Consider the following 288,358-nt stretch of genomic DNA (forward strand, 5'->3'; position numbering starts at 1 on the left):
AAGTTACTATATGGGAGACAGCCCAGGGCCAGGGGTATCTTAGACCTCTTGCAAGAATCCTGGCATGACCAAAGTACTGAGGCCCAGAATGTAACTCAGTATGTCCTCAGTCTACGGGAATGACTAGACTTAGTAGGGGCCTTTGCCAGAAAGATGATGTGGGCAGGACAACATTCCTAAAATACAGGAGGTCAGATTAGATTTTATGATCACAGTGGTCCCTTCTGGCTCTACAGTCTATGAACAATCTCTGAGGGCCCGATTCACAACAGCACTTAGATGACTAATCTCTACAATTAGGTGTCTAACTCTCATTCTTAGGGCACCACTATGATTCATAAAACTCCTGTTCAGTTGTGGCCTAACTCTGCAGACACCTAAACTTGGTCAGAGCCTAAATTTTTGCAGCAAAGGCACCCATGTTTCTGCCTCTGGGCATACAGACTGCTCCCTCACTGTAGGTGCCCAAACACCTCGCTCCTGCCTATGCTCCAGAGTGATTCACGAACCAGGTGAAGATAGGCACTCGCCTCACATATGGGGCCTGATATGGTAGGCTTGCTTAGAAGCTGTCTAACTCCTCACCACAAGTCATTCCTTTAGTCCTGGGGTTTGTGCACTCACCCAGTCTGTGGCAGACCACTGCTTCAAGTCCTCCTCTGTCCCATGAGAAGAAGGGATTTGAACAGGGATCTACCACCTCATGGAAGAGTTATCAAGTGGAGTGCCCCAAGGGTCGGTGCTGGGTCCGGTATTATTCAATATCTTCATTAACGATCTGGAGGATGGTGTGGACTGCACCCTTAGCAAGTTTGCAGATGACACTAAACTGGGAGGAGTGGTTGATACGCTGGAGGGTAGGGATAGGATACAGAGGGACCTAGACAAATTAGAGGATTGGGCCAAAATAAATATGACGAGGTTCAACAAGGACAAGTGCAGAGTCCTGCACTTAGGACGGAAGAATCCCATGCACTGCTACAGACTAGGGACTGAATGGCTGGGCAGCAGTTCTGCAGAAAAGGACCTATGGGTTACGGTGGACGAAAAGCTGAATATGAGTCAACAGTGTGCCCTTGTTGCCAAGAAGGCTAATGGCATTTTGGGTTGTATAAGTAGGGGCATTTCCAGCAGATCGAGGGATGTGATCATTCCCCTCTACTCAGCACTGGTGAGGCCTCATTTGGAGTACTGTGTCCAGTTTTGGGCCCCACACTACAAGAAGGATATGGATAAATTGGAGAGAGTCCAGCGGAGGGCAACAAAAATGATTAGGGGGCTGGAGCACATGACTTATGAGGAGAGGCTGAGGGAACTGAGATTGTTTAGCCTGCAGAAGAAAAGAATGAGGGGGGATTTGATAGCTGCTTTCAACTATCTGAAAGGGGGTTCCAAAGAGGATGGATCTAGACTGTTCTCAGTGGTAGAAGATGACAGAACAAGGAGTAATGGTCTCAAGTTGCAGAGGGGGAGGTTTAGGTTGGATATTAGGAAAAACTTTTTCACTAGTAGGGTGGTGAAGAACTGGAATGGGTTACCTAGGGAGGTGGTGGAATCTCCTTCCTTAGAGGTTTTTAAGGTCAGGCTTGACAAAGCCCTGGCTGGGATGATTTAGTTGGGTTTGGTCCTGCTTTGAGCAGGGGGTTGGACTAGATGACCTCCTGAGGTCCCTTCCAACCCTGAGATTCTATGATTTGAGTCAGTGTCACTCTTTCTGGCCCAATTAACATTTAATGAAAGTGAAACATCTTCAATAGGCAAGATTGAGGGAACCCACATCAGTTCATTCTTTAGCTCAGGGGTTAGGGCACTTTCCTGAGAGGTGGCAGATCCTTGTTCAAATGGTTTTGGCCTTATCATCAGAGTTGGGAACTCAAACCAGTGGTTTTCTGCATTCTGGTTGAGTGCTCTTCCTCCGGACTAAAGTTTGTAAGGGAGATCTACCACTGCCACAGCTGTTGCATTTGGAGTTAGTTGGTCTGAGAGCATGCCTACCAGATTGCGCCCCACACACAAGTTAGATGGAGTAGCACCTATCTTTCCCCAGTTCATGAATCGTTAGCAGAGATAGGCACGTAAGTTGGGCTGCAGGGAAGCACCTGTGAGAGAGGGGCAGAGCTTAGCACATGCTCCTGTCATTGGCATCTCCCATTAGCTAGGTGGCTCCCCACCTAGTATACTGGCCTTGTGAATCACGTTGTAAGACACCTATCTCTTTCCATTGTATAGGGTGCCTCTGTGGATCACAGAATTGTTCCTGTGATTTTCTGGATGCCTAAAAATTAGGTGTTGCAATGCTGAGAGTCACAACACCAAAGTCCCTTTGTGAATCAGGGCCTGAGTGTGTGGGGACACTTATTCTTACACCTGGCACTCTTTAATCTGAAACCGTCTTTGGCCAATGGCTGATTCAAAATGCGCTGAGTATGGCACAATCATATTGTTGCCCCTTTTGGCCCAACTGGTCAGGCAATATTTGGGGACTTGCCAGGCTGCTTCCACTGGAAGGAGAAATTGACAATACAACTCAGGTACTTCTTTGGTGCAAATGTGTTTATTTACAAAGAATGTAAACAAAGTCCTGTTTCCATGATCATAGTAGAAATAAATAACAGCAGGCAGCCCAAGTCTGCTTTTCCCACAAGTAGTGTGTCCAAAAGACGCTCTGTCTCATCTACCCAGGGACACACTTTGTCATAATTTCAGGGTAATTGCACCAGTATCCCTTTCCTCCATGATCCACTCCAGGAGTTTCTAGGTTTGGTCTCAGGTCTCCAGCTGTCACCTGTTTCTGGGCAGGGACCCTTGTTCCACTCCCTTCTGACTGGTAGATTTTAAACCTGCACTGCTCCCTGCCTTATGCTGCAATATCTTCAGCAAGCCAGTCTGCCTAAAGGCCAGCACTTGCTCTCCAAAGGCTATGAACAGTGTATTGCCAGCAGTTACAAATTACCACACAGCTCTTTCTAAGCAAGCCTATTTATTATTAAGGTAAAAGCATTACAGAGAAAACATACAAAAATAAATAAAAACAATACACATGCTAAAAGCTTACCAAAGCTCACCTATCAGTCTTATGGGACCCTGGTAAGCCAAAGTCTTTCCAACCCTACGGCAAGGCTTGGGGCCTTTGGCCAGGAGGTCCCATTTGTTTGCTGGATCGGAGAGAAGACTGAAGTCAGCTTAAACACAGTGTTTTTATATCAAAAGGCCTTTCTTTCTCTGTTGGTTTCTCAAGAAACCAGTTTATGCAAGCCTCCTCCAGAGGTGATACCTCTCTGGAGGTGTTTATAATCTATGTGATTCACCTTAATCACCCCACATTTTTCTTGGCTCTTAGCAAAGCTGTGGCAATCCCCCCACCCCTCCAGAGTTGTATACATTCCCTGGCCCAGTGATACATAAAAACACTCATACACTTAATACAATACAATCCACAAAGATATTGCATGTGGTTGTAATGTCTGTCACAACACTCACAATTGCTTCTCTCAGGGCAGATCTACACTACAGAAGGGATCCAGGTTCTGAGATCAAGCCACCGGCAGTCGATTTAGCGGCTCTAGTAAAGATCCGCCAAATCGAGTACAGATCGCTCTCCAGTCGACCGCTGTACTCTACCCCTGATGAGAAGAGTAAAGTAAGTCAACGGGAGATTTTCTCCCATCGACCCCCTCTCCCCACCCGCAGTGAAGACCCTGCGGTAACTCGATCTAAGGTACTGTCAACTCCAACTACAATAGCCACACTTTCTGTCTCTAGCACACAAAGATGCATACTGCTACTACCAATCAATCCCCTCACCTGTGCACTTGCAACTAGTCTCAGGAAAACCCCTTAGTCCACACTGCTTGATTACTTTGCTATGCTGTCCATTGCTTTGGGAAGTAGCTTCTGATTGTTTGCAGCAATCACTTCAAGGGATATTTAATTGTTCTTTTTATTTAGTTTGAAGGAAGGGTGCTTAGCATACCCATCAGTATTAATGAGGTCTTTGATTGTCTATAGATCAAAGACCCATTTCATGACAGCCATTAACACATTCCAGCATAACAATAGACTGAAGAAGTATCTAGGGAAAAGTAATTTCCTAATGATTATTAAAATCAATTTGTTCCATGAACATTTTCAGAAAAATCAAAATATTTTTGTAAAACAACAAGGTGAAAAGAAAAGCATAATAAACATAATGTAAAAGTTAGTTGTGGAACTAACCCCATGTGTTATAGTTTCTGAAACACTCCACCACACAAAGATGTTCACACGAAGCCTCATATGATCGTGGGTCCCAGTTTAAAGTTATTAGGATATTCACAAGCTACCCAGAGGATCTTAGGTTGGTTTCAATGGAAGTTAGGAGCCTAAATACATTTGAAGACCTGTGGCTGCATGCTTTTACCACTGAAGGATGCAGGTTGGACAGGCAGAAATCCTGAAGTGAATGGTGTCAATTAGCTATTGTGAAATCATCAGTGGAACTTAACCACAGCAGCAACCTGTATCTGAGACTTCACCACAGGACCCACCCTAAATACCTGGCCTTCCCACTCCAGAAGCGTGCTTGGAACAATATTCCAAATTTCAATAGTTTGTGAATTGCTTTTGAATCCTTCATGACAACGGCTGCTCTACCATGCTCTCCAACATTAGAGGAAGATACAGAATGATTTTGCATGTCTTAAAGAAAGCAACTGCTTTTTTCAGGAGTCAGAGAAGAGGCAGGGGACTTGCCACACCCCAAATATAGGCACTTGTCAACTTAATATGCAATTTATTGTGATCTAGAAAGCACATCTTAAAATATAATTAACACCCCTCCTCCCCCAACACCTTACTAATGTAACTGGTGCCAGTCCTGGACCTGAAAAGGATTCAGCATACCTGCAGGAGGGTATGGCATGCACTATATACATATTCCCACAGCAATGAAACTGTGTGACAATGCTTTTCAACAGGTAGGCTTCTTAGGCTGGCAGGGCAGGGCCACCAGGGTTCATTCTACCAGCATAAAGCACCGTGTGCAAAGCCACAGGCTGCCTCCATCCTAGTAACACAAATTGGCAGGGGAGCCCTGCCATGTCGTGCCAGGAGAGTGGAAGCAGAAGCCCCCATGGGAGCTGGTGTGGAGGGAGCCCTGCCTCAAAACCAACGGCACGAGACAGCCCATTATTCCTCTTCCCTCCATGGCCCCCAAGCCCATGGCACGGAGCGCGCGGGGGGGGGCTGCTTCCTCCCTTGCTGCCCCCCCCTCTGCTGGGCTCCAGGCCCTGCGGGGGGAGGGAAGGTGCAGCTGGCTAGGCAGCCATGTTGTTGGGCTCAGGGACGAGCAGCCACAGTCCTGCTGCCCGCGGTAACTTTCGGGGAAGTTTCTGTCACAGCCTCTGGGGGGCTGTGGGCGAGGGGGAGGAGGGAAGGGGCCCGCAGCGGCTGCCTGGCGCGGCGCACACGGCCTGGAGACCCCCCTCCCGCCGCCCAGCGAGCCCCTGTCTGCCGACACCAGGCACCCCCGTCAGCACAGGCGGGCAGGCCACCACTGCGCTACCTCCCCCACCGGGCTGGGGACGGGAGCCTTATTCAGCGAGCGCTTTAGGCCGGCTCCCCTGCGCAGACAGCGTAAAGCCAGCAGCTTCCCCTTGCGTGCGCTGCGAGTCTCTCTCGGGCTAAGGCTCCGGCCCCGCCTCCCTTGCTCTTGCCTGAGTCTCGCATTGGCCAGCGGGTGCGTCACTCTCAGGCTGGACCCATCTCGCGCTCCCCATTCATGCAGTTTGGTTGCGTGTTGGTGTATTTTACTGTTTGCAATAAAGAGGGGGGGATTTTTTTTTTTGTTCAGTTTCTGCTGCAATTAACTCTTGGTCCCTTATAAAATTTTTTTTGGCAATTTTGAAGAACGGTTGAAACAGTTTTTTGTTTTGTGATTGCATTTATTTTTAATAGATCTCTTATCTATTTTGCAATCAACTATTAAGGTGCAACTATGCCCAAAAGAAAGGTAAGTACAAAAAATAGGGGGGGGGGAGAGAAATGGGGAATGAAGGGGAGAGATTAGAGGAGCGTTTGCAAAAATATCTATAATTTATGCGTGTGTATGTAGAGTTTTTGCATATTAATTTTTTGTGCATGTCCTAAAGTGGAGCTGGAACTGAAGGGCGATGATTAGAATGTGCGGTCGGACTCATCTGTGGGAGCAGGGGAGCGTCTGAGTTCACTTTGGGCTGTTTTGTTTGCAAGGAGAAGGCTAAGCAGTGTCTCCATGCTGGATTACAAACAGCCATAGTGCTGCTGCTGCCCCTATGGAGAATACAGGCAGGCAGAGCTAGCCACGGAAGGCTGTGCTTCTCCAAGCGCCCCGAAAAGCGCACGGCTGGACGGCCAGAACCTTCCCATTAATCGCCGGGGGCATTTTAGTGTTGATTGGGCCATTGCCTGGGAGAATTTGAGTCTAAACGGTGCCTCTTTCTCCTGCGTTTGCCTTTGTTCTCCCTTTTTTTTCCTCTCCCACTTCTTGTCATACCAGATGGTTGTGCAATGGTAATTTGGAGCCATTAGGCGGCGCAGAGTTTGAAACTGTCCTTGAAGGGAAGAGGGGCTGGGAAGGATTCACAACCAGAATTAGTAACTTTGGCTCTGCTCAGCAGCTGGTCTTCCCTAGCTTGCTCTTCAGCAAGCCCAGAGCTGTTTGCAAAGGGGCAGCCTGCCCCCTAAAATTGCAACAGCTAAAATGCAGCCGCCTAGCAGATGCCAGTACAGCTTTGCCTGGGTGTGCATTTTAAGGGTCAAACACTTGGTTATCTCAGCATCTCCCCTTCATTTATCTGTGTTGCATGTTTGCATTTTGAAGGCATTCTGCTATTAAATGACGACACGGGCATTTCCTGCCCTCTGAGAAATACACTTGCTGGGGGCTCTTATTTCCCTGGGTGTGCTGGAATTGGGTGTAGCCTGTGCTGCAATATCTGAAACGCCTCCCTTCCTCCCACTAATCCTGAGGGCACTAATGCAGGTCCCCATCTAGCCAACTGCTGCTGTCTCTTCCCCTTAGTGTAAGTGGGATGCCTCTGAGCGAAGCTAGTAGAGCCTTGTCCTTGCATAGCGCTGACAACGACCTTGTTGTTGCAGGTAATTTGGCGGGAACTTTTTAAATGTGGGGACGCTTTGACGCAATGACGTTTAACAAAAGTGAGAGTCCGAGGCATTCTGGGAGTTGTAGTCTTTTGTCTGGGAACTTTGAAGTGAGCTTAGGCTCTTGCACTGATCTGACTTGTAAGCACAGCTGCACATTTTTAGCTGTGGGAAGGGGGAGGGGTGGAGGAGAAGTTACACAATTTTTTTTTTGCTTGATCACTTCGCAAACTTTATTTACTGCCAAGGATAGTATGACTAAAAAGTGCACAAGGTAGAAGGACAAGGAGAAGAGCTGGTAATATGAGAAACAGCAAGGATATGAAACCAAGGAGAGCTGTTTTAACTGGTGAACTCAAACATAAAGATAAAATTGACTGTGATATATTTGAAATTCGTGAGTTTACTTTTTAGTAGGTCTCCCTATGCTGCATGTAGACTTATTTAGAGAAAATGGCATGTTAGTATTTTCCAACCTCACACTGCAAATAGGTCCAGCATTAATTCCATTTTTACAGACTTTCTTATTCTGGTCACTGCTATAATTTTCAAATGCCTGTTTGCTAGCATTTGGCATAATTTCCCCTTCATGACTGTAAAGAATGCAAATCTTTTATGTTTTCTTCTTTTAATTTTTTTATGTAGGCTGCAGCTGAAGGCGAGGTGAAGGAGGAGGTAGGTTTATAAAATTTTAATAAAGCAAACTTATTTCTCTCAGAACTTGTGTGGTGGTAAACAGTTTAAAACATTGATCACCAACGGGTAGATCACGATCGACTGGTCAATCCTGGAGCTTCTGACAGTTGATCGCGATCTCCAGCTGCTAAAAATCCGGCAGCACAGGAGGGCTAAGGCAGGCTCCCTGCCTGTCCCGGCCCCATGCCGTGGAAGCCGCCAGCATGCCCCTGTGGCCCCGGGGGGCTGGGGGATTTGTCTCCGTGCTGCTCCTGCCTGAAAGCACTGCCCCTGCAGCTCTCATTGGCCAGGAATGGTGAATGCAGCCAATGGGAGCTGTGGGGTGGTGCTTGCAGGGAGGGGCAGTGCACGGTGCCACGTGCCCCCCTTCCTCCAGGGGCCGCAGGGGCGTGTTGGCTGCTTCCGGGAGCGGCATGGGCCAGGGCAGGCAGGGAGCCTGCCTTAGCCCCACTGCACCGCCGACTGGGAGCCACCCTGTGGTGAGTGCCAGCCGGCGGGAGCCTGCACCCCTCTCACATCCCAGCCCTGAGCCCCCTCCCAGAGCCAGCACCCCATAACCACTCCTGCACCCGAACACTCTGCCCCAGCCCGGAGCCCCCTCCTGCACCCAAACTCCCAGAGCTTGCACCCCTCACCCCCTCCTGCACACCAACCTCCTGCCCCAGGCTCAGTCCGGAGCCCCCTCCCACGCTCCAAACCCTCGACCCCAGCCTAGAGCCTGCATCCCAACCCCTTGCCCCAGCCCGGTAAAAGTGAGTGAGAGTGGGGGAGAGCGAGCAAGGGAGGGAGAGGGGGTGGAGTGGGCAGGGCAGTGCCTCGGAAGGGGCGGCGTAGATTCTGGGTTGCACAATTCAAAAAGTGATCTTGTGCCTAAAAAGGTTAGAGACCACTGGTTTAAAAGAAATTACTAACTGAGGCCCCTGACTTCCATAGACGTATCGGCTTGCACAGACCCTTGTCTATGTGCACAGTCACATGGGTCTGTGCTAGCAGATTTTGATGCAGGTTCTGGGTGTCAGGAATGAAATATCCATTGGACTATAACATGAGGGACATTTTGGAGAATTCACTGCCTATCGCAGCTGTTAAGCTGTCTGAAACTGGGAGCTTTGATGAACTAACATGCAGAGATTTAGAGAGAGCTGTTCCTGGTACAGGAGAATTTGCAGTTACACAGCCAGAGATCATCAGTTTCAGGTTAAATGTGGCATTAGGCTACAGCAGGGGTAGGCAACCTATGGCACAGGTGCCGAAGGCGGCACACAAGCTGATTTTCATTGGCACTCACACTGCCTGGGTCCTGCCCACCAGTCTGGGGGGGGCTCTGCATTTTAATTTAATTTTAAATGAAGCTCCTTAAACATTTTTAAAGCCTTATTTACTTTACATACAATAATAGTTTAGGTATATATTATAGACTTATAGAAAGAGACCTTCTAAAACATTAAAATTTTTACTGGCATACGAAACCTTAAATTCGAGTGAATAAATGAAGACTAGGCACGCCACTTCTGAAAGATTGCTGGCCCCTGGGCTACAGTCTTGAAGACTGCTTCTCTTAGACACAGAGATCTAACTGTGCATAGGAGCTTACTGTATTGGGTCCTTACTATTTACCTGGGTTTGGTGAAAAGGGGGGAAATGGTGAAAGAAATAGCAATTCTGTTTTGCTTTTTAAAAAAAAGGCAAACCCATTACATCCATAGCTCTATACATGATCTTGGTATTTGTTTTAATGCTTCATTAAATAATGGTTGCATCAAATAATTTTGATGATGATGATATAATTCTGAGAATGTATGGCTCTTTCTTTAAATTTTAGTGACACCTCTTTCTTTTATGCAGCCAAAAAGAAGGTCAGCTAGATTATCAGCTGTGAGTATCTTTTTTTTAAATTGAATTTGTGATGTATGTGATGATGACAATTCAGGAAGATTGGAGTAGGAAGAATCTCATATTGATGAGCAGAGTATAGCTATATAGGTAGATATGTGTTCACACTTACATTTAAAAATAAAACTCATAGTCCATGCTTCCATGGCTTGTGTACCAACATACTACAGCTATTTGCAGATTTTACATGTGAGATAAAGCCGCTATGCTAGTTTGACATAAAAAAAATCACATTCAGGAATGGCTGGATCCTGCAATCCTTACTCATGTGTAGTCCCGTTGATTTCAGCAGCACAGCTCTTGGGAACAAGAACTGCAGATTGGAGGCCCAAGATCTGCAAATACCAAAGAGGGCTTGCAGTTTGAAGACAAGAAAGGTCAGAGCAAAGCCAAAGTACTATATAAGCGCAGTCCTGTAAGTGCTCTATGCCTGGGAGTCTTCTTCCACGTGCAGAACACTCAAAGGATTGGGATCAATGTATGCTACCAAGGAGATTACAACAGGAAACAAAGTACACCTCTACCCCGATATAACGCGGTCCTCGGGAGCCAAAAATCCCTACCGCGTTACAGGTGAAACCCCGTTATATCAGGGTAGCGGCGGCAGGGCTCCAACAATGATTTAAAGAGCCCTGTGTTCCGGCTGTGGGGAGCCCCGGGCCCTTTAAATCACCACCCGAGCCCTGCTGCCGGAGCCCTGGGGTAGTGGCAGCGGGGCGCCGACGGTAATTTAAAGGGTCCGGGGCTCCCTACAGTGGCCAGAGCTCCAAGCCCTTTAAATCGCCGGCTGAGCCCTGCTGCCACAGCTCTGGGGTAGCGGCGGCAGGGCTCCAGTGGTGATTTAAAGAGCCTCGGGCTCTGGCTGCTGTGGGGAGCCCCGGACCCTTTAAATCGCTGGCTGAGCCCCGCTGCTGCAGCAGTGGCCAGAGCTCCAAGCCCTTTAAATCGCCGGCTGAGCCCTGCTGCCACAGCTCTGGGGTAGCGGCGGCAGGGCTCCAGTGGTGATTTAAAGAGCCTTGGGCTCTGGCTGCTGTGGGGAGCCCCGGACCCTTTAAATGGCTGGCTGAGCCCCGCTGCTGCAGCTCCAGGGTAGCGGCGGCAGGGCTGCAGCGGTGATTTAAAGGGCTCGGGGCTCCCCGCAGCAGCCAGAGCCCCGGGCCCTTTAAATCGCTGTCGGAGCCCCGCTGCCGGAGCCCCGGGGTTATCGCGCTATATGCAAACCCGTGTTATATCGGGTCGCGTTATATCGGGGTAGAGATGTAAATGAATGCTGCCATATTGGTGAGAAGTTGTACCTCATTGTGGTAAAACAGAAGATACCTATACATACCAGGAACCCTCTGCAAAGGATAGCGGTAAACGTCAGCTCAGACAGCAAGAGACTTGAGAAAAGTTTAGTGTCCATTTCCACATCCTGTGGATCTTGACTTAAAATGCTGTCACATGTGTAGTAGTGCAGGACTCTCCTCTCTCCCGACACAGTACATGTACTTACTAAATATTTTAGCCATAACCACTTCCACATACTTCATTTTTTTCCTCATGTATCTGAGTGAAATGACATTAATTTATAAAAAGAACAGGAGTACTTGTGGCAACTTAGAGACTAACAAATTCATTTGAGCATAAGCTTTTGTGGGCTACATGAGAGCTCAGTCTTAATCTTTCCCTGTTTGCTGTATAGGATGTTAATCAGGTACTCCTGTTCTTTTTGCAGATACAGACTAACACAGCTGCTACTCTGAAATATTAATTTATATATCTCAGTCCTGTAAATGATTATAGTTCATATTCTTTTCTGGTCCTTTATATACAGGAGAGCATATGGCCCTGCATGTATGCTTTTAATATGTTTTAAATTTGCATACAGAGTAAGTATGTTGAGGTTGTTAATAAGACCACTGTAGTGCTCTTCAGGTGGTATATTTCTTATTTTACTATATGCTTTTTGTACAGAAACCTGCTCCACCTAAACCGGAGCCAAAGCCCAAAAAGGCAGCACCTAAGGTAAATATTTAAGATCTCTTTAATACAGCAGTTTTCTGTTTCAAAATGTATTTACAGGAATAAAGCACATAGCTAGTCAACTAGCTTTTTAATATTTTTAATGAGATTATGTATTTTGCCCAGTTAGAGAAATCTCCATCAGTATCTTAGAAATTACAAAGAGCTATTGAGTGTTCTTTTTTGTCCTACTGCTAGTGCAGGAACATTGACTACGGTAAATTCTTGAGTGATTTGTCTGATGAAATTTTAAAAAAATGGTGATGATTCTTCCACTGCTTGCCATGGGAGACTGTTCAAAGCACCATTCTCCTAACAATATGTGTGGAATAGAGACCACAGAGCCATAATTGTAGGCAATGCTGGTAGCTATGTCTATAAGTAAGTAAGTGTGCTTTACACTTACATAATAAGGCCCTGTTTTCAGTTGCTTATTAATTTGTCAGACTTTAACCACTGGGATTAAAATTTTCCATGCTTTATCTCCTTCTCAGGCTAGATATTTTTTTTAAAATGTTCAGCAAATATACCTTTTCTGAGAATGAAGTTAGCAAAACTATCTGTTTTTTTCCTGCATCATGATGCAGTCTAATTAAATGATCACATACTATTTGTTCTCCCATTGTCATTCATTGCACAGTGAATGAAGTAGTGGGTTGCAAGGAAAAAGAGCATGTTCTCTTGTAAGGCACTGGACTTGGACCCAGAAGAGCTGGGTTCTGTTCGTGGCTCTCTCAGAGACTCCAAGGAGATGCTGGGCAAGGCTATCAATATGTACACACAAGGGGATGAAATGTAGGCTGCAGAGGCTACTGTAATTCTGGCACTGTCCAATTTGAACTTTGTATCCTTAACATTTGCATCCTTAACTGTGCTAATTTTGCATCCTAAACATTCTTTTAACAGCTTTTTGTTTATAATTGTAAGAATAACTTTCATCCTCTTAAATATATCCATATTAAATAAAGTAGGGCTGAAAAAAACAAACCATGATGTATTAATCGGCTGGTGTTGCCATCTTTGTGCTTCCCCTCCATTCAGGAAAAATCAGTAAAATGACATTGTCCCTTCTCCCATGGAAACGGCTACAGGTGGCGGTCTGGGAATGAAAAACTCCATCAGGATTCCCTTGTGTGGGATCATTCTGTTCTGGGGAGAGATATATCACACACCAATGTTGCAGAATGGCCAGTAGTTTTGTCCCCAGAAGCCAGGGATTGACACTGATGTCGTGGGACCCTAGCAGGCTATGGCTTTCTGTGTAGAGATCCTTTGTCTCCAGTCAGATTCCCTGACAGCATGGCTCCATAAGGGTTGTGCTACCAAGGAATCCCCAGCCATTGGCTGATCCTGGAACCTCTTTTAAGATGGTGCTCTCTCAGTAAAGAGGGGGCTGTGGAACAGTTAATAAAACTCCATTAGTTTTCTGTGGGAGAGAGACAGGAATGGATTCCCTTCTTCAGTCATCAATCCCCAATCCTATGGAAGGGACTCCACGAGGAAGGTGCTATGAAGGTAGATCACCACTACCATTCCTTTGTTTGGGAAGTGGTGGGAGGGAGAGATACCATGAAGCGGACCCTCCACACCCCTAGTTCTGGGCAAATGTTTCAGCCTATTAACCTTTATGAAGGTCTCTTGAGGCTTTATACAAATGGTCCCATTTAGTGAGTTTTGTCACATTAGTATAAAGTAATTGCCATACACTGCTAAGCTAAAAGTGTTGAAGAAATAGGTATGGTTGTAACTGTGTCAGTCCCAGGATATTAGAGAGACAAGGTGGGTGAGGTAATTGGTCCAATAAAAGATATTACCTCACTCACGTTGTCTCTTGAAGAAATAGATATTTTCATGAATTGTACTCTCTGAGACCACACCTTCTTTTAAAGGATTTCTAATGAGCAGTAATTTTCCAAAGATTCATGGTTCCTCCGTCTTTTGGAGTGGAAGAAGATGTTAGGGTTAGTATAATCAGAAGTTTTGGCACTCAGGTGCAAATCCTTGGAATTGAAATCGGTGGCAGTCTTGGTATTTACTATTATGAAGCAGTGGTTTGATCCAAAAGTATAGAAGGCTGTTACAGGAACTCCTCACTTAATGTTGTAGTTATGTTCCTAAAAAATGCGACTTTAAGTGAAATGATGTTAAGCGAATCCAGTTTCCCCATAAGATTTCATGTAAATGAGGGGGTTAGGTTCCAGGGAAATTTTTTTCACCAGACAAGATTATATATATACATATACACGCACACGCAGTATGTTTTAAACAAACAATTTAATACTGGTACACAGCGATGATGATTGTGAAGCTGGGTTGAGGTGGTGAAGTCAGAGGGTGGGATATTTCCCAGGGAATGCCTTACTGCTAAATGATGAACTAGCATTTGGCTGAGCCCTCAAGGGTTAACTGGTTGTTCATGTACAAGGGAGAGAGCATAGAGAGAGGGGAGAGAGCATAGAAGACAGAGACATGAGAGCGAGAGATGCACATTTCCTCTCTAAGTAGCTGACCCCAGTCTTAAGTACACTGCCTTGTTAATTAGATCAGCTTGCTGAGACGCAGCTGCTCCTGGAAGCTCCCTCCGTCCTGAGCCCTGTCGTGTCCCCCCCTGCTCTATGGAAATGGGGTAAGCGGGGTGCAGGAGCAGGGGGGAGGGGAACACCCTGACATTAGCCTCCCACTTCCTCCCTTCCCCCCGTACAGCAAGCAGGAGTCTCTGGGAGCAGCTCCAAGGCAGAGAGCAGGAGCAGCACATAGCAGTGGGGGAGGGACAGCTCAATGCCGGCAATTGCTGGCCTGCTGGGCAGTTGCAGCACAGGGAACTTAGGGAAGTGGGGAGCTGATAGGGGGGCTGCCAGTCCACCCTGGTTGCAAGCCCCCATCAGCTAGCTCCAATGGGCTGCTCTTCCTGCAAGCAATGGACAAAGCAGGTGGCTGCCAAATGACGTTGGAAGGGAGCATTGCACAACTTTAAACGAGCATGTTCCCTAATTGTTCAGCAACGTAACAACGAAAGAACGTTAACCGGGATGTCTTTAAGTGAGGAGTTACTGTACTTCAAAGTTATGGCGTCAGAGGGCTTTTTTCCTTCTTTTGATTTAATTGCGACTCCCATGTAAAAAGTTGCAATTATTGTAATATTGATTACAATTTAATGTCAATGTTTTTTTCTTTATATCTGTAGTGATTGTTGAATTTACACAACTCATACATGATATATATTGCTTGGAACAACAAGGAATACTTCTGCAATATTCTTTGGTGACTTCAGCTTTTCTCTCTCTCTCTCCTAATTTATATTTAGAGAATCTCTGAAGAATTCTAGTGTTTCCATTGACTGTGCATGCTCTTAGATTAGTCTTTTTTTGAATGTCTTTTGGCAGGTAGCTCAACAGCCAAAATGCAAGCTCACCAACATTTTTAGCTAACTTAATAAAATGTATGTTTAAAATGGGAATTCCTTTAACCCCAGACATAGCTACCTTTGACCTTGTTTCTCTAGATTATTCATTCCCAGTAGTATATCAAGGACAGGATAGAGAATAAAGGATTTCTTGATAGAAATTTTCATCTGGTAAACCTCACCTTCGTTAATTGTATTTCCGATAAGTAGTAGTAAGTTATACAAACTTTAGACTTGAAAATATTGATGCTTTAATGCAATCTCCAGTTTTGTGTGCATCTATCATACATTTTTGTTCATGTGATTAACAGAAAGAGAAGGCAGCAAATGATAAAAAGGAGGACAAAAAGGCAGCAGCAAAAGGGAAGAAGGGAGCCAAAGGCAAAGATGAAACTAAGCAAGATGATGCTAAAGAAGAAAACCACTCTGAAAATGGAGATACCAAAACTAATGAGGTACCTTAACTGCAGTGAATGAATATATTAAAAAACATAGTCACAACAACTTTGTTTTTATTGCAGCTGCAGAGACAAAGGATTCCTCTTACCTTTCAGAGGGTGGCATAATTAATTGATATCTATTGGGTAAGGGCCGGCAGCGATAATGGGAATAGAGGCCTCTTTCTGGAAGCAGTGAGAGAACTTTTCCTTCAAACACACTTCTGCTCTGTGGCCTCATGCTTTCCTTTCTCCCATTGGGTCAGGGAAGAACCAGAAGACCTAGGTAGCTGCAGCTCCCCTGATGTGTTCCCTCACCCACCCTGAGCTGGGCTTTGTGCAGGGTATATGCATACTCTGTGCAGCCTCTCTGAATCCTGTTGTGCTGGTTCCACTCTGTAGGGCCTATTGCAGGTTTGTTTCTGTGCAGAAATTTATTCTGGGCTGGGAGTGGAGGAGAAAGAGGGATGTGGAATAGATATCATGTGTGGGTGATTCTTCTCTCTCCCTCTTCCCCCGCTCTCCCAGCATGCTGCTTCTAGTATACAAGCTTTCAGTTCAAAAAGTCTCTCTTCAAGCCTTGAACATCTTTGTATTGTTTAATACCTTTAAAGAAAATGACTTTTTGACTCAACAGCCTGTATGATAAAAAGTGAATATTGGAGCAGTATGTGCAGAAGTGTCTTTCAAAGGCTGTGAGTATTTTTTTTAAGGGGCAGGTGCAATCTGTTTTCAGCTAAGTTTGTTCTGCAGTAAGAACATTTTTAAAAACCAGTTGAAAGAACTATATTTGAAAAAGTTGGACAAAAGGGAAGCAGATCACTGCAGTTTTACATATACATTTCAGATTTCCTTTCTGATCTATAGAAATGAGGTGTTGTATCCTGCCACCAGCATATGGTTGATGTGAATCTCAAAAATATTCCAAATCTCCACCTGTTTGGATTTACCTTAATATTGCAGTGTTAACTGCAGCATCAGTCCTGTTTTAAAATGTGTAACATTTGTCTACCAAGATTCCAGTGTTTTTATATCTCCCTGAATAATTTTCTCTCTCTTTCTAGTTAGGTATGTTTTTTGCAAACTAACCTGTTCAGCAGGCAGGTTAGAATGGGGCTTTTCTAGAGTGAAAATGTAATATTTCTGTTCTTCCCAAACACTTTTAGGCACCAGCTGCTGAAGCATCCGATGATAAGGAAGCCAAGTCCGAGTAATGTTAACCTTGCCCTATATCTCCATCATCTGGTATCCATACCTCCATGCTGTATTGTTAACAGAGAGGAATATTTTTATCAACTATTTTATAAATGCAGGTTTTTTTAGCATGAATTTAATTATGGAACATCTTCATCTCGGTTACTTGGGAATTAAATCCCTAACAAAACAAAACAAAAAAAAATCATTGTTTTTAAATTTTGTGATTGTAATAGTTTGTATGGTACATGGAAAGAATAAGTGGTGGTAGCTTTCGACTTCTGTCAGTGTGTCCCTTTTTGTGTAAGTCATGCTTACAGACTTCAGATTTTAATTTTACCCTTGTATGTGTTGTATGGTTTCTTAAAGTGGGGAGGTCTCAAAACAAATAACTGCGTTAAACATTCCAGTGGTTCTGTGGGTTGCTTTTATAAAGAAGGTGAGATATTTTCATGAAAATCCTAGGAGCTGGAAATCTGTTTCCCAAATGTAACTTTATTTTGTCAGTTTTGGAGAAAAAAAATAAAGTGTAATCATGTTTTTAAATGAAATACAAACATTTCTTTTAAAAGGACAGGTTGGTTGTATGTACCCACTGTTAGGAATTTTGCTGGATTTATCTTAATAAAAAAGACTCCTCGAAAGTTGATTGTGGTTTGTTGCTTGTGCTGTAAACTTGTATTGCTGGAAAAGTAATAAGTCTCCTAAAGGTGGTCAGTAGCACAACGCGTTATCTTGAAAAACATGTAGGTGATGAGCTTGAATTCACAATATGATCAATGCTTGGGCCTCTAAGCCATTTTCTCCAGCTGTGTAGACAACCACCACTTTATGGGCCATATCCTCACTTGGTGGAGCTGGCATAGCTACATTGGTTTTTATGGAGTTTTGGTATAAATCAGCATATCTGGTTCTACATCTTCACGTGAAGATTTATGTCCTGTTTCACAAATGCTAATGCTTGTGAGCTACTTCTATCATTTAAGCAAAGATGATGTACTTGGCATTATTAAAATATACGGCATACCCATTTTAGACGTTAGGATGATTAATCTTCCCAAATTTAAAGAGCAGAACCTATTTAACTTAGACCTGCCTATCCCTCTGGTATGTTTTCTCAGGTCCTCCTTGCTTGTAAGACCATTGCACAAGCTTCTGCATAGAGGCTTAAACGGTTTAAATCAAACCCTCAGTAGTAAGAAAGGGCTTTCTGTAGTGCTAGGGGAATGTTCTATAGCACTAGATAAAATTATGAACTTTCACAATTGTTGTTTATAATTTACTTATTTAAAAATGTATTGTGTACTCATGACATTCTTTTATAAGCCCCTTTACTCTCCTCTAGTAGGAGGCACACAGGTGCAAAAAAGTGTTTTCCATTAATGCAACACTCTTCCTGATTAGTGTCAGTCTCATTAAATTGGAAACCAGTAACTAGGCTCAGGGCCAGGGTTTGTATGGAGTAATAATAGTTTTCTACCTAATTTTATGCATGTGACTGTATATCAAGGATGTTTTACATTTTCCTCCTAAAGTTTCCTTTTATTCAAAAGGCTCATTTCACACAGTTGGCCAGATATATCACATTTAGTGAGAAGCAAAATGACTGGCAGTGCAGAATTTAAAACAGTTACTGTATAAGACAATCTAGCAAGCAGAAGCACGAAATACTCTGTGCTTGTGTTGTTTTTTAAATACAAGAAATTACTTGACATACATTTTAGTATAAGCCGTTGAAAAGGCTAGGTTTGGTATAGGAAGGTACAGCAGAGAAAGAAACAGATAAAGCACACAGCTTATGAGAACAGAATATGTTCTGCACTTCTAGATTTATTTTTTATAAGGGATGGAAAGGACAAAATGAGGATTTGTGAATTTGGCCCTTAGTGTGCAAAGTCAGAACTGCAAACAAACAGATGGGTGTGTTAGGTGTGTTTAGTAAATAAATAAGTTGCAGCTCTCTAAACAGAATCTTTACTGGATATTTATATGACTAACCTGTTTTACTACATTGCATATAAATTGCAGAACTTGTTAGTATTTCCCTCCTTCCTCCTCATCATTCTTGTACTCAAGGTCTCCATTTACATTACCATTATACCCAAGTGTCAACAGTTAGAAGTGATACTTAGGGGGAATGGGGCTTGTGCTATTCCTTGCCTTTTCTGCATTATAAATTCAGTTCTTGTCTAACTGACCAGAGAATGAGTGAGGTTGTGGTCAGAGAGATACAACCTCTTGAACTTCTTTCTGAATCATAAAGAAGCAACAGCAGCCAAACCGTATAGACAGCTCCAATTTATGTGTGTTGCTAGGTCACTCTTAAAAGTCAATGCTGTAGACAGAATTTAACTTTTTCCTATATGTCAGTACAAGCCTTGGAATGTCCATGATTTTTAACCCATTTAACTGATGTCATTATTATTTGGTTTGTATTGAAGTATTGTCCAAAGGATTTTTATAACACATAGTCATGGGCCCTGCCCCAAAACGCTGTTCAGTTGTGTAGAAGTGGCTTAAAAGAATGGTAGCCAGTAGTTAAAACCATTAAGTTTCAAGACGAATAGTTGAAATTTCCCCAGATCACCTTCAATCACTAGTATTTTAGTATCTTCCCAACTTTACTAAGAAGGATTGTAAATGGTTTAGGACCTGAGCTTTCCTTCCCATAGGAAAAACTCAAGAGAAAGAATACTTGTGTTTTTATTCTTCTAACACAGCTGGTCCACCACTTTGTCTCCTCAGGTATATGATAGTGGCCTAGGGCAAGAAGCTGATGTCTCTCAACTGATTGGCCAGAACTCCTGTGAGTGACAAAATATCCCCTGTTCATTATTGAATAATCACCAATAGCTCAGCCAAGGGATATTACTAGATTTAGCTGGTGAAAGAGGGGAGTGGGTTGTCTTTTGGATCTTTATAAACTATTTTGATTTTAGTTCAGAAGAAACTCCATACCAGCGGGTGCCTATCAAAAGCTCTGGGAAGCCATACATACACTTCAAAACCTGATACCACAGAAGTAACCAAACATCAATCAAGGCAGCAGTGTTTCTTCTTCCCTTCACCCTATCACACCTCATCTGATCAGTCATGTGACCTATAATAGGGTTTTAACCACTAACACCCCACCAGACAAATCCCACCCACTGCTGCCTCAGTCCTCCACAAATGCCCACTGACACAGATGGACTTTTTGTGTGTGCCTGTCAATATTTTTGGGCTGTTTTGGAACAGGTTGAGGAGAGAATATTGCAAAGGAAAGAGACCCTTACAGAGAATGCCTGGTCACCTTTTATTCTAAGGCAGATCCAACTCAAGCATTCTTGCTGATCTCAAATGGCAGCAGTATGGTATGGGGAGAGGGGTAAAGATTCCAGGTGCTTTATAGGTCAGACTATATTGTGAACTATCTTCTAAATTAAAAAACACTCTCAATGTTTGCCAAAAATGTTGCTGTCTCATTCTACAGATATTTGGCTGGACCATAGAATATTTATTTGGAGAAAGATAAATAAATTATACTAATTATCTTTCTAATTTCAAGGAATGGTTCCAGTGATAGCTACTAGTTTTCCAAACTTATTGCAAAATAGTATTTCATAATTGGCACTCCCATAAAAGGATATTGGGTACATGACAAATACTAGATGAATGCTAGATACTTAGAATATTTTTAATTTTTATTATGTTCATCTATCTTTATCACTGGAAGTATGTGTTTAAATTTAAGAAGTGATAACCAGCCAGAAGATAATTCATTACAATTCTATAAATGAAAAATGCTTTCTGAACTGAGCCTATTTTTGAATGAGTAAAGTTCTACCACAGTTCTGGGTGGCCTATTCTTTGGATGAACCCATGTCACATAGGACCTGATCCAAAGACTCCATTCCAAATGGAAAGACTCCCATTGATTTCAGTGGGCTCTGGAGCAGGTCCAGAATTCCATAAGAGGAAAATCTTCTATGTTCTTATGCACAGCTGAAAAAACAGTAATATAGTACCATGTATGCAATATAGCCTACAAGATTATTTCTTCTAAAATTAACTTAAAATATCTGGACTGGATTTGCTAGAAATACAAGATGTTTCTTCAAACCAAAACACAAACTTTTCCCTTCACATTTAACCTGTATTTGCTTAAAGTGAAGTGCTTTCAAGTCTTGTGATCTAAATAATTGTAGGCATAAAGAATATAATATTTTCATTCTAGGTTAGGGCCCATTCATATGCCAGGGTGTACATGTGCTAGTTATGGTCATTCTATGTCAAGTCATATTTCTGCATTTCAATATCCAGACTGTTACAGCGCTATTGTGTGTGTTTGGTATTGTACCTTTCCTCCTATTTGGTGCTAATGTAAGAGTTGTTCTTGGTTCTATAGTAATAACAAGCATCAGATTCCATGTTTCCAACAAATAAAGAAAATTGCTTGAGAATTTTTACAGAAAAATCTCCTTGTGTGTTATTCATGGCTTTGCTATAGAAACTTGCACTCAAGAGGAGTTGCACAAAGTAAACAGATTACTTTTCTCCTAACAAATCCTGGCTCCACTCATCACTAGTTGGTCCTGCCATTTGGACACTGGTTGACTGATTTGAAAAGCAAACACCACTTTGACATCTAGAGCTTTCTTGATTGGTTTATGGTATATATAGATCAGGTCCAAAGGGGAAGAAAGTCTTTAAACTGACAATCAGATGTATACACATTTTTTTATTATATGGAAAAGGCTACCGGCAATAAATTCAAGTATGAAGGCCCAGCAGGAATGCAAGGAGAAGACAATCATTACCTTTTATTGTGATTTTTGTGGCTTTTTTTTTAAATTAGTCTTATTTCTATAGGTGTAAAGGATTGATTTAGTTTTGCAATACCCAGAGCATAAAGAATTTGATGTTGCCTCTTTAACGTCTGTTAAGAAAGAGTCACGGAGTTGCCAGCAATAATTGAACATGTGGGAGTTCAGTTATTGTTATTAAAAATAAAGATCCTAGAAAAAAATATGATGTAATGAATGGATGCATGAGGCTAAGTACAGTGACAGTTCTGAAGCGCTGTGGTTAATGTTAGCCAGCAGGATAGATTTAAGGTCAGGTTGGCAGCAATTTACAGTGCTAAAATGCCATTATAGCACTTGAATTATTATACAAGATGTGTATAAGAGTAAGTATGGTCTTGGATTTTAAAATGAAACAGTAAATGCAGAATAACAGAATGTAATATTTTAGATATTAATCAGTGTCAGATAGGCACGGTTTGACAAGAATCAATTCCTTGTAAACACAAAAACTAGCAGCTGTTGATGTTTTCATTTAATAAACATAAAACCTCTGAAACATTAAGGTTGAGATTTAAAGAAAACTTCTGAATTAAGGCTGCCACCACTTACTTAGCAAATTCTGTTTCGTCTAGGTACGATAGCACATCTGCATTGTGAGTACAAGGTTGTGGAGATGATGTGGTGTGAGGATGAAAGGGTGTCAATTCAGGTCTAGATAGGGTGACCATATTTCCCTATGCTGAATACAGGACACCTGGTAAAATTACTCGTATTCAAGCAAGTTCAACGGCAATCAGAACTGTGCAGTACAAACGTTCAAATTAACATTGAGTTGACTGAGCCCATGTTAAAAATAAATACTGCGTAGTTGGCTTCTTTTTATTTACCTTCTTATCTTTGACTTTAGGGGTTCACACGGGGAGAAGTGACACACACACCGCTAACCCCCTCGCCCCACACACACACATTGCCATACACCTCTCTCACACGGGGTGACCAACCGACCCTGCCCGATGCTTTCCACCATTCATACTTGGCTGGGCCCCTGGGATGGACCTGCCTCCCCTGCTACCTGGTGCTGAGCCTTCCCAAGGCAACACGTGGGGGGGCACGCAGGTCACATGTCCCTCTTCCCTAGATTTCTGCCAGGGTTCAAACCAGACTGTAGTCAGCAGCAGCCTTTGTGCACTGTGCAGGAGGGAAGGGCCGGGAGCTGCTTCCAGCCACAGGGGAGGAGGGGAAGGGGAAGGGACGACCTGGCCTGTGTCTTTGCAGAGCTCATCTCTTCTCCTCTCCGCATGGCTAGAAGCAGCTTGTCCTGTCCTGCCCGCACACTGTGGAAAAGCAGCTAACACCTCCAAGCTGCTGCTGGCCACCGACATAACCCAGCCATCTCCTGTCCCCCCGACCACACTACAACACAAGCAGGAAGGGGTTATGCCCTAATGATGCATTGTGCACCAGGGCCCAGGGAACCGGACTGCAGGAGCTTCAGCAAACCGGGCCAGAGAGGTTGCTCAGCAGGGGAAAGGTGCCTAGGGGACAGAGCAGCCCTGTGCTCCCTGGGGGCAGGATTCATGGTGTGTGAAGAGGGTGCTAAGCCCCTGCCTGGGGGGCTGCTGTGGAGCCTGCAGGGTCAGGGCACAAACAGGCTGGAAATTGTTTTCTCCCCCCATCACTCCAGAGCTTAGCTGAGGAGCAGGAGGCTTCCCCGTGCCAGCGCTGGGCGGGGCTTTGGCACCTGCAGAGCTTGGCTCCTCCTGGTCAGTGCCCCGAGCCGATGGGTCTTGGGCTTTCTAGGGTGCTGGCCAGCCAGAGGCAGTGGAGGAAGGAAGGAACCTGCCGGCCAGGCTGCTAGTGAGCTGAGTGCTCTGGCCAGGGGCTGGTTCTCCACCCAGCGCTGGGAGCGGGACGTGCCCCACTGGGGGGATATGGAGGAGCAGCGTGGTTGAAGGGGGGTGAAGGGGCAAAGCAGGGAAAGGACAGCAAGAAGGGGTGCACATAAAGGGCTGATGGGTGGTCAGCAGAGGTGACATGTAACCAGCTGCCACCTGGCACCTGTCCATATTCACCAGCCACCGCAGCTCACAGTCACTCCTGGGCAGAAACGGGATGGGGGTGGGGCCCTGCTGGCTGAGAGCCAGCTCGCAGCAGGGGCTGTGCTGATGGACCAGCAGGGGAAGTGGCCAGCCCCAAAAGCTGCAGTTTTGCCCTGCCACTAGCCTTGCACGCCCACCCCCATTGTTCACTATTGGACCCCCCCATTCACCACTGGTGGGCGGGCATCTGGCGAACAGGGATCTGGCCAGCAGCAGGACACGCCAGTACTGATGGGGAGGAGGGGGGGGACATAAAATATGGGATAATTTGCCCATTTTAAAGAAAAAGCCTGCAGAAGGGCTTAAATACAGGACTGTCCCTTTAAAAACGGGACATCTGGTCACCCTAGGTCTAGAGAAATGACATAATGTCAAGATGGCGGCAAAGTGCCTCGGATGCAGCTCAGTGGTGGAAACTACATTACCAAGTCAAAATGAAACATTGTCAGCACCAATCTAGAGAAAGTGTTACTATATCAAGAGGACGGCAAAACAATTTCAATGCAAGTCTGTAGCGAGCATGGTACCAGTTCAGACTCCCCATCTCCTTTCTAGGGAGATCCATCAGATGGTTTGGTTTAATAATAATTTTTAGACAATGTGCTTGTTCCACATTACTATTTGTATTTTGCCTTTCAAATAATAATGTGACTGGGGATGTAACTGCAGTGTGGTAGTGAATTTACTTCAAGGTGATCTGATAATATTATAGGAGAAAGATTAGAATATGGAAATCCCCAGCTAAACCTTCCCTTAATGTATTGTTTTTCAACAGAATGAGTCCAAATGGGGAAAACAGAAGTTTCTTTGGTCACTTTGGAGGCATGCAGTCAGAACGGCCAAAAAGAGTAGGGGCCATGTCTCAGCACTGCTCTGAGTTCTGGAGGTGGCATTTTAAAAATGGGAGAAAGGAACCACAGACTTGTCTTCCTGGTGTTTGTTAGTGGCAGAGTTCTGGAACTCTACAAATGAGGCAGTTAGGAAATTAGGGTACAATCACCACACAGGAGAGAAGGCCCACAAATTTTGAAGTAGATGGTGCTTAACCACAGTCTCTCTCTTTTTTTTTTTTTAACTATAAAAGTCAATTGTAACAATGCACAAGGGACTCTCATGGTGCTTCAGCAACCTTTCACTGAAGTCTTACAGGATGTGTGTTCACTCTGACCATGAGGGAGGATCCATGACAAAAAAGGGAAGTGAATACAGAACTAATTGATTAAAAAAAGGCAGAAAACAAGGAATGCTTTTGGGAGTTGCTACATTCTTAGGGCCATATTGTCCCCTTTGTGGGAAAAGACTGCATAGGAATGAGGAAATTAGATTAGCGCGATTCTCTACTCAAATCAAAAGTAGCTCCTATGTAGTTAACAGAGTTATATCCGTGTAAACCTGGTGAAAGAAGAAATGTGTGTCCAGGAGTTGAAAATGATGGAGTTTCTTTCAAATGTCCCATTGGTGGTGTTGCCTCCCATGGAGCTTCTCAGGCTGTGGACCTTGAAACTTGCAGGTAGCTCAAGACCCATGGGGATATTCCACAGATCTTGGGACATCCATGGAGGCCTATTGTCTATCCAGGAGCCCCTCACATTTCATGAGAGCGCCATGCCACTGTGGTCTTTCTGCCAACTGCTGTTCCAATCCCCTGAAGGTGAGAGGGGACCAGGTCATAACAAGGTAGTAGGGTGGGTGAAGGAGTCATCAGTATCTTACACTACTGTAATGCCCTGGGTTTGAAGGATGGAGTAAAGACAATGTGAGGAAGTGTGTCAGTCTCTCAGCTGTGCCCCCTACTGTCCTGGCTCCAGTGCCCTTCACAACAGTGGAGCTTGACCTTACAGACTTCTGGCAGGAAGGAGGGAAGGAAACAGTATGTTGTTCAACTCATTCCAGATCTTCCCCATTTAGTTCTTCTTAGCCAGTGGAAATGGGGGATGACAATGTGGTGCTTTAGTAAGGGATCCCATGAGAGTTTGTTATTGAATCTCCACTGAGTATTGAATGCTATAGGTGGATAAGCTACTTTAAACAGTTAGTGTGTCATGGAAATGTGTAGGTGAAAGTGGTGGTGTGCATTTATGACTCAGACAATACCTGACAAGTATTTAGCAAAACAAACAAAAATCTGAAGTTAGAAAGCTGTACTGCAAAAGAATAGAAATCAAGGTGAAACCTAACACCCATAAAGACACCTTCACTTAAGGGTGGACTCATCTTCAGCGTTTCCAGACAATCTGGAGAACAGTGCAAATAAAAAGGAGATAACTATATAGCAGTGAAATGTAAAACTAAGAAATGGAGGCAATATTGAACCATTTCATTGGTAAAAGTTAAATATAATTTGTGATGATTGTTTTCAGAGGAGGAGACTAGATGGCTCTGGAGATTGATAATATGGAGCAGAAATATACCAGTTGCTGGTGTGAACCCAATGTAGTAGTGGCTGAAAGTTATTATTTGATAGCTCTTCAGTTAGTCTCAGAATTTGATCCTCTCCATTCAGATCACAGTCAGATTTCCACATCACACAAATCACTACCACAAATGGTACTCCTACAAGCATTCTTGGGAGGGATATTAAGAACTAAATATGTCTGAAGACAGACTAAACTGCCATCTCACGGCTAGTGGAGGTTCCTCTGGCACATTGATAGGGAAGGGGAAGCTTGCATTATTGCTGCTGCTGCCCATCTATTCTGTAGAAAACCAGAGGACTTCAGTGTTGACACTTGTTAGTCCAGCACTTTCCCCTGTGCTCGGGGTCCTCATCCGACACCCTTGTTTAGAATCTTTGGATCTTTGAAAATATAGTAAAGAACAAAATTGTCAGACACAGATGAACATAATTTGGAAGAGTCAACATGGTTTTTGTAAAGGGAAATCATGCCTCACCAATCTACTAGAATTCTTTGAGGGGGTCAACAAGCATGTGGACAAGGGAAAACAGTGTACTTTGATTTTTAGAAAGCCTTTGACAAGATCCCTCACCAAAGGCTCTTAAGCAAAGTAAGCTGTCATAGGATAAGAGGGAAGGTCCTCTCATGGATTGGTAACTGGTTAAAAGATAGGAAACAAAGGGTAGGAATAAATGGTCAATTTTCAGAATGGAGAGAGGAAAATAGTGGTGTCCCCCAGGGGTCTGTACTGGGACCAGTCCTATTCAACATATTCATAAATGATATGGAAAAAAAGGGTAAACAGTGAGGTGGAAAAATTTGCAGATGATATAAAACTACTCAAGATAGTTAAGTCCCAGGCAGATTGCGAAGAGCTACAAAAGGATCTCACAAAACTGGGTGACTACGCAACAAAATGGCAGATGAAATTCAATGTTGATAAATGTGAAGTAATGCACATTAGAAAACATAATCCCAACTGTACATATAAAATTATGGGGTCTAAATTAACTGTTACCACTCAAGAAAAAGATCTTGGCGTCATTGTGGATAGTTCTATGAAAAGATCCACTCAATGTGCAGTGGCAGTCAAAAAGGCAAAAAGAATGTTGAGAATCATTAAGAAAGGGATAGATAATAAGACAGAAAATATCATATTGCCTCTATATAAATCCATGGTACACTCACACCTTGAATACTGCATGCAGATGTGGTCACCCCATCTCAAAAAAGATATACTGGAATTGGAAAAGATTCAGAAAAGGGCAACAAAAATTATTAGGGGTATGGAAGGGTTTCCAGATGAGGAGCAATTAATAAGACTGGGACTTTTCAGCTTGGAAAAGAGATGACTAAGGTCCAGCTGATCGCGGCTCCCACTGGCCGTGGATCACTGCTCCAGGCCAATGGGAGCTGCTGGAAGAGGCGCCGCTTCCAGCAGCTCCCATTGGCCTGGAACAGCGATGCACAGCCAGTGGGAGCCGCGATCAGCCGGACCTGTGGATGGGGCAGGTAAACACACCGGCCCGGCCCGCTAGGGGCTTTCCCTACACAAGCAGCGACCCCTGTTTGAGAAACCCTGTGACAGATGTCTATAAAATCATGACTGGTGTGGAGAGAGTAAATAAGGAAGTGTTATTTATTCCTTATCATAACACAAGAACTAGGGGTCACCAAATGAAATTAATAGGCAGCAGGTTTAAAACAAACACAAGGAAGTATTTTTTCACACAACGCACAGTCAGTCTGTGGAACTCTTTGCAGAGGATGTTGTGAAGGCCAAGACTATAACAGGGTTCAAAAATAGCTAGATAAGTTCATGGAGGATAGGTCCATCAATGGCTATTAGCCAGGATGGGCACGGATGGTGTCCCCAGCCTATTTGCCAGAAGCTGGGAATGGGTGACAGGGACTGGATCACTTAATGATTACTTGTTCTGTTCATTCCCTCTGGGGCACCTGGCATTGACCACTGTCGAAAGACAAGGATACTGGGCTAGGTTCACCTTTGGTCTGACCCAGTATGGCCACTCTTATGATGCTACATCCATCCCTGTTGTTTCATTTGTTTTTAATCTATTGTGTTCTGTGGCCTCTCCCCTTGATTGAGAGGTGGAGCTTTCATTCTGGGTGGACCTAGGCCCACCTCCCAGGATTCAAACAGGCCAGCACCTTTCCCTGTTCTCTGTTCCCCATCCACTTTCCTCATTTTAAACCTTTTATCTTCATTTCTGTTCCTGCTCTATCATTTGAGCCACATATTTATTTGATTTCTGAGCTCTGAGGCCCCTTCCTTTATTGAGTAGGGCAGAAGTTATTATATCCTAGATTAGCTTAGACCCACCCTCCTGGGATTCAAATAAAACAGCACCTTTCCCTGCAACTAACAAACATCACATTAAAAAAAAAGTTCTGAGAAAAGTAATAACTGATTTTACCAACAGGTGTAAGGTTACTCTTTGTAACTCCTACCATTGACCGTAGTTTGTAGTGGATACATGTTAGACACCATCTATGGCAATAATGGAAATCAGGCCACTCATTCACTTAAAAAGGCCTTAAAGGGAGGGAATAATAAAATTCAATACATTTTATAAAACTTTAAATATTACCTAAATTAGCTTTTCCATAGATCAGAACATCACTGCTTTAAGCTCCAGTATTTCACAATCAGTCAGAAATGAAAGCTTTAATCCCACCAGAAAGAAAGAGTGGATTCCTTATCTTCTAACAGTACACCGCTCCTGTTTCTAGCCTCTAGGACTCAGAAGAAATCAAAAACTTCATCCTGTTTCTTGGCCAGCACTGAATATTACTCATTTTAGCCAATGCAATTTTGAGGGGGGAGGGAGAAAGGAGGGAGTTCCACATCATGTGAAGAAAGAAGAAAACATTTCTACGGATTTGATTGATGTGTTCAAGTAGCAATTGTCTGAAAACTGATCAGAAGTTTGGAGTGCAACAGGTAGTGTGGGTGGAGTGCAGGGGAGGTGAGCATAGGGTATAAATGCAGTTTATCACATGACACTTCAATTTATCAGAGATATACACATGGTGTAATCTCTAGCTACATGTGTATACATACACATGCAGATTAATGTAAATTCTCTGCCATTACGATCACAGAGAAACAGCAAACCTAAAAGACAACCAGACTCAAATCTCCTTAACTTTGACAGACAGGATCAGGCCTATTCAGAGCACTAAAACCATCTGTTTTCAAGCATGCAGTTGCTGTCCCTTCAAATGCAATTTATTGAAACTCCTATAATTTATACATCCTAGAATGCATTTATATCTTGGTAAGATCAGAACGTCATGCCGTTAGCTTGAATGTTTAACATACCACTGCACAGACAGTGAAATGCTGGGAATGGTTGTTATTATAAAGGGTGTTGTTCACCCAGAGTAAAATTTCTAATCTCTTTAGATGGTATGTAAATCTAAATTTCAGAATGATCTCCAAATCTGGAAGATTGCCAGGTGCAAACTGCCTCTTACCTTTTATGATAGTATAGCCAAATAAAGGGATGTTTGGTGCATCACACTCAGATGTGTACTTAAATGAAAAAAGTAAAGTACTGCACATATTGAGTGCATGACTTTCTGTCTCTGACTGTTGCGGGGGAGGAGGAAAGGAGAGAGAGCGAGAATGACTATGGTCCAGTGATTAGGGCACCTATCTGGAAGGAATCATTCTTTCATTATTTATCCACAGTGAAACAGCTTCAACAGGAGAGATCAAGGGAGGCCCACTTCAAAATATCCCACAGTTCCCCAACGCACATCACTTACTCTTGAATTCTGTATTAGATCTTGTCTTGACAGATAAAGATAAACTGATCACAGAACTATAAATTAATGTAATGTAAGTAACTTAGGTACAAAAGATCATGAATTGATCACATTTATAATATGCAATCAGAATTGACTCCAGACCAGAGCTATCCATACTTTTGTGCTTTAAAGGGGCCAATTTCACAAAGCTGAAAACCACTATGATACAAATTAGCTGAATGTAATCAGAAAAATGTGAATGATAAATGTGAATATTTTAAGAACACTTTACTAGATGCTCCAAAAGTCACAACTGAGGAAGGGTTGACTCTGAAAGAGATTTGGGGGTCATGGTGGATAATCCGTTGAACTGAAGCTCCCAGTGCAACACTGTGGCCAAAGGAGCCATGTGCAGTGGGGCCGCACAAGATCTATGGAGCACCTAAATCTTCCTTAAGCCCTTGAAATAGACAGCTTAAGGGTGCATGAGCCTTGTGCTCCCCCTCTGCACAAGGATGAATTGCACTGGGAAGGTCCTGGTCTCCTGTGCCCCCCTTCAGGGTTCATGGTTTCTGAGGGCAGAAGCTTGGGACATTTTAGGTGGGGGGACCCTTTGGTATGGAACCTGGATACAGAACCTCAACCTTTCTATAGATCAAACAATCCAATGAAAATTCTGCAAGGAGATTTTTGTGGAGTTTTACCAGTCCAGCTCCCCCAAACCTCTTCCCACAGGGATTTCCATGAGGGGAGAGAAAGGCAGAGCTAAACCAAGGCTTGCATGGTTCTTACATTTCATTGCCCTTGTAGTCATAGAAGCAAAGTAAGAATTGTTAGATTGTAAACTTTTGGGGCAGAGACTATCTTTTTGTTCTGTGTTTGTACAGCCCCTACCACAATAAGGCTCCTAGGTACTATGGTAATACAAATAATAATAAGAGTTAAAGGGAAAGGGAGTGTATTGGTGCATTTTAGGAGTCACAACTGATCATTGGAAACTTGGAAATGGTGGACATCCCTCAAACTGTTAGTATGAGGTGCACAGGTCTCATAGGTCACATTCAATAAAGCTTTAACTAACAATCCCTTTGATACATTTGGACCCTTATTTTATCTAATATCCACTAAAATAAAGCAAGAAAAAAATAGAAGTGGATCACAATTGAATTACCTGATTCACACAGTTACCAATGGGTATCCCCATAAATATCTTCCCAATGTCAGGGGTATGCAAGAGGAGGAGGACACCATATTGTCACTCTCAAAAGGTTCTCCCTAAACATAATACCTCTGGAGTGACATGTTAGCCTCCAGTCATCACTGGCAGATGTTGTCTCTTTCCTAGAAGGATTAGTTTGAAGCAAAGTTGCCAAAAATATTCAGCTTACATTGGGGGGGCAGGTCTCAGCTTCACAGTGGCTGGAGGTAGGCCAAAATGGTTCACACAAGTTTGGTTCTCTCAACTATAAATCTTTACAGTTTAATTTATTATCTTGCCTCTAGGTGGTGTTCATGTCTGAGTATTCTTGTATAACTGCAGTGTAAGTTTAACTCAGTAATGACATAGGACATTGTGAGTAAAAAATTCCATCAGGCGGTGTCAGTGAACAATTAGCTCCCTCTCAGGTTGGAAAGAAGTCTCCCACTACTACTCTAGCACCAGTGCAACTCCAGGGGTAGTAGCAACAGAGCAGGGGCACTAGTGTAGACAAGGCATAGGTATATTTACCACCATGTCATCTAACCTATCTCTGAGCAACTTTAGATACGACCTTGGTAAACACACCTATGTTCTATCTAGAGTAGCACTCGAACCAGTGTAGTTGCACTGGTGCTAGGACAACTATGGAGATTTCTCTATAGTCAGGGACATTGAGTGCTCCTATGATGTGAAGCAAAATACAACTCTGGGGCATAGGAGGGATGTCATTCTGAAGTGCCAGCGCTTCTGTAGAATATTCATTCACATTTCAAAGGCAGGCCACTGAATTCCACTGCTGCAGAGAAGCTGTGCCAGAAAACAGCACTGAAGGGGGAAATGGCCACACCATGTTCTGTGTATGCTTTGTCCTGTCTTGACTTGTTTTGCTTTGCCTTTGGATTTTAAGCCCTTTGTCAACCGAACCCGTGATCTGTCTGCACTAAACAGTCAACCTGTGGAATTCCTTGCCAGAGGATGTTGTGAAGGCCAAGACTATAACAGGGTTCAAAAAAGAACTAGATAAGTTCATGGAGGATAGGTCCAAAAATGGCCATTAGCGAGGATGGGCAGGGATGGTGTCCCTAGCCTCTGTTTGCTGGAAGCTGGAAATGGGCGATAGGGGATGGATCACTTGATTGTCTGTTCTGTTCATTTCCTCTGGGGCACCTGGCATTGGCCACTGTCAGAAGACAGGATACTGGGCTAGATGGACCTTTGTTCTGACCCAGTATGGCCGTTCTTATGTTCTTAAACACCTACTGCCAGTATAATCAGAAAGGTGCTACATGATGACACATTTTCCATGATGTGTCCTCAACTCTGGAATTTGATTTCCTCCTTGATCCAATAGAGTCTGAGGCTGTTGACTAGCGGGACTCCCTACAAGCTTTATTTATTTTTAAGGTTTCCCAGAAAGGGGTGGACTAGGAGTTTGCAGGTTTTTTTAAAGGGCTGGTCGTATTTAAAAATCCAGAGAGGACATAGGGCGAGGAGAGTTCTGTTGTTTGGTTTAATCTATATGATCTGTTTATATTTTAATGGACATCATCTTTAAGGCAAAAGGACTTTTTAAAAATCCAACTACATACTCTTACACTGGAGGTTGGGCAATCACACATCCCCTGGAGGCTCCTGGATGTGACAGCTAGCTTCCATTCAGCTTAAACAAGGAACAATTAAATGCTCCTTTGTTGAAACAATGGAAAGCCACCATCCAAAGACTAGACTGCTTGCTAACCTGGGCAGTAGCTGGGCCATTTGATCCACTGGGTTTCCCAAGAGTCTGATAAATGCAGGGGAAGGGGATTGATTTGATTACAGCTGTGTGTCTGTGTGGGAGAGAAGCAACAGAAACTCCAGAGAAGCTGACAGAGAAACAGCAGAAAGCCAAGGGCATAGCGAGAGTGAAATGCACTTGCAGCATGACTCAGAAAAGTTAAGAGAACTTTTGAGTAAAGCACTGGCTGGAAAGATGCTTGGGAGTGTGAGGGGAAAAAAAACTGTCTCCTGCTGTTTGATACCTACTGTGTTGAGGGAAACAGAACTATCAGTTCATTCTTTGTAAATGAATAGGATTGTATCAAAGAATACCCGACTCCATTATCAATTTCTCCTCCTAATGGAAACAACCCACAAGGCCCTGAATTTTGTCTAACTATTCAGGTCAAAGGGGGTAACAATACTGTAGGTGAAATCCTGGCCCCATTCAAGTCAAAGGGAGTTTTGCTATTGACTTCAGTATGGTCAGGATTTCACTCTGTGTCTATGTAAACTCAGAGTGCTGTATAAGTCAAAATGATTAATAAATCATAAATTAATATTCCAAATTACTTGAAAGACTATTAGCCTTACTAGGAATTCACTAAAACCATTAACTTAGCAGAAACCCTATGCGCACTTTGTACTGTATGGAAGTTCTATGTATTGTACTTTATAATTCTGCCTGCAGTACCACAGTATTATTAGTGTCACCTAGTGCTACAACCTGAACTCTGAGGTCCATAGTCGAGCGCCTCATCATTTAACAAAAATTCTATTAAAAAACACACAAGGAATGGGACTGGGTATCTCACAAAAATGGTATTGAACACGAGCCTGTCACCAGCAAGTCACTTGGTTGAATCTGGCTTAGTTTGGTGGTATCTGAAAGTTGTTCTCATCTGATGGCTGTTCAGTGGCCTATGTAAAACGAGTTAATGGTCTCAGTCCAGGGATCTACATCACAAAAACCACTGCCACAACTTACACTAATTAAAACCCTTGGTAGCCTTAGTAGGGAGGTAAAGGAACAAATTGGCATGAAGACTGAAATACTCTCTCATCACGTAGAGGTGGGGTCCTCAAGGTCCAGGATGAGATACATCAGCTGGGTGGGACTGGGAAGTGGTAACAGGCAGGGAGTGGGGAAGCTTGCACTGCTGCTGCCGCGTACGCAGTAATTGCTACGTGCGGATAAAAGAGGACTTTGGACTCCAGGGGTGTCAGTCATTCCAGCCTCTTCCAGGAGAGATACATTAATTTTAAAATTTTAAACAAGAAATTTCCCTCCCCCCCCCAGTATGATATATTTTACATACTACATACTTTCCTATTACATGATGGGATTTATTTGTGCTCTGATGCATGAAGAGTCACTCCTATGTAGTTCCACATTGAGACAAGGCTCTATATCAAACCCAGAAGAGCAAGGAAATTCCTAAATTAGGTTACCCCACAATCTTTAACTCTTCATTGAGCCTAGTATAACGTAATCCGTAGTTCAGAGACTCCTACAGCACTTGGATGAGTGTAACATTAGTCAGGTAACCTCTGCTTTGAAGTTTCCTTCTCTTGCTGGATTAAACCAAAGGTGAATTTCATAGAGTAATTTATTATAGTTGACACCATAGCAGAGCATATTCATATCACCACAAAAGAAAGCAGATACTTTGGCTGAAACCTTGCCTCCATTGAAGTCAATGGAAAAACTCCCATTATTTCAATGGGGCCAGGATTTCACCCTTTGTTACAGTCAATGGCATACCTGTGCTGGAAACAGATATAGCATTCATATAGCCTATTCTTAGCTGACTGTAAGTTGTGCTAAGGGTCTATTTTCATGCTATGCGAGTGTAGGATCATGTATGTACCACGTCTGCAGCATATCTTCTGCAATTTTCAGCTATCTAGAACTAATTTGGCTGAGCTGCCTCTCAGATTATAGTCTAACTGTGTTTATATTGTCCAACTACAATGTAGCGTTCTTATATGTAAAGACAATTTTCATTTATAAACACAATGGGCAGATAGATTTCTTTGTTCTTTCATTCCCCCCAGTCCTGATAATCAGTTGTAATTACTACAGTGGCAAGGCAGAAAACTTGATCCTGTAGGATCTCTATAAAGACATCAGCATTTAAGCTTTTGTAATGTCAAGCTCTTTAGTCAATGTTTTATGGCATGGAAGGATCACAGTAATTGATAATCATGTAACCATGGTTACATTTATTTCGTCATTTGCATTTATTTACTGTGCCTCACTTATACTCTAGGTTTTATATAAAAGAGGCTTCTTTAATATATTAAGAAAGTAGGGTGCCCAAACAAGGCTATAACACTAGATCTTAATAAAGGCCACCTACAACTTCCCAACTCCAAATAATATTACCCCAACCAAGCTCCCCAATTAATCACTCCCAGAAAAGGCCTGGGAAAGGTAACATCCTGAAGTTCACCAAATGTGTTGATGGAGAATAATGTTAAGGACAAGAATATCCAGTGCCCGTTGAAGTCAATAGAAACCCATTTGTCCATTTATTTCAATGGCCTTTGGATAAGGCTCCAAGATATTATTTTAAAATATCTGCTACCTAATAAACATTTAACAGCTATACAGTGTAAGACTCCCAACTAGGATTGCCTGTTTAAATGGCACAGGTTCTGTTCTTTAAGAGGAACCATTTATCTGAGACTGGTGGAATTACACCCACTGCCCCCACCCACCCACACCTGCTGTGATATTGACAAAAAACTTTGCAATGGCTTGGCAGCTGGTGTACTGTGACCTCCACTTACCTTGTTGACCAGTACTGACACGTGATGTTCTTATGCTTCCCATCTGTTGGTTACACCTACCTTTTGTCTCTGTTCTTATACTTGGATTGCAACCTTATCGGGGCAGGGACCATCTCTTTGTTCTGTCTTTGTACAGCATCTAGCACAGTGGATGGCTGGGGCCCCTAAGCAGTTCTGTAATACAAGTAATAATCAGGCACAACCACCAAAAAACTGCCAGTAAGAAAATCTAAAATACTTCATATGCTGCAGGAGGCAATGCGGGTACTGGCTTTCTGGGTCTTACATCACTGGGTTTACTTTTAACATTACTCTCTATTCACTTCTTTTCACTCACCATTTTCATTAATAGGAATTTTGTATCCCCCCACATTGCTCATCAAAATACCACAAAAAAGAGCTATATTTAATGGTTCAATATGTAAAGTACAGCAGCATCTACTAGCTTGAGCCAGGGTTTTATTTGCCTCTTGATCAGATTTATAGTACGCCCCACTGAATCAGCCTTTCTGCTGCCATAGCATGGACTGTGAGTGGGGTCACTTTCCTTTCCTCATTCTATACAGCCAGATGGTATGCATAGGATTTTCCCTGCAATACTTATTTGTGTTTCATGGTCATACTTTATCACAGATGACTTCCTCTCTCTTTTAAATGAGGTTCAGAAGGTTGGAAATAACAGAAAAATGCTCAGACAGCTGCGGAGTGTTTTTTCTTTACAGGCCATTTGTTCTGTTGCAAGATTCAACCAGTGTCTTTTCTATGACATAAAGCCGCTTGTTTGGCAGCTAGAAGTAGCATGACTTTTTGGGCACCTTGTACAGTATGTATTTTTGGCCACAAACTAGTTTTATGCTCCACCAATAAGATATCTATTGGGTATGAAGTTTTGGTGGGTTTTTTTTTTGTTTTTTTGTTTTTTTAAAAAGAACTAACCAAAACACCCCTTGATTGGCCTGAATGAGGAGCTGTTCCTTTAAATGGGTGGTATGAAATGGATGAACACTTCTTCAGTTTCTGTGAATAGTACTGTGGTTTACATCTTCAAAGTAAGCATAAGTAATGAATACTCCTAAGAGCCTAGGAGAGCACCCACTCCCTGCCTGCTGTGGCATGGAGCAGTCATGGCTTCACTTCTGTTTCCCTCTCAGTCCCAACAATAGTCCTGCAACAGGCCTACCATCCTCTACCAGCCTCTAGTCCAAACAGCATAAAATAAAAGCATCTTCCATCTCTCTTGAGGTGCCCTTCCACTCCACTCACTTGTAGAGCACTGACCCTCTAGTTTCTTCCTGTAGGCCCACCTCTTACCCAAACCACTGACCTTCAGGGCTACTTTCCCAAAGTCTTTCCCCGAGGTCTGGTTCTCTCCAAACTGGATCCTTATTCTCAGTCTATATCCAGGCTGCCTGCCTGGGGGTTAGATTGTCCCATGCCTGACACAGGGGCCTACTACCTTTTTCCTTCAGGCAGGTCACAGGACACAACTTCTCTCCACAACTGAGCTTTTCCAGTCCTTTATGGAAGTTACCCAACTCTTTCGCAGCTGGGCCTGATAATTGAATTGAGCCATCTGATCCTCAGACAGTCAGGATCAGCTAGGGATTGGTTAGCTGATCATCGCAAGCCAGGCTGAGCCTAACTTGCCTCAAAGGTAGGGTGACCAGATATCAAGTGTGAAAAATCAGGACAGGAGGGGGGAGTAATAGGACCCTATATAAGAAAAAGCCCCAAATATCAGGACTGTCCCTATAAAATCAGGACATCTGATCACCCTACTCAAAGGGCCAGTCAGCCTGTGACAGACTCATTTGAGCTAAGTGAGGATTATTATTTTTATCCTCAATTTACAGATGGAGAATATGAGAGAGTGGGATTTTCTAAATCACCTAACTGTCTTAGGAGCACAACACCCATTGATGTTTCCTATACAAGCTGAAATGGGCCATGTGCTTCTAAGTCACTTAGGCACTTTTGAAAAATCCCATTCTAAATGACTTGCCCAGTGCAGGGAATCACTAGCAGAACTGGGATGAAAACTGAGGTGGTCCTGTTTGCACCACCACACTCATTCCTCTAAACCACACACTCTGCTTCTTTTATAGGCTGATGATAACATGGTCTCTGTTATCCACACCTTTGTCACTTCTCAGATGGATTATAGCAATGTAATACACCTGGGCATGAAGCTTTCAACACTTAGGAAACTCCAACTAGTACAGAATGTTGCAGCACATCTCCTCAGCAACACAGGCTACCATGAACACATCACCCCTGTCCTCTGCTCTCCACATGGACTTCCCATAGAATTTTGAATCAAGATCAAGGTCCCAGGCATGGCTCCACAAAGGTACTGAGGCACCTAACGCTCACACTGTTTTTAGGTGCTGCTGCTGCGATCCACAAAACTGCTGTTTGGCTGCTGCCTAGCCCCATAGGCGCCTAAACTCGCTCACAGGGGCGGCTCTATGTTTTTGGCCGCCCCAAGCAGTCATGCGCGGGAGGTGCCCCGGAGCCGCGGGCAGCAGCGGACCTCCCGCGGGCATGACTGCAGAGGGTCCGCTCGTCCTGCGTGGCTCGGCTGGACCTCCCACGGCTGCGGACGGTTCGCGGGTCCGGCGGCTCCGCTTGAGCTGCCGCAGTCACGCCTGCGGGAGGTCCAGCCGAGCCGCGGGACGAGCACCCCCTCCGCAATCATGCCTGCGGCAGGTCCAGTCCTCCCGGGGCTCCGCCGGCCCAGCCTGCCGCCCGCCCTGGTGGCAGGGAACGCCCCCTAAATTTTGCCGCCCTAGGCACCAGCTTGTTTTGCTGGTGCCTAGAGCCGCCCCTGCTCGCTCAGCACCTATGTTTTTGCAGTAATAGTTGCCAAGGTGTCTAAGTTCCTGCCTCTCAGCATGGGCACTGCTGCCTCCCTCTAGGCACCTCTCGCCTGCCTAAGCCCCAAGGAGCAATCTATGAACCAGGGAAAGACAGATGTTCGGTCCTTGTCTCATGCGTAGGACCCAATCTAGTAGGCATTCTTAGAGGACACCTAACTCTACACAAAACAGGAGAGCACCTTCCTTACAGGCCAGAGGTTAGTGCACTCACTTAGGATGCAGAAAACCACAAGTTCAAGTCACCTTTCTGCCTGATGAGGTGTCCTGCTGCCATTTTTGCAGGCCACCCCAACATTTTATGTACTATTTTTATCCTTATCGACAGTTACCCTAACCCCACTCTGTATTGCTCTTCCCCTTACTGTCTATGAACTACATTGTTCCAGTACAAGGACACTCACAGTAAGTGGCTGTGCAGAGACAAACCACCTCTTCATGGAAGTATTGTGCCTCAGTGAAAATTATAAATATATAGCAACACATACATGGGTTTTTTTTTAAAGTCTCCCTCCACCACCCAGACTCTCCCAAAACAAGGGACTCCACTGCACATGCTTCCACTGCACATGCACATGACAGATATGTAGTCAAGTTGCTCAATCTGAAACTGGAAGGCACTTGCATACTATGGTGAGGAGCACAGTATAAGAACCTATATAGAAGGATAGAATAGAACAGTCTGGGATATTTTGCTCTGTATTAATGGCTAAATAACTTTACAGGTCATCAATCTGGCTTCAAATTAATTGCAGGGGCAAAACTGCAGAGATTCAATCTAATTGCTAGACCTCTCAGGGTTGATTTTTAAAGGAACCTCAACCTAACCTTCAGTTTTGTGCCCACAGTTAACTGTGGACACAAACCCAAGAATTTAGGAATCCAGCTACCTGATTTGTACATGCAGGTCAGGTAGCCAGATATCTAAATAATAGCATTTACACCTGTAATTACAGGAGGCTGGAAACTCAGTTTTACATGACATCAGGTCCTTCTTGATGTAAAACATGGATGGAAATGGAGGTACTGTCCTGAAATACCAGGAGAAAAGCTACCTCTAACCCGACCCAGAAAGTATTGGAAATTTTGGTGTGCTGGTAGTTAGAAAAACACATTTGTTCCTAGAGATAATTTGGCCTGTATTCAGTTTCTAGCTTCATTTATGTTGGATGAATCATATCCTGCTGGCCTTTGTCAAGCAGCTATGCCCAGTGGATTTGACCCTTTGTGGAATTTTGAAAATAATCTATAATACCTGGGATACTTAGAAGTAACCCTTTTATAAGGATTTTGTGACCCACATCAATGTCTAAAAGCTGTCTGTCTTTATATTTATTTAGGGAACCACAAGGCTGCTGATGAAGTCAATGAAAATTGTCTACGGGCTTGTCTTTGCAAACATTTAGTTCATAGCATGCTGGGATGTGAATCTACCTCGCACAAGCCTGCCACTGACTATCTGTGTGTACCTTGCTGACATGCATTAGCAGTTGGTTAATGGGTGCCAGTAGGGTGCACATGGACAATTAGTCCACGGCAGGCTCATGTGAGGTAAATTTACACCCCAACTTGCAGTGAATGAAATGTTTGCATAGGCAAGCCCTAAGAGTCTGATTGAATTCCTGCTGAAGCCAATAGGAGTCTTTCCATTGATTTTAATGAGGTTGGATCAGGGATTTAATTACAATTTAGATGATAAATTAAGATGAATCTCAAAATTTGTTGGATATGTTTAAAAAGAATCAAATAAACTTTACACTACCAACAGCAATTGCTCCATATATGTTTTACAATGCATGGAATAAATTATACACGTTTTAAAAATTATCTAAATAAATGTTTAGACAGAAGGAAGTACAATTTACCCGAGATCTACTGCAGGAGAGCAAATGAATAATGTTTGTTTGACCAACTCTGTGATTAATGTACATATTTGCAAGACTAACCAGTTACAATCTACAGTGTCAATTGGCCTCATTTTGAACTGCTCTGGTCTTAGATCACTGTTTCATGTTAAGAAGGAACTGATGATACATATCTGAATATCCTTGTCCGATGGTACAAAACTTTAATATAGTTTAAATGAATAATAATACTCATCACTTAGATAGTGCTTTTCATCCATAAAGCTTAATGCTTTACAAAGTGTTAGGTCTCCTCTACGTGGCAATTTAGTGCATGGTAAGCTGGGGTATAAATCTACAGTGCACTAACCCCTTGCATGCTAAGTGACCATGTGGACTCTGCTGCTGCACACTGGGTCTATCGTGCACCTCGATCTACTGCTATGGAACTTTGTGTGTGCCAGGTTAGTGTTACAGATTTACAACCCAGCTTGCCATGCACTAAATTCCCATATAGACATGCCATTAGTCTCCCTGTTTTTACAGATGTAGAAAATAAGGCTCCTGTATTTTGGATCACAGGACCATCAAACTTTGGGAAAGCTTGAACTCAGATCCAAGCCCTGCAACTGGCCATTTTCTCTAGAACTGATCAAATCAGAATCTTCATCCAAATACTTCTGAACTTTGGCAAGGTTCATATCTGGATCTGATCTTTGTAACTTGTAAGGGAAATGTTGTAGATTTTCAGGTGACCAAGAAGTTACTGTAGCAAGGTTCATTTGCAGGTAGTGAGCCCAATGGTATTCAGTGCACAGAGTCTCAGTGCACAGTAGCAAGTGTAATAATATAATTTTGGAAGTCCACTTCTCATGGCAAACCCCTAGTTCCTTTTGCTTTAAGATCTATTAACTGATGTTAAGCACCAATTCTCCTGCACATAGTTAGCAGGAGAATGTAAGTGGGAAAGTATGATGTTTGGCTGGGGGCAGTGGCGGATTAGCCACTGGGCTGACAGGGCCCATGCCCAGGGCTCCTGGCCAATTGGGGGCCATGGAAAAATGGGCAGCCCTTCTCCCTGGCAGTAGCACCAGGCAGGCAGAGCGGGGCAAGCCCTTGTGCCCCGACCCCATTTCCCTGGCAGGAGCAGGGAGGGATGGGAATGGGGGTACTGCAGGTGGAAGAGGTGGCAAGGGGCCCCCCCTTGTCCTTGCCCAGGGCCCCACTGTAGCCTGCTTTGGGGTGCTTTAGTAGTGTTGATTTAATTTATCCACTTAATTGAATTGTAATTAATTTTTAATATATTAATAATTATTATGGATATTAATTAGTATGGGTTTAGGTTCACCAATTTGTTTGATCAGAAGATAAAGTTCATCCTGAATCAGGCTTCACAGAGTTTATAGAAGGACCTTCGGGGGTATGACAGGAAGCTCACACTGAGACAGATATAGTCATCAAGACCTTTTATTAAAATCAATGAAATAGTGAGCAAATGGTAAAACAGTTAGAATGACAGAGTTACAATTGTATTACTGTTATTTAAGAGATACATATGATAATACAATATCATGTGCTGCAAACATTGGTTAATACTCACTCTGTTTTAATAACCTGGTGTTGGAAGATATGGGACCACGCCTCTGGCGGTTCCGGCTGCACACCTCTAGCAGAGGAAGCTAATGCAGAGGTATTAAAGCTGTTTACTCTCTAACTTAACTCAATAAACCTTAAACTGAAATAACGTGTAGGGAAACCAAGCTTAGCCTAGTCCCCTTAAAACTTAAAGTTTGAAAAGAAACAAAATACGGCCTATTCATAGTTAATAGCCGTAGTAGATGGGTAGCATTGATACGTTGTTGAAGATGGAGACAATGAAGAGTAGATAGGTGGATAGATTGCCTCTCAAATGGCGAGATTAATCACCTTTTTATTGGGCATTGGTCGGAAATCCTTCCTTTTATGCCCAAATTTCATCCTCCCCCCAGAGAAATGTTAGGGTACACTTACCCCATAGGCTAGTATGCATGTGCGTATGGATGACAGGTATGTACGCACTTGTGGTGTACTTGTTAAGTCTGTGGGTACAACATTGAAAAATCCCCTTTGCCATCCTTCATTGTCTATTGGTTTAGGTAAAGGTCTCTAGACATCTGAGTAGGTGTTTTATCTATTTGGTTAACAAATATAGGTCATCTTTACTTTCCTAGGAAAAGAGTCCCAAAATATGCTAACTTTGCCTTAGCTTAACATACAGGGTTTTGGCCTGTAGGTCTCTTGCATTACAGCCAAACTTATTTTTAATATAAATTTATAAACCTATTACATCAAATACTCAAATGTACAAGAAAAGAAATATCTATGCAAGCAAGCAGATTAAACCTTAGGGCTACACCACAAAACGGTAATTAGCCTCTGGATGGGGGGGCCCCATGTGCTCTTTCACACAGAGCAAGTAGTGAAAGCAACTGTTTATCTGTGAGAATGTGACAGCAAGATTAGGATCACAGTAGAACAGGCTTTGACTGCAACATAGTCTACAAGAATTGCTTACCTTTATGCACAGGAGTTATACCACCGTTAGAATTACTTACTTGCACACAATATCCAGGCATGTTGGGTGCCCTGCCCTCACCTGGGTATCCTGCTGCATCTGGCTTTCATTAGCATTAGAACTTCACCTACAGAGATCATGTGTCTTATTGGCAGAGTTCTTGGGCCAATAACTAGTCTCACTTTACTCCTTCACTATTTAACCACCAGCCTTTCTCAAGTTTGTAATCTGTGAGCAGTTTCCAGTGATTTTTTAAATAAAATGTCACTCTCTCTCTCTCCCCCCATCTCCTGCTCTGTTCATTCTGGTTTCTGGGAGGAGTCTTGTCTGGGTTCTGTCAGTGATCACAGCGCTTCTGGTTCCCTGATTTCTTTCCGGGCTTCTTCCAGTATTTTTCCTCCTTCTTATGGGAAAATGTTGATTTAGTCATCTGTTCTCCATCAGCCTTTGTGGCCTCTGAGGCATAACACTCAGTTAATTATTTTAGTAATCGCTAATGTTCCTACTAATGTATTACCCAAGCCAAGTTTTGGAGGCCTGTCTTTCCTGGGCTGAGCCTCATTGATTTCGTGCTTTAAATAGTTTTTGTAGTTCATCCCATCTTGTGCAATGTTTCCTTTATCATTTTGCTTTTCTTAATGTTTTATCCCAATCCCAATCTATAATGACTTTAATCCCACTCAGTATTTGGGTTTCTGTTACTTTTGGTGAACTACATTATTCCAATTGGAGAAAACTCACAGTAAGTGGCAGTGCAGAGACAAACTACCTCAGCACAGAAGTATTGTGGCTCAGTGAGACACACTAGAGAGGTGGGCTAATAGCAGCTCTCCTAGCCTGTACCAGTTCTGATGCTCGGGACAGTGCAAGGATGGCCATTGTACTCGGTCTTTGCCTCTGTGTACGGGGGAGGAGACAGACTTTTTACCCAACCACCATTTGAACTCTCATATATATTTTCCTTTGGGCCCCTGCACTTCAGGTTATATTATAATTTTCACTAATACTCTTTCCTATCAGTTCCCCATCTGCTTACAGAAGGGGGCTGTTTCCAAATATTTCGCTGGTGCTGTACAATTGCCTGAATGCTTGTCCCTTCTTCTTACAGACTGATTTACATTAGGGTTGACGGAAAAATTTCCATCATAATTTGTTTTATGACAGAAAATTGTTTTTTTCCCATTTAAAAACTTTATTTTATTATTATTAGGCAGGAAGTGTCTGCATTCCTCAAAGAAATTCGGTTTGTTCAGTTGAAAGTTTCCAGGGAAAGTACCCCCCGCTATTTTGTGCCCAGCTCTAATTTACATTCGCCGAGCCAGTACTCTGGTGACCCTATTGTTTAGATGTAGGGAACCCCACCTGTTTGAAATTGATCTATTTCATAGAGAATCTCAGTGCCACAGAAACTGAAAAATCTTCTACTTGCATCATTTTTTAGTCCCATACCCAAGTTCTTACTCTGCTGTTGTGATTCTTGGCCATGAGGATTTATAGTGCTGATATTACTCTTAAAGTTCTAGTCCCATCCTATTGCCCTCAGTAGATCTGCCTGATGGAAGTGAGCAGAGAATTTCTTGAATTTATTTCCAAATTCCACAAGCCTACAGCAGTTTGCATGATCCCTCTCAGTCTAATGAGAAAAAAAGTACACTGCAGAGTATCCTTCTCTGTTAAATTAAAGACCAAACTAATAATGCAAACTTCTATTTTCTCACTCTGGTGCAGGGGCAGCTCTAGGATTTGCACCGCCCCAGGCAGGGCGGCATGCCGCGGGAGGCGCTCTGGGGTCGCCGGTCCTGCGGCTCCGGTGGATCTCCTGCAGATGTGCCTGCGGAGGGTCCGCTGGTCCCGCGGCTCCAGTGGACCTCCCGCAGACGTGCCTGCAGATGCTCCACCAAAGCCGTGGGACCAGCGGACCCTCAGCAGGCACGTCTGCGGGAGGTCCACCGAAGCCACCTGCCGCCCTCCCGTGGGACGCCGCCCCAAGCGCGCGTCTGGAGCCGGCCCTGCTCTGGTGGTGGATGCCCATGGAGTGGTGCAACTTTTAGGGGACATGCTAGTGCAAAAGACTAAATAAGATTTACAGGACATTTATAGTTTATATACATAAGCCTCAGTACTTCAGATATTTTTGCAAGATAAAACCTCCTTATGAGGAATGTCAACAGCAACATTCAAAAAAGGACATGGGTAAAGGTAACCCACCTCAGTACGGGATCAGATATTGGTTTTGAGTGGGATAGTGAAGTTCCTAATTGTTTGAGATACTGTCACCCTCCAGTGGAAGATTGTATTTGCCGGTTGTGACAAAGTTCCTCCTCTACCTTGGTGGGTCCTGCGCTTATTGGCAGATTTGCTCACCTCAGTGATCTTCCTCACAGTCTGGGTCAACTCCTCCTGTGTCTGATCAGGAGTTGGGAGGTTTGGGGGGAACCCGGGCCCACCCTCTACTCCGGGTTCCAGCCCAGGGCCCTGTGGATTGCAGCTATCTATAGTGCCTCCTGTAACAGCTACAACTCCCTGGGCTACTTCCCCATGGCCTCCTCCAAACACCTTCTTTATCCTCACCACACCACAGGACCTTCCTTCTGGTGTCTGATAACACTTGTACTCCTTAGTCCTCCAGCAGCAGCAGCACACCCTCTCAGCTCCTTGTGCCTCTTGCTCCCAGCTCCTCACACGCACTTCCTCTCCTCTGGCACACCACCCCCCTGACTGGAGTGAGCTCCTTTTTAAACCCAGGTGCCTTGATTAGCCTGCCTTGATTGGCTGCAGGTGATCTAATCAGCCTGTCTGCCTAAATTGGTTCTAGCAGGTTCCTGATTACTCTAGTGCAGCCCTTGCTCTGGTCACTCAGGGAACAGAAAACTACTCCAGTGACCAGTATCTTTGCCCTCGACCAGATTCCTGTACCCCACTGGTCTGGGTCTGTCACATACTGTAGAGTCAAAGGCATTCACTTATCTTTCCCTAGCCAGCCAAGCAGTTGTTTAACCTATGTTCTTATACTCTCTCGAGGGAGAAAAAACAAACCAAGAAATGCAAATGTTAGTTCAAACATTTTCATTTCTTACCTAGCTGTACAAGCTATGCCATTGACATTAGATATTACTTTTGAAAACATAAGTACATAAGTGGGGGTGTAGACTCCGGCTGGGGGTGTGGGCTCTAGGCTGAGGCTGGGGGGTTTGGGGTGCGGGAGGGGGCTCAGGGCTAGGACAAGAGGTTGGGGTATAGGAGGGGGTGTGCGCTGCAGGCTCGGGGGGTGGAGCTCAGGGCTTAGGCAGAGGGTTGGGGTGTGGGGTCTGGGAGGGAGTTAGGGTGTGGGAGGGGGTTCTGACCTGGGGCAGGGGATTCAGGGTGTGGGCTCCGCCTAGGCGGTGTTTACCTCAGGTGGCTCCTAGTTGGCGGTGCCATGGGGCTAAGGCAGGCTCCCTGCAAGCCCTGCCTCCACACTGCTCCTGAAAGTGGCCGGCATATCCAGCCCCTAGGCAGAGATGTGACGGTGGATCTGCATGGTGTGCACTGCCCACGCCCATAGGTGCCACCTTTTATCTTTTCTGCCTCAGAGGAGGAGGGGATAATTTGGTTAGCAATTAGGGAAGTTTATAGTGAATTACCACTGCAAAAAACACTTCACCAGTGCAGCTGGGGAGGAGGTGGGGAAGGCCACTTTTACATTTCTGGTCCCTATGAGGAGTTTTGTTTATGAAAGTAGAATTTTTGGTCTTTCAGCCTTGCTGTTACAATGAAAAATGAATGAGCCTGCACTGCTGGGACACACTGGGAAAACCAAACAGCAGAAGCTTGAATAAGCAAATTTCCCTGGTGTTGGTAGAACTGCTATGTCAGAGGGAAGTTTTGCACTGACAGAACTTGTGAGGGGAGCCATAGTTACTGTGGCATTGGCTTGGAGTGGGGGAGAGGAGCTACGAGGTTGTTGATGTAAACAGGAGAGAGATAGATACTAAATAAGCTGCACACAGCCTGTCTGTCTGCTTGCTCCTAATCGCAGCTGGGCCAGAACTAGAACCACTGATAAACTTATCTACCACCAAAACATTCAGAAAATGGGGACTGGATCTCAACCGCCCCGGGTTTTGCTTCTGCTCATAGCAGGAGTCCTGAAATAAACACCTGACCCCCTTGAAAAATCAGAGGCTTACATCCTTCAGTATATTGGCTTTCTGGCACAAGGCAGCTGGCTCTCTTCCTCACTAATGCTGGACATTCATTGGTCAATATGTAAACCAAACTTACATGTATTTCAATGTTTAAAGAGTTCCTTCTGCCCACAAAGAGACCTTCCACTTCCCTGAAGCCTCATTGTTCCCTGATTCACCGCTCATCTCAAGCCTCTACTGTTCCCCTTCCCAACCCTTCATCCTTCAGGTACACAACCATCATCCCTCCAGAGGTAGAGGGCTCCCTTTGAGGTCTGGAATTAGCTGGCACGGTTACCACTTAGCAATCACAGACATTTCTTATCTCCAGCGGGTGTGAGTGGCTGCCTCCAAAGTAACCCCAACCCCTGCTCGCCGAGCTACTGAGACTAGGAAAATGGCTGCTTCTCCCAGGGGAGCGTTACCGCACCAGGCCACTGGGCTAGTCCAGTATTTTGCTTTTGATTCCTGACTGATTATAAACACCTCCAGCAACAACTACCTTGTTTGTAATACAGAAAAGTGCTGGCACATAACCAAAATGCTGAAGACTTTAGGATCCTTAACTTCCTAAGGCTGACGATGTTATATAACTATGCCATTTAAAATGAATAAATATATATATATACCCCCACATTTACTACTCAACAGTGAGTGACTATTTTCTCTAACTAGCATGCTTATATTTAATGATTTATTTGAAAACAAAATAGATACACAGTATGGGGTTTATGTATAAATCATCCATATTTTCTATTTACTTCATACACCTGTTCTGCATGAATGTGTATATATCTCTCTTTGTGCATTCTATGCCATTTAACCAGAAAGAGACTTTTAATATTATGCATTTACTATCTCTTCTTTAGTCTATATATTTTGTAATGCTTATTTGGGTACCACAATCCCTCTCTCTCCACCCCTCAATAATGTAATACCAGTACACAAAAGCCTCAGTACTAAGTATTACAATGCCAGGAAATATGGAATGAGAATATATTTATGCATAATGTTAACAGTGGCAGATTTCTGGTTAATGGCATAGCATGCATGATTTCTCTTTCACTCGGTGAGACTGGCTGAACAGATAAACAGTGGAAGACATAGCAGCTTTAGTTGTTACCTGATTAGAGCATTTTAATCTCAGTTTCACTTAAAATCAAGAACCGCACTATACAACTGCAAGCTAAAGTTCATTTTAGTGATCACTTGCACCGGAAAGTGTATGAGTTTCATCAAAAGCTGGAATGATTTTAGGGTCTCAGTTTTTATTCGTTACAGCATTGGCTGACAAAACCCATTACATCATCCATTTGGAACAGAAATTCTCTGCAGCTGCTTGTGTTGTGTGATGGGTTTTGTTTAAAAAAAAATAAGACAGATTTTGGTTTCTTTCTTTCAGGGCAATTTTCCTTTAAATTGCTGAAAACTGTATGCTAAAAGGCTTAAAAAGAAGTGAAAATGAAAAGGGCGGCACACAGCAGTTTTATCCATTCATTTTTTTATTTCCCTTCCAAAAAGACCTAGGGGGGAAAAATAGCCCCATTACCCTGCATATCCAGTGAATCTAGTGAAGCATGAAAAGCAAAGCACAGTGTCATGGCAATGGCAGATGGCACAAAGAAAGTAGGGAGGGGTCAAGCTCAGAAATATTTGTTCAATTTCTGACCTCAGAATGGACCATGGTATTAATTGGTTGAGTAGCAGAGAGTAATTAAACTGGAGGTGAGGAAAACTATTACTTTTCTTCAATGAGCAGAGGCACTGCACTCTAGGTTTATACAGAGAAAAACTGCGGCGGACTGGAGTGCCAGTGCCTCACATCCTGTTTCCTTCCCTTGAATATCCGTGGCTTTGTGCATATGAATGGTCTGCACTTGAGGCAGAGGGTTTTTTTAGTGTGCCAGGCAGTCCAAATGCTTTTCATAGCACATGGCTGATATAGCCACATATTTAATTCTGAGATATCATTTTAATTACAGCCAAGAACTCCTGCCCTCTCAGGGAACAACCGAACCAAAAAAGGCAATTTTGTTGTTTTATAAATGAACACAGGCTTTATATTAGGGAATAACAGACTATTGCAAGGGAATTATGACAGGCAGTGTCTGGCGTCTATAGTTATGACATTAGAACATGTTAAGAAATTAACATTTGTTGCAGTTCTAAATCATTTAGCATTGCTAGGGCGTCTAGCTTTTTAATGAATTTGCTTAAATCAGCCTGCAGTTTTAACCCTCTTTTCTCCCCACCATCCTTTTCTGATCATCCCGTCATGCAGAACAGATTCACTTTTTGGATCCAGTTCCCCCTGATTTTGATAGGAAACTGAATGATTTGAACAGAATTGTTTTGGTTACCTTTGAAATGGTTAGAGACCACCACACACAAAAGAATAAATTTATAAACAGAAAGAAAAATGCTCATCTACTACTAAGACAAAATTAATTCCTTAATTTTTGGAGTTTGCTGTCTATTATGATTAATAATGATTATTATTACAACAGACTTCACAGGCTTCAGTCAGGATCAGTGCTAGGCACTCTACTAGCATAAATGAAGACGTGAGGCAGATCCTCTGCTGGTGTGAATTGTAGAGCTATGACAATTGACACCAGTGGAGGATCTGCCCCATAGACTCTGCCCCTAAGAACTTCTCATATACTGTATTAAATAGACATACATCTCACCTTTGGTCTCCAGCAGGTTACAAAGTTGTAACAGTACCTAATCCTGCCAGGAAAATCAAAGTATTCCTCAGTTCAAACATTTGACAGCAGGCTCACAGACTGTGCTGATGGGATGGTTACAGCTGTACCCTATTTGACCTGTACCCTACCTGGAACCCACTGCAGCCTGTAGCATGACTGGGACCTTGCTCCTTTATTGTGTTTAACCTGGCAATACCTTTCCTTTCTTCTTTGGACAGAAAGAAATTAGGGAAAAATCTTCAATGCTTTCCTGTGACTGAGCAGTGTGGGTGTTTCTGTGATAGAGAAGGTAGAGGCATTTACCCTCTCTACAATGCCTCTAAGGTCTCACAAGTCAAAGCCAGTGGTTCAACTCTATTTCTGAATCTGGGTGTCTCATAATAGAGCACAACATCTTGCAGAGAGGGTATCCATCTGGCTTTTCTTTAAATGAACCATATCTTTTATAAAATAAGGTGAATTAGTCAAATACTCCCATAATTCACAAGTCATGAGTTCAGCACTAAAATGTGTAATGCACAGAAAGGTATTACAATTAAATTCATAGAACATAATATAAAAAAACCCCTATGCTATAAGAATGCTAAGGTTGCAAAGTCAAGCACTCAGAAGTAAGGAAATGCCAGAATTAAGTGCATGCTTAATTTAACTCCCTTGTGCATATGCATTATAATAGGCTTTAATTACGTCGTCACATGATATTTTTTCCCCAGGACCCCTGCCTCATTCAGTTCCCAATGGATGGTGCTCACTTAATGGGCAGCTATTTAAAATTTTGTTTCTCCTCATTGTTCAATGTGTCGCTCTAGTCTAGGCCTTATTTACTAAGCACACTATTCCAGCCCTGCTGTCAATACAGAATTATTAATTTCCTTATGGTGCTCTTCACTATAGTATGAGTGCTTCATAAACATCAACAAATATAGCTTCAAAACACCTCTGTGAGGTGAGTGGCTTTTATTCCCATTTTACAGATGGGGAATGGAGGTACACAGAGATTAATGTCAAAGGTGTCCACTAACTTCAGGTGCCCAATTTGAGATGTGTAGTGCCTGGTTTTTCAGAACACTTCGCTTTATATAGCAGTGACTTCAGTTGCAGCTATGAGTGCTCAGCCTTAGGGTCTCAAATTGGGCACCCCTAAAACAGGGAATATACAGTTAGTGGCCACCTGTGAACAGTCTCATTTACATGCCTGGTCAAGGATGACATGGAAACTCTATGGCAGAGGCAGGAAGAGAATCTAGTTCTCCAGGGTAGCAATCAAACGGTTTAACCATGAGACCCTCCTTTCTCTTCCTTCAATCCCCTGCCTCTTTCACAACATACCTTCCAACTTCTGCAAGAAATGACTCAGGGCTTCTATGGACAACAGCCTCCTGCACCACACCACCCTGATTCATCCCCAGAGCAGGTCCATGCTGTGCACCCTAAGAGGAAGTGGGCCTTTGGAAAAAATAGTATGCGCTCATACAATTGAAGACTATCATAATGTATACATACCCGGGCGCTGAGTTAAGGTTGCACAAGCAAACTTAGTTCTGGCATTTCCTAACTTTTGAGTATGTGACTTTGCAGCTGTAATAGTGTTCTTTTAGTGTACTTGGGTGTGTAATTTCCTAGGGATTATTTTAAAACCAAACTGAAATCACAGAAATTCCATCATGTGACATCATATTGGTGTTCCTTTGTACTTAATGCAATGTGTCCTCCTGATCTATGGTTTAATTTCTTGTTTGAATTAATTTTATATTTTGGGATGTTAAGATTTTTATTCCACTGGGTTTTCTGTAAAGTTCTGTGTGCACTTTGGAGGTATAAGGGGCTACTTTATTCAAATAATTACTGGGCCAAATCTTGTCTTTACTCAAAACATACTCTCACAAATTTTCCTCTCCATTACACCATTGCAACAACATTACACAGTAAAGCCACAGCAAAGAGAGTAGGGTTGCACTGGTATCCATGAAGAATTTTGCCCACATGGAACTTTGCCTGAGTAGATTGTCTTGATCCTAACTTTTCCCAGTATGTTATTTACAGGGTTAAATATCAAAAGCATTATTAAAGTATTCAATGTAACTACATTAGTTTGAGAACCATCTGTGATAACGGAGCAGAAGCTCTACTGATTTGAAATTACATAGGTGATGCTTTGTTTTGATTCTATTCTATGTAAATTTGATTGCTAGATAAGCTAGATAGCTGGCTTTAAAACTTACTTGCTACCCACTTATACTTTCGAAATGTATTCATTGTGCATATACTGCTGGTTATGAGCACCAACACTTCTGTGCACTATGCATGTATGTAGTCAGTATCATTGGACTGTCCAGAAGATGTTCGATAGCTTTACAGCTACCTTCTGATGAAACCTCTTGAGGCTGGCTATCAACACAGCAAAGGAACCCTTGACCTTGACTGTCCTGTTTTGAGACATGAGAACTGCCATGATTATCTTATAAAGAAAAAGGAACGAGTTGGGGAAATTTCCAGTTTATTCCAGTGCTAATCAAAAAATGTAAGATTGTCATACAACATATGGCAGCACCACAGCTGGATTATATTATGCTAACCAGTAGTTTAGTCTTCTGAGGGCTCTCCTACTTTGGAGTAGTTCTACTTTTTGGGTGTAGTGCACAGGTAGTTGGGTCGTGTTAATGGCTTGTGAGGAAATCAGTGTGGATGGTCTGGTGGTCCCTACTGGCCTTAAACTGGATTCTAAACTTCACTCATGGAGAACAGATAGGATTCATGAAGGAGAGAGTTGCGCCAAATAAATTTGTGAGCTCCTTTGAGGAACCATCTTGCTCTTGCTTTCTCTTTGGATCAGGAAGAGACATGTGTAAGATTGAATTAATAGTGTTAATATTTATATTATAGGAACGCCCATGGCCCCTGTAGTATCTGGGATCCAATTTCAGGCTTCACGGCAGATATTTGGTGTCTGCATACAAAAGAAAACTGTGTGATGTGTGTGAGATCAGATGAATGCAGGAGGAGATAAGAGGCAAGCTATCTGAATCTTGTTACACAATGGCTGTATGTACTTGGCTTTTGTGTATGTGTGTGAAAAAAATAATCTCCCAATGTTATTCTAGCACCACTGCTGCTCTACTTGTGCCAGCAACAGTGTGGGAGCATTCAACCAAGCAGCTAGTGTTTTTGCCACTAGGTAACATGCTACAGATTTCCCTCCTGTTCAGATACTTGCAACTTGAAAGTGGATTCTAGCTACTACCCTGGTCTAAGTAACATCCCTGGTGCTTAGTAAATTCTCCCCCAGCCTCTTCCAAGCAGACACCACCCACAAGTTCTCACTCTCTTCCTACTACTGTTTTTTGCAAGTAGCCTCACAAGAGTACCATGTCTTCACATCTGTCCACCTACAAGCTTTGCAAGTGGCTGGGACCATTACCTGGATAACCAACCTGGGTTTGGGCTCATTGCAGCAGAATCTCAGTTTTCATTTAAAAACAACAACAACAGGCAGGGGGTGGGAAGTTACTAGCCCTTTGCCTTGTGAAAGCAGCTTGAAATGTAAACTAATCACTAGGATTGAAAGGATACAGCAGCTGGGCTATATTTCCACAGCAGAAGGCTGTTGAACACCCTGAAGAGCCTCTGCCCCACATTTTTAAATATAAAAGGTCAGCCCAAATCACTGATCTCACTACAGTCCCGAGGCTGGGCCTGCACCTAGTGCTATGATAATGGTGGACAGGAATTGTGCCGGGGGAGGGGAAAGATAGCAATAAATTGGCTCATAGGCCCATCCGCAAATATGCTAATGCCATGTCTGCGTGTTAAAGAGGTCAGTCCTCAGAGGCTGGGTCTCAGCAACTGCTACCACACCATGGGGGTGCATGCCACTGACGACAGTGCTGCAAAAGGAAATCTCCTCCTGTGTCCCTCACCAGCACCCTTAGGAAGAACACCAGGGGGAGAAGGGGCTCCAATTCCCCACTACCTTCTATGGAATATTTACTCCCTCACCTGAACCCCCACACCACCTAAGGGAGACACCCCCTACCCCTAAGAGTCACACCCACTATTGCCAACCCCAGGTGTTCAAAAGCTACGAGTCAGCCAACAAAAGTCATAACTTTGGCTTAAAATATATATATATTTTTCTAAAGTTTAGTGATTTATTATATGCCAGGTTCTTTTTGTTTGCCTCCTGGTTTTCAAGCCCTCGGAGTGCACACGGGTCATGTTTTCCAGTTTTTCCTCCCATCTCATGAAGACTAGAAACACTTTTAAAATGAAAGCTCATGTTCTCAACTAAAGCAACAGACTCCAGAAGCTGGGGCTTTAATGCTAAATATCATCAGATGCACGATAAAATTGAGAGAATGAGCCATGTTGCGCACCCCCTTGACACAGGAGTGGTGGAAGCTCTCTGAAGTGTGTGTGTGTGTGGGGGGGGGAAATGGGGAGCCACTGGGATTCAGCATTTCACAAGAATATTCCTTGTCAAAGGATATTAAACAGCTTACCATGGCCCAATACAAAAGGAGTTTTAGGAAACCAAAATGGAGGATTAAGAATTAAAATAGGTTAAAGGTGAGAGGAATGAAAACCTTCCAGCCCATTAATTAATTCATTTTGAAGTCCTCCCAAGAAAAAATTAAACATCTGAGGACCATGCTTTAATATGTTCTGCTTCGGATATTACTTGATCTTGCCTAGAAGGATTTATTATTAATAAGTTAACAAGGGCCTTCATGCCATCTCTTCCCCCGAGGACCTGCACACACCACCCCTTCTTCTCAGGCTCCACCCCCTGCTCCTCTCCACCTTCAGTTGCTCACCCTTACAGCCACCCTCCCACTTCTAAAAGTGATGGGGCCATGGCCTTTTGGCTGCCCCTGTTCCGGTGCTCCTGACCTGACACCACCATTATCAGCACGTATCCCACACACTGCTGCCACCATCACTGTAGATGTGAGGAACAGCTGTCAGGTAGGGGAACCACAGACAGAATTTCCATGAGTGATGGGAAAGGTGATATATAGTTAGTTGAATAGAGTTAGAAGGATTGATGGATTTGGGTGCAAGGGAGGATTTATTTTTAGGGAGGGGAGGGAAAAAAGATGACTAGTGAAATTAGCATGGAGGAAGGAAAGTATAAAATTGGAGGAAGCCTTGGGGGCAAAAGCATCTTACTATTTTCCCCAGGGAACTACTGAGGCCAGGGCAGTAGAGTTCGAACTGATGAGCAGAGTGGCTGAACAGGCATTCTGGGATACCTCCAAATACCTCTGGAGGCCAATAACAGAGCTTTTGGTGGCCACACTGGCAGAGCAGTACTGCATCAGCAGCGCTATAGTCGTTATTCCCCAGGCCGAGGTGGAGTACAACCAGCGCTGTAGCCAGGGAGATACAGCGCTGTATGTGCCTTGCAAGTGTGGACGGTGAGTGAGTTGCAGCGCTGTAAAGCCCCTACCAGCGCTGCAACTCTTCAGTGTAGCCAAGCCCTGAGGAAGTAAAATATTGAGGGAGCCCCTTGTTATGCTGGGGAAAAAAAGGTGTTATTAAAAAAAGTAAGGTCTAGACTTATTGTTACTGCTGGAAATTCCTACCAGGCATTACAGCTGTTAAACTAGAATGATTGCGCACTTTATGATGAAATAAACATCCTGGACTTTATCAGTGCATTGTGTACATGTCTTTATCTTATTCATTTACCAAAGGGTAAATCCAATAAATCTCAGCATATCCTGGAGCATCCTTCAGCATATTGGAATGATCAGGAAACCAAACCCACACAGTTTGCTGCCTTCCATCTGGAATACCCATCAAATTTTGTTTAAAGCATAACTTGACTTGATGAATGAATGGATGTATTTAGATCAGAAACTTACCACAGAGTAATCATGGTTTCCACTATACCATGCACCATGTTCACAGGGTGCACGTTAACCACAGCTACATTATACCCCTGAAAAACATGAGTACAGCTATGTAGAATAAAATAAACTCCTCTGAGCGTTTGATCCGCAAGGTGTTGTACACACTCTTCAGCATTGATCCAGCAAAGCAAGTAAGCATGCGCTTAATGTTAAGCATGTGCATCATCCTGCTGAAGTCAATGGAAACATGGCATTTGGTGTAATCAGAGCTAGTATGTGCCACATGGTGGAGCAATGGCCTACGCTCTATTCCGGGTTCCAGCTCACAGACCATCTAATCAGCAGACAAAGTCTATTCCCTCCTGAACCTTGCTGCCACTTTTCCTGTCCTTTTCTACCTGGCTGGCTTCTCCCCACCTCTGGGTTTGCCAGCATCCCAACTCCCAGAGAGTAGGTATAGACTACCTGCCTCTGTGGTCTCCAAACACACCTTCCTTCTCCCAGCAAATGACTGCAGACTCTTCTGCTATCAGCTTCCTGCCTTTATAAAGCCAGCCCAACTGGGTTCTTCTCAGCTGGGCCCCCTCATTCAATGAGGGACCACCTGATTCCCTTCAGCTGTGGCCTGTTTGATTAATTGGCCCCCTTCATCACCTATATTAACTCTTTCAGGGCAAATATAGAGATGAACACACCATCACAATTTTTTTGAGATGCTTGCTCATCCCGCTTTGTCCACAACACTTCCCTATGAATTTTTTCCCCTTGGGATGCAGGCTTCAAAAAGATTCTGCAACTTTGACTTAAAGCAGTGTTTCCCAAACTTCGGGCGCTGCTTGTGCAGGGAAAGCCCCTGGTGGGCCAGGCCGGTTTGTTTACCTGCCGGGTCTGCAGGTTCGGCTGATTACGGCTCCCAGTGGCCGAGGTTCACTGCTCCAGGCCAATGGGAGCTGCTGGAAGCGGCGGCCAGTATGTCCCTCGGTCCGCGCTGCTTCCAAGAGCTCCCATTGGCCTGGAGCGGCGAATTGCAGACAGTGGGAGCCGCGATCGGCTGAACCTGTGGAGGTGGCAGGTAAACAAAGCGGCCTGGCCCGCCAGGGGCTTTCTCTACACAAGCAGCGTCCCAAGTTTGGGAAACACTGACTTAAAGTAATTCCAAGCCTCCTCCTCATTCAGATCCTTGAATTCTTCAGTCTGTCTGCATCCCTAACTAATTCCCTTAATTTTTTAAAGTTTGCCCTTCACTTCTATGTCAGAAATATTATGATTTTATTTTTAGTTACAAGTAACATAGCTCTACTGTACAGTATTCTCATCATTCCATAATTAATATATTTTAAATTCTGTCTTGAACAGTACTTATAAGTTCTTATTACAAGAGAATAAAGAGAAAATAGAAAAGAAATAAAGAAAAAGAGATTTATACTAGTAATAACTGTATGAACTGAATTTAATACAGCAGATGGAAGGATAGCATGTGGGCAAGTCTTTGATATTTGTAAAGCAGCGTACATCTGCTACTAATGATGTTAATAGTCTGATTTATTTCAGTTGCTAAAATAGAGAATCTCAGTAAGTTAAGTCAGATGAGTGGGCTCTTTCTCTTCCAGCTGAATAGGACCATTCCCCCACCCCCCGCGATAAGCCCATTTAGTATACAAAAGAGATTTAACACAAGATTTTGAGTATAATTGAAGGCTAACGCCAAACATAAACTGTAAAAACAGTGCCATCATTACAGCATGAAGAAATGGGTGAGAAATACATCAGAAATCAAAGGTAGGGGTTTGTTTTTTTTTAAATCTTTCAAAAATTATTTTATAACAAATGAAAAAGAAACCTAAGGTACAGCTAGAGCTGTCAATGTGAATCTTATGTTCAGTGTTATCCCAGGGGATGCAATGAGGTAAGATTAGCTGTACTTTATGGTGAACATGGGCAGAATCTATTCTCTGAAACATCCATGAATAAAGAAAGAAAAGAGGTTGATAGACTCGGAAGACAGGTAAGCTGATGTGCTCTGAAACAGTCTTGTGTCTCTAATGCCTTTCCTGTTATTATTCTACCCTTTCTTGATCTTACAACAGGGAAGCACAATTTTGGTCCCAGTGTTTTGTGACATAGTGTCATTACCCTCATTTCTCCATTCCTTGATCCTAGAATGTGTAAGGATTAAAAGAAAGAAAGACCCACAACATGAAATCTCCAGTACGGGCTAAACTGCATTTTATGCACAACCTTGTTTCACTGGCCCAGGAGACACCATGGGGTGCACTGTAGACTGTGTGGGGAAGTAATTTGCTAGAGCCTATTTGAGAGTGAAGCTTACTTTCTTGCCACAGAGCCAGCAGCCCCTGTACTTCCCTTAGATTGGGGAAGCCCTACTATGGCTCTTACTCCCTGCATGGAGGAGTTAGGGCTAGTCACAATCTAGCCCTATAAACACAGCAGTTGGCTGTATCACTCATCCCACAAAACATAATGGCTGTTGTTTTGATTGTCATTTCTCAGAGGTCCAAATTAGAAAAATTCCCTGCTGAAGTTCGACATGCTCAAGAGTTGCTCAAGATCAAACAATGAATCAGCCGCAGATTGAGGATGAGAATCCAGGAGTCTTCATTCTCAGTGCCTTGTTATATTCACTAAGCAACACTCTCTCACTGTGTTTAAGGCACAAAACATCTCTTATGGGCACACCATGGATTCAGAGCCAGATGTTCAAAAGTATGTGAAACTCAGATGCATATGCACAAACCCTTGATTGCACACATCACTGTACAAATGTACACTCACTCAGGACTTTGTCGGAACAAAGTGCAAATGGAAATTATGGCCCTAGTTTTATTTGGTTCTAGGGCAGTGGTTCTCAAACTTGCTGAGGGTCTTGGCGGACCACTTAATGATCTTTCCAAACATTGTTTGTACTGTTAGCTAACTATTTTAAAGCGCTTTGGATAAAAGTGCTATATAAAAAACGTAGTAATAATTAAAAAAAATTGTTCTACAAATAAAAGCACACAACTCATATTTTAATATCAGTAGTCTTACCTTTCTAATGTGGTGGATGTGCCCTCTCTCCCCGCCATGGCAGCCCCAGAGCTGGGGCTAGGAAGGAGTGGGGTCTCTCCCCTGCCACAGCAGCCACAGAGCTGAGGCTGAGAAGGAGGGCTGTTTCTCCCTGGCAGCCACAGCCCTGGAGCTGGGGAAAGTTGCCTCTTTCTCTGGCCACCACAGCCCTGCACATCCCAAATTCCCCCCACCCTCTCTTCTCACCCCACTGCCCCCTCCCACCTACCCTCTATTCCCCACAAGGCCACCACCTCACCTTACATGTGCGTCTTCTCCAGGTCCAGGCACCTAATTAGTGGAGCCACACCTGTGCAGCTCCACTAATTAGGTGGGTGGCCCTTCATTCTCTTGTGTGTTGCCGCCCAGGCACGCACCTTAGAGGGACCTATCCGCAGACCCACCTGAATGGAGCTCACGTACCACCCGGACCACAGTTTGAGAACCTCTGTACTAAGGAACTCAGTTTTTGCCATATACTCAGTGAATAAAAACACACACCTTTTCTTTCATATTCCCTTGCTTACCAGGTACATTGGCCACCTTGGCTTAATACAGTGCTTTATGGAAGCAAAATCACCCCATGCTAAGCTAAGCTACCTACATTATAAAATTACTGAATTATTAACATATGATGAAAATTGTGCCTTAAGAATGCAAACTGTGCTTTTTCCTTCTTAAATTTTGTTGAGCAGCTGCAGTCTGATGTCAGAAAACAACGTATCTCCTTGTGTGGAGACAACTCTACATAAACCAGTAATAAAGGAAGGATTTAGGCCCAAGCAAAGCAAGATGCAGTTTGGAGCAAGCTGGGCATGCAAAATGGTAAGTCCTTCAATGTGCATGTAATTAAAGATGGAATATACAAATCTGAAGGAACTGGTGTGCTGTAGGAAAACCTATGTTGGCACAAGTCTTGACTTAAATGAGTTCTTGTGAGGAAAGTTAATCTGAAGTATTAAGAGACAAAAACAGGAGAAAATTTACCAGTGCTTTGGATATAAGGCAGGGAGTCAAATGGGCCTCTGTTTATTGAGATCTCAACACATGTAAAACAACATGGTTCCATTGACTTCAATGGAGCAATGCTGTTTTACACTAGCTGAGAATCAAAATGTGCAAATGTTTTATGTCATTTGATGGTAATAAAATCTAAATATGTTGGCTGTTCATTGGCCTCTGTGGAATGAGTAGGTGGCCTTGATTCAGTTACTAGCAGACAAGTGTTCAGTACACATCACAAAACCTGCAGTAACTCTCAGCTTTGTGGGCACTATCTGTGTCAGCACAGAGACCAAGAACTGGGTGGATGAGGAGACTAAACCATTTCATCGGAGAAATAGCCTCCTTCAGATCAGTGTTGAGGCCATTTAGTGAGGCAGTGGGATTAAGCAAGGCTAGCATTGTGCACATTTCTCCAGTACCATGTAAAAAGTGCTGTTCCTCTCAGTGCTAGATTCCCACTCTCACTCATGCCTTTAATTATTTACTGCATTATTACTACTACTGATGCTATAGTTAATTGATATTAGTATTAGGCGTTATGTACTGTAAGTATCGACCAAATAGGGCAGTACTGCCTGAGATGTAAAGGTGATGGTCTAAACTAGAGGGTTACACACTTCATTGCTTAGGTAAGCCGAGCGGTACTCCTAGTGAGAGAGAGTAGCAAATTAAGCTGTGATATGTATAGACAACAGCATAGGAGAGTCCAAAGAGATCCCTTTCCATACAGCACCGAATGAGCATTCTGGGGGCCTGATTTTCTTCTCACTTACACCAATAGAAATCAGGCTTTTCTGGCTTTCCAATTTTTCACCAAAATCAGTACAATTATACCCATTATTGCCTAGAACACTCCTTGAAATTTTGGAATTGATCGGACGTGGCCTTCAAAAGTTACCATGTTACAAACAGACAGACAAACGGAGAAATACAATCAGCTGAGTGCAAGGACTTGCTTCCCTCAGCCAACTAGGCATCCACCATTTCTGAGTGCTTTTGTCAATTAATTTTTAGTTTGCTCGGCTGGGGCTAAAGGAGGAGAGGAACCGTGCCAGTTCTTCCACCTTTCCCCCCAACCATGTATGAGTCAGGTGTCTCATTGTTTGGTGAAAACACATATAAACGAATCTCACTGTTGCATAATTTACATGGACAGATTTTCATGTCATTTTAGCTTACTTGGGAGAGAATGGGCCCTGAGTGCCCTGCATATCCCATCATTAAAATTTTACTTGGTAGTCATGTGAATGCTTCATGAACTTCCATATGCTACATTTACTCCATTGTAATTAAACATTAATTGATGGAAACTTTACTTGATTTTGGCCATCTTCCTAATTGAAATAGTTTATTGCAATATACAAGTTTGTTTTCTCTGATGCTCTTCTACGCCTGACAGTTTCTGCATATCATCAGTGTCGGAATACAGGTTGATACATATGAGGTGGCCTGCACCATCTGGCTCTGTTCTAGGAGATGTTTGAGGGGATACTTTGGTGGTTGTCTTTCCAGCTCAATAGATGGAGAGCAGAATTATGGTGATACAGAGGGAGACATCCTGAGGAGGTGCATATCCCTCAACATGTGATTTCCTCTATCTCAAGCATGCCTCCTGCTCCTGAGATACAGAGGAAAACTCACTTAATCATCCCAGATCCATAAGTGTGGAAAGTAGGGTTGTCTTCCTTGGCTATGTTGCTTTACCGTTGCTGAAGAGAAATGGCAGGCATTATGGTTCACCATACACAAAGGAAACACTCTTTTGCCTCAGTGGCTTTTATGTCAGATTAAAGAAAACAGAAAAGAAAGAAAGAATAAATATAAAGTCTCTATGAGAGAGAAACTCTAGTTGCTCACTCTTTCAGTTCTGCATCTCTGCACCAGGTGTGTAGATTTCTGTAGGTATAGATTTTAAATCAGTTCAGTTCTTAATAAGGGCAGTTAAAAAAAACCCACAACTATTCTCCATACTCTTCAATTCTTTAATTCCAGAAGGGAATTCCTAGTCTGACTCCACCTCTACCGCCTGAAAACTAGGGTCCTTTCAGAAATAAATGCTCCCCCCTCCCCAGTGGAGGAGAAAACTGGGAAAGCTGCACTCAGCCTGATTCACCTTCCTCACAATAAGAGGGGCTCTCTTGGACTCAATGTAAATCAGGAGTAACTCCAGTGTAGACAAGGCAGACAACAGTAGTGGTGGCCATGGCTGGTGACAGTAAAACTCATGAGGTCAGATCCAAGCCCTATAATTTAGTTTTAAACAAATGACTTTTTGGAGTGTGGTTACACATAAGAACACCAATAAGCTCCAACCTCAGTGTACATCTGCTGTAGCTGAGACTCTAACAATAACTCTGGCTTTAGCAGAGGCAGGGGGTGTGACTCAGACCCAGAGAGTATAGCTAACAATAGCTGTGTGAAAGAGAGGTTCACGAGGCTTAAAATTTTAGTCAAAATGTTAAAATCACAATTAAAGGAGGGTTGAACTTTTACTGTAATTTTATGCACGGTAACCACTTTTGATTATAACTTTATAACAAAAGACATACAGGCGAGTCTCATCTTATGCGGGGGTTCCGTTCCACGGTTAGCGCGTAAAGTGAAAACTGCGTATAGTCAAAATTACATTGAGTTGAATTGCGGGCGGAATCGCCCGCACTACAGTTACAGTATTAAAATTGTTATTTTTTCTCTTTTTTTGTTTGTTTTTTTGTTTTTGCTGACTGCGTAAAGCTGAAATTGCGCATGTTAAATGCGCGTAAGATGCGACAGACCTGTACTCTTAAAAACAATGCTAATATCCTTTGAAAGAACACTATTTCCTTCTTAGCATCATCCTGTTTAAAGAGTCACTGAGACCATATGTTGTCCAGAAGGAATTGAAGATTTATGAAATATACTAGAGAAAATAAAAAAAGGGTCTATGCTGAACAGTGTGAGCCTGGCATGGAGTCAGACCTGTGAAAAATGTCTTGTCAGGTTTCCACCCAGGTCCCACCATTCTAGGAAGCACATTTAGATTTTGTTTTCTAGAAGACATGTCATACCTAAAGGGTCCCAAGGTTCTTCCCAAAGACCGGAGGCTGTGAGTTGTATGTTTTGGATTCAGGAACCAACCTTGCAACAAGATTTTAAGAAAAAAGTCTCTTCAGTATGCCACAGTCTTTAAGACAGGAGCAAACATAGTGAACTGAGGACCTTTGACCACAGCTGATGGCCTCACACCAGGCATTGTGTGAATCCATGTGAATCCACGACTCTTTGAGGAAGCCTCACAGGCAATGCTAGGTAGGGTCAGGGCGTGCACCTCTTTGTGTGTTGATGGAGAGTTTGAGAGCTCAGGATTTGGTGCTTACAACACATACAGAATGCCTCTAGCCACTCCAAGTCTGCCTGGAAGAGAGTCCAGGTTTCTGACCCATATAGCAATACTTTTTACATACACACAGGGCCCAACTGAAGTCATATTTTGGTTTCTGCTGCAGAGGTCAGTTTTGATGAATTTTTTGACTGAAAAATGTTGAGATTTAGTTTGTAAATGGTCAAAATATTTTATTTTGTCATTTTCTAAATGACAAATTTCACTTTTCCACTGTGAAATAACTTTTTGGTGTGAAATGTAAGCTAATTATAATAAGAAAAACGGCTGAAGACAAAACTAAACTTTTGGGGGGATTTTCAGTTCCTGAAAAATGTTCAAGATTTTGACTTTCAGCCCTGATTCAAGATGCCAAATTTTTTCAAAATCTCTCAGGTACCAATGTGAGATTTCTAAGGATAGATACTGCACTTGACCCAGGGTTTAAGAATCTGAAGTGCCTTCCAAAATCTGAGAGGGATGAGGTGTGGGGAATGCTTTCAGAAGTCTTAAAAGAGCAACACTCTGATGCGGAAACTACAGAACCCGAACCACCAAAAAAAGAAAATCAACCTTCTGCTGGTGGCATCTGACTCAGATGATGAAAATGAACCTGCGTTGGTCTGCTCTGCTTTGAATTGTTATCGACTAGAACCCATCATCAGCATGGACACATATATTCTGGAATGGTGGTTGAAACATGAAGGGACATATGACTCTTTAGCGCATCTGGCATGTAAATATCTTGCAATGCCGGCCACAACAGTGTCATGCGAACGCCTGTTCTCACTTTCAAGTGACATTGTAAACAAGACATGGGCAGCATTATCTCCTGCAAATTGTAACCAAACTTGTTTGTCTGAGCGATTGGCTGAAGTAGGACTGAGTGGACTTGTAGTTCTAAAGTTTTATATTGTTTTATTTTTGAATGCAGTTATTTTTTGTACATAATTCTACATTTGTAAGTTCAACTTTCATTATAAAGAGATTGCACTACAGTACTTGTATTAGGTGAATTGAAATATATTATTTCTTTTGATTTTTACAGTGCAAATATTTGTAATCAAAGATAACTATAAAGTGAGCATTGTACACTTTGTATTCTGTGTTGTAACTGAAATCAATATATTTGAAAATGTAGAAAACATCAAAATATTTAAATAAATGATATTTTATTATTAACAGTGCGATTAATCACACAATTAATTTTTTTAATCGCTTGACAGCCCCAATTACAAGTGAAGTCAGTGGAAGTTGTGGAAGCTTCGACATAGGACTGAAAACCAGCACTTTGAAAGTTGCATAAAGAATGAGGCTCCTGGGGCTTGCCTATCAGGGCCCTCAATACATTCAAGTTGCTTAGAAAAGTTATTTGACTGTTTGGATGCTCATCTCAATCCCAACTGCAGTTCCAAATTACTGTCCAAAACTACCTGTCACATTAGAAATTCTGAAAGAAAATACCTTCATTCTTTAAGGTCGCATTCCCTGGTTTCATCTGTGAGATCATCATTTTTGGAACACGGGTTGCATTATTTTAAGACTTCTCCTAGCAGAGGAGCTTTCAGTTGTGTTCAGTTCACACTTCATTTGTCATAGAGAAGGTATTTTTCTTTTCTGAGTTAGCTTCTAGTAAACAGATCAAGAATTCAGAAATCAGTTAAAAAATGGTAGTATCTGTTTCCCTTCACAGCTGGAATACTGAGCACCTTTCCTTGCTTTGTGATATATGCTTTACTTGAAGGTAAGTTTTTTTTGTTGCCATAGTAAAATGCTCCCATCCAAAAATGTTGTCATATTTGTTTTCCTTTAGGCTACACCTGTCACAGTCAGTCAGTATCCCAAGTCACTTCCTGTAGATGTGTATTACATAGTGTTGCAAATACCTTAAAACTTCAGTTTGAATCTGTAGGATGCATACTCAAATGTCTTTGCTAAACACAGAATGCAGAAGCAAATGAGCTATTCACAGTCAACTATGGGCTGCTAGGGCTGAGTGAAGTTGGGGAAAAACCTCAGAAAATTCTTTCTCTGATTTGTTTTTTGAGTCCTGTGCCGCTATGCAGAGTACCCCAGGGAGCACTCATGGCTCTCCCTGAAGTCCTAGCGGTGTGCTGAGGCCACAAGCTCTGTTCCTTGTCAGCCTTATCCTCTCAAAGGACGATTTGTCAATAGCGCTGCATGTTTCATTTCTTGTCCCTTTCCCCAATTTTTCCTTCACAAGAGATGATTTGGCTGACTTCAGTGGAGTCACACTAACGTTGAACATAGCCCAATATGTTTAGTAAAATGTATTACTTATTATTAGGGCAGTTAAGCGATTACAAAAATGAATTGTGATTAACTGTGCGATTAATCACGCTGTTAAACAATAATAGAATACCATTTAATTAAATATTTTTGGATGTTTTCTACATTTTCAAATATCTGGATTTCAATTACAACACAGAATACAAGATGTACAGTGCTCACTTCCTATTTATTTTTATTACAAATATTTGCACTGTAAAAAAACAAAAGTAGTAGTATTTTTCAATTCCCCCATTACAAGTACTGAGGTCAAATCTCTTTATCGTGAAAGTTGAACTTACAAATGTAGAATTATGTACAAAAAAATCTGCATTCAAAAATAAAGCAAAGTAAAACTTTAGAGCCTATGTGTCCTCTCAGTCCTATTTCTTGTTCAGCCAATTGCTCAGACAAAGAAGTTTGTATACATTTGCAGGAGATAATGCTGCCCACTTCTTGTTTACAAGTGAGAACAGGCATTCACATGGCACTGTTGTAGCCAGCATTGCAAAATATTTATATGCCAGATGCGCTAAAGATTAGTATGTCTTTTCATGCTTCAACCACCATTCCAGGGAACATACATCCATGCTGATGATGGGTTCTGCTCGATAATGATTCAAAACAGTGCAGACCGAAGCATGTTCATTTTCATTATCTGAGTCAGATGCCACCAGCAGAAGGTTGATTTTCTTTTTTGGTAGTCAGATTCTGTAGTTTCCACATTGGAGCCTTGCTCTTTTAAGACATCTGAAAGCATGCTCCACACCTTGTCCTTCTCAGACTTTGGAAGGCACTTTAGAGTCTTCAACCTTGGGTCAAGTGCTGTATCTTTTCTTAGAAATCTCACATAGGTACCTTCTTTGCGTTTTGTCAGATCTGAAGTGAAAGTGTTCTTAAAATGAACAACAAGTGATGGGTCATCATCCGAGACTGCTATAACATGAAATATATTGCAGAATGTAGGTAAAACAGAGCAAGGCACATACAATTCTCCCCCAAGGAGTTCAGTCACTAATTTAATTAACGCATTCTTTTTTAACAGGCGTCATCAGCATGGAAGCATGTCCTCTGGAATGGTGGCTGAAGCATGAAGGGGCATATGAATGTTTAGCATATCTGGCATGTAAATACCTTGCAATGCCGACTACAAAAGTGCCATGCGAACGCCTGTTCTCACTTTCAGGTGACATTGTAAATAAGAAGCAGTCAGCGTTATCGCCTGTAAATGTCAACAAACTTGTTTGTCTTAGAGGTTGGCTGAACAAGTAGTAGGACTGAGTGGACTTGTAGGCTCTAAAGTTTTACAATTTTGTTTTTGAGTGCAGTTATGTAATAAAAAAAAATCTACATTTGTAAATTGCACTTTTATGGTAAAGAGATTGCACTACAGTACTTGGATGAGGTGAATTGAAAATTACTATTTCTTTTATCATTTTTACAGTGCAAATATTTGTAATAAAAATAATAATATAAAATACTGTAGCCTTTGTATTCTGAGCTGTAACTGAAGTCAATATATTTGATAATGTAGAAAAACATCCAAAAATATTTAATAAATTTCAATTGGTATTCTATTGTTTAATTGCAGTTTTAATCACACTGTTAATCATGATTGTTTTAATCATGATTAATTGTTTGAGTTAATCGTGTCAGTTAACTGCAATTAATTGACAGTCCTACTTATTATTATTTATTTGTATTGCTGTAGTGCTCAGAGTCCCCAGTCAAGGGCTCATTAGGCTAGGCACTTTACACTAAATCTGAATCCTTGTCGCACTGTCAGATGTCATTTAAGGCACAAACAAGGCTCCTCCACCCATCTATCATGCTGTTTGCTGGACTGGCTACCTTGTTGTTTCTATAACTAACTCTTTCATGAAGATAGATTGTTGGTCTATGGCTCAACCCTCCACCTGGAGAACCAGTGGGCTGCTTTTCATCTGGTTCCTACTCTTTGACCTGTCCAGCTTGGGTGGCCTTACCAGGAGTTAAGACACATGCCAGCATAGCTCACAGGGTCAGTGGAACATACAAACTTTCCCACAGCATTAAAGTTCCCAGGCAAGGAGGTGCTGCACACACACATAATAAAAAAGGCAGTCGCTGCCCCAAGAATAAATCCTGTTAATATTAATTACTTTAATTAATTAATTACTGTTCCTTATGCCCCTGGCTGGGTTTAGCCGGTGTTATAAATGTATTTTGTTATTGAGAAAACTGTTCTAAATATAAAGACTTTAAAGCACCTCACCACTGATTTGAATAGGAAGACACAGTAATAGCACAGAGAAAGATACGGGGGGAAAAAAGAGCCCCTGGTTAGAACTACTTCTGTAGTGATTTAAGTGAGAAGTGTTATTTTTAATTATTTTTTCTATGCTTCATTTCAGTTATTAAGGCACTTTTGCCACGGACTGTAATATGAAAGGTATGTTGCAGAGTATCTTGAAAGATAGTGTGTATATGTCCTATTATATGATCAGATCACGGTGCACTTGTGCCAGTTGTTTCACTGCACAATCAGAGCTGATTAATGTAAATCAGTTTGGAAAGTCTATTTTTTAAAATTTTACTGAGAGTAAAACATTTTCAGATTAACAAATCAAGGGTACGTGCATGTAGCAGAAGACGGGTATCCATTTAAGCCTTTCAGATATTCAGACATCTGGATAAATCCAGCATAGATTAATCAAGTCTGACTGTATAGCTTTCATTATCCAAACTCTCATTGAAATGAATAGGATGCTTGCATTGTTCTCACTGTGAAATTATATAGGTAAGTACAACGGATAGTAACACTGAGTAGGAAACTAATATGGAATAAGAATAATTTGGTGGTTAAACCTCAAGGCAACAGTATTGGTCTATAACCAGTTATGTTGCAAATTTTTTAAAAAGCAGAAGGAATTAAATACACAAGCTATTAAAATAACATGACAAGTCTAAACACACTAGGAGTCCAGAATAAAGCAGCAGTCTTAACACTGAGTTTCTTTGCTTTTATACGTTTTCGTCAAACCCTTTGTATTATTTTAACACCCTTTTTTGTATTTAAATTTCTAATTTCTTTGATTGGGGAAGGGTGAAAGGGGGGCAACCAATTTAATTCCATAATCCTCCTAAGCCCTTACTTAATACAGTCACTTTATCTCGTGTCTGTGAATTTCATAATGGTGCTCGGGGAGTTGCAGCACTTCACGGGAAAATGTCCCATCATCTCCATTCAAGGCAAATTGTTTACTCTGGTAAGCACCCTATTCATACCATTCATATTGCCAAAAACCAAACCAAAACATAAAAAATACCCACCCCATTTATGGGCAGGTCTCTTTGCTGCTGTAACTATTTATGATTAAGGAAGCTCATATTCTATTTGCAAGTCATTATAATAATAAATTACAAACAGGAACATTTCTCAGAATGAGGAATTCCACTGAGGTTCCTCAGCGATACAATGGATGGGCTCCCAGGAGCCAGCGGTTAAAATAATAGCATGGAACCAAGAGAGGGTGAAGGGGATTTCCATGACTCGAGTGAAGTTTGCCTTTTTGAATGCTGCTAAACTACCCTTGCCAGACAGGACTTTTCCCTGGAGCTCATACAATGTGGCTGAAAAGCAAACTTTTTGCCTTTAGATGGACGATGGCTGAAATAACAAATATTTAAGAAAAAAAGGGAGAAGAAACTTCCTACAAGAACTTTATCTACAGCCCCCTCTTTAAATTACACAAGTGGGATACTCTCTTATGCTATCAATATACAGCAGGGGTTCTCAAACTGGGGGTCGGGACCCCTCAGGGGGTCGCGAGGTTATTACATGGGGGGTTGCAAGCTGTCAGCCTCCACCCCAACCCCCCCTTTGCCTCCAGTATTTATAATGGTGTTAAATATATTAAAAAGTGTTTTTAATTTATAAGGGGTGGAGGGGTTGCACTCAAAGGCTTGCTATGTGACAGGGGTCACCAGAACAAAAGTTTGAGAACCACTGATATAGACAGTGTAGTTAGCAGCACAGGGTATGATTTTCAAAGCTCCTTAAGTGACTCATGCACACAAGTCCTGTAGAAAGTCAATGGGATTCGAGGGTGGGATTTTTAAAAGCACCTACGTGTCTTAGAAACTTGTGCTCCTAAATCACTTGGATGCTTCTGAAAATCCTACTCAGTATGTTTTTCAGGAGCAAGGTATGAATATTTCCAGCAAAATGCAGCTTAATAAAATGTGTTGTCTCCTTATATGGTTGTGGCTATGCTGAAACATTTTGGTTTAAATGGGGAAACAAATGAACAGATTCCCTCAGGGTATGTCTACACTACAGGAGTAGTTTGATTAAACTTAGGTCGAATTTGTGGATTCGACCTGATGAATTCGAATTTGTGTATCCACACTAAGGACACTAATTCGACTTTGTGAGTCCAGACTAACGGGGCAAGCGTCGACATTGGAAGCGGTGCATTCTGGGCAGCTATCCCACAGTTCCCGCAGTCCCCGCTTCCCATTGGAATGCTGGGTAGAGCCCCCAATGCCTTCTGGGGGAAAAATGTGTCGAGGGTGGTTTTGGGTAACTGTCATCATTCAACCGTCACTCCCGCCCTCTCTCCTTGAAAGCGCCGGCGGGAACTCTGTTCACGCACTTTTCTGGTCAGTGACAGCGCGGACGCCACAGCACTGCGAGCATGGAGCCCGCTGCGATCATCGCTGCACTTATGGCCGTTGTCAACTCCTCGCACCTTATCGTCCACCTCTTCCACAGTCAGCTGCTGAGAAATGGGGCGAGGAGGCTCCGGCTGCGCGGTGAGGACGTGAAGTGTGAGAGTGGCACAGACCTCTCACAAAGCACGGTACGCCGCGCCGTGGAGATTATGGTGGCAATGGGTCACGTTCATGCTATGGGACAGCGATTCTGGGCCCGGGAAACAAGCACGGACTGGTGGGACCGCATAGTGCTGCAGGTCTGGGATGAATCACAGTGGCTGCGAAACTTCAGGATGCGTAAGGGCACTTTCCTTGAACTGTGTGACTTGCTGGCCCCTGCCCTGAAGCACCAGGACACCCGGATGCGAGCAGCCCTGACTGTGCAGAAGCGAGTGGCCATAGCCCTCTGGAAACTTGCCACGCCAGACAGCTACCGGTCACTAGCGAACCACTTTGGCGAGGGCAAATCTACCGTAGGGGGTTGCTGTGATGCAAGTAGCCCACGCAATCGTTGACCTACTGCTCTCAAAGGTGGTGACCCTGGGAAACGTCCAGGTCATCATAGATGGCTTCGCCGCGATGGGATTCCCAAACTGCGGTGGGGCTATAGATGGAACTCACATCCCTATCCTGGGACCGGCCCACCAGGCCAGCCAGTATATTAACCAAAAGGGCTACTTTTCAATGGTGCTGCAAGCACTGGTGGACCATAGGGGACGTTTTACCAACATCTACGTCGGGTGGCTGGGCAAGGTTCATGACGTGCGTGTGTTCAGGAACTCTGGTCTGTTTAGACGCCTGCAGGAAGGTAGTTTCTTCCCGGACCACAAAGTAAGTGTTGGGGATGTGGAGATGCCTACAGTGATCCTCGGGGACCCAGCCTACCCGCTAATGCCCTGGCTCATGAAGCCCTATACAGGCGCCCTGGACAGTGACAAGGAGCTCTTCAACTACCGGCTGAGCAAGTGCAGAATGGTGGTGGAGTGTGCTTTCGGACGTCTCAAGGGGAGATGGAGGAGCTTACTCACTCGCTCGGATCTCAGCGAAACCAATATCCCCATTGTTATTGAAGCTTGCTGTGTGCTCCACAATCTCTGTGAGAGCAAGGGGGAGACCTTTATGGCGGGATGGGAGGTTGAGGCAAATCGCCTGGCTGCTGATTATGCTCAGCCAGACACCCGTGCGATTAGAAGAGCTCAGCGGGAAGCGCTGTGCATCCGGGAGGCTTTGAAAGCTAGGTTCCTCAGAGAGCAGGGTAACCTATGACTGTCCAGTCTCTTTACAGAGAAGCTGAACCTGCCCCTGTTTCAGTTATTATTGTCTTTTTTCAGCGGTTACATACCCCGTTCACCAGGTTTCCCCCCTTCCAACAGACGTTTAAAAATAAAGTTATTGGAACATTTTAAATTAACAAAGTTTTCTTTACTAACGAATTCTCGTTCAAGGGTTACAACAGGGACGCAGACAGTGGTGGGTACGGTGTGCAGTGATGTACAGACCGCTTCTACACTCGGGGACTGACAGGCTCCTGCTCCTACAGCGGTCTCTGGGGGGAGGACGGTTAGCGGAGGGTGTGCAGGAAGGGGTGGGTTTGCAGGAAGGGGTGAGGGGTGTGTGGGAAGGGTGAGTAGGTGTGGGGGGATGATGGCTCTGGCTGGGGCTCAGGGCATCGGAGAGGTTCATGGCTAGGGTGGAAGGGCATGGTAAGGGCAGCCTGCCTTGCCATTTGTGGATGCCAGGCGCTCGGACCCTGGGGCAACATACACCTCCCAGACTGACCTGGGGAAGCAGACACCTCGCAGAGTGACCCGGGTGCCTAGTGACTGCACTCTGTGTGTGACCTGCTGTTGATCCTGCCCCCATGTCTGTACCCTGTTAATGGTGGCTGTCCTATGCAATTAAGAAACCCCTCCCCCCCCTTCACACAAAGTCTTCTGCAAAGAAACATGACGGAAACAGTAATGAACAGCAAACTGTTTTTAATACTCAACTACACAGTTGGGGGATGAAACTGGGATTTGGGATCGGGTGAGCCAGGAAGGGAAGCAATTCTCATACTTTAGGGAATGAGAGCTGTTTGGTACATGAGCGCTCTGCTGGGGTGGAGTGACAGTTTTCACGGCCCCTAGCGCCCCTCCTTCTTGTGATTTTGGGTGAGGGGGGGACAGGACTTTGTGGCGGGGGAGGGCGGTTGCAGATACAGTTCAGGGGGGCTCTCTGCTCCTGCCTGCAGTCCTGCAGAACATCCACAAGGCGCCGGAGCATGTCCGTTTGCTCCCTCATTAGTCCAAGCAGCGTTTGAGTCGCCTGCTGGTCTTCCTGCCGCCACCTGTCCTCCCGTTCGCTGTGTGAGCGCTGCTGCTGAGAGAGGGTCTCCCTCCTTTGGCTCTGCTGGGCCACCTCGGCTCTGGAGCAGGCCATCAGTTCAGCGAACATCTCGTCCCGAGTCTTTTTCTTTCGCCGCCTAATCTGCGCCAGCCTCTGTGAGGGGGATGCCAGGGCAGTTCGGGAAAGAGCTGCAGCTGTGTGATGGGAAAAAGGAAGTGATTTCCTTCCAAAGATACATGTTTGTGAACACTGAACACAGTCTACTCAGTTTCTGTGAACAAGACCATACAGGGCACCTAATCTCATGTGCTCTCAGGACAAGTTCGAATTTTAGGCATTCGCTTTCATTGCCTGGGGTCTTGCACTGGAGATCGGACAAGCGGGGCAGGACAGCAGAATCCGTGTAGCAGCCAGGCCTGGTAAGCCGTAAACTTTAGGCTGCTTAACAGTTAATGGATAGCAGGGCCCTCCTGCTGCAGGCAATCTGGAAAGCATAAAGTCTGACCCTGTTCCAGCCCCTCGCGGCTGTCCCCGGGAAAGATCCCTGTATGCTTTTCCTCTGCAGCCTACAACACGTGGCTGTTAAACGACGGTCATTGTTATGCAAAGGAAAAGTCAAGCATTCACAATAGTAACATTAAAGTAATTCCCCTAATTAGATGCAGCAGTCGCCGAGCGAGATCACCCTGAGGCGGGTCTCCAGGAGAAACAGAGAGCGAATGCTGCGTGAATCCCTGCACAGACCAGGGCCCTATGCTGCCATGCTGGTCGAGGCGATGCTCCCATTATACCTCCTGATGGCCTGGCGCGGAAGAGTGTGCTTCCACGGAGCACCCAACAAGGCACCTCTCCCCAGGAACCTCCTGCGGAGGCTTTTCGAGTACCTGTCAGAGAGCTTCGTAGAACTGTCCCAGGAGGATTACTGTTCGATCCCTATATGCATAGACCTTCTTTTTATATAGTTTTTATTCCTGTTTTGTTAAAAAATAAATGTTTACATGTTTATAGCACTTACCGACTGATCCTTCCCCTGATTCGGAGTCCGGGTTAACAGCCAGGGAGGGTTGGTAGGGGATCTCTGTGAGGGTGATGAAGAGATCCTGGCTGTCGGGGAAAGCAGTATTGTAAGCGCTGTCGCCTGCCTCGTCCTCCACAAACCCTTCCTCATCTTCCCCATCGGCGAGAAACTGCCCCTCGACACTATTCCATCCTCAGAGTCCACGGTCACTGGTGGGGCAGTGGTGGCAGACCCACCGAGAATGGAATGCAGTGCCTCGTAGAAGCGGCATGTCTGGGGCTGGGCTCCGGAGCATCCGTTTGCCGCTTTGATTTTTTGGTAGCCTTGTCTCAGGTCCTTGATTTTCACGCGGCACTGCGTTGCATGCCGGCTGTATCCTCTGAGTGTCATGGCTTTGGAGACCTTCTCGTAGGTCTTTGCATTCCGTTTTTTGGAGTGCAGCTCCGAAAGCACAGACTCATCGCCCCACACAGCGATCAGATCCAAGACTTCCCGGTCAGTCCATGCTGGGGCCCTCTTTCTACTCTGAGATTGCATGGACTCCTCTGCTGGAGAGCTCTGCATCGCTGCCAGTGCTGCTGAGCTCGCCACGATGTCCACACAGGAAATGAGATTCAAACTGGCCAGACAGGAAAAGGAATTCAAATTTTCCCGGTGCTTTTCTTGTATGGCTGATCAGAACATCTCAGCTCGGACTGCTGTCCAGAGCGTCAACAGAGTGGTGCACTGTGGGATATCTCCCGGAGCTAGTAAGTTCGATTTGCATCCACACCTAGCCTAATTCGACATAGCCATGTCGAATTTAGCGCTACTCCCCTCGTCGGGGTGGAGTACCGAATTCGAACTAAAGAGCCCTCTAGGTCGAATTAAATGGCTTCCTGGTGTGGACGGGTGCACGGTTAATTCGAATTAACGCTGCTAAATTCGAATTAAAGTCCTAGTGTGGACCAGGCCTCAGTTAGCTAACTACTTGACAGATAATATCAACTAGACCAGGGGTGCCCAACCTACAGCCCGTGGACCATACACAGTCCACCAGAGCATTTCATGAGGCCCGTGGCCTGCTTCAACATAATACACTAATGGCTGATTTATTAGCATTTTGTCATCATGTTTATATCATTTTAATTTACACAAGTCTGTAAACAGACAATACTGAACATAGAAACAACCTATCTAAATACATACAAAATAAGCTGAACTTAAAATATAAATCAATATAGGTGACTTTAAATCTTATTAAAATATGTCGAATCTGTTTGGCCCATACAAGGTTGTGCTTATATTCAGGGGTGGCTCCAGGCACCAGCACACCAAGTGCGTGCCTGGGGCAGCAAGCCGCAGGGGGCAGCCTGCCGGTTGCCGTGAGGGTGGCAGGCAGGCGGCTTTTGGCGGCACGCCTACGGGAGGTCTGCTGGTCCTGCGGCTTCAGCGGCAATTCGGCGGCAGGGACGCTGATAGCATGGCACTGGTGAACCTCCTGCAGGCGCGCCGCTGAATCCGCGTGACCGGCGGACCGCCCGCAAGCGCACCGCCGAAAGCCGTCTGCCTGCCGTGTTTGGGGCGGCAAAAAACATAGAGCCGCCCCTGCTTATATTTATGTGGCCCTCCTGTGTAATAAGGTTGGGCACTACTGAACTAGACCCTTGGTAGCCTGTCTGATGAGATGGACACTGTGTCAGAGCAGGGGGAAGCAAAGAATCATCTGTGCTGCAATCTATACCACCACAGCCCTCCTCCACAGACAGAGTCCTCATATTTCTGATGTTCTCTATCTGCACTGCTCATTTCCCACCATATCTCTGAGGTTCATTCAAATTACTGGATGGAAGTTCTAGATGTGCAGACAAAATTTTACTCAACCACCTATGAATTAAGCAAAAGCCTGTTACTAATAAAAGTCTGTGGTGAGAGGTTGGGTTCATTGAAAGGAGCTGATAATGCCTTTCTTAAAGCTAGACTGTATCCCATAAGCACAGGATGCTGCTGCATTGCTGTGCCACTCCAGGATCATCCCAGGATAGGAGTTGTAGCAAGGACAAGAAATTTGGACTTAACATGGGGATAGGGATTGGGGGGGGGGGGTCAGATTAATGAAGAACAGTGACAAAGGGTGGAGAAGAGAGGGGTTTGGAGAACAGATCAGGAATGCAGTTTTGGCCCTGTTAATTTTAACTTGCCAGAGGGGCAGCCAAATGTCAGAGAGACAATCTGAGATGCGAGACACTTTGGGATGCAGGATTGGATGGTGAGAGTTAAATAAGGAACAAAGAGATGGTAGCTAAAACTGTGTGATGTTGACCTGAATTTATGGACTAGTTTATTACGGCTTGCCAATGATCTGACCAAAAGATACTTAGGTTCTTGTCCCATTTCAGGCTACAGGGTTAGAAAACTCAGAGAGTTCAATGTCATGAGAGGACCTTCAGGTTATGTGGCAAGGACACTTATACTGAGGACAATACCGAAATGTTAAGATCTTTATTAAAATGAATGAAAGAATAATCAAAGATATAAAACACAGAGTCAAAAAGCAGTAATACAATTCTATGGCCCAGGGTGCTAACATTTCTATTCTAAAAGACTACCTTAACTAACATACTCAAATCCTTCCCTGAAGACCTGGTAGTGGGAGATAGAGGACCAGCCTCATCTCTGGCATGCCTGATGAATTCAATGGTCCAGGCTTCCCAAGTTGGTAGGGATCAGGCTCGAGTGTTGAGTAGCTAAGCTATACTGCAAAGCTGAGTTGATAGCTTGATAGACGCTAGGAAAGATCGATCCTCTGCATGGTTGTTTACCCTCTTATAGGGTCCTGGCCCTGCCTTAATCAGGGCCCAACCTACCATGCCCAAATCCTGTTTCCTCACCCAGATAAATCTTCGGGTACACTTACTCCATAGGTTAACATATTATGACATGTATTCATACGTATTAACATCAATTATCTCATCCCTGAAACTGTTACCTTTGGCCTAAATCATGACTTCCATGTTCTGTGGTGTACCCTGCGGTTACCGGTCTGTTCCAGACTTATGGTAAACACATTCAGTTCCTTGTTTGGTTCCCCACTCAGTTCCCCAAAGTCAAAAGGGGTAACCGGTATGCCATTTATCTATGCCAAGGTTAAAAACACTTATGCTAACTTACTCTAGCTAATCATACAGGATACAGCCCTGTAGGTTCCTTGCATTACAGCCAACTATTATGAGTAACATATACTGAAATTCAGCATAAACAAAACCCAAGAAAATAACGATATAATCAACCAAACCAATGAAGAAAACACATTATACAAGATAGCAACTAGCTGACTGGCCTTATGGGCTATAGTGAACAGATGAAATCATCCAAAGAGAGACTGCAGAAGGAGAAAAGAAAAAGGCCCCAAGAACAGAGCTCTGTGGAACTAGGGTGACCAGATGTCTCGATTTTAGGGTCTTTTTCTTATATAGGCTCCTATTACCCCCCACCCCATGCCGATTTTTCTCATTTGCTGTCTGGTCACTCTGTGTGGAACCCTCACAAAAATGGGTGGAAAAGGACCCTCCAAGGAGATGCTGAAGGAGTGAACAGAGGGGTAGAAGGAGAACCTGGAGAGGACAATGCCATGAGGGAGAGGAAGTGATTGACAGTGTTAAAAGCAGCAGAGACATCCAGGAGAATGAGGTTGAAGGAGAGGCACTGAGATTTGGCTAAGAGGAGCATGTCAGAAACCTTGGTGAGAGCAGTTTACGGTGTGCAGCAGGCAGGAGCCAGACTGTAGGAGATCCAGCATGGAGGTGGAGGAGGAGAACATATAAAAGTAATGCTTATTAAAGGCTCTTTCAATAAGCTAACATTACAGCCAACTATTATGGTTGGTTCAATAAGCTAACAAGTGAATGGGAAAAAGGAGAGGGTATGGCAGGTGCATCATTTTATTTCAGTAAATGAAGGTAACACACTTTTAGGTACCCATTATAACACCATTTTAGACAGCCAATCATGAAGGCTCCTGGTAGGGTGACCAGATGGCAAGTGTGAAAAATCGGGACAGGGTGGGGGGTAATAGGAGCCTATCTAAGAAAAAGACCCAAAAATCGTGACTGTCCCTATAAAATCGGGACATCTGGTCACCCTAGCCCCTGGGCACCTTAACAAAAATAGCTGATTGTATCATTCTGGTACAGATGATACACAAAAACTAAAGGATTTTTAAAAATCTTCAACACTTAATCTAAGAAAGAGAAAAAAAACAGGCAATATTTAGCACAACATAACTATTAGCTAGATCAGGGTTAGGCAACCTATAGCACGCGTGCCGAAAGTGGCACCCGAGCTGATTTTCAGCGGCATTCACACTGCCCAGGTCCTGGCCACCGGTCCAGGGGGCTCTGCATTTTAATTTAATTTTAAATGAAGCTTCTTAAACAGTTTAAAAACCTTATTTACTTTACATACAACAATGGTTTAGTTATATATTATAGACTTATAGAAATAGACCTTCTAAAAATGTTAAAATGTATTACTGGCATGTGAAACCTTAAATCAGAGTGAATAAATGAAGACTTGGGACACCACTTCTGAAAGGTTGCCGACTCCTGAGCTAGATCCATAATTCTATTAAAATTAAAGTAAGATTTGTAAATACAGCGACATTGCTACAGAGATACTCTGAGTCACATATTCAGGTGCTAACGATCCAGTCCTAAAAGGTACTGAGTGCCTTCAGCTCCTATTTACTGCAGTGGAAGTTGAGGGTACACCGGATTAGCCTTTAAAAAGGGATCCACTTTTTTAAGGTTTGCAGCTGTCGAAGTACCTTATCAAGGAAATGTCATTACTGTTTCTAGGAGTGAGCGTCCTTCTGGGCACTGTCAACTTCCTAGAATTGGAGCTAAAGAATAATGGTAGCAATTCGCATGAGAAGAAATGTCTTAGCTAACTAGAGCAGCGGGTCTCAACTGGGGATCCACGGCCCCCTAGGGGTCCAAGAGCCCTTTCGGGGGGCTGCAGAGCCCTGTGGCTGAAACCCAGTGCCCCGAGCCCCAGTGCTGAAGCTGGGAGCAGCTCGGGGCTGACGCCAATGCCCCCCCCCAAGCTGAAGGTGGGGCTGAAGCTGGCAAACCTCCCTCCCCAAGCCAGGAGCAGCGGCGGGCTGAAGCTGAAAGGTGGAAGCCACACTGGGAGCACCCCCCACCCATACACAGCCCCTAGCTACTCCCTCCCTGCACCCTGAGCTACCCCTGCCTGCACACAGCCCCTAGTTACCTCTCTCCTGTACCCTGAGCTACCCCCGTGCCCACACACAGCCCCTAGCTACCCCCTCCCTGCACCCTGAGTGGTTTTCAAACTTTTTGAACTGAGGCCCCTCTGAGTTATATTTTTTGGGCTGTGTCCCCCCACAGCCCAGACAGGCTCGGTGGCCTCCTGAGTGAGTCGGAGGGTGGAGGTGGCGCTCCCTCCCTGGACCCCGCTGTGCGGAGCTGGGTTGATCCCTGCCAGCCCTTACCCCCACCCCCAACTAGAAGTAAAACTATGCCTATGCCCAAAGTTCCCCCCTGGCCTGGAGCCCCAAGTTCCCCCTCCTGCCCCCACTGGGCCCCGGCATTTTTATAGCATGTTGAGGGGGCCTCAGCAAGAAAAAGGTTGAGAACCCATGAACTAGAGGATGTGTGAACATTCAGGGCCCAATCCAAAACTCACTGAAGTCAATGGAAAGACTCCTGACGATGGATCAGGCCCTTAAACATGGATGTGTAAAAGGAGAATTCTAATACCAAAAATAATGAATATTAGACAGTCAGTTAGGACATATTCTGCTATTTCCTAGTTTGAAAAGAACTGAATAACTTGTGAGTTTCCCTGTATACATTTTGTCTCAGCAATGTTGTGATACATATATTAATTAAATGGTAAAATTATTTATCTTGGTCTCTAATATATATTTCTATATCTGCGTGTACATATATGGACACACATTACCACTGTTGTTAGAATTACTTGTTTTCTTATACACTACATCCAATGTAAACACTTGCACCTACACGTGTGTGTATTACATATTTAGAGAGAGAATTTCATTATCTGTGACCTTTGTAAATAAAAATTATCAATATTAAATCAATGACATACATACCATCTAGCAGCTCAACAGGACACTGAACAGCTCACACCACTTAATGGCTGCCATAACAGATATGAGATATGGATCAGTCCACAGCGGATCAGATGATATTATTCCACACAGATGGCATTTTGTGTTATGGTGCATACGTTTTAAGATTTGCAAGAGCAATAAATAATGTATTTCTATTTTACTGAATCAGAAGTCGGTAAATTGCAGTACAGATAGAATTATTATAATACAGAATTTAGAGACAAAGGAGACTGTCTTCTTGACTAAGACTATTTCTCGGGAGTCTTTAGAATGGGATAGTATTAAATGTAATTCTTGATTATGGAGCACCATCTAGAGGAACATTTGTATGGCACAGGAGTAAAATGAAATGGTATCAAATTGAAACAAATAGCAAAAATGCAAACTAAGATTCTCTAGAATATCACAACTACTTACTTAATAGCCACCAAGACAGCACGTTATAAAACAGGGGTCAGCAGCCTTTCAGAAGTGGTGTGCCGAGTCTTCATTTATTCACTCTAATTTATGGTTTTGCATGCCAGTAATGCATTTTAACCTTTTTAGAAGGTCCCTTTCTAGAAGTCTATAATATATAACTAAACAATTGTTATATGTAAAGTAAATAAGGTTTCAAAATGTTTCAGAAGCTTCATTTAAAATTAAATTAAAATGCAGAGCCCTCCGGACTGGTGGCCAGGACCCAGGCAGTGTGAGTGCCACTGAAAATCAGCTCGTGTGCCGCCTTCGTGTTATATCGGGTTGCGTTATATCGGGGTAGAGATGTATTTGCTAGGTATGTGATATGCAAGGTAGACATGTACAATATGACGGTGAAAGTATAAAAGCATTAAAAACTGCTTATGTTGTATAAATTCTGTAGCCTTTAAACTTCACATGGACACATATACCTATTTGTATATATCTAAGAGTCAAGGCAAATCCAGATCCAGACATATACTCATTTGCATATATTTAAGGATGGAGGCAAATCTTCTCCCTAGCATGCCTATTCAATTCTACTCTAGACAATAGCATTTGTTTTGATTCATTTCTCCTCTCAGAGCTGATCTGAACAGGATATAGCCCTAGACCTTCAGTCACATGACAAAACATATCCTTATATCTTTCAAAAACACTATTTTCTGGAAGAATGTTATTTTTAGAGCATATTAAGGCAAGAAATTGATGTTACTGACTAGACACAAGTACAGTGCATGTTGGTGCCATGCATAGCTGGGCAAATTTATTTTGGCTAATAGTAAATTTGCCAAAAAATGCATTTTTTCAAGGAATCTAAAGTATTTGTAAGTTCAGGTTGAATTCGGTGAATAGTTGTGGTTGAAAAAAAAATGACGACTTTTTTTTTTTTTTTAGAAATGTCAACTTTTTTTAATCTACATTTTGTTTAAAAAATGTCATTTTGAAATGATGTTTGAAACTTTTTGTTCAACCCAAACAAATTTGTTTTGGCCACTGAAAAATGGCTCGGCTTTAATGCTGTGCCAACTCCCCCTCATAGCACTATCAATGAACTTCAGTCCTGATCTGGTCGGCATGTTTTGAGCAAAGACAATCATCTGAAATATACGGTGATGTCAATTAGACTTGAAAAGTTGGTCTTAGATATTACAGTGGAATTCTACAATATTTTAGACAGACCATCCTGCAGGTATGGCTGCCCGCAGCTCCCAGTGGCTGCAGTTCGCCGTTCCCGGCCAATGGGAGTTGCGGGAAGTGGTGTGGGCTGGCCACTGCTTCCTGCAGCTCCCACTGACCAGGAACGGCGAACCGCGGCCACTGTGAGCTGCGGGAAGCCATGCCTGTGGATTGTCAATGTAAACAAACTGTCTCGCGGCCCACCAGCGGATTACCCTGATGGGTCGCAGGTTACCCAGCACTGGGTTAGATGGAGATACTTATAGTTCAGGACCAGATATGAGCAAGAGCTCTCTCACACAGCAACACATACACATCACTGCCTCTATTCCAGCTACAGAGCCATTTCCTCTTCTCCCTCATCGGCAGTGCCATTTCAGACCACACTATCCTCTGCCATTCACACTACCACCTGCTGTCCAGCATCAACCCTATCCTTCAGCCAGCCAGACTTCCAATCTCTCTTCTGGCTCTAGCGTCCTTCCTTCCTAGGCTATGTCTACACTACAGACTTCCAGCAGCAGAGCTGTACTGCTACAGCTGCATTGCTGTGAGGTCTCCCGTGTAGCCGCTCTTTGCCGGCAGGAGAGAGCTCTCCTGCCAGCATAATTAAACCACCCACAACAAGTGGTGTTAGCTATGTCAGCAGGAGAGTCTCTCCTGCTGACATAGCACTGTCCACACCAGCACTTTTGCCAGCGACACTTATGTCGGGTCAGGAGGGTATTTTTTTCACAACCATGACCAACAAAAGTTTTACTGACAAAAGTGGTAGTGTAGATAAAGCCTTAGGCTTTGACTGGTCAAGCTGTATTAAGTATGATGACAAGGCACTTGTATTTTGAAGATGGGCCTGTTGAGTTTACACAGTAAATGGTGTAATGAGAGAATTATGAGGGAGTTTTTCTTCCCACCCCCTAAATATTTTTTATTTGACATACCACTAATATATGGAGACAAGGTATGTTGGGGAAGGATGTTTAATTACATCCGTGACAGAAGGAGATCAAAGATGAAGTGAGCAAAAGCAAAGAGAACTCATTAACACGTAGCTATATGAGAAAATGCACATACATATAACACATGGAAACATCATAAATCAACTTGAGACCTACATCAATATCAACCAGCTCTCCTCTTTCATAGTAATATAATTTCAGTTCATGTGTAAAGCTTCATTACCTACCATTCCTACATTGTGTTTACCTGGGAGATTACTATAAACCATGAACAGAAGCCTGGTCTACACTACGCGTTTAAACCGGTTTTAGGCGCGTAAAACCGATTTAACGCCACAACCGTCCACACTAAGAGGCCCTTTATATCGGTATAAAGGGCTCTTTAAACCGGTTTCTGTACTCCTCCCTAATGAGAGGAGTAGGGCTAATATCGGTATTAACATATCGGATTGGGGTTAGTGTGGCCGCAGATCGACGGTATTGGCCTCTGGGCGGTATCCCACAGTGCACCACTGATCGCTCTGGACAGCAATCTGAACTCGGATGCAGTGGCCAGGTAGACAGGAAAAGCCCCGCGAACTTTTGAATATTTCCTGTTTGCCCAGCGTGGAGCTCCGATCAGCACGGGTGGTGATGCAATTAAAAATCAAAATAAAGAAAGAGCTCCCGCATGGACCATGCGGACGTGATCGCTGTAAGGGCAGGCAAATCTGTTCTATCAGCGCTCCGTTACAGAAGACGAAATTCAAAATCATTTTTTAAATATCTCCAGACAGATGCCATAGCAGGGACTCAGCGCACTGCTGCGTGGCAAGCGTAACGGAAAGCCAAAGAATCAAATGGACGCTCATGGACTGGAAGACTCAAGCTATCCCACAGTTCTTGCAGTCTTTGAAAAGCATTTGCATTCTTGGCTGAGCTCCAAATGCTTCTAGGGTCAAAAACAGTGTCCGCGGTGGGTCAGGGCATAGCTAGTCAATTTACGCACCCCCCACCACCCCCAGAAGTGAAAGGGAAAACAATCCTCTCTTGACTCTTTTACATGTCACCCTATCTTTACTGAATGCTGCAGATAGACGCGATGGTGCAGCACTCAACACCAACATCCTTGCTCCCCCCACGCTATGGCTGGCTGATGGTACAATACGACTGGTATCTGTCCTCGTCATCAGCCTATTGGCACATGGGGCAGTGCAAAAGGACTGGTAACCATGATGACCAGCATCTGTTAGGTCAATCAAGGGCGCCTGGTCCTAATTTTTCCTGGTAGATGGTACAATATGGCTGATAACCATCATCATCATAGCAACAGGGGGCTGAGCTTCATCAGCCCCCACCCTTCATGTGTAAAGAAAAGATTCAATTGCCCCTGGACTAGCAGCAGGATGCTGGGCTCCTCTCCTCCACACTCCTTAATGTCCTATCTGGACTATCATAGCAACTGGAGGCTGCCTTCCACTCATTTCTCACTAACAAGTATTCCTGCATTCTTTATTACTTCATCACACAAGTGGGGGGACAATGCTATGGTAGCCCAGGAAGGCTGGGGAAGAATGGAATGAACAGGTGGGGTTGTTGCAGGAGCACCCCCTGTGAATAGCATACAGCTCATAATCTATGCAGGATCTGACACAGAGCAGCTGTGCTCTCTGGTTCTCTGATACAGTGGTTCTCTAGTACACTTGCCCATATTCTAGGCAGGACTGATTCTATTTTTAAATACCAAAAAGGAGGGATTGACTCAGGGAGTCATTCCCAATTTTGGCTTTTGCGCCCCTGGGCTAAGAGCAGCCAGGGGCACTTATGACAGCAGCAAATGGAACAGTGCAAAAGGACTGGTAGCCATGCCCACCTTATTACCAATTTATGGTATGGTAGATGGTACAATATGGCTGATAACCATCTCTGCTATCATGCAAAAGCAAAAGCATGCAGCTGTGTAGCACTGCTGAATCGCCTCTGTGAGCGGCATCTAGTACACATACGGTGACAGTCACAAAAGGCGAAACAGGCTCCATGATTGCCATGCTATGGCATCTTCCAGGGCAATCCAGGGAAAAAAAGGCATGAAATGCTTGTCTGCCGTTGCTTTCCCAGCGGAAGGAGTGACTGACGACATTTACCCAGAACCACCTGCGACAATGATTTTTGCCGCATCAGGCACTGGGATCTCAACCCGGAAATTCAAACGTGGGGGGGAGGCTGCGGGAACTATGGGATAGCTACGGAATAGCTACCCACAGTGCAATGCTTCAGAAATCGACGCTAGCCTCGGACCGTGGACGCACACCACCGATTTAATGTGTTTAGTGTGGCCGCGCACACTCGATTTTATACAATCTGTTTTGTTAAACCGGTTTATGTAAATTCGGAATAATCCCGTAGTGTAGACGTACCCTGTGTCTGGTAAAAGATCCATGCTCTCTTAGCATCATCTTAGAGGGATAATGACTGAGACTCTCGAGTATAGAGATTAACTAGGTATGTTAGCAGTGACTCAACTATTTTACATTGGCATAAGAAAGTTGGCTTTGATCTGTTGTAGGGTTTGTGGAGATGTGAACCTGTATTTAAAAGGAGATGACCAGAGAGAAGCAATTGTGTATGAATGGGAGATATCCTTTAAATACGGTACACTAGCAATCTATAATTATAAAGGAGCGGCAAGGATGCTGGGTAGACCTCTTTGAGTCAGGCTTTATAGCTAAGGCACAGAAAGATGTATAAATCCAGGGCTGTCTTCCTCTTCTTGCTATTTAAAAACATTAACAAACCTGGCAAATAAAGTTTTCCCCATACTCCTTCCATTTGATTTCCATAGTATGTAATCCTGGGATCAAACAACTGTTGAGGCCCCCCATTATCACAAAAATGGGGGAGGGGGAGAAGGGAGGATATAGTTGTTAGACTTGGTCACATGGTGCTACATGGCTTTCTATGACCTTTTTCTCCCCTTATCAAAATGATCCTGCAGATATCACTGCACTGCTTCAATTTTCCCCATCTCTTTCCAGTTGCTAAAGAATCAACTGATTCCAACATTCCATCTCTCCTCCTTTCAAATGTGGTACCCCAAACACCTACTTTACAACTGAAAAGATGTAAAGAAAAATAAAATCAAGGAGAATGTAATGAAAACCGGGAGAGGTAAACTTCAGCTAACTTCTTTCAATCTCCCCCTCCTCTTTGCCAATTTTGCTCTCTTGCTTAGTAGCAAAAATTATCATGCTAATTAAGGTTCATGTTCTTCTTTATCCTTCCATACTGCTTCCCTCATTAGTCCATTTGTATAATAAAATTTGGATGTGGAGCAATTTGCGTAAGTGGACACTGGCATAGCACCTTGCTGTGGCTAAGAGACTCCCTGGTCCTCCAAAAGTGGTGTTTCTTGGATGAGGAGGCGCCAGAAAGAAGTGGGTCATGGAGCTGCAGGTAGGAACCATTAGTGGAATAATGATTTTAGTATGCCTGGGGAGATGCGGGGTGGTGGTGGTGACGAAACAGTGCTCGAGGGACAAACTTGCAAGCAGGCATCACTCACCAGAAAGCAAAGACCACTTAGGATGAGATCCATGGGCATGTGCAAAGCAGCACTGTTCACAGTCAAGGGCCTCATAACTAGAGGGGTACTAGAAGGTGACTGGCAGAATGGGAGCAATGTGAAGATATAGTAGCTTAGAACCTGACACATGAAAGAAAAGATTCCAAGGGCGGGAGGCTGCCCAGCAGTAGTATACGCAACAATAATCTCTTGGATTGGAGGCTGGCCAAGGGCGGAGCTATGCAGCTGCCAGTAGGGACATGACTAATGATCGATTTTTATTTGATTTGTATACATAGTGCCATGTTCCAAATATCTGTACTCCGTGAACATGAATTAACAAACAGTCATGTGAGTATTAAGGTGATGCTTTCTTTCTTGCTGATGAATTATTAAATCTGAACATTAGGGAATACTATATAGAGCTGTCATATGGCAGGTTTGTGAGTACAGTGACTAGGAATCCTGTGAAATCATGCAGCATTTGGCAAGAGACCTCCATTTTGAATGTGTGGGAAGCATATGAGCAATAGAAAGGTGTGCCAAGCGTGGGAATTTTTTCAACCTGTATTAGGCTTTCAGTCTAAAGCCCACTGAAGTTAATGGAAAGATTCAGTGGGCTTTAGAATAGACCCTATGAAAATAATTCTGCCAAAGCTAAATACAGAAATGGCAAAGCCACTCTCTGTTGTGGTGGTGCAGTTTCAGCGTATGTTACAATTGCCATGGCGAAGTAAGTGCAGGACAGGCATGCAGAGATATATTAAGACTGACACATCAATCAAATGGTTGCCAAGGAAACCTGTCATTTTCCAAATGAAATATGCTGGGTGACTGTTAACACTTAGAAGAAGGCCTGGGCCATGAAAGGACATGGTGCTACACAATGCTCTTGGTGAGATATTTGCACATGATATGGATCTATATTCAACTTTGGAAGACAAGGGATTTGTTATATTGCAGAGTATTCTCAAATCATATTATAAAATCTCTTCTTAGTTTTTGTTCAATCAAATTTCTGACATCTGTGAAAGAATATGCCCATAACTATTAATGCTGGGGGCGAGAGAAATATTACTTATGTTCTTCACCACTGACGCATAGCTCCAGAATAACACAACATGGTTCTTCATTAGTTTTCTTGTCTCCTACGTTGAGAACTAATTTAACAGAACTGCACTCTCTCTCTCACAAGTGCAGGTATGGTGACTTTCAAGAGTTTTTGGGGAAATATTGGGGAAAAAAAGTTACAGAGAGGAGATAATGTTGGACACAAACATCAAATCTGATATTTACAGTTCGGCCTGTTTGTGCACAGCTTGCATCTCTGTCAGTAATGATGCTTTATCCAGCCACTATTTCATATCTGCTATCAAGGGCTGGAAGCTTCTTGGCTATTTTAAACCCGCAGCATTAGCAATTTCTATACTACCATGTATATAAAAGACTATGCCTACCCATCAACCAGTTAATTCAAGATGCTGTAACAACATGGAACTACTATGTTAAAATGTCTCATAGAAAACGAACCAGCTTGGAGTGTGAACTGTGCAGAGCAACCAAATGCCATAAGTCTGATTCCTTCCCAATGGACTATTGCTGAAACTAGGTCAGATAATACTGAAGTCATCTGAAAACTTAACAGGAAAAAATTAATGTAGGCCAGACTGCATGTCATAAACAGATAGTTAAGGGCTAAAGTCTCTTTTACCTGTAAAGGGTTAACAAGCTCAGTAACCTGATGAACACCTGACCAGAGGACCAATCAAGGGACAAGATAATTTCAAATCTATGTGGAGGGAAGGCTTTGTCTGTGTCCTTTGTTTGGATTGCTGTTCTCTCTTTGGATTTAAGAGAGGCCAGACATATTCTTCAAGTTCTCCAAGGTTTCCTGAAGTATTTTCTCCTATTCAGTATAGTGAGTATTAGAAGGCGGTTTAGTCTTATAATTGATTTCTACATTTGCAATTGTGTGTTTGCTGAAGAAATATCTTTATTTCTGTTTGCTGTTACTTTGATTATTCTGAGAAAGGAGGCGGGGGAGAGGGGGAAGCCTCTCCAGGTTTATAAGTTAGACCCTGTATTTTTGCATCCTGGTAATACAGAGATAGTGTACTTTTTTTTCTTCCTTTAATAAAATCTTTTCTTTTTAGAACTTGATTGATTTCTTCCCTTGTTTGGATTTTCAGGGGAAGGGGAGGGGGGAAAAGTGAATCCCTCTTTGTTTTGATTCAAGGAGTTTGAATCTGTGGTGATCTCTCCCAACGGCTAGGGGAGGGGGGAAGAAGGTGGGAGGGGAATAGATTATTTCCCTTTGTGTTGAGATTCAAGGAGTTTGGATCTGTGTTCCCCAGGGAAAGTTGGGGGAACAGGGAGTGTGCCAGACACTAAAAACTTGGCTGGTGGCAGCGTTTACCAGATCTAAACTAGGATTTAGTTTAGAGGAGTCCACACAGGTCCCCATCTTGTGAACGCTAGAGTTCAAAGTGGGGAATAAACCTATGACACTGCATCTCTGAAATAACAGCACTGAGGGCTTTGAAACTGTACTTCACAAAAGTTTTAAAACTCTGCATAAATCTAATGAAAGCAGAAACAATTACATTGTTTCTCATGTTTCAGCCATGCTGAGACAGAACACTGGGATTCAGCTACTTGTGTACTAGAGCCATGTGTTGTTATTTTTTCAGCTTGAATGGCAACTTCTCTGATGCCAAAGCAGCCATTCAAAGCATTGTTAAACAGATACTGCTACAGAATGCCAAATATGTCAAAATACAACTTCAAAATAAGAATTATTAATAAAGAAGTAAAGGGTTATTGACTTACGCATGAAGAAACAAGTAAAGAGAAGGTAGGACTAAGATGTTCCCACAAAAATATAGAGGATCTGTAGTGAATAGCTGTCATTTTATCTGACAGAACGATACATTTTGGCAACCCCTTTAAAATATAAAGCTATCAGGTTTTGACATCTTTTGGTATGGCAAAGTCATTTTCTGAAGCTTTGCCAAGCCATGTTTCCTATGAGAAATTATCAGTTGTCCTTGAGGATCTTTAAGTTGGTTGCTATTGCACCCTTCTTCCTCTGATGGTTGCAAGCCTTTTTTAAAAAAAATGCAATTTAACAATAATGTCTGTTTTCTTGAACACTGAGGGCAAATTATTTTTACTTGAGTGACTAAAGGTAGCCTAAGTGTGGCCCTGATCCTGGAACTGGATGAGGGTAGGTGGACCCTGGCGCCTACATGGAATCTCATTGACTTCACGGGTTAGCCCACATTGAGCTGACTGCAGGACTGAGGCTGGTCTGAACTTCAGAACAGCTGAACACTTGCAGGTCCAGGTCCTACTTAGTCCAATGGGAAAAATGAGTGCACAGCACTTCTGACGATCAGACCATTTATTTAGGTACCTATCTACAGGCTCCCAAATTTGAACATTGTGGCTTGAATACCTTTATTTAACAGTTATAGTAGAGAGTAAATCACTACAAACATATACTGGTATTATTTATAGGTCTATTTAAGTTATTTATATGTCATTAGAAAACACTAACATGCACATTGTTGTGTATCTTAGTTTAAGAAAACTTCGAATCATGAACAATGCATATTATTTTTTAAAATTAATACTTATTTCCAAATGGCTGCTGTATTCATGCTATCAAATGATCAGACATTGTCTTCAAAGCCCTGCTTATCAGTAGCAACTATTTGGTAACCAGTCAAACAACAAAAATAAGCATGACAAGGTGGGTGAGGTAATATCTTTTATTGGACCAACTTCTGTTGGTGAGAGAGACAAGCGTGTAAGCTCAAAAACTTGTATCTCTTGCCAACAGAAGTTGGTCTAATAAATTATATTACCTCACCCACCTTGTCTCTCTCATATCTTGGGACCAACACACCTACAACACTACATACAAAAACAGGCATCACCTCCATAAAATCCATATGACTTTGGACTGCTGTTACCATTGCAGCTAAGCTTTACCTCTTTTCGGGTTGCCTAGACTAGATGACCTAATACTTTTCCCACCTCTAATTCACATAATAGTAAAGTAGAACAATAACTGAATTTCAGTCTTATATGTTAAGGGCTGAGTAAGGTCTGTTCTTGGCCTCACTCTTTCTTAACTACTTCCTTGTGTGGGCAGCAGGACTGTAATGTACTTCTGTAATCACATTTCTGTACCCCAGTGCTTGAAATACCTGCCTCTTACACTAGAGGTGCTTAAAATATTATACATACTTTGTAAAATGCTTAGAGATAAACAGGTATTCATACAGATATGTAAAACATAGCTCAAAAAGGGATAAATGAACTTCCTTAAAACTTAGAAGTGTGTGTTTGTGTGTGTAAAGGTCATTTCCTATCAAAACACTGTATTTTAACCATGGGGAAAGACATGCAGATCAAAACGGAAGGCACCTTTAATTTAAGCAGAAATGACATTAGGCATAAGCAGACTAAACAATTGCTTAGGACCCAGGCAGCTCAGCTCCCTCCCTCCCGCCCATTAGTACTACTCCCCAAAATACCATTCACCTTAGTTAATGTGGGCTTTTTAACACGTGTACATAAGTGCTGTGTTGATGGATTGCCTGGCCCGGGGAAATAATACAATTAGGTCACTGGCTGGATTGCACTACAATAAATGGTGGATGATCAGGCAGAGGTTATGGGCCTGCTGCAGACAGATGAACAGGGTGGCTCCTTCTCGCTTTAAAGCCTATGGGGGGGGGAGTGGTCCTGCTTAGAGCCCCCGCTGGGCAGGCACCGCCTCTGACCCTACGGGCCTGCCATGTTTGAAGGCATCCGCCTCCCCTGGGTGCAGCCGGCCCCAGGATTCCGAACCGGTTTCACTGGCAGCTCGGTCAGGCTGCGCTGGGGCCGGCTCAGCCCGATCTCCTGGCTGGGCGCGGTCGGGGAGGCCCAGCGCGAGGACGGCCGTCCGGGCAGCGCGTCAGCCGGCGGGCAGGGGGCGCTGTGTGCCAGGGCTTACAATGGCGCGCCCCCCCCCTCCCCCCCGCGGGGGGGAGGGAGGGACCGGGTCACAGCGCGCAGGACGCAGACCCGGAAGCCGCACAGGGCCGCAGCATCACCGAGTTTCCGGAATACTCGTACCAGAGCGTCGTGCCGCTGTCCCAGCACGTCCCCCGAGTCCGTCCGTCCTTCCTTCCGCTTGGACGTTCACCTGCCTGGGCGGCCGCCCCCTAGCGGCGGGCGGCAGCGCTACACCCTGCTCGGCCGCTGCCTCGGGCCGGGATATCTATGGGGCGAAACGAGATGCAATGAACCCGAGAGCGAGCGAGACAGCGACGAGCGCGGCGGACACGCACCGGAGCTGCTCCATGGGGGACCGGCCGCAGTAGGAGCGGCTGCCCCCGGGTACGATCCGCCCCTGTCCCCCCCTCGGGCCTCTGGAGGAGGATGGCGACAGCGGCCGCCCCGACCCAGCTGGAAGCCGGTGGGTATCGCTGGCGGGGGGCGGCGGGCGGCGGGCGGCGCTCCCTGACGGGTGTCCCCCTTGTAACCGCGTCCCCTTCTTCTCCGCAGAGCTCTACTACCTGATCGCCCGGTTCCTGCAGTCCGGACCCTGCAGGAAATCCGCCCAGGTGAGCGGCCAGCGCGGGGCTCCGGCCGGCCCGGCCCCGCCGCCGGGGCCAGCGGGGGGACGGGCTTGGGCGGCGGAGCCGCCGCTCGCTCGCTCGCTGGGTGCCGGACTCACGTCCTTTGTGTCTCTCCCCAGGTGCTGGTGGAGGAGCTGGAGGCGCACCAGGTAGGGGCTACGGGCTGGGGCGGGCGGGCAGGTGAGAGTCGCCCGGCTCCGCAGCGGGCCCCCCTGCGGCTCCTGGGGACCCTTCGGGCGGCAGCGGGGAGGGGTCGGGGGGTGCCCTGCGGCGGGCGCCTCTCCAGGTGCTACCCGCGCGGGGGTGGGCAGGGCCTAGGAGCGGGGTAAGGATCAGCCCCCTCCCGGCCCCCCTCGCCTGGGGCCGGGCCGTGGAGCAGCCGGGGCGCGGGGCAGGGCTGGCTGGGAAGGGGGCCGGGGGAGGTGCGGGAGAGGCCGTGCCTGCGCTGACTGCCCCGTCCCCTGCCGCAGCTGATCCCCCGCCGCCTGGACTGGCAGGGCAAGGAGCACCGGAGGCGCTTCGAGGATCTGGTGAGTGAAGTTTCGCTCCAACTTCCCCGTAAGTTCCCCCGCCCGGCTGCCGCTCCCCACCGTGGGGTGAGCGCTGAGCCCAGGGGTGGGGCGGGGGGCGGCCGCCTCGCCGGTCACTGGGGGGCCGAGGGGGGAGTTACTGCCCCCGGCGCGTGTGTGCGGGAGGCTGCGAGCGAGGTGCCTGTTGTGGAGGGTTATCTGAGGGCACGAGAAAGAACTGGGGGGGAGCCTGGCGAATGGCACAACGCTTAACAAGCTGTAGTTCCGTGTTTGGGAATGGAAGCTGCCTTCTGATTGGCTGAAGCTCCAAAATACGGGAATTGAGGACAGGGCCAGTGTTTCTGCGTGGGGGAGTGGGGAGGACACCATGGCCCTGGCACAGTGCGGGGCTGCGGGCAGCCGGGGGGACAGCTGGAGCCCAAGGGTCACTTACTGCGGCTGAGTAATAACCCTGTGAGCTGTGGGCCCCTCCTCATCTATGATGACAATACCAGCCACACTTCTTTGGCCTTCTAGGATTTCAAAGCACTAACACACTGTCACCTTTAAATGGGGTCTAAATAAACCTTTTGGGAAACCTACCAGCTACAGTGATATTTCCACTTTAAAAAAAAAATTCAATGTAAATAGTTTTTTTTCCTCCATTTAAAAACAAGTAAACATTCCCCTGCAGTGCTGGAAACCCAGCCATCACAGGCAACACTAAGAACTTGAATATGAAACCATCAATCAACAAATGACACTCTGCATTGGTTGCTCTTGTTCCAGATGAGAGGAAATGCCAAATGTAAACAAAATATTGTAACAAGAAAATAGATTATTAAAACTGAAAGAACTTCCCTGAAATCCAATGTTACTGGTAAGGCAAAGAGAGTTTACAACATAAGATACTGCAATAGCTTTTTAACATCCTCAGAATGTTCCCTGTGAAGTAAGACACAAGCACCCACAGTTTGCAAGAGGGGAACTGAAAGGCAGGTTGATTGTTTAAGTGACACACAGGAAGTCACTGGACAGAGACAGTATTATGATTCAAGGGTTCCTGGCCTATGTTCAATCCATCACACCACACTGATGTAATTGACTGCCTTATTTAAACAATAAATCCTGCACAAGGTCACTTAAATGTTTCAGGAATATGTAGTAAAAATATGAAATGTTTCATATTATAGTTAGCAAGTCCAGAGATTCCATGTGCAGAGACACAAGGCAGTCAGAGAGAGTGACTCGTTTCTAGAGAAGTTGGCTCCCCTCTGCAGTGAAGCTACATATGGCCTTTAGGCCCCTGGAGGCTCTGTGGGCCTGATCTTCAGAGGGGGTGGCACCTGAAGCCCCTGTTGACTGCAGATGAAGTACTTGGGCTTTAGGCCCCTGGAGACACTCAAAGTCTAATTTTAAGAGGTCGCGGGCATCTGCAATTCCTGCTGACAGTATATGAAGTTGTGGTGGTTCTGTATGGAAGCAGCAAAGACTGGAAGAAATGAGTTGGTTTTCATTGTCTTTGGATTGTACATATCCCCCCTCTCCCAGCCCCGCGCTTTTAAAGTTACCAGGAGTTACATACAATAAAGCTTGGCATCAGTATAGGACTTTACAGTTCAGAATGACATTAAATCATTTGTATTAATTTTCACAACACCCATATTTTGCACGTATATGATCTTGACTTGCCCTGCCTGTCTGTCAGAAACTGAAGCACCTGTTTCCCTCTCCACCCCACAAATTATAATGATTGTGTGGAAGGGTGACATGGTATTACTCAAACTTTACTACATTGTTATTGACTGAATAATAAGTTTTTCATGTGACAGTGTCCCCTGGAATAGTAACTTTGAAATTAAACTTAAAAATGGGAAGTCCCCCTTACAGAGGGGACTTGCGGCATCCATACCTTGTGGTTTTTCTTTTCCCTAAGCTATGGAGAGTTGAAGGAGAATATCATGCTCCATCTAACCTCTGTCATATGGTAGTCCGGCCTGATATTTAAACTGAAAGAAAGGGAAGGGAGTAAGTACTGTGGTGAATAAAACTTCAGTGTAATATTTTTTTTCTAGGGAACCAAATATCTAGCTGCTAGGTTATTTCATGTTTGCTCTGCGATTATATCTGTGACCTGAAATGAACTCTAACAGTAGGGGAGACTGAATCTGATTTCAGGCATATATGGCATTTGCTTCAACAGTAACATTAATCTTTGCATTTTTGTTCTTTATATTATTAAATCCATCCACACTTTCTGGAGTACATTGGGGCACCTCTGGATTACCTTGTTTGTTCATCTAATGGCATTTTTTGAGGCCACATAAAATTCTTTAAAACTTTAACCTTGTACCAGTAAAATGAAGACCATAAAAGTCAGGTGGGGAAAAAAAGCTGAGAAAAAACAAGGTTTTGGAATTGTTTGCAAATGGTTGTGATTTCTATATTTTAATAGATAATTAAAAGGTTTTGCTTTCTGACTTTAAAACAGGCAGGAAATTTCCCTCATTTGCATTTTGTGTTAATATTACGTAACTAGTTAAGGTGGGTTATGGTAGAGTAAAGGAGTATAAATTAAATATTGTGTGTTTGTAGCTCTCTGTTATGGCTGCCTTCATGTTGTTCATTTTCTTTCCTGCTAGCCTTTTCTATCAGTTCCCAGAATAAAGCTTTATCTCATCTGAGGATGTTGGAGGAGTGGCTTTTCTCCAGCCATCATTATTCAGGGTTTGATATACTTGATGTCTGGATTCTTGAATGTACGTGACTATGTATATTTGGACTACTTGTCTGGCCTCAAGTGTTATGGGGGGAATCAGACATTTGAAGGTATTGTGCAGAACAGTGCCACCATCATGAGGTGCCCAGGTCACAGTGAAATTCATTGTAATAGTCTTTCTTGGAAATGTAACTGGGGATCTTGGCGATGCAGTTACCACTCATAGACTTTAAGGTCAGAAGGGACCATTATGATCATCTAATCTGACCTCCTGCACAATGCAGGCCACAGAATCTCACCCATCCACTTCAATAACAAACCTCTAACCTATGTCTGAGTTATTGAAGTCCTCAAATTGTGGTTTGAAGACCTCAAGCTGCAGAGAATCCTCCAGCAAGTGACCCCTGCCCCATGCTGCAGAGGAAGGCGAAAAACCTCCAAGGCCTCTGCCAATCTGCCCTGGAGGAAAATTCCTTCCCGACCCCAAATATGGCAATCAGTTAAACCCTGAGCATGTGGGCAGTCCTGTGCTCAGAACATCAGCTCCCACTGCTGCTCCCTCAGGGATAAAGACTGTTTATTACTCCTTACCGATCACTTTCACACTGAGGCTGTAGCTACACTTAGCACTTCAAAGCGCTGTCACGATAGTGCTTTGAAGCGCTAAGTGTAGTCGAAGCGCCAGCGCTGGGAGAGAGCTCTCCCAGCGCTGTCCGTACTCCACCTCCCTTTGGGGAATAACGGACAGCGCTGGGAGCCGCGCTCCCAGCGCTGGGGCTTTGACCACACTGGCGCTTTGCAGCGCCGCAATTTGCAGCGCTGGAGAGGGTTTGTTTTCACACCCTGCTGCAGCGCTGCAAATTTGTAAGTGTAGCCAAGCCCTGAGTTACAAACTTCTCTTTAAGAGGTTGCAGCATCACTGCTCCTTCATGCTGATGCCAATATTGACAATATAGAGAAGGCAGATAGGTGAATTGCAAAGGAAGAACTTTTGCTTGCTCCTGTAGTGTATAAACAGAGGCCTCTTTTATTTTTTCTTTATTTTTTTCCGTCTTTTCCAAATCTTAAAAAAAAAATGACTATCAAGTCTTGATTTCCCTGTTCTTGCTGCAGAATTTGAATAGAGAATGGGTTGTTTTACATCTTTTACAAAAGAAACTTTTCTCCTAAATGATAGTCAGGAGCTTGAATTCAACAGGTTTTAACAAACTCAGTGTATTATACAGTCTGACTAAATATTTGGCTTTTGGGACATGACCAGGGATATATCTTAAAAACCTGCTTTGTAGACTTTCTCTCTGTTTATAATTTTGTTTTTAATGGTATTCATAAGCAATTTTTAAAAGTACATTTTTAAAAACAGGGTTTTCTTTGTTAAATTTTAGAAAAAAGTTGCCCTCTGATTCTGTATAATTAACAATAAGAATATAATTAACAGGGATAAGAGAACTCTGGTTAATTCTTGCCTCCAATCTGCTCAAACTTCTGTGTTCTATCCAAAATCTTCTGAACTGTGAAACTTTCTCTGTATTTCTATTCTGTTTGGACCTGGTCTGGTACTTAAATGTCAGATAATATGGGACATAAGAAGTCATTTAAAATGTGCTTAAGGGCAAGCAAGAATTTTAAACATACTTGCTGAACAAAAAACTGTAGAGATTTCTGGCCAAGTGTGTATGTGTATTACTCTTCATTGAAAAGATGGGGGCGGAGGAAACAACAATTTTGGGCACTTTTACACAAGTGCTGTGACTAATGCTGTGCATCTGCTTGCATATGCGACGTGAGCAACTAAGTGAACTCTAGCAGGGATAGTCAATAGGCAGACTGTGGGCCAAATCTGGACCACTAGACGCTTTTGAACGGACCCCGAAATCTTTTTATTTACTTATAATTAGTGTTGTGGGTTTTTTTTTTCTTTCCTCTGGAGTCTGGACCTTGACTATACCTTGACCAAGAAATTTGGACCTTAACAAAAAATAATTCACTACCCAACTCTAAAGGCTTGTCTTCACTAAACTTTTTTTTAACATTGAGCTATTGATAGCCAGTGAAAATCTGCGTGTTTGTAAAGGCTAACATGGATGCTCTCCATGTGTTTGTTACAGCCTGTGTCCACACTAGCCTTCAGAAACTCTCAAAGTGCTTAGAGTTCATTGACAATCAATAATTTGAAGTTTGGATCGCGGGAGGTCTAGTGAACACACCTGCTTGGTGGTTGTGCAGGCTGGTTATCCCAGCTGGCTTGCCTCTAGCTGACTACTTTTACAGGTTTTGTTCATTACATTTAAAATGGATTTGCTGTGTCCTGGTTTCTGATGTGCTGTCTTCTTTGATTAGAGGTCTGTCTGAAGATGTGTACATGGTTCCCCGGGTTCCCTGAGACCTACTGGTTTTGGGTACTAATCCTGCAGTCTGATCTATGTAGGCATTAATTCAGTGGGACTTCATACCAATGAAAGGCTTTGCCAGTATGGATCAGATTGTGGGACTGGGTCCCAAATTCTTATCTTGTCTATCTAAGTTACTTAAAACTAGTTGTGAGATTGTGGAGCAGTTATTGATTGACATTGTCAATGCCAGTTCTAGCAAGGGAGAAGGTATCGGAAATCCTTGTACATAAGTCAGTTTGCCTCATCTCAAAAAGCCAACATTGCTTGATAATAGGGTGCTTGTAACCTATTCTGAAACCTTTTATTTTTAGAGAAGGTAGTTGAGTGGATGGTGGCTTTACAGCCACAGGTGCATTTGAATACCAGTGACATCCTGGGTGAGTTCCAGATTCTGAACTTCCTTTTGAGTTGAAACTCCACTCATCAGGGTCTTGAGTAACTTCCTGCTTACCTTATATAATGGTCAGTTATCTGTTTGGGTCCTTCTGGACTTGGTTGTTTTTTGATATGGTTGACCATTGGCTGCTGCTTTGGCAGCTGAGGGAAACTGGGTTTGGGGGAAAGTCATATCTAGAGCAGAGGGGAGAAATCGATCGTTGATGACAACTGTCCATCTACAAGGAATTTGGTATGCAGGGTGTCTCAAGATGCTATGCTATCTCCTGTATTAAATACATATGAAACTGGTGAGATCACTTCAAAGAAGAAAGTGGGGTCTGATCAATATGCTAATGAGATGCAAGTTATTAGTTCCTGCACCACAACTCCGCAAAGTCAGTCTCTAATATGACTGAGTTTGCCAAATGAATATGTTGGCGCTATCTACTCTCCATCTCTGGGAAGAAGGAAGTCTTGCTTGTGGATAAAAGCTGTCATGAAGACTCATTTTCTTTGTTTCCCATTTAGTGAGGGGCCTCTTTTACAGACAGTGAGCAGAGTTAAGAATTTAGTCACTTTTGACTTAATTGTATTATGATGACCCTTAACAGAACAATATACTCTTGTGATTGTGAGGCTTGATAGTTGAAGCTCCCTTCTAGCACTGTTTCCAGCTGCTCTTCTTCATTGCTGGCGGCAACTTGTTTCCTGCCTAGTTTGGGCAATCATGGTCATATTACATTCACACAGTGTTCTTTATGTTGGCTGCTTATGAAGTGACAGATTCACTTTAATCAGTTCTGTTTGCTCTTTAAATCCTTAAGTGTATTGGGTGTGGCTCTTCCATGAGACTTATCTTGCTATTAAATCCAGAATCTTTGGGAGAGCTCAGCATTACTGGAATTATTGTTGGTTTCTCCGAGTGCTACTTTTCCTTTTGAGAAGCAATGGTTGCTCAGGTGGCACTGAAGGGCCTGATTTTTCTGATTCCTCTCATAGTTGAATCAGAAGCATTTTATATGCTTTTAATCAAGTATTACTTTGTATTTGTCATTAGAAAATCCTCCTTTTTCATTGGCCTATTGATGTTACTTGTGGAATTGTATTGTAGAGGATGTGGCTCATCATGTTGTGCCAGGATAATACCACTGCTATTGACCATTTGGAATCCTAATGTCGTAATAATTCACCTGACAAACTACCCAGGTTGGAATGCGAGTGCTCTGTGTGCGCATATCGCTTCTTTGCAATGGATGCAATGCCAGAACTTCTGGCCCTACTTTAGTAATAAGTAGTTAGGTCTGCTGTTTGGTGAAATTAAAAGACAAATTACAATATAGCGGGACAAGGTGAGTGAGATAATAATTCTTATTGACTTGACTTCTTTTGGTGTGAGAGACAAACTTTCGAGGTTACACAGAGCTCTTCTTCCATAGACTCATTTTAGCTAATGGAAATTTTTTTCATCACATCAGAGCATGTGGGATATAACCTATAAATGCTTGCAGTGTTATAGTAGTACTGTTGGTCCCAGGATGTTAGTGAGATGAGGTGGGTGAAGTGATATCTTTTATTAGACCGACTTCTGTTGGTGAAAGAGAGAAGCTTTCACAGAGCTCTTCTTCAGGCCTGGGAAAGGTACCCAGAGTGTAAAATAGCTATTAGTGATACAGTATGTTTTCTAGTTTTCAAATCTGCAGTATGTAATTATGAATGTTCCCTTGATTGACCATAAAAAGGAGGTGGAAGCAACTGTGTGTTCTATGTTGGAAGAACAATTTAAACTGAAAATCTTAACACTGAATTTTAAATGAAATCTATTAGAAATAGCAAAAGAAAGATTGGCTTAGGAAATTTCAGATGGCCAGAGCTACTTGCTTGCTATTCATACTGGCTAATGAAAAAGTGATTTGCTTGTTTTTGTATTGGGAAATAGGCTATCTTTATCTAGGAAAGGGAAATACTGAAGAAGAATGCAGACCATTTTCTTATGATGGGAGGCTTGAATCTTACACCCCATGGGTATGGAGTAAGCTCAGTTAATGTCAGGTCTTAATGGAACCCATTCACAACAGCTAAAAACTGAGCAGACAAACCTTGTGGCTATTGTAATGTTTTCAGGTTTTTCCCCACCTCCTATTGTTTAGGTTTTAAATGGAACATGTTTGTAACAACAGTATGGGGTTGAAATGTCTGGCAAGTGAGGAAGGCCATAGTTGCTTAGCTGAGTAGTAGATACTTTATGTAAAAAGAATAAACTGGTGTGGTGAAATAGAAAATGATTCCCCAAACTGCCCTCTGCTTACTCAAAGTACTCCATTGAAAACACTGAGGTTTGGGGGATTCATGTTTCTTCTTCTCTGGCTTTCAGAATTTAAAGTCATCATGTTATACTTGAAACTATAATACAAGCTGTTGAGTTGGCTGTTGGCACGACCTTACTGGTCAATTTTTTTAGTGTCCAAGGTATTTACAGGATTCTCTTAGATATACTGGGTATAATTCATGGTGAGTTTTAAAAAAAAAAAAGTTCTTGCTTGTCTGTGTACTTAGATATTTAAATATGAACTGAACAAATAAAATGTTAAATGAAAAAAGCTCAGATGAAGAGGAAAGAAATATTTTTTTCTACCCCTACTTCCAATTTAAGGAAAAATTAAAAATGGTGTGTGGTGTTTCATGTGTTTAGGTGGCAGCCAATACACACATCCCTCCAGACTATCTTCTGAAAATCTGTGAGAGAATTGGACCCCTCTTAGACAAAGAGATCCCACAGAGTGTTCTTGGAGTGCAGACTTTACTAGGTGTAGGACGGCAATCTTTGCTAAGGGCAGCAAAAGGTAAGATTTAAAGTCCACATAATCACAACTAATTTAAACAGTTAAGAATGATTAATATTTAATACAAAGTATCTTTTAAGTTTGGTATCTGGGGAGTTTGCATACTTGTGTGAGCACTCCTCATGCTACTTTCCATGGACAGTTTCTACGTTCTAGTTACAGAACTGCTAAAACACAACCACTAGGAGAAAGTTTGGCCTTCTCTAAGGCCAGGATTATGCTAGAAAAGGTTTGCTGGTACAGTATAGCTATAATGGCAAACCCTCCAAGTGTAGATGCAGTTTATACTGGCAAAAAAGTGCATTCACTGATGAGGCTTATGTTGGTTCTAGAAGCAAAATATGCTGTACTGGCAAAAGCCTTTTTATACCAATATAGAATATTAGGGTTGGAAGGGACCTGAGGAGGTCATTTAGTCCAATCCCCAGACAGATTTTTTTCCCCAAATGGCTCTCTCAAGGATTGAACTCACAACCCTGGGTTTAGCAGGCCAATGCTCAAACCACTGAGCTATTCCTCCCCCAAGGAGGTCTGACAGTACAATGTTGCAAAAAACCCATTGCCCCTAAACGGCACCAGCAAAAGGCGCACTGACCTGAGGCTATGTTTACAGTAGCACTTTTGTTGGTCAGGAGTGTGGAAAAAAACCACCCTCCCGACTGACATAAGTTTCACCAACAAAAGCGCCAGTGTAGACAGCACTATGTTGGCAGCTTATATGGGAGACCCATATCTCCAGGTTCAGCTGTGGTTCACTGCTCCAGGCCAATGGGGGCTGCGGGAAGTGGCGCAGGCCGATGGATGTGCTGGGTGCCCTTCCCACAGCCCCCATTGGCCTGGAGCGGCAAACCACGGTCAATGGGAGCTGTGATTGGCCGGACCTGGGAACGCGGCAGGTAAACAAACTGCCCCGGACTGCCAGGGGCTTTCCTTGAACAAGTGGCGGACCGGCTTTGAGAAGTACTGGTCTAGATAGTGACAGAAAATAGAGAGCTCACACCTTTGTTCTAGAAAGCTCAAGTTGCACTTCTATATATAATTATTACAATAAGAGAAAGCTGAGAATAAGAGATTTGGGTTGTTATATATTCCATCAGGGTTCTGCCTGGGTTTTGCCTGGATTTGGACACTCCGTGTTCATGGATTCAATGGTGATGCATGAGTCCATCCATCAGTGGCATTAGCCTTCTGCTCCACAGTCCTTCCTCCTCATAGAAGATCATTTCTGTCCTTCCAGCTGGCCACTGATGGAAAATGCCCAGCTGTGATTTCCGAGGCACTTTGTTGAGCAGGCTCAGAAAATGCACTATTGTTTCCATTAGAGGGAAGGCTGTCTGAGGCCAACTGGCAGCAAAGTAGCTGGAGAACCTTGAAAGAAAATGGCCTTAATTCTAAAAACAATGTTTTAAAAGAGAGAGAATGTGGAAAGCACATTACCACCAATTAAAGGAAACCAGATTTATTAAAACAAAAATCTTACTCACTCCCATCCCAAGTATAAAGTACGTGTGTGCTGTCTCCCAGATGTATAATACACTGGGAATGTCTTAATGCATATTAAGATGAAAAGTTGAGAGTGTTACTTTAGTGTTCCTTCCTGTGAAGTTTATTAAATGCTGTTACACTGTTAATTACATGTACTCTTATTCTCTCACAGTTTTTTGCCCCCATCAGATTTAGACTTTCTAAGCCTGAGAAGCCAAGTAAATAAAGAGAGAATTTGAAAATGTTTCTAAGACTTTATCACATAGTAAATACAAATCAGAGTTTCATCCTCATTAGTTTGTCTGAAACCTGACTCTTTAAAATGATTTAGCTGCATTTTATGAAAACTCTGATTCTCTGTAGCCAGGACATACTAGAAAGTCAGGGGATGAGTTTTTGGTGTTATCAGTATTTGGACAAATAGGTCAGTTGGATGCAGAACCCACCTCTGCAGCTCTTTTTTTTTTTTTTATCAATTGTTAAATTTCATTGATCTAGACTGCAGGCATACGCTATGGAAGGGATCTGCATTTGCAGCTCTTCACAGAGGCCGACCTCCCGAACTACCTGTAAATTATGGGAAGCCACCAAATGTGGGTAAGTAATATCCCATTAAAATATAAAGTGTTTTGGATTTTATTCATATCTTTATTAGCTTTTTCAATTGAAACTTTTGTTATTAATCCAGATGCTATTTAGGTTTTCATTTACATTTTTTTATGAGTTTCAAGACGAACTCATCCCAAAAGATTTTAATTTATTCTACAAGTGTTTTGCTTCTTCCATGAGTCTTTCATATGCTCTTGCTTTCTCATTTTTAAATCTGTGTGTGCGTGCGCGCATGCCTGTATATACATAAATTATATTGTTGCCCCTCTGCCAAGTGGTGGTGGCTGTCAGGGCCTGACTTGTTAGCATCCCTTTGGAGGAGAAATCAGTGATATGAAATCGGCATATGTTCTTGTTTGTTTAACCTATGACAATCTTTTCAACAGAGTTGGTCAGAAAGAGCATCCAGGCAATTCCTTCTTCCAGGAATCTCAGCCAAAACACCAGTGCTTGGTTCTTGGGGAACACTTCTGCCTCAAGGATTGATTAGAGAGATTAAGACAGAGCGAACTGCTTGTCACAGCTCCCTCAAAAAGAAATTGAATCACAAAACTAAGAACCCAAGCATTGTGTCAGTCTGAACAGTGCACACATGTTAAGGAAAAATAACTTGTAAAACTATGTATAATAGCACCAACTGGTTCTTCCCACCATAACTATAAGACATGTAGGCATTGAATTGTTTAAGCCCTTTTGTACATCGGAGCGCTTTATTAGATATACAGCTATACTTATATTGGTATATCTCGTGCTCCTCCTCCAGCCCGGTGAAGATGCTTTTATTCTGATATAAACATTCCTTTTGTTGGTTTAGTACAAACACCTTCCCAAGTGATTTAAAATAACAAAAGGAATGCTTATACCAATAAAATCCTAATGTGGAAACTCTTATTGTGATAGAACTACATGGAGTTACATTCATGCATTAGTCTGTGCTGAAAAAAACCTCTCTCCTGTAGACAGGAGCTAAAACTTAAACTAGGCATTGTTACAGCAAAGAAACCAGCTTGATGGCTTGCCGGGGGACAAGCAGCTGCCCTCTGCGCACACCTTTGTTATTTTATTTTTCAGATGGGCACACATGCACACTTTTGTTGTCTACTGAGGAATCTGTTTGCTGTCACCCTCACTTCTCTCAAATAGAGCAAGCTGACAAATGAAACACGGAAGATTTTTCTAAGTTTCTTTAGCATCCAGTCCAATTATTGTTTTTAATTTAAAATATTAATTTTTTTCTTTTGTCTCTTTCTTCCTGCTATCCCTGCCTTAGCCTTTTTGGAAATTTTCCCCTTCACCTTCTTAGTGGGTTTCTCTATCCTCTACCCAAAGCTAGGGTCCAAAGCTAGGACCCTCCCATCTGGGATTATTTTGATTTTCTTCATGTTGAGGATGCTTCTTTTTTGTTCCTACTGTCCCCATTCCATTTTGTGTGTTTCTGGTCTCCGTCCCAACCTTTTTCCTCCTTTATTTCCTAAAATCAATGTTTGAGAATGAAACTAACAACTTACTTAGTTCAACATTGTTACTGAAACCCCATCAATGTCACTCTGCACAAGGTGTGTGTTATATAAGTAACAGAATGACAGAATAGTAGTAATAATGAGACAAGGCCGTAAGGTGATATCTTCTATTGGACCAACTTCTGTTGGTGGGAGAGAGAGAGAGATGCTTTCAAGTTTACACTTGAAGAAGAGCTCTGTGTAAACTCAAAAGCTTCTGTCTCTCACCAACAGAAGTTGGTCCAATAGAAGATATCACCTCATGGCCTTGTCTCTCTAATATCCTGACAAATAATATGCAAGGCCGTGAGGTGATATCTTCTATTGGACCAACTTCTGTTGGTGAGAGACAGAAGCTTTCGAGTTTACACAGAGCTCTTCTTCAAGTGTAAACTTGAAAGCATCTCTCTCTCTCTCCCACCAACAGAAGTTGGTCCAATAGAAGATATCACCTCACGGCCTTGTCTCTCTAATATCCTTACAAATAATATGCAACAATATAACATTTGTAAATTTTCCTTCTGTTGGCTAATAACCAGGGGCGGCTCTAGAAATTTTGCCACCCCAAGCAGGGCAGGCAGGCTGCCTCCGGCGGCGTGCCTGCAGACGGTCCACTGGTCCCACGGCTTCGGCGGACCTCCCGCAGGCGTGCTGCCCCAAGCACGTGCTTGGCGTGGTGGGGCCTGGAGCTGCGGTGGCCCTGCTAATAACTCATGTGTGGTCCTGATAGGTCACAAAGGGATTATGGCTTTGTATTACATGATTACTTCTCTCCATTTATTCTTTTAAACTAGCCTAGTAATGATAAAGCAACAGTTTGTTAATGGACTGTTAATGGGTCTGACCTTAATCATTAATATACAACTCTTATTGATGGAAATAGAAGTAATACATATGTAAAGGCTTCTGGATCACAACCTTAATTAGGTTTCAGAGTAGCAGCCGTGTTAGTCTGTATCCGCAAAAAGAACAGGAGTACTTGTGGCACCTTAAAGACTAACAAATTTATTTTAGCATGAGCTTTCGTGAGCTACAGCTCACTTCTTCGGCTTCATCCGAAGAAGTGAGCTGTAGCTCATGAAAGCTCATGCTAAAATAAATTTGTTTGGCTGAATCACCTAATTAAGACTATCAAAATACAGCTGGTTTTGGATAATTTGTATTACCATTTGTTAATTATAGTTAGGCTCAAAAGTTTGATCTGTTTTCTTCATGGCTGTTATGTCAAAGAGCTATATGTTACCTCTGTGACATAACAGTTGTAAAATGACTTTACAGTGGTAAAGAGTAGAATAGTTTTCTGGTTTTTTGCATCCTTACTGCTTCATCTCTTGTCACTTCTGAAACCTCCAAGATAAAACTGTGATGGTAGAAGCAGCTGTTATTAATATTTATACAATAAATTCAAATGTACATATGTATGGTTACAACTTAAACGGTCTTTTCTGCTTTCCATATGTATGCATAACTGCTGTTAGGTGAGACAGGAAACTTAGTGTACAGGTATATGTAAAAAACACACTCCCTAAAACTTGATTATAGTTGAACTATATGGTCATTTTGGGATATGATTTCACAACAAATCCTACTCCCATTTCTGAACTGTTTTCTGAATTCTCCTCTTGTGTATATAATAGGTTGTCTTGGGTATGATAGGCTGTAAGGTTTTTAAAGATGTCCAATTGTATGTTCGTTAAGTACCAAGCAAACTTATAATGCTGTACTCGGAGCATTCATTGAGTAATCTGCCATTCTTAATATTTAAATAGTTAAAAAACTTGTTGCTTAGAAGGCAAGATAAGTGTTACATACTTTGTAGAATGGGTTGAATTCGGTAAACAAGCAGGTTAATATTTAAACTAGAAATGTTAAGCTCCTGACTGCCGCTGACAGGTGGAGATGCTGCAGAATAAACATTTCATCTTAAAATTAACAAATTCTCCTTTCCCTCCACATCCCCTTATTTTTTAACACACACACACTTGAGAAGAGCCTTCCAAATATGAACTCATGTATTTCGGTCTTAGACAGCTGGAAACAGCTCAAAGTGAATGGGGTACTTCACAGATCTTATACATAAGAAGTTAAAGCAACATAAGGGTTCAGAATTAAGTGTCAAGTTTCTAGTAACATAGGCACAATTGTTTTGTTTATGAAATTGTGGTTGTGCATACAAATGATTTACACTTGAAGATTAGATAAATAAGCAAAGGGCAGAAATAGCAGGTGTAAAAGCGTACGATATCATTTTCCCCTCAGTGAGTAATGCTGACTTCACTAGTAACTTAACTAAGGACTCAATTATGCAAAAATTTACTAACTGATATGATGCTACTTCTATGGGAGTGCTCATGGTTATCTCCTCATCCTTAAGTTGTGTGCTGCACAGCACCTAGATCCTTTCCCTCCAGGTCAGGGGATTTGTGGGGAGTGAGGAAAGTTTGGGAATGATACAGATCATTTCTTCCCCCTCCAACAAATACAAACACTCAGACTACAACTAGGAGAGCTTGGGGAGGGAATGCAGTAAGAGTACTGGTATGTAGTGCAGTTGTGTGCTCATACATAGACAGTGTGTGTTAGGAAACTCTTTGGGACAGGAGAAGGATGTGTCTGGGGAAACTACCAGCTACAGGAATCATGCTGCCAGACCCTAGATAGGGGCTTATACCACAGGGATGTGGAGTTTCCTTGCTTATTCTCTGAGACCTGTGCTGATGTCCTCTCCCCCACTAACAGAATAACTGGGATGAAATTTCCATGAGGACAACCTCATAGATATAAATGCTGTTTAGTCTGCTCCTTCAGGAGTGGGAAATTGAGGCCACCTTTGTGCCATCACAACTGGGAGGTGGAGAGGGAGTTGTGAACTTTCTAGGGCTCCTGGGGGAATTATGGTGGAGAGAGGGTTGGGAGTTCTAACAGCCCTTCGGTGGGTGGCACAAACCTACTCCTAGGCACCTGTTACATCTTGCAGGAGACAGGTGTCCTTTGTGCAGACATAAGGAGGCAGGCAGGCTTCCCTTCTCTGTCCCGTGTTAGAACTGTTCTTAAAAAAGTTAGTGCTGAGAGTATAGATCAGTAACTTAAGGGTGAACATTACGTAATCACTGTAGGTAGTACAAAAAAAATTAAACCAGAAAATTCATAGTTTATCAATATACAAGAAACACAACTGTATGTATGGAAATTCATTGTTAAGACATCCAAACTACCTTAAGTCTGCCCACATAGCAGTGCTCTGAGAAAATCAGAAACTCTGAAGATTTACCTATCCATAAAAAAAGAACTTTGTCATATCAGTGACTATGAAGGCTAAAATGTTCTATTCTTACAGTAGCTGTTCCAAGTTCAGCTCCTTTTTTTGGCCATATGCAGTCCACAAAAATATTTTACAAATATTTCACTATAAAAGTAGTGTGCTGAAGGCAATTATTCCCCAACTCAGAGCCCAATTCCCCCATGTGTGTGGTTCCTAGTCTCTTTACTAAATCAGGCCTTCTGATTGTGCTAGCTAGCCATGCAGGTTTCATGTCTCCATATAAAACTCCATATGCCCAGATTATGAAATTATAGTGCTTACATGAAAAGAGCAAATACTAATGTGGTGACAAGGCACCACACCTAGTATTGGAGACATGTATATATGGTGCTAACATTGGCGTTAATGTTCTGTGGCTCATGTTTTCAGTTCTCCACCCATAAGGAAGGGATCTAAAGTAGTTCAAGCATTTGTACAATTGAGCAACTGTTTCTATATTTTCAGATTTTTGTGTTTCAACCGTTAACTCTCAATTTCTTGAGTGTTTTTTTTATTGCATTTTATTTAAATAACATGCTTGTTGGGAATTTTACACATAAATTACTAATATGTGTTCATGGCTTGGACTCTAGTTTAAGTATTTTTGTCTAGTAATTGGAGTAATGTAAGAATGTGTGTGTATATTGTGACAAAGTTCCTCCTCTACTCTGATGGGTCCTGTGCTTATTGGCAGATTTGCTCACCTCAGTGATCTTCCCCACAGTCTGGGTCAACTCCTCCTGTGTCTGATCCAGAGTTGGGAGGTTTGGGGGGGAACCCGGGCCCGCCCTCTACTCCAGGTTCCAGCCCAGGGCCCTGTGGATTGCAGCTGTCTATAGTGCCTCCTGTAACAGCTGCATGACAGCTACAACTCCTTGGGCTACTTCCCCACAGCCTCCTCCAAACACCCTTCTTTATCCTCACCACAGGACCTTCCTCCTGGTGTCTGATAACGCTTGAACTCCTTTGTCCTCCAGCAGCACCTTGTGCCTCTTGCTCCCAGCTCCTCAGACACACTTCCTCTCCTCTGGTTCCCCCCCTGCTTGACTGGAGTGAGCTCCTTTTTAAACCCAGGTGCCTTGATTAGCCTGCCTTGATTGGCTGCAGGTGATCTAATCAGCCTGTCTGCCTTAACTGGTTCTAACAGGTTCCTGATTACTCTAGTGCAGCTCCTGCTCTGGTCACTCAGGGAACAGAAAACTACTCATCCAGTGACCAGTATCTTTGCCCTCGACCAGACTCCTCTACCCCACTGGTCTGGGTCTGTCACAATATCTATTCATTGAGTAGGTTGAACTAGCTGTCAGGGAAAGCAGGAGAACAGCCACACCTAAAGCATGCTCCTCTAGTTTATAGGCAGATTTTTCAGATGGAAAGTTCATCCAAAGTTAATGCTGTTCCTTGATAAGGTGAGGAGGGTTAATATACTGTGTGGATCAGGGAATTTAGGTCGGCACAGCCACAGAGCTAGCTGTGCTGCTATTGGGTGGGAGAGGAGAGCTAGGACATTCAACAGGTGGGTTGGCTTCCCCTTGGGATGTCCCAACATCTATGAGTTGGAATTATAAATTCTCCATGGATCTACAAGCTTCATGTACAAGGGAAGCTGCATTCTGGATTCCTTCTCTGAGAGACAAATCCTCTCCTTCCTGAGGGGAGAATAACTCAGGTTATCTGTGGCATCAAACAATTGATATTTTTGGGAGCATGGATCTTAATGTGTAATGAATATTATGGCTGCAAATGGCAGTAGATAACCAGATGATTTGCTGGCACCTATATGTCCAAGTGATGAATCATTTAAGCAGCTAGAAATTAAGCTCTTGCCCAAGAACAACACTCTAAGGAAGCACTTTTTTTTTTTAAAGGGTGAACTGGATGTGCTTGTGTTCTGTCCATCATGCCATCTGCAGTTAGAGCGAGCCCATCCTATGAGGGGGTGCTATGTGGAAATGCAGTTTAAAAAGGTCCTCCAAGGATAAATAATTGTGGTCAGATAGACTATTTGGCTGCTGTTATGCCCAATGTAGCATGAAGTAAAGCAACTAGTGAAAGATGTTGCTAAAATTTCTTAGGGCTGGTATGTTGCTAATTCTCTGTGTGGGAATCCCAGTTTTAAAGCTTTAGGCATTGTGAGCACAATAACATCATTGTACTAAAGGAACCAGCCTTCAGAAAGGCTTTTTGGAGAGTGTGTGTTTGTGCATGCATGCAATTCCTTCTTGTATCTAAACTTGTTTTAATCTTCCACTGAAAGATGTGAGAGCTGGGATTGTGTATTTTTTGTTTGCAATTTATCTGAAAACAGTAATTCACTGAAATATAAGAATATAGAAAACCAATTGCAGCCTAATTTGTGTGTGTGTGTGTGTGTTATGCATGTGTTAATGTTGGCTGCTTTTTTAAAAAATGGGAATCCAGTGTGCGAACACTTCAAATTTGCTAACCATCTTCTTTTTGCTTAATGGTACAATAATACTTGATATTTCTTTAGCACTTTCTATTCAAAGATATCCAATCACTCTACAAACATGAATATATTTAAGTTTTATAATCATCCCCTTAAAGTCGGGAAGTAATAGTATCTCCATTTTACACATGGAGGAAGTGGAAGCAGAGAGAAGTTAAAGGGGCTTTCACATGGTCAAGGTGTGAGCCAATTGCAAACCTGAGAATAAACCTAGGATTCTAAGCGGGGAGATAGATGCCAGATTGCCATTGACTTTCAGTTGGAGTTCAGCACCTCACTGCTGTTTATGTCTTTAAAAATTTCCCTGATGTTGTATATAGCAAATGTGGAGGAGGGGAGGGGCGGGTGCTAACATTTTCAAAATAAGTCACATAGATGCTTTTAAGCTAAAATTTTCAACAAAATAAACCATGTACTACTTTGCTTAAAATAGGGTTTCTGGTGTATTTAATTTTAAGATGAATAACACAGTGAGAAAAGGGTTGTGGAATTTATAGTAGAGGGAAGATAGTGTTTTTTAGCATATTTTGACATGTATGTGAACCTTCCTGGTTCATGCTACTATTAAATCTTTTAAACATTTATGTTCCAAAAACAAAACTCTGGTGCAAAGCTGTTTGAAATTGCTAAAAGGCAAATACGTTGTTGCCTATCATATTTATTTACAAAACCTAAGCACTGAAAAGCAAGGAAGAGTGGTCGAGGTTAAAGGACTACACCTTTATACTGTTATGACTGTGTGCACACTAGGGGGTTGTACTGCTTTGACTATACAGGTTTAGAAACTGATCTAGTTAAAATAGTACAAAAACTGTGTGTAGGCAAGCCCTTCCTATGTATGTACAGAACCTAGCGCAATAGAACCTCTATGCACTACTGTAGTAATGGGGAAAAAAGATACATGAATAGTTAAGGACATAATTCTTACACTGCCTACATAATAAACACAATGTTCTCAGGTACAGTTAAATGGAAAATATCAGTTAATATTTTGGCATAGTACTAACTGTTTCCTGAGAAGAAAGTTGAATATGTATTTTAATAGGTAAAGTGTAAGTTGATGGATGGTAAAATTATGTTACTTATATTGTGGACTTGTATTTGAAGCTGATCACTGTGTGTAATGTGCACTTACTATAGATAAATCTGAAATACAACGAATACCATTTTTCATCACTAATGTCAAAACACTACTCATCTGGAGTTGTGTCTGTTATGAAATAAATATTTCTTTATACTTGAAAACAATGTTTTAGTTGTCTGGGCAGTTTCTTTATTACCTTGCTTCTATGTGCTTGGGATTTGTAAATGATGTGATAGGTGTGTATATATATTGTTGAATGTAGTGTTTTTGTAGCTGTGTTGGTCCCAGAACGTGTAGAGAGACAAGGTGGATGAGGAATATCTTTTATTGGACCGTCTAGTCAGTTGGCAACCTTACTTGGCTTCTGAAATAATGTCGTCCCCCCATCTCTCCCCCGTTTCATAAAAATCCTTCATAATCTTTTGTGTATGTAGTTAAAGGATGATAAAATTAAAACAAATTATAAATGAGACAAACAGTTCACCAGATTATTAAACTAAAGGAGTGAGAGGCGCTAATAGTGGCTATAGAGGAGACCTTCGTCCTTCAACGTTCAGTTGATAAGATAAGCTTAAATTAATAGGCTATGTCTAGGTTGCAATTAAAAACTCATGCAGGCTCATAGGGCTCATGTTAAGGGGAGGTTTCACTGCAGTGTAGACATTTGGGCTTGGGCTGGAGCTTGGGCTCTGGCAGCCTACCACCTTGCAGTGTCCTAGAGCTCGGCTCTATCCTGCACCCGAACATCTACACTGCAATTAAACAGTCCCTTAGCATGAGCCAGCTGATACAGGCCAGCCATGGGTTTTTAATTGCATTGTAGACCATAGATTCCAAGGCTGGAAGGGACCGCTGTGATCATCTAGTCTGACTTCCTATATAATACAGGCCTTAAACTCCCCCAAAATAATTAGTAGAGCATATCTTTTAGAAAAAACATACAATCTTGATTTTAAAAATTGTCAGTGATGGCGAATTCACCTCAGCCCTTGGTAAATTTGTTCCACTGGTTAATTAAAGTCACTGTTAAAAATGTGTGTGTCTTATTTCCAATCTGATTTTTTCTAGCTTTAACTTCCAGCCATTGGATCATGTTATGCCTTTCTCTGGTAGTTTGAAAACCCATTGTCAAATATTCATTTCCCGTGTAAATACTTATAGACTATAATCAAGTCACCTCCTAAGCTCCTTGAGGCTGTCACTGTAAGGCATGCTTTCTAATCCATTAATTATTTTCATGGCTGTTCTCTGAACCCTCTCCAGTTTATCTATATCATTCTTGAATTGTGAGTAGAACTGGACATAGTATTCTAGCAGTAGTCACACCATTACCAAAATACAGAGGTAAAATAACCTCTCTACTTTTACTTGAGCTGTTGGGAGCTCTTTACAAAGCCAAAGCCATGTATGCACAACAAAACCCTATCGATGCTGTGATAACCAGACCTTTAGCTGGTGTAAGTTTGCCTATGCTGATAGACACCAATTGAGTATCTGGTCCTGAATGTTGGTCTAAAAAATATACTGAAAACAATAGGAAGTAAGCACCAAACCCAGGATTGGAACTCTGATCACTGTTTGGTTGTGCAGTCAGTGCCTGTTCTATTAGGCCACAGTGCTTCCCAGCCAAGTCACTCACCCTCTTATTCCTTAGTTACCTCATCTGGAAGGGGGGGAAAAGCCTAATAATAGTGTTTTTAATTTATTTAGCATGTTATGTAAATAGAACTTGTGGTACTCTACCAAAGTGTTGTTAGTTGGTCTAAAAAAAGATTTTAAGTAATTTTGTGTGAGAGGCCCTGAGCTAGGGCAGTGGCTCCCAACCTTTCCAGACTACTGTACCCCTCTCAGGTGTCTGATTTGTCTTGCATACCTCAAGTTTCAACGTATTTAAATAACTACTTGCTCACAAAATCAGACATAAAAATACAAAAGTGTCGCTGCACACTGTTACTGAAAAATTGCTGACTTTCTCATTTTTACCATATAATTATAAAATAAATCAATTGGAATATAAATATTGTACCTACATTTCAGTGTATACTACATGAAACAGTATAAACAAGTCATTGTCTATATGAAATTTTAGTTTGTACTGACTTTACTAATGTTTTTTATGTAGCCTGTTGTAACACTAGGCAAACTAGTTGTAAAACTAGGCAGGGGACTGGACTCTATGACCTCTCAAGGTCCCTTCCAGTCCTAGAATCTATGAATCTATGAAATATCCCTGATGAATTGGATGTATCCCCTGAAAGACCTCTGAATATCTCTAGGGGTACGTGTACCTCTGGTTGAGAACCACTGATCTAGGGAATAGGCTGTGGGGCTAATGTTTCTTAGATCAGGACTATGTTCCCAGTTGCACCACAGATTTCCCATGTCTTTTTTTTTTTTTTTTTTCCAAGTCACTTAGGGAAACTTAGCAACAGAGATTCCATCTGGAAAATGGCCCTGTACTCCTTCTCTGTAGGCTGTGGGGAATGTATGTGAAGAAGCCATTTCATTGGGTCCTAGAGGTAGCTCTTTTCACTTGTGAAAAGTAGTCCAAGCCTGTTCAGAGGGTAATCATAAGTATTCTCTATCACCATATTCTTTTATTCTCCATCACGTACTTCAATTACATCAAATCATAACTTATTTTTAAATAACGGCACCCCCTTTGAAAATTGCTTCTTACTACTGTTTTAATTTTGTGTTAAAAGTGATTTATTGAATGTGGAAGCAGCAAAGAATCCTGTGGCACCTTATAGACTAACAGACGTTTTGCAGCATGAGCTTTCGTGGGTGAATACCCACTTCTTCGGATGCAAGCACTTCTTCTGCTTGCATCCGAAGAAGTGGGTATTCACCCATGAAAGCTCATGCTGCAAAACGTCTGTTAGTCTATAAGGTGCCACAGGATTCTTTGCTGCTTCTACAGAACCAGACTAACACGGCTACCCCTCTGATTATTGAATGTGGTAATTTTAAAAATTAAAAATAGGAGCATCCATTTTGCTTCAAGGTGGTAGCTTCTTAAAATGTGCGAGAGATACATTGTAAGTGCTCCCGTTTGCACGTGTATAAAGATCACTTTTGCACTCTTTATTGACCTTCAGGAATTTTTCTCTTATCTACAGAATGTAAGTTAAGGGTTGGGAAATTCTCCCTGTGTTTGTTGCTTTAGTGTTGTTCATTTTTATTGATGAATTACATGTTGACTTGCCTACGGCGTTAAACACAGATGCTTCATTTTTTACCATTGACCCTTTCTTATTCTTCTCAGAAAGCCAATGGTGTTGATACAACTGAAAATTTATCTTAAGTTCCTCCTTCCAGTTCTTCACTTTTCATTTATCTGGGTTTGATTTTGTTCATCCTTGTTTCTCTTTGATATTTCTATATGATTAAAATATCTGATTTAATTTTTGCTTAATAACACAACTAAGCTGTTTCTTAGAAGGATGGTTAAATATGAGAAGCATAGAAAGGATTGTAGTTATGGTCTGTAGCTCCCCCTCCTCCCCCCCGTGGTCTGATTAAAAAGACACTGAGTTTATTTTTATTTTTTTGCCTTAATTTTTGCCAGTGTGAGCTGCTGTTCTTATTATTTGCATTGGCATAACCCTTGGAGGCCTCAATCACGATTGGGTTTCCATAGTACTAGGTGATGTACAGATATATGTAAGAAATGGGAGAGTCAGTCTTAAAAAGCTGTGGAATCATAGTTTCCTACTAAATGTGATATATTTAAATTAAAATCCAGGCCAAACAAGGTCTTAGGAGATGATTATGTATTTTTTTTTCCCCCAGTAAATATAATTTCTGCCAAGCAATTAACTGGATATGGACGCTTCAACCATTTATTCCCATCATCCAACTATCAACATATGAAGATGCACAAGAGGATTCTGGGGCACTTATCATCAGTATATTGTGTGGCATTTGACCGCAGTGGGAGACGAATTTTCACAGTGAGTTTAAAAATTGTAATATCTTGGATCACGGAATGTTTGTGTTTGTTATTTTTTTCCCTTGATGCCCTAAACATGTCTTCATGGCTTACAAAGAATGAACTTTGTCGTTGAGGAAGAAATAAAAACAAAGGTTATGAAAGGCTTAGAAATTCAACTCTTTCTGCACTACACCTCCCAGAATTTCCACCTTCCCAAGCGCAAAGTCTGTGTAGTATACTTGTTTTGTCTTTGTATTTTTTAGAACAGCTCACCGCATCAGTGGACAGGCAACTGAAACTATTAGTCAACTATCCACTTCCCCACATAGAACTATAGGAGTTGTTTACAGCTCAAAGCTCTGTGATTTGTATCAATAAATATGTGTTATGTTTATAAGCTTTCTTGCTCAGTGGTGTCAGATTCCTGTGATATTCTGGGGTTTGGAAATACTTCAGATGCGTCTTACTTGAGTGAGTCTGGTTTGTTTTTAAACCGTTCACAAAAGTCCCTCACTAGCCTGCATTTTGCTAAGCTACACACTTTGAAAAACTAGCAGTCTTTCCCTTATCTCTTATTAAAAACTAGATAGCAGATGCTGTAGTGAGGTCTCTTATTACTAAAGTTTCATTATTAAGATTATCTAGCTTCTTTAAAAAATAAAAACTACTCTCATACATTTATTAGCATACTATGAAGTATAAAAAATAAAACTAAACTGCAGCTGTCAAAATAAGTGAACAAAATATATTTGTGATGTTATTCCTTGCCTTTTATTGTGTGTATTCACTTACTAATTCACAAGAGTTGCTAACTCACAGTTTATCTTGCAGCTGTAAATCTGAATTTGTGAGGTTTTTATTGTACTTCCATGTTCAAAGTCAGCTTTTTCCCCCACTGTAGAAAAAACATATACATTATCAATACAAACCCTTCTGTTTTTATTTTAATCTTCTTTCTCTTTTCTGCCTGTATTCCCAGCAGCAGTTACATGTTGTCATGTAACACATCTATCTCTGAAATTTTATTCACTTAAGTGGAATTAAATGTAGATCCCCATTACACTTCACATTATATTCAATTGTGCTAGTATATTGGGTTACACTTTAAAAAATGTACTGGCAAGATTCTTTCCTGTGCTGAGCAGAGCTTTGGGGAGGCAGAACCACAGACTTGGATCCAAAACAGTAATGTCCAGCAGAGAATTCCCCTGCACCAGGGGACTTTTCTGATGGGTATTAGTGTCTAGATTATGCTATCTGAGTGGTGTACAGGGCCATAAACTCTGAGCCCTAAGTTTTGGTTGTGTTACAGTTTCTATTACAGGGTTGTTGGTTATTTTGAGTGTAAAGTCAAGTCTTGTAGTCAGTATAATATGTAATGGTATTTGTTTAATCTGGGTAAAAAGGTGTTTAACAAATTCAGTATACCTGGGATTCACTGTACATGTCAGAAGGATGAAAAAGAAGAGAAATCCTATTCACACTACCTTAATGACCAAATTCAGTCCTGATGAGCAGCTTTTTCTCCATTAGCTTTCATGGAACTACACCTGCTTCTGCTAGGACTGCATTGGGCCATTATTTTGAAGTGTGTATGTGTCTTATGTGTCATATAGGGTGATGTGGTTTGGATAAAGGCTTCATTGGCATGAGATTGGGATGGCTATGTCATTCCTGGATGGTGAGGCCATGAGCATGTTGTGTTGTCATAAAACCTTTTCTAGCACACAACACTAACCTATATTAATCTCTTTAAAAGAGTTTTTGAAACATGTTGTGGCTTGGTTTTTTTGTATCATTGCATCTCTAAATCTTGGTGCCTCAATTATTACTAGTCCAATTATACTCAATTCAGGGGGAGCCAGAGAACCATTTTAAAACCAAAAACCACCTCCCAACCTTAAATGCTTTTCTGTATATTAAAATGTTATGATTTTAAAGTCCACAGCTTCTATCAGAACTAGAAGTGAGTGCTGGAATCTCCTCTTTTAAGTTTTGAAGCTCTTTTTCTACTGTTTGGAGGTGTGTGCAATATTGTTGGTCCTGTTTACAGAAGAGCTGAATGACCATCGCTCCAGCTAGTCAGTGTAAGCTGTAGGTGTTCCATGACATTGTTGTGTATCAAAAAACTATCAGAGGTTCAGGGCTGAGTCTTATCCCAAGACCTTGGTTGGTGTAATTTGGTTGGAGAAATTCCACATTTGAAGTTTCATTTAAAAATATTGAAGGTATACGAAATGTCTCACAGGTTGGAATGTTAGATAATAAATCCTGGTAGGGATGGATTCTTGATCAGAGATCCCCTTAGATAAATGTATTTATTACATAGCTCTGAAACTTCATGTGGGTCTTTAGTCTGTCAGATACGGATCATTTCCACAAATGTGATGTGTATATGATTTTATTATATAGAATAAAATGATTGAAAATATATGTGGTAGGTTCCTATATATACCTCAGTTATTGCTGACCTGATCATATTGCAGAAGGTAATATTAACATTAGTAGTCTTCCCTCTGTGTTCCATGTTGAGATATTTTTGTCATTTTAAGAAATATTTAAAGTCCTGATCCTGCAAAGGCATCCACGAGCTTAGACTCTTATGTTCGTTGGAGCCCTCTTGTAGTCATTTCTTGCAGTCATGGCCCAGCGACTGTTGTTTTGTTTTGGATTCTCATCTGTCTAAAATATATAGAAATATCATTGCCTAATCTTTGTATTTGTGTAATATTAGGGCTCAGATGATTGTTTGGTGAAAATTTGGGCTACAGATGACGGTCGTCTGCTCTCAACATTGCGAGGACACTCGGCTGAAATTTCTGACATGGCTGTTAACTATGAAAACACATTGCTGGCTGCAGGCAGCTGTGATAAGGTAGTCAGAGTATGGTGTCTTCGAACCTGTGCACCAGTTGCAGTGCTGCAGGGCCATTCAGCTTCCATTACGTCCATACAGGTAAGGGTTAACACTTGCTCCAGATTCCCAAGTGTCTTTTAAAATGGTGGGGAAGGGTGTGGAGTAGCAGTGGGAAGCAGACCTCTTTCACATCTAAGTCAGCAGTTCAGATCTGCCTCAGCTTGAGAGTGACCTAAAGTTGTTGCCATGTAACCACTTTTCTGTGGTTTGTGTAAAATCCATTGATTGGTGTAGTTCCTAGTGATCAGGTATCTCAAAGGCTGTCATCACAACTGTCACCCTTTTGGCAGTCTGCACAGAGGGCTGTAACTAAATGGACGCTCCTAGAGGTTTATTTACTTTTTCAAAAAATATCTGTTTGCTAAAAGCTTTTTATTGCAGATCACTTGCATTTGATTTGCATATATCTTAATCTGAACTTCAGGAAGCTGTGCTGGAAACTGTGGCATATGTAGACAGAGGGCAGTATAACTGCAGTGGTGTGGCACATGCAAGTGCGGATAAGGGGCAGAACTGAAATAGCATGGTCACTGTGTGCAAACTGCTCTGGTAGTACTTGCACTGTTACATCCTCCGTTACGTTACCAGCAGTTCCATTCTATAGTGGCAGCGTAGTCTGTAATAGCTGATGAAATCATGTTACATTGTTGTAGTTGGCACCATGTTTAAACCAAGTTCAAACACAGTTCCCTAATATGGGAGGAGGCACAGTGCAGACTGAGCCTTATGCTACTGGGTTATAAATGGAAACAACTAATTTACACTGATACAATTTCATGTAGGTGGATGTTGAAAGGAGCACATAAATATGAACACATAATTTGAAAACTGGAATTCATTCAGGAGTTTATTCATTAACTGTTGGATGTTTCAGAACTCTGTGTCCAAAGAGAGTCAGTTTTTTACTTCTGAGTCAATGGTTTTCATTTAAAATATTTGACTTTTTTCACCATGCTATAATGAATCATAAAATGTGTAGCTCCTTTGGAGGTTTACATACGTGTACAGAATGCAAAAACTGGTTGTAATAGCTTTCTGTGACATTCTTATACAAGTTTACCATTTCTGTAAAGAATGTGTGCTGTTTTAAATTGGTTTTATTGTTTATAAGCAGAGCTTAAGCAATTTACGAGATACTTAGTTTCAAGAGCATTAAACTTCCTATCCAGACTGTCTCCAAAGACAAACCTGTGGCCACAGGGTGACACCTTGGTGAAAAGTATCATTCCCTCTATTCTTCTCCTTCTCCCCAAAAACCAAACAAACCCCCAAAACCAACCTGCTGGGAAGTGGGAGGGTGCTCAAATTCCTGCCAGGGTGCTATCCTGGATCATACTGGATCCGGTGTCCAGTTTTCTATCAGTCTCTGCCAACGTGTGTCAGATAAATCTCACCTGCTGGAAAGGAGGAGCATTCTCTCACCTTGTTTTGTAAGAAAGGAAGGTCTAGGCTACTCTTACCTTCTCCCGACCTCCTAGCTTCTGAGTGCCTTCACTACTCAAAACATACACATGCTCCACTTCCTTTGTTTGATTTTTATGAAAGATTAAATTTTGGAGCAATGTGTGTTTAGTCTTTTTTTTACAGTCAGAGAAAGTTCATACTGTCAGTGGCAAGTAGATTCTTTTCATAAGATACCTGTATTTAAGAGGGCAGGGAAGTCAGCTGATTTAACTGCCATAACTGTATTTTTAGTTTTCTCCAGCAAGAAAAGGAGTAACCCGATACCTCACTTCTACTGGTGCTGATGGAGCAATCTGTTTCTGGCAGTGGCATGCCAATACAATTAAATTTAAGTAAGCTCATTTTGGTGTTTATAATCATTCAGTTAAAGAAGCAATTTATGTTAACTTATTTTAGAAAGTGTTGAAGCGTGTGGAACCAGAGAGGGGGCAGTGAGATGTGTGTAGAGAAAAGGTGTGCATTCTTTTTGGGGTAGATAAATGAAAAGAGAGCAGTTTCCCTTGCTGTTTATTCCTTTGCCTGGTTGACACGATGCTTTCAATGAAGAACTCAATCTGCAATTCCCCAGTGCCCGATTGCCATACTGCTCTTTGGGACAGTGTGGAGTGTGAGAAGCGGCGAGGTGGGGTAGCCACATAAGCCTTTGCAGCTATCTTAGGGGGTGTGCTTTCTCCTCGTGTGCTGGGACTTCCACGGGACTGCAAAGGATTGGTCCCTGAGTTCTTTGCTCTATGCTTCGCAAGCCATAGTTTTGTGGGATGTTTTCCTCACTTTTAGGCCCAAGGTCTGTATGTTTAGGCCCAAATTCTTCTCTAAAATGTGCAGGAATGCAAATTCCATTGACTTTAATTGGAGATGTGCACCTCTTTATACAGAATTTCATCCCTAAAAAGTATGGGCTTGATGATATGCTACAGGCTGGTGACTTGTCAGTTTCTATTTTAAGTGTTTGGCTTGTTGACTATAAACAAAGAAATTTAAAAGGGTTAAAAGACCTTTTTAACTCTTAAAAGTAGAAAGCATGAGTTACTTTTTTATTAAATATCAGAGGGGTAGCCGTGTTAGTCTGGATCTGTAAAAGCAGCAGAGTCCTGTGGCACCTTATAGACTAACAGACATATTGGAGCATGAGCTTTCATGGGTGAATACCCACTTTGTCGGAATACATGCATCCGACGAAGTGGGTATTCACCCACAAAAGCTCATGCTCCAATACGACTATTAGTCTATAAGATGCCACAGGACTCTTTGCTTTTTTATTAATCTGATTTTAAGGGTATCTAGCTGATGGCAAACTTCAAGTTACAAATTCTGTAATAAAAGAACTTAAACTGGAAACACTGACCTTAATTTTAACCACAGAGTTACTCTGATACTGCTCTTCTTAGGGGACATGAAGATAAGGTCATTAAATTAAAATTGTCATGTTATTTTCTTGCATTTAGGGATCGCCCTGTGAAATTTGCTGAGAGATCCAGGCCTGGGGTTCAGATATCTTGTTCATCTTTCAGCTCCGGTATGTATAGAAGTCAAGAAATAGCGCTTCAGAGAGAGAGAGAGAGAGAGAGTGTGTGTACATATAAAAAAAATGAAGGTTAGCTTTAAAACAATCTCTGGTCCTCTGTAGCTACTGAAAAATAATGAAGACAATATATCTGGGAATAGATTGATATTCTATAGAAGAAAGTTTGCTAATGATCTGGAGATTTTTTGGGGGGAAACAAAGTGATTTAAATTAAATATTCAGTGGCAATTTGTACATTTAAATTGGCTAATTCTTCAGTAGGAAAGATGATTAGCTTAATTTTTCCCTTATGTGGAAAGTGGGGGTGGAAATCTATAATTGGGAAGCATTACTTTTTCATATGGTCAAATCACAAAGTCCATATTTAGAAATAACACCTATTGACTTCAGAGGGAATTTTGCTTCAGCATGGTGGCTGGTAGAAAAGAAACTCCATTTCCTTTTAAATTTATCTTAATATTAAACTCTTTATTGCAGTATAATGTAAAGGAATTAATATTTAGATCCGGTCTGTGACATTGGTAGTGTTATAAAACTGTGAGTCAAACTCTAACTCATTCCTGGATAAGGGTCCAGGGTTTTCTAATTTATTTATTTAGTTATTTATTTTTATAAATAAGATTTGTTTCCAAACTGAGAAGTCATGTTGTTCACAGCCTGTATTTCCTGCCACTGTTGTGTTCATGGCTTTGTCCAACATTTTGTGGTTCAAAAGAAAACATATTTTTTTTACCTTCCTTTCCCTTTTTTAAATCTTTATACTTTTAAAGAGCATTCTATGAACTTGAAATTGGATAGAAAACAGTTTGATATTGAAAAGATCACGTGTGTTCCCTATAATAGATATCATAGGCAGAGCTGGGAGCACTGCCTACTATTATGGTAGTCTGACACTTCCCATTATAAGATCCTATTTTATTTTTCTGTTGCTTATAACTTCGCTAAATTTTAAATTTTGTGTCCTTGGGTGTTTTTAAATTTCAGCCAACATAATTAATCCGTTTCTCAGAATGAGACTGGGGAAAAATACAGTATTTTGCCCATGTAAAAAAAATTCTGGTGACTTTTTTTTGTTGAAAAGCTCTCTCATGCCCCTCCATAATTTGGAGCGCAGACTTGAAATTTAGCAGTGGTGTGGCCTCTGTGTCAGAGCTGTTCCTTTTCCTATCCCTGTGAAAATCTGCCCAAATTTGGCCAAATCTGGGGGGGAAAGTACATGATTTAGTTAATTAGACTGTGTCATCATGCAGATGCTCAAGGTGCTGAATTAAAGTTGTACAGGCCTCCTTAACTTGGGCATTTCCTAACTTTTGGGTCCTTGACTTTGCATCCTGAATAATGTTCTTTTGACATTTTTTGTGGTTAATAGTTTGTCATGTAGCATAGATGATATTGTAGATTATAAGTAACAAAACTAATCCCCAAGTGTCAGGGACTTGGTTCAATAACACTTCAGTCACAGGGCCATTTTTTGTGGTAATGTATGTTTTCTTGTCACGCTGTGTCTTTCAAGATATAAAGTCTGTTTCCCTGTTTTGATCCAGCCTTGTGGTCTGCAAGAGAGAAGATATCTTGTTGTGGTACTTAACTACAGAGTGAAACAAAATCATTTACCTGTAATTATCTTTATGTGAAATTGCTAGCCTGTTTCAGGTCCACACTAACTGTGCCTTCCCCCCCATGAAAGTTAGGATTTCAGAAATCACTAGAGCACTTTCACTGTCACAAGTCAGGCATCCCGTACTGAATAATGACTCTCTGTGTGACACTGTCATCGGAGAACAATCATTACAGGAAAATAGTTTATGCTGTCAGGCCCTGATTCAACAAGCATGTGAAGTCACTTCAATAAGAATTTGCTTAAGTCCTAAGTGTTTTACTAAATTTGGGCCTAGAGATTTGCAAACCATTCTTTGCCTTTTATTTCTGTGTATTGGTCAGGCTGATAGAACTGCGGTAGACTTGCTGTAACTGAATGCTGTATTTTGAAATGTTATCCTTGTTTGTTCAGTAACAGGTCCAGTAATTTTAACCCTTCTTTAGCAGTAAGGAGATACTTGAAGTGTAAATGGTCTCAGAAGGTGCAGATCAGGGAAACATTTAAGCCAAGATTAAATATTTATGAACAAGTTTAATTCGACTGAAAATCCTCAATTTAAAACTGTGAATTATGCTGCTCTAGCAGTAACACCATGCTCACAAAGTTTTTAGTTCCTTTAGTGGCTTTTCTTCTCACAGAAAATACTGTCTTTCTCAGGTGGCATGTTCATTGCAACAGGTAGCACTGACCATGTGATAAGAATATATTATTTGGGCTTGGAATCGCCAGAGAAAATTGCTGAGTTAGAGTCCCATACGGTAAGAGCTGAAAGAGACATCAAATCTCTTTCCATTTTTAACTCACCTTGGGTATTTAGGTTTGGTCTTGTAAATCCTGTTGGACCAATTTTCTGTCTATCTTTGGTGATGGGGGCCGTATAAGTACCTTAGTATCTGAGCACATGACAATCTTTAATGTATTTATCTTTACAACAAACATATGAGGTAGGGAAGTGCTATTGAACGAACAAACCTGCCAGGGATGTTAATACTTATCCTGCTGGGGGCTGGATTAGAAGATCTCTCGAGGTCTGTTCCAGTCCTGTTATTCTGTTCTATGATTCTATTATTCCCATCTTACAGATGGGGACCTGAGGCACAGAAAGGCAAAGTGACCTGCCCAGGGTCGCACGGGAGGTCAGTGGCAAAGCAGAAAACCAAACCTGGACCCCCTATGCTAGTGCCTCAGCTACCTGACTACACCCTCACCCCTTCATTTTATTTTTAAGTATCTGACTTTAATATTGATATAGATCAGAAACGCCTGTAATGAGAGAGAACAAGTGTTCTGGTTTTAGGGTGTGAAATCAAACAGAGCATACAAGTGTGGTTTCATTTTGAAACAAAAAGATTAATGAGAATCCTTTTTTATTTCATGTTTTAACAAAGAGCATTTTTTTGAAAAATGTTTTAAATATCAGTCTGCCTTTAACGAAGTTATGAGTCTCAGTGGCTTTTGTTATAACTAATGAATTTCTCAATTTTGATGAAGGCTGATGGAAATTGCTAAACCCAGCATTAGAACATTTCTTAATACCCGTTTGATATGGAGCCCTGGCAGTGTGCTTAGTGGTTGGACAGCGCATGTTAACATCACATGTTCTCTATATGGTTACTGCTCTTTGCTTTATAGCCTCAACCTTGCCCCTCTTAACTCTACAAACTGCTGTCAGCATGTTCCTGAAAGGATGAAACATCAGGGACTTGTTCAGGATAAATCTTCATTATTATTTTTCTTTTAATTATAGTCATCCAGTCGGAACAGAATCAAAACCATATGATTAAAATAAGCAGTCAGGAATGGTGAATAATAAGAGGCACATGGCCAACATGTTATGTGAGCAATCCATAAGCTGACTCTTGTTTGCATGAAATAATCAAAAATATGAATTGTGAACAAATTTGTAATAATGTGTCTAGCTGAACAATTCAAAAATTGTTCTAACTCCTGGTTGAAATTTGAGGAATAAATTGATCTCACATCCTGAAATAATCGATCCCAAAACACCAGCAACCGTTATGGCTTTGAACTAAAATACAGTATTCCCCAGCCTCCTTGGGAGTTGGCACTCACTGGGCCTACGTAGCTGAGAAAGGCTCTGGTCCTAGCAATGCCCCAGTTATTGTGAGTTCATAAAATATACAGGCTCCCAGCCTTGATTCCACCTAATGCTCATGGCAGTATAGCTATATCAACACATCTGGGAGTGTGTGATGTGACAAATATACATCTTTTGCAGCACACCCCCTCACAAGAATAGGTGGGAGTTTAGCAGCGAGATTGTGATTTCCTAAGCCGGTTTCCTTCCCAGGCTGCTCCAATGGCAGTACAATAACTACTACTTACTAGTGGTATAGGTCATAATGTCTAGTAATATTTGTTTCTGGAAATTTAACTCGAAATATTTTTACTTCTGTCTTCTGAAATTCTATAAGATCCAATTTGACTAGTTTAAAAAAAAACTAAAAAGACTTGCAGACTTACAAAATGCTTTCTGCTCTGTTTGTTTGTTTGTTTTTTAGGACAAAGTAGTTGCAGTTCAGTTCTGTAACAATGGTGACAGGTAAGCATGTATTCTGGGCTTTTTCCAGTATGACTTCTTGTTGTTGTTTGGAAAATTAAATACAACAACTTTTTGAGAAAGTCTTTTGTTTTATAACAGTAGTCATACTTTACACAGGGTCCTCTCATTTTAATTGACTTCTCCAAGGTTATATAGCGAGCCAGTGGCAGACCTGAGTCTGGATTCCATGTCTCCTAGTGTAACCACTGCTTCTGGGGAATTCTGCACCAAAAAATTAATTAAAAATTCTGCACACAGTATTTAAAAATTCTGCATATTTTGTCATAACAACTCAATTTAGTCATGCCAGTTTCAGTTATTTTGGTAATTTATTTCAAAATACCTGTCAGCAAGTATGTCTGCAACAATATAGACAACAAAAAAGATTCCCCCAGGAGTAGAGAGTTAAAGAAACCTCTACGACTGCCCAAGTCCCGTTTCTCTGTTATTCTTTTGTCAGGTGCCTCTGTCTGGGTGTGTCACGTGCCAGTGGGGCACATCTTAGGGGAAAACTCTGTGCCTCCAGTCTTTTAGTCAATTCTCATTTTTTCACCCTGCTGTCATAGGATTACTATATTTCAAGTTCCCAAATAATGGAAGCTGCCTGGGGGAAGGGGAGTTGGAGGAGGGATATGTTTTGGGGATGCTGGAGGGTGTATTTGGGGGTGCAGGAGGGGTCTGTGTACTGGGAGAGGATATTTGGGGGATGCTGGAGGGGGCTGCGTGGGGCTCCCCAGACCAGAAGCCTGCGCACGCACACATCCCTCCTGAGCTCACCTGAAGGCTCCGCTCTGCATAGCTTCATTACTGTCCTGCCAGGGGAAATGGTGCAGCCCTGCCCTTCCTCACTCTTTGCCAGAGCTGGGTCTCCGAGGCCCACTCCCGTCCCCGGGCAGATGAGGATCAAGCCTGGCAGCCAGAGCGTGCAGAGCCGCAGGGCTCCATTCCTGCGAGGCCAGGTGCTCCGCTCACTGCAAGCTGGGGAGCCTGGCTCTCCTGGGTCCAGTGGCCCCTAGTAGTGGCCAGCAGTTATGCATCACCGATTCTGTGGGGAAAAATTAAATTCTGTGCAGAATATTATTTCTGTGCAAATTCTGCATTGCGCGGTGGCACGGAATTCCCTCAGGAGTAAACCACTAAAAATAGTAAGTTCTTTTTTTTTATGGTTTTAGAAAAAACAAATCAGGTGCTCAGTTCCATATCCTTATTTCTGTTTAGTAGACTTGTACTCCACAAGTAGCGTTATTGAGTACAGTGGGATTACATAAAACAATAAGAATGGGCATGCTGGGTCAGAACAACAGTCTATCTAGTGCAGTATCCTGTCTTCTGACAGTGGCTGGTTCCAGATGCTTCAGAAGGAATGAACAGAACTGGGCAATTATCAAATGATCCATCCCCTGTCATCCAGTTCCAGCTTTTGGCAGTCTGAAGTTTAGGGATACCCAGAAGAATGGATTGTGTCCCTGAGCAGCTTGGCTAATAGACATTAATGGACCTATCCTTCATGAACTTATCCATTTCTCTCTCTCTCTTTTTTTTTTTTTTTTTTAAAAACCCAGTTGAACTTTTGGCCTTCACCACATCCCCTGGCAAATAATTCCACAGCTTGACTGTGCATTGTGTGAAGAAATGTTTCCTTACGTTTGTTTTAAACCTACTGCCTGTTAATTTCATTGGGTGACGCCTGGTTCTTGTATTTTGTGAAGGGGTAAATAACACTTCTCTGTTCACTTTCTCCACATCATGCATGATTTTATAAATCTCTATCACATCCCCTCCACCCCCCGGAGTCATCTCTTTTCTAAGATGAACATCATACTCATGGAACGTGGTACTATTCCACGTGACTAAGGGTATTGGAATCTGGCCATAAATGAAAGATTAACAAAAATGGTAGAATTATCATGGATACACAGGTTACCCAGCAAGTACACTTGACATCATGCTTTAGAGGATTGTGATGCTGCAAAGTGCTTAGCACCCTCAGTCTTCGTTGAGTTTAACAGGAATTGAGGATTCTAAGCATCTCATGGGAGGTGTTCCATGCCTTATAGGATTAGGTTCACATTGAGTGACAGGTCTGTATTTTTTTAATTCTAGTAGGACCAACTGTGCCAGTAAGCCTAGGTTTCTGTACATCTCCTAACATTAATAACTTTTCAGCTGGAAATTGCATCAGGTTAAAACATGGCATCTAGATTGTCAGCTCTGTGGCTTTAGTCACATTAGAGCAAGTTTTTAAAAATATGCAAGTTGTGAGGGTTTTGTTTGCTTTAGTGCAGACTAATACCCTTAGAGCAGTGGTTCTTAACCTGGGGGTGCGAGATGCCCTTTCTGGGAGTGCGAGACATGTCAGTTTTTTTAGACGGTAAATCATCAAAAACACAAATTAAGTTCAGGCACGTCAGTTCAACTACTTTGTTTCCTCAAACCTTTGTATTTATTAACATTATACATTTTTTTAACAATTACTGTAATATACAAACAAAACATATATCTAGGTTTAAAGAACTGACCTACTTCAATGATTTTTTATAAGAGGTGCGAGAACATGTTTTGCAAACCAAAGAGGTGCAGGCTGCAGTAAAAGTTAAGAACCACTGCCTTAGAGCAACAAGGTTTCTTACAGAAAGCAGGATCAGTGCTTCCTGGAACTCCAGAGAGCACAAGGAGAGTGGTTACTGTACCACTCTTGCAATGGTCAGCCAGCTTTGCTGGCTATTTCAGAAGAGGTGAGGTCATGACCACAGCCCCTATTTGGAGAAGCTACCACTGGCATTTGTGCTTTGTTAATGTAGTTCTTGAATTCAGATGAGCTGTATTTTTCCCATTTCCTACATTGAGACACAAAAGAGGAGGCTACTTGTGTCCTCTTCCCCCACTATTCATTGCACAATCCTCCCTTTGCATTTAGGCACAATGCAAAATTCTTTGATTTCAAAAGAAATGTGCTTGGATCAACATCCTAGTGATGCAATCAACAGTGCAGCTGGCCAAAAGAACCCATGAACCCAATGTGATACTGAATGAAAAGGCAGTTTTATTTCCCCTTTTTTCCCTTTGTTTGTTTTTTAAAGGTGGTGTGGGAAGGCAATTAATTTAATTTAGACTCTATTTTTTTCTTAATTTCCTTGCTTTTGTTAAATATGAAATGCTAAATTAAGAGCTAAGGCTCCCTTTTTGTCCTGACCCCATCATATACTGATTTCACTTCTGTAAGAGAGATATTGGGATTAAGAGGGCTATTTTATTTTTGTATCTGATTTAATAGAAAAATATGCCCCCATTGCATAGGCTTCTTGGGGGCATTTCCATTACTGTTGTTTTTTTGTAAGTGAATAGTTGGCATATTTTAAAACGCTTTCCAAACGGATAAAACTGCTGATATGCTACTGCAAGACAACAGCAACCGCTACTATCTGACCTAATTCCTTGACGTCTGATTTCTTCTGTCAGGCCTATCTTGGGCAATGGCTTGAGTAAGCAAATAGTCCTTTCCCATGCCCTGAAGTTCAGCAAAACAGAGTTCTGAAAACCATGCAAGAAAAGCACGTTTTTAGTTACAAACATGCTGCCTCCCGTCCCCATGTATTCAGATGTACATGCTGTTCAATGAAGCATCTTAGCTGATCTCAACTTTTGGAAGGTTCTGTAGGGAAAGATGTACTGTGTAGGGGTAGCCAGGAAATTCTCCATCCCCCATGTTTTTGGCTTTGGGATTTGTGTTGGTTTGTATGTAAAGGACAAAGCAGAGGACCACGCTCCAAGAGGAGTGGGAGATGCAGTTTATCTTCATGTACAAATGTCAGATTACATCTGTTTGTAAAATAGATAACAATTCATTTAAAACAAAAGCATATTTCATCCCTCCCATTTCAGATATATTGAAACTTACCTAAAAGCAGCTCTCAGTTAATTGTTCTCCTTGTAATCAGCAGCAGAGAGCACTACAGTCCAATTTTCACAAGAATACAGATGCTCCATGTATTGCTTAGTATTCTCTCCACATTTTTTTGGTCATTTATGTACACTTTTTTCCCCAAGTGTCATTGTGTGGAGGAACCATATTAATAGAGTTTAATATTGTGTAGCAGTCTTAATATTTCCTAAGCTGAAATACCTCTTATGTGTCTGGCATGAATTATTATGAACGCCGGTACAGACTTTTAGTAAGAATATTACCCTGTGTACTCTATTGTGGATCCATATTACAATAAGTAAAGTAGTTAATATATGTATGCAGCATCTGCTCTCTAAACCCCCAGCCTTCTACTGGCTCCACTTTTGTAGGATCAGGTTTTAAAACCTTAATATCCTGGCTGTCATTCCTTTGGTATGTTTTATTCACATTTGTTTGCTGTCCTCTGACAACGTCGCTGGCACTCTGCAGAAAACTAATATATATGCTGTCCCTACCTGCAAGACCTTTTGAACTAGAAGATAAACACTGGAGGAAAGTTAGAGAATAAAACCAAAAGGCCCATGGTAGAATTTTCAAAAGTTCCTAAGGCTAGCTCTGCACTACAAATCTTTGCTGGCACACCTCTGTCTGTCAGGGGTGTGAAGAGGTGTGATTTCTGACCAACGTAGCTGTACCAGCAAAAGCTCCTACTGTAGTTTATACTGGCAGAACTGTGCCCTTTTTGCCAGTATAAGCTATGTAGACTGTAGGAGTGCTTTGCTTATGTAGTGCGCTGGTATAGTTATACTAGGAAAGTGCTCCTAAGTGATGTAGGTGTAAAAGTCTCATTGAAAGTCCTAAGTCACTTAGACACTTGAAAATTACCCACTCAGCCTATTATATTGATGCTTTTAATTCCACAACCCCCTGTTTAGATTACAGGAGTAATGAAAAGTCCTTGAAAGAAAATAAAGTCAAAATAAAGGAAGAACCTAGCATAAGTGTATTTATAGGTGGTTTTTCCCTTCTTTCTCCATTACAGTAAAAATTAAACTTAAAAAAAAAAGAACCTATCACTTATTAAAATTCTGTAGGCTTGCATTTTTACACGGAAAGCTTCAGGTGATTTTTTTTTTTCCGTAAGAGTAAAAAATGTTGCTGGGCATCCTTGAATTAAATGTACAATACTTGGGGAATTTCTCTATGACAAGAAAAACTAAATATTGTTTCATTGATGACCATGACAGTTTTATGTAGGTGAGTGTCATTTTATTAAATATTTAACATTTTAACCTAAAATAGTTTGAAAAATAAAGCTATGTACATTCATCTTCACAAACAGGACTATTCTTTTGCAGATTTGGGCATAATCTGTACAAATGTTAATACAGTATCATTTATAGTAGAACCTGGCCATATATTTTCTTTTCTGCTGCCGTTATAAACTGTTTCAAGGGATGCTCTGGTCTCATTAAAAAGAGAAAGTGCAGCTTATACGAAATACAACATTGAATTCGCTCCAAGGCCATCTGCTAGCTGTAACTGTAATTAATCTTGTGTACAATATCTAATAGAAAAAATATAAACTCATTGTTTTCTCATTACACTCTGGAACAGAGATGTACAAGCAAAATATAAAGAAAGATTAAATATTCTCTGGCTTTGATGCTGACAAATTACGTGACTTATTTTTTCCACATTTGTCTACAGTTTAAGATTTGTCAGTGGGAGCAGAGATGGAACCGCAAGAATATGGCAATACCAGCAGCAGGAATGGAAGAGTATAGTCCTGGATATGGCTACTAAAATGACAGGGTAAAAGAAAACAAAACACTAATTTATATTGTGCCATCATCTATGTGTAAGAACAAAACCTTTCCAGCAACTAATTTGAAAAATGTTGTATTTTATATTTTGAATTAATCTCAGTGCACGTAGTTTGATGTGTATTGAAAGGGCTCTGTCCTTGTCCATTAAATGACACAATTCTTTTGAACATTTTAATTAACCTTGAAATTAATCTGTGTTAACATATCTACTCAGCAGTTTCATCGCTCTCATGGATGGCACATTCTTCCTATTTTACATAAGAAACTAGAATGTTGACTAGTCTCTCTCTCTTGTAAAGAAGCTGTAGTCAAGGGGTGGGCACACTTTTTGGCCCGAGGGCCATATTGGCTTTACAAAACTGCATGGAGGGTTGGGCAGGAGCGCGCAACCCTGCTGCCCAGAGCGCTGCCCGCACGGCGATGTGGCTGGGGGGGGGGGGGGCAGCATGGGAGGGGCCGGGGGCTAGCCTCCCCAGCCGGGAGCTCAAGGACCGGGCAGGACGGTCTGGCCCGTGGGCTGTAGTTTGCCTACCTCTGCTGTAGTGGAACCTTACTTGTGTGCAGTTTGAGCTGCACATTTTATAAGACACAAAAGAAGTGTGGTCTCTCCCACCTATCAGTGAAGATTCAATTGTAGTTGCTGTAGTGTGGCCTTAAATTCCAAAGATTTCTTTATTTTTTACAAAATATGCCATATTATATTTATTATATACTATGACGTATTATAATAAACATTAAAACTAAACTAAGAATTGACAAAAATAAACAAAGTACATCCTGTGATTCATATGAATTCAATAATTTTCCATGGATCACCCCATCATTAATGTATAGTGAAGATTTCCTGCAATTACAGTTAGAATGCTAGTGAATTAATGTTTTCAGTAAAAGGGTGTGAGGTCATTCTGAAAATCATCTTATATAGTTGAAAACAAAGGGCAGAGAGCAGAAAAATGCTGAAAAGGTCTGAACTTAGTTGTTTTTTTTCCATATTATGTCCCTTTTAAAATATATTTTGGGATTTCTTATTGCTTCATCTAATATGGTTATAAGACTTTTATCTGAATGTTTTCGTAGTTTCTTAACATTTTTTTTTTCCTGTTGGAGATGCAACATGATGTAAGATTTGATATGCTGGTTGGGTTTTTAATTTTTTAGGGTGGTTTTTTTGCATGTTCTTCAAATGACTTCAATAAGGCCCGGTATTAGAACAAACACAGGCATAGAAAATAGAAATGGAAAAGACCTGCTGCACAGTTCTGTCCATTTCCCTCTGCTGTTGCAGAAAATAGATATGTATCTCAAAAGGTACACGTGTAGCACCAAACATCTTTAAGGTGGCCATCTAACTGTAATTTAGATTTATTTAACCAGTAGGTACTTCTGATGGAGTTTACTATAGCACGTAACAGCGGTGGGTGGTGGGGTTTTTTGGTATTTTTTTTAAAGTGCCTACTGGAAAAAGGGGAAAATGATTGATCTGTTACACAGAACAGGAAGTGAAACTACTTCTGCTTTTCAAAGAGAGTGAAAATCTTTCAATATGAACCAACTTTTCCACAGTTTAATAAATATGTTTATGAATTCCAAATATTTATAAATTGCATGGATGTGCACGCATCTCTCAAATCTCCACAGTTTCAAAACAAATATTTATTTTAAGACTAAGGAGAGAGAAATTCTTCCTACCTCAATTGTAAGCTCCTTGGGGCAAGGTCTGTCATTCATTATATGTTTGAACAGCACCTAACACAATGGAGCTGAAGCTGGTTGCAGCCTGTAAGTGCTGCTGCAATGTAAATGTTTAATAATAGTAAGAGCAGCTTTACTCAAATAGAGAAGTGAAGGATTAAGGTTAATGTCAAATATATTTAATATTTCCTGTATCCTGCTTCCACTACAACAAAATATTCTAGAATTGCATGAACCATTATTTATTTTCAAACTCAATCAAACTTCACTGTCCTGTAATACCCAATAGTATACAGCAGGGATCAGCAACCTTTGGCATGCGGCCCGTCAGGGAGATCTGCTGGCAGGCCGGGACGGTTTGTTTACCTACAGTGTCTGCAGGTTCGGCCAATCGCAGCTCTCATTGGCTGCGGTTCACTGTTCTAGGCCAATGGGGGCTGCGGGAAGTGGTGGCCAGCACATCCCTCGGCCCACACCCTGATGGGCCACATGCCAAAGGTTGCCAATCCCTGGTGTACAATATAGTGGTGACAGCCAATCTCCCACTAATGTCCAATTGAATTGCTACTGAGAGGTTTTGCTATAGTTACTGAGGTATGATTTGTACTTTTCAATTATGAATTTCCACAGTAACAGCTTGGTATCTGGGGAGGACAAAGTAACTAAACTGAAGGTTACTATGGTGGCTTGGGATCGATATGATACCACTGTCATCACTGCGGTCAACAACTTCCTTTTGAAAGTATGGAACTCGACCACGGGACAGCTTCTTCATAGTTTATCTGTGAGTAAAAATCCAGTGTATATTTCAAAATTCTGTACTTCTTGACCAGAACAAGATTAAGGGGTGGAGTCTGCCATCCTTCCAGGCACTAAGTAATGTCTTACTTCTGAAGTAAGTCAGCTGTATACTTCTCCTGAATCCTGGTTTAAGGAGTGTGTATTATGGAGAGAGAGGAAATTATCACGGTGCTGCTGTTCTCCAGCAATTGCTGGCTGACATAAGGGCCTCTTAGGGTCATAGCCAGCTTGTATTAAAGTAGCTCCAAGATCAGGGAGCTGCAACTGTCCTCTTTGTTGGCCTTCACTTTACCTTTGCCCAGCTGGGAATCTGGGCTATAAGATAGTGAATTTTACTAAATGGAGCTAAAAGTCCTCAGAACAGTGACTGAAGAGTGATACAGTTCTAATCTGATACGCTTACATATCACTGACCTCAAAATAAATATTTAGTTGCACATTGAGCTGTTATATAGAAACATTACTTTCCTTTCCTACTTTGCTTTCATCACAGGGTCATGATGATGAAGTTTTTGTTCTTGAAGCACATCCATTTGACCAAAGGATCATGCTTTCTGCAGGTCATGATGGGAACATTTTTGTTTGGGACCTTGACAAAGGAACAAAAATTCGCAATTACTTTAACATGGTAAAAATATTTTCACACTTGTATGAAACTGGGCTTTAGGAAGGAAGGATTTTAAGAATTACTTTAAGAATAATTCCAAGTCATTTGGTAATCTATCATGTTTACATCTCTGAAAGTCAATGGAATGTTTTTGACCAACTTTTTCACAATGGAGCTTAAGGGTGTTGGTATTAAGTTTTGACATTAAGGTTTAGGAAAGATGGGACACTAATTTAAAACTGAACTGAGAATTGTAAATGTTAAAAAAAAAAAAAAAAAAAAAAAAGCTAAATGGGAAGGGGGGAATTAGTGAAATTCCATTTAATTGGTGTGAGATGGATCTTACATTAAATTGGGGCCTATAAACAGAATATGTGTGCAGTTATATAATGATATTTGAAGACTCTGAAGCAGGGCAGATTAATTCGTCATATTGAAGCTAGTGTAGAAAATAAATGATTTTAAATGGGTATGCTGTGTTTGTATGTTACAGATTGAAGGCCAAGGCCATGGTGCTGTTTTTGATTGCAAATTCTCACCAGATGGACAGCATTTTGCCTGCACAGACTCACATGGGCATCTGCTATTATTTGGGTTTGGATGCAATAAATATTATGAAAAGGTGGGTTGACTGAATCTTAGACTTTTCTGCATTTTGGGCTGGTTTTGTTTGGGAAGTGTTGTTTATGGTACTTCTCTCATGACGCGCTCTAAATGGTACTTGAATTATGTGTCAGTCACTGGTTATCTAAATCAAAATCTGCACGTGTTTAAATATCCCACACTAAATTTTCTTTTGGTAGTGGGAATAGAGGATGTTTGGCAAACCTGGAGAGAATGATGCAAGCCTGCACTACATGTTGTTGTTAACTTAACGTGTCAAGGAAAAGTGTCACTTTGTGAAAAAGCATTCAGAACACCAAGGAAGGTCTGTAGGCATCTTAAGGAAGAGAGAAGGGTTTTATTTGATCAAAATGTGTCACTTCTATTCTTTTAAATTTTACACAAGTTCTTTTCTCCAACGTAGGTGGTCAGTTGGTGTCATGTTCTGTGAGATCCAATAAAATCCTTTCTTCCATGTTGAAACTGAACAGAAAATTGACTATATAGTTATTGTTCAGTGATGCCTCTTTCTACATCAAAGAAAGTGATGAGATTAACTCGTATATAGTAAATGCTCCAGATTTCTTTTCTTAGACCTCTGAAAATTAGGAAATAGTGGTACAGGCAATCCTGAAATTTAACCTTAACTCTGCCCTCTGGAGCTGGTAGTTGCTACTGGGAATAGTTCAGTAGGATGGAGCCAGAAGTATACATGAAAAACAACACAAACAATGGCACATTCTTGTAGTCATGTTCCAAGTAGGTATTGTGGCATTTATCTGCATGCACTTTGGTTGCATTCACTATGCTATGTACCTGTATTGAATGGAGCAGAGATCAATTGGAGCAGGTTGGAAGAGCTGTCACTGTGTTAGGAGGAAAGGTGCATGTGTACCTTGAGAGATCAAGTGTGCCTGATTTCATTGAGTTCTGTAGTTTGTGTCGGTAGCAGTGCACAGGGCTCTTCTTGCCAGGGGGATTGTCAGCCATTTGGTGGCATATGTGATTTTGGTCTCCACAGCTTAGTGAGGGATACATGAAGGCAATGTCTCAGACGTAATCCTCAGGGCAAGGGTAAAGTAGTCTGGGGTGGACTGTGTGGAGTTAGGCTCAATGTTTGAATATAGGCCAGGTGTTGGTAACTCCTCTTTGCTAAACCCATCCTAAACTCAAGTTTTGTCTAAAGAAAAAGAAGATGTTAGACTTTGTCCTACAGTGCTTTTGTATTAATTTACCTGAAATAAATGGACCCAAAGAGACAAAGGTGTTAACATGGCCATGAACTGTCCAACATATGAGAGTGTTAAACAGGGTTTGGTATACAGAGGCCTCAGCCTGCTTAGTACAGGGGTTCTCAAACTGGGGGTCGTGACCCCTCAGGGGGTTGCAAGGTGGTTACATGGGGGTCGTGGGCTTTCAGTTTTGTGGGACTGACAGCCCTGAGCCCCCATTAAATTAAATGACCCCCAGTTTTAATTTATATGGGGGGGGGGATCACACTCAGAGGCTTGCTGTGTGAAAAGGGTCACCAATACAAAAAGTTTGAAAACCACTGGCTGAGTACCATGGCATATGTATAATTAAAAATCCTTTTAAACCTTTTATTAAAGATACAAAAAAGGGAAAACAGAGCTTTTTACATGTGAAGTACTAGTAGGATCATTCCAAATTCAAGGTCCATTTTGGTCAATTTTGTGGTCACAGGATTTTTAAAATGGTAAATTGCATGATTTCAGCAATTTAAATCTGAAATTTCATGGTGGTGTAATTGTAGGGGGTCCTGACAGAAAAAGGAGTGTGTGGGAGGTGCAAGGTTATTTTAGGGGGTTTGCAGTACTGCTATCCTTACTTCTGCGCTGTCGCTGGCAATGGCGCTGCCTTTGGAGCTGGCCAACTGGAGAGCGGCAGCTGTGGTAGCCCAGCTCTGAAGGCAGAGCCGCCATCAGCACCAGCGCAGAAATAAGGATGGCGCAGAAGTAAGGATGCCATGGTATGGTATCGCCACCCTTGCTTCTGCGTTGCTGCCTGCAGAGCTGGGCCGTTAGTCAGCAGTTGCCACTCTCCGACCCTCCAGCTCTGAAGGCAGCCGCGCAGAAGTAATGGTGCAATGGTATGGTATTGCCACCCTTACTTGTGCACGGCTGCTGGCGGGGCGCTGCCTTCAGAGCTGGGTGCCCGGCCAACAGCTGCTGCTCTCCGGCTGCCCAGCTCTGAAGGCAGCACGGAAGTAAGGGTGGCAATACTGTGACCTAAGTTCCCTGTAAACCGCACGGCTGCGCAGCAGCCTATTTAGCGCTGTGCAGGCACTCAGGGAACCCGCCCAGAGACCTGCCACAGCCGGGGAGGGGGCACCTCTCCCCTGCCCCAACCTAGCCTGGCCAGGGTGCCCCTCCCCCAACTCTGCTGTGTCCCAGACCTGCTGTGGCCCGGGTGCTCCTACACCAGCCTGAACCCAGCTGGGGTGGCCCGGACCCACCATGGCCAGGGCACCCCTACCTGCCCCAATTCTGCCACAGCCCGAACCTGCCATGGCCCCAATTCTGGCACGGCCTGGGGCACCCCTGCCCTGGCCCAGACCTGCTACGGTGCTCCTCCCCTGGTCCATACTCAGCTCTGGCCTGGACCTGCCGGGGGAGGGGTGCCTATCCTGCAGCCCCAACCCCAGAGCTGCCGTGGCCGGGAGAGGTGCCTCTCCCTGCCCCCCAGCCCAGGTGCTGCTGCGGGAAGAGAGCTCTCTCCCTGCCATAGCCCCGGAGCACCCTCCTGCACCCCAATCCCCTCATCCCCGCCCCAGAGCCTGCACCCCCTGCACCCCAACCCTCTGCCCCTGCCCTGAGCCCTGTCCCACGCTCCAAACCCCTCGGCCCCACCCCCATCACATTAATTTTGTTATGTGCAGCAATATGAAGGTGATGTGTCACACGTCACCTCCATATTGGTGAACATAACAAAATTCATTCCACACATGGGTTGGAAAAATTAGAGGGAACACTGCCCAGTACCCCCATATTTTCCATCACTGCTCAGATGCCTCTCTGCTGCTTTTACACTGCTCTGACTCCTCTAATGTTTTCTTCATCATACCCATTTCTGACCACCCCCTGCACCTGTTCCTCCAAGGCCTCTCTACATATCCACCTGCTCCTCCCTCTGCCTTGCTGCTCAGTCCATGGCCCTGGCAAACTAGGAAGGGCTGTGGGGAGAGATGAGGACATGGCTACGAGGAGTGACATGCAAGTTTTTGAGGCAGGAAGGGACGGGAGGAGCCCCTTTCACTGCTGGAGGCAGCATCCAGAAGGTGGTGAGTTCTGGATTCCTTCCCCCTTATTGGTGAGCCTTGGCGCCTGCTCCTTTAACCTAGTTGAGCAGTCACAGGGAGTTAGGGAGGGAGGGCACAGATGGCTCCAGTTCCCTTCCTCCAAAGTATGTCACTAAAGAAGATGAATTCCAGCTTCCCCTCCTTATTGTTTCTGCTCAGTCAGTGCTTCTGAGCTCTCAGAAGGGAAAGGTCCTATTGAGGATGATCCTTTATTCATGGAGGGATCATAGAAAAGCTACTCTTTTGGGAACCCTAGTTATTTGTCAAAGCTCTAACCATTGAACTAGATTTTCAAAAACATAGTGTTTGGATGTTCCCTTACGCCAGTGTTTCCCAAACTTGGGACGCCGCTTGTGTAGGGAAAGCCCCGGCGGGCCGGGCCAGTTTGTTTACCTGCCGCATCTGCAGGTTTGGCCGATGGCGGCTCCCACTGGCTGCGGTTCGCCACTTCAGGCCAATGGGAGCTGCTGGGAGTGGCAGCCAGTACGTCCCTTGGACCATGCCGCTTCCAGCAGCTCCCATTGGCCTGGAGCATGCTCGGCCTGCCAGGGCTTTCCCTACACAAGCAGCATCCCAAATTTGGGAAAGACTACCTTATGCTAATAAGGGTCATTATCGAGGTGTGCTGGCTCCCCAGTAGCCGTGTAAGAGCACAGCACTAAGGGATCAAGATTGGCAAAGGGCATTCCCCACACCACCTCCCGTTCCCCACACCTTGTGCACTGCTCTAACACAGCCCTGCATTCCCCCACTCTGCTCTGATCCCCCTCTATTCCTTAGCTCTGCACCAAAATAGTTATAAGAATCAGAAAATCTTATGAGCAACTTTTATTTGATCCCACGTAGTCCCATTGTTCAGAAGGTTGAGACAGGAGTGCATTATCCTAACTGCTTACTAGAGTCATTCATCTTTCCTCTGTTTAATTAACACAAATTTCCTTGACAACGCTTCTACAGTAGAATCAGTGTCTCCTTGTGGATTTTAGAGCTCTGTAAAGTAGATATATTCATCTCAGTGACAAACTTCCAAAAAGAGCCTTTGCAGAATGCAGGCAAAGAGCAAGGAACGTGTACAGGGCACACTTAGGGTTTGCCCTTGTGGTACATGAGTGTAGCTCAGGTTCAGTGACCATAGGATGTCACCTCCCAGCATTTGTAATAACTGTCTGGAAGCCCTCTGGCTTTGCCAGGGACCATGGTCTGGTTTTGTTCTCTTTGGCATGTCAGTTTCACTCATGCTGACCTGGAGTTTTAAACTTTACCCTCAATAGCTTTTGAAATGTGCTTCTCCAAAGGGGCAGTGGGTCCAAGCACTAGATAAATTCCTAAGGGCGATACCAGTTTGGAGAGGATCAGAGCTGTAGTTTGAGTCTGAGACCCATGTGTGGGCAAAAGGAGTTAGAACCACCAGGTGATTTTTGTAAACACCACCATTTTGGGGGGCTGTATCTTAGGAACCCTTTGCACACATGAGCCTGAATTTGGACCCCACACTCATGAGATACATGTCAGCATGTGGATTTAAAGACATTCTGAGTCAGCATGTGGATTTTTAGTGCACTTAAAATAGTTGCCTTTTAAACAGTGACTCTGAACCTTAAATAGAGCAGAACTGCTGCTCGGCCATAATAAAAATGAAATGAGGCCTTTTCAGATACATTCTAGGATATGAGTAGTGGTGGGACCAGTAGTGGTTTTGGCTTTGGGTTTTTTTTTGTAGCCTATAATACAATTATGTTTAGTTTACAGGAAATGTGAAACTTGGTCTTCTGAGCTTCTGTTGGCACCTGGCTACCTCATTCTCACTCTCTTCCCCATCTACTTACATGTTTAATTTTTGTTATTTCTCCATTTGCTCTTCATTATGGCGAGTGGAGGACTGCACACTTACTTCCAGAATCCACCAATGTCATTCTTTAAGCTGTCCAAGGAGAATCATTAGAAAGGGCTACAAGGCAGTCTTCCTGCCTCGCTTGGCATATCCTGCTGCTGAAGTTTGATCCATGGTGTCAGAATTTTTCAAGCCTTGGGTATAGAACGCATTTGTGTTCTTCATCATGTAATTGGCTCTGCAGATCCCCCAGTGTCGGAGTTGTGTTCTGTGGGTGCAGAAACCGTTCCAAAGCAGACTGCTGTTAGTGGACACTCACCTATTACTAAATTGTCCTTCATGTAGATTCCAGATCAGATGTTCTTCCATACGGATTATCGACCACTGATCCGTGATGCTAATAACTATGTGCTGGATGAACAGACCCAACAGGCTCCACATCTCATGCCTCCTCCATTCCTGGTGGATGTGGATGGAAATCCACATCCCACAAGATACCAACGTCTTGTACCAGGACGTGAAAATTGTAAGGATGAACAACTTATTCCTCAACTGGGATATGTGGCTAATGGTATGTTATCTAAAATTCGTATTTAACAGACTTATTGAAAAGTATATGAATGCTAATTAACTAGGGCAGCACTAGAGGGAATGATCTATTATCACTCTTCTTCAGCTAGACAGTGATCTTCAGCCCAACGTTAATATGTGGGGGATGAATTACAGCATGAATGAAGCAATGTAAGTGTACGGATTGGCCTGTCTTAAAATCAGAGACAGGATTTGAGTTATTGTAGAGAATCTGTAGCACTCAAACATTAGTGAGCCTTATTCTGTATAGTCAATGAATCCATTAATTTCAGTGGGGCTGTATGCCAGGCTGGCAGAATAGGGCTCTGTATTTTTTTAATACAGTAGTCATAAAGTAAAGTAATCTTTGAAAAGGAAGAGGGTTTTTGGTTTTGGAATCAAATTTGTTCTTTGTAATATAAACTTTGCTACAGGAAGATCTCTGTAAAAAATCTGACCGTTAATACTAAGTGAAACATTAGTACAGTATTTGTTTTCTCTACTGCTAAATGTGGCTTTAGGCTTAATACTTGCAATGGGTGGGGAGAATCTCTTTTTAATTTTGGACTCTGCGTAGATAAGTAGTTCCCTATATGGCAAGAGAAATTTGGGTAGCAAATAACAAGGTATAAGAACCAGATTGCAAGAAGACTTATCTTGGATCTTTTATGAGTATATGCTTTCATACAAACTGATAGACTTTGGCTCTTGCTGCAATTCATATGAATGATAAAAATAGTTTTTAAAATCTGTAGCATGAGTAGAATGAGAAACCACTAGAGCTGAACTTAATGGGAAAGTATTCAGAGGAACTAGGTATCTCATGGAAATCTTTGTAGTCTACCACCTTGTTGAAATAGTTGGCAAGCAATGTATTTTACAATAGAAAAGTCAACTTGGCTCTATACAAATAAAATGCAAAATTATATAATGTATGTGAATGGAAGGCACTTGGTGCAGAGTTTGTGTGTGTTTGGGTTGTTAGTAAAACTGGTGTTTTTGTTCTCACTAAGGTGATGGTGAAGTGATTGAACAGGTGATTGGGCAGCAAACCAATGACCACGATGAGAGTATTCTGGATGGAATGATTAGGGAGCTGCAGAGAGTACAAGATCTGAGGAGACTGAATGAAGGAGAAGCTATCCCCAACCCTCCATACAGTAGATCACACTCTATTAATGGTGGTAAGTTTTCCCCCCTTGTCTTGTTTACTCATTTAGTCAGACTGCTAGGAAGGCACTCTGAACTACTGTGACCAGGTGCCTGGACTGGCTGCACTGAGAATGCCAGTGCTTTTGCAAATTTGACCCAATAGTTTCAGCTGAGGAAATGTTTTTCAGGGCCAACTTCAGAAAAGCATGTGTGTTTGCCTATGTCCATCCAGATTCAGATCTTCTCTCTGTCTGATTCAGAGGATTGATTTCAATCCACATTGCCTATCTCACAGATGTGTGTGTTAATCACCAGGCTATAGAGGCATTCTCTCTCTCTCTCTCTCTCTCAGCTGAGTGAATATTTATGCAAAGTGGAACAGCTTCAGCCAGAGAGATTCAGAGCAGAACAGCCTATAGCCTGGTGGTTAGGATGGTTACAAAGAAGGAGAGAGATGTGAATTCAGATCCCTGCTTCAGACTGGGGATTCAAATATGAGTCTCCCAATCCCAGACAAGTGCATTAACCGCTGGCTAAAGGTTATCAAGGGACACCACACACACTCCCTCACAGTCTGTTCCCCCTCCACCTCCTGAAAATGGACTTTTCTGTTTTTTGACAAATGCCTAACATTTACAGACTATTTTCTCTGTTTTTTCAGTTTGCTGATTTGAACCAAAATACCATTTATTCGCCCAGTTCTACCATAATTATGTCTTGTGTGTGCTTTCTTTCCCCATTCATTTAAGCCAGAGGGTCTCAACCTTCATTGCACCATGACCCCCCCCTTCTGACTTACAAAAATTACTACATAACCCCAGGTGGGCGGGCTGAAGCCCACGGCTTTGGCCCCAGGGGGTGGGGGGCGGGCTTTGGTGCTGGGCCCCAGCAAGTCTAACTCCAGCCCAGGCAACCCCATTAAAATGGGGTTGTGACCCACAGTTTGAGAATCACCGATTTAAGCATTAGTAACCCATCTGGAGGTCTTTGGAGCTCAGGTGATGACTTAGTAGAAGAACTGAGAGTGTGAGGTACAAATGAGAGCACTTGATGATCTAGCTGGGCAGTGCCTGATGGCTTAAGATAATTAGACCATAATTCTCTTACAAACTTTTTTAAATATAAACTTTTACTATATTATCTTATTATCATTTATTTGCTGCAGGGATGATGCTTTCTAACTTTTCATATCTTAATGTCACCACAACAGTGTATAATTAATAAGTAGACAAAGTTATTAGAGTACAGTGCTGCGAAAGGCTAATGCTGTCTTGCTGCTGCCTATATACATCAGTGTTCATAAAATAAAATATCTGCTTTGTCCCAGTGTTTCATTTCAAAGCTTGAATTTGTTCTCCTGTCCCACTGTTCTGTTTCCCTGACTTCTCTTCTGATATAGACCATGATTAAAAACTAAAATCAAACCCAATCAGATCTGACCAGCTGATTACAAAGCAGCTTACTGTCTGTTGTAACAGATGCTGTGGACTTGTGCTGTGAGTCAGCTAGTCACAAATCAGTTTATTCATAGTATCCAAACCTCTTAAAAAGTTTACTATACATTTGCTAGTAATCTGGTTTTAGGTTTTAAATGACTGAGTGACTTGCTTATGTTTAAACTATCTGCCACTGTTACAGATCCGTGGGAGCAGTATGCTTAGAACTGCTTTTCCTTAAACCAAAGTGATAGGAAAGGATTACCAACAGAACACCTAATTTTATTTTGATCTAAACCAGTGGTTCCAAACCAAACCCAGCTCACAAGCCAGATCCAGCCTGCTTGAGGTTCTTATCTGGCCCTTGTGACCGATTTTAAATTTTGCATAGTGCAACCTTTTTTTAGTCCATATGGTTAAGATAACCCTCCAAACATGACCGGAGTGTAAACAGATGCCCCATTGTCTTCCAGAGTTTGCAGGCCACTTTAAACAGTAGCTGTGGGACACAAGAACTGCCCATATTCACCTCAGTGAGGTGTTTACATTTAAGCCTAATTGACACTTTAAGAACCAGATTTTCATATAACTTTCCATAATTGTGAGTGTACTTTGCATGTGCATCATATTTGTGCATATAGAAATTAGATAATTTCACTTCTAAATAGCCAAGTAAACCAAAGATAGGAATAGCTGTGGTACTAGTACAGCCCAGCATCATCTTATCCCCACTTGACTGACTAAAGGAAAGATTCAGACTTTGTCTGGCTCTGGGTAAGTGGCAGCATGTAGATGTGCTGCCTTGAGAGCAGCTCAGGGGCAGAGTTGTGTTGAAAACATAAGAACGGCCATATTGGATCAGACCAAAGGACCATCTAGCCTAGTATCCTGACTTCCGACAGTGGCCAATGCCAGGTGCCCCAGAGGGAATGAACAGAACAGGTAATCATCAAGTGCTCCATCCCCGGTCACCCATTCCCAGCTTCTGGCAAATAGAGGCTAGGGACACCATCCCTGCCCATCCTGGCTAATAGCCATTGATGGAACTATCGTCCATTAATTTATCTAGTTCTTTTTTGAACCCTCAAAAAAGGCACAACAGGGTAGGTTATAGAAACAGAACAAGCAGATGTGTTGGCGCCTACAGCGATCTCATCCGCTTTTGTAGCGTGACATTTTCAAAAGCTCCTAAGTCAAAGTCCTATTGAAAATCAATGGGACTTTGGCCCCTAGGTACTTACAAAAACTTTACTTACACATCTTATGTTGGCCTAGTTGTTACTTGGCTGAGAAATCTCCTCGAAAACTCCAGGTACTGTAGGAAGTCACAGCACTGACTGATCACTTTTTTTTATGAGTGTGCAAAGTGGTTGGTAACATTCCAGCGACATATAGAAGTAGGTATTCCCCTAGATATTCATCGAAAGTATCAAAACCCCTCACCTCATGTTAGTCACTGATTTTCAGTTGATCAGTAACTGATAAAACTTCCCTCATCTGGACCAGCACAGCTATGCTCTGCCACTTGCAGAGGGCTGAGAAGAAACTCTCTGTCTGGCTCTAAATTTTTATGCATAGATTTTTATTAAAATAGTTGTGGAAATGAAAGGGAAAGAGATCTTCATTTTTGTGTTTTAGCTCTTAGAAGTCCAGGTTTGGACTCCCCACCAAACGTTGGTCTCAGACGTAGCGGTCAGATTGAGGGGGTCCGGCAAATGCATCTCAATGCTCCTCGCAGTCAGATGGCCACAGAGAGAGATCTCATGGCCTGGAGCAGAAGAGTAGTGGTGAATGAGCTGCATCCAGGGGTTAGCAGGTAAGATGAAGCCATTGATGCTGAATTTCCGTTGAAACCATCTCCATTCCTTTGCAGTACAAGAATACTAAAACATATTGAGTTAATTTGTTCCTATTTCTTTGTGAATCCAATATGTGCTGTCCATATGGAATCAATTGTACAAACATTATGAACTGTGTATACTACTAAAGATCATATTATAACTGTAGGGAGTCTATTGTTTCCTGGGTGTGCATGTATAATGTTCCAAAAGATGCTTGGGGGCGGAAGAATAAACCATGTAGTGTTTCAATGATGCCTTTTTCAAAAATGAGAGAGATTTACATTTTTTTTTAATAAATTGATTTTTCAGTTCCATATTTTCTTCAGACTTAAACTTAAAAATTAGGATTATATTCTGCTTGGGAATTTGGAGACTGGTAATTTCTTACCTATATGGTTATTTAACTCCTTCTTTGCTGGTTCAGATACTCCATTCTTACCTTTTTGGGGCCAGTTTTATTTCGACTGTTCTTTCTCAAAAGGTGTTTTTTCCTAGTGCAGCTTTTACAAATTTTAATAGGTCGTCATGCTCAGTGAAAGATTTCTTGAGCTATTATCAAACATCCAGCCAGCTCCCCTTTTATAGGGAAATGACTAATGACATCAAAAGAGTTGTTTTTGATTTTAAACAAAGCAAAATCTCTGGGTGCTAGGAGGACTTATGCTCATTTAGCTGGTAGCAAGGAAGCAAATATTGTCAGTCTGTTTAATGATTTAGTGAATAGGCTGAATGTTCGCCGTATGTTTTAAGGGTTCAGGAAGACTGCCGAGCTGCCAAAGGTGATATGGAAGTTAATCTTTACACTGTTGAAAAGAAGAGAAAACCATCCCACACCTTGCAAAGGGTGAGTAATTTTCACTAGAAGAAAAGGGAAAATAAGAATGGAGACCATTTTAAGCATTATGCAAAAAAAAGTCCAACAGCAATTTTTCTAGATGTTTTAATATCATTGCTACTTAATCTTTCTAATTTTACTATGTGTAGCTCCATTTTTAATTTAGTCTGTGCTGCAGACAATTTGCTGTTAGCTGTGTAAACCATTGTCATGGGAGGGGAAACAGTGAAGTACATGGTTTAAGTAAGTAAAGGCTCATCTTAGATTAAAAAAAAACATTGATACCAAGATCTAGCTCCTACAACTTGCAATATATGGGCAAATGCTGCATCCACAGGAAGCCTCCTGTTCTTTAGTGGGGCTCTATGTGGATGGAAAGAGGTCTTCCCGCACGGTGATTTTTGCAGGATGAGGGCCTAAGGTATTTTCAGGCTCTCGGGAATGCAATAAATATTTTCTTATGCATGGACTTTGAGGACCAAATATGTTAGATTTTAAATTGAAAAATAGTTTAAATGGCTGACTGCTTGACAAATTACGTGTTGTATATGTGTAACTACTTTACTCATTTTTTTTAAAAGGATTCATATAATGTATCTATTCTACAACTGCTGTCGTGAACCCCTGGGTATATGTGAAGTCCCAGTTTTTGGGCACAGAGGCCCTTAAATTGCAACAGCACTGTTCTATGAGTTCAGCCAGTTTAAGAGACCACATCAAAGATCTGTTTTGTACACCCACCAGATGATATTGATATCATTCAAAGACGAAGTCACACACTCTGCTGTAAGGGCTTTTAAAAAGTGCCATTAATTAAAATACAAAACACCATTTTTAATATGTCTGTATTGGATGAAATCCTGTCCCCACTGAAGTCATTGAAAAAAAGTCCCATTGATTTCATTGGACCTGGATTTCACCCATTGTATGCAAGTATTGCAGCTGATAAGATCCTTTTTTCAGGGATCTTCAGTCCTCGTCTTCCTCCTCTCTATTAATAATATTTGGGTTATCATAGCGCCTAGAAGTTCACTGTGCTAGTTTCTGTACAAATACAGAATAAAAAGACTGTTCCTGCCTGAAAGGGCTTTCAGTGATGGAGGCCTTTTACTTCGTTAAAAAATACACATTGTTCATGTTTGTTAGAAGTAAAAGAGATGAGGTTCTTTTTCCAAGTGCCAGTTCTGTAAACTCAACCTGAGATCTGAAAGTCAAGCTGGCTTCGTTGCTGCTGATGCGTAATCAATAAAATCATATGTTCAATCCTATGTTTTTTCTTTGGAATCAGATATGTAATAGAGGGTAGACTTTCTCTTCTTGAACAGCAGTGGAAAGGTTATTTGAACCTTTTGTGCTTTTATGCCAGCAAGCTACATCCACACTAGTACTAAAATGGGGTTGATTGAAACAGTATTTAGAGTCTTGTTGAAAGCAAGTCTAACCTCAGTTTGATTTGTGGCATTTTTATACATGCATTTTACAAGTACGCTAGAGGAACCACACAGTTCTTAGAACAGTAATTTCCTTTTTTGTAGTCAAGACCACAGGGAACAGCTGTTCAGCAAGAAAGTGGTATTTTTGCATAACCAATTTTTCAGGGTCGAATCACTTTTTAAAACAATGGGCAATATTTTTTCCAGTAATACCTAGCCAAGTCAGAATAAGTTAAGGATGGCATTTCAGCCCGAACTCCAGATTTTCTGGTTTTCCATTGAGAGTTGGACAGCATCCATTCCTTTTGATATGGCCTGTTTATGTAGTATATATATTTAACTGCTAAAAAATCTAATCTTTGTCTTTTTCCCCCCAATAACAAAAGAGCGATTATCAACCTGGGAGTGGACGATCTTTGAGAAGAAACCAACGCAAACGCCAGCATGCCTACCAAACACGCTCCACCATTGAACACAATCAGCAGGGAGCAAGTCAAAATGCACGCACAAAGGACGAATCTGAAAGCTCCTCTGAGGTATGACACCTCAAATGATTGCTTCAATAGGTTCCTTGTTCATAGATTGTGTGGTTTGACTACAGATGTTCTCAAAATGGTGTTATCATTAAGACTTAGGCTTTTCTCTTCCTTTATGAAGAAGGATTTGATTCATATTGTTTTTAGGATTCATGCCATTATTTTATTAAATCAGTCTGGGAAGGAGATGAGCCATTTATTTCAGTGCCTAAATTGGCAGAAATATAAATATAAAAGTATTCAAATCTAGTTAAAAATGGATTGTTTTATGGACATCATCTGCTAGGAAGTCTTCAAGTGTTGTTGGGTTAATTTAATTGACCTGGACATTTGCTATTCTGGTGTTTCATGCAAATAAGAGACTTCATATTGCACGTGTATTGTAGATGTCACTAAGTAGGTTGGTTTCGTGTACATCTGTGCAGCAACTTTTAACGATACCGTGTTGGTGTTAGTGGTTGATATTGGTGAGAGTAAGGACTGAAAGTTTCACAGATTAAATGGAATTTCCTCTCAGCAAGGAAAGGGGAGCATGTAAAATAAGAAGACACATTATACATATTCTATGTATTCACTGCCTTCTCCTGCTCTAACTTAAAACTAAAATACATGTGAATTAAATTCTCAGTTAAAAGCTCACCACAGTTATCAGAATTCTGACGAGAAGAAAAAGCTTAGTATTAGATTGATTAATGGCCATACTTGTATATTAATGGATATATGTTTCAGATATTAGAAGTTAATACCTTTTAAGCTTTTAAGAAAGAAACCATTTTAAGTATTTTTTTATTTTATTTTAACATCCGATGATATGAAGTTCTTCCTCATGCATCTGCTTTTGCAACTCTCCACTGTAGGAGCCCTTTGCCTTGCAGACCACAAACCTTCAGTAGCAGCAAGAACCATTAAAGGCTATGTGCATCACCCCCTAAAAAATCAGGCTTTTCTTCTTCCACCTGTTCTTCAGAGACAACTTTGTGAGAGAGGAATGATGGTCACGTACCTGTAACTGGAATTCTCTGAATATATTTTGGGTCTGTAGATCTGCGATGACCACATCCAGCCTTTTCCTTTCCTGTGGATTTTGAGTCCGGTTTTCTGAGGTTGCAAGGACCTAAAGGACAGTTTTATAGGGGCGTGGAATTATATATATTGGTTCTAGAATGCTGCCAGGGTGGGTGCTGTCCCATGTCCTTAGTAGTTCATGCTACTATCAAAGGTGCAGTGGTTTGTGAGGGGAGTCATGTCGTGTAACTCCTCCTACATCACTCTGGAGAGACCTTTTTTTGAGAAGTTGAGTTACTGGTAAATAACTTTCCTTTGACAAATGACATCCAAGTGTTTTCATCATGACATTTTCAGGCGAATACAGTAGAACCTCAGAGATATTAACACTTTGGGAGTGGAGGTTATTCATAACTCTGAAACATTTGTAACTCTGAACAAAATGTTATGGTTGTTCTTTCAAAAGTTTACAGCTGAACATTAACTTAATACAGCTCTGAAACTTTACTATGCAGAAGAAGAATGCTGCTTTTAACCATCTTAATTTAAATTAAACAAGCACAGAAACAGTTTCCTTACTGTCAAATCTTTTTTTTTATACTTTCCTTCTTTTAGTAGTTTGTGTTTAACATAGTACTGTACTGTATTTGTGGTGGTTTTATTTTCTTTGTCTCTGCTGCTGCCTGATGGCATATTTCCTGTTCCAAGTGAGGTGTGTGATTGACTGGTCAGTTCATAACTCTGGACTACTACTGCATATATAATGTGAAACATACTACTGCATATATAATGTGAAAGAGAAAATATTTTGGTGAAAGTGTGGCAGCAGGAATAACAACACAACTCTTTTGTTTTTGATGCAGGAAGATGAAACAGTTGGCACAAGCGATGCCTCTGTGGACGACGCTGTAGCTGTGTGGCAAAGTGAAAGCAGTTCCAGGTAGCTTTTCCTGTCCTAAATATTTCTTCTTTGTCTAGTGATTATGTAGTCTTAGAAAGCCATACCGTGACGGCTGGTATTTCTGGAGCCATGACTGCAATATGGAAATGAGTATCTAGGACTTATTTCACTATAAAATAAGTAAATCTGTTACTCCTGTGAGAGATTAAGGTAAGGAGGAGAATTACACCTTGTTTAGTAGATTTTTGTGCTCTGCACTGCTCATCATTGAAGTTCACAGGCTCCATCACTCTGGACAGAATGTTTGTGTCTCTTTAACTAGTAAATATCATAGTGAAACTGACCAAGTAGTTATAAAAGTGTTAACAAAAGGTAAGTGCTTTTGTAAACACTTTTAAAGGCAGTGTGAAAGATCTGTACTTTCAAATGTTATTTAGTCTGAAGACTTTCTTCTTTTTTTCTTATCCTCTATACAGTTTTTTGTATTCTCTGTGCAAGATTAGGAGCTAGGATGAAGTAGATCTGCAAAATGAAGCGTTTTCATATTTGTGAGTCAGCTACCCAAAACACAAATGTTACTTGATTATTTGACTAGTGAAGTAATAGCATTGACACAGGATGTCTGCATTGTGCTAAAGTGGCCAAATCTGTTCTGCTCTCTGTAATGAATTTGTTAAAATATCTTCGTGCATAATTTTTTAGAATTTTTTAAAAAATACAATGCTTGGTGGTATACAATGCTACTATAGGCTAAAACTTTGGCAAATTCCAGTAATAAATCCATTCAGAATTGATGTGAAACCACGAAGGCAATAAAATATGTTCCTACAGCCTTCTGTGAATGAGTGGAATCATTACTATGATGCAAATGTTAAATATAATGCTGGCTTGTATATGAATTTGCAACTGAAATAGTATGCTGAAATAGCCTAAATTATGCACGATTTAGGCTTTCTATAGACTTCATGTGAATATAGTTCTAATCCTGCCAGCTGTCCTCTCAGCCACAGGAACTCACCTGCATGGAGCAGCATGGGGATGAGGCTTAGGACTGTATTGTTTGAAAGTCAGAGTTATGGTTTTCTTGACACCTTGTTTCTTAGCTTTTTACTTTGTAATATTTACAGTGATTCTTCAAGTGAATATTCTGACTGGACAGCAGATGCTGGAATTAATCTCCAGCCTCCAAAGAGACAAACCAGACAGGCGACTCGGAAGATCTGTAGTAGCTCTGAAGATGAAAACATGAAGGAAACTAAAGGATTGGAAGAGAAACGAAGGAAACCCAAACAGACTAGAAAAAAGGTTAGCTTTTTTTAATGGCTTTTTGGCTTTACGGCTATAAATCTTTCATAAATGGTTGTCTTCAAGTTAAATTTTTTTCATTAACAACTATATATGAAAGATGACTGACTGATAACACAGTAGTCACAGTTCACTTTAAAGTAGAACAGAATAGGATTCTGGATGTGTAACTTTGTTTTGCTATTGTTGTGTAGTGGTAATTTTGATATTTTAGTGATTTGTAATTAGGATGCTGAAAAGAACAGACTTTTTTATAAAAGAGCTAGGTTAGTGAGAGAGACCTTTATATTTACTCGCTACAGGCCAAGTTATTTTGTGTTTTCTGAATAACTGTGGCCAGAACCAGGCCCACATGAAGGACCTTTTTTGTCTGAGGATTTCCTTGGCTAGTGCAAAGCCAACACAGTACACTCCCTGCATAAGAGGAGGGATGTAGTGTTTTGAGGATTGGAGAGGTAGGGCCAGAACTCAGTTGTGCTCCAGCAGTCCCCACTGCTGCAACATCCCTTGGAGTCACCACAAATGAGAAGTAAGACAGAGCAGCCATTAATATGCTTTAACTTGCACCAGGGGCCAGTTCAGCTCCTAGCCAGCCTGAGGATCTTTGCCACAAAGGTGACTTGGAGCCACTTTTGTCTCACCTCTGCTGTGCCAAGCCATGCTCTGGAACAGCTGAGGAGTTAGTCCTTAGGTTCTCAAATTTTTCAGCTGTCTATTTTACTTTTACTCTTATGTATATATTGGGATGGAGAAGATGGAAAAGAGAAAAACAAGTGATTAGCACCTCCCTACATCTTTCCCTTTGTATAACTTCATCTCACAGGATAAATGTAAAGGGTCAGATTCACACCTGAAATGAGCCTATTGACTTTGAATTATGTCCCAAATAGACAGAACTACAAAGGGTTAGTGGAAAGGCTGAAACATTAAAGGAGTTATGTTAGTTCCATATTTTAAATGTTTTTATTATACGCTTCTCTTGAGGAATGTTTGGTTTTTGTCGAGGCAGATGTTTAGCATGCTGTTAGACCTGTTATTTATATATATATATATATAATCTTAAGAAATGAATTCTTTCCTTAGTCTGCCATTATATTGATGATGATGATGATGGGTGATCACTTGATCTTCTTGGAGACTTGGCATTTCAGGATTTGCTTTGCTTATAATATTTAATTAGCTTTGTTCTACATAATGACTTGTTCACATGCCTTGCCAATAGTAATTACAGCTTGTTCCCTAAAAGTAATGTAATTTGTTTAAGAAACCAAGTGGATTACTTTCGATGGAAGGTGAACCCAGTGAAGAATGGTTTGCACCCCAGTGGATCTTGGATACCATACCACGTCGTTCACCCTTTGTCCCACAAATGGGAGATGAGGTAATGTTGTGCATGTTCTCACTGACAGCAGCTGAAATTGCCTTAACTGGGGCCAATAAAGATGCTTCAGATGCCTAGATATAAAAATCCGGCTGCTCAGGAGGAATAAGAGTGTTTTTTCCAACAAAATAATCCTTATGGAAATAGCCTATAGAATTTAAGAGGAATGATCCTTGTTTGTAGATATCTTAACCCCATGGATCTACACATTCTCTTTTCTTTTCTTTTCTTTAAGATTATATATTTTAGGCAAGGCCATGAGGCTTATGTGCGGGCAGTAAGGAAGGCAAAAATTTACAATGTTAACATGCAAAAACAACCATGGAACAAAATGGAACTCAGGGTAAGTCAACTTAAAAAAAAAATACTTCCACGATCTGTGAATCATGTCATTAACTTCTGCATTAAAGTCAAATGTGAACAAATAAAAGAAAAATGCTGTTTAAAAATGTTGCTTTGCAAACCAAACTTTAAAGATTTTTTATGACATACACCAATCAATCAATCACTGATGGTGGGAACTCAGTAGGAGATTCAAGTTGAAGGACGATGTTTACCTAGAGTGGTATCTTCACTAACAAAAGTTAGACAATTGTAGTTTGAAATATTACCTTTTCTTGCATCCTAACTCATGTAGAACTAGCAACTCTCAAGTTGTTCATATAGTCACTTCAGCATTCTTAGAATGAATGAACATACAGCTACTGCTCATTGTTTCAGAACCTGAGAGTAACAAATAGGGGTCCCAACTATCTATCTATCTATATATAATCTCTCTATATATAATCTATAATAATAGATTATATATAGATAGATATAAAAAATTGTATCAGTGATGGCTGTTTGGGGCCAACTATGAGTCTTCAAAGGGGATGGGAAAGAACTTACTCCCCTTAAGTTACATCCACACTTGGAACTAGGGTGTGATTCCTAGCTCAACTAGACATACGTGTGCTGGTTATCACTGACATGTACACTAACAATAATATTGTACCTGTGGTGACATGAGCTTGCAGTCCCAAGAACATACCCATGGGATCCAGTTGGGTTTGTGCTCGGGAGAGATTAGCCTGTGCCACCGCTCACCACTGCCTGTGCTGCCACAACTACACTTCCGGTTTTGACATGCCCATTGGATGAGAGCTAGCACGAGCATTTCTTTGTGAGGTGGGACTCACGCCCCTAATCCCAAGTGCGGATGTAGCCTTAGAAAGGCATAATGCATCCAGGTATTGCCTCTCAAGTCCTGGCACTTCCAGAGGCATTCATTTAGCTCATGCTGAATCTTCTTTTTAAAAAGACCATACTTTGCTTCCCCTAGTGCTGCCTCCTGATGTGCAAAGGTTTGAGGTTGTGACCGTGGCCAGAGATGCCCACCTGGGGCCACTACTGCTTCTGGAAGACCAAATGCACTATCCCCAATACACTTTCCAGTGCAGTTAACCAAATTATGACCAGCCTTGTGGAATACGTTACCGGGGAGGAGTACCATGTACCCTCTCATCCTTCTTTGTTAGAGAGACCATTATGCTCTTGGATTTTTAGGAATGAAGCATATGACTGATAGAAGGATCTAGGCAGGAAGGAAGAAGTAATCTATAAATACATACCTTTCTTTGCACATATATACGTGTGAGTTTAAACATGAATATGCTGCTTTTAAACCCTAAACATTGATCCACACTGTGTTTTGATCATTAGGAACAAGAACTTGTGAAGACTGTAGGAATTAAATATGAAGTCGGACCTCCTACACTCTGCTGCTTGAAGCTTGCATTTCTAGATCCAATCTCAGGCAAAATGACAGGAGACTCTTTTTCCATTAAGTGAGTAACTGACTAAATCATTTCTCCAAAAAAAACAAATATTCTTACAAATTGTGTCTAGAATCCCTTTTTTTCTGATCTCCTTGCACTTGAAGGCTTCACATAAGCACTTGTCATTGCTGCAATGAACATGAAATAGTATTTGAAGACTAAAAAGATGGTCTATGGGATTCCATGAGAACAATTACTGTGGAAGCAGTATCTTGTTTAGAAATAATACTGTTTTCTGTTATTCATAGGTACCATGATATGCCAGATGTTATTGATTTCCTTGTGCTGCATCAGTTTTATAATGAAGCCAAAGAAAGGAACTGGCAGATTGGTAAGTACCGTTTTACCACATCCGTGTGTTTGGCATGCTGAATACCAGTATTGGACAGGATGCAATTCGTTGTCTTTATTCTAAACCTAAAATGTAAATATTTGCCCAGGTTTAATGAAAGAGGCACTTGTAAGTCATTGATTGTTCACTTTTAAATGTACTGGTTATTTTTCAAGTGCAGTCTTCTCTTTGAGAGCATTCTAACACACCTTTTGATGTAAACACTTTTATGTTTTATTTTCTAGCATTTAAACTTACTTAAAAAAAATTATAGTTTGTCATTTCTACAATTTACGTATTAATAATTTCTGATCATGACTGGTATGTTTGAATGCCAGAATGCTCAGATATGCTGGTGATAGGAGCCATATAAATACTCACACAGAATACAGTTGTGACTTTCAGAGAGACAGTCTGTACTTGTGATCCACCATCACCAAGTTAGCGGAGGCTGGTGTGCTGGTAAGATGATGTACTTGATCAGCATCAAATTATGTAAATTACACTGAATTGTCTAACTTCTACTACAGGGATCGGCAGCCTTTTGCACGTGGCCCACCAGGGTAAGCCTCCAGCAGGCCGGGACGGTTTGTTCACCTGCTGCGTCCGCATGTTCGGCTGATCGCAGCTCCCGTTGGCCACAGTTTGCCGCTCCAGGCCAATGGGGGCTGTGGGAAGCAGTGCAGGCCGAGGGATGTGTTGGCTGCCGCTTTCTGCAGCCCCATTGTCCTGGGACGGCGAACCGCAGCCAGTGGGAGCCACGATCAGCCAAACCTGCGGACGCGGCAGGTAAAGAAACCGGCCTGGCCCCCCCCAGGGGGCTTACCCTGGTGGGCCACATGCCAAAGGTTGCCGATCCCTGTTCTACTATATGATAATGATTGATTCTTTATGCCACCATTGGAAGCTGTGCTTTCAGCAGCAAGGTGACTAACACAGCAGCAGTAGTTGGAGAGGAAGAGAAATGTTATAATATTGGAGGAGAAAGTCAATAGGTCCATAATGACTAGAAGAATCTGTGGCTAGGTTGTGGTCTGAGGCTAGGGGAAATCTGCTGTCAATCTCCAGCAATGTAAAGATGCTCTCCTTTGGTCTTTTTTGGCCCCTGTATGCTGTTGTGATGAAGGGGGTAGACATACAGACTCTTGTAAATTATTTACTTTATGATATAAGTAAGGTGTTTTGCTGTTACATAAGAAATGGATACATTATTATCTGCATTACTCCATTGCTAAATGTAACTTTTTAAAAAAATGTTTTTTTTAATTACAGGGGATAGGTTTCGCAGTATAATAGACGATGCTTGGTGGTTTGGAATGGTGGAGAGTCAGCAGCCTTTCCAGGCAGAATATCCTGATAGTTCCTTCCAGTGCTACAGCGTTCAGTAAGGATTACTATAGTTGCAGTATATCAGATATATCTAAGCATTTATGGGTCTCTTCTCCTCTGCGTATTTATATGTAATTTACATGTGTGCGTCAAGGAAAAAAAAATTAGGTGAACAGCCCACCTTTCTTTCTGACCTGCCTACTCCCAAAACTATAATTTAGCACTAAAATCCCAATTTGATATGAATTAGAGCCCCAGACAACTACACTGAGTTCCTGGTTCTTGTTACACTGGAATTGCCTTACCAGATCAAACTGTGGTCTTTCTCGTCCAGTATCCCATTTCTGACAGCAGCACTAAATGCTTCGGAAGAAGGTTCAAGAAACCATGCAGTGTGAGTCATGAAATAACCTGCTCATAGGGAAGGTTTCATTCTTACTCTGGCCAATGGTTGTCTTTTATGCGCTGGAGCATGAGGCTTTAAATGTTTTTAATAAATTAATCCTATCTAATGTAACTGTGACGTTCTCGTTGTCTACAAAAATGTAGAATTCCCTTTCTGAATCCTACTCAGCTTTAGCCTCACTGATCATGTGACAGTGAGTTCCACAGTTGAATTATGTTGTCTTTTTAAAAGTTTATTTTTATTAGTTTTTAACTTTGCCTTTCAATTTCATTGACTGTCCCTTAATTTTATTATAAGGGTAAATAGGAACACCTGATTCCCTCTGTATACCATTCATTATGTTGTATACATCTATGTCTCCTTTTTATTAGTCTTCTTTCTAACAAGTCCCAGTCTTTGTAATTGTTTCTCATATGGAAGTCTTTCTCTGCATCTAATAAATTTCATCACCTGTCTCTGGACCCCTTCTTTTTCTGTTATCTCTTTTGAGATGGGGCGACCAGATGAGGGCATACTATTGATTTGTATTATGGCATGATAATACTGACAGTATTATTGTCTATTCCATCCATTTATGCGTAACGTTTTGTTTGCTGCACATGCAGCAGATGCATTTCAGTGTTTAAAAATGTAATATAATGAACATTGAAAATAATAATTTGAACTATTCATATACACTGGTGAATTCTGTGACAACTCAGGCTTTTAACCTGAATAGTTACAGTTAATTTGAAACCCAGTAATGTGTGTAAATAGTTCAGATTTGTCCTTCAATGTGCATTATCTTGCATTTGTCAACACTGAATTTCATTTAATGTTGTGCTGCCCATTGGCCTGGTTCTGTTGGATCCTTCTAGTGCAGGGGCAGGCAAACTTTTTGGCCTGAGGGTCGCATCGGGTTTCAGAAATTGTATGGAGGGCCACTTAGGGGAGGCTGTGCCTCCTCAAATAGCCAGGCTGTTCCAGCCCTGGTCCCTATCCAACCCCTCCTGCTTCTTGCCCCCTGATGCCCCCCCCCGCCCCTGGGACTCCTGCCCCATCCATTTCCCCCCCCCCATTCCCTGATGACCCATCTGGGACCCCTGCCCCATCCACCACCCCCCAGTCTCTGTCCCCTGACTGCCCCCAGAACCCCCACCCCAACAGCCCCCATTGTCCCATCCAATCCCTCCTCTCATTCCTGACTGCCCCCCTGGAACCTCTGCCCATCCAACCACCCCTTCTCCCTGTCCCCTGACCGCCCCCGGAAACCCTGCCCTTGACTGCCCCCTGCCGCCCCATCCAACCCCCCCTCCTTCCTGACTGTCCCTCGGGACTCCTGCCCCAATTCAACCTCCCTGTTCCCTGTCCTCTGACCACTCCAACCCCTATCCACACCCCTGCCTCCTGACCACCACCCTGAACTCTATCCAACCCCCCCACCCCCTTACCGCGCTGCCTGGAGCACCGGTGGCTGGCAGCGCTACAGCCACGCCACCGTGCAGCACAGAGCACTGGGTCAGGCCAGGCTCTGCAGCTTCGCTGCCCCAGGAGCTCGTAGCCTCCTGGGCCAGGAGCTCAGGGGCCTGCGGGCCGTAGTTTGCCCACCTCTGTTCTAGTGTTTCTCAGTCTTCTTTAGTTTTAACTAACATCATTTTGAGTCATCTGCAATTTGTGTCACCTAATTGTTTCCACACTTTTTCAGGTCATTGCTAAATATATGTGTAAAATAGCCGTCCTAGTGTGGTTCTTTGGGACATCCTACTGTTAATGTTTTGTCACACTGAAAAACAAGGATTTGTCCCTATGGTGGCTTTTTTGGGGTTGGGGTGGGGTGGGGGGTTGTGGTGTTAGCCAGTTGCTAGTGTATGGCAGGACTGTGCCTTGTCCCATGACAAAATAGTTCCTTAATAGCCTCCTGTTTAGTCAAAGGATTCGTTTAAAAGTTCAAATAAATAAAATCAACCATTTTTCCATTATCCCACCCTCTTGTCGACTTGTTCAAAGTGTGCTACCGAATTGGAGAAGCACGATTTTCTGTTACAAAAGCTGTGCAGGTTTCTTCCTTGCATATCACTGTTCATGTAGCAGTAGTAAGCAAAATACTATGTCGTTCTGGAGCGCTACTGGGATTCTCAAAAGTGATCTGTAGCTATTATATTACAGCCTTTTCTGGTAGATATCATCTGACAAAAACATTTGTTAAAAACATTAATCACTGGTTGCAAAAATGTTTTGACTCTTTTTCCTCGTGATGGTAGTTACTGTTTTACAGCAATCAATCTTCCCAAACATTAGGTTTTATTAATTGTTGTCATTGCTAAGGCAGATACGTTGCTGAGATTTGACCACTACTCTGTGTATTAGAAATGGGCTTGAAGAAAAACCCTGGATCTAAATATCCCCAATCATAATGGAAGCTGAGATCCACTTGTGACTCCGGCCCATCTCTAATATTCTTCTGGGAAGATCACACTGCCATTTTATTTCAAGTCTCTTTTGGAAGAAATTTTACACCCTATGTGCATCAATGAAAATAGGTAAAAATTAAATATTTGCATGTAAGTAATATGGTTTTCATTTGTTTTAAATAGCTGGGACAACAACGAAAGAGAAAAGATGAGTCCATGGGACATGGAACCAGTTCCAGAAGGAAGTAAATATGCTTTTGAATTCATTATACACCGCTACCCCACTATAACATGACCCGATATAACACGAATTTGGATATAACGCGGTAAAGCAGCACTCGGGGGGGGGGGGGGGGCGCTGTGGACTCTGGTGGATCAAAGCAAGTTTGATATAACGCAGTTTGACCTATAACGCAGTAAGATTTTTTTGGCTCCCGAGGACAGAGTTATATCGAGGTAGAGGTGTAATTTCCATGTCAGTACGATTATAGCAGGATGGCATTAATGGCTCACTGTTTTTGAATTCTTCACATTTCTTTTAGCTGCTTATCCAGACGAGGTTGGTGCTGGAGTTCCCGTGTCCCCAGAGGAACTGACATCTCTGCTGTATAAACCCCAAGAAGGAGAATGGGGGGCCCATTCCAGAGATGAAGAATGTGAACGAGTTATTAGGGGAATTGATTATCTTCTGACCCTTGGTATGTTGGGCATGAAATAAATTACAGGAGCATCAAGAAAATCAGCATGATGCCAAATGACTCTTTGGGGGGAAAATTTACTTAACAAAAAACCATTGGAAATAGCCTCTTATTCCTCTAGGTACCCTTTGCAGGCACACTTTCATCTTTATACGGTTTGATCCTGCTCCCATTCATGTCTAATGATAGCAAGCGAGCTAGACTGAGTCCCTCATGAACAAAATATAATTAGTTTTAACTAGTCTTGGTATGAAACTATTTTATTTAAATGTTGTTAAATAAGGAAGGAATCTAGTTTACAGTTTCTGATGTTGGACACCCCTACTTCAAAGTTTGTATGAGATGGCAGTTTTCAGCAACAGCTACTGGCATTGAAATCTCAAATACAGTTTTTAACTAAAAATGCATTTTTTTAAATATAGTAGTTCATACAAGGGGAAATTCATTTTCATCCCGTGGGCATTCAGAATGGCTCGCTGAGCAACATGACTGTAGATATATTTATCGTTGGGCCAATGATTGCTGGATTTTTCTTTTTATGAGGGATCTAATTGTGGTGTTATCATACGGCCAGGGCTGTCATCTGCGGAGCCTCACTGATTCTGATCTTTTTGTTTTTAGATATTTCTAACCCCTTTGCTGTTCCAGTGGACCTTAGTGCCTATCCCATGTATTGCACTGTAGTTGCTTACCCAACTGACCTCACCACAATCAGGAGGAGACTTGAAAACAGATTTTATAGGTCAGTTTGATTTGTATCTCATTTAAATTCCTGTGTATTTTATCATGTATCCCACTAGAACAGGGGTTCTCAAACTTCATTGCACTGTGATCCCCTTTGGACAATAAAAATTACTACACGACCCCAGAACGGGGGAACTGAAGCCTGAGCCAGCCCTTGGGCTTTGGTCACGGTTCACAGCAAGTCCAAGCCAGCCTTTGGGGTCCCAACCCACAGTTTGAGAACCACTGCACTAGAATGATCTGCTGAGCTGAATGTATTGCAACTCAACAAATTAACTTCAGTGACTATTATCACTTACTGTAATCAGTGTCCTCAGCGGGTCTATAGCATAAGACCATACCATACCCCATCTTCAAAAAATAGGTCTTGATAATTTTTTTTATTTTTTTTATTTTTTTTTGGCATATTGCAAAAACAAAACCAGATTTCTGGATCTTGATCTCTTTCCTGAATCTGAGACATCTGCCTTGTGTCTTCCATCCTGCAAATATTGGAGGCAGTTCAGACTTGCTTGATCACGCCTCTTCTTGCTCTTGCACCCGATTCTTTCTCTGCAGTGCAGCAAACTTAGAGGCAGTTCAATATTCCTGCCTTCATGTAGTAGCATCTCAACATTTTGAGCTGATTTTGGGGCAGCAGCAAATAATATCTTTGTTAGCCCCATCTCCTTTCCCTCGGAGGACAAACATTTACCATCGGGACCACTCAGCCATGTTCCTTCACTGCATTTGTTTCCACCTGGGGTAATTCCTTTCATTGTTGATTGTGGCATGTGAGTTCCCTTACCATGTAATAGGCCATGGAGCCTGCCACTGCCAACCTGGCACGTACCAGACATCCTGGCCATCTGCAGAGAGGCTTTGTGTCTTAGTGCTGGGCTTGCAGGGATTACCTCTTTTCTAACAAAGTTTTTTATGGCACCAAAGGAAAGTAACATTTTTCTTTCCTTTCCTTCCCCCACTCAGGAGAATCTCAGCATTGATGTGGGAGGTTCGATACATCGAGCATAATGCTAGGACTTTCAATGAGCCAGATAGTCCTATAGTTAAAGCCGCCAAAATTGTAACGGATGTCTTACTTCGCTATATTGGGTGAGTACTTTGTGTTTCCTTAGGCCAGCATTTCTGGGTTTCTAAACCAGTTCTAAAATGTATTTTGACTTGTCCTGTTGCCCTGCAGGGATCAGAGTTGTACTGATATATTGGATATATATAATAAAGTGAAAGCAGAAGATCTAAGCAGTACTGATGAAGAGGAGGAGGTAAGAGCAGTAAGCATGATCATCAGAAGCATAATTAGCTCTTTTTTATTCAATAGATGGATGGAGTTTAAAGATTGTTATGGTTTTTTTTACATGTTGTCACTTTGGGGTTTGATACAAGAATGGTTGTTATGTAGTTTGTGTTGCATGGTCTTGGATGATAAACTCTCCTCATTTAGTAAGATTGATTCTTTGAAGTCTGGCTAGCTATCTGAATCTTTCCAGAGTGCCTGAGTTTCACAGAGGAAATGCATGAGGTAATGTAATATTATATTATTCACTCCAAAGAAACCAGGTGGACAGTCATCTCTCTGCAATCTGTCCACCTTCCAAGTGGCACCATAGTGGATTTTGTCTATTGAGACTTTACTTTTTTTTCATTTCTTGGTTTTGCCTTGTAAAGATGACTGACAGACAGAAACTGCTCCAAAGTTTAACACAATTGTCCTGTTTTTATCTATTTAAAAAATGCAGTTTTCAAGAATATTACAGTGTAGCAGTTTCCATTGTGATGTGGTGACTGCCAATAGCTAGAACGTCTCAGTTTTGCCTTTAGTTCTTTCAGGCTCTGGTGTATGCGCCATTGACAATGGGATACATTTATGATGGTCATTTGCATCCACCCTCTCCAACCCCCTTTCCCCAATATATCTATTATTCAAATCTTTGAATGAAAACTGATTGCTGGATGAACATCTGTACCAAATGAATAAACATCACACATCATTCATAGCTTTTTATAACAGACCAGAATGAATACAGTGGAATGATTGTGTTTGAGGGTAAGAAAGGAGTGGTTGTTACGTTTGTCCTAATCACTATTGTTGTGAATGCAAATTTTTTTTCCTCTAAGCGTGAGCAGGTTGGGGGAAGGAGTTGACAGGCCTGGTGGGGGAAACTCAGTTTTCCCCACCCTCTGGCACCACGCAGCTCACCCAGAAAAGAGAATACAGCATAGGCCTGTATTAGCTTTCTATGAAGCCCTCTCTGCAGTGAGGATTTTCCTTTGAGGGAGGTCCCTGGGTGCAGCTGCAGTTACGGTGAATCCTTGACAGTAATGCTGCTCACTAGAATTGCTGGGACTGGTGTCGGAGCCACTCATCCACACAGATGCTGCTGGCCTCCTACAGATACCCTGGGATCCACATTTACTTGGCAAACCTCGTGGCTTATTGCTCAGGGCAGCAAATCCTACTTCTCCCCAGCAGAACAATGTGAGAATCTCCACAAGGGCTCACCATGGAGTTTTCCACCCTGTAAGCTTCCTCCCATGGTTTTTTTTTGTTTGTTTGTTTGTTTTGTTTTTTTGGTGGAAAGAAGGGGACTGTCAATCAGGACTTTCATGTTTAAATGTTTAGCTTCATTGAAAAAGTCCAGCGTAAGTGTAGTGTGCTAGACATGTTTGTAAATATTAGTAATGTAAAAAGCACAAAACATCTCTGAATTTTCTCTTTCCTCACAAATGTGGGATAAATAATTTTAATAAAATATGTTTTGTTGCATATTTTTGTAGTACAATACTCTTGCATTTTACCTGTCAAGTAAGGTGTTTTTCTGTTTGTGCTCCTGCGCTATTTCTTGTTCTAGTAACCTGTATGTAACTAAATGAATAGAGACTTCTTTAAAAATAAGAGAGCACTGAACATACATTGTATATTCTCTTTGGGGTCTTACAAGACTCTACCTCGTCCATCCATCCATTTTAATTTTTGTATTTATATCTATATGGATATATTTATATACACGCGCACACATCAGAAACAAACTCATGCTCCAATACATCTGTTAGTCTATAAGGTGCTAAAGGACTCTTTGTTGCTTTAAACTCAGGGAGTTGAAGCAGCTTTTCTGTTTAAAGATACTAAAATATAAAAAGTGAAAGTTCTAGTAAAAAAAAACAAACCCTCTAGTTTTACTTAAATCATTTTTTTTTATTGCAATCTTACCCAACATGTTTATTCTCACAGTAATAGTTTGGTTTTGTTCTTTGTGTTCATGCTAACATTTGTTTGAGCGTAATCATTACTGTTTCCTTTAGGTGGCAGAAGTAGATGTAGATTCAGATGGGCCTGGAACTTCATCTGGGAAAAGAAGAGTGAGTAAATAACTTATCTGTGTCCAGTTTATGCTGCAGGAGTTGGGTTGGTCCACGAAATTAACAGCCCTCACTTAGGGCCTAATCCTGCAAAAATTTAACTTTTCACAGGCCATTGTCAGTCAGACTGCTTGTACATATTAAGTTTCAGCACATGTGTAAGTGTTGGCAGAATCAGGACCTTATATTACTTATAGAAATAATTTGATGATTGCTTAGTGGCTGTTACTGTCCTGATGCTTTGTAAATCTGTACAAGAGCATTAACCAACAATATACAAGTTGCTTGTGCTTCTTCAGTCATGGAAGTGGACAGAAAAATATTGAATTTTTTTACTTTATAAATACATACTATTACTAAATTAATGACCATGGAAGGCTGCCTGTATTACATGTAATAGATAAAAGTTTAACTTTCAAAAAGCAATTATTTTCCCATGGTAATTAATGAGCAACTTTCCCTTAAGCCAGTAAGGCATTGTGGCCTTTCTGAAATATACAAAGCTCTGAACCACAGCTCTTGGCAACTAAAATGTTGTATGGATATTGAGTTGGGTATTTTTATATTATTAAAAGAGAAAATGCATTCTTCAGTAAATTGCATAGTCCATATTGTTATATCACTCAAATTTTGTTGCATGTTTTTAGTTATGGATTTCAATTTTGAACCATTCTCTGAGCACATTGATAGTAATTTAAAGCCAAGACCAGTAGATACGAAAACCTGTACACTTTAAAAGTTATTAAAATACAACTTTTATTTTGTTCCCTTAAAATCTTCAGGTAAGACGACCAATAAAAAGGCAGCCCTTCAAAGCAAGCCCTGATGCTTGGAAAGAACAGTGCAAGCAGTTGTTAAGCCTAATATATGAACGTGAGGACTCCGAGCCTTTTAGACAGCCAGTTGATCTCTTCTCCTATCCTGTAAATATATTTCTACTTTCTGTAATTAAAAATCATTCTTATCATAATATTTCAGTCTTTTAAGAATTCATATATTTTTCATGCTGCTGGATACATTACTGAGCTCCTCTTTGTCAGTCACAGTCTGTCGTCTTTCATGAGTGCTAAATTAATTCCCTCTGAGAAAATGAGGGACCCATAGCCTTGGATTGAGCTGGAATAGGGCCACCTTCTTCAGAGAGCTCAGCCAGTGCACTTCAGACTCTCCTGTCGTTCCTACATCTCATGATCTCTTGAGCAGAGACTGCCAGACACATTCTGTTAGTGCTATTTGAATGGAGAAACATGGATTAGCCCATTAAACTCATTTTCACCTCTGATGGAATGTGAACCCTTGAGTGCCAGCAAATCCCCTTGGAATCTGTAAATATGAGTCTTGTAGCTAGAAGATTTAAGTTTAGTCTAAAACAGAGTTTGTGAAACAATTTGATTATTTTGTGGGTTAGGATAAATTTGAGAGCTATTGGACTGTACAGGGACATGAAGCAAAACACATGTAATGTTTACTTAACCGGTTCATGGCAGCTAGTGATAACTTTACCTAGTTGTTAATATTACATACGTTATTTTTGTAGGACTATCGAGATATTGTAGACACTCCGATGGATTTCAGCACTGTGAAAGAAACTTTGGAAGCAGGAAATTACACCAATCCTCTGGAATTTTACAAGGATATTCGCTTAATATTCTGCAACTCTAAAGCTTACACACCTAATAAAAAGTCACGGGTAAGTGATTAAAATGTGGATACGTGACATCTCAGGCCATTTCTGCTAAGATCTTCAATCACAATTTCATATAAGGAATGAATGGCACGTGGAATGTGCAGATGGAGGTCGTAGCATGATATTTTAAAATATAAATGAACAGTGTTTGTCATTTTAAGGACCTAGGATAATAAATCCCCTTTGCAAAGCCCTCCCAGAACATGCTTCAGGTGACTGTCTCAGTTTCTTGAAAACTTTCAGGCATAACATTCAGAGATACTGTAGTTATAGTCTAGATCAGTGGTTCTCAAACTATGTACCATTGTGGGCCGCATATGCAGCAGGCTGTGGTATGTGGGCCGCATCCCCACCCTATATATACTACCTGTATGGATCTTAGGATGTCACATGGGCTGCAGCGCTGTGCTGATTGGGCCGTGGGTTGAGAACTACTGATCTAGATACTATAGATATAACTTTTAGATAATGTTTTCACCTCTTAGCTCATAGAGCCGAGAAGCATGGCAGTGAGTTGGCGAGCCTGGGTCAACTGACTTGGGCTCACACTGTGGGGCTAAAAATAGTAGTGTTAATACTATATATATCTGGAACATCATCGTTGTTGTAAAGTTACCCAGACTGGCAGGTGTAGTTACTAAAACTAATTTTAATTCATCTGTTGACACTGTCTAAAGTTGGAGCTGTTTTTGTTCTGGTAATATATGCGAGAGCTGAAAGTCAGTAATGTTACTGTGATTCCAGAAGCCAAGCAAAACCAATGTAGGCATGACCGTTAGTAATGCAGGAAAATAATGCATATTTGAAAAACAGTGCCCTTGGCCTGGCACACTCATTTAATGCCACCATTTAACATACTTGGAACGAATGCCGGTTTCCATTTCAGGTACCGCTGCCATGTAGGTAATGGAATGTGCATCAGGTATTAAGAATGAAACATGTTTGGGGCTAGATTGGGCTGAGTATTGGGTGGCAGATAGCTACACTGTCCCGCGCTGAGCATGTGGAATGGGCTGTGACTCAGGGTGGTCTACACAGAGAAAAAGCCCACAGTAGCTAGTGCTATAAATGTAGTGCTCTTGTGTGCATTAGCTTAATGCACTTTGGAAGAGCATTAAGCTAAACCTCCCAAGGGCACACTTGGAGTGCAGTATGAGTGTCTACATGGGCAGTTAGAGTGGAATAACTAGTGCAGTGGTTCCCAAACTTGTTCTGTCGCTTGTGCAGGGAAAGCCCCTGGCGGGCCAGGTCCGTTTGTTTACCTGCTGCTTCTGCAGGTTCGGCTGATCATGGCTCCCAGTAGCCACAGTTCACTGCTACAGGCCAATGGGAGCTGCTGGAAGTGGCGGCTAGTATGTCCCTCAGCCCACGCCACTTCTAGCAGCTCCCATTGGCTGGGAGCCACGATCAGCCGAACCTGCGGATGTGGCAGGTACACAAATCAGCCCAGCCCACCAGGGGCTTTCCCTGCACAAGCGGTGGAACAAGTTTGGAAACCAATGACCTAGTGCACTTTGAATTCACACCCTACCTTAACGTGCACTAACTTCCCCATGTAGACAAGCCCTTAGAGTCTCAAGTGTTCTCCTCTTTGTTCTGGGGTGGAGGAAATTACTTTCCCCTTTTTTGGGGTAAAGCTCCCCCCACCTCCATACAATCTGCTAGCCACTGTATATGGAGGTAAAGCCATGGCTTCTTCCACTCTCATCCCCTTGCTCTCCACTCACTCACAGTAGGGGAGTATCAGATGTACAGTCCCTGCCCTTCCCTCTTCGTGCCGGAGGCATGACCCAAGCAGCGCTAACTTGGCTGCTCAGAGGGTGAGATGCCTTGGCTGTACTTACAGTGAACTTACCAGGCTTCTCTCTCAGCTGTATTGGGGCTAATAAAATAATCTATCCTTTAATTAAATAGGCGAAACTTGACTTCATGCCAAAAAAGAAAAGAAAAAATGATGTTTAACTTCACTTGAGACTTCGGGAGGTTTAATGAATTGTTTTCATCCTTTCTTATTAGGGGTACCCCCTAACTTGTTTGTCTAGTTTGTCATCTATTTGGTTTGTACAGTAAATAAGATTGATTATATTTTAAGACCATAAACTCTGAAATACTTCATTCTTGATTTCTATAGCTAGAATACAGATGACTTCCTTATACTAGTACATGTGTTATGATCTTTCCAGTTGTCTGTCAGTATGGATTTTGCTTTTGGAATATTGAGGTTGATATATTTCTGTGAATCTTTATGACATTATTATGCTTGGAATTGATCTCCACAAGTTAGAGGAATCAGTAAATATGGCCATAATTTCTTTCTCCAGATCTATAGCATGACGCTTAGACTATCTGCCTTATTTGAAAATCATATTAAAAACATCATCTCTGCATACAAGTTGGCCATGCAGTGTCGGAAGAGGAATAGGCCACGCTATCGAAAGCGACTAAGGAGCAGTAGTAGTTCGCCATCTAGTAGCAGAGCATCCAGGTAACTTAATAATGAAACTCTCTATCTGCATTGTGACAGGGTAGATCACAGAACCGCCCTCCGCCCCCGAGAGCTGCCACCCGATGTGCCAAGACTACTTCTACCCCTGCTTTCCCTGCCAGCTCAGGACTCCAGCACCCTGTCTTGCTGAGCCAGACACTCCCGTCTGCTCCAACAAAGACCCACGGTCTGAATTACTTATTCCAAAGCTGCAGGTTTACCTGAAAGCAGCTCACAGAAGTGTGCTTGTCTTTAGCACTCAGATGCCCAACTCCCAATGGCGTCTAAACCCAAATAAATCCATTTTACCCTGTATAAAGCTTATGCAGGGTAAACTCATAAATTGTTTGCCCTCTATAACACTGATAGAGAGAGATGCACAGTTGTTTGCTCCCCCAGGTAGTAATACACACTCTGAGTTAATCAATAAGTAAAAAGTGATTTTACTAAATCCAAGTAGTACCAGACAGAACAAAGTAAGTCACCAAGCAAAATAAAATAAAATGTGCAAATCTATGTTTAATCAAACTGAATACAGATAATCTCACCCTTAGAGATGCTTCAGTAAGTTTTTTTCCTCAGACTGGACACCTTCCAGGCCTGGGCACAATTCTTTCCCCTGGTACAGCTCTTGTTCCAGCTCAGGTGGTAGCTAGGGGATTCTTCATGATGGCTCCTCTCTCCTTTGTTCTGTTCCACCCCTTTATATATCTTTTGCATAAGGCGGGAATTCTTTGTCCCTCTCTGGGTTCCTACCCACTCTTTCTCAATGGAAAAGCACCAGGTTAAAGATGGATTCCAGTTCAGGTGATATGATCACATGTCACTGCAAGACTTCATTGCCCACTTGCCAGCACACAGGTATACAGGAAGACTTACAGGTAAAACACAGCCATCTGCACACAATGGTCCTAGTTAACGGGAGTCATCAAGATTCCAAACCACCATTTAATGGCCCACACTTTGCATAATTACAATAGGCCCTCAGAGTTACATTTCACATTTCTAGTTTCAGATACAAGAACGATACATTTATACAAATAGGATGAACACACTCAGTAGATTCTAAGCTTTGTAATGATACCTTACAAGAGATCTTTTGTGTGAAGCATATTCCAGTTACACTATGTTCACTCATTAGCATATTTATATAAAATTATATAGACTGCAATGTCACATGCATATTTTGAAATCCTCTGTTTTAGGGGGGAATAAATGTTCAGATAAGAAGGCAGTAACAATATGGCTTATTTTATAGTACAGTCTCTCCTGTGAGTGACCAGATTGTGAGATTAAACACTGGAACTCGTGCGTAATCCTAGCAAGGGGAGCGGTGCTTTATAAACGTGTGAAAGGAGCTGTATAAAAGCCATATTAATTTCTATTACACATTAACAAAGCAAACTGTATGTTCCTTTTAGGAAAGCAAGATAAAATCTTGTTCTTGAACAGCTGTATTCCTTTAATAAATTCACCAATATTTTTTTCTCTATTATATATTTTAGAGTACTACGACTATGTAATCTTTGAGATAGAAAATCAGATGCTCCATGTTACATTTAAATATCACACTTACACTGATAACCTGGTAACAGTGTTTATATGTGTTTTTGTTTTTTAAATCCTTTTGCATTAACATTTGTATATTTTTGGGGATGTTTCATATCTTCAGCCCTAAAGGGAAACAGAAACAAGTGAAGATGCAACCTAAAATCAACCAGAATACCTCACTGCCTTTGACTAGGACTAGCTCTTCAGTTTCATCTCATGGTAAGTAGAATAAAAAATGGTGTACATGGCAGAACCAAATTCTGAAAACACAGGAGTGCCTAAAGTATTTCCACTGCTGCTTTCTAATAACTGCAATATGAAGAAAAGCTCAGGGGTATTTATTGCTGATCTTAAACAAACTCGTTGTATTCATCTATTAAAGGCTAGTATCTAATTGCTGTATAATTAAAGATTTTGGTTATGTAACTATGTTTGGCATAGATTACATGCAAACTAGATACATCCCTCAAGTTCTTGGTAAGTTACTAGTGTATCAAAAATTTGGTTTCCTCTGCATTAATTAAAGAAAAGATTGAGCCATTTTGGACCTGTGAAATCTGATTGTTTGCACAGTGCCCTAGCACATCAGTATAAGGAGAGATTAAGGAAATCGTTTGAGGTTTATGCTGTCCTGTTTTAAGTTTCAGATACTACAGAGGAGGCTCTGGGTTCAGCCATTGGTGAAGAAACTGAAGGCCAACCATCCTCATCTGGGTTAAATACACAGAACCGAAGTGGAAATAACATTGATCCAGGGAAAAATAGACTAGTCAGGAGTAAATCCACACCAGTTAAACAAGGTTGGAAGTTATATGCTTTCTTTGGATGACTAATTTTACTAGAAAAGAAATCTGCTTCTGGGATCTATGAACTACTGTAGACAAACACTTACTGCACTGCAAAATGTGGTATAAATCTATAGTTCTCCAGTGTGCTCCTCAAACTCCATGAGGACTATGGTCGCCAACTTTCTAATTGTTTAAAACCAGAGACCCCTGCTCTCTTTTCCCCCAGGATGCCCTCTTCTCCCCTGCTCACTGTCCCCTCCCAGGAAGTTGGTGTGATTGAGCAAGATGGTGCTGAATTTTGAGACTTAGAGCAGCGTGAGAAGTTTAAAAGAAGTGTTTGTTCTTTGCCTTTTGGAAAACTTTGTTTTCTCATACTTGATACCTTTCTACAACAAAATTCTCCACTGAAAAATCATGTAGAAAAAACCTCTAGCCTTAGGAGCGTTCATTAAATGTCTCCTCTATTCTGTAGGTAGGCTTTCCCCACACACGTTTTCAGGGACTTTTTTTATTTTTAAAAGAGAAGCCTGATTGCACACTCAAATGAAGCAAACATCATGAACTGATTCACTGTGGTATTATACAAATACATATTGAAATTTACCCAATGTTCACGTATTTGCAATTGTGTCCTAATGCTTAGAGCTTGTCTATATTAGAAAAGTTGTACGATCTTAACTAAATTAATGTTGAAGTCGTGTAGTTAAATAGATGATACCCCCTAATGTAGATGCACTTCAACCCATTTAATCCTTGTTTAGCATGTATTAGTAAACTATTACATTAAATTAAACTGATTTAAGTGAGAGTTAAACACATTTAAGTGCATCTACATTAAGTGAGATGTAGCACTGCCACTAATATCCAAAAAAAAGTTTACAAATTTTCCTATAACTTGGTTAAAAGCCTATCCCACCTCTTTTCTATGTGTTAGATACCAAAAGGTACAGGAATGTGTTTTGTTTTTTCTTGGGGTGAAGGTGAATGAGAAGTTCCACAAACTTGGAAAAGGCAAGTTTCAGCTATACAAACAAGAATGCCTTTCTATAACATCATATATCAAGATCACGCCAAACAAACCTGGCAGCATATGTAATTCTGCTATAAAATGCAGCAAACCATTTGCCAGGGTACTGCTAACTACCAGGCCCATTTTCCATACTCCTGATCATCTCATTTCTGTTTTAGAATCTCTCTAAATTTGGTACAAATTTTATGGCTTTTGGCATACTATGCACATTAAGATTTGTTTTTGTAGAAATTAAGTCTTTTTAGGTGTCTAAAGAGTTCTTTGAATAGCTGGGAAGTGATTTTTGGCTGTGTAAGAAAGTATTATATTTTAAGTCAAACTTATTTTAAAAACTGTCGCTAGAATAGGCATCTCAGAATATTGTTTGACTAGAAGTTTATTAATCGACACTCTTGATAACTCACAGAAAAGTAGCCTTGCCCTACTTCCCAAGTGTGTGTTAGGGGGTGAGAGCAGTAACTGGCATTGAGGGGTGCTGGTACTGTAGGGGCACTAACTGGCATTGAGGGGGGAACGCTGTCTGTGGGCACTAGAATTTTAGGGAGAGCAGTAAGTGTCACTGAGGGGGTTCTTGGGGTGTGGAGGGAGCAGTAAATAGCATTGAGGGGGTATGAGGGGATGACTAACTGGAATTGATGGAGCATGCTGTGGGTGGGGCACTAACTGGCAGAGAGAGGGCGGTGGAATTGGGGGAACCATTAACTGGCATTGGTGGGGTGAGGTGTGTGTGATGGGGGTGGGGAAGTCACGCCACAGTGGGGTGGGGTCGGTCCCCAGAGCAAGAGGCCAGGGCAAGAAAATAAGGGCACAGCGGTGCAGATATGGGGGACAGACAGGATCTCCCCTCAGGTAGTGGCAGTGCCGGTACCTATCTCTCCACCTGAGAGGCTGGAGCTGGGTCCAGGAGACAGCCAGTTCTCCCCATTAGCATCTGAGTAGCTGCTGCTCTTCCTGCCATCTTGGTGTGGAGGCTGATCACAGTTACTCTGGTAACCGGACTTTTAGTGTCCAGTCAGCTGTGCTGACCAGACACTGCCAGGTCCCCTTTTTGATTGGACTTTCTGGTAGAAAACTGGACACCTGGCAACCCTAGAGTGAACTCTGTACTGAAACAGTTACATAGTGGGCTTAAACCCTGCTGTTTCAAACAACTAAATGTACTTGTGATCTCTCCACCTGAGTGCAGTATTAAATTGAGCTTATTTCCCTGCTTTGTCATGTTTCCGGACACGTTTTTTACAATTCTGAAATCTGTTATCTAAACTATGGGATAAATGTTCTCCAAAGATTCAACCAACGCCCCTAAAATGTTGCCAAGATGGGAAAAGTTGATAATTCTCAAAGAAAGTTAGGAGTTTCCCAAAGGCTTTTAAGAAATTGCTGACATTTTATTTGGCATATTAAAGCTGAAGAGAAGGGGGAAAATATTTTAAAAGTTGAACAGAAATGTCCTGACTAGCTCATGGCTTTTTTTAATCTGGGGTTACACAGTGGTTAGAATTTTCACAAGGCTATGCTGGAACAGGTATAAGTGTTTCACTCTTCTGAAACTGTCAAAGGGTACACACGTCTTTGTGAACATATATGAATATTTTTGTAAATAAAATTGCTATCATGTTAAGGTGCACTTATAAAAATGTGTTATTTGTTATGCGGTAGGGCTTCACTTTTCCAGGATTAATGTAATTTTTCAAACTTCACAAGCAGCATATGTTAACTGTGAAAGGAGAAACATTTTAAGCCCCAACACAGCAAAGGCACTAAAGCATGTGCTGAGCTTTCAGTACCTAGTAATCCCGTTGATTTCAGTTGGACTACTCACATGCTTTTGAGCTCAGATGGGGTGAGTAGTCTCTTGGCCTATCCAAGGCCGTGATCAAGTGTCTTGATATTATTGGTCTTTTGGCCTCGAGATGAAAACCTGGTCTGTGTCTTGGGAACCTTGAAGAAAAAATTATTTAAGTATGTATTGAAATGCTGATTGGGGCCTTACAGAACAGATGTTTGATGAGGGCTGATAGCACAAGCTATTTGAGAGAAATGTAAATTTTAATAGAAAATCCTTTTTATATTTGAAAAGAATTTTTCCCTTGAACTGCTGCAGTTCAGATTTAACTTTATCACACTGTTAACAAGTGCTTTGTTTTTTGTGTTTGTTTAGATCAGTCTCTTGATGGACCACTTACAAATGGTGATAGCAGAGAGCCTCGGATAGCAGTCAAGCGGAAGCTAGTAAGTGCCTCAGAAGAGGAGGAACACCTAGAGGAAGAGGAGAAGAAGAGAGAATTAAAAGAAAAACCTGGTTTATCTTCATCAGAAAGTGGGGAGTCAGGATCCGGTTCAAGCTCTGAAAGCAGATGTGGCTCTGATTCAGATTCTGAATCAACCTCTAGAACAGATCAGGATTACATTGATGGAGATCATGACTACAGTAAAGTTGTGCAAACTAAACCCAAAAGAAAAATTAAAAGGAAAATTGCTAGTGGGAAAAGAAACTGGCAGGGCAGAGGGACAGGGAGGAGAGGGAGATGGGGCAGGTGGGGTAGATGGAGCAGAGGGGGAAGAGGTGGCAGAGGAGGAAGAGGAGGCTGCGGCAGAGGAAGAAGAGGAGGCAGGGGAGGAAGAAGAGGCAGAGGAGGTAGAGGAGCTTCACGAGGAGCAACCAGAGCCAAACGTGCACGAATGGCAGATGATGAATTTGAGAATCTGTTTGGCGGCCGATTTGGCGAGAATATGTTTGGAGGGCGATTCAGCAGGCCACCACGAATTAAAACAAGGAACGAAGGCAGGCGAACTGTTTTATATAATGACGATTCAGATAATGACAACTTTGTGCACACCGAGGATCCTCTGAATCTTGGTACTTCCAGATCGGGCAGGGTGCGGAAAATGACAGAAAAAGCCAGGGTCAGCCATCTCATGGGATGGAATTATTGACAGAGAAACATCTTTGAAAAATTTTCAAATGAACTTCAAAGGCCTTCTACTGCAGGGATTTCACCAGAAAATCTACCAAGCAAGTTGTGGGGGGACTCCACTCACTTTCTACAGTGGTGCTTTTCCATTATGCCAGTATACATTTGTTTTAAGACTTCAGATTGCCACACTTCATTGGTCAAAAAAAGCCTTACTTAATAGGCCTTAAATTACAGAAATTCTTCCCCACGCACTACACGTTCATTTTGTTTCAAGGAGCTTCCAGCTTCTCAATAATAGCATGACATTTTGAATCATGATTATGAAATCTCTCCCTTGTTTTTTTTTTTTGTATTATAGAAATAGCACCTTCTTACAGAGTTTTTATATGGTTTGTCATAAATCCTTATACACAGTAATAATTATAACTTTTGCACAATACACCAATCCTAAAGGCAGCTATAAAATGTTTACCGTTTCTATATTGTAAGAAGGATCTGGATTATTTTAATCTTCCCAGGCCAAACTTTCATGAATTGTGCTGAACTGAAGTATGTTTATACTACAGTTTAGGAGGGTTTGAAATGCTTTCTGTTGGTTTGTAATTCATGTAAAAAGTGAGAAAAGGGTTGGTGCCTTGTAAATATGTAGCAAACCTTTGATGTGGTGTGTCCTAATGTGTGCATTAACTTTATTAAAAAGAGAATACTTGAGAAGTATGAATATCTAGACAGAAGGTGCCAAATGCAAAAGTTACTTGCATCTATTTTCTTTTTGTCCTCTCATATTTTTATAACATTGATAGAGATTGTGCAGCAAAGGGTTAATTTCAACATTTGAAAGGTTTCTCCTCTTCAAAGCATTACATGTCTTAATAGTAGCGCAGCTACCTCTGTCTACAACTACTGGAAACTTAAAAGAAAATAGATGTTATTCTGCAGTGCTTATTGAAGAAGAGGCAAGAATGAGTATAGCAGGGATGGAATTGCTCAAATTGTGAAGTAACCATTTCTTCATCATATTGACATTCTGAAACAAACCTTATTGTAGCTATCAACGCTTTCACAAGCCTAATATACTTTTAGCAGATGGTAATTTGTTGGGCAAACAGCCAGTAGGCGCTCTCACATTTCTGGTATCGCTTATTCAATGAAATTCTGTGTTTCTGTTTTTAATTTGATTATTGAAACGTTCAGAGAAACCTAAATTGAGCTATCGTGTCTCTACTGGCTACTCGTATTTTTGTATCATTACTGATAAGTTTCCATTCATATCATTGACAAGAGTCCTTGTAGCTCAAGCTTCCAGAAGAGAATTCACATCCTACTGTACTCTTACCTTCTAAATGTTGCATTGAAAAATAATAACTTGCACACTGAGGTAATTCTGGCAGTAATACAGTATGCAATGCTATGAGGGAAATGTAGGGTTAGGAGATTACTCTGTATCTTGCTCTTCAGACTGAGTGACTGGCTGTGTTTAATTAATTGGAACATGCTTGTTCTTGTGGAGTGAGAAGGAGAGTTGCAGCCTTCTACTTTGTAGGGTCCAGTTAAGATTTGTGGGACTCTGTCATGTTACACCAAGGAAGAGACACCTAGTTGAATTGAGCTAGTGAGTCACTGATTACATGTGGAGAAACGGGGTGAGAGAGGAGGTTTGGAAATCGAAATAAATGAGGGATGCAATTCTGAAATTTCTTGCTCAATGTGCAACTTCTATCACTTTGTCAATAATTCTGGAAAACCTGGGCGGGGGGGAAGGAATAGTGAAGTGTATATTCTCATACATAAATAGATTTGGTTCTGGCCTTTTTTCTATGACAGACATTAGCAGGCTGATCACTCTTTGCAACAGTTCTAGTCAGGTGCAAGATAACTGGAACAAATGCTGTGATGGTCGTCAGGCTTGGGAGTGGGGAGAAGAAAGCAGTCTAAGTAGTATATGGTAAAGATCTGAATTTATGGTACAGTAAAAATCTCTCAAACTTTTTGTTACAGTCATTGTCCTGATTATACCAAAACTAATTTCTGGGCATGACTCAGATACTCCATTTAACAAAGAAATGGATACAGAGGATCTCCTAGCGCTGTATTGGGCTTTAAAATACAAATGCCTGTCCTATCATTTCTTACAGTATGTATTCTTCTCTAGAGTTATTGGTCCCCATATCTATGTAATCAGGAAAAGCATGGATATGTCAGTTCCCAGACATAACCATACACATTTTAGATCAAAGTTCTTTTCAACCAATATAAATGCTAAGATTCCTATGCTAAAGTCCTGAGATTCTGAAGAAATGCTATTCATATGTTTCTGGCTGGCTGAAGCTGTAATTATTAATTTATTGGGGGGGAGGAGGGAAAAACATGGATTCCTGAAAAAAATCATGATTTCCTAAGTTTAAATGTATTTTTAGCAACAATTAGAATAAGAGTAAATATGTTCTTAAATGTATCTTTTATATGTAATGAAGTACTGTGAAGATAACAGTAAAACGGCACTTTGCTGTGGTGTAAGTATTAATCTAAAATGTGTTATGTGATTAAGAGCCAGACAGCAGGGTGTGCTAGAACAACAGATCTATTGCTTATTGTAAAGAATCCGAGAATTTTTTATTTTATTTTATTTTGTGCATGAAAACCTTTTTATAAGCATGAAAGAAATAACTTATATTTTTGAATGCTATTTTTACTTGATTTCGTATCTGGATTTTTTTTTCCAATTTAAATATTTGATTTCTCTCGCAGCCTCACTCTGTGGATGAATTATAATTTGTAATAAGTTGGACACTTTTTTTTTTTTAACTCAGACGTTAAATTCAATTAGAAGCCACTTACTTAAAGCTGCATGACACTTGATTTTACCCTGACAGCTGCAGCAGGAGCAATGAAACAAGAATAGCCCTTGCACCAAAAGGGTTGCAACCCAGTCCTTCAGACCCCAGTCCAAAACTTCTGTGCCTATGTAATGCCTCATTGAAATCAATGGGTTCCATGCAGGCACAGAGCTCTGTCCACCCCGAGTTCATTGCAGAATCATCAGCATTGTCTGTATTCATACAGTTTTAACCAAAAGTAACTTCTGTTTGTATCTACTCTTTAACACTTGTGTATGAAGGTGATTTGAGCATATATTTAAGATACAAATGGCTAACAAAATCCGTAGTCGGGCTGTAGATTGCTGATATTTAGTGAATATTCAAGTACTGGTGCTTCAAGGCTTTCTCCAGGAATAGGTATGAATGAATGGTCTCACTCCCTAGTGTCAGCAGTTCGAGGGCATCCCATTACCAGCCTTAGGAAACAGGACTGCAAATACAGCCACCAGCCAGCAGTAACATGTGATTTGTGGGTGTTGGAGGGCTCCTTTGGCCCCCACCACCCACACACTTTCAAGAGCGGGGAGCTGAACGTTTGAGTGTGTGTTTGATTCTCGTGTGTTTTGAATACCAGCTTACTACCTCTGGAGCACGCCCAGCTCCTGCAGGCCCAGGGTACACAGGCCCAAACTTGGTCCTGAACACTGATATGCTGTCACTAGGCCTTCAGCCCAGTCCCACACTTCCATTTTGCCTCCCCTTATTTTGTGTGTCTCTGCTCCGTCCCCTTCTGGTTTTGTGGCTTTGTTCCATCCCCTTTTTCTTTCCATTCTTTGTTTCTCTGTCCTCTCCTACGAGCCTGCCTGTGCTGCTGCTCCTGCACTCCATAGTATTCCCCCCATTTGTGTCAGCAGGATCAGCTGCAACTTAAACTCTGATGCTCTTGCTGGGCCATTAGGAATACATTAAGTTCTTTCTCATTTGTCCACCAAACAAACCTTCCAAAAGTGGTGTTAGTAAATGAATAGAAATGTAGAAAGTTGTTGGGCCTGATTCTCCATTGTCCTGCACTTTAGGTCTTCATTTACACCAGTGTAAACACTCAAATCGAGCAAGTACTGTTTGCACTCACTCTGAGGTAAAGGTACAGGCCAGTTCTGACTATTTGAATTAAAAATTTAGGTCTCACCTGACCTGTATAAATTGTTTCATGCTATTATCTGAATTATCACATTTTCTTTATCTGAACGTGAGTTAATGTAACACCTGTAAAGCTCATGTGTTTCCTTTCTAATGTCTGAGATAGTGAGATTAGCATACAATTTTACCTGCATTTTGGAATATTCAGTTACAACACAGCATCACAAACACCAATCAGCATGGTATATTTTGATGGTTTAGGCTATCTGTTTATTGGGGGGGGGAGTTTTTTAATATTGAATCTTTTATGGTACATGAAACATTCTGAAATGCTGAAAATAGCTGAATAGCATTAGGCAATTACTAAAAAGTGTTTTCTCCATTGCCTTTAGTGTATGTGTATTTTTTTTGAAATCTTGGGTTTTCAGTTGGATCTTTCAGTTGCAAGCAACCTATACTACTTTATTCAGGTTCTTACACAACATGCATCACTGTAGTATCTGATTTAAGTTTCTCGGTCCCTTTTTTCGTTTTGTGTCAGTCCAGAGGATTCATGCCTTTTTAGCTGTTATGCTTACAGAGCATGAGGTGTACTTAAGCTTCCCAATGAAGTTTCTTCCGTCTCAATATCACATCCTTTCTGGTGTCTTACTTATCCCCACTTGTTTTTTTTTGTTTGTTTGTTTTTTAAAGAGTACAAACCTTACAAAATTACTCATAGCTATAGTCTGTGCAGGCTTGAGCCCTACAATAGCAAGGTCTTGGTAGGACACAAGTAAAGCGTATTAACTGAACTGTGTGGGGAAGTTAACTCAGACCTATGTGTATTTATATCTGCTTCAAGTCTGTAATAATCCCTCACTTTCAAACCTACTAACTTCGCAAACTGCAAAGCAAAGATTGAAAAGGAGAGACATGATGGTATGTTTGCTTTAAAAAGAGAAGTATTAGAGGAGTAATTCACCTGAAAAATGAGCCATGTAGGAAAATTATCGGTCATATTTATAATACAAGAATTGTGATATGTAAAAGTAAGAGGAGGCAAAAATATTTACAGTTAGGAAACCAACTTGTGGGTGATTTCAGTTTAAGTTCTTAATACTGTTTGTTTTAATCAACTTCCCTTATGATTAAAAAATAAATGTAGACCTGGCTGTTTCTACTGCACATAAATATGAAAACTGTATAGTATATAAATACTGAAGAGAATTGAAGTCAGGTATGTGGTGGGTAAAATATCCATGTACAGTAATTAAACATTAAGGAAAGACAAATTAAAATGTATTGCTTCTGACAATGTTTTTGAGGAGCTGATTACTAAAAGTGAGATGAATCTTGGCAAATATTTGAAAATATGGCTCCGAGATGTCTATAGAATGTGTCTGATGAACATTCCAAATCATACAGTATTAAAATGAGAAAATGCATTTAATAACTAACTCAAGACTAATAATTCACCCTTAACCTGTGCAGATGATGACAGAGTAAACAAACCAGTTTTAGGTTAAGGATGTTATCAGCCTTAACTTAGTGTGTCCTACTATTGTTGGTCTGTATCACACTTTAATGTTTTTAAGATGTACTTTTGTGTTTACATTTCTTGGTGTGTTTTTTTTAAACTGTCATGGAAAGTTTTTTATAAAATGCTCATTATTTACTTGATAGACTGAAGGAGCAGTTAACAATCTACGGATAAATTTATATTTAGTAATGTAGGAAGCTGTCGTGTTATTACAAGTATGTATTATAGAAACTTACTGCGCATGTGCGGTAGTTAACTTTCAAATATTAATATATCAGATGTTTACACATTTTTAAAAAAAACCCTCCTTTATGTATAGTAAGTAATAGCCTGCAAAATTTTGGTTTAAAAAGTTGTCTTTTTTGGTAATAGAAACACAAAGACCTGTTGGAAGCTTGTACATTTTTACTATGTTATGCTTCAGTCCACAGCAAATTTCTGAAACTGCTATGAATCCCTGAAAAATTAGATTTCCAGTGGAATTGCTGTCACAGCCTTAACTCTAGTATGAAAATGGTGCTTAAATACATATATATGCATGGATGTGGGTACCTCAAATCTGTTAAGAGTGTTTAAATGAGAACGTCTAAGTTCAGGGTTTGGTGCTGAAAATGCAAACAAACTAATGCTCCTGTTAGATAAGGACAGCCCTGTTTTGTGAATTCATCATTAAATATTTTAACTTCCAGACCTATTAGAACAATTTCCGAGTCTCTCATAAATAAGAAGATAGTGCATACCTTCCCGGTTTCTGGGTGCATTAAACATTTGTGAAACTAAGGGCAAGGCAAGAGGAGAGCACTTGAAGCGTTAGAAAACGAAAGGGTCTGTTTGAATGCAAGATAAATTGGTGTTTCTGTGCTAAATGGTGTTACCATTCATAGAGGTTTTCTTTTGACGGACAAATACCCAACTTAGTTTTTCAAAATGCTTTCTCAGTAAGTGGCGTTCACCCAACATACTCCTATATCTAAGGCTGATTTTTTAATTTTCCCTAGGAATATTAATATAGGTTATTCATTCTTTACATAAGAATCATTACGCAGACTTCATTTAGAAATATCAGTTTTTACAGTTGAGGGGCTTGGAACAATGAAATGGTGCTGTCTAGCCTCGCACATTTCGGTGTTCTTGACAGTTTAAAATACTCCACCAAAAATGCACAAAACTGATTTGAACTGATATGTCTAGTTTCTGTATTGATTTTTTCAAGGGGATATTTATGCCCCTATTTTCACATCCACTATCTCAGGTCCCTTTAAATGAATACTTCAGGGATTTTTAATGCCACTTGATGGCAGACCAAATGTAATATTTATATGCAACGAGCTGTTAGTTTTTGTATTGTAAAAATGTAAATTTGTAAAGATTTTTTTCTAGAGTTTTTTTGAAGTCACTTATGTAATTTAGGATGTTTCATTTTTCCAGCTGTGGGATTGTCTTAATAAAAAAAACGTAAATCTTACTTTGATTTTGCATTACTTATTAAACAGTTTAGACATTTAGAACTAATTAGAACTTTAAGCATACCTAAAATTCACCTTTTGATTTAGCTCTGGATAATTCTACATTGAAGTTAGAGAAAATTGTTCTTTTTATACTGTAGTAATCATTGGAACATCAGTTGGCTGGTTGATGAAAAGCTCCCACATTCCTTATTTAAGGTCTTTGGGCCATACAGAATAAGCCAGGATGGGGGGAAAGGAAATACGCCATGAGTGGGAACTGATTGTGGTGTTTGAATTTTTGTCAGCAGGAGGAAAGCAGACACTGGCACAGAAAGGGCACAGAATACCATAGACATCCATGCTTCCTAGCAGCATTTTGTGCCCAGGTATTAATGGCAACTGCTTCCTCCAAGTCACCGCTGTGGAAGTTTTCCACTGTGGCAGGTCTCATGGTACTGGTCCCCTTCTCCCCCCGCAGCAGCCTACAATCTTAACCAGCATTTCTCCCTCACTTAGGAGTGGAGAGTAATGCTGAATAGTTTGTTCCCCGTGGAGCACTTGGCTAGTGGCATCTGGCAGGTCAGAGAAAGGAAACGAAACACTGCTGTGGAGCTGACCCTGTTCAGAAACATTGGATCTGGGTCACCTCTGTTTATGGGAATAGAGGGGGCAATCTAGCACTTTCAAATACCATTAATTTGAAAATTGCTCATTTAGGATGGAATTTGCATTGTAAAGCTTGAGTTACTTGGCTTTCTGTGGGGAAGCATGAAAGGACTTGAGATTAAATTCACCTGCAACTACAAAGCAGGAAGAGTAGGTCAGGAAGGGTGCATTGTAGACCACACCCCGGGACAGTTATTTCAATCTCAGCAGGAAGGCAGGGCTCCCAACTTCCCCCATCCTGTCATGCAGCCACAACATGGTGTTATGTGATGAAGACAGCTTTGTGTTGGCTCCCAGCCCCAGGGTGAATTTCACATTTTAAAGTGATATTTTGAGGAACACAGTGAGCAGAGCCCTGGAAGTGGTTTTAGTTTGCCCAGGTGCTTTTGGAAGAAGATTTTTAGCATTGTACCAGTTACAATTTAAAGCAAAATACTGTGAAATACAGTTACTCTTAACATTGTAGTTATGTTCCTGAAAAATGTGACTTTAAGCGAAACAATGTTAAGCGAATCCATTTTCCCCATAAGAATTAATGTAAATGTGGGGGTTAGGTTCCAGGGAAATTTTTCTCTCTCTCACACACACACGTTTTAAACACTTTAATACTATGTGCAATGAGATTGAAGCTTGGTTGAGGTGGTGAAGTCAGTAGGTGGAAGAGGGTGGGATATTTCCCAGGGAATGCCTTACTGCTAAATGAACTAAACAGTTGAGCCCTCAAGGGTTAGCACGTTGTTGTTAATATAGCCTCACACTCTACAAGGCAGCACAAATGTAGGGAGGGGAGACAGCATGTCAGGCAGAGACCGAGACACACACCGTGTGTGTGTGTGTGTGTGTGTGTGTGTGTGTGTGTGTGTGTGTGTGTGTGTGTGTGTGTGTGTGTGTGTGAGATGTGCATTTCCCCTTTAAGTTTGCTGACCCCACTCTAAGTACATTGCCTTTTAAAATAGATCAGCAAGTTGAGACAGCAGCTGGCAAGCTCCCTCCGTCCTGAGCCCTGTTCTGTCATCCCGCCCCCCCCCGCTCTATGGAGATGGGGTAAGCGTGGGGCAGGAGCAGGGGAGAGGGGGACACCCTGACATTAGCCCCCTTTCCTGCTCCCCCCCCCACTTGCATAGCAAGCAGGAGGCTCCCAGGAGCAGCTCCAAGGCAGCGGGCAGGAGCAGCACAGGGCGGTGGGGGGAAGGACAGCTGAACTGCCCGGTAGTTGATAGCCTGCTGGGTAGTTGTGGCACAGGGAACTTGGGGAGGGGGGAGCTGATGGGGGGCTGCCAGTCCACCCTGGTTCCAAGGCCCCACAAGCTGGCTCGAATGAGCTGCTCTTTCTGTAAGCAGTGGACAAAGCAGGCGGCTGCCAAACAACGTTATAAGGGAGCATTGCGCAACTTTAAACGAGCATGTTCCCTAATTGATCAGCAATGTAACAATGAAATGTTAACTGGGAGGACTTTAAGTGAGGAGTTACTGTACCTAGTTAGCAGAGCACATAGTCTTTCCAAGGGGCATGGAATTATGAAGGTAAAAACCCATTCTAATGGAAATGCTGGTGGACTCCATTCGACTCTTCCAGCTGGTCTTGGATTTCTGCAGGATGGCCAATAGACTAATCAATCCAAGATTACCTGGCACGTTGCAGCCCTTCTCTAAGAACTATACTTATGGGAGGAGCAGATGCTGTCCTCATGATTAGTCTCTCACCTTTAATTTTGTTACATGTTTTGTGTAAATTCTTATCCACCTTCTAAGCATCTCCCACAAACCTCCTGCTCTGACCTCCCGACTGTTGTGCACTATTCATGAACATGGATACCTGTGTGTGATTCTCTTGCTCACATGGGAGTAATGGAATTTCAGAACGGTTTTAAAGATTATTCTCTTTGGCTCTGCAGGGATTGTGTGGGTGTCTGGAGTCAAAGGGACAGGTTAGACAAGCTAACTTCAGAGCACCACCATCTGTCTAGCTTGCATTAGTACATTTTTATGGTGCTGGAGGACCACAGAAGTTCCCAAGACCCAAAATAAGGAAGGAGCAGCTGGCTTTCTGTGCTGTAAGGGAAGTTGGGGGCAAGATTTCTGGAGTGATGGGAGGAATTCTGGGATAGGGTGACCACCCCATGCAGGACTGAAAGGAGTTAATGTGGCCGGGCAGGCCAATCAACTCCACAGGCTGCACTTGTAGGAAGAGCCAGAGAGCAGGGAACTAATTAGAGGCAGGTTCAGCTGTGCCGGAACAGGTGGGGCCTGTATGAAGACAGGTAGCTGGAAACAGACTGGGGCTGCTGGGGAAGGCTTCAGGAAAGCAGGCAGCAGCCACTCTCTGGGAAAAGGGAATCGGGTTTGGGGCTGGTACACCCAGAGAGGGAAAGGGAATGAGGTGTGCTAGGAAGCAGACCAGGGAAGGAGCAGTAAGGGTTGAGAGGGCAAAGCCCAGAACTGCTGAGCTGAGGGTCCCTGGACTGGAACCTGGAGCAGAGGGTGGGCCATGGTTCCCCTACCAGCTACTGAGGGAGTGGCACCGAGGCAGTGGAAGGGAAGACTGCCTAGAACTGCTAGGGAGAAGGGATTTTGCTACCCCAGAAGGGGGAATGCTGAGTGATCCAGCCAAAGGGCTGAGTCACAAAGAGGACACTGCGGTTCCTGGGGCTGAGAGAGGGACTTCAGACCGGGGCGGGGGGAGAGCATGTTGGTGTGCAAACTGCAGACCAACAGCATCAACCTCAAGAGCTAATCACCAGAGTGACCAGGAGGAGATTCCAGGCCAGGAGTGAGTGGTGCACCCTATGACAGAGGGATGAGAGGAGGGTTTGGGGGGAAGAAAAGAGAGACTGACAGAACGGAACAGAAAGGAAAGTGGCAAAGAGAGAGAACCCCAACCCTTAATTTGTTTTGTTTGGAGTTTGGCAACTCAGAGAATAAGAAGGGAGAACAGAAGACAGAAGGGATGAAAATATTGTAAGTATAAAGGAAAAGGAATGAAAATTGAAAAGGTCTGATGGAATGAAACTAAAATGGGAAAAAGTCAGAGAATCCCAATAACATGTTGCAAGTTTGTTTTTCCACTTCCCTTCTTTTTATCAAAAGATGAAGGAAAATCTACAGAGGAAAAGATTAACAAGAGTACATAAGAACGGCCAAAGGTCCATCTAGCCTAGTATCCTATCTACCGACAGTGGCCAATGCCAGGTGCCCCAGAAGGGAAAAAGGAAGTGTAATCTCTTCTCTTGTATGTGTCATTTTGATTATTATAGTTTGCTAAGAAAGTGCCCATTTATGTACTCGGAATAAGGTGGTGGCACATGTTTTCTAGAGACTTTTTTCATACGGTCACACGTTGCCAGATTTGGCCCAGAGAGAGGTCCTATTTGGACTCCACTCTTGTACAGAAAATACCAGTATTTCTTGCTGTGAATATACTGGATTATGATGACCCCTGAAGGTGAGGGCAATAGGGTATTTCCATATTTTTTCCCAGGATGTTAGTACAATAAATCCTATTGTGCAGTGGAAATGCTCGTAATTGCTGCTTGTATTTCAAAGAGATCATAATGATGCCTGTTATTAAGTTATCATCTAATAGCCTCCCTTTGTTGCTACTGTAAAGAGTTGGGAACAAATTATATGCACAACTCTGAGCAGCATTCTAAGATGATTATAAGCTTTTGATTATATACCTATAAAAGTCAGCAAGATAAAAGTTAAAGATGCACGATAACACTTTTCCTGGAGTGAACCAGTGAGGAATGTAAAGATTTAATGTGAAAAGGTTGCATCAAAGGCAAATAGGATAATTAGTAGCAGACATGAAATTGTCACAGCAGCATTCTTCACCACTGCTGTGTAGTGTGACGGTGGGCTAGAGACTGAATCCTAAAGACATCAGTAACTGCCTGGGGCTGTTCTAAGGACCACGGTTGGATGCAACTCCTGCTCCTTAAGGATCTTGACCTCTCTAGACTGTAATGTGGTCCCTGTATGTACATAAACACCCTTGATATTTAAACAAATCTTCAAGGGAAATGCTAATAACTGCTCTTCGCAGAGTGCAACTTTCAAATACTAAGTACCAAATACCTGGCCATTGTGTAGTCTGCAGCACGTGGCCCAGTGTTCTGGTCTGCTATTGGGAGATAACAATGCACTGAGAGAGTGACATTTATGTAAACTTGAAAAGCTGTAGATTCCAAGGTAGCGCGGAAAGCAAACACGTGTTCGTGCTCTCTCTCTTTCTCCTTCCTGGGGCCCTGCCCAGCAGAGCCATGAGCCTGTGGTACTGGCATTGGAAGGAGCTGGAGGGGGCATGAGTTCTAGAACATAGAGAAGAGTGCCCTTGCCAAGCCAGGGATGTTTCACTTTCTTTCGAACAGCAGTCATGGACCAAGGCTCTGCTGTGCTCCGTGCTGCACACACACAGAGCAAAAAGATGGGCCCTGCCCCGACATACAGAGTGATTGATTATTTCTGTCTGGGTACTTAGCCCCACACTCCAGTGTGGATTTCCCATAAGACTTTGACAATGGCACTCTTCTGACTTAAGATCATTCTCCCTAATGCCCCAGCTTCTGCACTGAAGCTGTAAAATCCTGTGTTTATAGCTTCACAGTGTATCACAAAGGAAATTATCCTGCAGAGAAGTCACAGTACTGAATTTGTGATACCACAATCAAGACTTGCAAGGAGGAGAGCCCTAGCTGCACAGGAGAAAGCTCTTATTTAAACAATAATATCTCTAATATTTAGTAAGAGGGCAAGGAAAACTAATGACGGGAATGATTTTGTATTTTAAGTGCAATGTACTTTAAAGTTGTGCACAGCCTGACAGTCCTCTTTAACAACCCATCAGTATTAGCTGGATTCAGAGTCTGCTTGAATAATTTAAAATTGAAACGGCAGGAAGATCTAGATGGGTCAGTTTCATCACTGGTACGGCTTAACTCAAGGGATTAATTTGGGCCAATATTTTCAGAAATGCAATATTAAGATTCTTAAATCGGCTTAAGAGGCAAAATTAAAATTCCTATTGTAAAATATCCTTTCCGTGTATGTTGGTCATCAGCCAAGCTAAAACTGGTTGAGATAACTGTTTGACGTGCAAAGAAATGAAATTTGGCAATGGACATATGCTGTGGAGCGGCATCATTTAGATAATAGAAAATGCAGCCCATGTAGCAGGACTAGAGAAATCTTCACTTACTTGCTGCATGATGTCAGTGATGTAGCAAATTCTAATGAGATTATTCTAGTCAGGGCTTAAAATTCTCAGAGTATTTCCCAGAGGCCCCCCGCCCCTCCCTGCCTCCAACATGCTATGAAAACTCCAGCGGGGTCGAAAATATTTACTGGAGCTCTGCTCTGGACAGCTCCAGCTGAATTTAAGTCCTGATTCTAGTAGTACATGAGCACACAAGACAGATAATATTAAAGGGCCACATTTTCAATGCGTGCGCCAATCCTCACGTAGCGTTTATTTTTACAAGTGGAAGAGAGGTATACTTGGGATTTTCAGATAAAGCTACTGGGCACGATCATGGTAAAATAATTATTGTAATCTGGCCTTGTACCATCCCAGGAAGCTTTAAAGAACCATCTGCTTTAGCCCATCCAGAAACATTGAATAAACAGCCCCAAAAGTTGAAAACTCGGAAGTCCAACTCGCCACCCCCCTCTGAAAAAGCAATCAAGACCATTAAGTCAGGGGGGAGAGGAGGGTTGGTTGGATGTCTACTGATTTTTTTTTTAACTCCCCCTGCTTACTCCCAATATCTGTGTGACAATTGCAGTGTTGCCAACCCTCACAAACATATAGTAAGGTAATTTTGGTCCTCACTGCAGGAGCTCTTACAGACAGAGAACCCAACTGAGATGGGGTCTGTATTGTGCCAGGCACTGCACAAACATGCACCGTGGGAACTTACAACCTAGTGCTAAGTCTAGTGAGGGTTTGCAAGATGCAAGCTGGAATTGGGACCCATTAACCTCCTCTCGGATAGGGACCACTCGGCATCCTCTAGGTTGGAGAAACTTTGAATCTCTGCTGAGTTGGACTGGATTCAAACAGACAATGTAAGGATGAAAGGCTCCATAGCTCAATGTGTGAACAGTACAAATGAAACAATAAAACAAATTGTGATGTTGCACTCCATATGTTTATGGAAATATGCTTATGAGTGTGAATATAATGTCACTGGAATATGCTTTATGCAAAAGATCTCTTTACAAAGCTTATAATCTGAGTGTGTTTGTCCTATTTGTATGAATGTATCATTCTTGTATCTGAAGCTAGAAATGTGAAGTATTACTCTGAAGTCCTATTGTAACTATGCAAACTGTGGGCCATTAATGGTGGTTTAGAATATCGATGGCTCCCATTAACCGGGACAACTTGTTGTAAATGGCTCTGTTTACTTGTAAACCTTCCTGTGTTCATATGAGTCAGGCCGGAAAGAATGGATGCTGGGTCTCACAGAACATGTGACCATGTCACCTGGTACTGGAATCCATCTGAAACCTGGTGCTTTTCAATTTAGAAGGAAGGGTGGGGATCCAGAGAGACAAGAGTCCTGCCTTGTGCCAAAGCTATAAAATGGGGTGGAACAGAACAAAGGAGGCTGCCAGTCATGAAAAGTCCCCTAGTTACCACCTGAGCTGGAACTAACAAGAACTGTACCGGGGAAAGGATTGGGCCCATACTAGGAAGGAGTCTAGTCTGTGAAAGAAGCTTATTGGAACATCTCTGAGGGTGAGATTTCATCTGTATTAAGAAACTGAATGTATTAGGCTTAGACTTGCATGTTTTGTTTTATTTTGCTTGGTAACTTACTTTGTTCTGTCTGTTATTACTTGAAAACACTTAAATCCTACTTTTTATACTTAATAAAATCACTTTTGTTTATTACTAAACCCAGAGTAAGTGATTAATACCTGGGGAAGCAAACAGCTGTACATATCTCTCTATCAGTGTTATAGAGGACGAACAATTTTTAGTTTTATACAGAGTAAAACAGATTTATTTGGGGTTTGGATCCCATTGGGAACTGGGTGTCTGGGTGCTGAAGATAGGTAACCTGCTGAGTGGTTTTCAGTTAAAGCCTTCAGCTTTGTGGGCGTGGTTCAGACCTGGATCTGTGTTGCAGCAGACTAGCATGTTTGGCTCAACAAGGTTGGGTTCTGGAGTCCCAAGCCATCAGGGACAATGGGCTCAGAGGTAATTTCAGCACATCATCCAAATTCATTACTAAATACCATGTTCTGCCACACAAAATCACCCCAACAATTACTCCATGGCCCTTACACTAACTTTATATATAGGTGACCCACAAGGGTCATCAGCAGAATTTGAACCTGCAGAGCCACTGCACAGATTTCTTGCCCTTCAGCTCTAGGAGTAACTGGTGGGAGAAAGCATGCTATTATAAACAGTTTAGATATTAGGCAGGGTTATATTCCAAAACCCTTGGAGGGGTTAACTCACAGACCAAACCCTGGTCCTCCAGGGTATGCTACAGTAACCAACTGTGAGTCCACAGACTAAATACAGTGTCTCTCACTCATGACGCCAATCATTCTTAGGCTCTGTAGGCAGGTGTCCTCTTGACCCAGGTACAGTGTGCTTCTCCCTTGAAGTCTTCAAACAGGGGTTCTACCCAGAGCCCAAACACTTCTATGGAACTACTGCTTCCCACATGCGGTTCAGCATCTTCCTCTCCCTCTAAAACTTCCCTGCAAGGAAGCTCACTAACCACTTCCCCCTTTTGCTATGGACACAGCAACTACATCTTGTATTATTATTTTTGTTTGTTATGGTAGCACCTAGGTGACCTAGTTATGAGTCCGTCCATCCCCCACCCGCAGCCCACTGTGGGTTGCCTTGGGACAGGTTTAAAAAGAAATCCCATAACAAGATACCATTTTTTTTGTTAACTTTCTCTCTTTCCAGGATATTGTACATTTAGAATAACACCTTCATTCAGATGGATCCCATCAGGGCTGAGAGAGAGGGGAGGGAGGGAAATAGCTCTTCTTTGTTAGTCTCAAGATGTATTTGCCTTAACCTTTCAAGTGACCAGGCAATTATATTTTTTTTCTCACTTACTTTCTTCCTGTTGCACTTTCCTCCTGCTGTTCTAGTCTTAATATAGGCCCCGATCCTGCAAACACTTGAGGGAGTGAATAATATTTATCCATTTGAGCAGCCTCATGGGGAAGCCAATGGAGTTGAACCAGGAATGAATTTGGGCCTGTGTGGTCACGATCTAACATCTTCCCAAAAATCTGAACGACGAGTAATTCTCTGCCCAAGTCTAGAGCATAGTTGGGGAGGTGTATTACTTGATAATATGCCATACAAGGAGCTTTGTTTGAGGAGCTGTCTGTGGAGCCAACCCAGCATTTTTCATGCACCACAAATACCTCCTGAAGTCAGCTGTATGTGCATGAGGAAAGCAGGATCTAGCCCCAAATGAACTATGGAGGGTTTTCTGAGCTGAATGTGGCCTGTAAAGTGCTTTTGGTCTTACTTCAGAAAATTGTTTTCTGAACTCCAGGTTTCCTGATTGTCATCCCACTCTAGAGCTTCAGTGGTGCCTTTACACTGGGGAGTGGAGACTCCTAGGCTAGCAGCCCTCCTTTATAGGGCCCACCTCTCTTTGCACTTATCATTGTGTATGTACTTACTGCAAATATGAAATCTGTGGTTTTGAAATCTATCCCTCACTCTTCACTGATGTTGCTGTTTGTATTAATCAAGAATATTACAACCAGCTTGTCCTACTTTCGTTACATTCAGTATGTTCTCAGCCATAATAGAGCTTTGCCAGTCTCCTTGCTTTCATTTTATGTAACTGGTTGATTATAATGATTCAGGGAAACTCATTGTGCACCTGAGGTGAAACAAACAGGGCCTTTTTTCAGATGCATCTCATAACAAGCACTTTTAACAAACAGAGCTCAGCCCTCATGTTTGCTACCAGTTTTGCCATTTATTTTTGTTATATTTTTAATAAGTCAAATTAATTAGGCTCATTGTGACTGAAGCTTCATGTTCGTCATGACCATGTCTGCCTGTGGCTGAACAAGATGTTTTCATGAGCTGCAAACTCTTCTCTGTACCTGTCCAGCAAAGAGGAGTGTAGGGGAAAGTATAGGTTTCAATTGTAAACCCATCATTCCCCCGCAAAGTACTATATATTTTCCTCAAAAAGAATGTGCCCTCATGATTTTTTATTTTTTTTCCTGTGCCCTTTCTAGTGGTGGCCTTCTTTGCCATGACTTTTCCTATATTTTGCAGTTACAAACAACCAGTCTTAGTTGTGACCATAAAATACAATTTCCTGTTGGACACAATCTAAAACCTCTTAATCATTAGAGTACTGGGTGTTTTTCCAGAAGGTTTTTTTTTTCAGCTAGAGTAACAAAGGAAAGTGATCACGTTGTTTGTTTTTTATTCTGATTAATTATTTCTCACAATATTTTGATATTTTTTAATCTAGGGAGGCAGTGTGGCTTAGTGGATAGAGCACTGGATGACAGCTCAGGAGAACAGAGTTCTATTCCCAGCTCTGCTACTAGCCTGCTGGTTGACCTTGGGCAGGTCAAGTCATTGCTCTCTGCCTCAGTTTCCCCATCTGTAAAATGAGAAGAATGATCCCTCCTTTCACAGAAATGTAGAGATGGAAGGGACCTTGACAAATCATCAAGTCCAACCTCCTGCACCAGATAGACCTAGACCATCCCTGATGGGTGTTTGTTGAACCTGTTCTTAAAAACATCCAATTGCAGGGATTCCACCACCTCTCTTGGCAGCCCATTCCTGAGCTTAACTACTCTTATAGTTGGAAATTTGTTCCAAATATCTGACCTAAATCTCCCTTGCTGCAGATGAAGCCCATTACTTCATGTCCTACCACCAATGGACATGGAGAACCATTGATCACCATCCTCTTTATAACCGCCCTTAACATATTTGAAGACAATCAGGTCTCCCCTCAGTCTTCTTTTCTCAAGATTAAGCATAATCAGTTTTTAAAACCTTTTCCCATAGGTCAGGTTTTCTAAACCTTGTATAATGTTTCTTCTGTCCTCTGGACTCTCTCCAATATATCCTCATCTTTCCTAAAGGGTGGTGCTCAGAATTGGACACAATACATCAGCTGAGGCCTCACCAGTGCCAGGTAGAGCAGGACAGTTACCTCCTGTGTCTTACATGCAACACTCCTCTTAATACATTCTAGAATGACGATAGTCTTTTTAGCAACTCCATCACACTGTTAGCTCGTATTCACTTTGTGGTATTCTAGAACCCTCAGATCCTTTTCAGCAGTACTACCGCCTAGCCAGTTATTCCCCATTTTGAAGTTGTGCATTTGACTTTTCCTTCCTCACTAGTACTTTGCACTTGTCTTTATTGAGTATCTTCTTGTTCATTTCAGACCAGTTCTCCAATTTGTTAAGCTCGTTTTGAATTCTAATCCTGTTCTCCAAAATGCTTGCAAGTGCTTGTAACATGTTTTAAGATCTAAGTAAAGTTGCCACCCCTGGAAGTCCTAACTCAGATATAACAGCTAAATCCTAATATAGTATAATAGTAGCCTTTGGGCCAATGGTACCAGAAATAGATACAAGAGGGAAGAAATATTGATTCTGGGTAATACAACCAGTATCTGAAAAATACAATCCATATAATATGTAGTTCTTGCAGTGTTGCCAATTTAGCTATATTTGCTGCTAGATCTAGTAACTTCTAGGTACCTCCTAAAGAGCTGTCATGGTTGAGGTAGGTTTGAGGATGAGCTCTTACTCCCTAGAAAATGCCTCATGCAGCTGGCGTAATATGTAGTCTCTGACAGCTAAATACCTGCCACTTGCCTTTTTGTGGTAGAGGTGTTCTTAACTGAAAGTGTGCATGGTGGTGCCCTTTAACTAGATTGCTCCAGGGCTTGTTAGCCATTGTAGGCAGTCCGCCTTGAAGAAGAGACTCCAACTTCAAATTAAGAATGTCAAACCTGGCCAACTCTTTTTTGTAAAAGTTGTGTCAATTACACATGACCTAAGGGTCTTCGTCTTCAGGGAATATATTTGTACAATGCTAGGACATTCCCCAGAAGTGATGCATAACCCCTTTGCTGGATGACTGTGGAATGTGGGAAAAGGCTATTGAATTTTGGACACAAGGCTAAAAAAGGGAGTCCAGGAAATACATTTGTCTTCCCTGATCTGTGCGAACAGTGACTGGGAAACCAAGAGAAGTAGCCAAGACATTAAAAAGGAGAGTGTACATTGGCTGTATACAAGAGACAAAATGGAAGTGGTCAAAATCCATGAACAGGAAGGGTTAGAAGATAATGTATCATGGTTCAGTAGCAAGGAGTAATGGAATAGGATTAATGGTAGCAGAAATAATACAAGATACTGTAATGGATATCCAAAGGAAGAGTGACCAGCTGATGAAAGTCAGACTAGCACTGAGCAGAGAACAGCATGGAGCAGAGAACAAATATTTAATGTTGGATGGAGATGCATGCTGTAGGTTGGTTGTATGAGTGAGGCGAAGGAAGAATTCCAAATAGCACTGGACCAAGTGGTAAAGCAAATTACCACAAGCTGAGTACTTGATTATTGGAGCAGATCTCAATGAATGGGTGGGAGAACACAATGAAGGCTACAATGATTGTCATAGAGCACGAGGCTTGGAAACAAGAAATGAATGGGGAGAGATGCCTTCAAATTAGCCAGCGACCATGGCCTGATTGTTGACAATACATACTCTGTAAAGAGGGAGAAGCACTTGATTACATACAAGAGGGGATGCCAACAGGTCCAGTGATGTGCAGGAGGCAGTGGAGGAGGAAAGGTTTACGCAATGGCAGAAGTAAGAATGGTAGAAAGTTATGAGGATTACAAGCTGGGGAAGTGGGTAATGAAAAGAATGGTTGTGGAATCTGAAGGTCAGGCATTGTACACAGGACTACTGATGAAGGATGGGGGAAAACGAATTATATAGATTAGCCAGGATTAGGCAAAGAAGCCCAGAGGGCTTGGGAGCTGTGAAGTGTATCAAAGATGAAAACAGAAAAGTACTGGTAGAAGACAATGACATCACTGGGTGGCATCTGTTCTGTGAGACACAGCTCAGTGAAGAGAATGTGAAGAAGCCATTGAGTGGGAGTATGTGCAAGCAACAACTTCACAAGACTTATCACTGTGGTGGAGATTTAAGGAGCACTAAATATGATGAAATGGGGGAAGGTGGTGAGACTGGAGGGGGTATCCAATTGAGGCATGTAAAGCATTAGGCCATGAGGGAAGGTAACAATTGATAACAATTTTTTCAACTTAATTCTCCTTACTGGCAAAATGCCCAATGGGTTGAGGAAGAGAACATTGGCCACATCTTCAAATGTAAAGGAGACATGCAAGAATGCAGTTGTTTACTGACTGAGACATACCAGGGTGCAATCCAGACCAGTGAGGGTCTGGATCATCCCTATCCTGCAACCTTGGGTGTCTTACAATGCCTTGCTGCAGTAGCTCCCACCTGGGCTGCTCACAGAGAGCCTTCCAGCATGCAGGCCACACCCTGAGTGTCTGTGTGTAACTGCAGCCTGCCGGCCACACTTGAGTTGCACTCTCTTTTACCAGCCGTCATTGCTTCTGCCAGGTGACCCCAGTCCCAGATTTTCCCCCAAAATGGTTTATAAATCCGCCGACAAAAGACAAAATACACACAGTGCTTCACTGAGAGGGACAATGAGAAGACAGTAAAATTAGCTGGGATAGAGTTAAAGTCTGCAGCAGTTTGAATACCTTAGTTCAGTGCTGAGCCATGATGGAATGTAGAGTGGATGTTAGGCGCCACATGAAGAGTGCTTAGTGTAAGTGGAGGGAGTTGCACATTCTCTGCAATAAGAATATGTCAAGTAGGAGCAAAGTGTATAAGATCATAATTAGACCAGCCGTGATGTATGGGTTGGAATGCTGGACAATGAGGAAGAGAGGGGTGCTACTGCTTCACACTGTTGAAATGAGAATACTCCGGTGAATGCTGGGGAAGATGAGAACTGATGGGCTATGCAATGAAACAGTACAAACCATGTTATAGGTAGCCCCAACATCAAAAAGCTTGAGGGAGTATTGACTGAGCGGGTTGGGTGAGGCAACAATGAGATGTGGGATATATTGGCTAGAGCGTATAAGAGCTATTTAGTCATGGGACAAAGAGCATAAGGAAGACCTGAAAGAAGTGGTTTGAAATGCTGAAGGAGCACATGAAGAAGGTTTGTGTGTCAACTTGGAAGACACTTGACAAGAACACTTGGAGACAAAGAACAAGAGCTGCCAACTTTGGCAAAGAAGATCTAGCAACTTTTTAGGTCTGCTAGAGATTTTTCAAGCTTTGCTTGTGGTGGTACGGAGCAGGGCTCAAAAGCCTCGGGGTTCACTTCAGTTTTATGACTTATATTCCTAAAGCACATGCTTCAGGGTTTCAGCAGGTCACTGACAGGGGGTCAGGAAGGGATTCCCCATGCAATGTATTCTGGGAGGTTTTTTTAAATCTCCTTCCTCTGAAATATTAGAGAGGGCCACAGCTGGAGATGGGACACTGGGGTAGGGTGGGCCAGGGCTTTGAGGTGGCACCGAGCATTCTGTCTCTGAAGTGCTTGGCTGGCTGGTTCTCACTTACATGCTCAGGGTCTAACTGATCGCCATATGTGGGGTTGGGAAAGAATTTTTCTCCGGGTCAGATTGGCAGTGACTGTGGGGGGTTTTCTCCTTCCTACGCAGCATGTGGGCATGGGTCACTTGCCAATATTATCTGGCTGTATCTTAATCATTTCCCTGCCATTGCAGGGGCCTCAAGCACCTCGGTCCCTCCTATTCTCCGCCTGTGGCACATAATAGTGTAGTCTTCTGTGGGCTGTAATGCTTTGGTCTCATTTCCTGTGGGGTTAGTGTGCAGGTCCTGAGATGTACAGGAGATGTAATGGTGACTCCTAGCCTTGAACTCTGACACAAGTCACTAACCTGTGACTTGTAATCTAGTCTGGTGACATTCTAGTAGCTTTCCATAATCTTAAGTATAGAAGAAAAGATTCTGTGACATGCCTGCCCGGGCTCAGGGAGGGGCTGAGTTTGGACTTTTCTAGAGCAGTCTTGCTGTTGGAGGCACTTGTACACTGGAGGGCACCAGATTGGGTGTGAGGTGGAGTGTTCAAAAAGCCCTTTGTTTGATGGCTACTCTGTTTACCGAGTTTACTCTTTAATCTCAATTTATTTGCTGTGGCGGTGGGGCACTTTTAAGCAGCAAGAAAGCATAGCACTTCAATCAGCACAGGACTCCCCTTCCTCCCCCACTGGCTAGTCCAGGATGGTCCTGAGACCCAGGCACAGGTGAATTCTTTTGCAGCATGAAAGCATGTGTGTGTGTATGTGTGCATGTGTGTGTGTGTGTGTTTAATAGCCCATGTATGCAGGGATTTTTTCTTGCTCAGAGTTAATAGTGGTTTGCCAGAACCTCTTCATGCCTGTCAGACTGTACATGGGGAAGGGGAGAGGGAAATCTCAAAAACTCCCTCCTGTGGAAGATCAAATGAATAGCGAATTAGCAGCTCCTCCCTCCCATCCCTACCTCTTGACCTCCGCCCTCTATCCCCCCATCTCAAGATGTTGGGAAGATTGCAGCTTGCAATACATTTTGCAAGTTGCTCAGAGACAGAAATCTTGCCTGGGCCGTGCATTACATGCATGGCTAAAAATTAAAAAACAAAAAGGCCAACGGGCACAGGATTTCCACTGAAACTTGTTGCCCTCAGTGATCAGTGCTGAGCTGCAGTGTGATCTCCTGCACTGGAGATGCTGAACATACAGCAGATGTAAGGCAAAAAAAGTCAGCCTTGTTCAATGGCCGCAGGAAGTTAATTTCCATTTAATTTATTCTTTGTGGAGGTGGGTAGCTGATAGGCGGTGTGAAAGGAGGCGATGGGGAGGGAAAAAACTCTTTTTGCAATTGAAGATCCTTTATTTTAATGACTCCAGCTCTGCCCTGCTCACCTCTTGTTTTATAATTATGCCCAACAAGCCTTTTTATTTTTAACGCACACAGTGCTCCACACATGTCAGAGCCTGAGCAAGCTTTTTTAGCATGATGACAGCAGCTTAGACTTTGGCAGGAGGGGGTGAGTTGGAAAAAGAAGAGGGGGGTATTTGGCAGGAACTGTTATGTGACACTCCTGTTGTGATTTTCCTCCTTCTCTTTGGGAATGGTGCAAGGGGGATAGACCCTGAGCTATGTTGTGGGAGTGGTGACCTGCAGGTAACTGACCATTGCTGCTCCCTTCCTTCTTGCAGTGGCATGCATTAAACTGGAAGGGAGAGAAGCACCTGGTGGCTGCTTCTGCCACTGAACAGACAGAGACACAGTGCATGATTATTTGTACAGGGTCTCTGGAGTTGTGGTGGTGTTTTTTTGTGCTATTCTAATGACTTTTCAAGGCTCATCCAGTGACTTTCACTAAGTGGCAGTTGGGCAGGGTGGCCACTCACGCGTTCCCAGAATATTGGACATGCCGGTACTTCTGGGAATGGCGATGGCTCATCCCTTCTGGCATGTCCCCACCCCTGCTTGCATGACCTTGTGCATATGAAGTCACACCACATGAAGGATGCTATTTTGAAGAGCGTGATTTCTTATGCATGGTGAATGTGAGGTCATGCCAGTGGAAGCAGAGCTGCAGAGCATGGGGTGCTCTTCAAAATGGCATCCCATGCCTGATTTCAGACAAAGCCACCTCTGGTTTTGTCTCAGTATCAGACAGGGGACAAACCACCCAAAAAGAGGACTGTTTGGTTTAAAACTGAATGAATGACTTGCCTACTTAGCAACACTGTGGCCTGCTCTCCTAAACCTCCCCAGTAACAATGGACAAAAGCTGAGGACCCTCTGGTTTACTGTTTCCCTCCTGGGGACTATGTGACAATGAAAACAAGTAACAAAGACTCTGCAAAGGAATTTCTAAACACACATGATTTATGAATAGCAAAAGAGAGATAGAGATCCGCAGAAAAACAAAATCTGCATGCAAGCCCCTGCCTCAGTTTAGTGACCTCTCCAAGAGCCTTTTGGGATTTGGTCACTTTCTTTTTTAGGAGGTCCAAGATTTCTTGTCTCTTCCTGCCCCACCTTGTCTTTTTCTGGGCCTGGTCTGCTCCCCATGCCTTGCTGGAGCGAATCTTTTTTTATAAATTGCAGTCCTCTCTGTCAGTTGTCCACCACCCTGAGCAGCTTCAAGTCCCTTTCACGTGATCCATTGCTTGGTTATGTCTGGTAGAATGGGATCATCTGGATGGTGGCCACTTCATATCTTATTGATCTTCCATTTGATGGAAGATCATCCCGGTAAACAACTCTGGATTGCTTTCCATTGTGAGCCCTCTGCTAGCTGCAGGGATTTCTCCTGACACCTCCTGATGTTTTCCACTCAAGGCAGAGGTTAAAAGACAACAGTGAAGGTACAGTGCAGTCTACAGTCAAAATTGCATTCACAGAACAAAATGGAGTTGGTAGTTTGATGATAGAGATACAACAAATCCATCACCGGGACTTACTAAAGATGGCAGATATTTTGTTTTATAGGTAAACACTACGGGTCACATCCTTTGTGCAGCAAGAGTTTGTGTTCTTTAGGGAAAAGAAAATCCCTAAGCAACAACATAGTTGGAAATCTTTTTATTAGAGCTGGGCAGAATTCCTCCTCGCCTCCAAAAATTATGAAAATTAAAAAATATTTTTTTGTTGAAATTTTCAACTCAAAATTTTGACTCTGCCAAGAGTCCATTGAAAAGGCCCAAAATTATTTTGATGTGTTTTGGTGCAAAATAGAAGTAGGCGACACTTTTTTGGAGCATGAGCTTCTTGAACAATATGTTATGCTGGAAGGTGTTAATGGCTATCATCAAGTGTGTCTTTGATTTATAGATCAATTGCAAACTTAAGGCTAGTCTACACTGGCAGTGCTAAAGTGCTGCCATGGCAGCGCTTTAACATGCCTTGTGTGGTTGCGGTGCAGCGCTGGGAGAGAGCTCTTCCAGTGCTCTAAAAAACCCACCTCCGTGAAGGGCGTAGCTACCAGTGCTGGGAGTGTGGCTCCCAGTGCTGGTGCACTGTCTACACTGGTGCTTTACAACGCTGAAACTTGCTGTGCTGAGAGCGGTGTTTTTTCACCCCCCCGAGCCAGAAAGTTGCAGCGCTGTAAAGTGCTAGTGTAGACAAGCCCTGAAGTCAACCACCTTTCGTTCAGGCTAAACGGAAGGAAAACTGAAAGACTCTTTGTGCAGTGGTAGCTGAAACAATAGAAAGACATCACCCAAGACAATGAGTGGGAAGGCAAGGCCTGAGCAGAAGCTACGCTGTGTGGGTTAAGGGGCTTTCTTGGGGACTAATTGCAGGTGCTGGGGGATTGATTCATTACACTCATGTGTGTCAGTGCCTGAGAGAAGCAGAAAGCCAGGAGAAAGAAGTTGTGAGCATGGTCTTGTGAGGAAGTCAAGAGACTGAGTTTCTTTTGGGCACAGGATTTGCTGGAAAGGCAGACTTTGATTTCTGAGCAAGGAAACTGACTGCTGTTGTTTGTTCCAACTGTTTTCAGGGAAACAGGACTTTGTGTACATTCTCTGTAAATAAATGAGATTGCACCAGGAAAATACCTGACTCTATCACCAATTTCTCCTCCTAATGCAAGCAACCCTGCTTGGCTAACCACTCAGACTAAAAGGGGCAACAAAGGCCTGTTGTAACCTCACACCCAAACAAAATGCCCCAGAGGGAATATAAATGAAATGTTCTACAGCTACGGGGGAGCTATTAAAAATATCAAAAGGGCTGACACGGAGACCTGAGAGATTCTGGGACTGTGGCTGTGTCCATATCATTAGAATTTTGCCAAAGGTGTCAACTTTAGTGTCAAACTAGGCCGTGGTGGCATTTAACACCACTGAGTGTCTAGCCCTGCTAAAAGCAGGTCTAACATTAACATTTTTTACTTAGACTGCAAGCTGTCTGGGGCATGGACCATCTTTTTGTTCTCTTTGTACAGTGCTTAGTACAATGGAGTTCTGGTGCATGACTCGGGCTCTTAGGCACTACTGCAATGCAAATAAACAATAACAGGAATGTACACTGGTGGATGAGGGAAGATGTCTGTCTGTCTATCTCAGGTATTTATATTGATCTCATCTCTGTAGCACCTCAGTGCCTCCCCCAGTCTGTAATGTATTTATCCTCACCTCACCCCCATGCTATTGTCCCCATTTTACAGATGGTGAACGGAGACAGACAGAGAGAGAGACTAACGACTTGCCCAAGGTGAGACAGGAAAGTCTGTGGTTCAGCTGAGAAATGAGCCCAGGTCTCCAAAGTCTCAGGCTAGTGCCCTAACCCCCCTGCATTATCCTTTCTCTCTACTAGCCTTGTCTACACAAGGGCTTTTCACCCCTGTTATTGCGAGTTGAGCTGAATCTGTGTTTGCAACGGCGGGAATATTTTTGTCAAGAACCCCTATTGTAGACCAGGCCTGAGGGAAATGGCAAGTAGCTGTAGAGATACAGACCTTCTTGCCAAGGGGCCATCTTGCTTTAGCCAATACCTTGTAATTTCGAGATCCAGTCTAGCTATGCTTCCAGTGTAGTCTGGGCCTTCTTGTGATTACACTCTCCTCAGCTTTCATTTGCTACAAAACACATTTGTATTGTAAGGCAATTGGAATTGGTGATTGATGTGTTATGGGACAGTTGCTAATGGACACCTGCCAGAGATAAAGTGCCACGTTTTCAAAAGAGCTCCTCTTCCGTTTAGGCACTGAAATAAATGGCTGGATTTTCAAGAGAGGCTCTTAATGATGACAATTTATTTTTAACAGTGCCCAAAGCTGCAGTAGGTACTTTACAGAATGAATGAATTCATGACCTCTGCCCTAAAGAAACCTAAAGTCCATCATGTGACCTGGAGAGAGCAAGGGATAAGGATGGTGGCATGGCCACCTTGGGGGTAACTGCAGGTCTGCTCCCCAAAAGGTGTTTCAGTGGTGCAGGGGAAACACTGGGAAAGCTTAAAGATCAGGAGGCGAGCTAGGCCTCAGTACAGTTGGTGAGGTCTGATGTGTGTGTCTATATGTATTGGGAGCTCAACTGCTGAGAGCTTTCCCATCTTGTTGGGTAATGCCTTTCTCTAGGAAACTGATCGCAAATCTCACACGGGATGAGAGTCGTTTTGGTGAAATCAGCGGTGGATGTTGCCACATTGCAAAATTGACTCTATGGGATGACTCAGTGCCAGGACAGGTCCTAAGAACTCAATCAGTGCGATGTGCTTGGCTACTTGCGAGGGCTCTCTCATTCACGAGCACTCACTTTAAAAACAGCAATGCAGGCACATCCGCTAGGCTGTCAATCAATGTGAACTGCAGTAGGGCGTAATTACTTTTGTGTGTAAGCTATTTAAATGATCACCTGGTGGTACCTGTTCCCTCCTGTTAACAATCAGATCCTCTTGTATAAAACTAAGTAATATATCAAGTATCTCCAGAGGCACTTTGTAGAGAAAGTAAGAAAACTAGCTCTTATTAACACAGCACAGCTGTTAACATCTGCCTGGGCTTTGCAAACCTTAATTAATTAATCCTTCCACAGCACCAGCGAGACAGGTACATACTATTATCCTGATTTAACAGATGGAGGAAGTGGGAACCAGATATTAACTTGTGTTCACCTTGATTTTTGCACAGGTGGTTTGTGTTTAGTGAGGCTTTCACTGAGGACGATGCTTCGAAAAAAACCCAACAAATTAAAAGGAACAGGCTGGTTCAGGCAAGAAGGAGCAGAGGGGAGATTCTTCTGGCACTCTACAGAAGCTATAATTTGTGTGAACAAAATGATCCATTAAATATATTTGATGATAAATGCTCAGATATTTTTGGACTGTTTTTGTTGAAATACCCTTCATACGATGCCAGTACTAAGTTAACTAAGCATTTAATTGTCTATGACTATCAGTTACATGATGATGCATCCATCTTTGTGTTTATCATCCTTAAATAATATTTTCAAAATACCCAGATATAGCACAGAGAGCCGGCTTAGCTGGAAGCTTGTTGACCACTCCTTCATCTGACTTCCTGGAGGGAGGCAAATAGGCTCCCTGCTTCCTAAATAACAAGGTTTTCTGGGATGCAGAGAGCCTGCCCACTCATTTCTGCTTTGGACAGTAGCACGGCAGGAACTTCTACTCCTAAAGCTGCTACATTCAGCCCTCGACCAACCTGAGAGGTCTCTAGCTGCCCTATCTGGTAACTGGAGTTTCTGCTTTAGTATCCTGACAGTTAGGAATTTTTTCCTAATGTCCATCCTAAACCTCCCTTGCTGCAATTTAAGCCCACTGCTTCTTGTCCTATCCTTAGAGGTTAATAAGAACAATTTTTCACCCTCCTCCTTGTATAACAACCTTTTATATACTTGAAAACTGTTGTCATGTCCCCAATCAGTCTTCTCTACTCCAGACTAAACAAACCCATTTTTTCCCCCAATTTTTTTTGTAGATTAAGTTTTCTAGACGTTTCATCAGTTTTGTGGCTTTAGTCATTGCTTTAATAATTTTTGTTGAAGAGCTGTGTGCAAAGGACCTTCCCAGCAGCCATTCATTTCTGCGTAGGGCCACAGCTAGAGTAATGAACGTTAAAAGTGCAGGGGTTTTTACTTTCAATTACTGCTCACTCCTATATAATTAAAGTGAAAAAGACAAGAAATGGATTATTTGATGGTGGCCAATTGGACAGACTGCAGTGGAACCATGTCACTCTCAAGCCTTTCAGTCCCGAGACAGAACTGAAGAACTGTGGCAGTACTTGGAAGAGGAGATGACAGCAGTGGGTAAGCAGGACACATACGTTCAGGCTCAAAGCCATCATCCATTGAACTCTTCCAGCATATTGGATAAGCAGATATATTATCATTGGTCTTGCTTAGTAGGTGCATCTCAGTATGTTGCCTTTTGATGTAATAGTTCTGTTCTCTTGATTTCCACATTTAAACATTTTCTTTTGAAGGTTTATAAGTGACTTAATTTATAAGTGACCCTGAGAAATATCTGAGAAAGTCAGAGCTTTTGGGTAAAGTGGTGTCTGGAAAGAGGCTTGGAACTGTGAGCAAAGAAACTGTCTTCTGTTGTTTGATTTCTCCTATGTACAGGGAAATAGGACTTTATGTACATTCTTAGTAAATAAACAGGTTTGCATGAGACTAAATAATCAATTTCACCTCCTAACAGAAACAACCTGCAAGACCCTGATTATTGGATATTTGGGTCAAAAGGAGTAACAATAACAATGTATTGGCTCACGCTTTCCGTTGTTTTCAAAGTCAGATTTTTGCCCTCTTTGTACTTATTTAAAACTTACTTCCAAAATGTACTGTATTCCCCCACTCCAATCCAAAAAGATTTGTTTGAGGCTCCTCTTAAATCAGTTCATATTTATCAGTCACAATATTTTAAGCTGTAAATCTCAATAAATCCTGAGAGATCATACAGTGGAATACTTTAGAACCACAAACAATGCAGTGTGGGGAGAGAGGGACTTTCTGGGCATTCATAACCCTGAAAAATACTTGATTGCCTTAATTAATGTTTGAAAAGTTTTAATTGTGCTTGTACAGTACTCACTATTAAAAAGTAAACAGCAGCATCTGAGATACCAAGCTTCTCCATACTCTTAAAAACAGGAAAGAACTACTGTTTATTAGAGAGCACTATTTGTTAACAGCTTATTAAGAGTGACTCTTAATGGCAGCCACTGTAAATTGCCAAGCAAGTTGCTGAACCTTTGTAATGCTCAGTGATGTCCTCTTGTCAAATACTGAGATCAAATACTGCTTTCGGTTGTGGTGTGCCAGCTATACTGTCCAATTGCAATACTTAAGACCAGTAGGATTAGACAGTTTGAAGACTGAAAGGCAAAGACTGTGATGTTCAAATATTAAATAACTTTTGAAAACTTTGGGCCAGATTCTCTCTCTGGCCAGAGCTCTGCTCGGTGCAGGAGATTGGAATGGTATCAGACCACCAGTTACAACTACCTGAGTCTCAGCGCTGCACCTAAAGGAACAATCTAGCCCTACACCTTTAAGAGGGTTTTGGAATATTCAGGTTGTCTGAGTGCATGATGATCTTGCCTGCTCTTCTGTGGCACTGTTTGGGGAGGGAGACTGCAACCTTTTCCATGACTTAGAGACCTTTGTACTGCAGCTGTTAATTATTCCTGGCACTGCCTCCTTTGAAGTTTTTGATTTTTCTCTCTCCATGGTGACCATCAATAACCGCCATCTTTGATCCTCCCCCTAGGGTCCTCACCTTTGGCTATACCTAACAAACAGACCCTATATACACAACTTAAGCATATTCCTGTTTCCGTTGAGATCACTGAAGTCCTGTCAACATTCAGGGGACCATGTAAGAATCTAAACATGTAACAACTTTACTGCCTGTTCTGAAAGTCCTACCTGTACAACATAAACAGAATGATGTGCACTAAGAATGACATCTCTGCATCCATGTATGAGGTGGTGTGACATGCTGGTCTCAGGATATTAGAGACATAAGGTGGGTGAGGTAATATCTTTTATTGGACCAACTTCTGTTGGTGAGAGAGACAGGCTTTTGAGCTTACATAGAACTCTTCAGAAGCTCTCTGCTCCCTCCAGTTAAAATATCAAGCTACAAGGGTTATTTTAATGAACTTTTGTGCCTAATATACTTTCTGCTCCAAAAGAGACCTTCCTAATTCCACAATATGTTCTGAATCCATAAGAGAGAGCACCAGCTGTTCACATTCATTGAGTACCACAATGGCCTATGCCGGAAGCCCTGCTCTAGAGCACTACATCAGAATGGAGCCATTGTCTCTTGGATTCCTTCGTGCAAGTACTGAGGAAGTAGATAATAAAGCTGACTCATAGTACAAGAAAAACTCCCGCATGAGTCTACTAATGCATTGAAACATACTAGCCTGCACTTTGTAAAATGTACCTCTAATCTACTCTCTTCATTTCCCAGCTTGTCATTCCCATCTCATTTTCATGGTTTCTTATGTTTATTTCCATCCTTTGTATAATATATTTTTGTAGCAATTTTCATTTTTTTATATTCTTTCTGCATTGCAATCACATCTGCAGATGTTCAGACAGTGACTTACTTCATAGAATCATAGACTTTAAGGTCAGAAGGATCATCTAGTCTGACTTCCTGCACAATGCAGGCCATAGAATCTCACCCACCCACTCCTGTATCAAACCTGTGTCTGAGCCACTGAAGTTCTCAAATCATGGTTTAAAGACTTCAAGGTGCAGAGAATTTTCCAGCAAGTGACCCATGCCCCATGCTGCAGAGGAAGGCGAAAACCCCCCAGGACCTCTGCCAATCTGCCCTGGAGGAAAATTCCTTCCCAACTCCAAATATGGCGATCAGCTAAACCCTGAGCATGTGGGCAAGACTCACCAGCCAGACACCCAGGAAAGAATTCTCTGTAGTAACTCAGATCCCACCCCATCTAACATCCCATCACATTGGGCATATTTACTGCTAATAGTCAAATAGTACGGTGTGGAGGGGAAAGCCCTCTTGTATATACCCAAATCTCTGAGGGCAAGATCCTGCCACACTTACTCACACTGAGTAGTAACTTCCTCCAGGAATTGTCCCCATTGATTTCAATGTTAAATACTTGTTGAGTAAAGTACTACTCAGTATGAGTAAGTAACACTACTTGTGTTCTTTCTTAAATCTGAAAGGAGGCGACAGCATAAAATAGATGTAATATCGAAATAAAAAACACAGGGGGCTACTGTTAGGATTGTATGGCAGCTGGGCTCGGGCGGGGATTTAAAGGTCCCGGAGCTCCGGCCCTTTAAATCGCTGCCGGAGCCCTGCCACCGCTACCCCAGTGGCGGCAGGGCTCCGGCGGAGATTTAAAGGGCCGGGGCTCCCCGCAGTGGCAGTAGCACCAGGCCCTTTAAATCCCTGCCAAAGCCTGGCTACTGGAGCCCCGGGAGCCGGGCTTTGGTGGGGATTTAAAGGGCCCGGGGCTCCCCGCAGCAGCCGGAGCCCCAGGCGCTTTAATTCGCCTCTGAGCCCCCGGGCTCCCAGCCGCCTCTGCAGTTGGTAGCTCCGGGGTGATTTAAAGGCCTTTAAATCTTGAAAGGCCCCGCCTCTTCCCTTGAGGCCATGTCTCTTCCGGTTGAGGCCACAGCCCGCTCAGGACTCTGGTGTACCGGTAAGTCCTTTAAGTTACTTTCACCCCTGCTCATGCTGCTACACCTGTGCTGGTTAGTGGAGTTAAGAAGGGGAAAGCCCAGCAGCTGAGAGGAGGAGAGTACACAGACTGCTCCTACCTGGGGGCAAGGAAGCAAGGATTGTATGAAGATGGTGACCTGCCAGAGCCCTTTACAGGAGGATGGGGCTGGATTGTTGAGTGGACCAGAGCCCAGGTACCTGTTGGAAGACACTCAGATAGGCTATCCCAGCTAAGGTCTGCCTGTGAAGAAGGGTTCTGGATGCTGAGGCCAGCTGAGCTGAAGATTCCTTTGTTTTGTGCTTTTGTTGGACTTGTTACCCGGAGAGGCGTGGAATTCTGTAAAGTAGCTTGGACTATATGACTGGAGTAGGTAAAAGACCTTTGTGGGGAAACTGAGGCAGAGTGCTGCAACGCCAGGTCTTCCTGTTTAGGGTGCTCCGAGATGGTGAGTCTGGTCACATTGTTATATTGAGATGTGCCAGACATGATGGGTACGTAGGATTGTTAATATCTGTATGCTGTATCCATAGGTGTTGCATGTACCTTTATGTTCCTGCCTCACTGAGTGGGTTTTCTATAGAATCTAAAATCACTGTGGGGTGGGTAATTAATACAAATCTCCAATACTGGTTATGCAGATATCCAGTTCGCTGTAGCTTTGCCACCAGGGGAGTAGGGTGGCTGGAGAGTCTGGCACTTCTGGGAATGTCGTGCTGGTGTAACCTTGCATGCACTGTGCACGCCAGTGGGGGAGGGGCAGCAGACGCTTCAGAACAGCACTGCCCCTTTGTGATACTAGACAAAACCACATCCGGTTTTGTCTTCGTACGGGAGAGGGGACAAACGTTAGGAAAACAGGACTGTCTTGCTTATAACTGGATGAATGGCCTGCCCACTGTGGGAAGTAGCAATGACCGATCCTGGTATATGAGGCCTGGGAAATAAAACCCTCCAAACTGTAGAAAGACTCAGCCTGATCTGACTTGTGAACAGACTCGCTCTGGAACTGATAAACTTGCGTGCGTGCCTCCTTCTAGGAGCCCATGCTGATGATGGCTAATCCCTGATAAGTTTAGTGTGCATGAGGACGGTTTGTTGGATTATAAATGGTTTCCCTGTGATGCTTTTATCCTAAATACATGTACTGTGCTTTATGAAAGTTGGCTGGGCACTGGTTAACTCTGTCATTGTCCCTGAGAGAGAGCAGAAGTGAAGGTACTGAACAAAAGTCAGACCTTCTGGGATAAATAATACAGTGAACTGCACGGGGATAGCAGCCCTAAAATTCTCAGCTGGAGGGAGAGGATCGTGAGTTCCTGCTTGAGAAAGGTGGCAGCTAGACATCTGAGTTCTAAGGGGGCACCTTTGAAGAGGCCATGGAAGGGGGCAGCAGACGCATAGGCACCGGTTTTCTAATGTGCCGGGGGTGCTCTCCCTGGCTCTGCCCAAGCCCCTACCCCCACTCCACCCCTTCTCCCAAGTCCCCACCCCTGCCCTGACTCCTCCCACTCTGTCCCTGCCCCGTCTCTTCCCGCCCTGTTCTGCCCCCTCCCGAGCGTGCCCTGCCCTTGCTCCTACCCCCTGCCCCCCAGCACTCCTGCATGCCACCGAATAGCTGATCGCAGTGGGCAGGAGGCACTGGGGAGACAGGGAGGTGCTGCTCGGCGGGGCCACTGGTGGGAGATACTGATGGGGGGGATGCCGGTGGGTGCTAAATACCCACCTTTTTTTTTTCATGGGTGCTCCAGGACTGGAGCACCCACGGAGTTGACCCCTGTGGGCAGAGATGCAGTTAACCCCAGGGCTGTGACAATTGTCGTACCAGACAAGCCTGGGTGCCCCCTCGTGTCTCTCAAGCCATGCCCATTGGCTGGATCCCATATCTATTCAGGATTGTGCTCACTGCTTTGGAATAGAGTTCAGTTCCTGGTTTTCCTGTTCCATCTTTGCATCTTATTACCCCCAACATCCTGCAAGGGCTGAATGTACCCTTTGTTCCCTGCCAACCACAATGTTTTTTTGTGTTAATTTTCCTGAATGGGGTGTTAATTCCAGACTCTGGCTATTCAAGTACAAGACTCATAATTCATTTTAACATTAATTTCACTCGCTATCAAATATGAATAGGACAGATTAGAGAACCTGTCACATGGCTGTATTTTAGGCATATATTCAGTGAAAGCTTGCCATCCTTCGATTCTATCAGTCATAGGTGGATGGTTTAATACTCAAAAATACTTATTAAAAGATATCCTTCATTAATTGAATGTCTGTGATAACCTCACACTTACCATTCAGCTGTCTCTCAAAATAAATATATCCTGTGCTATTTCTGCAATAGATCATTTTAAGTACATTCAGGCTTTTTCTGTATTTAGTCTAATGATTTATTTGACACTCGTCAGCCTGGAACTCCCAGTCAAATGAAAATTCCCTTCTTTTGTGCATCTGTCTCTTCATTTACAACATCTGTATTCCAGGCTCCAAAACCAGAGATGCCTTTTTCTTCAGGGTCACCAAGAGCAAGATTAAACCCATATTTCACATGTATTGAAAAATAACTAGGATATCTGTCAAATAGCCATAATAGGAAGAAATAATGCTCCTTTTAGAGCCAATCCCACTTTAGTCAATCCACACCAGCTGTAATACTAATTTATGTTCCTGTAAGTTATCAGCGGTGAAAGGATTTGATTAGGATTCTCAGGTGCTTGGAAAATCTTAAGGTTTTGCAGAAATAACTTTTATCCATGCTGTTAGTTTGTTTGGGTTTTTATTTTATTTTAGTACATTTCAGTTGAATCCGTGAGCAGGATGTGGGAGTTATAGGCTGAAATTCAGTGGCCTGTGTTATGCAGGTCAGACTAGATGATCATCCTGATTCCTTCTGGCCTTGAAATCTCTGAAACAGGCTTCATATAATTTATCCATAGCTTGTACATTGTTAAAATCTCTCATCTTGTCACAATTAGGATTTTAATCCTGCTCCCTCCAATAGTATTCTGACAAGTGAGCTTTTGCATTGTATACCATGGCCGTGGAAAACTGTATAATGCACTCTACAATGGAAACTGATCAACTTCCCCCATTTTGGCAAAGGGGAAAAATAATGTGTTAAAAGCTCAGTCCACCATTTTCAAATGAAGTTTCTTAAAAGTAAGGGCCTGTAGACGTCCGGTGTTGGGGCTCGGCCCTCTCAGGTGCGGCCGGGAGCCAGGCCGCCTCACTACACGGCCTAAACCAGCAGTTCAGTCTCCAAAGGCGGGTGTGACCTCGGCGTGGCGGCGTAGGACTGCTGGAAACTTGGGCCAGTCCCGACCCAGGATCACCGGGTATGCCAGCCGCGGAGCGAGTCCCACTACCATCGGCCGGGTGACCCCATCAATCGTCAGTTGGGCCCTTGCGCTTGGGTAGGGCCGTATGTTCCCGTGTATGCATTGTAGCTGAATCGCTCCCAGGTGGGCGTCAGCCTGGGGGCCTAAGTGTTGGCAGACCAGTGTCTGGCCACAGCCCGAATCGAGGAAGGCCACCGTCAGGCGCCCTTCAATAACCACAGGCACAGTGATCTTGGCCGCTTGCAGACGCCGGACACGGCCTTCCCCGGCGTAAACCTGGCCAAAGGTACACTCCAGTCCTGGGCAGTCCCGCTGTAAATGGCCACGCTCCCCGCAGGAGAAACAGAGCCCCAGGTCTGCCCGTCCCGTCCGTGACTGGGTACCGGGGTTACCTCCCGGAGGGCCCCGGTAGTCCCCTCTTGGCGCGGGGGTTGGGGTCCAAGTGGGTTTCCCGGAGGACGCCGCGGCCCGGGTCCGGGCCTCCGCCTCCCGGGAGGACACTCGTGAGTCCGTCCGGGTGGGTGTCCCCTTCTTCATGGTGTTGGGGCGCTCTGTCCCTGGTGGGGCTGCCCGGACAGCCGGACCCAGCGGGGCTTCAGCCGCGAGGAAGTCCTCCATCAATGCAACGGCGGCGGCCACTGTCGCCGGCCTATGGCGGAGGACCCAGGCTCTTCCTCGCGGCGGGAGGACATGGGCGAACTGCTCCAGTATCACCTGCTCCATTAGCTCCTCCGACGTCCGGCGGTTGGGCTGCAACCACCGCTTGCAGGTCTCTCGCAGCTCCTGGGCCACCATCCGAGGTCGGGCCCCTGGAGGATAGGTCAGGCTTCTGAACCACTGTTGGTAAGTCTCTGGACTCACATCCAGGGCATCCAGAATGGCGGCTTTCACCTGGCTGTAGTCCTGGGCTGCCTCCACAGACAGGCCTCGATAGACCGTCTGAGCAGTCCCAGTCAAGTACGGAGCCAGGATGGTAGCCCATTGGTCCTGGGCCCAGCCTGCGACAATGGCCACCCGCTCGAACGTGATGAGAAAGGCCTCGGGGTCATTGCCGGGTCCCATCTTCGTCAGCCGAATCGGGGGGCTGGGCCGCGGGGCCCCTGCGGCGCCTCCCGGCTGGGGTTCCCCCGGTCGGGACAGCGCCGCTGCGAGCTGCTGGATACATTGCTGCTGGAAGTCCTGGTGCTGGGTCACCAGGTCTTGAATGAGCCGCCGTTGTTGGGACCCTAGCTGCTCTACGAGCTGCTGCTGCTGCTGGAGGTGGGCAGCCTGCTGCTCCTGTTGCTGTCGCGACTGGGCCTCCTGCTGTTGCTCCTGGTTCTCCGTCACGAGGGCCAGGAGCTGGGACAGATCCATCTCTCGGGAGGGCGGTCTCTCTCCCGCGGCCCCCTTCTCACTGGCGTCAAGAGCTCGTGCCCACATCCTGGGCTAGACTCCTCAGAGAAGGCACCACATGTAGACGTCCGGTGTGGTGCTCGGCCCTCTCAGGAGCAGCTGGGAGCCAGGCCGCCTCATTACACGGCCTAAACCAGCAGTTCAGTCTCCAAAGGTCCAAGCCCTAGGTCAGGGCGGGGCAGCGAACAATAGTCTAAGGGCTCAGACCCTCAGGCAGGGGCTGAGCAAAACAAACAATAATTTAAGCCCGAGCCCTTAGTCAGGGCGGGGCAACAGACAGCAGTTCTGGGCTCAGGCCCTCAGGCAGGGGTTGAGCAACACAAACAGTAGTCCAGGGGCTCAGGTTCTTAGGCAGGAACTGAGCAACAACAACCAGTCAGGGGCTCAGGTCCTTAGGCCGGAGCTGAGCAACAACAATAGTTCAGGGGCTCAGGTCCTTAGGCAGGAGCTGAGCAACAACAACAGTTCAGGGGCTCAGGTCCTTAGGCAGGAGCTGAGCAACAACAACAGTTCAGGGGCTCAGGTCCTTAGGCAGGAGCTGAGCAAATGCCCAACAGGTGAGTCCAGACTTCTATGCCTGAGCGCTGGTGTGAGGGTGAGACTGCCACCCGTGAGTGGGGTGGCAGGGGGGACACAGGCCCACCCACTCCACTGTGTCCCAGCCCGGGGCCCTACCAGCGGCAGTTAGTCTGCTGCTGTGTCGGTGGGGTCCTGACCGCAACACACCGACATCGGCTCGAAATCTGCGGTAGCCAGACTGGGGTCAGCTACCCCCAGGCTACTTCCCATCTCCCCCCTCCATGGGTACCTGCTCATCTCTGGGGTCCGCAGCGGGGTCCCACACCATGGGCTCCTCGACGTGCTGAGGGCGGGCTAGGTCGGGCTGCTCCTCAGGACTCGGGTAAGGGGGACGCTCGGGCAGCTCCTCAGGGTACCAGGCTCGGGGAAGGCTCGGCCAGTCCACCTCAGGGTACCGGGCTCAGGGAAGGCTCGGCCAGTCCTCCTCAGGGTACCGGGCACGGGGAAGGCTCGGTCCAGCAGGAGCTCGGTCCATAGCGTCTGTCCTCTCCGGCCACCGGGCAGCAACTGAGCGCTGGGGCTGGGCCTTTATACTTCCTGTCCCGCCCCTTGACTTCCGGGGGGCGGGGACAGGCGGCAGTGGCTCCACCCACTGCGGCGGCGGCTGTTCTGGTTCGGCCCTCTCAGGTGCGGCCGGGAGCCAGGCCGCCTCACTACAGGGCCTAATTCAATATTTAGCCACCTACAGGCAAACCAGAGTAGCTTGATTTTTTTTTTCCAGAAATGAGTTCAGTGGGTGCAGACCACTTTGATTTAAGTGCCTACACTTTAGCTACACTAGTCTGAAAATATAGACACTTCCATATATCTATTTATTTGCAGTTATTAAAGCCCTGTATATTCTGTTGCAAACTGCACCCACATTCAGCGGGTTCCTAGATTCTGTAGCACTCTGATGAAAAGAATAAAAATTCTTTGCAGCTCCACTGACGTTAGAAATGGAGGTTTATTATGAATGCATCATGTCTGTGACTAGTACAATCCTGACAGTAGCCCCCTGGGTTTTTTATTTTGATATTACATCTATTTTATGCTGTTGCCCCCTTTCTGGAGTTGGATATTGCAAAGGTTTTTGTACTGACAACACACAACTATACTGTAGAGAGCCTGGTGATTTTTTCTTATGGCCTGGGGTCAGATGAAGCTTGGGTGCCTGGCCCCTGAGATGTAGGAAGCAGTTTGGACTAAGCATGTTATCCAGCTGTTTCTACTATTCCTAAGTTCCTTCAAACACAGTGAGAAACTGAGTTATAAAAACATCTCTTCAAAGGTTGAAATAAATAAAAACCACCTGGTTGATTAATCTGCAGAATGTTATACAGTAAAGCTTTTGGTCTAACATGTTAAAAGCTCATATTTGCTTCACGTGAACACTCTGACCTCAATTAATTGTCAGGTCTGAAAACACCCATGAAAGTGCACTGCAAACGGCAGTCGTTGTCATGCTGCTAAAGCCTCATAGCTTCATAAATGCATTCAGTTGAACAGTTCTCTTGTCTGTCCCTCTCCAAGACTGCATCTCTGCCCTGGAGGATTTCCGGTCTCTGATGGGGGCAGTGAGGTGGGTAGAAGGAGAGACAATATTGTTTGCCTGCAGACATTATTCCTGCTGAGACTAAGCTTTTTCTCTACTACGTGCTTTAATCAGATCAGCAGTAATAGCCCCTTCCTCAAACCAGGCCTAAGATTGGGGGTTCTCATAGTGGTACTTTCCAAAGCTCCACCCACTTGCGGTGCCAAAATCAGATGCCACTTACAGTAGAATGAGAAAGTGTTTAAAATAGGATTTCAAACCCTTCATTCTCGGTTTTCCCTTGGGGGAGGGGGCGTTGGATGTACTATGAGGCAGGACTGGATCAATGCACAGGCTTAACTTGAGGCTCAAACCACTGAGGGGAGACAAGGGTTGCTAAATGGTTTTTGTTTTGTTCTAAAAGTGTTGAAAATGTGCAAAACTAAAATAAACGTTAAACTCCATATTGGGGGATTACTAAACCTAACATTTAAAGTATATAAGTAATTCTGTGAGGAAATTGCCCTTTTAATTTTATGATTATGTTGTACCTCACCCTTTTACCATGGGTGCCGAGAGCCAACACCTCAGGCATTTGCTGCTTACTTGCTACATTATATGAGGGCTAAGTGACCCCTGCGGGATTGCTGGTGTTAGAGTTCAGGGCAACTGCGCCTGTATTCCCCCTCCCCGGTCCAGCAAGGATACCTACTCTAGGCCCCGGCTCCTCAGCCATCATCTATCTTGGAGGAGATCCACATCTATCTCCCTCCTGACTGGTGCTTTTTCAGGCTGCACAGTTCCCTGCATACACTGTATTATTCCCCACAGCTCAGACTGCCTAGACAGGCCAGCCAGGGCTGGATTAACCTTTTGTGGGCCCAGCGCCAAACATAGTTGTGGGCCTTCGTGGGAGCAATGGAGCATGGCGCAGGGGGTTCAATCCGTGGAGCGAGGGCCCAGCCAGGGGCAATGGTGCATGGCATGGCAGGGGCAGCCCCACTCCACCCAGCCCAGTGCGAGGGTATTAATTACAAACTGGCAGTTGCCAGACACACAATGGCCCACCTGGCCCTGTGCTGCCAGCATGCCCCTTCCCCTTGGGGTGGGCCCATGTCGTACCACACAGGACCCCTGCCCAACACCGGACACCCCTCGCCGATTCCCTATGGCCAACCCCCACCCCCCGAGCTGCTATGCCCAGCCCCCCCGCAACCCTGCCACAAATGCACAGCATCCTGCACAACACCACAACTGCCCAGCACCCCACACAGAACCCCCTGTCCCTAGTCCCACAACACACAGAGATCTTCCCTGCCCCTCACAGCCCAGCACACCCCAAGGCCCTCCAGAGACCCACTCCCCCACGCCCTGTCTCCTGGCCCCACTCACTGGCCCTGCTGGGAGGCAACTGTGTCTTCCGGGCTGAGCTGCCAGTGTCCTGGGGCAGGGAATCACTCTGGCCCCCTGGGAGTGGCGCGATCAGCCAGGTCTGCCCTACCCGGGCTCCCTCAGGACCCACTTGCCTGGAAGGGTCCAGCCAAGCCCCCCACACTGTTCCCCTCCCCCGCCAGCTGGCCACAGGCTTCTGCATCAGTCCCAGGTCCCAGGGAGACAGGTGGTGGGAAGCAGAGACTGCCTGGAGCTGGAGGTGCACTGGGGTCCAGCCAGGAGGCAGAGAGAAACCGGCGGATGAGGCCAAGGGGTGGAGAAGAGCCCTTGGGCAGGCCGAGAGGAGCAAGTGGTGGGCAGGGTGTGGGGCAGGGGAGTGGGCTGGCAGGGTCTCAGGGCACAGTGCAAGCAGAGCAGGCCGGGGCCCTTTCTGAGCATCAGGGCTGCCCAGAGGATTCAGGGGGCCTGGGGCAAAACAATTATGGGGGCCCCTTCCATAAAAAAAGTTGCAATACTATAAAATACTATATTCTCGTGGAGGCCCCTGCAGAGCCTGGGGCAAATTGCCCCACTTGCCCCCCACTCTGGGCGGCCCTGCCGAGCGTGGGCCTGGCTCAATGGCACCACTGGCGCCATTGTAAACCCAGCAGTGATGCCAGAATCTGCACTTTTGTTTCTCCTCACAGGCTATGAACCAGGGATGTAAATACTGTTTTAAAAAGTACCTGTTTAAACTATTAAAATCATATTGGTTAATCATTTTTTTGTTAACGAGTTCACAATGTAGCCCACATATATATTATCTTTGTCAAGTGTCTTTACTAACAACAAAAACAGTCTTAGGGGTGGGGTTCGATCTGAGTCCGGGGTCGGGGGCTGCCACCTGGCCCCACTCAGCAGGGGTCATGGTCTGCTACCCATCCCCACCCAGCGGGGGTTGGTGTCGTGGTTGGGGCTGCCACCCCCTCGTCTCTCACATGGTGGGGTCCAGGGTGCTGCCAATCTGTTTTAAACACTAACTGCAATATATTAATGGTAAGACTAAGACTTATTGGTTAACCATTTAACTGTTTAACAGTTTACATCCCTCCTAATTCCCCCCTCCCCTCTGTTATATCACACTGCTCTTTCTAAGCAAGCACATTTATTCTTAAGGGGAAAGCATTACAGAGAACACTGAGATCCCATTTACATGCTAAAAGCTTAGCAACAGTCACTCATCAGTTTTATGGGGCCTCTGTAGACCAAAGTTCTTCCGACCCTTACCAGGAGGAATTAGGGGGGCCCCTGTCTGTTTGCTAGATCAGAAAAAGCCCTGAGTTAGTTGAAACTCAGGCTGTTTATCCAAAAGTCCTTTCTCATGTTTGTTGGTTTCTGGAGACTTCAGATTGAAGAAGTATATACAAGTGTAGCCAAATGGTAGAACCTCTCTGGAGCTGTTACAGCCTGAGGAAATTTGCCTAATTTCTGCACCTCCCTCTCTGGCTGTTCTTAGTTCCTGGTGGGTTGTAGTCATCCTCCCCTGAGGAATTACATAAATACCTGGCCCACAATGATACATGGAAACTTAACACAGTAAGATCTCACAAAGATATTGCAGGAATTGCCATATCTGCCACAGCTAGAAGAGACATCTCAATGGTGACAGTCTTACAGGAGATTTATTTACTGTTGCTGATGCTTGTTCTGGATGAGCAGTAGGAGGGCAACACCATGGGAATTGCCCCAACCCTACAAACCTCTGTGTGGCCTTTGTCCTTGCAGAAACAACTTATTTCCCTTTCCCACCAGAAGGCATCTGAGCTTTGTCTTTGGTAACTGACTGAGGCCTGCAGTTGCTACTGTAACATAAAAAGGGTGAAAAAATCTGAATGCTTGCTGTGAAGCTTCTCCTGCTAAACCACTTCATTTTAGCCAGCATTTCCCAGAAACACCCTCCTGCTCCTCCCTCATCTCCTCAGGAGGAATGGGCTCCATGGCAGCCTTTTGTGCATTTGCAATAACCACATAATGAGGCTTCCTGCCCAGACGAACCCTCTTTCCCAGATTCTGCAACAGCTGCGTCATCAGAATTCACCTCTGTGCAGACACTGCATCCTTCAACCTTAAAAAATGCTCTGGTTGACTGGTTGTTTCAGTCGCAAATTAGCCATAAATTCCTTTGTGGCAGCTCTCTGTGGCTGGCTGCACCCAAAGCTGCCAGACTAGGAAGTGATGATGCAAACCTGGCCTTTTGCCTTTTCTGAAAGCTTCTCTCTCCCCTTTCCCAGTGGATTATGACCATTGCTACCACTCCCCCTCCATTTCATTGGGGTGAAAGTCACTCCTGTGTTGAGGCCTATGCTTTTACCCTCCCCACAGTGAGTGATCTGCCCCATGTTTTATTTGTCATTTGGGATGACATGCATTGCTCGTTTGCAGCTTCACAACTCGTGAATGATGCTGCTATTCCAAACGTGTGCAAATAAAACCTTTATATCACATTATACCATCATGTATTGCCCCCCTTCCCCTGGATACAAATGGAGATAGCTAAAATGTCTCTCTCTATAGCAAGATTGTGTCTTCATTTCAGGTAGTGCCTCCCTACAACCTTTCAGCAGATCTGACATGCATATGCATACAGTACACAGGCATGTCAAAATGAGCGTGCCCTGTAGATTAATTACAAGGCATTCAAAGGTTGCCTTCAGGAGCCAGCCTGCAGTCATTTATACTCCTCCATAGACACCAAATGTAAAGTCCATGTAAACTTTAAGAAAACTCCATAGAAAAGTTTTGGTGCATTTACTGGGAATTGTTCTCAATGCTTTTAGGCATCAGTACCTGTCTTACCCAGTCCCCACTTCTATTTCTTGGATTTTAACTCTTTTCTGGATTCCCAAGGTTCCAGGGAGCAATATTTTTCCAGTGATCTCAATCATGTCAGAATGTCTCCAACAGAGCAGCTCTGCAGCTGTCAACGATTTGTTCTCTGCCTTTCCCAGAGCAGGTGACTCGTTTCAACTATAATTATTTGGGGCTCTGGGAGTTAACTATTAATCCAAAAAGTAAGAGCTTGTTACACTCTACCTCTGATTATTATTATTATTATTTTTTAATTTTTAACAAAATTTTAGTTAAGTGTCAAAGAAGGAAGAGATGTTGCAAAACCTGCCAATGAAGTGAGGATCGTTAAAAGAAAACATTCAGGGAGTGTCAATGTTCTCCAGCATTTACTGCTGTAACCATGTCAGAGATGGAAAACCACATCAATCAAGTGAGTAGCACTGCTGATTTATTTACATTATTCCCATACTTTATGCAGATAAAGATGCCAGTCAAGGGGAGTATGCCTCCAGTGATCAGCTGTGAAAGTCACTTAAAGGGAAAACACCAGTAAGGATAATTTGTGGGAGGTCAGTAAGGAAGGCCAGAGACAAATAAGAAGAGCAAAGCGATAGGACCTTAGACAGAAATGACTTCAACAATGCATTTTCCCTTTATTTAAGCCTTTTCACCTTTCCCTATAGCACTATTTGAGGTTGTCAGAACTGATTCAAGGGAGATTGTTTGAGAGAGAACTTAATAGTTTATGCTTTATATAGAACTTTTTCATTTGTAGATCTCAAAGCTCTTTACATGGGTGGGTAAGCATTATCCTCCATTTTACTAAGGGGGAATGCTTAAAATACAGAGCAGTTAAGTAACTTGCCCTATATCACAAGTAAAAGCACTGTCTGAACCACGGTTGGAGCCTAGGTATGCTGGTTTCTAAGCCTATGTTTAATTCAGTAGGCCACAGTGCATAGGACATCTAGATGAGTGATACACAAGTGGCTTCAGTGCGAATGGACTGACATTTAGCTCAGAGCTGATGGACATTTTGGCCTCCAAATGACTTCCAAAGCAATGTGATGATACCTTTCCCGCATACATCCTTCACAAAGAGCATGATGTGGGAATACTGAGTGAATGGTGCTCTGATGCTATAGCTTGAAGTGAATCTTTCATGATGTGAGGTTCTGTGAGGATGGGACTGGAAGCTGGATCTGTAGGGTAAGGGTGACTGATGCCTCCGCACCACTTCCTGGCTGCATGCAATTACCACATAGACCCTGTGGAGATAAATACCCCAGGAAGTACTGCCTTGGAAGATGAATGACAGCTTCTCTCATGGCCCCTGAGTGGTCCAGGCATCCTACTTAAGCCCAGGAGGAGTTCCAGGAAGTATCTGTGCAACAAAGTGGACTTCTCCATCAGCCATAATGATGGACTTACCTCTTGGACTCCTGGCCCCAGCTCCGACTCTTGGCTCTGGTTCCTGACTCCAGCTCTGACCTTTGGTGCAGGCTTCTGACCCCACTGCTCTGGCCATTAGGCCTGACCACCTTAGAGTCATCATTGGTTGTTTTCTGAAAACATCTGCTCAGTGTACAGTGGCAGTCAAAAAAGGCTAACAATGTTAGGAGCTATTAGTAAAGGGATAGAAAACAAGACAGAAAATATAATCATGTCACTATATAAATCCATGGTATACCCACGCTTTGAATACTGCATGCAGTTCTGGTCACCCTATGTCAAAAGAGAGAGACTAGAATTAGAAAAAAAATCACAAAGAAGGACAACAAAAATCACTACGGGAATGGAACAGCTTCCATATGAGAGATTAAAAAGACTTGGACTGTTCAGCTTAGACAAGAGATGACTCTAGAGGGATATGATGGAGGTCTATACAATCATGGATGATGTGGAGAAAATGAATAATGAAATGTTACATAAGGACATATTTCTTCACACAATGCAGAGTCAACTTGTGAAACTCGTTGCCAGGGGATGTTGTGAAGGACAAAAGTATAACTAGGTTCAAAAAAGAATTAGATAAGTTAATGGGGGATAGGTCCATCATTGCCAGAATCAAGATAGTTAGGTATGCAACCCCATGCTCTGGGTGTCCCTAAACCTCTGATTGCCAGAAGCTGGGACTGGACAATAGGGGATGGATCACTCAATAATTGCCCTGTTTTGTTCATTTCCTCTGAAGCGTTTGGCACTGGTCACTATCAGAAGACAGGATACTGGGCTTAGATGGACCATTGGTCTGACCAGTATGGACATTCTTATACCATTGCTCTGACCCCTGTGCCTGGCTGCCCAAGCCCCGGTCATGATACAACACCATATATTAATACCACAAACAAGATACTGAAATGCCTTATCTCACTAGTTCAGACCATCCATAGGTAAGGAAAGTATTTTGGAATCATCTGATCTCAAATGTATCTGGAAAGCTGGTGGGCCTAATGCATCCTGTATACAGCTTTCAGTAAATATAGGCACAGATGGGAGAATGGGAAGAGAAAACAAAAGGAGAAACTAGATGAGAAAAGTAGGCAAAGTGCAGGGGAGAGACGAGATGAGCTACAAGCAGGGATAGAGTGGTGCAGTGTTTCAAAAGGAGGTTTAAACCCGTCCTTATTGAAGTCAGGGGGAGTTTATATGTGAAAAGAGAGAGAGTCCACAAAGGAACTTAAGCATGATCAGAGCAGCAGGGTAGGATTTTAGCTGCTGGAGGTTGAAGGGTGAAGAGGGGAACTGGAATGGAGGAGGTTACAGTAGGGTAGGCAAGCTAGAATCCTGGTATGAACCAAGGTTTTAGTAGCGGAGAGTGGGGAAAAGGGGATTCTTTTAGAAAAATATTACTGAGGGAGAAACAAATAGTTCTGGCAAGAGCTTGGATGTGAGGAGGGAAGGAAAGGAGAGAGTCAAGCATAACCCCAAGGATGGGAGCTTGAGTTATTGGAATAGCAGAGATTCAAAGGAAAATTCAGGGGTGTTTATGGGAATCCCCACTGAAAATGAGTGAGAGTGTCACAAAAGGCCTTAAGTGTTCTGAGATGAGGACACTCACTCAAGCTCGCCTGCTCCAGACACCCCTTGTAGCTTGTTGACCTTACTAGGTTTTCGGTGGCTCAGCCCTCCAGCCAAGTCATTCAGTCAAAAATGGATGAACCTCTCCTGGGATAGCGAAGAATTCAACACACTGTCTGCCCTCACCAGGATCTTCAGCCCTGTCTCTGGAACCCTTTAATTCCTGCTCTTCAGTTGGGCTTCCAAACAGAGCCTAGTCCTTCTATGGGTTCAGGCCACTTGGCTTGTAGGTAGGTGGGTGACCCAGGCCCATCCAATACTCTGGGTTCCAGCCCAGCAACTCTACACACAGCAGCCACATACTACTTCCTTCAGTTTGCTGCTGCTATTCCCTGGGCCTTTTCCCATGTAGCCCCTTTTTTCTTCACCCTGACCTCAGGACTGAAGCTCTCAAATCCTCTTCCTCCTCACTGAACATAAGTATCATTAGAACCCATCTTCTGATTCTCTTCTGGCACTCCCACAACAAGCACCCTTCCTTGCCCATCTTGTCCCAGCCAGGAACTGCCCTGCTCAGCCCCTGTAGCTCCTTTTATCTGAGCCTGCTGGGCCCTGTCTAGCTGTGTCTATGCAGCCTCTCTAGGCAGGCCTGGAGGACCCACCTTTGCTACTGCTTTCGTGGGGCCTGATGTGGTAGGACTGTGGGGCCTCTAGCAGGGGGCCACAAAGGCCAAGTACACCCCAGCACACATTTTTACAAAGCCATGTTGCTTTTCAATGGATGGCACAGCATGTAGGGTCAGGGTAACTAGAGAAGGAAGACTTAGTAGATTGCTGCATCCATTTCTCTACCAATGGAATAGAGGACTTGACAGAGATTAAATGGGCACTATAGATTAACCTTAGTCAAAAAGATGACAAGCAGCCCTTTTAATAATTGTTAATTGTTTGGTATTTCACATATTAAACTGAGGTCTACATTAAATGCATATTGGGGAAGCTTAAAACTTAAGATTTTGTATCAAGATCAGAAAGCTGACTGGTCTGCAACAAAATGAGCTCTTGAGGTAAAAAGGAAAATGTCTATTCCAAACCTTTCCATCTTTAAAATAAACACTCTGTGACCTTTACACTAAAAGTCTCTTACATTTCCAAGTGCTTGGCCAATCAGAGAGTGTCGGAAGCTGAGCACGAAGCCTCAGTAGTATTAATAAAAGAGGGCTTATCCGTCTTTTAACGTTAAAGCGTAAGGGTTACTTCAAGGAGCTGAGATATATACATCTGGATGGGTAATAGATGTTGTGCACAGGGAATAATTAGCTCACTAACAAAATGTCAGTATCAGCCCTGGGAAGAGTTGTGGGGAAGGAGAAGGAAAAGCATGGGATGGGAGGGAGCAGAAAATAAAGTTTTAACAAAAGTGAAGGGGAAAGAAGAGAGCAATGCAAGTCAGTCTGGGCAAAGCATTTGCATTCATTACAGAGCCAGGTTTCTCTAAAGTACAACAAAGAGAGAGGATCAAGTCACCTGCAGAGCTGACTGGAGTCTTGAAAGAGGCTAGGGGTGTGTGTGTGTGTGTGTGTGTGTGTGTGTGTGTGTGTGTGTGTGTGTGTGTGTGTGTGTGTGTGTGTAAGAGTAAAATATATTATTTTGTTAGCTTGCTTTAATATAAATATATAGGATGCCTCTAATGGTGTAGTTTATGAGTCAAGTTCAGCACCCTGTTAAATCTGAATGACTACACTGGAACGGAGAGCATATGGATTTATTCTGGGTTTACACCATTGTAACCAAAAGCAGAATATGAATGGGTGGCCCTGATTCTAAGCTGCATTCCAGACCCTTCCTACTTATACTGCCCCAGACGATAAAGAAGCCCAAATCCAGGCAGATTTCTCTGAAGTGTGTGTATGTGGGGAGAAGAGGTGGTTCTATAGGGCTGGCAAAGGAACCCCTCACAATTTCTGGTGTAAAGTCTTGCCCAGTGATGGGAATGTACATTGCCGGAGCACTCTGGTCTGCAACCATTCAGGCCATCATAATTGACAGCCATGCCTGTGGTTGTTCTAAATTGTGCTGGGGGCTGATTAGGAATTTGGAAGAAGCAAAGGTGATTTGTCTGGGCTGTGCCACCTTAGCTGCAACATTCATAGTCAGAGATACCAGTGCCCCTAGATTTCCATGAATGATGGTTTTGGTTTTTAACGTGACCAGCTATAAGCATGTAAAACTATAACTAAATCTGCTCACCTACGTATGTTAATTACAGATGGACCCAGCTAGGAGTCTAGTGTCCAAATCACCTGCTAACTAACTCTGGGGGTAGCTTGGAACTGATTCCATTTCTGGAGTGAACAACTCGAGCTCCCCTACAGCACTCATAGACAACTAAAATATGAGCTTCCAATATGTTTGGATGCATGTTGTTGTTTTTTGGTCTGTGTGTTTATATGTCATGTCTGTGATATTAAGACTACACTGACAGATATTTAAAGGAATGACTTAAAAATGAATCCTACTTGCGATCTCAGTACTGATTCTAATGGCTAGGTCAGCAGAGAAGTCTTTTCTCTAAACAAAAACTGCAAGAAAACTTGAAAAATTTGCCTCTGCCAGGAAATGGGCAGTGGTTCTTCTAAGTCCCACAGGAATGGATGAAGTGGGCAACGAATGTGGACAGAAAGAAACATAGTGCTCATAACACAATGTCTCATGTTCATCCCAGTTTTTCTAGGAAGGCAGAGAGGTCCAGTGGATGGACATTGATTGGGGATGGATGGGCAGACTTGTTTTCTACTCTCAGATCTGTTTATGGATTACTGTGGTCTCAATCTAGCAAAACACTTCAGCACAAGCCTAACTTTAAGCATGTGAGTCATCCCATTGAAGTTAGTGGGACTACTGGTGTTTAAAATGAATCATGTGCTTAAAGTGCTTTGCTGGCTCTGTATTTATGTGACTTTGGGCAAGTCAATGAGGTCTGATTCTGCAAGGTGCCTGCCAAGCACTTTGGCTCCAATCCGGCAAAGCAAACCATTGTAGCACTAATCATGCGCTTAATGTTAAGCACATGCTTAAATACTTTGTTGGGTTGGGGCTAAAATGCGCAGCACCTTGCAGGATTGAGACCTTAATCGCTCCGTGACTCAGTTTCCTTATTTCAGCAATTGATATACTAATATTTTGCAAGGTGCTTTGAGACCTGTGGATGAAAAGTGTTATATAAGGGGTGGGAAATATGTGTTCCTGTGTCTGGAAGGTGCCTAGCACATTGTGAGCACATCTACAATATGCAAAATAATACTTTCGTTATTTCAGTGATATTACAGCAGAAATGAACTAGTCTCATAAAATCTGTATGACCAGATACAGTGATTTACAGGTGGAATTAAAAAGAGCCGGGGCTTCCATTTCACCTGGAATCTCTGCACTCATCCTCTGAAATTTCTGATAATTACCAGTTATCATCCCATCAGCAGTTCTCCTTTTTTAAAATGCTTTCAGCCTTTTCCAGTGGTGGAGGAAACAAACAATTTTTCCTAAATCTGATCTTTTCAATAAAAGTTTATCATGAAATATGGTCATTTACCTCCCCCGAATTATATCATTACTGAGAGCTGTTTTTCAAAGCACATTGATAGCTCTCAGATGGGTTATTATATGAATGTGGTTTATAAATGGACTTTTATTACTCATTACAGTTAGTTTGAAGGGGTCAGGTTCTTCCTTTCAGTGCATTGATGCCTTTACCTTTTTTAACAGTCATCTCTGGTCAATTATAGCCATACAGGAATAATAGGATACCTGTCAAAAGTTAATTAGTCCTAACCTTAATTTTTATTGTGATTAAAAAAAGTGGGGTTTTTTGCTATTGGTATCAGGAGTAATGGTGCATCTTACCAAAAGTTTAAACTGCCCCTTTCAGCATATATTAAATATGTATTTATCCTTCATAGAAAACAGGAAATTTCAGCCCAAGTACCACAATGATGCAAAAAATAGAGTTCAAGTAGAGTTGAACTAGAATTGCCAAGACTGGTGATAAAGGGTTTTATTTTTCTCATTGGGTTGCTAGATTTACAGGGCCAAATTCTGCTCTCAGCCACACTAGTGTAAAATTGAGGTAGCTGATTTCAGTGGAGCTAATTCAGGTTTGCACAGGTGTAAATGAGGTCAGGCTGTGGCCGATAGTATTCTAGCTCAGCAGGAAGTCAGGGATTTGGCAGAAAGAGAGAGATTGTAGGTGGTTAGACTAGGTGAATGAGAGCCAGGACTCTTGACCTACCGTACTCGCTGGGTAAGTCATTTAACTTCACTGTGTCTCAGTTTATCCATTTTTAAAGTAAGTCTAATACTATTTGCATATTTTTCCAGGGGTGTTTTGAATGGTAGTTGGATCAGGACTTTAATTAATTAAGATTAGTAAACTGCCCTAATATCCTCTGATGACAGGTAATATAGAAATGCAAAGTTATGATTTCATTTTGTGACTTACTATGAACCTGTTAAAAGACAGATAAACCGATACCAGTTTACTAGTGTCGCTGAAACCAACAATCATAAGCTCTGAGCTTTACCATAACCCATAGAGTGAAACACAGAAAATTATCCGTGCACCAAAGAAAAAACTGATGCTCTAAGTCTGAGTTAGAGATCTTAGAGTCTGGAGTGCTGCCAAAGTTCTGGTCTGGGACTTAGTGATCTCTGAAACGCACGACTGTTCATTGTTGTTGTTCTGGGTACTCTTACGTACTTTACCTGCGATAAGTAACATACCGTTTAAAGAATATTTACAGGAAGAGGGAATTAACTCCTGTCGCATGACTTTATGGCACAAGAAAAAGTAACAGGAGAAGTCAATAGGCAATGATGTCAGGTGAACTTTGCTGAAATGACATGGATAGAATGTATTCTGTGGAAAAGCAAAAGAAGCATCTAACTAACTCTCTGCGCTAGTCTTAACCCTTACTGCCTCAAGACTGAATGTAGTCCTCCAGCGTAGGCTTTACAGAGGAAGTGCAACCTTAAGGTATGTCTACATTAAAAACCCTACAGGGGTGCAGCTGTGCCACTGTAGTGCTTCAGTGTAGAGATTACCTATGCCAACAGGAGATGTTCTCCCGTCGATGTAGGTAATCCACCTCCCAGAGCAGCTGTAGTTAGGTTGATGGAAGAATTCTTCCCTAGACCTAGTGCTAGTTAGTATAGCTATCTCTCAGGGGTGTGGATTTTTCACATCTCTGAGAGACATAGCTGCACCCATGTAAGTTTCCAGTTTAGACCAGGCCTCATAAACATGTCTCTAGTCTTTCTCCCTTTCCCTCAATAGATTGGTATGCTTCTCCACTGCTCTTTCTTGCTTCTCTTAAACGTGGCATAAAACAGTTATTTATGATTGGAGGGAATCAGACTTTAAGTGATTTTTTTTCTTGACAAACAGATTCTGATTGATAATCTCCAAGACAATAAGATTCCAAACAAGCTCAGCAGACACATCCTTATTTGATCCTATACTTTGAAAGTCAAAAAGAGTTTTGTATGACGGCATTTATGTGAATTCTAGTTTTTCTTGTATCTGATCAGAGCGCTGTGTTTTTTTCAGAACTAGCATTCTGTCACCTTGTTATCAGGTTAGTTGACTATACGCTCTTCTCTTTCCTTAATGTTTTCCTGTGATTGTTATAACAAAGTTGGTTCCTGCAGTTTCCGTATAGCAGTGAAGCGTTCCGCCCACTGTTGGCATGCAATCTAACCTAGCCGGTATTAGTTAGCCATGTGATGCAGAGTAAACTCAGGGTAAGCCTATTGCCTTGGTCAATATTTGCTCTAGCTCTGGGAGGGAAGATTTTAACAGCTCCACTGACGCAAAAGATCCTAACTCTCTCTGACTTCTTTACAAAGCTGATGTGTGCATTTTGTGTCCCTCTGCCACAGATGTTGCCAGCAGCTGGAGCTGAAGATGAAGGACAGACTGGAGGAATTGAGGATCCGAGTTAATGAAGATGAGGACTCTTTGGATATTGATGATACTCTCTCATTTGATAACCCTGTTTTCAAGGAGGATGAGACCAATCCCATGAGCAAGATATTCCAGGAAGTGTCAGATCTCTCGCTGGGCCTGAGTAAACTGGAGGAGTTATCAGAGAGCATCCACAAGAAGCAGCAGCGGGTGCTGTGCTGCACCACCGAGGAGAGCGTTTATGAAGAAAAGAAAGAGCTAAGTAACATTAAAGCCTCCTTCACTAGTCAGGCTAAAGTCATCCAGCCTAAGCTCTATGGGATTCAAGACACACTGGCCCGAGACAGCAAACAGTGGCTGGCAGGATACCGCATCCACCAGAACCAGCTCTCCGTCCTAATCAGCAGGTACCGAGACATCATCACTCACCATTATGCCAAGGAGATGGAGTACGTGGAGAAGTTGAAGGAGCAGATCATGAGGCAAACTGAGCTGGCGGGCTTAAGCCTACATGAAGAGGATATTAATCAGCTAGTGGAAAGTCCTGTGGCTCCTCGGATTGTGGGCCAGGACCTGGAAGTGCTTAAGGCCAAGCAGCATTTGGCCATGGCCCAAGTACGCCACCAACAGCTGCTGGACCTAGAGGCCCAGATCAGTGAGCTGCACTCGCTCTTCCTTCACTTGGAGGTGATGGTTTCAGAGCAGCACGAGGTCATCAACAACATTGAGTACAACGTCCTGCATACGCTTGATTACGTGTCCCAGTCCAACGAGGAGGTGAAGAAAGCCCTGAAGTACGAGCGTCAGTCGCGGATCTCGGCAGCACTGTCAGCAGTGCTGGGTCTCTGTGCCTGTTGCACGTGCTTATCATGCATAGCTGGTACAGTGTAGTGAGATGGACACGGACTCTGCAAGGGAAAGGGGTGGCTACGTTACATGGAACTTGGCAGCAGCCGGGCTCTTTGAGGGCAGTGAGCATGGATTAGCCCTGCAGACTCATTGGAAGGGAGTCTCCCATGATTTGGATGGATTTGAAGGCAGGTTTTATTGTGTCTTTCATATGAAGAAGGATTTTACTGAGTGTTTTGGTAGGACACTAGCAATCAAGCTCATGTTTCCACTATTCTTTGATGATGGCATGTTCTATCTTCAACAGAGTCCTTAAGACATTTAATATACGTTAATAAGAAAGGCATATTTGAGTTTTTGATCAAATATAACTTTAAAAAGAAATAATAAAACTTTGCATAAAAAAGACCCTGCTAAAATTTGCATTGTATCATCGGTTGTTATAAAGCACACAACAGGTTGATTATAATGCTCCTCCACCCAGGTTTAAAACCATAATCTCTGCACTTTGTCAAGTTTTTATTACTTGGATTTTTAATATGGGGTTGACTCATTGTTTGTCGTATTTTGTTATAAAACAAACAAGTGTTTAGGATTGCAAAATGCTTCCACTCCTGGTGCCATCACTCTCCCAGTGACTGGAAATACCTGCAGTATGAATGAAGTGTGTGGATGTTTACATAAGTAGTTTTTGTTTCAAACTCCTGTTACAGGGCTGTGCTTTCCTTCACACTGTATGTATGGATTTGAAATGAGGGGAAAGGATTAAATGCAACAGTGGTTTTTTAATCCTTTGCAATTCCATTTTACAGTTTTCTGGTGGAGCTGCCATCAGGCACAATTTCAGACTTGTTCTTTCATTTGATTCACTTTCTGTTTCCATGATACTTTCAGGATAGAAACAAAACCAGCTCTTATTATATTATCAGTAATTTTGCAATTGTTCATTTAGTGCTTACAGACCATGCAGGCTAACAATATTACAGCTCAAAATTCATGTTTTATGTACCTATTGATTCGGTGTAGTGCAAAAGTAATGCATGTGAGCATGTTGGCAAAAACTCTCAAGGCTGTTTTCCCAAGGATCGGATCTGATCTAATCTAATCTAGTCATCTTCATAAGAATGCAGTCTAATGTTGTTAGAGAGAGACAAGGGGTATGTCTTCACTACTGATGTTAAAGCGCCGCTGTGGGTGTAGTCGAGGCACCAGCGCTGGGAGAGAGCTCTCCCAGTGCTGTAAAAAAACCATCCCCACTTTAGAGTGCTGAAACTTTCTCACTCAGAGGGGTGAAAAAGCACCCCCTGAGCGATGCAAGTTTCAGCACTCTAAAGTGTCAGTGTAGACAAGGCCAAGGTGGGTGAGGTAATATCTTTTATTAGACCAACTTCTGTGGGTGAGAGAGACAAGCTCTGTGGAAGCTCAAAAGCTCTTTTTCAGGTCTGGGAAAGGTACTCAGAGTGTCACAGCTAAATAGAAGGTGGAACAGATTGTTTAGTATAAGTAGTGGGTTTTTTCTGCCTTCCCAACCCCCACCCCCCATGACTGGAGGCAGGACCGGCTCCAGGCACCAGCCCAGCAAGCAGGTGCTTGGGGCAGCCAAGGGGAAGGGACGGCACATCAGGCTCTTCGGCGGCAATTTGGCAGCGGATCCCTTGGTCCCTCTCGGAGGGAAGGACCTGCCACCGAATTGCCGCCGAAGAAGAAAGCGGCGCGATGGAGCTGCTGCCGATCGTGATCATGGCTTTTTTTTTTTTTTTTTTGCTGCTTGGGGCAGCAAAAACCCTGGAGCCGGCCCTGACTGGAGGGGCATTAACAGGCCACTTCACCTTGAATGGTCCCTTGAAATATGTATTAACTACTTATGCTAAACAAGCTGTTCCACCTTCTATGCAGGGCCAGCTCCAGGCACCAGCAAAGGAAGCAGGTGCTTGGGGCGGCCAATACAAAGGGGCGGCACCCCGTCTGGTATTGGGGTCTTTGGCGAGAATTCGGCAGTGGGTCCCTCAGTCCCTCTCTTCATCTTTGAGGTGCCGCTGAAGTGCCGCCGAAGAGGAAGAGAGGGAGTGAAGGACCCACCGCCCAATTGCCGCCGAAGAATGGAGCGGCGCGATTGAGCTGCTGCCGAAGTGCCGCCGATCAGTATTATTTTTTTTTTGCTTGGGGCGGCAGAAAAGCTGGAGCCGGCCCTGCTTCTATGTAGCTGTGACACTCTTTCCCAGACCTGAAGAAGAGCTCTTTGTGAGCTCAAAAACTTCTCTCTTACCAACAGAAGGTGAGATAGATAGATAGATATTACCTCACCCACCATGACTCTTTCGTATCCTGGGACCAACATGGCCACAACAACACTGCATACAGACTGTTACAACATTCTGAGGGGAGTTTATATGCAAAAAATCAGTTTTCAAAGGAATAACTGAATTATGTGGTGATCTCTTAATTGAAAATACATGTTTTCACATAAGCAAAGCTGAACAGCACATGTATTTGAAACTCTAACAGTAGTTTTCCATAAACACTGTACATGTAAATAATATAATGGGGATTTTTGATGGACTGTCTAAATAGTGACATTTCAGTAAAATAGGGGCCAGGTTAAGATTCTCAGGAATTCTTGGAGGAACGTCCATTTATGTATTGGGCATTTTCTTGTGTTGTGTCTAGACTAACTCTCCCATCTTTGAGATGATATTCTCTTGTATTAGCCCTAATAAAAACATTGCTGTAATATTCTTGTGGATGGTTAAATTATTTCTTGGAAAGCAGTTACTTCAAAATTCATGAAGAGTTGAAATTAATTTGATCGGGGTTTGGATTTATGGTGTATTCCCTGGTATTAGATTTTTCTGAATCTATTCAGAGAACATTTGGCTTCCAAACAAGTGAGAAATTGTGTAACTTTTATCTCTCTACAGCTATTTGTTATATTCAGCTAAACAACAACACCCATTTTATTTGGTCTTATGAGAAGAACTTCAGTTGAGAGAACTATGGACAAGCTGCTTTGCATGCCAGATTAGTGCTTTCAGCTCCCACTGACTTCTTTACAATATTGGACATACATTCAACAAATGCATTTCAACTTTCGTCTTACAATGGGTTCCTATCAAATCTTGAATCTAATTATTGAACCTAGGAGGTAATTAAGTTGGTGGCTTTTGCAACTCCGTTATTGAGTCACAGTATGCTTAGCCCTATATTAGGTCTGTTTATGAGTGGGGGAGCTGAGGGGGGAGGAAAGAGGTTGTCTGATATCGCTTAGTGTGGGTGGAAGGTCACTTTATGAATCATCTCTCTATCTCCTGCTGTGTGGCTGTTTAGATTGTTCTGAGTGTCTAGCCATCAGATTAATCCCTCTCCACCCCATTCCATCGTCAAATATTTCTCATTGTTAGAAGTTTTTCATCCATTTCACAGAAGAGATCAGTTGGACCCAGGGCAGACTTTCCAGTTCCACTGTTGTGCGTCAGAGCAGGAAGGAGACCATGTGTTAACTTTTCTGGATGAGTTTCATCTAGTTCTAGGGTCACAAATGGAGGTTTTTTAATGTGCTAGTGGGGAGGGTCCATTCAACTACCTGGCATATGGATCCAAGCTGGAAGTAAGCGGGGAGTGCTTGGGGCCATTTTTAATGGGATTTGGTACTGAGTTCAATCCTCGAGGGGGCCATTTAGGGATCTGGGGCAAAAATTGGGGATTGGTCCTGCTTTGAGCTGGGGGTTGGACTAGATGACCTCCTGAGGTCCCTTCCAACCTTGATATTCTATAATTCTATGATGCCCTTACAGTTGTAATCTGAAGATTTTTTTTAAATGATTCCATGCCTGTTGTCTGTTGGTGACTCCAGAACAAATCGGTTCAATTTACAACCATACATTATTTTTTTTTTAAATTTTCCGCCCAGCAGACTCACCCTGGGACTTGTAGTCAAGCTGGGTTCTTTCTGGCTTGTGAATCTTTACCAGAAATAGATATTCCACAGTTAGAACTTGAGAAAACAGTTCTGTTGCTGATGTGAGTCCAAATAGAATCTAAATTGTTCTCTCACAGTTGTGTTGTCTCTCTAGTATCCCTGGAGTTAAAAGAAAAAACAAACAAACCCAAACCTACAATAATACGAACAAAACCCAGCAACACCCAACAAAACTTCTCTTTGTCACCAAGAGAACTCTGAATGTACACATGGTGCAGATATTTGGATTACAAAGCTGCCATTTTTACATAGTGTCTCTTCTGACTATAACCACACTTTGGGCTTACTGTGGACCTGGTCTTGCTGAGGAGAAAACATTCTAATGACTTCACCACTTCTTTCTGCTCCTTCCCCCAGTCTCTATTCTTCCTTTTGTAGCAGAAGGTTATTCAGAATGTGGTGGGTGGGGTGGATGGGGTCACGTGATAGGGCAGGGGTCGGCAACCTTTCAGAAGTGGTGTGCCGAGTCTTCATTTATTCACTCTGATTTAAGGTTTTGCGTGCCAGTAATACATTTTAATGTTTTTAGTCGGTCTCTTTCTATAAGTCTATAATATATAACTAAACTATTGTTGTATGTAAAGTAAATAAGGTTTTTAAAATGTTTAAGAAGCTTCATTTAAAATTAAATTAAAATACAGAGCCCCCTGGGACCGGTGGCCAGGACCCGGGCAGTGTGAGCGCCACTGAAAATCAGCTTGCATGCCACCTTTGGCACACATGCCATAGGTTGCCTACCCCAGGATAGGGTTTGTTTTTCCTCCCTTTTGAATGATACCAGTGAACTATGAGGGGCAATTGCTCATCTTCCCAAGAAAGTCTCTGCTGTGACTTCCTACAGCATTCCACTATTACTCCTCTTGTTAAATGTACATATGAGGCTGCTCACGGGGATTGGGAGACAGTTTGACAGGGCCATCAATATACTAAGGATTTTGCTCTATGCCTCAGTATTTCGTGCTGAACGAAGGTGTTGCTGTTTCTTGGATTTGCTGGTATCTGCCAAGATAGGAACCTGGATGAAATCCAGCTAGCATAGTCTCAGTCCAGATAAGTCTGAGGTGATGCTGTTTGTTGCCAGGAGTTGTGCCTGTACTCTCCAACTGAGGCCAAAGTGGTGTCTTATTGAATTGATTTCTGATTTTGGGTCCCTTGGTAGCAGAGATGGTTGAAAAGTGGGTTTTCCTTTATTGGCCAATCTGAGAGTTGGTGACATTTCATCTCAGATGTAGCCTTAGATATCGTTTTCCAAACCTTTGTCAAACCCAGGTTAGTTTACTACAAATGGCTCTACAGCGGATATCATCATAAACTGCTCAGAGGGCATCTAGCCGCTTTTGCTCTAATTAGCTTGCAAGTAGGATACTAATAATGAAAAGCATTTTATTACAGCTAGTTATCAGTAGATCTCAATGCTCGCCAATAAAGGATGGCAATATCCTTATCCCCATTTTACAGATGGGGAAACTGAAGCACAAAGAAGTTACAGTGACTTGCCCAAGGTCACCCAGCAGGTCAGCAGCAGAGCTGGGAATAGATCATAGATCTTCTGAGTCCCAATCCAGTTCTCTGTCTACTAGGCCACATGGCCAAAAGCACATTCTATCACTGCTCTGTACTCTCTGCACTTGTTCCCAATTCACTTCTGGGTGCCATATAAGGTGGCGTTAAAATAATTTATAAGATCTTGACAATCTTAGAGGAAGTCCCTCCCGTATTGCACTAGCTGGGATTAATAGGAATAGTTCAGCAGTTGATCCCCAGAATGGAAATTGTGAGGGCTAATACTAGAGCACTCTTTGGATGGGAGGCTCTACTATGGAATTCATTCCTATTGGCCGAGTATCAGAAGGTGATCTCTTGCCATTTTCAGGGTAAGACACATCTACTTTGATCAGTCTTTTTTTTTTAATTGGGTTTCTTTTTTGTAGTCCTGCAGTGAGATTTGCCCTCATAGATTTTATTGAAAGACTGAGGGTACTTCTACACTTTGAGCTTGGGATTGTAATTTCCATCGTGAGTAGACATACCTGTGCTAGCTCTGATCAAGCTAGTGCACTAAAAATAGAATGTAGTCACAGCAGTGCAAGTGCTGGGAGAGGCTAGCTATCCTGAGTATGTGCCTAGTGTTTCTGATGGGTACATATTCAGGGCAGCTAATGCCTCCTATCATACTGAGGGTGGCTAGCCCCTCCTGCTGCTCATGCCATCACAGCTACATTCTATTTTTAACACTCTAGCTTGATCAGAGCTAGCATAGGAGCTGGGAATCACAGCACGAAGTGTGGACATGCCTTTCATTTCTGTTCTTTTCATTGTGGGGTGTGTGTTTTATTTGTTCTGTTGGAAAGTGAAGAGTAATGGAAAGTAGGATTAATTTGGTCTCCATTTTTGGACAATGTTATAGTTTTGTCTTAATTATTGAACCTGCCCATACACACTGTGATCAAACATTTTTATCTTGAATAATCTCCAGGAGAGTTGGTGAATTTCTTTGTGTATGTACATACACATGCATATGTGAGTCCTTTGTATGGGTAATATTTAGATTTTTCTAGTCTATTAATTTTTTATAGGTTCTTACCCCACCCTCATCACCATTGCATCTGAGCTCCTTCCAGCATGGCATTGTAAGTGACGTGGTTTGTTCTCTCTCTCATCTTCTCCCCAGAACCCTGTTTGTTTTTCAGATGCTGTGCTCTAGTAATGACGGGGAAGGGAGAAATGAGTTAAAGCAGCCTGCCTTGTGCAAAGTGTAAATGGAGATGGGCCACACAGGCCACTGCAAAATGGACTCCAACCAACAAAGACCAATACAGTAGAATACTATTCAGCTAGAGAAGAACAGAAAAAATGAAATCTTCAGGCAGTGCAAGAAACTCAGCCCCCTCAAGCTTCTTCCACCAAAGTACTGGGTAAACTGATAGCCAATCCAGCTGGAGTATGATCTGTAAAACATATACAAACATTCAACAGTACTTCCAGTTGGCGAATGCCCAAATTCATCAGCTGATTGCACATTGAACAGTTTATCTTGCGATGATTGGAAGGCTGCTGCAATGGAGGAAGAGAACTTAGTTCAGTTTGATTACAGCCGTGAGCCTTCTAACTAGTGTCAAAGTTAGACTCAGGACTCACAGTTTGTCAGACCACTCTGTTTTATTAGCACAGTGCTCTGCTAATAACATCCAGATAATGTGAGCCCCATGCAAGGCACAAACTATCTTATTTATACAAATAAAAGGGCGAGAACTTAACAAGATAACAAAGGAAGCAGAATCAGATAAGTTTATCCGGGCTAGGCGTGCATATCTTATTTCCTTACTAACTATTACTGATCTTCTATTAATGTTTCGCCATTAGCACCATTGTTTATGCCTAATGTTTCTTTTCCTGGCACCTGTATTTCAACATTTCTTATTTCTGCTTAAAGGTACATACAACATTTCTTTAATCCATTCTTATTTTTACAATATAATTCATTCTACTTTCACACTAGAGTTGGTTGGGACATTTTTGATGACCTCTTTTTTGTTGGAAATGACAATTCACTGAAACAAAACCTTTTTGCGAGAAGTTTTTGGATAAAAAAATCCTGAAAATGTCAAAATTGTGAAAACATTCCACTTTGGCATTTTCTAAACAATGTCCTGTGTAAAAATTGAAGCTAATTATAGTAGAAAACAAATAAAAATGGTCAACATTGAAAGAAAACCTTTTAAACTAATGGAAAGGAAACTTTTCAATTGACCACAGCTATTTTTTTTTCATACATTTGATTGGAAAAAAATTGAGTTTTACTTTTTGTCTTGATTTGGGATACACAAAATTTTCCTGGGCCAGGAAACCATTTCCTGCCCAGATGTACTTTTAACCTCTCCAATCAGCTTCTCGGGGCAGGATCTTCAGCTAGCATAAACTGGCATAGACCCATGGGGTTTAGTTGCACTATGCCCATTTATGTCAGTGGAGGACTGGGCCTTCATTTTTTAATTAATTTATTAATATGGGTAACTTTCTTGTACAGAATTTTTTCGCATCTATTTGTTAGTAGAACAATATCGCTGTTTCCTGTGCCATTGGTCTAAAAGTAATTTGCTTTATGGTTGATTCAAAACTTCACTTGCTTTATTATATTATCTCAAAGTACTTACTGATTGAAATTTATAATTTGGTTGCTTTCAATACATAATATAAGAGGTCTTTAAATTATTTTTATTTCAGAACTGTTCTGTGTAGAAAACTTCCAAACTCTGCTTGTGAGAGCTAAATGAATATTAACTTTTAATTCTTGATTTGCAGTAATGCAGGTGATATTTTTATTTCAATTTCAGTTGTCAGTGTTGTGGATCTAAAGGTTCTAACCTTGCTAATGAACCACATGGGTGCTAATATGATGCCACATGATAGAATTCTGCATTTTCAGTTTCCCTTGGTTTAAAAAAAAAAAGAATTACATACAAAAAATGATAAAAGAACATTATTAAGTTTGCAAAGTCAAGGAGTCAAAACATAGGAAATAATAGAATTAAGGCTTGCCTGTGCAACCTTGTCATCTGTGGACTCCTGTGCATATGTATAATGATACTATTTTGAATTACATTATCACATACTATTTTTTTCCATAGGACCCCACTTCATTCAGTGCTCAGGGAGGGACCTGTGTAGTGAAAGAGTCTGTGGTCTGTAGGACCCTTGGGTCATTTGTTGCAGAAGTTGGGGGCCGTGTAGCGAATGTGGCAGGGGATTGCAGGAAGAGAAAGGATGGTTTCATGGTTAAGGCAGTTGAATGTCACCCTGGAGAAATGGATTCCATCCCTGTCTCTGCCACAGAGTTCTCATGTGATGCTGGCCAGTCACTTAAACCAAACTGCTCATATTATTGGTCAAAATTGGCCCATAATTGTATGTTTGTCATTTTCTGAGTGCCCAGCTTGAGACCTTGGGATCTGATTTGCAAAAGTCCTGAGCCCAACAAAAACAGGTCCTAGGTGTCTCAAAGTTGGCACCCAAAATTAGTGCTTTTGACTTTAATCTCTCTGCACCTCAGTTCCTCATCTGCAAAATACCCCCTCATCTCACAGGGATGTTCAAGATAAATTAAATCATGTTGGTGCAGCATTCAGTTTACTGCTGAGTACTATAGAAAAGCTCACAAAAATTAATAATTCTGTCTTCTGAGCAGGGTTTAGTGTAGTAAATAGGGTCTGGGGGCCATGCATTGAACAGTGAGGGAAAAACAAAATATTGAATAGCTACTTACTAAGTGAGCACCATCCATTCTGTGCATTGAATAAGGCAGGGATCCTGTGGAGGTGAAAACATTATCTGTAATTAAAGACAGTATCATAATACATATGTGCAATAGAGCTGCGGGGCTCAAGGTTGCACAGGCAACCTTAAATGTGGTAATGATTGACTTTGCAACCATAAAGTTAATTTAACACTCGGGGGTGGGGGGGAGAGGGGAAAGAGGAGCAGGGAATGGACAGTGACATCAGGCCAAGCTGCATGCAGGAGCACACTGACCTCTTGTCCTGATGTATGTTACTTCCATTTCAGGCTGTGATCTTGAGGATGTTCTGGCCTGCTGAGCTGGATGGGCTCTGCACCTACTTAACAAACGTGATGTGCAGAGCTGTTTGGGAGGCTGGGATTTCAGTGGATTTTGATTCTCTGTTCTCTCAGTACATGGGAATTTCCATACTGTAGCAGACCAATGGCTCATCTAGTACATTATCCTGTCTCCAACAGTAGCCAGAATCAGCTTCATGAGAGGAATGTGCAAGAAACTCTATAATGGACAACTATGGAATAATGTGCCCATAGGGGAAGTTTTTTTCCCAACCCCCATCAGTTAGAGTATAACTTAGGCCCTGAAGCATAAGGGGATTTGCTAGAAGTTGGTGACTGTGCCCTCATTTGAAAGAGTTCCACGTACATGCAGGAGTCCAATTGAATGGCTGTGCCTGAATGGATCAGGACCTATGGCAGGGAATAGATCAGGCTGCTCAGTTGTATACCTGAAATCTTAACTCCTAAGATTTATGCATGTGTTTAATTTTAAGCCCGTGAGTAGTCCCATAGAGAGAACAGTTTTGGTACCATTGACTTTTGCAATATGTGACTGAGTTCCTTTCTCATTGTTCTCCAAAAATGTTAATGTGCACTGCAATACATCTTGTAGATTCCAAGGGTGACTGTTGGAACAGTGAGTTACTAGCTCTTTGTGCTTGCCTAATGACTTGCTACAGTGTGCATGGGCCAGTTCTGTCCCCATCCCAACCCTGGTACGCCACTCTGGTGAAAGAGCAGTATGAGGCTGACGTAAGCTGTTTCCCCACTCTGTAGATTCTCAGCATAAGAGGCATGTTGGAAGCAGGGTTGTGTGTGGGTCAGGGATGAGAGGGGGCATTGTGCATTATGACCATGTTATAGGGGTTCTGGGCTGTAGACCATCCTATAGGCAGCCCAGGCAAACCTACCATAAGTTAAATCTGATCCCAGGGCTGCTCTGCCTTACACCAGGAGCCATTTTGGCCCTCGTTGCAACCCAAAATCCAGGTGGTGCATAGATGGTGTAAGCCATCCCACCCTTCCCCTTCCTGTGCTACCTGTCTCAGGAGGCACAGAACAGATTCTAGCTTTTGCTTTTGCTCTCTGTGCTGCACCGTTTTTCTTTTTTTTCTAATTTTTTTTCTATCCTGCAGATATTCTCTGGCCATGAAATGAGACTTGGAGTTACGTGATGCACCAAATTTCATTTCAGTTCCATGTCTGCCAGATCAGATGAAGACGGGAATAACGGTTGGGGTTTGTCAATAACCTTTATGAAGAAATGCTCTCTCTTTCCATTTTCATTTCCTTTTCTATTTGTCCAACCTGCTCCGACGGGATTTCCCAAAGAAGAAATCAAACAAAAAGTAACAAACAGAAATCAAATGTTTATTTACATTTAAAATGTCATAGAACAACATTAAGGGATGTTATATTTGATCATTTCATCCCCTTCTGCCTTACAACAGCAGCTGTATTTATACAACGCTCCTGTTCTAATGGCTGATGTCTCCGGACACTTTATAATTTCATAGCTGATAGCAAGGAAATAGTATCTATCGGCAGTGCCCAGTTTTAAATATTTCCGAATTCAAATTGACTAAAGACAATAATCTATTTAATGTGCTGCGTAATGGCATTTCAGAGCACAGACCAATGCCACAGAGCAATGGAAAGTAGTAAGGGTCTTACCTCACACCAGTGAGTGTACATTGGATAGATGGGCTTTGTAAAACGGATTGTACCAAGAGATTAAATGCCAGCAATCACTTTTTATGCTCCACTATCTTTACAAAGGGAACAACAGCAGTGCATCTGAGGAGGTGAAATCACATGTTGAGAGAGGAGTGGTGTTTACCCACCTAAGGACAAGAGGCTCTTAAACTGTGAGTACCGCTACACTCTTTTCCTCTGCACAACTATCCCATCAGATAACTGAAGTGAGAATTACTCTGTGTTCCAGGTGAGAGTGGGAAATATCGCCCTGATCTGAAAGACTAACAAATTTATTTAAGCATGAGCTTTCGTGAGCTACAGCTCACTTCTTCTTCACTTCATCCGAAGAAGTGAGCTGTAGCTCACGAAAGCTCATGCTTAAATAAATTTGTTAGTCTTTAAGGTGCCACAAGTACTCCTGTTTTTTTTGCGGATACAGACTAACACGGCTGCTACTCTGAAACCCGCCCTGATCTGAGTGAGTGTTGCAGACGCAGAGTTGAATGCAGAGTTGTCAGAGTACATAATATTTATCGAATTGGGGTGGGCTGTATGAAGAGACTGAGGCACTGCAACAGTGAGTACCCCAGTACCTAAGTTTTAGGCACCTAGAAAAATCACGGGAACAACAGTACAATTCAGAAAGCCTGAGGGAGTCACCGAGGCTCCTCTAAAATGTGTGCGGGAGAGAGACACTGAAGAATCTAATCCACAAAAGCCAGCATGTTAGGGCAGCTGCCAACCTAAGACGATGAGAGGAGTATGTATAACCTCCATCCCTCTCTCAGAGAGAGGCACCTAAATCCAGCATAGGAGCTAGTTATATATTATTATTATTATCTTCTAATTTTGAATATATTTTACATTTATTTCTAGCCTCCAGCATTTACTGCTCCATCCTTTCTGTATGTCTTTGGTCATTACCAATCATTGCCTGAGTAATAACAATATCACATTGGTACTATAGGCCCTGATCCTCTATCAGGATCTAGGCAGGCAGTTCCTTTCCTCTGCATGGATCTGACTGTGGGATCAGGCCATAGCTGGGATGTACTTTTTAAACTTGGTATGAATCCTACATATGCTGGAAAGATTTGGCAGATCAATAGCCTGATGCTGTAGATAGACTGTCTACAAAAAACTCATATTTAATACAACGTTACATACCTCTAACTCTTTAGATTATTAAAATAGAACGTTAAGACCTAATTTAGGCCCCAATCTAGCAAAGCACTTAAGCATGTGCTAAAAGTTAAGCGCTTTGTTCATCCAGGGCTTTCTTGCTGTTTGTTCACTTTTACAGCTTAGACAATGAAACTAGTCTGGTCAGTTTCATTATTGTTTCTAGTCAGTTTTATTTCCGTTCAGTAGCATAAAGTCAATCAAAATAGCACTCAGTTCTTGTATAGCACTTTTCACCTGCACCTAGCAAAGCACTTTCCAAAGGACATCAGAATCAGAGATGTGAAATAAATTCCCTAAGGTCACCTAGCAGGCCAGTGGCAGAACTGGCAATAAACTCCAGGTTTCCTGAGTCCCAAGCTAGGGCTTTATTATTAGGGTTCATAATCAGAACATTTCAGGGAAGAATAAAGTGTTAATTTTTTTTAAAATCACAAAAGCATTGCTATTCCTGTCAGGTTCAGCAACCTCCCTTTCCTTACCATTCACTTTCAGCCTGCTACAGGTTGGTAAAACATATAGATATCTGCCCAGCTGCCTGCAATAGGAATCTAGTTTAGCTTTAACAAAAGTATGGCTCTAGGTGACAGCAGAAGCTTCAATGTCCCAAAAACATAGTTAAGGTGGTATTACTGGGAGAGAAGGAAGGTGCATTAGTGGTAGAATGCACATATAAGTCAGAACTCAGGTCATAGATCAAAGGGGCTCAGAAGATTTAACAGATGAGTAGACTTACTCTATATTAAAGAAAATGATCAAACAGTGGAAATTGTTGAGTCAACTTAACTAAAGCTGTCCAGGACAATAAAATAGGCCTGTGCCATTAGCATGTTCCACTGTAAAGAATTGTTATTTATCCATGAATAGCAGATAGGAATTCAGACAGAACCAGGAATAGGTTAGGGACATAGGATATAAAGCTAATTCTGACAGAAATTCCTGAGCAGAACTGGCCTTTGCAAAGCCTCAGAACCCAACAGTGTGTCCCCCTCCTAAACTGGGAGGCCTAGAACTATGCAAGAGAACCTCAGCTTTCATTTCTAAGACAAAGGAGGTTTCTAGTCCTTTTCCTTGCAGAGATAATCTTGAAAATACAAACCTGTGCAAACTGACCACTAGAGCTGAATGCTGGTCACTGAGAGGGGAAAAGCGACAAAGAGTCCTGGGGCACCTTATAGACTAACAGACGTATTGGAGCATGAGCTTTCGTGGGTGAATACCCACATGCATCTGACAAAGTGGGTATTCACCCACGAAAGCTTATGCTCCAATACTTCTGTTAGTCTATAAGGTGCCACCGGACTCTGTTGCTTTTTACAGATCCAGACTAACATGGCTACTCCTCTGATACTTGAGAGGGGAAAGTTTTCCTAAACACCACAAGTTATTTACAGTTTGCCCCAGTCCCCAGGGCTTTGTATTCTGGGAAACCATAGCCAATGCTCTTTGGATTATCAAGAAGACCCCCCAAACCAGTTCACAGCTGTGGAGGAACTGCTCCCAGGAGCAGTGCTGGTGACAGGAGCATCACCACAAACTCCCTACCAGTTGGAGCCATGGGCTGAGCCAGCTCCCTCTACTGAGGAGCCCATATGACCTCTGGCCACAAGGAAGATCAGCTGAGTAGCACTGGGGGCAACATGTCTAGAGCAGCAGTTGTCAGCTTTTTGAATCCACTACCCAAAAAGTGATTTAAAAAATCCTGCAACCAACGACGCCCAACCAAAAAGTTGGATGAAAAAGCATCTAGATACCTAGAGCCTCTAATTCATACAACTAAAAATGTAAGTGAAATGAGAAGAAATCAATAAAGAGGGTAGAGCTGTGGGCACACTGAGGGTGTTTGCTCTGAGGGTGGAGTAGGAAGTGGTCAATAAGCAGCAGGTGAAGAGTTCACAGACCAAAGTGCATCAAAATCATGTCAATCACCTAGAAGAAAATATAAAATCATCACTGATGAAGTTTGCTAATGACAAAAATTGGGGGGCATGGTAAATAACAAGGAAGACAAGTCACTGGTTCAGAGCAATCTGAATCACTTGGTAAACTGGGTGCAAAGAACCAATATGCATTTTAAACATGGCTAACTGTAAAAGCATACATCTAGGAACAAAGACTATAGGCCATACTTACAGGATGCAGGACTTATAGATTCATAGACTTAAGGTCAGAAGGGACCATTATGGTCATCTAGTCTGACCTCCTGCACAATGCAGGCCACAGAATCTCACCCACCCACTCCTGTATGGCTTCTGGCATGCCTCCCCTCCCCTCCTTCTGCAGTGGGGAGATGGGGGTGGTGCCTGCAGTCAGGCCCCAGGGGGAGGGGAATGAGGGAAGCTGGTGCCCCTTCCCCCCATGGCTTGTGGGGGAGGGGGACGGGACAGGACTCCAAGTCAGTGTGCAGGGTGGGGAGTGGGGTCTTTTTTGACTCCACCCTCTGCTGAGGCCACATCCAGTGGGTGCCTTTCCTTAGCCAGCCCCTAGGCGGTGTCTTCTTCATCCACGAGAGCCCCCTGCTGCAGCACCTGGCGGCCGTCTGCGAGTGAGTTTTCGTCATTGACATGCTGGTCTTCTATGGCACCTTCGCCTACGACTTCGGGGCCGTCTCCACCGACACCCTGGTGATGGCGCTGCAGCGGGCCAGCAGCCGGGGCTGCAAGTCACCCGGCGGCAGCAGCACCTCCACCCACCTCAACTGCACCCCTGAGAGCATCGCCATGATCTGAGCAGGGGCTCCCCTCCCCCGCCTTTGATTTTGTACCAAAAAACATTTTTTAAAGGAAAACACAGCATTGGGGCTGCCCCCCACAGCAGGGCTGAGCCCAGCAGCCCTCCCTGCTGGCCAGCCTAGCTGCTGCATCGATGGCCAAAGGGTGCCCTGGGGTGGGGCCACCAGCCTTCTCCTACCCAGGCTGGCTCCTGCAGGCCCTCACCCCTTCTGCAGATCAGACCCCTGACTTTAACCTGGGAAGCACTGACTGAAAAAGGTTTGGGGTTCGTGGTGGATAATCAGCTGAATATGAACTCCCAGAATGGTGCTGTGGCCAAAGACGCTAATGTGATCCTGGGATGCATAAATGGAGGACTCTTGAGCGGGAGCAGTGAGGTTATTTTACCTCTATTTGGCACCAGTATTGTCCCCTGCAGGAATCCTGTGTCGCGTTTTGGTGTCCACAGTTCGAGAAGGCTGTGGATACATTGGAGAGGGTTCAGAGAAGAGCCATAAGCATGATTAAAGGATTAGAAAACATTCCTTAAAATGTTAGACTCAAGGAACTCGATCTATTTAGTTTAACAGAGAAGGTTAAAGGGTGATTTGATCACAGACTACAAATATCTACATGGGGAACAAATATTTAATCATGGGCTCTTCAGTCTAGCAGAAGAAGGGATAACACAAGTCAGTGGCTGGAAGTTGAAGCTAGACAAATTCAGACCGGAAATAAGGAGTACATTTGTAATAGTGAAAGTAATTAGCCACGGGAACAACTGAACAAGGGTCATGGTGGCTTCTCCATCACTGACCACTTTTAAATCAAGACTGGACATTTTTCTTAAAGCTATGCTCTAGGAATTATATTGGGACGTTCATTGGCCTGTGTTATAGAGGTCAGACTAGATGATCACTATGGTCCCTTCTGGCCTGGGAATCTATGAATCTCTTTTAAAAAAAAAAGCTAAGATAGAGTTTTAATACAAACCTGACCAGTTCTAGACAAATCTGGTGCAACAGTCCTAAGCTCTTTAATTTATGAAGACAATGTATTGCATCATATTATGACTAAAAGTTGCTGTAATAGTAGAGGCGATTGAACAAACACACAGCTGGTTCCATTCTTGGGACACAAAAGAACAATTCCTCTTTGGTAAAATGAGTTAGAAAAGGAAATTTCACAAGCAACCTAAAAATGGGTAGGAGTAGCTTTTAAATACATCCCATAAAGCTGAGGCACAAAGACATAAACTGGTGACAAAAAAGGTTGGCTGTACTAGGCTTTTCATATGTTTTATGAATGCAAAATTACCCATTAAATATTGTAGGACAATATCAGTAGTAATAGAGAACATTTTGTGTATTTGATAGACTGTGACTGGCAATTTGATATTTTGTCTATACAAGGCAGTGCCATCATTAACAAAGCCCAAGAAGGCTCTGATTTATGTTAAAAGGGTAATATTAAGGAAACAGAAAAATGACATATCAGAATGGCTATTGCTGTCGTTCAGATCAGCTGCTTGCAAAATGGTGGTGTACTAAGCAGATCTCCCTGATGCTTTCTTGCCTTTTATGTAATATTTACCTCAGATCAATACTGATCACTTTGTGCTGCAAATTAAATTTTAAAAAAGTAAATGAATTGTGGGCAGTCAGCATTAGCAGAGTAGGGATTTTGCCTTTCCCTTCTGAGTGAAGGTTGGAATTGCATATGGAATTTGTTTGCTTTTATGAATAGTCCAGGCATGATGGGGTTAAGGTTGAGAGTCTATATCAGTAATTTAGGATGAAATACATTACACAGACATTTTAATTAGTCCCAAAATGCTCATCATAAACTCAGGATTCAGCATTTAGGTTAAACTGAAAAGAAATCCAAATATGTTCAGGTGTAGAAATGCTCAGGTAGGGCACCCAAAAAAGCCTTAATGCTGCCTTATGATGATACCATGATTATGTTTAAGGCATTTTAGTATTTGTGTTCTACATTAGATTAAACTGATTTTTTTTCCCTTGTAGGCAAGGCACACAAAGGGAAGGAAGGGAAATAGGTGAAGTGATCTACTCAACTTCACACAATAGCTCAGAGTAGAACCTGATTCGAAGCCCAGTGCCCTACCTGCTGGATCACGCTGCCTCTAATTAAAGTAATAACCTGTTCCAAAACCATAGTCCTAATTTCCACCATGGAAACCCATCTCATTTTGTACACTGAGAATTTTTTTTTAAATCAAATCCTTGTATTTTGCGTGTGAGCTGTTTTTAGCAGTGCTGTCCTCTGAACTTCCACATTTGACTGCAACTTTGGTCAGCTGTATTGTGATTAGCACTAAGCACAGACAGTTCAGTCAAATAATATTTATGACAAGATGCTATTGAAAAATTCAATTTGTGCTCTCAAAGCAGTGCAAATGTCGGCAATAGAAAACTGCTACAGCAATCAAATAAACATTACATAAGTCAGCATAACAATACCATCAACGTTATAAAAATCAAGTGAGATAAATGAAAAACTGATTGCATTTAACTCTATAATTTTATTGTATTGAACACCAGGTAGTGATAAAGGATAGACCCATCTGTGTGCAAGATGAAAAACATCATGCACTCTGAGTCCAATTGCCATTCATATTAAATACCATTCATATGGAGATTAGGCCAGGGAACATTTTCAATATTAAAACTTTTACAGTGCTTTATCTTTAGTCCCTAGGATTGTATAATATTGTCAGAGCTTGGCTCAAAGTGGTTCCATGAGCACAATACAGATCTTTTGGAAAATCATCAGACTCCTAGACTTGTTATGAAAATAATTCTTAGTGGTAACTAGGGAGGTGACCTGCATTGACTTGCAATGGTCAGACTGCACAGAGATGAACAGTCATTCTATCTCTTCTTATAATGAAAAAAAACCCCAACCTTTCCTGTTAAGATGTGTTATGTGAACAAGCCTCTCGCCATGTGACATCTTCCCTCCATCTCTTTCCTCATTTCCAGCCCTCCCATCAACCCCCTCACACTTCAGCTGCGCAGGTACTCTGTCTCCACGGAGCACTGAACCTTTTCCTTGTCACTGTCACAAAATCACCCTGAACACTTACAGGGAGCTTTTTGTCCTCATAGCACTTTGCAAACATTAACTGATGCAGTCTCACAGCACCCATGAGATATAGGCTGTGCTATAGGCCATGTCCTGGTGCCTGGTCTTCCAGGGTCCTTCCAAGAAGCCCATGAATGTCAAAGGTCATAGAGCAGTGTTTGTAATTTCTTTTGCTGTCAATAACCCCTTCATTTAGCACAAATTGATCAAATCACCCTCTACATGCTCATATAAATCCTTCTCATCTCTCCTGTCCTCAGGCCCAGTCCAACTACCGTTGAAGTCAGAGGAACTCTTTTCATTGACCTTGACTGGATTTGAACTGGTACTTACTTATATAAAATCATGACACTGGCCAAAGTATAAATCCCATTTAAAAGTATTGAGTTTAGATCCCATCCATTGCTACTGTTAATAAACTTCCCACCGTTGTAGTATTCATTCACCTTTGTGATGGAGCATGTACCACACACAAAGGCTCTGAAAGGGTTAATGTGGGTCTGAAAGGCCAGTTAACATATCAGGCTGCAGCTGGAGGGTGAGCCAGGCTTAAATGAGGATAAAGCCCAAATGGGGAGGGGTTGAGAGAGGACTATAAACAGAGGAAGTCCATAGAGGAAAGGGGCTATACTTCAAAGTATTGCTAGGATTAATTGGGGGGAGCTGATAAGAAAGTGCTGATGGTGCCATATATATATATACCGGTGTGTATATATATATAGTGTTAATAAAATCACTCAGAGATTCTAGGTGGCAAGACTTTAGTCTGTGTGTTTAGTGGAGTTTCAACAATTATTCAATTCGAACTCAATCATTACAAATTGCATGGAGTGCATTTCTTACGATGCCCCTCTGTGTAAGGTGGGTAGCTACTGCAGAAATGCCTATTCATTTAAGAATGAAAATGTTACCTTTAGCCTAAGATATCAAATCGAAGGCAAAGAGTGCAGCTAAGAATACTGGAGAAATGTATGAGGAAGGCTGGGAATTAAGTTGAAACATAACCCGACAAAATAAACTTCCTTGTCATCTTATGGTTAAAATGTGGGCAAAAGAGTTATGTGGAAAAGGAAGTGCTAGAAGATGTTATGATTTTTAGTTATGGGGCAGTGAATTACGCCTGGAACAACATTTTTCCAGGTGTGGATTTAGAATTATATACGTGTAAAAAGGAAAAGAGTCATCCTGTATGGCAGATAAAGGTTATGAGTTTGTATATGGTAAATGGAATCATCATAGCCAAATAGATAGTGATGGATCTAAAGATGGAAAAAACAGGTAGAGTGGGAGCAGCCTTTTGCATCCCTGAGATTGGAGTTAAGAAATCTAAAAGAATATCTAATTTTGTAGCCATTATGATAGCTGAATTGGTGGGACTAATGTTAGCATTAAATTGGATAAGGGATGAACATCCTACTGCAGCTGTTATATTTTTGGATTCGTTAGCAGGTATACTGGCAATAAAAAGTAGTACCTCAGAAAGCAGGCATGATTTAATGAATGGAATATTGTTTTTGACTACAGAGTTAATATGCTCAAGTGTGAACGTAGTACTAGCATGGACACATGTTGAGATACCTGGCAATGAATGTGGGTGTGGGGAAGCAAAAAAAAAAAAAAAAAAAAAAATGATATAAAGACTCTAAATTGGCATTTAAGAAGGAAAAAGTTCAGTCAGTTAAGAAAAAGGGAAAAAAAAAGGAAAGAACAAAGGAGAAGAAGAACAAGAGAAGAAGTAAGCCCCAAAATGGAGGAAATGGAGGATAATGCATGAGTTATGAGAAGATCAGAAAAGTCAGTGAAGTACTCCTAACTAGACTAACTGATTATTTAATTTATAATTATAATTTATATTTCCTGAATATACAACAGTCTAAAAAAGTAGCATAAAATCCCTCCTTATCCTGTCCCCTTATATCCCCCTCCCTTACCTTAAAAAAGGTATAAAAAGGGTTAAAAAAGTAACCAAAAGGACCACCAAAAGGACCAAGGGGGTGTGGGTGTGTGTGTGTGGTGCGCGCCTCTGCTAGCTCTAGGAAGTGGGGGGGGAAGGGAATACATCTCCTAATATAAGCCATTAAGTCTCTAATATAAGTAAAAAATATAAAAAAATGCAAAGGAAATGCATTAAATTATTTTTTGATTAGATTTGTGATTTCCCTGGGGTTAGAGGTTTTTTTATTTTTTTTTGTTTTTTTTTTGCCTAGTTTTTGCCTAGTCTCAAACTGGTCTCACTGCAAAAGTATTGGAGAGCAGTATTTGGGCCATGAATTTAGTATAGTGAAGTGAATAGTGTGAATCAATATTATATTGAATTGAATTGGAATGCATGTTCTTTTTGGTTTTTTTTGTCTTTTTTGTTTTATTGGGGGTTTGTTTTGTTCCTATAGCTCCAACCTATCAACTCCAAATATCTCTTAAGAGTAGTATTAAAGTAGCTGAGTAAGAGCAGCTAGGTCAAGAGCAGGAAGAGGGTCTTGTTAGGCCCAAGTGGGTGAAGTAATAAGAGGGCTTCTGGCTTTTGCACTGTGTCTTCTTTGCTTTTAATGATAAAAAAGCTGAGGGAAAATCAGGAGAAAGAAGGAGGTAGGAGATTTTATAGGTAGGCATAGGTGTTGCTTGCATTTGCAGCCTTTGTTGAGAGTTTTTCTTGAGGGGTTCCTTGGGGATCCTTTTTGTACTATTTTTTTTTTTTTTTTTATTTTTTTTTTGAGTTTTGTTTTCATTTGTTTTTTTTGTGATTGCACTTTTGTACTGCACACTTTTTGTATATGCACTGCTGAACTTCTGCTCTGCTGACTGGGGATTGCCTCATTTACTAATCAACAATTTAAATTATTGGGGTCAGGGTTGGGTGGGGGTCAGAGTGGGGTTGTGAGAGGGGTTGTGAGGGTTGGGGTAGCGTGGTAGCCTGCCTGCCCCCAGCATTTATTTTTTTATATTATATATAAAAATTTAATTTAAAATTTATTTTTTTTTAGACTTTCGAGATTTAAAAGTTTGAGACTTGCTATGTGAAAAAAAAAAGTTTAAAAAAAAAAGAGATTTAATGTATATGGCAGGCAGCCAGGCAGGTAGAAGAGTGTCTGTGTTAGCAAGAAAATAACAAATTAGAAGTAGAAAAACTTTTTGAGATTAAGCAATTTTTTTGAAATTTTTAGCCCTTGGAAAACCCATATATATATATAATGCAATGCATACACCATACATAAGTGCTTTGAAAGGTAGAGCACTACTACATAAGGCTCAGGAGGTCTGTGAGGAGGCCCCCAGACACAAACATGGTGGTGTGCCCCCCACACACCCAAGCAGGTGGGTTATGTGGGAAACCTGGCCAGAACCAGGGATATACTTCAACTGGAGAAACCAGGGCCCCTGACAAACACAGCGCTGATGAATGAAGCCCAGCCAGAAGAAGAAGGCTAATATTATGAAGCCAGAAAGTGAGGAGAGATAGGGGGTGAAAGGGGAGGAGAAAGGAGGGCTGTAGTTGCCCCTGTGGGGTAAGGAGTAAGGAGGAGGGGGAGTGTTAAGTGGGGACTAGTTAGGAGGTGGGTAAGGGGGTAGGGTAAGGAGATAGAGAGGAGGTGGAGTAGGAGGAGGCCCAGGAGGAGCCCTAGGGTCTGTGACAGAGCAGGCCTAGTAGATTAATCATAGCGTCCCTGGGCTGGACCCCAGAGTAGTGAGTGGGCCCAGGTTCCCTTACTAGCCACTGGGAAAGCGGCTCAGGACCTGCAGGAGAAGATTGCCTCAGATGGCATATGGACTGCTTGTCTGGTGGGATTTTGTTACCCTGGATGGTGAAGTGACTATTTAATGATCTCAGACACTGTGAGTCTAGGCATGAGAAAAGGGCCATAGCATGAGTGACTGACAGAAGAGGGTGCCAGATAGGGTAACAGTTAATTCCCAGGCCCAGCCACTAGGAGGTGCATCTGTGGTGAGTGGAACCCTTTTACAAAACACAGATATTATACATCATATGGGGCAACAAATCAAACACAAGATGGCCAGTAAGCAAGACCAGTATGGAGATCAATTTAGGCAGGTTTCCTTAAAGAAACAGGCTTTATGGAAGGAGCTAAAAAGAGGGGACAAAAATTGCTCCAAATAGCTTAAAAAGGGTGTACAGTGTGGCAGGAATGTACTGAGGGACAGTAGGCAGAAAAAGAGTGGGGCAGAAGCAGTGGTAGAATTCTGTAGAGCCTTGAAGGCAGGCTTGAGGGCCCATGAAACACACAGCATAAAAAACAGACCAGAGAATGGGTTCTTCAGGTGTGGCAGAGTGAAATGAGCTGAGTGGTGGGACAGGAGGACGACTGTCAGCTTTTGAATCTCTGAATTTCTAGAATCTCCTCTGAAGGCATAATGTCCCTGCCTCCTTTTACCTTCAAGTGCAGCTTCTCTGAAGCATTTTGGGGCAGTGGTGATGGTGCAAAGAACTGTACAATTTTTGTAGTAGGAAAAGAAGCAAGAGCTCCTAAAGGCACATGTGCGATTTCTTCTGCAGCATAGCCCACTATGATTGCAATGCCCTGCCTGTCGTGGTGCAAGGAAGTGTCTTCCTTTAGATTTCAAATCTCTCCTCCCCATGCCATTGGCTAGGAGCATTATGAAGACTTCCATGCAGCCTGCTAATTGTTTTTAAATGCTGCTACACCTCTGTGCAGTGAAGCCACTTTCTAACCTGAGTTCTGGTGCTTTGTATGTCTGAATTGTCTGTTGGCATTTATAGATTTTGTCATTTCCTTGGGGTAGGTACTATATCTCCTGCATGTTGTATACGTTGCCAAGCAGAATGTTAGTTGTCGAGCAGTAATGGTAATACTGGAGCTCCCCCATGGTTAATTTAGTATAAAAATTTTCTTCCTCTACAAATGTACCCTTTTCTTCTCTGCTTGTGCCTGTACTGATATGTGCCTTGCACAGTCTGTTATTGTTAGCTAATCAGTACAAATAGCTGAGATTAGATGAACCCTATTAATTTTGGGGAATTGAAGGAGGGATGAAAGATCACCAAGGCATTGCAGCAAGGGATTACTGCTTACTCTCTAATGGGTTTAACAAAACTGGTCTCAGTGAAATAAGAGGGAAGAAGTGACATGACACCATTGCAAAATATTTCTTCCACTCAGAGTAGTGATTAGTTACCTTGTGCATTTCTAAAAGCCATGGATAGATCTTCATCATCTGAAAATGCTGTTGGGTTGTTCTGAACCTTCCAGATGAACTCACAATTCAACATGCATGTTGGAGCTGCAGTGTTCTGCTAGAAGGCAAATGATGCCTGAGGAGGGAAATCTGTTCTCCAGTTTCTTTCTTCTAAGAGTGTTTCAAGTGAATGTAAATGTTTCAGGGGGTGGGGTTCTGCCATAAACAGGTACTGATACTGGACTGCTAGCTGTCATGCATCTTTCTCCCTCTGCTCTGCCAATGTGTTTACCTCTGACTGCTCCAAAGCCTGGGCAAAGAGAATCTCTATCTCTTAGCCCAGTGCCCCTACTGTATTTACATGGTTGTAACTGATACCTTGTTCAGAATGAAATGTTTTCCATTGAAAAGCTTTTGGAAATGATTGTTCAAGCCTAAGCACTTCCTTTTGTCTCCTTGTCTTTTATTGAAAACATAAAGGGCACTGCCTTCTGTAGAGATTGTAGATGCCTCTTATCATGGCACCTCTGTCTCTGCACCATCAGCCTGAGCTGAGTGGGGGAGGGGGAAACTAAGCAACCTCTTGAATTCCTTGTTAGATCCATCATTCTGCTGCAAACTGATCCCTCTAAGCTACCACTCCTGACGTTAGATAGCAGCACCACCTGGATTCTCTGTTTATTATCTGGCCTTCCTGGTGATAATCCACCTGAACAGCTTATCTTGAAAGAGTAAGCTGTCAAAACTTCTGCAAAAACTGACTATAGGCAAATGAACAGTTATGGAATTAAGGGGCGCTTTTTAAAAAATCTAGCAAACTCTAAAAAAAATAATAATTAAATTTAGACATGATCATCCACAGCCAGAAATTTTACCACTATAACTGCAACAAATATATATCTCTAATGTGACATTTTCCTCAAAGTAAACAATATCAGTAAATTTCTTAGGCTAGTGGCAGCAGATTGAATTACTCTTCATGAATAGAACAGATCTATGATCCCACTTCAGGAAAGCAACCCTGTTCAGGAAGCACATGCATATGTTAATGTGTCTCCAGTGTTTCAAGTGGGTTGCAATACCACTCAAATCTGGCCCAGCTGCCCTTCTGGAAATGGATGGGCCACACCTCAAGTGGGACTGCAACCCTGTGCTACAAGTTGCAATGCCATTTGGTTCGGGGGGAAAGGTGGGGGAGCTCTCAAACTGTCTCTCTCCCCGCCCAGTGTCCCTGAATGTGCAAAATCATCGCTTCAACTGAGGCAGGAGGTTTTTGGAGTCAAAGCGGGACAGTCCCATGAAGCCTGGGATTATTGGGAAGTTGGTTCAAACTCAAGTCTAAGTGTCTTCCTGAATCAGTAGCAATGGAAACATCCCCATGCCACCCAGCCAATGGTGTATTGAAAACTGTTAAAAGCTGCAAGCAGGTCCTGGAAACCTGCTTGCAGGTTAGGGAGCTCTGAGGGAAGCATATGAGCTGGGTCCTCAGCAGTCTGCAAAAGAGCCAGGCTGGAGCAAGGTGGGGTGACCTACACCTCTCTGGGTACATCTGCACTGCAATGTGAACCTGGGCTCAGATGTGGGCTTGAGCCCAAACCCCACTTCCATGTTGCGTATCTCTGAGACTTGGGCTTGGACCCAGGGTCCTAGGACCCAGTGAGTATGGAGTGTTTGAACCCAAGTCAAGCCAGGTTTCAGCTCTATTGCTTTGCAGTGTAGCCACAATGCCCCCACCCCAGGCCTTGGAATCTGCCAAAAGTATCCCACAATCCCCTGGGCCAATTTCCTTTGTCCTCTCTCTCTCTGGAGAGTCATCCAGTCATCTCAAGTGAAAACAGAAGCAGCACGCCCCACCCCTCCCCGGGTATTGCAGCTCAGTGGGTCAGCGTTAACCCTTCCATTGTCTTCTGACCACTGAGCTACAACCACCCCATCAGGGAACCTTCTGTGATTTGCAATGGAGACTGATCAGCACAAGCCTTTTGCAAAGTGCACTGCTTCCTGATCATGGGAGCACAGCCAGATTTTGGAAAGTCTGTGGTACAAGGCCAGAAAAACAGCGGACTTCAGTAAGAGTGTCAGCAATGATCGCACATACCATCAGATAGCAAAGAAGTATTGCAAATATACTTGACCAGTGGCTGGAGGGAGTTAAGTGATTACAAGAAAACCAGGGAGCAGAATCATATCTTGGGCAACTCACCAACATCATGCCCGTTTTATGAGAAGTTTGGCTGGGTGCTGGCTGCTGCCCAGCCTGGAGCCAGTGGTGCTACTTGACAACCTGGTCAGCTGGGATGGCACCCTGTTGGCACCAGAATCCAGCAGTGGAAGCCAGCAGCAAATGCAGACTGAGGCCAGTGAAGTGACTCTGTTACTGAAACTGGTCCCACAGGAGGCTCTGCTGCAGGAACAGCTGCAGCATATCCTGGGGCTGCACTTGGAGGAGCTGTTTGATGCTCTCTGTGAAGAACAGCCTGCTGCTGTTAAGGAAGGGACAGGAGCTGCCCCAGAGCCTCATAACTTTCTGGCTCCGTTAGGTGCATTAATATAGGAATGGAAGGGATTTCCATTCTATGAACCAATGTAAAAGTAATTAGGTAGCAGCATGTATCTGCTAACGGCAGTTTGTATCCCAGTAGCCTGGCTCCCTCCACCACATGGAATTCAAAATGGCAACCAGAAAATGCAAACAGCAAAAATCTCCTTGAAAGTGGATTTTAGAAGAAAAGGACAGATTTTTGCTAGGGCATTCCTGTTTCTTAAATAATGTCTGAAGTGCCGTACCTGTAAATATGCCCCTCTGTAACCACCAGCGGCGGCTCCAGGCACCAGCATCCCAAGTGCATGCCTGGGGCGGCAAGCCGTGGGGGGAAGCAGTCAGGCAGCCTTCGGCGGCGTGCCTGCGGGAGGTCCGCCGGTCCCATGGATTTGGCAGCGGGTACACCGAAGCCACAGGACTGGTGACCTCCTGCAGGCACGCCGCTGAAGGCTGCCTGACTGCCATGCTTGGGGCAGCAAAAAAGCTAGAGCCGCCCCGGTAACCACTCAGCAATGTAATGAGCTGCCTCAAAACAGTAAACTCTGCCGAGGAGGGGGAGGGGGAAATGAGTTCCATTCACAGATTTAGTCCATTTCTGTTAAAGATGGTCCATAGATGACACAAGTGCAACCCACACACCTCTGGAGTGTGGTGCTCTGTCCCATTTAGTGGCACTGAGACCATTTATAGAGAGATTAATGAGTCTTTTTTACAGCCTTAGCTAAGGGCCATATGTCTTTTAGCTCATGCAGTAGAGGCTCATGCACTAAACTCCAGAGGTCCCTGGTTCAATCCACCCTGCTGATAACCAGGGTCTGTCAGTGTTACACAAGCATTTGTCCCCATTTGACTGAGGTTTGAAAATGCATCCAGAACTGTGCCAGTGGTGGGGGAGTAAGAGGAATGGTGATTTGGACATAAGCTGCAGTGTGTAGACATAGAGAAATGCATTGTTAATTCTGTTAATTTGTGGAAATGCCTCTTCTTAAAATCAAGGGCAATCTGTGTTTATGATGGAGTTTGAAAGAAGTTGAAAAGCAAAAGCAAATGCTAGTGTAGTGTGCTGTGCCTCATTTATTTGTGTTCTGGCAGTGCCTGATCAGGGCGGGGTGCGCTAGGCACTGCACGTACAGAAGGGAAGGCAGTCCCTGCCTCAGAACTGACAATCCAAATAACCAGACAGATATAGACAAACAACAAGCTTGAAAGAGAGAGAATTCAGGTCTTCAGCAGGAAGTGAAGTGTGTGGTATCCTCTTTTTGAACATGTAGCATTGACCATCAGAGAAGTCAGTGCTGTCTGTTGCTCTCCTATTCTGGCTTTGTTGTTATCTCTGTATTGTTGCACTAGGGACACAATACCCAGATAATGCTTCATAACCTTGGACACTGTATGCAGCACATATTGAATATTCCAGTCTAGCAAAGCCCTTGAGCTTATGCTTAATAGAGTATTTCCATTTGAAGTCAATGGACCTCAGGTCTTAATGTTATATCTTTTCCAATAAAATGTCCCTTATAGGGGTTTAGGCAAATTTGTACTCTCTTTACCCCCAAAATTTACACCCTAGACGAAGTGGCTTTAATAGAGCTCTCTCTCATACTAACATCAACCTTTCACTGTAGGGCACTGATATTTTTACCCAGAAGTTAGTAGTTCTGCCCTACAAACAGTTTCAAAACTACTAGCTCTGACATTACAAGATGTCGTCTTGACTTCAGCTCAGCAGTGTCAGGCTTTCTAAAAACCCATAACCCCTGTAGGGCCTTGGGGCCTGCACTTGCCTCATGGGGCAAAAATGTTTTTACTGTTTAAACTTGATTAATTTTGCAAATTATTTTTCTTTTAAAATATTTCATATGAATGATCCCAAGTCCATTGAGGATTCCCATTGGTTACATTGGGCTCTGGGATAGTCCCCTTGTGCTCTGGAAAAGTGCCAGATTTTCCAGCCTGGAAGCTGAAATTCCTTATCCCCAGAAGGGGTAGCTCAAAGAAACTGGCTGGGCAAACATTCCCATACTGCCCTACCAAGGAACACTGGCTCTGACCTGCAGGGACTACACAATGAATGTGACAGGGTATTTCTGTGTTCATGCCCATGTAAATCTTGGCCTTTCTGCTAGACTGCCAGTAAGAGTGTCGGCTTGTGCCAAGCATCATGAAGGGGTTGTGATTTGGACACCTGTCTAACTAGAATTAAATCAAAGATACTACTTTCATTTGACACAAGCCAGCAAATGCTAGATTATTAAAGTCCTATAACTATTGACTTTTTATCCTGAGCCTATTACACACCTTGGGGCAAATTCTGTTCCAAGTGAAGTCAGTGGAGCAGAACACGATCTTTCAAGTCAAGTCCCACCATCTAATGTACTACTTTTGTATGTTGTCCAATAGGTTTTGTATGTTACATTTACACATGCTCTGAGAATCATAGAATCTCAGGGTTGGAAGGGACCTCAGGAGGTCATCTAGTCCAACCCCCTGCTCAAAGCTAAATTGGAATACTTCCAATGTAGTGTTTTTTCTGTGATCTTGCTAAAGGGTCTGAAGTACTGGGAGTTTCTCTGCTGCTATGGTTTTAAGCATGTATAATAAACATTAAGGTCATACCTGTAACGCTGGCAGACCAGGTGCCAGCTCAAACCAAGGTCCCTGGGCCTCGCTGAACACTTACAAATGCATAGCTGAAAACCATTCCTGTATGTTAGCATTATCAAAATAGATATTAGTGTTATAACAATGTTTAGATTTTTATGGAAGGCTTGTAGGATGCTTCATGTATTAATCCTACTTATAATAGCTGTGTCTGTGTTATAAGGTAATGTTTGCACTATAACTATAAAAAAAAATTAAGACTGTAAATTCCTCACAGTCATCAGGTGAGAAGCCTTACTCCAAGCGGTAAACTCCAGGCAGCGTGACAATAAATGGTTAAAAGGAGAACACAATAACTGTTTCGGTCCTCTGGAAATAGTATTTGCTCAAGTGTAAGGCCTGGAAAATGTTCTTGGGTGTTCATCTGGTGTTGGTATTAGAGCTGAGAACATGATTACATGTGTTCTTTGCTAATTTTAATAAAAAGGTTTGCAAAATGTATATTAATTCAGCCACTTGACTGAATAAGAGTGCCTGTGGGCTATGCTGACAAGTCACTCAAAACCCCATAGAACACAAAGGCTTCACAAATATTTTAAAAATTGTGATATTAACTTTTTTGTGAAGAAAATGAACAATTCCAGAGCTCAACCTAAATGTTCAGGCACCATTCATAGTAATAAATCAAATATACCAGATATTGTATGCTCCCTATCAGAAAGGAAATAGCCATGGATGAGTGAGACTATTGAACACTTTCAGCAGCTTATTGCTGTGAAAATGCTTTTATATATAAATTAACCTGTTTAGAAAATGGACACATAATATGGGCTCCTCTGGTGAACCTTTAGAAAAACTCATTAAAAGGATTTGATTAAGTGGTACATAAACTTGTAACTGTGACAGCATGAACTGTCCTTCTTTTATACAGCCTTTTGGCTACAGAAATGCAATAGGAAATTTATTTTCTGAGATTATAAAAATCTTGTCTTGACATTTAGAGAAGCAAATAATTCCAGTGCAGTGTAATCAACGGAAATATAAATTCATCTAAATAACTTACTGCAGCTAAACACTTAGTATAGTTTCTTTTCAGAGACTCTATATGAAAATTTGCATAATATAATTTGAACACTAAATCTTTATCCCTTTCTATATTTTTCTTTTGTATTATTATAAATCTTTCCTAAACTGATTTATTGTAAACATCTTCAAGGGTATTTTTTACTCTTTCAAACGCTACGGAAACTGAAAGTCCTGGGTATTTTACTTCTGACAATGTAGAATGTCTGTTTGTTGAAAATAAATGTGCCATTCTGGTCACCTTTAAGGGGCCAATCCTGCAATGTGCTGAATGATACCAACTGCCATTGAACTAAGTACAAGCTGAGTGAATTCAGTATGTGCCTGAGTTTTTATCTGAACAGGATGGACTTAAGCATGTGCTTCAAAACTTTCCTGAATTGGGGCTCTGGTTTTCTTGGAGGTTTGAGTTTGACCAATCTGCTGTAGAAGCTCCCATCAGCCTTCCACCACAGGGGCCCCTTTCTATTCATCTCCAGTTGCCACCTCTTTAAACAAGCCCCAGCACCTCCTATTTATCATAGTTGTCTTTAGGAAGCTTGGTGGCCTACCCTTCATGTCTTTCTCCTAGGGCTGGTGGCCACTTCACTTGGTTTCAGGAGGTCCATACTTTCTGTAGCTGTTTGAGAATTCTTCCTTGGTTGCAGGAACACACCAAACTTCAAACAAGGTTAATTTCAAACGTGTTGAGGGTGTTCTGCAATTGTTTTGCACAGTTCTCACTGCCTATATAGCAAAACCATCACATCTGGCACAATTAATTAGGGCTGGAAAGGTATGTTCAAGAGAGACCCAGAACTGGAAGTGAGAGAGCGCTGCAACTCAGGACAAACAGGCATTTGCCAAGTAATGTGAAGAAGCTTGAATAGCACTTGCATGTACAATGCATGACTCCAGACAGTGTTGTCACTTTCTAAGCACTAAAATTCCCTATATTCCTTGGAAATAGATCCTAAAAAGCTTTAAATTGTCCTTATTCCGAGAAATATGCTCAATCTGCAATCAAATTGTGGATACAAAAAAACTTAATTAAATACTAGTGAGAAATGCTACTAAATAAGAGGAGAGTGATCACCTAGAAAACATTAAACTGCTGTGCATCATGGATCACTGGGTGTCATGTTCACTGATCTGTTATAAAGGAAGCAATCAAATTGTACTACCAGTAGATGTTGCTATGGATGCTGGAAAGAAAAGTCAAGAATACAGGGGGAGTAATAGTTTATGCTAAGCACTGAAACCAGCATATAGGGGTTTTAAACTATGCTGCTGCTAAATGCTATGTAGGACCAGTTTAACAAACTTGGTAATTTTTTCCCCACTAAATAGAAGAGAGATCACCCTCTCTGGCTATCTGAACTTCACTCTCTCACCCTAACTGTATCTCCTCTTCTTTCCCTTTCATGCCATGCACACCTAATTTAGCATGTATAATGCAGTGTAGAAGCAACATAGAATCACAGGGTGAGAAGGAACTGCAAGAGTCATCTAGTCGTGGAAAAAGGTATGTTTCTTGCATCCATACTGACTGCTATTTAATAATAGCTTTAGTTCTGTGAAACAAGTGACATTGTCATGGCAAAGCTTTGTAATGGAGAAGATTTTTTTTTTCTTTGACACTTCTAAAAACACATTTAGAACCTGATCCAAACTCAGTCAGGGTAGAGACTGCCGTGGGCTTTGGATCATGCCCTTAATACCGACATACTAAGCTGAGTACTCTGCGAATCAGATCAGATGACAAAATGAGGCTTGTTTTGGACATTTGTGTGTTAAACTTCTCAGGGAGAAATCCAAACATTTACATGCAAATAAAGAAAATAATCTTGACTACTGAGCAAACCTTTTGAGTTCCACAGATGAGTCCATATGTTTGAGGATCTTAGGAGGTTGCTTTCTTATACACTGTCTTCTCCAGAGAAAGACAAAAACCTCTACCTTTCACCAAGCCTTCCTTAGATGGTAGAGAGAACCACACTTTCAAAGTGACTAACAGTTTTGGGTTCCACAGTTTCTGGGTGTCCAACCTGAGACACCTTAAAGGGTCTTGATTTTTTTTCAGATGGCATCACTTTCTGACACCCATCAGTTTCTGAAAATCCTGTCCCTTTAAAGTATCTCAAGATGGGCAAAATTGAGACACCTGGAACCATTAGTGACTCTTAGACTTAGGCTAGAGCCCACCGGGAGTGTCTCGTAAGACAGATCTGAGCACTGGACAATACCATGCTTAAGAACTTGTCACCTCAGATACTAGATCCATCACTATGGACACACAGCTGAGATTCACAAGTGTTTTGATTTTTCTAAGGTGTTTTATGGAAATTCCAAGACTGTGGTCCACACTGGCCTCTTTATGGTCTCCATAGCAATGGTATACAACATGCCTAAAAATTCCTGTATTTACCTTGCACTCTGAGCACTTATTAGGATCAGGGTTGGAATAACTTTTTGGGGACCCAGCGCCAAACATATTTGTGGCTCCACAGGGAATGAAGGGGCCAGGGGCAAGAGCACAGCAGGCAGGGTGGATTTGATTTAAATCATGATTTAAATCACTAGTCAGGAAGACTCGATTTAATCATGGTTTTCAACTTTTCAGATGAGTTTTACAGCTATATCAGAAAATGAATGATTGTTTGGTTATTTCATTTACCATGATAATTGAAGCAGATATTTATGAAGTCACTGGGAGGTGAACTATCTCCAATTCAACAGGTTAATCATTAATATTTGGAGGATTTTCTTGCCAGGCAGTATTAGGAGGAGAATATCACCAGACAGACATTTAAATTGTTTTATCTAACTAAAACAACAATGTTACATATTCTGGATTTTTTTCTTCAACAGCAAACATAATATTTTAACAAAAAAGCATACATCTCTCGCTTCTCACATTTATCTCCAGACTTAGAATAATAGAATATCAGGGTTGGAAGGGACCTCAGGAGGTCATCTAGTCCAACCTCCTGCTCAAAGCAGGACCGATCCCCAACTAAATCATCCCAGCCAGGGCTTTGTCAAGCCTGACCTTAAAAACCTCTAAGGAAGAAGATTCCACCACCTCCCTAGGTAACCTATTCCGGTGCTTCACCACTCTTCTAGTGAAAAAGTTTTTCCTAATATCCAACCTAAACCACCCTCACTGCAACTTGAGACTGTTACTCCTTGTTCTGTCATCTGCTACCACTGAGAACAGTCTAGATCCATCCTCTTTGGAACCCTCTTTCAGGTAGTTGAAAGCAGCTATCAAATCCCCCCTCATTGTTCTCTTCTGCAGACTAAATAATCCCAGTTCCCTCAGCCTCTCCTCATAAATCATGTGCTCCAGCTCACTAACCATTTTTGTTGTCCTCTGCTGGACTCTTTCCAATTTTTCCAGATCCTTCTTGTTGTACAACACAGTACTTCAGATGAGGCCTCACCAATGCTGAATAGAGGGGAATGATCACGTCCCTTGATCTGCTGGCAATGCTCCTACTTATACAACCCAAAATGCTGTTAGTCTTCTTGGCAACAAGGGCAAACTGTTGATTCATATCCAGCTTCTCATCCACTGTAACCTCTCGGTCCTTTTCTGCAGAACTGCTGCCGAGCCACTCGGTCCCTAGTCTTTAGCAGTGCATGGGATTCTTCCGTCCTAAGTGCAGGACTCTGCACTTGTCCTTGTTGAACCTCATCAGGTTTCTTTTGGCCCAATCCTCTAATTTGTCTAGGTCCCTCTGTATCTTAGCCCTACCCTCCAGCGTCTCTACCATTCCTCCCAGTTTCGTGTCATCTGCAAATTTGCTGAGGGTGCAATCCATGCTATCCTTCAGATCATTAATGAAGATATTGAACAAAACCGGCCCTATGACCGACCATTGGGGCACTCCACTTGATACCAGCTGCCAAGTAGACCTGGAACCATTGATCACTACCCACTGAGCCTGATGATCTAGCCAGCTTTCTATCCACCTTATAGTCCATTCATCCAGCCCATACTTCTTTAACTTGCTGGCAAGAATACTGTGGGAGACCGTATCAAAAGCTTTGCTAAAGTCAAGGAATAACACGTCCACTGTTTTCCCCTCATCCACAGAAGCCAGTTATCTCATCATAGAAGGCAATTAGATTAGTCAGGCATGACTTGCCCTTGGTGAATCCGTGCTGACTGTTCCTGATCACTTTCCTCTCCTAAGTGCTTCAAAATTGATTCCTTAAGGATCTGCTCCATGATTTTTCCAGGGAATGAGGTGAGGCTGACTGGCCTGTAGATCCCTGGATCCTCCTCCTTCCATTTTTTTAAAGATGGGCACTACATTAGCATTTTTCCAGTCATCCGAGACTGCCCCCAATGCCAAGAGTTTTAAAAAATAATGGCTCTGCAATCACATCTGCCAACTCCTTTAGCAGCCTCAGATGCAGTGCATCTGTACCCATGGACTTGTGCTTGTCCAGCTTTTCTAAATAGTCCTGAACCACTTCTTTCTCTACAGAAGGCTGGTCACCTGCTGCCCAGTGCAGCAGTCTGGGAGCTGACTTTGTTCGTGAAGACAGGCAAAAAAAGCATTGAGTACATTAGCTTTTTCCACATCCTCTGTCCCTAGGTTGCCTTCCCCATTCATTAGGGGCCCACACTTTCCTTGACCTTCTTCTTGTTGCTCATATACCTGTAGAAACCTTTCTTGTTACTCTTAACAACCCTTACTAGATGCAACTTCAAGTGTCATTTGGTCTTCCTGATTTGACTCCTGCATGCCTGAGCAATATTTTTATACTCCTCCCTGGCCATTTGTCCAATCTTCCACTTCTTGTAAGCTTCTTTTTTGTGTTTAAGATCAGCAAGGATTTCACTGTTAAGCCAAGCTGATCTCCTGCCATATTTACTATTCTTTTTACTCATCGGGATGGTTTGTTCCTGCAACCTCGTGTTATTCTCGCAGGGGATCCTTCTTCTCCTTGTCCAGATATATTCTGCCCCCAACAATCTTCTATTCATTGAACTTTCTGAAACTTTTCACTTTTAAAAAGAGGTAAGGAACTGACTCTGTGTACACAAATTTGCAGAGGGACAATAGAGTTGAGGTCTGTTATTTTTCACCTCTATTTATTTATTTATTTATTTATTTATTTTAAAACATTTTTTGCTGATAACAAGCATGTTACCTCTGGAGACACAAATCCACAGTTTGAGAACTGCAAAACTAAGCATCTCTGATGGTATCTTCTAAACTGAGCACTGTGTCCCACTAGGTAGATAGCAAGATTAACCTAAATAATCTATACAGAAGCCCCTGGAACCCCAGAAGATTGGGTCCCTAATCCATGGACTATTGGAACTCATTTACAAAACTTTTCTTAAACATTATGTGAATATATTGTCTCATACTATAGAATTAGAATTAATAATCCCTATTCCATGATGAAATAGTTTTAATTAAGATATAATGTATCTTTAGATAGGGTTTTTTTTCCCTCAAAAATCCAATTTAAATTTTAAAAAGCAGATTTTTTAATTTTTTTTTAAAAGTCATTGATTTTTATCCACCCTGACAGTGGAGCATGGTGTGGGGGAAGGATTGGTCCCCAGCTGGAGCGAGGCAGGGGCCAGGGGCAAGATGAGCACATAGAGCGGGTACCTACCTTCTCCCTGGTTCTAGCCCATTCTCTTCATCTCTCTCTGCACTGAGCTGAAGGTGGGGGGGCACTGAGCACAGTGCTGGGGGTGCAGGGTCTGGGAGGCAGTTAGGGTGCAGGAGAGGGCGCAAGGTGGACGTTTTGCCTAGGGCACGAAACATCCTTGCACCGGCCCTGGGGCTCAGGGTTGGGGCAGGAGGTTGGGATGTGGAGCGCTTATCTGGGGCAGCTCCCACTTGGGGTGAGGGCTGCAGGTGGGAATGTGGGGGAGCTGTGTATATGGGGGGTGTGTGTGCAGGAGTCAGGACTGGGGCCTGGGTGTGTGTGAAGGTGTGCAGGGGTCAGGGCAGGGGGTCGTGGGGGTGCTTCCAGCCCCCTGTCCTGAGCAGTTCATGGCAGGGGGCTGGAGGAGGGTATGCCCTGATTCCACCCCCTTCCCCAAGGCCCCACCTCCACCTCCACCTCCGCCGCACACTGTGGCTCCACTCCTCCCTCTCCCTCGCACTGATGAACAGCTGTTCGGCAGCCGGGGAAACACTGGGAAGGGGAGGGTCAGGAACACTGTATGCTTCGGGGAAGAGGCGGGGGACTGGGGAGCTTGGCTGCTGGCAGAGCCTGCTCTGCAGCAGGAGCCGGCAGGACCCAGATTCTGCCCGCTGCGCCCACAGGAGAGGGTGGAGAAGAGCAGGCCGGGCCAGGGCCCCTTTGAACTGTGGGCCCAGCGCCATGGCGCCACCCCATGGTAAATCCGGTACTGATAGCACTGATGTTGTTATTTTGTGAATTCATTCTAGATCAAATATGTTCTATAAATAAAACCTTAAAAACACACTTTATATGCACGATATTAATAAAAAAAGATTTTGTGATAGGAGCATGTATTCTCCATCAGAATATTTGCATTCGACTTCATTTTCTGTACTTCAAGGTACACTTGGCTGCCATTGCTTCCATCACACTTTCCCAAAATAAACTAGTGTAAATGAGTAGAGACTTTCCAGCTTGATTCTTATCCATAAGTGATTCTCCAGATGGCGAAGTTCTGGGGCACTGTAGTTGCTTGAATGAATTTCCCTTCTATAAAAAATGTTGGTGTTCACAAATATCTGTACAAATGTTAAGTGATGCATGTTCCCTTTCTCACAAGTATCCTGCCTGAGCGTGGCCATAATGGAAATTTCATTCTACAAATGGTATAAATTGTCCATAAGAGCCTTGGGGGATTGAGAATTGTTAATCAAAGGCCAAAGAGAGGGGTGTGTGCTTCATTCTGTTTCATTCAAAAGGCTGTTTCAAGGAACTCTGAAGATGGGACTTATTCCTGCTCAGCACAGGAACAATGAAAAGTTGCCTTAGCAACATGACAAGCTGTTTCTGGCTGTTGCCGTGGCAAACAGACCCAAGATGGGGGAAAGAAAAAAAAAGACCTACAACAAGAAAAGAAAGACATTGACCTTTGGAACAAGAAGCATTACTGTCTAGTCAACTTTGTAAGGTTCTCTGTCTGGCCACGTGTCAGCTGTGTGACCACCTGTCCATGTTCACCTCTCCTTTGTGGATCCTTTTGAAGGATGTTACCTTAAAGGAGCAAAGAAAATACCTATGCTTAGAAATATCCCTGTTCAACTCTTCTGATGCTGACAAGGGTTTGCCCTCTACATATTTTTGTACTGTTAATTTTTGAAGATTTTGCCCTTGTTATTAGGATGAAGCAGGCAGGGAACTGAGTTTATTAAGAGGTTCCTTAACTCACAAAACTTGCTAATTTGGCTTTCCACCTGGGGCTTTCTGAACAAGTCACATGGTGAAATGTGCTCCTCTGCTGCCTTCTAGTGAGTCATCATAAAACTGTAGCTGGATCTTTAGTATTCTTTCTCCTCTTGCCGGTATTACTTCCACTAGGCACACCAGAATCTGGATCTAGGCACTGGGGTGAATTTACAAATCTCTGAAAAAAACAGTTTTGTTTCCTCAAAGTGGCAGTTTAACACAATGAATGTGAGTCGTGTTCCCACAATGATTAAACAAGGTTAAATCTTTTAAAAATGTGACATATCTATCCCACATGTGGCTTTTTGGACTACATTTAAGTGAGAGAATGTATGCAGACTGCTGGAAAGCCTACAATGAAAGGTATACTGGAGACTGGAAATAAAAATGTCAAGGTATCTTAGAGCAGCAAATGTCCTATTGTAATTGTGATGGAGTAAATTGTGAGGCCAAAGTATTTGATTGTTTAGTTTAACTTGGAATTCTCATCACGTTTCTATTGCACTCAAGGAAAAGTTATGGAGTCTTTCTTATGATAGCACCTGTACATTCCAATGAATGGTAATGAATGACTGCATAGCCTGGGGGATAAACAGTCATTTGGGCTGGTGTGCACTGAAAACTCACATTGGCATAGCTACAACTCTTGGGAGCCTGAAAAATCCACACCCCTGGGAGACACAGCTATGCTGATCTATGAAAACAGTGTTAGGTCGATGGAAGAATTCTTCCATCAACCTAGCTGCTGCCTCTTGAGTGGTGGGGGGTTGATTATGTACAGTGACAGAAGAAGCCCTCCCACTGTTGTAGTGAGTGTCTACACTGAAGCAGTGCAGCTGCGGTGTTGCAGCTGTGCTGTCGTAGCATTTTAAGTTTAGACAGAGCCCTGGCAGTGAGTTTGCATCCTGTTATTTTTTTCTTCCATTCAAATGTTTACTCTTGTGGGTGAAAATCCTGTCTCCACTCTGGAAGTTAACATGATTGTGTTCCACAAGAATACTTTTCATATGGAAGAAATAAGGGAGACAAGACATGACAGAAAAGCCATTCTTTTGTCTCCAAAGTGGTAATGTTGCCTCAGGATTGAAAAAGATCAAAGAATCCTTAGGTAACATTGGAGGAAGGCTGGAAATTTCAATCAAAGCATTCATCAAATACTATGTAACTGCCACTTATTCTAACATGGTTTTGACAGACTTGTTCTTGCATCATCAAAGCTGTTGAGTCATCACTTGTTTCAGGGTTATATAAGCCTCTTCAATACATTCCCATTCAAGCATGCAGTTTTGAACTTCACAACACCAATGCATGCATCAAAAAGGAAGAAAAATAAAGGTCAAGAAAGGAAGTTGTTTACAAGCAAATAAAAGACATTTTGTGTGTGTGTGTGTGTATATATATATATATTGTATTACTTATTCAGGAGCTAACAAGTATATCAGAAAACAAAATAAAACACTTGCACTTCAAGACCTAACTGACTCATTGATATTAAAGTTCTATTCTTTGGGATTCTAGTGATAGCATCTTGTGTCTCAATTACAGCAATGCCAGAGGCAGGAGCTCATGGCAGCATTTTGCATGGCTGCAGACAGATGAGGATGATCAGGCTGTGCCATCAGAGAGAACAGGACTAGGAGAACTTCTACACAACTAGAAGCTTCCAATTGATACCAGGTTTTCAATATGGAAACTGTGGAAGATACATATCAAGATCCAGCTGGTCCAAGGGAACAGAGACATATATGCAACACATCTGTGGATGGCAGCTTGGCCCAACCTGTAAGAAAATCAGGCCTGCCCACAAAGATCTACAATTGTCTAGGGAGACATGATTTTTGTTGTGGATTCAATACTCGGAAGAACTGAATGAACATTCTGCAAGGGACAAGTAGAAAACAGGATGGAGTGCTGTCTTCCCAGAACCTAAATGTGAGATGTCACTCTAAGATTAGATATGCTTCTGAAGTTGCCAGGCAAGGATCCATTAGTGATGATTCATATCAACACTAGTGACATTGCATCATGGGATATCTCACAGATAACAGATGACTTCAGGGAACTTCAGGCGTGTGATGAAGAACAATGTCCAAGAGATATTCCCTGAGATCCTTTCGGTCCCATGAGAGAAGGCACTTGTGATGTTGCACTCCATATGTTTATGGAAATATGCTTATGAGAGTAAATATAATGTAAACAGAATATGCTTTATGCAAAAGGTCTCTTGTAAGGTATCATTACAAATCTTATAATCTACTGAGTGTGTTCATCCTATTTGTATGAATGTATCATTCCTGTATCTGAAGCTAGAAATATGAAGTATGACTCTGAAGTCTTATTGTAACTATGCAACGTGTGGGCCATTAATGGTGGCTTGGAATCTTGATGGCTCCCATTAACTAGGACAATTGGTTGTGAATGGCTCTGTTTACTCGCAAACCTTCCTGGGTACATGCAGGCCAGCCCTGAAAGAATGGAGAATGAGGTCTTACAGTGACATGTGATCATGTCACCTGACCTGAAAGCCATCTTAAATGCAGTGCTTTTCCATGTAGAAGGAGGGGTGGGGATCCAGAGAGAAAAAAGATTCCCACCTTGTGCCAAAGCTGTAAAAGGGGGTGGAACAGGACAAAGGAGGTTACCAGTCATGAGACATCCCCTAGTTACCACCTGAGCTGGAACTAACAAGAACTGTACCGGGGGAAATGATTGGGCCCATACTAGGAAGGAGTCTAGTCTGTGAAAGAAGCTTATTGGAACATGTCTGAGGGTGAGATTTACCTGTATTCAGTTTCTTAAATGTATTAGGCTTAGACTTGCATGTTTTGTTTTATTTTGCTTGGTAACTTATTTTGTTCTGTCTGTTATTACTTGAAACCACTTAAGTCCTACTTTTGATACTTAATAAAATCACTTTTGTTTATTACTAAACCCAGAGTAAGTGATTGATACCTGGGGGAGCAAACAGCTGTGCATATCTCTCCATCAGTGTTATAGAGGGCTGACAATATATGAGTTTACCGTCTATAAGCTTTATACAGAGTAAAACAGATTTATTTGGGGCTTGGATCCCATTGGGAGCTTGGTGTCTGGGTGCTGGAGATAGGTGACTTGCTGAGCAGTTTTTGGTTAAAGTCTGCAGCTTTGGGGGCATGGACCAGACCTGGGTCTGTGTTGCAGCAGACTAGCATGTCTGGCTCAACAAGGCAGGGTTCTGGAGTCCCAACCTGGCAGTGGAAAATGGGATCAGAGGTAATTCCAGCACGTCTGGTGACAGCCTCAAGGGGGTCTCTGTGACTGAACCCATCACCGCACTAGCCTGGAGGAAACATAAAATCATCAGCAATGAAGTTTGTAGATGAGACAGAATTTGGGGAAGAGGTATATAATGAAGAAGACAGGTAACTGATACAGAGTGATCTGGATTGCTTAGTAAGGGGGATGCAAGTAATCAATCTGTTTTTAATGTGGCTAAATGTATACATCCAGGAGCAAAGAATGTAGAGGGGTACCATCCTGGGAAGTAATGACTCTGAAAAAATTCGGGGATCATGGTGGATAATCCGCTGAACGTTAGCTCCCATTGTGACGCTGTGGTGAAAAGAGCTAATACAGTCCTGGGAGGCATAAACAGGGGACTCTTGAGTAGCAGTAGAGAGGTTATTTTACCTCTGCATTTGACACTGGTGTGACTGTTGCTGGAATATTGTGTCCAGTTCTGGTGTTTGCAATTCAAGAAATACATTGATAAACTGGAAAGGGTTCAGAGAAGAGCTATGAGAATGATTAAAGGATTAAAAAACATGTCAGAGGAGCTCAGTCTATTAAGGGCATGTCTACACTAGAGAGTTTACAGTGGTGCAGCTGCAAGCTCTCTAATGTAGCCACTTTAAGCCAATGGGAGAGCTGTCTCCCATTGGCTTAACTACTCCAGCCCCTGCGAGTAATGGTAGCTATGTTGGTGGGAGAAGCTCTCCTGCCAATGTAGCAATGTCCACACCGGTGCTTATGTCAGTGTAACTTATGTCACTCCAGGATGATTTATTCGCACCTCTGAGCAACATAAATTATGCCAACATAAACCATCGTGTAGGCATAGTCTTATCTTAACAAAGAGAAAGTTAAGGAGTGACTTGATTAGAGCCTAAAAGTATCTACAGGGGGAATGAGTATTTAATAATAGGATCCTTAGCTTAGCAGAGAAAGATATAACACAATCCAATGGCTGGAAGTTGATGCTGGACTAATTCAGACTGGAAATAAGGTGTACATTGTTAACAGTGAGGATAATTAACTACTGGAACAATTTACACCATCCCTGGCAATTTTAAAATTAAGATTGGATGGTTTTTCTCAAAGATCTGTTGCAGGAATTATTTTGGGGAAATTATATGGCCTGTGCTATATAGACTAGATGATCACAATGGTCCCTTCTGGCCCTGGAATCGATGAATAGGGCTTTGAGAGAAGCTAAAGGCAGCTGCTTTCTAGTCTAGTCTTTCCCCTAATCCCTAGATGAATGGTTAGAAAGTGGGACCAAAGGGACTGTTAGTTTTTATTTACTGTGATCTCATTAAGGTTATCTTCTGAGAAATAGCAGTTGAAGCAGCCTTGATGGAGAGTGTAAAAGATCTAGGACTTACTCCTCTTCACAGCCTCCTATTCTCCCCCGTGTGGAGAGGTTTTTTCAGGGTCCTGCTGCTTAGCCCCTTTTCTCCTCCCCTCATATTATTAACGTAAATCCTGAACTGGACCATATTTCCTGCTGGCGCTCATCAATGCCATCTGTTGACTTGAGGTCAGTAGAGAATTAGTTGCTCCTGCTTCCCCACTCTGGATCACTTTGCCTCCAGAGTATGTCCAGCTTCTGCCAGCCTAAGAGTAAGGGTCAGACCTAAACTCTAAAAGTAGGCGCCCCCTTGTGCTAGTATGTTGCATTATTGCTGGTCTGGTTTTGCATTGTCGTTCTAGTTAATTATGTCTGGGAAGAGTAGTAAAGCATTTGGTTCAATTTCTGTCTTTAGATTTAGACATTGCATCTACCAGTAATTTTCATGGCTCGTACAAAATTTAAAAAACAGAATAAAAAAGAACTGTAGTGTTAAACTAAATAGTTAGGGCCTGATTCTCAGGTACACTAAAGCCCCTTTATACGGCTTAGCTTTGTAAAAGACACTTATAGTCTATATAATTCACACTTATGCCCACATTAAGGCCACTTTACACTGCTAAAAAGGTGTAAAGAGACAGTGTAAATGAGATTTGGGCCCTTTATATTCATTTTACTGTGATCAGGTCTGCTCATCAGATTATGTTAGCTCACAGGGACTATTCAGGGAGATAGGCACCTAGGTGCTTCTGAAAATTCTGTGTCACCTATTTGTATCTTTATGTTCCTAAATGCCTTGAAATCTCTGTCCTTTCAGTATATGTTTGAAGCCGATGGGACTACTTGCATGGTTTAAATTAAGCTCCAGTATAAGTGTTTGCAGGATTGGGGCCTCAAATGCTTTTTATGCTGGATACAATGAAGTGACCGATTGGTCTAGTCAATATCTTATTTAGTTAAAAAAATTAGGCTGAATCTGGGAGAATAGTATGGTTCCTTTTTAACTGTTCTTCTTTACTATAGTTGATTCATAGACAGCAAGGTCAAACTTGATGTTTTTGTCATGTTTTCTTGAGGAAGGGGACAAGGCCTTTTTCCGTAACCATATATTTTCACTGCTGTCCACAGATTCAGTTTCATGATTTAATTTAACTAGCTTATATCCTGAGAGGCAACCAGCAATGAATTCAGAGAAATATATACTTTCAGGGAAACAGAAAATTGTGAGATGTGGAAGATCATGCATCCCATATGAATGCCTGTAATAGATTTATAGTGACAGTATAATAATACCCCTACTCATATATAGTGTTTGTCAAAGCACTTAACAAATGATGTAAGCCTCATTATCCACATTTTACAGATGAGGAAACTGAGGCATAGAGCGGTGACTTGACTCTCCCAAGGTCACCCAGCAGACCAGGGACTGACCCAGGAATAGAATCCAGGTCTCCTGAGTCCCAGTCCACTGCTCTATCCACTATTACCATTGTTGTGAGACAGGACATTAATAAACATTTTGCCACAACCTGTATCCTACGGCTAAATTCATCCCTGCTGTAAGTCTATTCAAGTCAATGGAGTTGTAACAGGCCAAGTACTTTCAATGAAAGTGCCTTTCTGGGTCTAAAATTAACACATTCCATTACTGTGTCATAGATCAGTGGGTCTCAAAGCCAGTCCGCCACTTGTTCAGGGAAAGCCCCTGGCGGGCTGGGCCGGTTTGTTTACCTGTCACGTCTGCAGGTTCGGCCAATTGCGGTTCTCATTGGCCCGCGGTTCGCCGCTCCAGGCCAATGCGGGAAGCGGCGTGGGATGAGGGATGTGCTGGCTGCCTTCCTGCAGCCCCCATTGGCTTGGAGCGGTGAACCAGGGCCAGTGGGAGGCGCGATCGGCCGAGCCTGCAGATGCAGCAGGTAAACAAACTGGCCTGGCCCGCCAGGGGCTTTCCCTGAACAAGCGGCGGACTGGCTTTGAGAACCACTGTCACAGATGATCACAAAACAGAAAACAGTATTTTGTGTGGTTCTCTTATTAAGGGCCTGAGCCAATGCCCAGTGAAGTTAGTGAAAAAACTCCCATTGGATCACAAATTATGACTGAAGTGTGCATAGTCAGGAATTAAATTATATATACCAATAAACGAAACAGGAGAATATTGTGTCTCCCGGGGTTGGGAGAAGGGAGGTGAGGAACCATTTTTTTTCCCAAGTAGAAAGTAGGTTTAGGTGTATCTACTTTGGGACCTTAGTTCAAACATATCCCTATGGCAGATCGAGTGTCTGGTTTCTTGATTCACAAGGAATATCAATAACCGCTTCCAAGCTGGAGTGACCAGATTACCTGTGATCTGTCAGAACATTATCCACATATCCACTGGGGGGCTTCCCAGTGCCCTGTATCAGATGCCTCAGAGGAAGATGCAAGCCCCATAATGGAAAATTATGCTATTGTTTTTTCCTACTCTCAGACAATTAGTGGTTCTTTTCTATCCGAAGCATGAGAGTTTATATCTTATACATTTTTATCCTAGCTAGTGTCACTGCAGATATTCTGATGATTCACATGCATGTTTGGTCCAGGGGCTCTCAAAGAGGAGGAAAGACATACTGTTGGTATGCAATGAATATACATTTCAAATGGAGTTTATTATACAGCTGAAGACAAGTAGAATGTATAACAGAACCTTGTTCCCTCGCTGTATCAAGCAGCATCCTACCATATGAAGTGTGCCAGTTCTCGAATGAATTCTCAAACATGCAAAACTTTGTTTTCAACTAGCATTCACAACTGTACCGTATGGGGTGTGATCTCAGCCACGCCAATTCCTTTTTAAATTCACATGATTAGTCACTAGCATATTTTTGTGATATTTGTCATCTCTAATAATGTGTAAAGGGCTTTTAGCATGGCAGGTGCCAACTACCTGTAAATGTTATTACAGTGTACTCTGCCTAATTGCTGAATCATGATGGTTACTTTATTTGACTGTCTCCGAGGAACGTGATTTAGCCTAATGATAGTGAACAGTAATGACTGCTGCCTAACTGGGCTAGTTTTACCATAAATTCTATTTAGCTTTATCTATAATTCCTGAGTATCTTATTTTAGCTACTGCCAAATATTTATGTGGCATTTATATGGGTTTAAAATGTGTGATGTTCTCCGCCAGCCTTTGACAATGGAAGCTGACATATTAAAAAAATTACAGGACAAGTTTTCAGCTTGTAAATTTTTGATCTGGGGCTTTGGGCATTTGCATCAGCTGAGGATCTGCCCCAATGGTGAAATCCTGCTCTATGGAAGTCAATGGAAGTTTTGCCATTGATTTCAGTGGGGCCAGGATTTCACCCTATAGGTATATTTTCATGAATGTATAGGAGGCATCAAGCCAAATAGTTCCAAAACATGAAAATCACAAGCTCCATTTGAAATTTTTGTCTTTCTTTAAAAAACAAAGCCAACCAAATGCGCAAGGCAACTTCAGGGTAATTTATAGCTTTAAAACTACTGATCTGAAATTTAGCATGGATTGTACTGTAGGCCTCATTGAAGCTTATCTTTCTATCCAGGTACACATCTAGCACTCATCCCTATAGCATCTGAGTGTACTGAAAAATCAAGTCAACTAAAACAACAGGCTACAGGACACTACATATAATCTTTATATGAAGTTCTGCAAGGAGTTTTACTTTGCATTTGATGACATTATGTTGAAACATTTTTTTGAATAATATAGAGCACATGTTTTAAGATATAACATTTCAACCTTAACTCGACATTTTTGGAAACCAGTGCTTGATTTTTTTTCAACCATTATGATGCATTTTTTGCATGCAGTTTTGTTAATATATTTTCTAGTTTTTGAGGACGTGATTTTGAAAAGCTAGCCCGGTTCTGATATTCTTCCACTTACACATTATATCTATAATTCTTTTACATCTAATACCATTTTTTGTACTAAAGAATGAAATGTATTAAGCTTTTAAAGTAATTGGTAATAGAATGGTCTACGATGCACTGCAGCAATGATACATCAGCATAATAAGATTTCAAAGACAATATTTTTGAAGTATCAGTTAATGATCTAAATATATTAAAAAATTCTCAAAGCTTTTAAAATGAGCTGTTACTGTGATGGACATCTGAAATTGGATATCTGATCATATTATGTTCTATCTGATTTAACATCTGATCATACAAAATGATGAGTTAAGGCAAAAATGAAACACTTAAAAGCTTTTGAAAAACCTGACATGGGTGAGTTATAATATCTAGTGTTACAGCAGTGCACAGCATTGCTTCCACATCAGGCTGGGCTTGTAGTTATTCCAGGGAGATGTATAGATAAGATGTGGGCCAGGAACTGGATTAAATTAATGACTTCCACTTTCTCCCTCTGGGTACTTTCCAAATACATAAAAACTGGAGAAAGAAATTGGAGTGTCAATACAGTATTTATGCCACACATAGGCATAGCTTGTTAATGTTCTTTTTGATAGGCTTGCTTCTGCTAGGATAGCAATTGCTGAAAACATACAAGAGATCTAATAATAAAAATATCAAATTTCAAGGGTGAGCACAAGAAAAACTCTTGCATGAGAAGATGGTTTCACTGCATCCATTATCAGTATATGACTTGGAATTTCTATCAGTTCATTGCCAATAATTTTTAATATCTACCTTGCTTTCCATCCTTCATATGGGCACAATCTAGTGAAACGTGTGTATGTGCACCTAATCAGGGTGGGATATTTTAGGTCTTGGACAGAAAGGCAGAGCCAGGGATCAGCTGGAGGCCAGAGATCAGCTGGAGGCCAGGCAGACTTCATTGTGGAAATATAGTTGGAATTGGTGGCGGGGCGGCTCTAGGCATTTTGCCGCCCCAAGCACGGCAGGCAGGCTGCCTTCGGCAGCATGCCTGTGGAGGGTCCGCTGGTCCCGCGGCTTCGGCGGACCTCCCACAGACGCCTGCGGGACCAGTGGGACCAGCGGACCCTCCGCAGGCAAGCTGCTGAAGGCAACCTGCCTGCTGCCCTTGCGGCGACTGGCAGAGCGCCCCCAGTGGCTTGCCGCCCCAAGCACGCGCTTGGCGTGCTGGGGCCTGGAGCCACCCCTGATTGGTGGTGCTCCAAGAGGTATTCATTTCTTTTCCATGCTTTCTGCCCCCTTAAGGGAGTGAACAGCCAGTGACTGTACAGTTCCTGGAAGAGCCATGGTTCCTGAGGAGAAGGGGCTCTGGAGCTGCAAGAATAGAAGTTGTTTTGTTTTTGGTCGAGCCTCAGACCCTACTTGGTTTCTTCACTGAACTTTCTGCCCACGGCTTCTGCACCCTGTCATGTGGGAGGGAAGGATGCAGAGGTCCTTTTGGCATTTACAGCATGATTCTTGGAGCTTCAATCATACTGCAGAAGATTTTGCCCCTTTCTGTTGTTTATTCCAACAATCTGGTTCAATAAATCCAAGATTTTTTTTCACCTTTTGTCAAAATCAGAATTGACTCACACTGATTATTTCCTAGGACAATGTGTATCAGGGAAAACTTGCCCTGCGCTGCGCCTGAGTAACTCAGCCACTTTACCTTGACCCAGCCTTTAAACATTTGAACAATATATTCCCAACCATTTACAGCAGTGGTTCTCAAACTTTTTTTTTCTGCAGACCACTTGAAAATTGCTGAGGGTCTTGGCGGACCAGTTAATGATCTTTCCAAATGTTGTTTGTACCATTAGCTAACTATTGTAAAGTGCTTTGGATAAAAGTGCTATATAAAAAAACCTTAATAATAATTAACTTTTATTGTTCTACAAATAAAAGCACACAACGCATATTTCCATATAAGTAGTTTTACCTTTCTAATGCGATGTATGTGCCCTCTCTCTGCTGCCACAGAGCTGAGGCTGGGAAGGAGGGCCGTCTATCCCCAGCAGCCGCAGCCTCGTAGCTGGGGAAAGTCGCCTCTTTCTCTGGCTGCCACAGCCCTGCACATCCCCCCATCCCCTCTTCTCACCCCACTGCCCACTCTACCTACCCTCTGTTCCCCCCAAGGCCACCACCTCACCTTACACGTACGTCTTCTCCAGGGTCCATGCAACTAATTAGTGAAGCCACGCCTGTGCGGCTCTACTAATCAGGTGGGTGCCCCTTCATTCTCTTGAGTGCTGCTGCCCAGGCTCGTACCTTAGAGGGAACTATCCACAGACCACCTGAATGGAGCTCACGGACCACAGTTTGAGAACCTCTGATTTACAGCAATAGCTGTCTACTAGCTATGTTTACTATGTAGCTTCTCACAGCTCACAAAGGGTTCATTCCGGATTTAGATGAACTCCCCTGGAGTGAGATTGTGCAAAAGAGGAGTTACCATGTTTTATCATTTTTACTGTGAAGGAAGCACACTGTCATTATTTCCTGATAATTAATATCTCTGCTTAGATTACTAGACGTAAGCCTGTTAACAAGTTACTATGGGAATAATGCTTAACCATAAGTGTTGCAGTTGAAGTATTAAATCCAGATTTCATGAGTGAGGTATTTAGCAATTCTAGAGCAGGCCTTTCTCTGTGTGAGGGATTCAGAAGGCCTGGATCTCTGTAGTACTAGTGCTTCTCTCTTTTGCTCCACAGATAAAGTGTGGGGAGGGGAGGGGCGTGGGAGGAGAGGGGTAGGGAAGGGTACAGAGAATACCTGCTGTGTATTGAGGCTCTGCATTGACATGAAGCTGAAAGTAGTTGCTCTATGCCAGTTCCTCTCATAGCTCCCAATATAGGGGGGAACTGGGACCATACTGAGAGTGGATAGAAGGAAGGAGACTTGCTGAAGGAGAGAGGGGGCTGCTACCATTCCCTGAACTCCAACAATTCTCAGCCACACATTGTCCTTAGGGTCATGGGTAGCACATGAGTTAGGCCTTGTCTACACTGGCAAGCATAGGTGCCAACTTTCCCCGGCGCCGGTGGGTGCTCACCCCCACCCAGCCCCTGGCCTCACCCCAACTCCACCCTTTCCCTGCCCCACCCCCATTCCAACCCCTTCGCCAAAGTCCCCGAGACTGGCATGACCTGGCAACAGCTGATCTACATGTCGCCACCAGGTAAGATTCTCTGCAGTCCCGACTGTATAGGAAACAGGTCCTTTTTGAGATGACTGTGGCGGGACCCCATTTTAGCTGGAAGTATAATTCCGAGCCCAAAACTGCTGCCCCTGGCTAAAGGTTCGTCTTGCTCTGGGTGCCCGTCTCTGATGACTTGATATTGCTGCTGATGTTGCACAGTTTGTTTTTCAGAAGAAGAAGGTTTCTCAGCAGAAGCAAGTGCGCAGCTGTCGTCCCATCATTAGAAAAAAAGGCTGGGGGGCCTGAAGTGTGAAGTGTGTGTTTCTATAAGAGTAAAGAGAAGGGGAGTTGACGCTTGAATGGAGGTTTGTTTTGCCTTTTCATTTTTTGTTTTTTTTTTCACAAATCTTTCCGCTGGTGGACTTGGGACGGATGGATGGGATGATATGTGCGTGATGTGATGTGTGTTATCCCATTTGAAAATTTTGAAAAAAACTGACGCGACCCGACGAACCTCGAAGCGTTTCTGGCACTGAAAGTGCAGAAAAAAACCAAGTCCAGTCCTCGTTCGTTTGGATAGTACTCTGCATGTGGACTGCAGTATAGCATTTCTGGCCCATTTAGAGGGGCCATTAGAGCGGGCCAAGACTATGCTTCCTTCAATGGGGCCAGCAAAGCCAACACAAATTGCCACGATCAGGCATTCAGGCGTTGCCCATGTATGGGGGGGTGTAGGGGGGGGGTGCATGTGCCCCTTATTGACATGCATACACAGCCAGCTTTTGCCTTCACTTCAATTCACTGTCACCAAAAACTTCCGTAAAATTTCGTACAATTTGCGTCATTTGGAATCTGTGATCTCAGGGGTGGTGGAATATGACACGCCTCCCCCAACACACACAACCAGATGGACCGATAACTCCGTCCTGCCTGGACCTGTAGGAAAGGTTGTTGGGTGGAGAGAGGTTTGGGTTAGATTTTCCATGCATCACCAGGTCCATAACTGGGGATAATACTGGGTCGCGGTGGGTTGCTTTTTTTCTCTGAGCAGCAGCAGTGGTGTGTTCTCTCTCTGTTCTCAAAAGAAGATTTCCTTTTTTTCCACTTTCTTGATTGATGTTTGACCGGTAAGGCAAACCTTGAGAGCCATCCTGCAGCGTGCATTTATTTCATATGTTTTGATTTCATATGTGTATACAGAAGTTATCATCGACTAGCACTAGCAGGGGAATGCCTGTGTAGGGAATGGGATTGAAATCAGAGTCAGGTGTCGATGGTGTCAGTGAAACTTTCGCCCAAACAAAAAAACAGGAACAACTTCCTAATCAAAAAAAAATTTTAAAAACAATTCCTCGATTTGGGCGTAGATTTGGCTTTTAGTTTCTGCTTTGGAAGCAGCAATACAGCTTTTTCTTTCTTCTCCAATAGGGCATGATGGCACACTGTCCATCCCTCCATAAGGAAGCATGGGCCAAATGCAGGGGAGATGGATCAAAGTCATTTAAAACTCAAAATTTAACAATGCATCCTTAGCTTTGTTAAATGCAACATCACAGGCTTCAGTCATCACCAGGCCTTGTTCTGCTTGTCAGTCCACTAGTCACTTGGTTTGGTTTTTAGTGCTATGGTCTTTGTGAATTAGTCAACTAGTAGTAATAGTTCAGTAGTAGAGGAAATAGGGCTGATACAGAGGGGTGAGGAAGCTTAGGAGGAGCTTGCTTAGCTTTATTTTTGCAGAGCTCTTATGAAGATGATGAGAATCGATGATGTGTCCCATGAATATTGAAGAATTCACACTTCACTTCTTCATGAACTCCTGACAAGCCACACAAGATCTGGTCCATAGCCCTCCTGGAACGGGGAGGAGCCGATGTGATTCGAGGGGTGGCGACAGTATCGAATAAGCCCCTTTGAGTCACAATAGTCAAGCTTTCTCTTTTTTTTTTTTGCATCTGCATCTGTAAATATGCTTGACTCAGATCAATCTTACTGAACTTTGTCCCCAGCCAGGCCCTGAAGGTCATGGATCTCGATGAAAGAAGCGGGTGTTGCACACACACACACACTGACACAGTGACACTAAAAAAATCACGAATCAGGAGACTTCTTCTTTCTTTCCTCAGAGGACGATGGGAGGGGCCCGGCACTATGGGTATTGGGTAACATTGACTACATTCAGCTTGACCAGGTCTGGGTCAACTTTTGGATTTGGTGGCATGGGCACTGATGGCAGATTTTTTTTCAGATATTTTGGTGGACTGCCAGGTTTTAATGTCACATGTCATCCTTTCTCCCATCATCTCTCCAAAACATCTCCAAAATCAGTTCCAGGTTTTAGTTAGTAGTTTCTAGTAGACTTTTCCTTTCTTCTTTCTTCATGCCCAGAATCTTTGAATCCAGCTCAGCCAAGACCTCCCAAGACCTGCCACCTCCTCACCACAAGTGTAGCCTACACCACTGTCAGTCCAGCTCCACCCACGCTGTCATAGTGCCCAACATGGGCACAGCACAGCCTGTATACGCACAGCTTCTTGTTTTGTTCTTTTTGTTGCCTGCTTTAGATTTTTTTCTTTTCTTTATACACAGCTTTTGCCAGATACACAGTCTCTTTCCATGCGAGACAGTTGCAGCGTCTGTGTCCAGTTCCATGCAGTTAGGTTGTATTCCAAGGGTGGGGCTGCCATGCCAAAAATGTGAGCCCGCCAAAGAAGACAATGATGTCACCTTGATCATCCTGAGAGGTGTCACCTCTTTGCTCCTGGGTCTGCTCTCTTTCCTTTTTTTTTTCTTCTTTTTTTGTTTGTGTGTTTTAGCCTTTTTTTTTTTTTACAGGCCATACACACAAGGTCCTGTCCACACCAGCCACACACTCACACCACACACCTACCACACAGCAGAACAGATTTGACTTCTGCACCGTTTGTTTAACAGTTCTTGTGACACTTTTTTGTTCTAGGGGATGCACCTCCACTTTGTGCCTCCCTTGTAGCCAGTCTGTAATGTAAGCTGAGCCTCTGTCAGTAGGCGCTCCATAGCTTCACTGCAGAGGCCACACACACTAACCTGTCACAGGGCATCATTTAACATCTCTTTAAATTCACAGTGTTCTGCAGCTTTTTAAAATATCTTCCTTTTGTCTCTTTTTGGAGAGCCTATTTCAGCAATTACCAGTGGTTTTGGGGAGAAATGAGACCCCCCCAGGATTTCATGTCACTGTACTGTAGATTTCAGGCTTAACAGGGGTGGGGTAAGCGTAGAGTAGAGAGTAGAGCCCCCCTAGCCCAGTTACACATATTGGCATTGGCACCTCTTTTCTGTTCTGTAATGTCATTGCCAAATAAAAAAAAAAAACACATGCCTCCAGGGGCTGGGTCAGAGAGCCATGATTTTAGTTTTCACTTTCACAGTCAGTGCAACAAGCAGCTTTTTTTTTTTTTGGTCTTTACTTGACTTTCTACTTCCTTCTGTTGTTGGAGCAGCACCAGGATCCCATCCTCGTCGCCAGTGTTATCCCTTGGGGGCAGCCGTAGGGAAGCAATCACTTGAGCAGAGAGCAGACAGCCAACCAAACATCCATTTTTTTTACAGACAGAGAGAGAGAGTTCTCAGCCGGGAAACTGTTGCTAACTATCTCATCTATCCATAACAAGTCTAACAGTAACAAAATAGTAAACAACAGAACCCGCCCCAACTCTGCCCCCTCCCTGCCCCATTGGACCCCTTCTCCAAATTCCCGCCCCGAATCCGCCTCTTCCCCGTCCCTCCCAGCCACGCAAAACAGCTGTTTTGCGGCACAAGCGCTGGGAGCTAGGCGGAAAAGCGGGCACACAGCGAGCTCAGGAGAGAAGGCGGAGGTGAGCTGGGCGGTGGGGCGGGGAGCTGCCAGTGGGTGCTGAGCCCCACCAATTTTTCCCCGTGGGTGCTCCAGCCCCGGAAATCCCATGGAGTTGGCTGGCAAGTTTCTGCGCACTAAAGCAGCTTTCTGCGGTGTAACTCCCGAGGTGTACACACTGCCAAGCCACTTTGTGCGCAGAAACTCCTCAATTGCAGTGTTGCAAAAAAACCACCTCGAGGAGAGTTGTAAGCCTTAAGGCGCAGAGGCTCCAGAGCTGTATTGGCCATGTAAACACATTACAGCGCAGAAAGCAATCAATTGACCTCTGGAACTGTCCCATAATCCCTCAAGTGGCTGCTGTGCTGATTGTTTTGAACTTGGCTGGCTGCCCTGAAGACATGCGCCCTCCCCTTTCACAGCTCCGTTTCTGACAGCCCTTGCGTGCTGTGCTGATCTGCTCCGGGACACAAAGCAAACTATTAATGTGGAATGCTCATGCTGTTGAACACAGAGATGTGTGTGTGTGTGTGAGAGAGAGAGATTGCTGTGCAGAGAGAGCTGGGGAGGGAGGCAGGGGCTGATGTTGGGGTTTCCCCCTCCCCCTGCCTCAGGACCAGTTGTTTCCTGCCGCTGTCTGAACTTACAAGACAGCATGCTGACACACTCTCTGTCCCCCAAAACACACTGTCTCTTCCCCGCCCTACACACACTCCCTGTCACACACTCTGCCCTTCCCCTCCCCCCCTTCAGTTGAAAAGCAGCAATGTAGTAGGATGCCCATGGAACAATGCGACTAGAAACCTGCATCATGTGATGCTGTGCCTACCCCATGAGGCATTGCAAACCCTTCCCAAAGCACTCTGCTGCCAGCAGCACAGTGGGTTAGCTACCACAATGCACTGCTCTCTTTGTCGTTGCAAGAGCTGCTAATGTGGATGTGCTCCAGTGTCACAAGGAGCACAGTGTGGACATGCAGCAAGATTTAATTCCAGCACCTTAATAAAAGTGGTATAACTTATTGAGCAGAAACTTGCCAGTGTAGACATACCCTTAGAGTTGCCCTGAGACTGCTCTAATTTACACCTCTGGCTGGCCAAGCCTCAGGCAGCCTCCAGAATCCAGAAGAGGAGTTTTTAAATTCTATTTCAGGAGATAAATTCATGGTGGCTAAGTCCATAAATGGCTATTAGCCAGGATGGGTAAGAATGGTGTCCCTAGCCTCTGTTCGTCAGAGGATGGAGATGGATGGCAGGAGAGAGATCACTTGATCATTGCCTGTTAGGTTCACTCCCTCTGGGGCACCTGGCATTGGCCACTGTCGGTAGACAGATACTGGGCTAGATGGACCTTTGGTCTGACCCAGTACGGCCATTCTTATGTTCTTATGAGATTGTGTCCTTCAAGAGGGTCCTGTTGTAGAAAGTAGGGATCAGTTAGAAATAATTATTGTTTGCCCCAGCTTGGTTTCTAAACAAAGAATGTAAAGAAGTCATAACTAAAGGCTATGCGAGTTATCAATCCTAATGTCTTCATTTGGTTTCTTAATATAAAGTTTTGTGAGCACATAGTTTAGAGCATCCTCTGGCATTGCAAGTCTTTTATTATAGGCCAGGATAAGCTAATCAGGACTCTCCACTCATCAGCATTTCAATTCCTGGACAGTATTATCTTAGTCTTTAATCTGTGTTGCTGCCTGTTGATATTTGCACAGCAGTTTTATCAAAAGTTCTGAATGTTTACCAAGAGCTCTAGTAAATGGATGTGACTGTCTTGCAAAGAAATGGAACAATTAACATAAATGGTAATTTTATCTTATCTTGCTGGGGACTAAGACCATCAATTCCTGTGCTGTAGCTAATACACGGTGGATGCATGCTACCTGCATCACTTGCTTTATTCAGAAGGTATTTGCCTCCACATCTTTTGACTGATCCAGTCCTAATTCTAAATTAGCGAGTTGCAGTTCTCTAAATCAGGGTTGGGTGGCCATGTAATGCATCTGTTTCTGAAGAGAAAGTAACCCATTGGAACAGGGAGCATCAACTAGTGTTTTGAGCAGTCTAGAGTTCAAGACCATTCTGACATGGGCAGCCATACATGTACTTTAAATACCACGGTAGAAATTTTAGCTATGAAATTGCCACCTGATTTAGTACCAACACTGTCTTGCTTCCTAATGACTCACATGGCGAAATGTCATTATGTTATATGCACATTTAACACACCTTACCTGTCAAACCAAATCTAAATTTATTTATACTAGATGTGCAAAGCTAAATATAGCCTTATCTGAGACCTTTTATAATTTGGCCATGCATTTTTAAGAGCACTAGCTAATAATTAAGGGACCAATTCTGCTCCCAAGTCAATATCAAAACTCCCTTTCTCTTCAGTGGAAGAAAAATCAAACCTTAGCGGACAACTTCACATTATTAACCAATAATGGCTTAAGTTCCCCATCTTAATGTAAACCACTTTGCTAATTATATTTTATGCTTTAATAATAGCATGTTACAATCTGAGATGGATACATAGGCTCACATAAAATAAACAACAACCTGAAATAGCCCAGAACCTAAATTCTTCTTAAGTTTTAAAAAGTTTGGCTACATTTTTTTAAAATGAATTTTAATTTGTGCCTGCACTGTGCCAGAAATCTTGCAGCCTCTTTTTTTAAATGAGAATTTTTCCAATATCACTCAGATACTTCTCTGAACCAAACTTTCAGATATTTACACTTTACAAGTTAGGAAGTTAATGTATATTTCCTACACAGATAATGCAGGGTATGTGGGTTGATTCTACATCCATTGCACAACCAAGAGTCCTATTGGAATCAGTAGGTGTCTTGGGTACACGTGAAATGCAGGATTGGAATTTACCATCATGGAAAAGTCCCACCTATAAAAACAGTTATTAAATTCAAGGTGCAGAAATCCATGCCACCATTTTATTTAAACAGATACAAAACATTCTATTGTAAAAATGGATAAACTTGACATTGGCCAGTTTTATGTATATAGATGATTATTATGTGTATTACAGAAACACCTAGAGGCCCTCACCTAGTTCAAGGCAACATTGTGTTAAGTGTTATATCCATAATCACAGTGGGAGAGACTCCCTGTCCCCCCAAACGCTTACAGTTTAAATAGAAAAGACTGACACAAGATGGGGAAAAGGAAGTAGTATGATCCTCATTTTACAGAGAGGAAAACTATAGCATAGAGAGTAGGACTTCTTGAAAACAATGAATCAAGAAATCTTCATGGAAGGTTGGCAGTATGGTACACGTAGGGATTAATGCCTCAAAACAGAAATTAGAATGGCAGCATTTAAGTCCTTTTCTTCTATGTGAAACCCTGGGAATAAATCTAGTCTTGAATCTTGGAGCAGTAATGGAATGTTAGGAACATGATGCAAAACCACCAGGGACTAAAACTGTTCACCACCTGCCCTGATAGGTGACATCAGACTGATTAGACCAAGCCAGTTTAGCCTCGGACACTAACGTGCCATCAGATGGGTCAGGCAGATGCTACTGAGTTCCATGCACAGTTCTGATAAACGTGCATATGTCTGTGGCAGCCTTAATTCATCAGAATGTCACAGTGGAAATGAATTAAACAAACCTGCTACATCTGGGCTATATTGGGCCTGTTAAGCATAGCTCAGAGTAAGGGGTTGCACAGAGCTGCACTGCCCCAAGGCATTTCTTGACCTCCTGGGTGCCAGCTACTACAACCATTATCTGGTGAACTTTTGCTCCTTCTGAATGCGGGTCCCACTCTGTGGCTAGTGAGGAGACAGGGCTATGGGTCTGCCTTCTCCCTAACCCATCTTGGATGCTGTGCAGCCCTGAGAGAGTAGGGATTTGCTCTCCTGCGTGCTGACCCTTCTGCAGGCTCTGCAAAGGTGGGAGAAGGTGGTATGTCTGAGCTCCATTTAAACTCCCGTGGCTGACCTGTGTCAGCTGACTCAGGCTCAGGCTATGAGGCTGTTTAATTGCTGTGTAGGCATTGGAGTCAGGCTGGAGCCCTGGCAACCTCTCTCACTCGTGGTGAGCACCTATACAAGAGCAAGACAGAACCTGAAATACTCCATGCTGGTAGTAGGTGTTGATCCTGCTGGGAATAGGATAAGTGGGTTCTGCTGATTCACTGAGGCAAGGTGCCCCTTGTCCCACCCAGATATAAAGGAGGTGAGAGTAACCGTCTGAGAGAGGGCATCTGGGTGTAGATGCCTCCTAAGGGAGGAATCCTAGAAATAGAGAAATGTGGGGAGAAGGTTGGAGAAGAACACGTTGCATTATTGTTATAGGTGTTTATAGAACTAAAACCTAGAAAAAGGGTGAGTTTGAATTCTACTGAGCATGTTGCCTGTGCTTCAGAGCAGGTTGGTATAGCACAGTTTTGCAGGCTCTTACTGGGATTATAATGGGTCAAACAGTTATTAAAACTGAATTGAGTGTCATTAGACATATACCTGTAAAAACAATAAAAAGTCAGATAGTTTTATTTTTTTTAAATGTTTAAACTTTCCCTGGCAGGCTTGGCTTAAAGTACATTTATCAGTGTTTTAGTTGTGACTAACAATACAAAACAATTTAAGGTTATTAAACAGTGGAGCTGATTTATGCTGCAGACGGCCTGCTTTGGGGGGAGGGAGGGGCAGGGAGCAAGTCCTAATGTTGGGGGAGGGCAAATGTACAGAAAGTGAATTCATTACAATAGCATTCATCATATTAGCAACTGTATTTCCTCAGAATCATGTTCTGTCATTTTAAAGTTCTGAAAGAAAATGATTGATCTACTTTGCAGTCTGACAGAATCTCATTATTAGCATCAGATTATGAGCGTAGCAGATAATAGCTTCTCCAGGGATCATTTGCTGCTTAAATTCTATTTCTAAAACTTCAAGGCAATTCTAAAGGACAGTTTGATATTGTCCCCAACAATCTGCATTATTAAAGTGCCACAAGACTATAGAGTGAGTCATCAGCACAGGCTGGACAGCTGAGATAGCATGACATAAAGATAAATTACATCTCCACAGCCTTTCTTTGAAAGGGAATGTATGCTTCTCTCATTGACTATGGCATGGACTTGCAATGTTAAACAAGTCTTTAGAGGTCTTCTAAATTAAAGTTTTTGGTGCAAAGTTAGTCAATTAAACAGAAGGCCTGAGGTTCTTGTGCAGTTTTCATTCAGCTTTTGCATAGAACTTATCCAAATAATGTCTGAGCAAACATGGATTTAAAAAATGAATAAAGAGTTTTGTAATTTTGAAAAAATTGTGCCCTGAAAATTATTTTGTTTGTGTGTTTTGTAGATCAATAGGTAGTCAGGTGCTATAATCAGTGGTTCATGAATAATAATAATAAAAAATTTAATGTGAAACTTGATTTATTTACTGTGTCCCTGTGTGTGTGCAGGTTCGCAATAGAATTGGATGAATATTGCAAAAAAAAAATCTGGGTATTCTCTCAAATTTGAATATGGATTTGCTTTAGCTGTATTTCTATCTTATTGTGTTCCCGTTCCTCAAACATTTATTACCTGAATTACCATAGTGCGTAGGGATTCTCGTCATAGATGAGCACCCCGTTGTGATAGACGTATAAATGCAGAAGCAAAAGACAGTTCCTGCCTTAAGGGCTTACATGACAAGAGACAACAGATGGATGTAGACAGATGGGGGAGTATGTGTAGCTACATGCTGCAGTGAAAAGCATGTTGTGTCCACATCACAGTGTGTAGCCACATGTGTTAGTGAAAGGCTCTGGCACTGGGTAGGCAATGGAAAAAGGATTCAGCAGCTTCCCCCGTCTGAGCCTTTCACTGAGGTGAGGAAAGGTTCAGGCAGCTGGGAAAGGCTGAGCCTGTCCCTGCTGCCTCCCTCCTGCTAGAGACTTTTCCCACTGCAGGAAAATACTCAGCAGGGAGACAGCAAAACACTACAGTACAGATAAGGTGTGGGTGAGTGGAGAGCTGTGTAGGGTACGTACCCAGGCCATTCAGGCGTGGTCTCTGTACACTAGCAGCCAAACCAAGTTACTCGGCATCACAGCATGAGGTAGGCATGAGGAGTGATTTGAAGGTGGATAATGAGCTAGCTGTGTGGATGTACAAGTAGTCAGACTGGATGGCACTGCTTGACATGGTAGGGAACGAGGTTCCCAAACTTCTGGCCAGAAGAGGCTATTTAGCGAACTAGATAAGGATCTGAGTGCCTTAAACAGGACTGACCACATTGTTGGTGGATAGGAAATCATTTCTGTGGTTCTGGACTTAGTATCTTCCCTTGATCTTTCTAATAGAGAAAATGTTGGTAGCAGGGACCTGTGGGGATACTCTCCTGTTCCTCTTAGAATGATCTATCCTCATGCTTGCAGGATTTTTTTTGAGAGAGAGAGAGACTCCATGGAAGGAGTTTATTACGTGACTTAGGGTATGTCTACACTACGGGATTATTCCGAATTTACATAAACCGGTTTAGTAAAACAGATTGTATAAAATCGAGTGCACGTGGCCACACTAAGCACATTAAATCGGTGGTGTGTGTCCACGGTCCGAGGCTAGTGTCGATTTCTGGAGCGTTGCACTGTGGGTAGCTATTCCATAGCTATCCCATAGTTCCCGCAGTCTCCCCCGCCCCTTGGAATTCTGGGTTGAGATCCCAGTGCCTGATAGGGCAAAAATCATTGTCATGGGTGGTTCTGGGTAAATGTCATCAGTCATTTCTTCCTCCAGGGAAGCAATGGCAAACAATCATTTCGCGTCCTTTTTGCCTGGATTGCCCTGGCAGACACCATATCATGGCAACCATGGAGCCTTTTTTGCCTCTTGTCACTGTCACCGTATGTGTACTAGATGCCACTGACAGAGGTGATTCAGCAGCTACACAGCAGCATTCATTTGCTTTTGTATGATAGCAGAGATGGTTATCAGCCATACTGTACCATCTACCATGCCATTGTAAATTGGCAATGAGATGACGGTTACCAGTCCTTTTGTGCTGCACCATCTGCTGCTGTCATAGGTGCTCCTGGCTGAGATCGGCCGGTGGTGCAAAAGACAAAAATGGGAATGACTCCCCGAGTCAATCCCTCCTTTATAGTATCTAAAAATAGAATCAGTCCTGCCTAGAATATGGGGCAAGTGTACTAGAGAACCAGTGTATCAGAGAACCAGAGAGCACAACCGCTCCATGTCAGATCCTGCAGAAATGATGAGCTGTATGCCATTCACAGGGGGTGCCCCTGCAACAACCCCACCTGTTGATTCCCTCCTCCCCCAGCCTTCCTGGGCTACTGTTGCAGTGTCCCCCCATTTGTGTGATGAAGTAATAAAGAATGCAGGAATAAGAAACAGTGACTTGTTAGTGAGATATGAGGGGAAGGCAGCCTCCAGCTGCTATGATAGTCCAGACAGGACATTAAGCAGTGTGGGGGAGAGGAGCCCAGCATCCCGCTGCTATGATAGTCCAGGCAGAACAGAATCTTTTCTTTACACACGAAGGGCGGGGGCTGATGGAGCTCAGCCCCCTGTTGCTATGATGAAGATGGTTACCAGCCGTACTGCACCATCTACCAGGAATTATCAGGAGTTTTTTACCCAGGCGCCCCCGGCCGACCTCACCGGAGGCCAGCCAGGAGCACTCACGGGCTGATGATGAGGACAGATACCAGTCCTTTTGTACTGCACCATCTGCCACAAGGCTGATGATGACGATGGATATCAGCCATATTGTACCATCAGCCACCCATGGGGGGGGGGCGAGGATGCTGCCATTGACTGCTGCAGCATTGCGTCTATCAGCAGCATTCAGTAAACATAGGGTGACATTTAAAGAGTCAAGAGAGGATTTTTTTCCCTTTTACTTCTGGGGGTGGGTGAGGGGGGTAAATTGACGAGCTATGCCCTGAACCACCGCGGACACTGTGTTTGACACTACAGGCATTGGGAGCTCAGCCAAGAATGCAAATGCTTTTCGGAGACTGCAGGAACGGTGGGATAGCTTGAGTCCTCAGTCCCCCCTCCCTCCCTCCATGAGCGTCCATTTGATTCTTTGGCTTTCCGTTACGTTTGTCACGCAGCAGCGTGCTGAGTCCCTGCTGTGGCCTCTGTCTGTAGATTTTTAAAAAATGCTTTGGAATTTCATCTTCTGTAACGGAGCTCTGATAGAACAGATTTGCCTGCCCATACAGTGATCACATCCATATGGTCCATGCTGGAGCTCTTTTTGGATTTTGATTTTGGACTGCATCGCCACCCGTGCTGATCGGAGCTCCACGCTGGGCAAACAGGAAGTGATATTCAAAAGTTCACGGGGCTTTTCCTGTCTACCTGGCCACTGCATCCAAGTTCTGATCTGATTGCTGTCCAGAGCGGTCAGTGGTGCACTGTGGGATACCGCCCGGAGGCCAATACCGTCGATTTGTGGCCACACTAACCCTAATCCGATATGGCAATACCGATATTAGCGCTACTCCTCTCGTTGGGGAGGAGTACAGAAACGGGTTTAAAGAGCCCTTTATATCGATATAAAGGGCCTCTTAGTGTGGACGGGTGTGGCATTAAATCGGTTTAATGCTCCTAAACCGGTTTAAACGCGTAGTGTAGACCAGGCCTAAGTGTTATGAGCTCTTGAAGAGATTTTTACTAGTAACTTTTCTGGAAGTTATCCAGGCAGATAGATGTGTAGAGCTACACCGATTAACACTGGCTGAAGATCCCTGTAGCAGGGTGGACCCCTGCTCCGGCCCTGAAGGGGTTAAAAACAGCCCTGGGAAGGGGCTGTGGCTTGAGAAAGCAGCCTTTAGGCTGGGCTGATTGGGGAAGTGGCTGCAGCTGGGGCCATGCCCCAACCTGAGCCACAGGGCCTTATAGGAAGGCCAGGGAAGCCAGAAGCCCAGACAGTCTCTCTCTGCATTCAGAGGGAGACTGTCTCTCTCTGTCATTCAGAGATGGGCCTGGCTGCAGAGAGCTAGACCGGGTACCTGAGTGGAGCAGGGCTGGGGAAAGGCAGAGGAGCTGGGGAGCTCCGGCCTGGAAAGCCCCAGGCTGCGGCCTAGCATTGGGGGTTGCAGAGGCAGCCCAGGGGTAGGCCAAAGCAGCATGTCCAAACCCTCCTTGCCAGTGATGAATAGGCTGATACTGCAGTCTGCCCCAGGACATGGGGCTAGACAATGACTGGCAGTAGCCATACACTGAGGCAAGGTGGGGATAGAGGGTGGGGGTTCCCTGAGAGGGGAGACCCTGAGAGAAAGGGGTTACTGCCGGGGGGCAGCACCCCATGTAAAAGGGCACCGGGATCCAGGGAGGGACTCGGGGCCAGAGAACAGGCGGATCACTGGCCTGCAGAGGGCGCTCCGTGCTGGAAACCGAGCTAATTCCCCGGAGTCACCAGCTGGAGGCGCCGCAGGGGTGAGTCCGACCCGCTACAATCCCCCTAACACTATTATTTGTCCATCCAAGTGGTGAACCGACAGTCAGAATTGGGAGTCTAACTGTAATTTATTCCTTTGGAAATCTTCTCTGTAGATTCTGTTGCTAGCTCTGTCCCAGCCCTTTCCTCTATTGAAAACGGAACGAGTTTGGATTCCATGCTCCAGTTTTGGCCTGTCTCTACTTTACACCTTTCTGAGGTTTGCCCTTCACTGTTTGTTTGTATCCATCCCAGTTTTAGCTTTGATGCATATAAATCAGGTGCAGACAAAGAAGTGTAGTGGTATGATTTTTAGATAAAGCCCCATTGATGTGCCATTATAATTCATTGCAAAATGCAATTGAAAAGAAAAGACAAATTCTTCTGAACAGAATAGCAAACAGACACCCTCTTAAAGCAATCTTGCCTTTAGGTTCTGCTAGGTTTGGATGAATTTAGGGATTGTATCTGTTCTTGGGGAATGCTGCAGTAGTTAGATGAGCTCTGAATGACTCGGCAGCTGGCATTTAGCAATCTTGGAATCGTATTCATTCTATTGTTGAACTAC

At 42.8% G+C, this 288,358-nt stretch overlaps 3 protein-coding genes and 2 long non-coding RNA genes across 13 annotated transcripts; 3 read left to right on the forward strand and 2 right to left on the reverse strand.

Annotated features, from left to right (window-relative positions):
* The first annotated feature begins 5,095 nt into the window (after positions 1-5,095).
* Positions 5,096-17,395, forward strand: HMGN5 (high mobility group nucleosome binding domain 5). 4 transcript variants are annotated; one of them, XM_039488413.1, is made up of 6 exons: positions 5,096-5,350; positions 7,765-7,794; positions 9,661-9,690; positions 11,665-11,715; positions 15,424-15,570; positions 16,719-17,395. In XM_039488413.1, exons 1-6 carry the CDS (start codon positions 5,111-5,113, stop codon positions 16,764-16,766), a joined length of 546 nt encoding a protein of 181 aa, XP_039344347.1. In that variant the 5' UTR covers positions 5,096-5,110; the 3' UTR covers positions 16,767-17,395. The 4 variants fall into 4 exon arrangements, with proteins under 4 accessions (XP_039344347.1, XP_039344348.1, XP_039344349.1 ...); XM_039488414.1 differs by having other exon boundaries at positions 15,427-15,570; XM_039488415.1 differs by lacking the exon at positions 5,096-5,350 and adding an exon at positions 5,619-5,989.
* Positions 17,396-24,840: 7,445 nt separating this feature from the next.
* LOC120371935 lies at positions 24,841-91,264 on the reverse strand. Its single transcript, XR_005584656.1, has 4 exons — positions 91,182-91,264; positions 90,739-90,883; positions 35,621-35,734; positions 24,841-25,277 (listed from the first exon to the last, which is right to left on the reverse strand). It is a non-coding gene; the product is annotated as an uncharacterized LOC120371935 (long non-coding RNA).
* On the forward strand, positions 90,873-179,960 carry BRWD3 (bromodomain and WD repeat domain containing 3). Of its 6 annotated transcripts, none has more exons than XM_039488407.1 (41): positions 90,873-91,081; positions 91,171-91,229; positions 91,364-91,393; positions 91,715-91,774; positions 99,933-100,083; positions 102,067-102,165; positions 114,327-114,487; positions 117,203-117,424; positions 119,081-119,181; positions 120,295-120,365; positions 122,632-122,732; positions 124,497-124,537; positions 130,152-130,256; positions 132,593-132,746; positions 133,257-133,391; positions 133,864-133,992; positions 139,469-139,694; positions 140,707-140,877; positions 143,920-144,097; positions 144,873-144,966; positions 146,777-146,926; positions 148,795-148,871; positions 149,960-150,137; positions 151,402-151,518; positions 151,754-151,861; positions 153,220-153,344; positions 153,584-153,666; positions 154,939-155,050; positions 157,975-158,036; positions 158,334-158,489; positions 159,111-159,231; positions 160,200-160,325; positions 160,414-160,495; positions 161,626-161,751; positions 162,534-162,590; positions 163,373-163,513; positions 164,128-164,280; positions 166,599-166,762; positions 168,435-168,532; positions 168,955-169,113; positions 172,293-179,960. In XM_039488407.1, the coding sequence occupies exons 1-41, from the start codon at positions 91,045-91,047 to the stop codon at positions 173,066-173,068; spliced, it is 5,496 nt and encodes a 1,831-aa protein (XP_039344341.1). In that variant the 5' UTR covers positions 90,873-91,044; the 3' UTR covers positions 173,069-179,960. The 6 variants fall into 6 exon arrangements, 5 of the variants coding, with proteins under 5 accessions (XP_039344341.1, XP_039344343.1, XP_039344344.1 ...); XM_039488409.1 differs by having other exon boundaries at positions 168,961-169,113; XM_039488410.1 differs by lacking the exon at positions 161,626-161,751.
* Positions 179,961-214,098: 34,138 nt separating this feature from the next.
* Positions 214,099-217,587, reverse strand: LOC120372280. The gene is made up of 3 exons (XR_005584831.1): positions 217,451-217,587; positions 214,930-215,031; positions 214,099-214,209 (listed from the first exon to the last, which is right to left on the reverse strand). It is a non-coding gene; the product is annotated as an uncharacterized LOC120372280 (long non-coding RNA).
* Positions 217,588-224,999: 7,412 nt separating this feature from the next.
* LOC120372279 (syntaxin-3-like) lies at positions 225,000-225,890 on the forward strand. The gene has a single exon (XM_039489249.1). The coding sequence runs from the start codon at positions 225,000-225,002 to the stop codon at positions 225,888-225,890; it is 891 nt and encodes a 296-aa protein (XP_039345183.1).
* The last annotated feature ends 62,468 nt before the right edge of the window (positions 225,891-288,358 follow it).

This window comes from Mauremys reevesii, linkage group 9 (genome assembly GCF_016161935.1).
Source record: "Mauremys reevesii isolate NIE-2019 linkage group 9, ASM1616193v1, whole genome shotgun sequence".
Classification (NCBI taxonomy): Eukaryota; Metazoa; Chordata; order Testudines; family Geoemydidae; genus Mauremys; species Mauremys reevesii.

Excerpts from the sequence above, each read along its gene's own strand:
- BRWD3 (XM_039488407.1), top strand. The coding sequence starts at position 91,045 with ATGGCGACAGCGGCCGCCCCGACCCAGCTGGAAGCCG. Across the intron at positions 151,519-151,753 it reads TCCCACAAATGGGAGATGAG|ATTATATATTTTAGGCAAGG; the intron begins GTAATGTTGTGC and ends CTTTTCTTTAAG. Across the intron at positions 169,114-172,292 it reads ATCCACACCAGTTAAACAAG|ATCAGTCTCTTGATGGACCA; the intron begins GTTGGAAGTTAT and ends GTGTTTGTTTAG.
- LOC120372279 (XM_039489249.1), top strand. The coding sequence starts at position 225,000 with ATGAAGGACAGACTGGAGGAATTGAGGATCCGAGTTAATGAAGATGAG.
- HMGN5 (XM_039488413.1), top strand. The coding sequence starts at position 5,111 with ATGGGAGCTGGTGTGGAGGGAGCCCTGCCTCAAAACCAACGGCACGAG. Across the intron at positions 7,795-9,660 it reads AAGGCGAGGTGAAGGAGGAG|CCAAAAAGAAGGTCAGCTAG; the intron begins GTAGGTTTATAA and ends TCTTTTATGCAG. Across the intron at positions 11,716-15,423 it reads CCAAAAAGGCAGCACCTAAG|CAGAAAGAGAAGGCAGCAAA; the intron begins GTAAATATTTAA and ends TCATGTGATTAA.